Consider the following 252242-nt stretch of genomic DNA (forward strand, 5'->3'; position numbering starts at 1 on the left):
AAAAAAAATTAATTTTATAATATCTTGATTTGAAGCAAACTTTTTATAACCTATTATCTTTGCCAAGCCTAGATCATGTCCGAAAATGAGATCCATTGGTTCACTCCTTCGGGTACATCCCCCACATATGATCAATATTTTCAATAAATTGGTTTTAAATATAAGGCGAATGGAATGTCCAATTTTAACCAAACTTTACATAATCTATTATCTTTACCAAGCCTAGATCAAGACCGAAAGTGGGACCCGTTAGTCCTCGCTTTCTGTAATATATATATATATATATATATTCTGTAGTATTGACCAATAAAATACGGATATAGGTATCATGTTCCTTATATCCGAACGGATTTCATTAAATAAATTCTATTACCTTTTATTTAAAATGTAAAAAAAATATAGCCAAAGGCCAACAACCGTTTATTATTGTCATTATTTATCACAGCTCGTGTCTAGGAAACAATTACCTCGAAAGATTTATAATTCAATTTCATGCCTAAAAGGTAAATCACTCGAGGTATTTTTTTTTTTCAATTTATGTCTATACTAAATATCTTCCCTGGCATTCACAATTTAATCAAAACAAATATATATTGTACATATGTTCACAATTATAATCCATAGGCTATATGCATCAGCCAGTCGGCCAGCCACTTGGAAACAATAAACAGGTCGCTCTCGTCTATTTAAGAAATATTGGATTCCTTCTATTTTTGCCAATATTTTATTTTTTTCATTATTTTTGTCAACAATGGCAATTGTTAAAGAGTGTGTTCGACTGTGATGATGACTGACTGACTCTGGACGACCGTCTATGTACGATAAATAAAAAATAAAATTATGCATTTTGCATTTCACATCGAATATTGAAACAAGTGAGCGAACGGACGGACGAACGACCAGGCCGGTCTAGCCAACAAGTGACTGAGCGAGCGCTCGTTCACACACAAAGAAGATACAATGTTTCTTTCTTTCTTTTTTTGTTTTTGGTTTTGCTTTTAGGGGCGGTTGACAACAACATTCACTTGTTTTCATCTTCTTTTGTTTTAAAATTGCAAAAAAATCATTTGTTGTTGCTATCGTTGTTGTGTTCTCCCTATCCTCTAGTTGCTATGTAGTTGTCAGGTGTCGACAACAGTATTTGATGCAATGCATTATCGAATCGATGCATATCATGATTTATGTTAATTAATTTTTTCGTTTTGCTTAGAAAAATTAATAAAACAAAGTAAAGTACCATTCTCATATGGTGATCAATTGATATTTGTATGCTAATGTATCGGAACTTGATTTCGATTGTGCAATATTTGTGTTGAATGAACTCACCCACCAATACACCACCGCTAAATGATCAGTGGTGTGCAAAATTGTCAACTTTAGAACAGATATAATTTCCACAATGTCTAATATCGATTGAACACTTAAGTACGAATTTTCTACTATCTACTGAAGTCCTGTGCCCAGACCTACATATGTCTACAGAAGACCTAGAAAATGTCCAATAGAACATTTAAACAGCATTCCACCCATTGGTCTTCTATTTATAAATGTCTTCGTAATGTTGTGTATATAAAATGAAATATAAATTTGGGTTCGGGTTCACAAATGTGATAACACCTTATACATCTGTGTCTTACGGCTCATCAATAACGTCGTGTTTTTATTGGTTGGTTCCTTAAAAAAGGAAATAAACTGGGCACACTGGGCACAAAATAATCAATTCGGTGGGTACGTCAACAAAAAAAAATTAACATCTGGGCCTCAATAGTTTTTATTGACAGTCTGTGGCGGTTACGAAACGTCGGGGTAATTGGTCTTTCTTTTTTGACAAACCATTTTTGTTGTCTTTTTTATATTCCACCCAACGAAATCCCAAAATATTAAAATCGAGCCCATTTGATAGAAAAACTTGTCAGAAATCTTTGGAATATCGACAATTTGGGGATACAATTGAATCAGTATGTTCCAATATTGAACATTTCTAATATAATTTTTTTCTACCCAATGAGGTTCCAAAATATGTATCTATCTATGTCCAAATGGTCATGTAGAGGCTTGGGCGCACGATAACTCTCGAAGGGAGTAACTGATGTCATCAAAACTATGGACATCGTAATATTTTTTCCATACATAGTTCAAGTACATCTAGTACCTCCAACACAAAGTGGTCAAAATTGTGCTAAAATATGGAACCATTGGTAAAATGTTTTTCGAACCTCTCCCACAAATGGTGAAAAACTTAATTATTTACAAATCCAATATCAGCGAAAGGAATGCCAGATTTGAACCAAACTTTGTACAACTTATTATCTTTATCAAGCCTATATTACGCCCGGAGATGGTACCCATTAGTCCACCCCTTATGGTACTTCCATCACAAATGATCAACATTTTCAATATTTATAAATTCAATATTAGGCGAATGGATTGTCCGATTTGAACCAAACTTTGCACAACTTATTATCTTTACCAAGCCTAGATCGTGTCCGAAAATCTTACCAATTGTACCACTCCTTCTGTTGCCTCCTCCATACATTGTCAAAACTTTCAATATTCAAAACTTCAATATCAGTCGAATGGAATGTCCGATTTGAACCAAACTTTGCACAATCTATTATCTTTACAAAGCCTAGATCAAGTCCGAAGGTGGAACCCGTCGGACCTCTTTTTCTGGTACCTCTTGTAAGCTTTTATTTGAAGCGGATTTGATCAAAATTAAATCCGGAACCTCTTTGATAACAACATATACCTTATATAAAGCGAATAATAAACTCTGTGTATAATTCCGAATACCCAACTTTGCACAAACCACATATCTGTCAGCAACACCGACTAGCGTATTTTTACTTGTTATAACGGGTTTTTCTTTAAGAACCCGACCAGTTTCAGTTATAAAATCGATTCAAAATGAATAGTTTTATAATACTTTAACACTAGAACGCCGAAGGCGGTCATTTTGACCGCTTTCCAATTTCAATTACAAAAGCAACTGTGCATTTAATGACACTTTTTTTTAAATTTGGTGAATTTTTTATAATAAACGTAATTCTATGAGGTACAAAAAGTCACCATATTTTAAAAAAAGTGTCATTAAATGCACAGTTGCTTTTGTACTTGAAATTGGAAAGCGGTCAAAATGACCGCCTTCGGCGTTTTAGTGTTAAACATGCAAGTAAATACCCGAGTATTTACCCAAATATTGGGTACTAGCAAATTACCCGCAACTTCGTATGCGGAAAGGGAATAAAAAGAATATTTCATATGGAAATCGTGAATACCGTATAATTAATTGTACTATAGTTCTGAATTCCACCTCTATTCCGACATTTAATATCAAGTTTATTACTATTAAGTACTCTTCATTCACATAAGCACTATTTTTCGAAATCCACACTTTAGCAAAAACGTACAGGTTCCACATGTAATTCCATTTAGAACTTTTCGAACACATAAGTCTACATTTTCAAGACTATCTATATACCGTCACCTCCACTAAATTTAGTACCAAAAACCCTTTGGTCCTTCTTTCGTCAATGACCAACATTCTAAATTTTAGGTTTCCAGCTCTCTCCGTTACCCAAATTCAAATTATTCCAAATTTAGTGACTTTTCTATTCTATTTACTATTGGTACACATAAATTCGAGTTTTCAAAGTTGTCTCCACAGCTCAATACTACACTTCAACAGTAATCTAAGATCCAAATCTCCAGATTCAACCAAATCCAAATTGTTTCAAATTTAGTACCATTTAGTAATTCTCATACTCATAGGTAAGAATGTCTAAAACTACATCAATCCTACACTGTAAAAGTAATCTTACTTCCACCAAAGTTCAAACTGTTCCAAATTTAGTGATTTACAAATTTCCAAATGTACCTCAATCCTTCTTTCAAATAGTCCAAATTTAAGAATTCCAGCTCTGTGTGAAACGATTCCGCACTTTTCGTACCCATATACCAAACCAATCTCAATATTCCAAACCTGTTTTCAATCGTAAATCCAAATTTAAGAATTTCAGCTCTATCTGTTCACTAAACTGTACCATATTTGGTACCATTCTGTACTTTTCCTACACTCCCACAGTAACCTAAGTTGCAACTTCCAGGATTCGAGTTCTACCCGTTCACCAAAGTCCAAATTGTACCAAATTTTTTTGTTGTCGTACCCAAAGTAAAAATTTCCAGAAATACCTCAGTCATGCACTCCAATAACAACCTTAGGTCACATTTAAAGATTCCAGCTCTATTCGTTCATCAACACCGGATTCCAACTCTATCGGTTCACCCTCAATTAATATTGTACCAAATTTAGTACGCAGTAGTATGAATTTCCAAGTGATCCTATATCCAAGTTTCAGGATTCCAACTCTATCGGTTCACCCTCAATTCAAATTGTACCAAATTTAGTACATAGTAGTATCAATTTCCAAAACTTCCTGCATACCCCAATCCTACACCCCCACAGTGATCCTAAATCCATGTTTCAGGATTCCAACTCTTTCGGTTCATCCACAATTCAATTTGTACTAAATTTAGTACACTGTAGTACGAATTTCCAAAATTTCCTACAGACCCCGATCCTACACCACCACAGTGATCCTAACTTCAAGTTTCAGGATTCCAGCTCTATCGGTTCACCCACAATTCAAATTGTACCAAATTTAGTACATAGTAGAACCAATTTCCAAAACTTCCAACATAGCACAGTCCTACACCCCCACAGTGATCCTAAATCCAAGTTTCAGGATTCCAACTCTATCGGTTCGCCTACAGTTCAAATTGTACGATATTTAGTACACAGTAGTACGAATTTCGAAAACTTCTCACTTAACCCAAACAGAGATGCTAAATCCAAGTTTCAGGATTACAACTCTTTCGGTTCACTCACAATTCAAATTGTACCAAATTTAGTACACAGTAGTACGAATTTCTAAAATGTCCCACATAAGTCAAACTTTCACCCCCAGAGTGATCCTAAATTCAAGATTTAGGATTCGAACTCTATCGGTTCACCCACAATTCAAATTGTACCAAATTTAGTACACATTAGTAAAAATTTTTAAAACTTCCTACATATCTCGATCTTACAACCCAACAGTGATCCTGACTGCAAATTTCATGATTCTAGCTCTATTGGTTCGCATAAAATTCAAATTGTACCAAATTTAGTACCATTTAGTACCCATGAATATAAATTACTGAAACTGAGTAAAAAAAATTCAAAAACTACGTACATTCCCAATCCTACACTCCGACGGTAATGTTAATTTCAAATTTCAGGATTCCAGCTCAATTTATATCTCCGAATTAAATTTGTACCAAATTTAGTATCATATAGTACTTTTCGTACACATGAGTACACGCTTTCAAAACAATCTCCTTAAATAGACTCTACATCTCATCCCTAATTCGCATTCCAAATTTCCAGTTTTAGCTCTATCAATTCACATGCTACGAAATTGTACAAAATTAAATACATTTTAGTACTTTTCGGATATTTATAGTTCGAATTTCCAAAAACCCGTTGGTACATCTATCCTACACTCAGCGACCACAAATCCAAATTTCAGAGTTCTAGTTCTACCGGTTCGCCAAATACAAATGGTATCACATTTAGTACTTTTCGTACCGTTCTAGTGCGAATTTCCAAAAACGCTTTTGTACATCTTCTTAACTTTACATCAGTGACCCACATTCCAAATTTCAGAATTCTAGCTCTTCCCGTTCGCCTAATACAAAGGGTAATATATTTGGTACATTTTAGTACTTTTCGTACCCTTCCAGTTCGAATTTCCAAAAACTCAGCCTTATCTCACGCCTACACACCAACACCAACCAACACTCAAAATTTCAAGCTTCTAGCTTTAGCCGTTTCGTCTGGGCGATGATCTGTCAGTCACTCACTCACTCACTTAACACTATGCTCTTTTATATATATATAGATAAACTCATTAACTGGCGAACCTCTTGACATTGGCTCACATGTTTTTAATATCAAAACGAAAACTGGAATAGGGTACCTGGGTTCATGTTTTTATATAGCCCCCATATAACCGTACCTCCTGATTTAAGGTAATTTTTATCTATTAGCCATATTTTACAATCAAATTGGCTGTAATTTGGCCCAGAGAGTTCTAAAGGTGTACCAAATATCCATGCAAAAATTTGTCGATGCCGGCCCACGTTTTCTGGTAGCCCCACATTAAGGCACTCCTTTTTGAATATTTAACCAAATATTGGGTATACAATCATTAAGTGGCGAACCACTTGACGCAGTCTGCCAACATTTGGCTCACATGTTTTTAATATATAACATAAGAGCCAAATGTTGGCAGTCTGCGTCAGGTAAAATATAACTTTCTGCGGATATATATTCCAAGTCTGGGCAGAGTTCCTCTTTCTCACGCTGGTATATTTTCTGAATCATAACTTCCTGGAGCCATAAGATTTAATTTGTTTACTTTACACACAAAATTTAAGGTTCATTTGACCCGCTATCATTATTCGAACATTATCAAAATAGCCGTGCTAATTAGTTGACCACATCCCCCACCCCGTGTAAAATTTGTGATGTTCGCCATATAGTTTTCGGTCCATTTTATCCCATAAATATCATCACATCAATATAATTGGTATCAATGTGAAGGTCAACCAATGTCAACTTACCCGGTCAATGAAAATTTTGTCATATTTCACAGAAAAGTATGGGCCCATTTGAACCCCTAAATGTTGACCGATTAACATGAAATGAGTCATGCTTGTTCTTTAATTCGATCCCTTTCTCCATGTAAATTTTCTTGATGTTCGGGTCATTATTGTTTTCGGTTCATTGCACCCCCTAAATATCATCTCAACTTCTTTGGTTCGAACCGAACCTACATGCAAATTTTCTTGAAGATTGATCCATAACTGTGGCTTGTAACGTGTTTACAAATTATGGTGGACAGAGATGTCTAGTTATTTTCAGTTAGTCGAGATAACCATATAACCAATATTTCGTGGCGTTACAAACTCTTTGGGCAACACAAAGCCATAAATACCCTTGCAACATTGTTGTGTATAATTTTTTTTACTAAACTAAATATTTTTTTTTTCAAAATACGAATTTTACTTCTATACCTCTACAATACCTTGACCGAGTACTGTCTATACTATATTGCATCCAAGTTGACACATGCAAATCCATCTGTACACTAATAAATGACAAAAATAGCTACTCGGTTGTTGTTGTTTTTTTATTAGTGAAAAAACATACAATTTTTAAAATAGAAAAAAATAAGTATTCCCAACGAAAAGATTAAAACAAATACGAGTACACTGAAATGTTTATTAAATATATATGTAGTATAGCTAAATGGCGAACAAACAAATAAATGGAGAGGATAAACACCTTGGGGACAATTTATTTTGTGATTCCATCGGAACGATGTTTACACAAATAGCCTGGGTAGAATATAGATGAGATATATTTAATTTATTTTTTTTAATACTTATTCATCATCTTCTTGACATAAATTTATTATCTTAAAATAAAAAATCCGCCAGGCAAACAAAAACACTGGGCTAGAGTGGACATTACAAAGAAGGGGTAAATGTTTTAATAATTACAAGACTTTTTTTAATTACACGAGTAAAATGTTGTATTTATATGTGTATGTATGCATTTTATTAATATAATGTCTTCGATAATCCGCATACGATAATATTTGCGGTCTGCTATAACCGTCTCAAGTAGGTGGTTGGCAAAAAACCAAAATCGTGATATTATTGATTTTGTTTATTATCAACAAATGGAAAATTTAATTATTTATATTAACGATAATTATTTTTTATTTATTTATTTTGTGGTAAATAAATAAATAACCAAAGGCAATAGTCCATTTATTGGAACAAAAAAATTACAAGGTATTTCCAAAAGAGGTATTGAAAATGTATATTACAGAATTCTGTAACATTCCCAAGTTTTCAATAATAAGAGTTTTACATAATTTATTTATCGAGTGGTTCAAGTTTTAGGTAAAAAATGTAAAAAAATCGAATTTTTAACACTTCAACATTGAGGTAAACACTAGAATCTCACCGAAAATAGTTGAGATCATTGTATCCTATTTTCCTATTGTCCTCTGAGGAAACGAGGATACGATTACAGGTTATATATCAAATATACCGAAAATGGATCCTAAACCGATAATGATTTTCGAAAATTCCCTGCTCTCTAAAAACTGCAAAGGAAAAACCATTAAGGAAAACTCAAAAGCCACTTTGGGTACCTACAAGAGATGTTAATATCTACAATATCCTGTAGATAGAACAGACATAGAATCTTTGAGGGCCATTGTATATTGTAGTATAGACCCTATTCAGTGCGCTGTGTAAAATTTTGTCCTAATTGGACAAATATTGGGAGTTTGATGCAACATTTACATAAAATCGGACGATACTATATATGGGAGCTATATCTAAATCTGAACCCAAATAAGTGAACTGTGCCAATTTCATCCAAATCGGATCATAAATGCGATCTGTACGTTGTTCAAAATACATGGACGGACAGACAGAAGTACATGCGTAAATCGACTCAGAAAGTTATTCTATGCATATTCTCAAAAGGAACCATGAGTCTAGCTCGATTCCTTTTGTCTGTTACAAACATACGCACAAAGACATAATACCCTGTACCACAGTGTGGTGAAGGGTATAATTACCACATATATATACCACAACACAATTATATGGTACCTACCCAGTAGCTTGTGTCAATATTAATAATTTTTTGGTACGGAAATGTTCAATATTTTCTAAAATACTAAATTACATTTACTTTATTTGAAAAAGGTATTCAAACTACCCGAAATACCGAAATTCAGGAGGTACCGTTATAAGGGGAATACCCTAAAAGTTGGACTAATTAATAATTTTGGTTAGAGAGATTTGAGAAGCAAAATACTAAAATACAGCTAATTTGATTGCAAAAAGTGCCCAAACATTCCGAAGTATGCCAAAATTGACAATTTCGAATATGAAAATTTGCTACCAAATGAGAACCCAAAAATATCCAAAATGTCGAGTATTGTGGGAATCGATTTTCAATTTCAAATATCCTAGAAGTAGTATCAATATTTGATGTTTGAGGTTGTGTTATATAAATTACCAAGTTTATATTCACTAAATAGCTATTGGTAAAATAGTAGAAAATAATCGGTTGTCTATTAATATACATTATAGCGCCCAACGTGTGGCATGGTTGCAATTCTTTAAACACATATTTCGAAAAGCGTTGTGTCCTAATATAAAGAAATATTACTCCTACATCTTCACTTTAATTCTGAACTGAGCAACAGTGCTCATTTATTTATCTATGGCGCCCAACGTCAACGTCATGATGTCAAAATAAATTAATATAATTGAGATTCAGATTATTTTCAGGTCAAATATTTGATTTTATTTTTAAAACCCAAATAAGTAAAAAGTGTCAGTCAGTGTTGCCGACAGATATATACCCTCAGTCATGGTTTGCGGAGGTCTTCGGAATTGCACACTGGTTTTATTATAAGGTATATGTTTTTATCAAAGAGGTTTCAGATTTACTGTTCATCGAATCGGTTATTCAATTCGATTCAAATGAAATGTATAAGTATATAAAATATTGACTATTTGTGAGGGAGGTACCGGAAGGAATTGACCATCTTCAGACTTGATCTAGACTTGTAAAGATAATAGGTTTAGCAAAGTCTGGTTCAAATCGGACATACCATTTGCCTAATATTGAATTTATAAATATTGAAAGTGTTGGCCCTTTGTGGGGAAGGTAACAGAAGGAGTGCACCAATCCTCGGACTTCATCTAGGCTTTGTAAAAATAATAGATTGTGCAATGTATGGTTCAAATCGGATAGTCTCTTCATGTGATCTTATAAAATATATTTTCGGCAAAATGTTTACCATTTTGTGGGAGGTACCAGAAGGCTTTGACATATTTTCCCCATCTTCGAAATTGAACTAAGTTTGGAAGAAATATTAAGATATGCAAAGTTTGGATGAAGTCGGTTACTGCCTTCGGATCAGCAGTTAAAATCGGAAAGGACCTATCGGAGCACTTTAATACCGAACAAGGATTCCGACAAGGTGACAGTTTGTCGTGTAATCTTTTTAACATCCTGCTGGAAAAGGTCATACGAGAAGCAAAACTAAACAGAAATGACACTCTGTACACCAAACAGCACATTTTACTCGCCTACGCCGACGACATCGACATAATGGGTCGAACATTGCCAGCGGTAACAGCAACCTTCGAACCAATTGAGAAGGAGTCTGGTATGGCAGTAAATGGCGAGAAGACCAAGCTGATGGTATCAACGTGCAAAACGTCCAGTACACTCGGACCAACTGTGGAACTTGAGAACTGCTTCGAGGTAGTCAATTTTATACCTTGATACCGCCATAAATAAAACTAATGACATCAGTTTTAAAATTCAATTCAGAAGCAAGACTACCTCTCGCCGGACCAAACTAACACTCTACAAGACGCTGTACTGTTGTATGGATCTGAATCAAGTGTACTTGCGCCAGCAGATGAGGCAGCTCTTGGAGTGTTTGAGAGAAAATTTATCCGAAAGATCTATTGGCCAATCTGCGTCGACCTTCTATATCGCTGTCGAATGAACCATTAGTTGTACCATCCATTCTCGAACATCTACATAGTCAGAAGTATCAAACTGCAGCGACTACGTTGGCTAGGTCATATTGTGGGAATGGATGAGGATGCCCCATCACAAAAGGCATATAAAAGCGAGCCAACTATTGGTTCACGCTGAAGGGGTAGGCCACGAATTCAATGGACAGATCATGTGGAATAGAAAATTTTGGCACATGGGCTTTAAAATTGGAAAAGCCGCGTTTAAGACCGACGGGCCTGGAATTTTTTAAAGCTTGGCTTATGGAACATGTTCTATCACAAGCCAGCTAAGTATGTAAGGCATTGAAATTTTGGACTGGTATATCGGTCCTTCTATGACAGCACCACCCCATTTTTAATATGTTTTCGCAATTTGACATTCCAGGATCATGGATTTTCGATATTTTCAAGATTTAGCCGAATTTTTCAAACGAAGTAGAATTTTCGTATTTTAACATCTCGCCCCATTTTCTGTACTTTAATGGTTTTAGCATAATTTTTTTAACCAAAGCTGTAATTTGACATTCTAGGTTATTGGAGGATGGAAAACATATTTGTAGAAAATTGTAGATATCGGCCCCAGTTTTCTCACAATTTGGCCTTTCGTATTCCTGGTAAATAAATATTTATTCCCAGAAAATTATTAGTTCAGGTTCTAAAAATAAAGAACCCGCTTAATTTCGATTTAAAGAATTCGAAATGAATTTGAGGATAGTAAAATATCCGATCGACAGAAAATAACGACGATTTTACTTGACAACATAAACTCAATTCTATGTAGCCAACACGAACCTTAAGAATTATGACCCTTCATGTTTTCATCAATTGATTTTAATTCCCTTGAACGATTTTGTCAATACCACAAATATTGAACTCCATTTTGTCACACCCTGTAATAAATTAAACCAAATTACCCTAGCTAATGAATTTCGAGATAAGAGTTTGGTAAAAAAAAATAATTGATGTGAATACAAAGTGCATTCAACAAAAAATATTTTTTATTATCAACAAATATTTAAAAGAGTTTAGAAACAACAACAGCAACAGAATATAAGAAATGTAAACAATGTCAGGCAATAAATGAAGATTAAAAACACAAAAAAATAACAAAAACAAAAAGCAGATGAAAATGATATGATTTATGGTGGCCCAGAGTCACTTGATCTGTGGAAAATCGAGTTAAATGTAAGAAGAAGAAAATAAAAATAAATCACTTCAATGACCACCCATTGAATAACTTGCAACGCCCACCTCCTCTACCTCACCCTTTGTTAAATTATTCAACAATTCACTTTCTTTTTCATGGGGGTCGGATTTGCTGTGGAAAACAACAGTGAAGTGTGTTTATAATAGACTATTTGAAAATTAAATTAGAATAGGACATGGTAATATATCATCTCCCACGTATAAGTGTTCCCCATAACCATGTTCCCCTGTAAAGAGACACACCTCAATTTAAGTAATATGATCTTGGGAATTTTTGCCTTCAAAGTATCTTCGTATTTGTTTACGAAATATACGATCATCTCCAGCCAGGCCTCTGCACCACTTTTCACCGTACCCAAACCCCCCAGTACTGCTGTTACGTCCTCTCAATGTGCAAGATAACTAGAAGAATGCATCGCTCACAGGTCTTAGAACTTAAGTGATGATTTAATACAATAAACAATAATTATTTTATATATACACAATATTATTCAATTACTGTTACATATACAATAGGTTGTTTGTCTGTCAGTGTGTATATCAGATTGAATATATAGGTATATCGCTTTCAATGACAATGCAACAACAATGCCCGGTTTTTAGTGTTTGCGTCAATCAACCGGGGGGGTTACACAAAACAAAAACAAAATCAAAACAAACAACCGAGTTAGTGACAAAAACAACAATGAAATAAATAACAAAACTAAGTGAACGGTTAAGGTTCATCAAGAAAACAAAACAAAAATGCACCCAATATTTCATTAGTATCAATTGAAGCCGGTTTGTTTTTTTTTTTTCTTTGAGATCATTTTTTTTCAAAATAATTAAGTCAGAGATATGCCACAAAAATGATTGGGTATTTCAAAAAATTTTGATGTAAACAAAAATCTAATAATCGGAATATTTTTCAAATTAATTGGAAGATATATTGAGTGTGAAATGATAATGACGTAGGGATACATTTTGGAACAAGTCAAGTTAATGGACAGGTCGCTGATAATGTTGAAAAATTTATACCACATATAAACCTAAGGGCGGCCATAATAACAACGGAATAATTTGTATCTAACAGAAATATATACTTCCCGACATATGGGTCCTCAAAGTTCCGAAAAAAATCAATATGGCAAAATTACCAAAAGGACCCTTATATAGACAAAATGACCAAAAGGACCCTTATATAGACTTCATTCTATGAAAAAATTCCGAAATGGGCCACGCAACCGAATCTCTTTTTAAATAGAATAGATAATTAGCCGGCATTCAGCCGGGGTTTTGTGACCATCTCTTACGAACACATCGACCGAAAGAATCCATATTTTCAGAGGTGTGGTACTCAAAGGTCCGCTTGCAAGCTTTATTTTCCCATGCCATTCAAAATTCACTAATGCAATATGCTATGGGGCTCCAAAATTATATACGTTCTTCTAAGAACACAATCTCCTCTTAAATTGAATATATCCTATGCCAAAATCGGCCGGTACAAGTCAAGTTTAGGGCCGAGTCGCAGATAGTAGATTACAACAAAAATATATATTTGCTTGCCTTGGAAAAATATATACTTCCTAAGTTATGGCCTTCCAAAGTTCCGTTGAGATGAGATTCATTTTCCCATGTCGTTTAAAATTCATCAATATGGGGTTCTATCTTCTATGGACATATGTCATAATCGACTGCGTGATAGTTTATCCTTTAATTAGAATAGTTTTTGTGGGTTGGTGGCCTTTCCCCTATGGACAGATGTCAAATAAGACTGCTTCTCATTATACCCTCAGACTTATGGATATACTCTCATTAGTCTCATTACACTTTTCCGTTTCGGAAAATTTGGAGTCGATTTACAAATGTCCGTCCTTCTATCTGTCTGGCCGGCTGGTGTACACGATAATTCTCGAAGGGAATAATCGATTTCATTCAAACTTTGCACATCTTATTATTTCTTCCAAACTTTGTTAAAGTTCGAAAATGGGGAATATCGGTCCTTCTAGTATCTCCCCCACAAAATGATCAACATTGTACAAAAAATTAATTTGCGAACGGACTATCCGATTTGGAACAAACTATTATTTTTACCAAGCCTAGATCAAGTAGTATGATGGCGTCCATTGGTCCACTCCTTCTGGCACCACCCCCACAAATGGTCGACATTTGTAATATTTATAAATCCAATATTAGGCGAACGACACATTATTGTAGACTTACTTCAATATGTAATGCACAATTTTTATATATCGGAAAAACAGGATTTTTCGTGCACAATTTCCTAAAATCCGATGCAAATATGTATGGAAGCTATTTAAAAATCTGAACCGTTTCCAACGAAAATTAACATACGATATTCTAGGCTCAATTTGTAATACTATGAACATTTTCGCCTCAATCAGACATACCTTGGAAGGTTGCTATACCTCAAATCGGACGAAATTATATATGAAAGCTATATAAAAATCTGAAACGATTGGACCAAAGCTTTATACACGCCATTCTAGCCTCAATTTTTAAGCTGTACAAATTATGTTCTCAATCGGACAAACATGAGCAGTGTAAAATTTCATCTATAAAATTAAACATAGATAGAAAACAGACGGACGGACCTGCATAAATCGACTCTGGAAATGATTATATTATCTCAAAAGTAACAATCTGCATGAATCTGTACTGTAAATTTCCTGTCAGGAGGTTTTTAGTCCTCTAGAAAAACGAAATACCAAAATTACTCACACTTAGATAGTAAAATTGGAGTAAGACATTACCCTTGCCATAGGTGGCTTGTGACAAAATATTTGTATGGTTTTTAATAGTACGCAGCTCTTCCAAGTTGAAAGACCATGTTCAGAAATGTTGTCTTCCACTTGATCTTTTCATCGAATTCGTGGAACATTAGTTGGCTAGCTTTTATATGCCTTTTGAGCTGGGACATCCTCATTCATTCTCACAACATAACCTAACAAACGTAACTCGATACTTCTGACTCATGGTACATTCGATGGCGATATTCGCAGATCGACCCACTCCCAGAGCTGCCTCATCTGCTTGCGCAAGTACCCATGCTTTAAATCCATACAACAGCACGGATAGTATCAGCATCTTGTAAATTGTAAATGGTCTGACGGGAGTAGACCTTGTTTTTGAATTGCTTACTCAGACCATAGTGGCATCTGTTGGCCAACACTATTCTCCTCCGAAAACTGATGTCATTAGTCTTATTTATGGCTACTAGACGAAATACCAAAATATGACCAAAATTACTCACACTTGTAAAATTCGACTAAGACCTTTTCCTTGCCTGGCTTGTGACAGAACATTTGTTCCATAAACCGAGCTTAAAAAGATTTTTTGTTTATGGCGGTACCAAGGTATATAAACTTGCTGACTACCTCAAAGCTGTAGTTCTCAAGTTCCACATTTGGTCCGAGTCTACTAGACGTCTTGCGCGTTGATACCATCAGCTTGGTCTTCTCGTCATTTACTTGTGGCTGTTACCGCTCGCAATGTTCGACCCATTATATCGATGTTATCGGCGTAGGCAAGAAACATGTATTGTTTGGTGTACAAAGTGTCTTTTGTGTTCACCTTTGCCTCTCGTATGACCCTTTCCAGCAGGATATTAAAGAGGTCACACGACAAACTGTCACCTTGTCTGAATCCTCGTTCGGTGTTAAAGGGCTCCGAGAGGTTCTTTCCTATTTAACTGCTGACCTTGTGCCAGTTAAAGTATTAATTTTGCATAGTCGTATTAATTATGCAGGAATGCCGAACGTAGACATGGCTTTAAACACCGTTGAACGGATAGCGCTGTCGAATGCTGCTTTATAGTCGACGAATAGGTGGAAAGTGACGATGTGTTTTTCGTGGGCCTTTTCCAGGATTTGTCGCAGTGTGAAAATCTGGTCTGTGGTGGATTTGCCAGGTCTGAAGCCGCATTTGTAGGGTCAAAATATTGTCATTGGCCATTGGCTTCAATCGTTCACACAGCACGCTGGATAGCACGTTATATGCGGTGAGAGAAAGACAAGGACCTTTAGTATATTGAACATTGTTTGGGATATTTATAACGAGGATACATAGAAATGTGGATATGCATTGACCAATTGTAGCTAATAAGAATTTTACCCAACAACCTCCATTAAATATGAGACGAGACTTTTATATGGAGCTTATGTCAAAATATGGACCTACATTGCAAATTCTGTGCCAATACATTTTTTTACTCACCAATTACCTGAAATCTTAAATTACAGATACTTCCGTTAGAGAATGGTCATTGAACCATATACATATTTCAAAAATGGGTGGGATATTTATATATAGGGGCTATGACTAAGCGTGGCCTTATATTAAATATTTTCTTAAAATATATTCTTGACTCCCCAAGAATTGAAAATTCCAATTACAACCCTTTCGGTTTGAAATGTGTCTTAAACCTGCTAAATACCGAAAATGGAAGGTATTGTTATATGGAAATTTGATTTTTGGATTTTTTCAGCAAGAAGTTCTGAACCCACCAATAACAAGGAATGCCAACATTAAGTTAGTTATGGGGAAGCCAAGAATCGGGAATGTCAAATTGAAAAAAGCTCCAAGGACGATTATGCTGCACTATGGAAAAAACACTTAAGGGGACCCCCCCATTCTCGGGGTCAAAATTTTTGTTGATATAATTCGAATCTACACTGATTAAAGAATGTCTCTACAAAATTTCAAGTGAAAATCTCAAGAACTGTTGAAGATATATCCGATTTAGTGTGTCAGCATCAAGTGACGGCTAAAGGGTTTCTCAAACTTTAAACGCGTTTTTCTCTAAACATTTTTTTTTGCGAATGGCGGGCACGATAACTCAAAAACTAATAATCCAATCGGTTCCAAATTTTGCATCGTTTCTCTGGGAGTGTATAGCTCTCGTATGAACTAGGATAAAGCCAATCGGTGAAGATCTTCCTTATTTTTAATTTGGTTTTTGGTCAAAAATCGGCGATTTTCCAAAAATATTTTTTCAAAGGTCCACCATTTTGTTAATTTTAGAGCGAAGTCAATAATCCTAGTTCATACGAGAACCAGACATGTACTCTTTCCAACACCGTTGGAATTTTCGGATTCCGATGTTCCAGTGAGGAGTTATCATGCCCGCCATCAAAAATAAGGACTTTTCTTTAATTACAAAAAACAACAACAAAACAATAACAAAAATTTTTTGTAAATTATTTTTCTTCTTTTTTAAATCTTCAATTATATATGTGCAAAGTTACAAACCTTAACAAGCATTGGTATTGATTTACCAGCCCATTGAAAATCTTGAAAAAATAAAATCGAGAATGGGGGGGGGGGTTCCCTTAAACCACTTTTTATTTAACCACTCTGTCTTATCCCTGTAATTGGACCTATTATAACGACTTCAATGGAAATAGTATCGTTCCAGAGTCAAGGAGGGTTTTAGTAGCATGCCAAAGAAATTTATCGACAACCATCCCAATATCAAAAAAAAATCGAATCTGTGACATTTCAGGAAAAAATCTTCTGAAGGAAAACATTTCGACTAGGAAAGGAGGAAATGAAACGAACAAATGTCATTTCTAGGGCAGCCAATGTGTTACGTCCTGAGATCGCCGCTTAGACAAATACACCATCAACATCCCAATAGGAATATCAACAATGCCATAATACCGAATTATCATATTCGTGGTGACGATTGCAAGCAGCTTCTTGAAAAGGGAACAATTCGTGGACAATAGCAGATCAAAATTTTGGTGAAACATTTTTTGCTATACCTTTGTAAGTTTTAGGAAGCTGTACTATTTTCCTACAATATCTTATTAAAATGTTGCTAAATGCTATTTCTATGGAAGAATTTCAATGTGGATTATCAGTATTTTCATATTCTTCTGATTAAGGTTATAAACACAAAACTTTCGAAAGTCAATAAATTGTTGACCATTGCAAAATCCGCAAACCCTGATTAGCATCTGCTGCTGTAAATCCCATGTTTTCCATTGAGTAAAAATAAATACAACAACAATTTTATAGTTTTCTAGCGATCAGCTCATTATAATAATTGTTTCATGAGATTGAAGCACCGAAACCTAATTGAAATCAATTAGAAAATGTATGCACAGCAACAACAACGAACTACGAATTCAAGTGCAAACACAAAATTTAAAACGTTAACCAAGCGTGGCGCTCCGATCAGCGTCATATTATTATATTTTTTATTAATAATTAACTATAAATATATATTTTTGTTTAAATTATGAAATAAACTATTTTACATCAAGCGTGATAGATTGGAAAAGATTACCTTACCCTTGAATAACAAAAATTTTATTATGGGAAAAGTGTATATTTGATGGGATGGTGATTGGGGAAATGTATTTGTTATTCGATAATCGTCATCGAAATAAATTATTTTATTTAGAGAAGACCTGCCTCATCTGCCCCTGCATTAAAGTAACATGAAACTTAATTTTAGGTATATAATGCCAAAGAATAAAATATTCTACGTCAAAATCCACTTCAAGTCTCAGAATAAACTATATATTTATATTCAATAGTTTTTTCCCTCCCTGCATACGTCCCTGCTATGTAGATAGCTATGGATAGACACATTGTTTTGGGAATATGCATAGAATTACAAAGCACAGGGTAGCATTTATGATCCGAATTGGATGACATTTGGCAGATGTCACTTATTTAGTCCATGGATGAACCCTATTGAAATTGAAGAAAATCGGTTCAGATTTAGATATAACTCTCATATATATTTTTTCGTCCGAATTTATCTAAATAAGTGTACCAAACTCTCAATATTTGTCCGATTGAGATAAAATTTTTAAATGCGTCGACGTTTTGTGCAAATCGGTTCAGTTTTAGATATTATATATATTTTCGTGCGATTTTATGTAAATGAAGCACCAAACTTCCAGTGTTTTTCCGATAGAATCTACATTTTGCACAGCGTACTGAAATTATGAAATGTTGAAATCGGCTCACATTTAGATATAGGTCCCATAAATACGCTGACGCAAGGGAAGTATTTTCATCTGCTAATGTAGATGGTCCACCAGTGTCATGTGGAGGTAACCTGTTGCAGTTCTCAGGGTAGCGTTATGCTAGGACAAACCACTTCTCCCTTCGCTAGTATTCGCTGGCCACAAGGTTTCCTTACCTTCATCCCTAGTGCTGTCGACAAATGACTTGAGTAGTTTTTTCGCAATAGTTGTAACTTTATCGCAAATAGTTGTAACTTGCGAGGACGATTTAAACCTGCTGTCGAAACAGGAGGACACGCAATACGGGAATGGTAGAGGTGTAACAGCTCAGGAGTCAATTTGACCTTTGCTGTAGTCTTTGTGTGGGTTTAGTAGCAGTGTGGTCCTGCCCATTGTCCAGGATTCAAGCTTCCTGGTTCATTCCGCTGTTCCAGCATATTATCACTCATTGTAAGCTGTAGTGATACCTCAATGGCTTGAAGATTACTTATACGAGAAATGACTGGATGCCATTGCAAAATGTAAAAACATTTTTCTTATATTTTTGCCCTCATAATGCTAATCAAACATTTTACTGAATAAATTTTTCTTGTAAACATTGTAGACTCTCAGTAGCCCATCTGTTAAATCGTATCTCTTAATTCACTCTCTTTTACTGTAAACGAAGAACATCAAGTAAAAATTTGTATCCATAATAAATTATTTTAAAAATCAGCTAATGAATATTTTACCCAATAAATTTAATGCGTAAATAATGGAATTTTAATTATTTTAAAATTATTACGAAATTTATTACATTCGATTTGATATTGTATTTACGTTTTGTAGAAATTTTTACTGAGGGTAATGAATTGTATAGATTTAACAACAGAAAACATTTGAATTAATTGCTGCAACTTATAACATTCATCCGTATGGCCGGGAGAGGGTATTGGAAATGCCTCAAAGGCAACAAATGAATGTAACGTCACATATCATTATAAATACATTTAAATATTAATTATATTTTCAAAATGAGAGTTGATAAACCAAAAAAAAAATAGAGCAACCGGATTGCCTAAATTCTTCTTCTCTTGTTCGCATTTCTAATTTATCCAAAAACTTCCTAAAAACTAATTGTGTGTGGTATCACTCAGAATTGACCAAGTCCTACATTTTCATGGGGATCAGTCACCTCTTCACCAATGTTGATTTATTATTAAATATTTTGGTAAATAACTTGTTCAAATCACCGTAACAACACAACACATAATCGTACGATAAATCGTCCTGAGTACCATTATGTTACAAAATGTCACACATTGCAATGGTGACAGGCAACATTTTGTATTGCTTTGGTCAAAAAAAATATATAAAAGGCTTCGTGTATGTAATAAACTGAGATATACGAGGGCACTTCGAAAGATCTTAGCCTAGCATAAAATACGCGGTATAAACAGAAAAAAAGTTAAGTGTTTTTGGAAACTCTGTTATTAACACATGTTAAATTTTGTTTCGATCTGGCAACTCCTTCGTATAGAAACAGGAGTTCAAAAAAGACGCAAATTTTTACCAATGGAAAAATTAGAAATACCTGCTTTCATGGTAAAAAATTGTGGATGCGTCTTTATTGAACACTTGTTTCTATATGAAGAATTTGCCAGATCGAAACAAAATTTAACATGTTTTCCACAGATGGAAGTTTTCAAAACACTCAACATTTTTATGTTTATATGTGTGCTAGGCTAAGAACTTTCCGAACTGCCCTCATATATTTTTTTAATGTAATTAAAAATATATATATTTTTTATTATAATGAAAATAATAACTCAGCTATTAAGAACTTGTATACTAAAAACTACTCACCGACAAATTTTTATTAAAAAATTAATTAAAATATCAATTCTATTTATTTTTTTTTTTAATTCTTAAACATATTTATTAGTTGTTGTATTTATTTTTTATTATTATTTTAAATAGCAAGTCTTTTTTTTAAGCAAAAACAAAAAACAATAAAATCGTTTAAAATTAAACTTATCACAAATAGGACAACTATCTATAACGTTGTTTTTTATTGGTATTTTTATTAATTTTTTCGAATATATATTTTTCGTATTTATTTATTATTTTTTTTTTCGTTTTAATTTTTAGAATATTACAACATTTTTGTGTGTATTGTTTTCTGTGTGTGTTTATTAAGCGAATATAAAAATTTGGCATATTATTAAAGTTTTGGGAAATGCATAGATTAATGTTAAAAAAATGTTTATTTTTTGAATGAATTTTATTATTTTAGAATATTAATAATATGGTATTTTTATAATTTGATATAATTTTATTATATCACTTATATAATTTGTAATAATAATAAAATATTGTATAACAATTGTGGGAATAAATAAATTAAAAACTGTTTTTGTAGGTCATTTGGATATAACTAGTTTCTATAGAACTTCCCTATGTGTTTTTCAGATCGATACGTTCTATATATATATATATGGAATACCTTTCATAGGTCATCTATAGATAGAAATTCTTTTGTAGAACCTCCATCGATAGACAAAAAAAACTTGTAAGAGACTCGTCTACCTATCGTATATCTATGGTAAGCTTTCATAGCCAGAAGGCCTTAGGTCTTCCACAAATCTTCTAGAGAAGACACATTTAAGAAATTCAATATAATTATTCATTCGAAAGAATACCTTATACCGAAGTACAATCGGATTGGTCATAAATATAAACTTTTTATAGGTATTTTTATGAAGACCATCCTTCATTGAGATATGACCACTTTTCCCTCTTTTTGGAATATACCTAATTCATTTTTAAAAGAATACAGAACAACCTCATCTAGACCTATATTCTATATTCTATATGTTTAATATAATCTGATTTATAATATTTTGCAATATCTTCATACGAGAGCTACTATATATATATTTCTGGCCCAGATATCACAAACTCTTGGCTGGTATAATTTTGCCTGAAGTCTTCGGATAAAAACGAATAACTTGGTGCCCAATGACTTCTTTGCCAGAAAAAATTTACACATCCATGGAAAACGCGTTTTTCTCGAAATGTCATTTTTGAACGCCCTAAGTGGATGATCCGACCTTCTTATGATTATGTAGAATTATCTATTTTAATAAAAGAGTAAAGTGATTGACTAACTGACTGACTTAACGATTCATCAACGCCCAGACGAAACGGCAGAAGCTAGAACTTTAGGTGAAGTTCAGACTTATTCCGAAGGGGCAGATAAGGCTGAGTTTTGAAAATTCGTACTAGAACGGCACGAAAAGCTCAAAAAGTACTAAATATGGGCCATTTGTATTTGATGGAGTGTAGGATATAAGTTCTAAAGGGCTTTTTGGAAATTCGGACTATAAGTATCGGAAAAGTTCTAAAATGTTCTAAATTTGGTAAAATTTCGTAGCGCGTGAACGTATAGAGCTATAAGCTTTAAATTTGGAATGTGAATCAAGCAGGATCGATATAAGGAGGTGGTTTTGGAAGTGTGCACTCATATATACGAATAGTACTAAACAGCACTAAATTTGGAACGATTTGAATTTCAAGGAACGAATCGAGATGTAATTCTGAAATTTTAAATTGTCATTGGAAATTTGTACTTATGTATACGAAATGTACTAAATGGTACTATATTTGGTACAACTTGAATTTGAGTGAACCGATAGAGCTACACCATTGAAATTTGGAAACATAATTACATTGTAGAATTGATGTATGTTGGTAGTTTGTTGAGATATAGAGTTAGTACTACTAAATGGTACTAAAATTTTAATTATGGTCGATATTGATGTTTAAATAATTCCTACTTATGCTAATGAATTGGAGGCTATATGCTAGCTTTACACATAAAAATCGTATTTTTAAGCGGGAGACTTTAAAAACTCTTTGTTGCGGATTGATGGCGAGAAACTACCCATTTTTATACCCACCACTCCAGATATTCCTCTACAATCTAGATCACAATAAATATCGATTTAGCCATAGTCATCAGTCCGTCTGTTGAAATCCGGTACATCGTTTTTTAATCAAATTAGATGTAATTATGGGTTCTTCTGGTACTATGGGTTCTCATTGATTATAAAATCGTCCATACAAAAATAATCATATTGGCCCGGTTCCGGTGTGGCCTCGATATAACGGTATCACCAATTATTCGGTATATCAGGAGTTCCCCCTTTTTTACCAAAATGGTTTGTTCTCTTTGGATAGAAAATGTCTCTACCAAAAATTATGAATATTGGTCTATGTTAAGTTAAGGGTTAGTCCCTATATATATCCGGGAATTAGAGCTTTTTGGGTACATTTTTCAAACGAACAATTTGGGATCTTTATTTACGATGTTTCAATATATTCCTCATATAACAGTAGACCAAATTATTCGGTATTTCGCCACGTTTTTTCACTTAAATGCCTGTTATTTGGTATTTTCAGTTATTTTTCGGTAGAAAGTATGTCCACCAAAAATTATCAATATTGGCCTTAGTTTTGGGGTAGCCCTCTTATAACGGTAGCCTCTTTTATTTTGAATAGATTTTTAACCGAATTTGTGTAAAAAATCTCCTTCAATGGTTTGGGGGATTATATTTTGGATGTTGTTCAACCAAATTGGTTGTAATTTGTCATTCTTGGTTTCAAATGGTTGTCAAGTGTTTCTATAAAAAATTATAAATATCCATCCGTTTTGCTATAGACCCCATATATATAATAGTTCATCCATTTTTTTTTTTTTTTTTACTTTGGCCCAATTTTCGAACCTGGATATCCGAAGTGTCGTAATTCGTTTGACAGCGACTTCCATGGCATAACTCCCTTGAAAAGTCTCCATCGATTGAAGGTATATTTAATCTCCTTCTAATGCTGAAGTCGGTCCGCCTGACGAACTTAATGTAATTTTCATTTGCTTATTTTAAATGGATATTTTAAAAACAAAATCTTAATAATCATACCAAAATATGCTGGTCGGTTTTCTAGCTACAGTGGGCAACGCTAACTATTTTACAACATTTGTCAGAAAATTATAAAATATTAAAAAAATTAAAAAATTGGTAGTTTTCTTTTAAATTCATAAAAATAAATTTAGAAGGTGTTTACATCATGCATAAGATACTTTTAAAATATAATAATAATTTTTTGATGAATGTATTTGTCATTATGAAATCAGAAATATATATAATAACCCTCTTACTATTTTCATTTCATTTATATTTAATAAATAAATAATTTTGATAACATTCAACTTTTCTCTCATAAAAAACTGGTAACGTTGATCGCTCATTTTTCGAACTTTAACAATTGTGCTTTGGAAAAAATTTAAAAAATCTCTATTTTCTATACTAACTGCAATTGTGTATCCGTTTTTTTAATTTTTCATCTTTTACATTTGCTATTTTAAACTTCACGACTGTATTTGTATTTTGTTCTACAAGTTTTTTTTTATATTTTGTGTGGAATGTAATTTCTATGCATTTTCATTAAAGAAAAACCAAAAGGGAATTTATTTTCTCGTTGATTTAATGACATATTTCATTTTTTTGCTTGTTTTCAAAATAATTAAAAAACCATTGGATTGATTTTATTTTTTGTTGTTGTTCTGTTTTGTGTGTGTGTGTGTTTTTTATAATTTGCTGGCTTATCGCTTAGCCAACAAAAAAAGTCAACTTAAAAAGGCACTTTAATTTTAGTACGTTTGTATGTATGTAAATGTGTAGTTGTTATTTTATATTTTTATGCATATATGTGTGTGTAAGTATTTTTTTTTTTATTTTTTTCTCCATTTCAATATTATTTAGCCATTGACTTAAGTGACGAACTATCAATACACTGGTGGTGGTGTTGTTGTTGCTGCTGTATTTTTTTTTTTGTTTTTGTTGTTATTACAAAATGTGTCCCCTTTTTCAAAATTATTTTATTTATTTATTTTAATTTTTTTCCAAATGCTATTCTTCTCAAGTACTTTACAATTCAATAACTAATTAAGTTTTAATGAAGTCGAACATTTATCGTTGCAAAGTTCATTGGACATTCAATGAGAATTGCAGGTGTAAGACCACGAGGTTTTTGAATTAAATAGGGACTAGTTTTTTTTTTAAGTGGACCCAAAACTTTACGACAAACAAATAAATATTATCAAGGAATAATTAATATGTAAATGTAGGATTTTTTTTTTTTTTTTTTTTTTTTTTGAGAATTTTAAAAACAAGGGAAAATGTCGCAAAATTCGGACGGGACAATTTGTTATATCCTCCACTAAAAATACCTAAAATCAATGGAGGGCCTGGCCCACACTAAAAAATGGACTGACTGATTGATTGACATTTTTTTTTTAGCAAGACTTTACTCCAAATGAGAAAACAAAATATCAAAATATAGGCATTTCGGTTCAAAAACATACCCAAAATCCGCAAAATAGCAAATAAATCGGATTTCCCTTAAAGGAGGCTAGTCCGAAATTTGGGCCAATTTTGATCATTTTCGCATAGGGAGATTTTTTTTTTCTACCCAATTATAATTCAAATCCTTAATTACAGACTATTTCATTGAAATAACGTGCCCAAGATATCGAATTTTGGGAAGTTCCGCAAAATGGCGGCTACCCCAAAAAGTGGACCAATAGTAATAATTTTTGGTAGCAAGATGTAACACCCTATGATAATCCGAAATGTTAAATTGCATCCAATTTTGGTTGGAAAGCTTTCCAAAACATCTTAAAATAAGTGAAACCGGAAGTTCCGCAGCAAAATAGGAGTTACCCCAAAAAATGGACCAATATTAATAATTTTTGTTAGCAAGATTTAACAACCAATGATAATCCGAAATACAAAATACAGCCAATTTTGGTTGAAAAACCTATCCAAACTTAATAAAAAAACCGAATTTTGGAAGGTTCCGCACTATGGGGGGATAGACTAAACAATGGTTTAATATTGATAATTTTTAATGGGGATATTTTCTATCCAGTGTGAATTCCAAAGACTTAATTACAGCATATTTAAGTAAAAAATGTGGTAAAAAGCTCCAGGATACCTAATTTTGGAGGTTCCGCAATATGGGGGTTGCCCCTAAAAATCAGACAAAGCTTGACAATTTTTGGTTGCAATATCTTACACCCAATGAAAACACAGACTACCAAGTTTGAGACACTTCGGTTGAAAAAATCTGCAAAATACCGAACATTTGGGGTTATTGTTATATGGGGGCTATCCCGCAACTTAGGTAAATATTAAACATTTTCGGTAGGAAATTTGTCACCCAATGAGAATCCAAAATACTAAATTACAGCATATTTAGTAGAAATATTTGCACAAATTCCCGCAAAATATCGAAATCATCCGATATTGATAATTTTAGCTAGGAAGATTTCCCACCCAATGAGAATACAAAATTATAGCCAATCCGTTTGAAAAACGAGCCTAATATTAACACCACACGAGAATCCAAAATACTAAATTACAGACAATTTTATTTAAAAACATGTTCTAACTCCGCAAAATATCGAAGTTTAAGAGATTGCATTAATAGGGATTACCGTGATATGGGAACTACCCCGAAACATAGGTCAATTTTGAAAAATGTTGGCAGGGAAACTTGCTTCCCAATGAGAACCCAAAATACCAAATTACAGTCAATTCCGATGAAAAAAAGAGTTCAAGCTCCTCAAAATACCGATAACTGGACACCCGAGGTACCGAAACCTTCGGCCAGGTTCATTGTCGTAGCTATTACCAGTAGAACCCCAAATAGTTCGAGACTGGTCACCCACAGATCTAGCGTCTGTCCAGCTTCATAGCCAAAGCTACTACCATTAAAACTAATATACAATGGTACAGGACCTATATATGGGTCTGGACGCTCGTAGAATCTTTTTTTCGGCCTTCAAGAACCCAGATTGCCAAATTACAGCAATTTCGATTGAAAAATGTGTCTTAAGGAGTATATGTCTGGCTCTTGTATGAACTAGAATTATTGACTTCGCACAACAATTAACAAAATGGCGGAACTTTGATTTTTTTTTTTTTTTGGAAAATCGCCGAAGAACGCGTTTAAAGTTTGAGAAGCCCTTTAGCCGTCACTTGATGCTGACACAATAAATCGGATATATCTTCAAGGGTTCTTGAGATTTTCCCTTGAAATTTTGTAGGGACATTCTTGAATTAGTGTAGATTCGAATAAAATAAAAAAAAATTGACCCCGAGAATGGGGGGGGTCCCCTTAAGCATTAATAATTCCAAAAATGGAACCTCTGTAAGGAGGCACATCGGTTTGAAGGAATCTTAATATCAAAACATGGACCTATTTTGAAAAATGTCTGCAAAGATTTTTTCTCACTCTAAGAATCTGAAATATAAAATTCGTCTGACTTCAATTTGAATATGCGGATAAAAGCTTCAAAATGCTGAAAATGGACCATTATCGATATATGTGTGCTATACCAAACGTTGTACGATATATACAATTTTCAATAACAAACATCTACGGAGTAGTAGCAATTTATGTGCTAAATATCTAAGACAGACCTAGCGTCTGTCCCGCTTCATAGCCAAAGCTACAACCATTAAAATTAATATACAATGGGATAGGACCTATATATGGGTCTTTACGGAGTAGTAGCAGTTTATGTGCTAAATATCTAAGCTCTTTAAAAATTATTGCGATCTCTAACATACTTCAATAGACAGACAGACGGACATGGCTAAAACGACATAGAATTTGATTCTAATCAAAATATACAAACAATGAGTTCTCCGGCGAACATTTTGAGGTCTTGCAAATGGACTGACATATTTAGCTGATGCTGGAGGTTATATAAAAATCATTAAAACTCCAAGTCAATAAATGGAATTTAAACCCATAAAACAATTCATTTACGAAAGATAATGCGCCTGCGGTATGTAAATTTTCAGACGCACTTAAAAACCCGTGGAACTTTTTTACTTAACTCATAGATATCAATGTCATAACACAATAATCAAAGTGGTGCAAAGGTTTACAAAAAATACCACTTGTTGTTGTTTCATTTTAATCATCGCATACCACAAAACGTGATTGTTTTACACTCTGTACTAATTGCCTTTCTAAGTACATTTGAAATAAATCACGTGAAATTGCAGTATGTGTGAACATTATTTATTACGCTGGTTTAGACGAAGTCATTGCATTTATTTATAGTGATATGGTTAATGACCCAAACATGTGACAGCAGCTCTTTTTGTGGAGAGCACCAATGGGTCCCATCTTCGGATTTCATTTAGGCTTGGTAAAGTTTAGTTCAAATCGGACATCCGATTCGCCTGACATTGGATTTTTAAATATTGCAAAATTTTGATCATTTGTGGGGGAGTTTCCGGATCGAATGGAACAATGGGTCCAACTTTCGAACATCATCTAGGATTGGTAAAAATAATGGTTGTACAAAGTCTGTTTGAAATCGAATAGTCCGTTCGTATATTATAAAATTAATTTTTAGCACAATGTTGACCAGAGTTATGTGGCGGAGGAAGTACCAGGAGTGGACCGATATTACCCATTTTCGAACTTTAACTAAGTTTGAAAGAAATATTACGATGTGCACAGTTTGGATGAAATCGAGTACTCCATTTATGCGCAACAGCTGGCATTACAGACAGACTGATGGACATTTGTAAATCGACTCCAAATTATCCGAAACGGATAATGGTACGCAATATTTCGATGAGGCACATTTTTGAAGTATCAACGTGTATATACTCCCATTAGCCAAAAGGTATAAAAAATGTGGTGGTATCATGACATTGGAGATATGAACCTCCAAGAAATCGAAATCGAATTGGTTAGAAAAAAAACGATAGGGTATTCTAAATTCCTTAAATCGATTGGATTCTTACTTGGGTCTATATCTATAGATGGACAGACACAAAATGTTTATATTCACAGAGCCTGTATTTTATCATTGAAGAAAATTGAAACTTCCTAGAAATCTGTTCAATTCTAAAATCGAATTAGAATATAAGAAAAACATTTTCGGAGCGTGGTTTTTTAACCCGCATACTCCCGCATTACGAAATCGGCACTTGAATGAGATTTTGTCGTCATATGACAACACACAAAATGTGTGTCCAATAGTCTGAAGAGATATGAAACTGTAATTGTGGATTATAGGACTGACTGATTGACTGACTTAACGATTCATCAACGCACAGACGAAGCAGCTCAAGCAAGAATCTTGAAATTTGGGGTGAGGGTCACTTTTGGTCCAAAGTTGTCAGATAAGGCTGAGTTTTTGCAAATTCCTACTAGAACAGCACGAACAGTACAAAATATGGTAGCATTTGTATTTGGCGAACCGGTGGAGCTAGAACTCTGAAATTTGGATTTAGGGTCATTGATGGAGTGTAGGATAGATGTACCAAAGAGTTTTTGGAAATGCAAACTTTAAGTATAAGAAATGTACTAAAATTATTACAATTTCATGGCATATGAACGGATAGCGCAAAAAACCTTTGGAGTGTAAATTAAGATTGAGAAGTAGGTTCCATTTAAAGAAATTGTTTTGAAAGCGTGTGCTCATGTGTACGAAAGGTATTATATGGTACTATATTTGGTGCAATTTTTTTTTTTTTTTTTTTTTGGAGGTACAAATCGTGCTGGAATCCTACAATTTGAAAGTAACATTACCGTCGGAGTGTAGGATTGTACGTAGTTTTGGAAATTTGTTACTTATGTGTACGAAAAGTACTAAATAGCACTATAATTGGTACAATTTGGATTTGGGTGAACCGATAGAGCGGGATCAATAAAATTTGGTCTTGATCACGGTAGGGTTGAAGGATTGGGGTCAGGATTCAGTTTAAGAAATTAATACTTATGGGTAATAAATGGTACTAAATCTGGTACAATTTGAATCTTAGATTAGCTAGCATCATGAAAAATGAAATCAGGACCACTGTTGGGGTATGTAGGAAGTTTTAGAAATAGAAATTTGTACTAAGTGTACTAAATTTGGTACAATTTAAATTGTGGGTGTAGAGATAGAGTTGGAATCCTAAAATTTTAATTTAGAATCACTGTGGAGGTGTAGGATTGGGGTATGTAGGAAAATTGGTACTACTATGTACAAAATTTAGTACGATTTGTTTTGTGGGTGAACCGATAAAGTTGGATCGATAAAGTTGAACCGATAAAGTTGGAATCCTGCAATTTTGAATTAGGAAATTTAGTACAATCGGGGTGAAGTAGGAAGTTGTGGAAATTCGTACTACTATGTACTAAATTTGGCACAATTTGAATTGTGAGTGAACCGATAGAGTTGGAATCCTGAAGCTTGGATTTAGGATCACTACGGGAGTGTAGGTTTGTGGTAAGAAGTAGGTTTTAGAAATTCGTACTACAGCGTACTAAATTTGGCACAATTTGAATTGTGGGCGAACCGATAGAGTTGGAATATCGAAACTTCAATTTAGGATCAGTGTGGGGTGTAGGTTTGTGGTAAGAAGGAGGTTTTAGAAATTCGTACTACTGTGTACTAAATTTGGTACAATTTGAAAAATGCAATTTGAACCATTTAGGGATCAATGAAATTTGAATTTGGAATCATTGTGTAGATATCTTAGAAGGGTATTCAAAAATATTAATATATTTGAATGTTTGGCAAGTGACAAAATAATGTGTGCTAAGTGGAACTAAATTTATAAAATTTATTCCAAAAAATGCAATTTGAAGCCATTTAGGGTCATTTCAATTTTGAAGCACATGTAGTGACAAAATTTGAATTTGTGTGAACCCTTAGAGCTCAAATCATAAAATTTGGTACTAAAATAAAATAATATGTTAAAACATATTTAAATATTTGTGCAAATCGAAATATATATAGGGACTTTGGTACACTATTTTCATTAAATCGGACGAAAATATATACGGGAGCAATATCTAAATCAGAACCGATTTTTCCTAATTTCAATAGGGTTTGTCCTTGGGTCAAATAGATGATCTGTGCCAAATTTCATCTAATTCGAACTATAAATTGGACCTGTACTTTGTTTACAATTTAAAATACCTATTACAAACATATGCACAAAGACATAATACCTTGTACCACAGTGTGGTGAAGGGTGTAAAAAAAGGTTCAAAGATAATCTATATAGGTGCATTTCTTGTGGTATCTTCCAAACATCACAATGTGAAGAAAACAGCAAATGGCATCGAATTTTTTGTAGTCTAACATTCCTCTCCGGGTCAGTTATCCAATAAAAGTACTTAGCTTTGTCAGAAATATGTAATGGTTAGGCTATAAAACATCCAATCTGGTCCACTATTCCCTTACCATTTCACTCTTTTCTACAGTCTTCATTTCATGTACTTAGGATGAGCAAAATGGACCTAAGACCTCCGAGTGAAAGAGCTGCTAAATACCTAGTGTCTGAACATCCTTTAACCTAATCCCATATATAACTAAGTCCCAAATATTTTAGGCAGAAAGAGCTACTAAATACCTAGTGTCTGAAAATCCTTTAAACTAATCCCCAATATTATAGGCAGAAAAATGATTCAAATATGCAGACTTAAGGGTATATTTCGTTCTGTTACTCAAAAAATAACTCCATAACTCAAGCCACCGAAGAAAAACTGCGGCTTATGGCAACTTCAAGTTATGGAATTGATGATAATGACCCTCTTTAGGTCTAATGTCACTACATGTGCTTCAATTCAAATAATAATTTCGAATTTCTAATTATGGAAGTTCGTTTGTATATTTTTTCCTTTACAAATATATCATTTTAATTAAATTGTTTTTGCCTTCAACACACCATCAGACACTGTCATAAGAATAACTGATTTCAATTGAAACTCCATATAGAATTTTGGCAGCATTATTCAATCATGAAGTTTTCCCTTCTACCTGACTAAAAAGTGTATTTGTTTATATTTATAATGCAAGTGTGTGTATTGTTATAGTTCGTCAACTTCTTTTCAAATTTAAGAATACCTAAGTTTTAAAAAAATCAAACCATAAAAACTAAAAAAATTACCCAAAAACAGAAATAAAACAATAAATGAAAATTAGTTTTGTATTGAATTTTGTTGTATCTTATTAGAATAAGTTTTCTTTTCTTATTAAAAATATATTTTTGCATTCTTTCATTTGTTTTTTTCTTTTTTAACATTAGATATATAAATTAAACAATAGCAACATTATCGCATTAGCAAACAGAAAAAAATAATAACATTAACCTAAAATAGAGGAAAAAATAACTATACAGATTGTAAAATATAAAATTAAAAATAATTTGTTTTTTGTTGCAAACAAAACTAAATACATACATAATTACAAACAAATAGTTATTTTTTTTTAAATTACAATTTACAATATATCAGTACCTTTTCTTTTCTCTGTTTCGTTAATGTTGTTAATTTTGTTGTTGTTTTTCTATACATATTTTTGTTTTCGTTTTAAATTTTAATTTTTAGTTAATAATAACAATAGTTGTTAAATATACTCCTGTTGTTGTTTTTCTTACAATATTTCTACAAATGTACAGTGTCAGTCAAAACTTGGACTTTCGACCTTATTCTCTCTTTGTTTTTTTTTTTAATTACTCATTTGTAGACCCCCACTACTACGACTACCGGTTGACGATGATGTTTGCAGGTTATTGAATTGTGATACCAATTTGTCATAGTCTTCTAGGGAGGTTTCAAACTGTTCCAACTGCTTGGAAAGATCATCGACAAAGGAATATTCACCCTTGGAGTTGGAGCAGGAATTGGCGGCGGAGGAAATTGTTTGCTGTTGATTGTTGGCCGCCTGCGAACACGTCTCAGCCTGTATCTCTGATAGACCTTTGAGGGGCGGCGCATGATAACAATCACGATAAAATTTCGCCAAATCATTGACATGTGAGGTGGGTGAGGCAAAGGGGAAATTCAATTCTTTGAGTAGATTTTCATCTTCCGATGAGAGATGATGGGCCAGTGTTGTTGTGGTTATCGATGATGGCGGAGAGGAGGCCTGCTGCTGCCGACAGTTGGGTGGCAGGTTGCTATTTATGGTGGCGGGTATAAACAATGATTTGACAGGTGATTGGGAGTGTGTTGAATTGTTGGGTGATTTTTGAGATGGCGGGATTGCAGCTGCTGTCGGTTGCTGTAAATTTTCATCATTTTCCAAACTCTTAAAGGCCGTCACGTTGTTGTTGGTGGCCGAGGAATTGTTGTTGTTATTAATCGTGGCAGCATTATTGTTGATATTGTGTTGATGACCATTTCCCAAGGGCGACGTTTGTGGTGAATCGCATTTCCGATTTAACGATTCAATGGAACCACCATAACCCGTGCCGGTACTACCCGTACTCTCGTGTCGGGGTTTCCGCAACAACCACTCAAATGGTGGTGTTTCGGGTAGAACAAAATCATCTTCGGTATATTGACGCAGTTTACCCACATCTGTAAAGGCACCTGGCCTCAGGGGTTTTTCAATATCGATGATTTTCTTGTCACCACCCAAACCACCCGCAGATCCTTTTTTATTGCTGGCATTGCCCGCATTCTGTTTGCTGTTATTTTCACAGTGTTTAAAGTGATTCGAATCAATCATGATGGTATTCGATTCTCGTGTTCTGGCCTGGGCAGCTGTGGCCGATGGAGTAATTGTCATTTTCGTGCGATACGACACGCTCATCACCAAATTGCCCACGATGGTGTTTAAATTTCCAATGCGCACTGTTTTATGTCCCTCGCCCAATGCATGGACTTGAGGCTTTTCCACATAGATGCGATAGTAAATGCTGTACGAATCGGGACACTGGCGTCGGGATAGCTTGTATGCGGGTGTGGCACGTGTCAACGAAATTAATGACTTCAAAAGCATGCCCATGCGATTGTAGATGGCATGGGCTGTCTTCAGACAGGGCGTATCGGGTTGTGATGTATTATTGATGTTTTGATTAAGGCCAGCCTTGTCATTGGCGGCGTTGTTGGCTGCGGTATCTTTATTCTTAGTTTGGACACCGCTGCCGACGCCACCGCCCACATTAGGCTGTAAATCCAATGACCACACCTCCAAAATCATTTGATCACCTTCGGCTGTTTTCAGGGAAATCTCCACACACAGCGGCAGACGTTTCAAAATGTTCTCTCCGGGTGACAAAGCTAAGGCTTTTTTCGTTTCAGCATGAACATCTGGATGATCTTCGACCACGATGTTGAACCAATCGTTTCCGGCCAATGGATTACATTTTGTTTGGATTTTTTCCCCAAGCCTTGACTGGACCACAACTTGGGTGGATTTCAAAGCGAGAAATTTGATAAATTTCTCCAAATCTTTTTCGGCTGCATTGATGCGTTGTGTCGACATATTGCAATGTTTGCTTTGTTCTGCTGCTTCTTCTTTTCTTCGGTTTTACGTTTGATGTTGTTGTTCTTTTTATTGTGTTGAACAAATTTGTTCTCGTTTAAAATGGTTTGTGTTCGTCGTGTTTCAATTCTTCTTCTTCTTCTTCTTTGTTTTCTATTGTTGTTGTTGTTTTTGTTTGCTGTTGCTCTTCTCGCACACACACAGTCTCACATGCACTTTCAATGAAAAAAAAACAACAAACACATGCACAGTTTCGTTTCTTGGAATTTCGTAGAAGTTTTTTGTCTTCTTCTATTTTGTTTCTCTTTATTATTATTATTATTGGTGTATGTATATTTCCTCTTTTTTCTTAATATTTTGTTACTTGCAAAATCTTATTAAACTTCCGCATTTTTTTATATTTATCATTTTTTCTTGCCTGCATTACAACAGCAGTTTTTGTCTGTTTGTTTTAATCTTCTTTTTTGTTGCTTTTCTTGGTAATTACTGCAATTCGCACTCATTCAGCAGCAGCAGTTGTACAAGCATTACACACCCTTTTTTAGATTCACTTTATTTGGTATGCTTATTTTCTTGTTTTGCTTTTGCATTAATTTTTCAATTTCATTTGTTGGTTTTCCGTTTATATTTTGTGTTTATCACTGCTAAACAAAAATTCGCGCGTCACGTTTTATAACAAAGGAATTGTTTATCAATCTGCACTTTGTTTCTTCTTTAACACAAAAAAACTAAATTACAAATTGAATGTCTGCGACATTTTCTTTCCGTTCGCTTTGCTCGCGTGTTTCTCTCTCTTTGCCGTTTTACAATTGAATGGAATTTCTACGTGTGGTTACTCATCATTAGGGTTCTATAAATCGATTATTCGTTTCAGTTGTATCGATAAGTGATTGGTTTTCCGATAGAGTGGTGTGGCAATATGTTAAACATGTTGATCAAATGATGTGGGTTAGGGTGTATTTACACGAAAAGTGTTTTATTATTAATCATAATTTAATTGTCATGTAAGCTATCATATTTTTGTATATATGTCAAAAAATTAAACATGTTTAATGTAAGGAAGGGTTTGGACAATAAAACAATAGATTACTTATAATGTGCTTATATTAGTATCGATCTATTAAACTGGTCCTATATTTACATCAAACGTGTTTTATAGGAATGGTTTTTGTTACAATTATGCAAAGGCTTTTCAAAAGGTTTTTGTAGACTGAAGACTAGAGTTGGGTTGTTCCGGAACGAATTAGTCCAAGGAAATATTCCGCAAATGGAACATTCGGTACGTGGTTTCGTTTATTTTGCTAAGACGTTAATTTCGACTTGTTTACCTAGTTCGTTTTGGTATAATATTTTCGTTCGAATTAACTGACGTCTGCCAATTATTGAACTAAAATGATCCACGGAACTAAATGAATGACATATTTCCCTTCGGACACCGGAATGGAAATGTACGAGCCATTTCAGGAAGGGGATAGTCCAACTGTGCTGAAGTCCTTTTAGAAGTTTTTAATAGACCGAATAACTTCCAGAAAGCATTCTATATGCAAATAGTTTTCTAGAACGTCTTCTATGGATAAAATACCTTTAGTAAACACTTTTATAGACAAAAAACATCTTGGAACTGCTTCTACAGCAAAATACATTTCAGGAGGTGTTCCTCAAAAAAATTGATCAATTATAGGTAGAAGATCATTATATAGGATTTTTACACAGAAAATGTTACGATATGCCTTCAATACGAGGGCAGTTCGGAATGTTCTTAGCCTAGCTCAAAAAACGCGGTATAAACAGAAAAAAGTTAAGTGTTTTGGAAACTTCCATCTCTTTTATGAACACATGTTAAATTTTGTTTTGATCTAGCAACTCCTTCATATAGAAACAGGTTGAACGCCGCATCCGCAATTTGTTTACAATAAAAGCATTTCTAATTTTTTCATTGTTGAAAATTGTGGATGCGTCTTTTTTTCAACACCTATTTTCATGATGCAATTATAAGGTGATGTATCAAAATAAAAACCATTGTTTTTGTCTCGACCATTTGTCAAATTTTTCCTTGTAATATTTCACATGGTTGGAAACATTGCACATGGCATTCAAGTAGAAAGTACGCTCTTTGACAGTTAATCAAGTCATCAGCTGCGCTAAATGGACTATATTTTTATTGTGCCATGTCTGTTTCTATATGAAGGAGTTGCCAGACCGAAACAACATTTAACATGTGTTCATAACAGAGATGGAAGTTTCCAAAACACTTAACTTGTTTCTATTTATACCGCGCTTTCCGTGCTAGAAAACGTTTCAGTAGGTATTTTTAAGAGAGAAATACTTTTGAATGACAGTTTTATTTTTTTCGTGTTCGCGGGATTCAAAAAAAGTTTGGACTGTCAAACTTAAAAAAAATAGTAAATAATTGCAGAACGGAACAGACCAATAATGCTTATTTAAATGGCAAAATAACTTCCAGAAGGCCTTCTATAGACAGGGAAACTGTGAGAAGGATTAATATTGACCGAAGTCCATATAAAGCCGTTTAGAAATATTTATACCTCACACCATGCGGAACAAAAACCGAAATACGAAAGGTAACAAATGTGCTTAGGACCATCGAAGTGTCTAAAATAGATGGGGCCTTAATATATGGACATTTTGAAATTGAAATTTTCGTCTTTTGAGAAACAGGTATACCAAAATGCAGAAACTTGGTTTGGAAATTGCGACTAAAAATTCAAAATACATCCATTAAAAATTGATCCTTAAAAATATTCAAAATAGGACGGACTTTCATATCAAAACATGGACATACATATGTTCTGATGTTAACCTCTTTTTACCATTCAAGAATTCCGAATGTCAGTTACCATGGTATAATTATTACAAGGTAATACCATCTGATTACAATTTTTTCTTAAAGTGGCTTGTTCTATTAAATCAAAATACATTTTTTGTGTATTTTTGTTTTGTCAAATAAATTTAAATATATTCGAGTTTAATTGAAATGAAAACCATTTAATTCCTTCGTCTGAAAGAAATTGATAAGTTATGGATGAAACAATCATTTCTCGGTATTCCCTAATCGAAATCATAGACTTTCATTATTTGTTTGCGTTTTTATTTATGTGTTGAAAATATGCCAAATGAACACCTGATCCATATATTTATTTAATATTTGACAGAAGAAGCCACAATAGTTTTTTTTTTTCTTTTGTCATTACCCTCAACATTTCCTACCTTATATGGGCGTAATTTTAATGTGGGTTTCTTATTCTGAAAGCGTTATTAGATTTATGAAATGAAATCGATTTCAACTCTCATTTACACAAATTCAACGATTTTTTAACTTAATAATATCATTTAATAAATCCACTTGACCGCAAATGTAAATCTCATTTATATATAGGTATTACTTTACGAACATGAGGCTTTGCATTTGACACATAATATCGTGTGTATTTTGTAGTCTAAATGCTCTTTAAGAAGGTAAAACCGCTGTTAAAAGATAAGTTTTATCTACTATTTCAATACAAGCAATGTTTACTATGTTTGCGTTAATTTTTTTTTTACGAACATACATCATGTTCTTGACATAAACTAATCCAAACACTTTTATATTAAAAACTCCAGCAATGAATTTATTTCTTTACTATCATGTCACTTTCATAGTTATACGCAATTTAATTAGGGACGCCCTACACAACATATACAAAAGCTACTGACTGTGTCAATGTTAAAGTCAACACGACCGTAGCCGCTGAGAGATTTCTTGCAGAGCGAGAGTGTTTATTTGTTGCACGTGTGTTTTCTTTATGGAATATTGTGAATAAATTGTAATTTTTTCAAGAGTAAAATTGTAAATTAAATATTTTAACAATGGCACCGGTTATTAAACAAAAAACAAAGAAATCCCCTAAAAAGGAAGAATCTGCCGCAAATAAGGAAACTGTAGTATCTTCACAGGTACCGTAACATAACTGTCGGCTTGCACGCTGGAATGATGGAACTGACATTTTGATTAAATTTACCTTTTTTTATTTTCCAGCTTCAAAAGAAAATCAACAAACAACAAGCCAAGAAAAAGGATGATCGTGGTGTTGTTTTCATCAAACACTTGCCTCATGGTTTCTTTGAACAACAGTTGAAAAATTATTTCGAACAATTTGGTAAGGTGACAAGATTGCGATTGGCCCGCTCCAAGAGAACTGGCAACAGCAAAGGTTATGCCTTTGTGGAATTCGAATATCCCGAGGTTGCACAAGTTGCCGCCGAAACTATGGATAATTATTTGATGTTTAAGAAACTTGTCAAAGCCGCTTACATACCACCAGAGAAACAACAATACAACTATTTCAGATCCACAGTGCGACAAATTAAAAATAAGGTTTGTCCCATGAGCATTACTGAAATTATTACCATTATCTAATCAATATATATTTCCTAATTTTAGTCTGGAAAAACTGTGTGGGTGTCGAGTAAAACCGCTTCGGTACAACGTAAAATGAAACAACACAACGATTGGTCCGAGGAGAACTTCACCAAACGTACCACCAAACAGCTAAAGAAATTGCAGAAAATGGCAAAGAAATGTGAACATCTTGGCATCGATATTAATAAAATCATAATTGAACCTAAACTAAAAAGTGATGATAATGCTGCTGGCAGCTCTAAATCGTCGAAAAGGAAAAGTGAAAAGCAGCCCACGGATGAGAAGAAATCAAAGAAACAACCAAAATTGGAAGATTTATTAGGTAATACCATACAAGAGGATTCTGAAGATGAAGATTACATTGCAATGGGTGAGGATGACGATGAACAATCATCCGATGAAGAATCCTATGGATTCCTTAAAGAAGATGACGATGATGATGAAGAGGACGACAGTGAGGAAGATGATGAGGACGACGAGGAAGATGAAGAATCCGAAGAAGAAGAGGAACAGAAACCCGTTAAACCAACTAAAAAGACTAAAACCAATTTTAGCAAATCTTTAAAGGATTCAAATATTGAACGTTTCGATCAGATGCTTAAACGTAAACCACACACCGGTGGCATACAAAAGCCAACAAAGAAACTTGTTAAACCTGCCGTTGTTTCGAAACCCAAAAATAAAATGCAAATTAATGCAGCAAAGGAGTTAGCTAAACCTTTTACAAAGGTCCAAGGAAAGAATGCAAAAAATGCTGGTAAAGCGTTAAAGAAATCTAAAAAAGTTAAATAGATTATAAGTATGTATTGTTGTAATACCAATTTTTCCCCCTTTTCAGTAATATAAGTTTGTATAAAAAAAATAAATTTCTATTATCTAGATAAATATATATTTTTAAATGAATATTTATTAGCTTTATGGCTAGGGGTATAAGGACTTTGATACCAATACGAATGTGCACCATCGAAATATCGGGTTTTAGACTTCAAGTGTCTTTGGACCAAATCTGTTTCAAAAGGAGTAGATTTAGAAACAACTGTCTGTCTGGTGGGATGGTTGTAGAATGAAGCTAGGAGAGTATAGAAATTCACTTAGATAACAGTAGTTTTCTAGCAATGGCATTGCCTTTGTGGTGTTCTTTAAAAAGAACGGTGGCGCCAAATGAGTTACAAAAAGGTATTAATTTTAGGGTAAATTAGAAAAGGATGATGAATACATACGAATATTGATTTCATGTCTTTTGGGACACTATCTAAAATCACATGAGCGACATTTTTTTGGAATATTTCAACTTGTGGTATTTTCTTCATGATTCAGGAAAATAAGGGCGAAAAGACGCACAAGGAATAGAGATAGAAAGAAGATATGTTTTACAAAAATATTCCTCATTCAATTTGCCTGAAATCATGTCAACTCAAAAATAACTTGCAATAATATCCCCAATCAAAAATATATAATTTATTAGTATTAAAGTTCAATATAACTATCACAACATAACTCAATAACATGACAAAATGTATCCTTTTGGGCTCTTAATACACTCGCCAAGGGCTTTCATCCCCACAAGGAATTTTCAACCACCCAGACCATATGCTCGATTTTATTGTCTAATGCTTTTGATCAAGGCGAATATCGAAAACAGTGACCTTTCTTCCGAAAGTATCTGTCCTTTACATAGCGGCATTGACATCCACAACCCACTTTCGGTTGTTGACTGTCTTAGCAACATTTTCTTAAAGGGAAACCCCCCATTTAGGTTTTCGAAAAATTTAATGTTTTTTTATTAAATTCATGTAATTATAACCTACATTTAAAAATGTCATTATACCATACACAACTATGTTGTCAGGGTATTATAGCTTTGTGCAGCCCCAAGAATTTGTAACGCTGCGAAATATTGATCCTAGACCCACCTTAAAGTATACCGATTGCCATATCACGGCTAGCTGAGTCGATCTAGACATGTGTGTCCGTCTGTCTGTCCATTATAATTTGTATACACGATATAGGCCACCGTTATGGAACAATCTTCACGAAATATTGCATGTAGGATGGGTTCTGGCCAATGAAGACCACTATAGTTTTTGGTAAAAATAGGTTAATATTGAGGGGATGAAATGGACCAAATACTTAATTTTTGTCTTTTTTTTCTTTTTTTTAATTGATACCAATTATAGTAATCCATTAACATTAGAGGGCAGAAACAAAGCCCTGGTCCCTTTAAAATTTTCCAAGAAGTTTCGGTTATGGTCAAGGACATTGCCTATAGTTTTCGGTGAAATTTTAAAACTTAAACGAAAACTTAATTTTTTTGATTTTTTTCGAGTCGAATATCACAACACAAGGGATCCTCGATAAGTAATTAGCAGGGCTGTAATGAATACTAGCAATATTTGGAAAATTTGTCAGTGTAAGGAAGAGGTGCTATTGATCTCTAATCGGCCAAGAGGGTGCATATAACGGTACCCACCTCAATATTCGATATTTTGGGATTTTGGAAACGATTTTCAACTGACTTGACTGTAATTTAGTATTTTGGGTTCTCATAGTGTAGCACATCCTTGTGCTAAAAATTATTAATATTGAACCAAGTTTGAGTGTAGCCTCCTAACAACTGTAACACAAAATATTTGGTAATTAGGAGATATTGGACACGTTTTTCAACCAAATCGGCTGTAATTTGGTATTTTGGGTTCTCATTGTATAGCTCATCCTTGTACTAAAAATGTTTAATATTGAACCAAGTTTGAGTGTAGCCTCCATATAACGGTACCGCCGTTAAACGCTAACCCGCTTATTAGGTAATCATCTTTTTCTCAAGTCTTCTTGAATAGTTCTACAATAACATGAGTTATCTAATATGTATTTTGAATGTCATCTACATGGTGGAGGGTATAAAATGTTCGGCCGGGTCGAAATAACCCCTGTTTTAACTTGTTTTCTTATTCTTGAAGCCCTCATATAGATATATGCAAAACAATTCTTCAATATACGATCATATCGTATCGAGATGGGGGGTCACCTTTAATTATTCGGTGTAATATAGTTTTGCAGTCATTAGTGTGTTGGGTATAGGTCTAGTTTTAGGTGTAACCCCATTGAAAATTAAATTTGAATTTGAAAGATTTTTGACCAAAACACTATATTTTGGTTCGGATCAGGTGGCAAATCATCCCCAGAATTACTATACTTCTATTGGTCCATCCTTATAACGTTATCTTAAGATTTTCGGTACTTTGAATATCTTGGGAACGTTATAACATCAAATCGGCTGTAATTTGACATTGTATAGAAAATCTCCTTACAAAGTGTACGGTGACAATTTTCTAGCAAATTTTCGTACTAAAATGCAAAATAATCTTTACAAATATGAATTATAAAAAAATTTAAAAAATAAAAATTATAAAATTAATTGTTATAGTACTGTATTGTGGATTGTGAGCTATATTATTATTTTTATTTATTACTTAAAAATTTACTTTTTGCCAGTGAGGATTTTCCAATTGGAGTGATAATTTTTGTTTCCTAACTCATATGGCGCCATTATTGCAACAGTGTATATAAAATTTGACTAAATCAAATGAAAAGAATAATTAAATTAATCTATATTGAAATATACAAAAATTGACTTAAATATTAATAATAATTATTATACTATAAAATTTCGTTACTTTCAGACATTTTAAAATAATTTATATTAGTTTTAAATCGCCCTGTTGCAATACTATGATAGTCACCCTGTGTTCAATTAAATATACAATACCGATTACTTGTTTATTGAAACCTAAACCATGGGCGCAAATGTAATATTTGCCACAACTTTCACAACAGGGGATGTAGCTCAGATGGTAGAGCGCTCGCTTAGCATGTGAGAGGTACGGGGATCGATGCCCCGCATCTCCAATCTACTTTTTATATTTTTTCATTTACTTTTTTAAATTTTAAGTACAGGCCCTTTTGATTGATGTTTTATAATGTGGAAATGGTGTTTATTTGAACGATAATTTTTAGTTGTCACTAAGAAACATGTAACTGATATTAGTAATGACACGAATAATAAAAAATTCGTTTACAATCGGCTGTAATTTTAAATAGATGCAAAAATCCAAGGTCTAATCTATGGCCCAATAAACAGTCGAGTAAGAAACAATCGTGAAAATTATTGAATAATTTTATGAAAATTCGTGCTAATGATGGCCACCAAATATTGATTCGCAGGAATTGGGTCTCTGTTATTCAACAACGTGGAAAATTTTGCGAAGGGATTTATATGCAAAGCATCCAGAAAAATCACACTTTCTGTTTATGGGTTGGTGGTATCATAGGACCGTATTTCTTCTTAGATGCTGCGCAATCGTAACGTAGCTGATGAGCGTACCGTGAGATGATATCCAACTTTTTTGCCAAAATACAAGAGTTTGACCTCCATGACATGAGGCGTTCGCTGTATTTGATTGACCACTTTGATTGCGCGATTTAAAGCCATTAGACTGTTTTTGTGGAAATATGTTGAAGCTCTTGCCTACACAGACAATCCAAAATTGAACGGATGGAAATGGAAGCGGATGGAATATTTCAGGCACAGTCGTGCTCAACATTTACATAAAATAATTTTCATACACGAAGGTATTCAAATTCGATTCAAATAAAGACTTCTTGAATTTTCCCGAAATTAAAGTTTTTTTTTTTGAGAATTTTTTTTATAGATCTGCATATATTTATATCCTTATAATGTTTTTGTTTAGTATAAATTCTTGAGAATGATTATACACTTTTTCAATTCTCAATAGATTTGTCGAATCAGTTTTTCCTCAGTACGAATGATATAAATAGTTATATCTAAATCTGAACCGATTTCCACGAAACATCATTCTAGAATTAATTCAGTACAACATGTCCAATATTGTGTAAATCGAATGATACATAGGGACTTTGGACAAAAATATATATGAGAGCTATATCTAAATCTGAACCGATTTTCACAAAACTTTACACACATCATTCTAGACTTTATTCAATACTTACTTACATAGCTGGCTTGTTACAGAACGGTTGTTCCATAAGCCGAGCTTAAAAAAGATTTCCAAGCGCGTCGGTCTTGTGTGCAAGTCCACCAATTTGGAAGACCACGTTCCATGATGTTGTTTTCTACTTGGTCTTTCCATCTAATTCGTGGCCTTCCCCTTCTACGGGAACCATCAGTAGGCTCATTTTTATATGCCTTTTGAGCTGGGGCATTTTCATTCATCCGCACAACATGGCCTAGCCACCGTAGTCGCTGCAGCTCAATACGACTGACTATGTTTATGTCCGCGTATAAATTGTAAAGCTCGTGGTTCATTCGAGGTCGATATTCACCGTCGACGCAGATCGGCCCGAAGATCTTTCGGAGAAGTTTTCTCTCAAACACCCCAAGAGCTGCCTCATCTGCTTGCGCTGATACTACCCACGGGTAGTAGGCGGGAGGTGGTCTTGTTTCTAAACTGCTTACTTAGACCATGGTAGCATCTGTTGGCCATCACTATCCTTCTCCGAATTTCAAAACTGATGTCATTTGTTTTATTTATGGCGGTACCAAGGTATGTAAAGTCTTTAACTACCTCGAAGCTGTAGTTCTCAAGTTCCACAGTTGGTCCAAGTCCACTGGACGTCTTGCGCGTTGATACCATCAGCTTGGTCTTCTCGCCGTTTACTGCCTGACTCCAGACTCGCCGTTTACTGCAGACTCCTTTTCAATTTGTTCAAAGGTGGCTGTTACCGCTCGCAATGTTCGATCCATTATATCGATGTCATCGGCGTAGGCGAGTAATATGTGTTGTTTGGTGTGCAGAGTCCAGTAGGATGTTAAAAAGATCACACGACAAACTGTCACCTTGTCTGAATCCTCGTTCGGTATTGAAGGGCTCCGATAGGTCCTTTCCTACTTTAACTGCAGACCTTGTACCACTTAAAGTTATCCTGCATAGCCGTATTAATTTTGCAGGAATGCCGAACGCAGACATGGCTTTAAACACCTCTGAACGGATAGGGCTGTCGAATGCGGCTTTATAGTCGACAAATAGGTGGTATGTGTCGATGTGTTTTTCGTGGGTCTTTTCCAGGATTTGGCGCAGAGTGAAAATCTGGTCAATGGTGGATTTGCCAGGTCAGAATCCGCATTGGTATGGTCCGATGATGTCATTGACCACTGGCTACAATCGTTCACACAGCACACTGGATAGCACTTTATATGTGATGGGAAGGAGACTTATTACTCTATAGTTGGCACATATCGTCTTATCACATGCATTCATCTAGCCAAATTGTGCTAATCAGCTGGTGCATTCTCCTGACCAGCATCTGGCCACCAGTCTTGAATAGTTCGGCTGGTAAACCATCGGCTCCTGCTGCTTTGTTGTTATTGAGCCGATTAATTGCTTGCCTTTTACACTATGCCAAATTTTGTGCAAATCGAAAGAAAGAAATAAAGGGACTTCGGGCCATCATTTACCTAAAATCGGACTAAACTATATATGGGAGCTATATCTAAATCAACGGATTTTCAGGAAACTTAAAACACATCATTGTATACCTATTTCATTACGCTGTGCCAACTTTTGTGTAAATCGAAAGATATATTGGGACTTTGGTACACCATTTACATTAAATCGGACGAAAATATATATCTAAATCAGAAACGATGTTCACGAAACTTAACACACATCATTCTATGCCAAATTTCGTGCAAATCGAAAGATATATAGGGACTTTGGTACATCATTTACATTAAATCGGACGAAAATATATATGAGAGCTATATCTAAATCTGAAACGATGTTCACGAAACTTATCACACATCATTCTAGACTTTATTCAGTACACTATGCCAAATTTCGTGCAAATCGAAAAAATATAGGGACTTCCGGCCACCATTTACCATAAATCGGACGAAAGTATATATGGAAGCTATATCTAAATATTAACCGATTTTCAGGAAACTTAACACACACCATTCTAGACCTTATTCATTACGCTATGACAAATTTCGTGCAAATCAAAAGATATATAGGGACTTTGGTGCACCATTTACCTAAAATCGGACGAAACTATATATGGGAGCTATATCTAAATCTGAACCAATTTTCAGGAAATTTAACACACGTCATTCTCAGAACGTGATGCTATGCATATTCTCAAAAGGAACCATGGGTCTATCTCGATTCCTTTTGCCTGTTACAAACATATGCACAAAGACATAATACCCTGTACCACAGTGTGGTGAAGGGTATAAAATAGTTTGCCAACAATTATCAGATTTGTAGCCTTGTATAGACAAAACTACTTGAGGTATCAATGCTAAATTTCATATTTATTCTAATTAGAGTGTTTTATATCCATTCTCATCAATAAATTTTTCCTCCAAGGTAGTTGGTTTTAACCATTTTCGGTCGCGTTTGTGGCACTGTGTATCGCTACGATGAAAACATGTGAAAATCGATTTTTTGTCTATGAGGACCCTATCTAAAATCTTATGAACAACATTATTGTAGAATATTTCGCCTATGGTTCGATCTTGATCTTTGGCGAATTTGTCCGAATTTTCTGAAATTGTATTATTTTCAGGACAGAATCCATAACTTTTTTTATTGAAACAAAAAGTCGTGATCTTTTCATATCCCGTTTGTTCAATAAATATCAAATAAAAAATTCAAACCACTATCTATGCATTGAACATAAAATCAGGGACTGTTATTTTCATTATTTGAAATAAGACACACTTGTAACGAGTGGCATAGTGCCCCCTTATAAAAATATCAATAGCACGTATCACCACTCCAAAGACTAATATTTTTTGTTGTTATTCAGAATAAACAAAAACAAAGGCATAGAAAATATCCATATGTTGTAGCAACAAAAGAAATCTTACAGAAGAGGAAAATCGTTTTTCTTTTAAAAAAAGAACCAAAAAAAAAACGACAACAAACTACATATAAACTTCAATAGGTCAATAAAATTGTCTAACAAAGATATAATCACACATCATTTGGAACTATGATTGACTAGCTACGCTAATGTGGCTTAAAACTCTTTCACTTAAGAAAAGCCGACTTGGAAGCATTTTAATTGATCCATAAAAATATTATGAGTGACCAACATATGTTCGCTCTGGATTCTGGAATAACCCATGCATTACGTGATAGGAAGAAAGGAAGGAAGGAAGAGGGATAAACAATTACACTTCCGTAAAATTCATATTTTTGTTTGTATTTGAAGTATTCATATTTCATAATGTAAACAAATATTGTGTGTGTGGGTGTTCTGGCGCACACTTTGGAGATCAATGTCTAAATGTGCACTTCGAGAAATTTATGCATTGTTATGCCTGTGTCATGCAGAGATGCTGGTTTTTAATCAGTATGTTGTTCAATGCAGAACTGCAGCTCCGTCCGTACGCCTCTTAGAATCACTATAGGCCTTATGACTAATGAGGGAATATACACTTTGATACGGTGAAAATATACCTCATCGAAATATTGAAAATTGGAGTCGATTTACAAATGTGCGTCCGTCTTTCTGGGCGGCTGGTGACCATGATAACTCCTAAATGGCGATTTTATCCAAACTTTGCATATCTTAATATTTCTTCCAAACTCAGTTCATGTTCAATGATGGGGAATATCGGTCCACTCCTTCCTTACAAAATTGTGCAAAAAATTAATTTTATAATATCATGCGAACAGACTATCCCATTTGAACCAAACTTTGTACTAGCTATTATCTTTACCAAGCCAAGATGATGTCCGATGATGAGACCCATTGGTCCATTCCTTCTCTTCCCTCCTTCACAAAGGGTCCAAATTTTCAATATTTATAAATTCAATATCAGGCGAATGGAATGTCCGATTTGAACCAAACTTTCCACAACATATTATCCCATAGATCGGACTCGTCTGCCCTCTCCTCCAGTACCTCCAAATTTTATTTGAATAATCGATTTGATCAACATTAAATCTGAAAAATATTTGATAAAACATTTACCTTATATAAATCTAATAATAAAATCTGTGTTTAACTCCGAAGACCTTCTCCGTAAATCATAGGGTTAGGGTGTATAGCTATCGGCAACACCGACTGATACTTTCTTACTTGTTAAGATTGAATTTTGAAACCCTTCGGATGTTTATATTGTAATTGTAACAAAAGAAACCGTACTTTGTAAAAACTTATTTTAATTTACTGCGGATAATCTACGTTTTGGCAGGTGAAATCATCGAATCAACTTTTCGATGTCTGTTTATCACAAAAGCCTATCTCCAACTAACTTATTTTCTAAAGTTGCCGCTCGGTCTAGGAACCTAAGAGCGCTTGTTATTAGAAAGTTATCTACTCGGCCGAAGTCGATGGAATCATACACTAATCTATTAGTAGGTAGTCGCCAGATTCCTTGTTCTGGCCTTAAGGCTAAACAGGACCCAAATGCGCAGCCTCACCATTTGGTGGGAAGAGATCCCAAACCAAACAGGGAAGGAATACCCAGTTAGTGGCCTTATTACTTGTTTGTAGATAAGTAGCCCACTCCTACAAAGCATAAACATAAAAATTAAACATGGAGAGTATTGACAGAGGTGGCGGGGCTGTTTATTTATTATTTAATATTTGTTAATAAGTTTGTGTAGCGATTCAAAATTTACAAAAAAAGGCTTACTGGAAAGTAACCAGACACACCTATATTGTTGTTTACAACGTCACTGGAAGTAAGGTTTGCAACATGGCACAATGAATAGGTAGTCCATTTAGAGCAGCTGATGTCTCGATTAACTGTCAAAGTGGATAATTTCTGCTTATATTCGATGTACAGTGTTGCCAACTATGTTAAATATTATATAAAAAAAATTTGACAGATAATCGAGACAAAAACAAATGTTTTTGTTGTGATACATCACCTTATTATTGCATCATGGTTTGCAATAACAACAATGGACCAAAAATACGTCAAATTAAAAGAGTAAATTTGGTTATTTTGCATGGATTTGTCAAGATGGACCAAATGTTCCGCGAAAAAAACGAATACACTCAAATTTTGATTACAAAATAAATAACGCGAGTCTTAAACCGCAAATAGGTCGTCGAAGGAAAGATTATGAGAACAAATCTAAAAAGTGGAGAAGAGGAAATGGCGGGCTTCAGTTCCCCTTAGAATATAAACTATCAAAATTTTACTTTTTTCAGGATTGATCAAAAATAAAAGAATGTACAGTATTCCCCGCTTAATTACATCCACGCTTAATTACCATCCACGGTTAATTAATCCGATTTCAGAATACCCAGTTATTTTCAGTACAATCCCTTACAAAATTGCACGTTTAATTACCCCCTTTTAATTACCCATTTCATTTATTTGCCCCTAAATAACATACCCCAAAGTAACCATACCTTTAAATCTGTCCCATGTAATTACCCAATGTATTTTTTTAAATCTGGCAACTTCACTTAAAATTACTTACATTTGCTAGTACACTTGCCACACATGTGCACATAAAATCTATTGTTTGGAAATTTTTCGTGAAATGTCTCCCAGAAATACTTCTTTGTCTATCAAACTAAAGCTCCAGTTAATATCTCAAGCAAAAAACAAAACACCAGTGTCCTCCGATATTTACCCTTGCTGGGTATTTAACCGGGGTCCACGGATAATTACCCTAACGAGGTAATCTTGAAATTTTCACTGAGGTAATTAAGCAGGGTTTACTGTATATATTTCTTAACAAACTAGTTTGTTCTGCACAAAGTGGAAATGTTGTTCAACAACACTTGTTTAAAAAATTTCTTTGCACAAATCGAGACTAGGCTTTTATTGAGCGATTGTCAACATGTGGAGATCCAAGGAGAACCATTGTTCTTGCAATATCTCTAGTAAATTATTTAATTTTTCTCAGTGTATATTCCCCTTATTATTTGTTTGCAAACAAACATAAGTTTATGTGCCGTCCTATTGACACAAATCGACCACACTCTATAAACAACACTCTGTCGTCCCCTTGGAGCATAATTTACAATGCTACTTCTCTTTAAGTCAACATCAAAACAATAACAACAGATCGTAACATTTCAAATATGACAGCAGACTACCACTGCCACCACATATGATGATGTGAGTCGTACGTTGTTTGTGTTGTTGTTGCTGTTGGGTATCCTCTTCTAATCTATAAAACATATGCGCCAATCAAAATACAACTTCAGTGCGACAGAAACCTATACCACCAATCAGCAACAAGATCACTCCCATACATTTATGAAAATGTCACATGGATCACTGGAGAGGATCTAAAGAAGAAGAATAGAGGAGAAAAAAACGGAAACAAATTTGCATTGCACAATGTGACATCCATCAGTTTAGTTTTCTTCGAGTGACATTGGTGTTTAGTCGTTGCTGTTAATTTAAAAGATAAATAAAGGAAAAATAATTTAATAAAAAAAAAATTAACAGAATGCAAACAAATTTGGATGATTTTTTATTTGATGAAAATTCGCTGGAAACATATTCAGTAAATCCGTATAATCCGGCAATGCATTGTTATCAGAATCCAGTGTCAAATTCTAACCATCATCACATGAATCATAATACCTATCGGGATATGCATCAATATTATATGCAACAATTTAATCAAAGTTTTAACGGAACTACGACATGTGTAACTTCAACATCGGACACCTTAGTGAATTGTGAACGGAATTCGTACCCATATTCGTATAATCAAAATTATATTGAATTTGATGGAAATTTATTATCACCACCCGCTGCACCACAATACTGGAATGTAGAGAATGAGCGAGAAAGTAATGTTCAAACATCCTGTGATAAGGAGCTGAAGAAAGATGGTATGTTTTTGGATTTACAAAAAAATATTTTAAACAACCGGTATATGGATATACACTGGTGATCAAAACTAAAGCAACCGAAATTCCAAACTGAACAAATGACCTGTAACTTTTTTGAAAATAAAGGCGACACAGGGGGAATAACCCAATAAATCTAGAGTCTATCCCCCTGTGTCGCTAATCTTAAAAAAACTTTTAAAACCTATATCCATACTCAACCAAAATGTTAGAGGTCTTAACACTAAGCTTAAAAAATACTTATTTAAAGTCTTTTGATTGTGATTACAAAAGTCTTCATTTCATCGAAACTTGGCTAAAACGAAATATTGGTGACGCAGGAATTTTTTTCTGATCAATATCAAACATATGTAACTGACAGATTAAATAAATCTGGTTGGGGAGTTCTTATTGCTGTTGTTATAGACAATTGCAGAATCTGTTTGTGTTAACTTAAAATACTTATGAAATACCATAATTTTAACATGTTCATATATTTCTCTAAATTCTGATGTAGATACGGTAGATATCGGATATAAGAAACCCAAAAAAGTCAGAGATTTTCAGATTTACATTATAAGATAAGGGGTACATACACATATAAGAAATCTATTTCTTATACGAATTTATTTTCTTAAAGTAAAATGTTTAAATGAAAAGCAACAATATTTTATTAAATAAAACAATTCAGTATATAAAAATACAAAGTAACGAAATTAAATTATAGTTTGGCAAGAAAAACTAAAATAAAAAAAAAAAAAATAAAAAATTAAAGACAGTTTATAGTTTGACTCAAGGTGTATTATAGTACGTTTACATTTAACCGGATTTCGTTCACCCAGTGGGTTTCAATTGTCAATTCCTTTGCATATATGTCAAATAAATCCTCATAAAGTAGATTAACCCGGTAAAAAGTTCTAATGTATATGCCGTTTTAAATAAGGTGTAAGTGGCAATCATATGGTTTTAAACTTTTTTCTTTATTGTTTGTAAAGTAAATTGTCAAAAACAATTAATTACGATTTACAAAATTGTCTTTAAATTTAGGATTTTGATAACAAATATATTCATAAAGACGGACGAAAAGGAAAAATAGGCTTAAATCAGTTTTAAAACCGTTCGCTGATTTGATCCAAATATTTTATGTTTTGTATCCCGTGTTGAAATCTGTTCATAAATCCTAGCTACACATACATATGTAGTCTATATTGGAATCTGCCTATTGGTATCTCCAAAAACCAATCCAAAGGTGAAAGTCTTTGATATACTCCTATAGACAGATTGCACAAGGGCAACACAATTTCCTTGATTTAGTCTTTGGCCGGGGATTTATATCCACCAAACTTTCTAAGGAGGCGAAATTTAAAGGCAATTCTTCGAAAAAAAAAATTAATTTACAATATAAGCAATATCACCAGGAACCAAGGGCTACACGTTGGAAACATTTCAAAATAATTCGTGAACGGGTCTTAAACTTTACTCACTAACCTAAAATTGCCAAAACTTCAAGAATATACAAAATCATTAATTTTTTTATCAAAGTATTGTTCTTGACAAAAATTAATAAACATAAATGGAAAACTGTTTTTGTTTATTTTTGCCAAAAACTAAGCAATGTTGTTTTTGTAAAATGTTAGTTGTTGTAGCTGTGCATACACCTTGGTTTGACTTACAATATTTAAATATTCAAATACCTTTGTCAACTTTGGTGTTTGACAAACATTTCTTATATCAGTGTTTTTTTTTTGGGTTTTTTTTTTATATGAAACAATTTTTACACTGAAATGATGTAAAAGCTCGGTGTTTTTGATAATCTTTCTTATATCCGATTTTTTCTTATATGCGATGTGCTTATATCCGATATCTACTGTATGTACATAATACATTCTGAATTAATTAAACGAATTTCAGAATCATCAAAATGTGATTTCGATTTGCTTTGGAGACTTTAATTTGCCTTATATAATAAAAAAAACTAAATTGACCCGATTTTCGCATGGTCAAAACTAAAGCAACATTTTGATTTTTTTCTTATAAATAAGCAAATTTGGCTTGAATTAATAAAATGCTCAATTTGATCATTGGATGAACTTTTGGGAAGAGGTTATGTTTGTTAGTGAATCTGTTTTGATTTTTCTATCTATGATGCTCCAAAGTTTTTTCTATAGGGTGAGGATCTAATGATTATGTTGGCAATTTTAAAACCCTATTTTTTGACTCCCGCAATCATAATGCAATAATAAGGTGATGTATCAAATGTTTTTGTCTCGACCGTCTGTCAAATTTTTCCTTATAACATTTTACATGGTTGGCAACATTGCACATCGAATCCAAGTACAAATTATGCATTTTAACAGTTAATAAAGTCATCAGCTGCGCTAAATGGACTACCTATTCATTGTGCTATGCCCGCAACTAATCTTTGTCATGTTTTGGTGTATGTTTGGAGGTGATTGTCAAGCTGAAAGACGCTTCAGCGAAGGGAACCATAGCGTTTTCCATAAAAAGAAAAACAGCCCAATACCACTATTGACCCTATTCCATGCTTCCCAGTACCCTTGTAATACTGTGGCATTGTAGTTTATTTTTTTTATAAAGTCTCGAAACAAGAAAAACGTCTTTAAATTCGGCCTGGACGAACTTTTTATATCCATTAGGTAGACATGGAAAGTACATAAAATCGATTGGGATTGCTAGGGCTAATACTAAGCTACTTGACCGTGCTGTAAATCTAGAGTGACGTTAAAAAAAAAACATGTTTGATATCCTCTAAATTGGGATTACCCTTATATGAGGGTTATACCAAATCCGAAGCCGATTTTCACCTTATTGGGTAGGAAGATTTGAGACCTAATGAGAAATCCAAATATGATGAAAATATTTGCCCGACGAGAAACGAAAATATAAACTTACAACAATTTGATTGAAAAATGTGCCCAAACTCCCAAAAATATCACAATTCGGGAGATACCATATGGTTTAGTATTTCTTGACATTACTTTTTTATTATGTTTTAAAAATATAAGTAATTTCTGGGGTATCGGTATGCGTTGAAGAACGTGTGTAAGTAGTTTTGATATGAACATTTTACACCGAACTGAATATTGGGACAACGTTATATTTTGCTATGAAACCAAAATAATGTGCCCACCAGAGTTTGGCACAAGCCTTTAAAAGCACTAGAAAAGTAAAACCTCATCCCAACAGTGACATTTGGAAAAATGTCAATTTTAATTTGGAGGTACATTTTATTTGGGAGATATAGTGTTTATAGAAACAACAATGGACGCACAATAATATTTTGAAATTAAAAAAAAAAACAACTTTTGATATCCAGTGCTATGAACTTTGGGTTTCTCGGGGACAACAAGTCACATTTAATTTTTTTTCAGAATAATGATCCTAAACATAAGTCATATATAGTGCGGATGTGGCTTCTTTATAACTGTGTGGAAGGAAAGAATAAGAAGCTATTATTATTAGGAGGAAGGTGAGAATAGTTCCGATGGCTAAAGAAATTGGACAGAAAAACATTTACGTGCTAGTCTACAACATCATTACAAACCTAAAATGGTTGCTATTTCCTAACCAATTTACCAGGTTCTATAGTTGGAGAGTGAGCAACCGATAGTCTTTGCCGTCTGTAGGCCAGAACTGGACAGCGACACAGGTGATGCTCAATTGCCTCCATCTCCTCCTCGTCAGCACAGAGTCGGCAGTAATCAGTAGCATCATGGTCCCATTTACTGGTAAAGGCCCTGATATTACAATGACCTGTAATGACTCCTGTCATTACTCTAATTACAGTATTGCTCAGATTCAACAGTGAGTTTGTCCTCTTGGTTGACAGAGTCGGCCAGATAGATCTTGACACATTGCACCTAGGTTCGATTACTAGATCTGTAGATTGAGATCATCGTCTAGCTAAATCGTCTGATTTTTCATTACCTGTGATGTCACGGTGTCCTGGTACCCAACATAGCCGACAGCTGTAAGTGAGTGTTTCCATGATTTGATGGTTTTAATAGAAGCCTTAAAGGTAGTCATCGGTTCAACGATCTCTGCATGCAGACTTTTTATCAATTCTGCTGCCTTCCAAATAGCGAAGATTTCAGCTTGTAAAACACTACAGTTGCTATCCAGCTTGTAGGTGACATGAAGGCTTAGCCTTTCACAGTAGACGCCAGTCGCTGTACTTTCTTCCATCTTGGATCCTCCTCAGACCGCCCAGAGGAGGGTTGCTAAGGTTCCAGCCGTCTCTACTAGGGATAACGACATCTACATCGTCAAAACTCAGGACGTGTGATATATAGTCGCTTATATATGGCCAAAGGTACAACTTCGCCAAAGAGTTTGTTCATGCAGCCTTAGGGCACTACGCGCGACCTGACACTTAATCCTGAGACCCAGAGGCCTTAAGTTAAGCATTGTGTTCAGAGCTGCGTGTGGGGTGCTCTCCGTGGTTCCAGTTATTAGAATCGAGTTACTTCCATATGGCTTCCAACTGGACCGTTTGAAGATAGCAATTGACCACAAACGGCCAAAATTGACCAACAGAAGAAGTGTCGTTTCTACCAGGACAACACTAGGCCACACACATCTATAATGACTCGCCGGAAACTTCGGGAGCTTGGTTGGGAGGTTTTAATGCATCCGCTATACAATCCGGATATGGTACCAAGGGATTATCACATTTTTCTTGCATTGCAAAATTTCTTTTATGATAAAAAAATTGGTGTCTTGGGAGGATTGTAAAAATGGACTACTAGGGTTTTTTTTTACAAATAGAGAGCAGGGCTTCTATGAGATAGACGTTATGAATTTACCATATTTGGCCCACATCGGACATTCCGAAACATGTTAAATAAAATCCTACATATGCATTTGTTTTATGTCCAAGTTTAACGTAAATTATTCCAATTGCTTCTTTGTTTCTAATGGTGGAATAATCGAACAGACCTATTACGTTCTAAAAATCATTCAAATATTCTAATAAATTATTGGTATGTCCCCGTACTGCAAGAATCTACTACTTTTTACTGCGATAACGAATTTTCCTTTATAATATCGAAGAAAATAGTAAAATATAGTAGATTCTATGCATTCTTAATTTATTGTCTTCTTTACGCTTCCAATGTGTATTAAACCGATAATTAATTAAATATAATTACATGATACCAACAATTAAATTCCATCAGTGTTTTGTATACATTTCATGAAAAGCTTCCACCAAAAAATACCTTTCGTTAAATCCACTCGTATACAAACGAATCAGGTCGACAACCCAACAACAAACACAAAATTAATGTTGTATATATGTATGTATATACTCGTATATAGTTTCTAAATAATTTTTTATTAATTCCGTTTAATTAATTCTTAAAAAGTGCTAATTTTTATTCTAATGATATAATTTTTGTTTTTGGTTTGCTTTCATTTGTTTTTTTTTTACCTTACAATACTAAACAATGGAACAAAGTTTTGTGCATAGTTAAAACATTTAATTCATTCAATTTTTTTCAATTTTGATATGGGTTTAACCTTATTCTTGTTTCTTAAAAAACACAAAATAATTAATCACCAGCAATGGAAAAAGGTGCTCAGCCAATATGCTAACTCCAAGCACCCAGAGTTTGTCGCACCATCACCAGTGCTACAAGTAAAAGTTTCACAATTCCTAATGGCTGAATTTGTTGTGGAGAATGGTTACAGGCATCGGCATCACTGCAACTCTGCAAACAGCCGTGAACATATCGGTCATCGTAGTAGAATTTACCGCAATGTGACATCCGAATGATTTCCGTGTCCGTTGTAAGGGTGCCACTGTCCAGGGCACAACCACGCACGGTGATTGTCTCACCTGTGTCGTCATAGTATCCGGCAATTTTTATACATGCTGTTGCTGGAAACAACCCATCACGGCCTTTACGTCCTCCCATACACGGCGACTCCAGTATCGATGTGGAATAGTTGTTGTGGAAGGGATCATCACACGCCCTGTTTGTTCCATTTTTCGAAACACACTTGAAACAATCAATTCCTTCGACATTTGTTATAAATGCAAACATTACCACCACACAAATTAAAAATACGCTCACAATTTTCACCGTGCACATCCGAGGGTGCATTTGTTTCATGAAATGTTTATTCTTAGAGAAAACATTTTCCATTGTGTTATTGTTAGCTCACTTATCGGCCACAAAAAAAATGCACTTTACTGCGTCCAGTCTATGTCGGTTCACTGTCGAATTTTAATTCAAAAATTTTCTTTTTTCAAAATTTCATTTTCATTTCCCTGTAAATTTTTCGTATTGTATATTTTCCACGCACACAAAAAAAACACAATCTACTAATTAGTGTTGGGTGTGGGTGGAAAATTCAGTGCAAGGGTACGGATTTTGGTACAAATGTTTATTTGGGGTTGATTTAGTACGGAGTAATACAAGGGATAATTTATTACCATAATTTATGTACCTGTAATTGTTTGTGTTTGTATTTTTTTTTTTAATTTGTGTTTTAAAATATGTTAAATAAGAAAAAAACTTTGAGTGAAGTGCCTATTTACTCAAATATAGTATTTGACATTGTTTTCAAAGTGATGACTAACACACAAAAATTATTGAAACACCATAATTTCTTTTAAAAAAATCAAGTTAAGTTTATTGAGACTTATAAAAAAAAAAAAAACATACAACGCATTAACAATGAAATTTCTATACATATATCGGCCACTTAAAACTATAATGTATTATTTTAATTTTAATGTTTTGTGTATATTAACAAATTGCAAACATGACAATGACAAAATATTTATGATAATGTAATCTGATGGTGTTACAATATGTTTGCTCCCGGCATATACAAATGTTTTGTAGAGAATCATCTACACAAGGGTTCTTAAAACTACTATACAAATTTTAAACTTACAAACTAAAAATAACAACTAAGGACCAAAACAGAGCATACTAACCCCTGTGTATGCCGGGAGTTGACGATGTATAAAGACTACCAGACAAATAATTTTGTTCCTTTAAAATTCCAATAGGAGATAAACAATTTGTATTTGACCAACTAAAATGCGACTCTGAATTTAAAATATCGCGCATCACACCTCCATTGAAATGTTGGAGATGTTTTACAAATTTTTCTAAACCTAAGAGGGAGTACTCGCACAACCTTACAATGGAAGACGTGTCGTAAATGAATCCATTCGAATACCTTTTATTTTGATGTTGATAGTTCCTACATATGCATTTCCGAATTACACCCCTTTCAAAAATTTCCAATTCTTTCATTACCGATGGAGATATGGTAAACCAAATCGGAAATGCATAAAGTTGGATAGGCCTAATACTTACTTTAAACAGAAGTAATTTCGTTTTAATACTTAGATATTTGTTGTTAAATAATGTTGAAAAAGCTCCTTTAATCAAATCAAATAAAATACCATTAACTGATTGTTTCATCCTGCTGTATTAAATAATTGAGCACTATGAGAAAAGATTTCAATCATAAAAATACAACTCTGAATGGACTGGTCGATGTTACACATGATGCATGACAATGAAATACAGATTTACATTTAATTATATTATTTTATTTATTTTTATTTTATTTTATTTATATTTATTTTATTAATCACGCTGAATTTGCCATGATGTATCATATAAATTTAAATCATCTTGGGGAAGGGTTTATTTTAAATCATGAACGAAATTATAATGCTAATGAAATGCCATATAATTTGTGTGCAAAAAATACCTCTCTCTTGCAATGAATCAAAATTTGAAACTGTTTATGCATATCCTTTGTCAAATACAAAAACGAAATGAGCAAAAGGAATTGAAAATTATTAGATTTGTTTTCTTAATTCTTTTTTACTTTCCAAACGATCACAATTGCTGGAACATTCAATTGACGTTTGAAATTCAACGAACGCGCATTTAGTCTGCTTTTCCACAGGCAGATTTTTATTTGGAAAATTTTTTGTTTTCTCTTTTGAAATTTTCGCTTGCTTTTCCATTAGCAAATTTTTCTTTGCCAAATTTGCGAATCAAAATACAAAAGAAAGAAAATAAAAGTCAAAAGTGTTTGCATTTTAAAGATTTTTTTAATATTTTATTTATTTTTTATATATTTTATTATATAAATTGCAAAAATTAAATTTCACTTGCACAAATTAAAGCAACAGGTTTGTAAACAAAAGCCGGCTGTGTGTCAGTAAAGCGAATAGGTTCAAAAGGAAATGTCAACAAAATTGTTTTCAACGAACAGAGCAAAGCAAAATTTGCGTGTACGGCAAATTCTGAACAGGCAAATTTTTGTTTTTCTTCCTCGCACCCCTCTCGCCTACAAACTCAGTATTTGCCAAATAAAAATTTGCCTGTAGAAAAGCAGACTTACATATGTGTCAAAACAAATAGGAAATATTTAGATGACACGTTTAGACTGTGGCTTCTAAGACGACGCAATTTCTAAATCGAGATAAAAAATACTGACTGTTTAGACTAGGAATAAATAAATGGACTTTCAACTAATCGACTTTTTGTATAAAAAAGTCTAAAAGTCGAAGTCGACTTTTGATCTTTGAGAAAATCGCAAAGTCAACTTCTCAAGATTGATTTTTAGAAGATTTTTGCATTAGTCGGTAAAAGTCGAAAATCGGTTTTCAACAGATTTGACAAAATAGAAAGATCGAAAAGTCGACTTTTTAGTCAGAGGCAAAAATCGAAAAAAGCGACTTTTGCGCTCGACTACGTATCCCTAGTTTAGACCACGCCTTCTAAGTCGACACGATTGCTAAATCAAGATACAAAATCTAAGCTGTATAAACTAGCAATAAAATTATATTCATTCGAGTTGTGTGGCATGTGGCACCGTCTGTTTGAAGCCACATATTCTCCAATTCGCATTCTTCAATAGCAGATAAAAGAAGTGATTCATATTTTAGGTGCGAAAATAGTGTTGTATTTGAAATTATCTCGATGATTACGAGTAAATTGAGATATAGGGTGGATTTAATTTTAAATCGATGTAAATTAAGCTCGATTTAAATCGAAATAATGCACATTATCACGATAAAACCTATAATCTAAATGTGCTTGTAGTCCATCAGCTGATATAGAATAAACGCCAGGCCGTTATTACATTTTTGTATATAGCAGCTATGTATATGAAATTATCTCGATTTAGCATACGATTTCGCGTATATCAAGATATAGAGTTGTTTTCATTTAATATGGTAAATCGAGATTAATCCAGCTCGATTTAGCATCTAAATCGAGATCATCCACATTATCACGATAAAAAACATAATCTAAATGCTAAATGTAGTCCATCAGCTGATATAGAATAAACGCCTTACCGTTATTACATTTTGAATGTATTATAAAAATAACATACAATACTGTCTCATTAGAAAACTGGGAGCTGGTAGATATTTCTGTATTTTTATTGAAAAGTCAATCAATTTTTTTTATTATTTCAGTTGCCATAGTTTTTTTTTGCAACTTTTGAAATTTTAAACCGAAAACATTGTCAATTTGGTAATTTGTAGGTATTTTACGTATTTATGTGGTATTTTACGTACAAAGGCAGTGTTGTATTTGAAATTATTTCGATTTAGAATAATTCGATTTAGAAGAATACGATTTCGAGATAAAGAGGGGATCAGATAATGAGTGGATTTAATATGGAATGGTAAACCGTGATAAATTAAGCTCGAATTAAATCGAGATAATGCACATTATAAAGACAAAGGCTTTAGTATTGACAGCTTTTAGTTCATCAGCTGATATAGAATAAACGCCGGGGCGTTATTACACATTCGAATGTCTCATTGGAAAATTTCGCAGTTGGCGAAATTTTTTTATTTAAAAAAATTAAAAATAAAAGTAAAAAATAAAATTAATAGCATGACATCATGACCTAAACGGCTGGTCATTCAAAAAGTGAATTCATTTAAAAATACAATCCTTCAATATCAACACCTCAGTTCATCAGAGATTGGCATTCCTTTCAAATTTATCGAGTAAAAAGTGTATAAAGAGAAAACCATTTAGGTTTGTGTTCTCATAAATTTGGTTTTCGAGTAAAAAGTTGCAAAACTTGTAAAAGTAGTAAATTATTTGCTGTTTTTGATATTAGACATTTTTGGATAATAAGAAAATAAAATATTTATTTCAGTTTTTGGAACAAAACAAATGCCTAGGAATTATTTATAAGGATTGAAAAAAATCTCCCCCAAAACATTTCCTTTATCCTCTAAAGTTCTTTGTAAACATTTTTAGTACCATTTAAAGAAAAATTCCTTTTTCATCACTGGTTACAGGTGTCGTCATGACCGGACAGCGCATGTTCAAAAAATACTGGAAGAAGAAAAAACACTGGAAATCGAATGTAGCATAAACAAATAAGAGAAGAAAACCCCTCCACTGTTGATGGCGGGTGCATGTTCTGCTTTTGTTTTGTTGCTATTCTCTTTACTGTTGTTGTTGTTGTTTTAATTAAATCCCATGATTGTTTATTGAACGACATTTGTTTATTTTATAATGAATGAAATTTATACACAAAAATATTTAATCAAACCCCCCAAAAATAAATTGCTACACATTCACCACGTTCCTTGAATGTGTCAATCAGACAATGCGAATGTGCGAATTCAAATGAGTCGTTCATATGTTTTTATTATTTTATTTGAAATGTTGAAATAAAAATTCACTTATAAAAAAGTAAATAATTATTTATTATCTCATACACAATAAACAAAATTATTAAGTAGGGACTATTTTTTTATTTTATTATTTTTAAAATATTTTTGTTGTGGGAAGTAATATCCTTGGACTATATAATCAATATAATCATAATGATTTTAAAGAAATATTTTTGAACATACAAAAAAGCGTGATAAAGAAAAAAATAATTATTAGGTCCTGAGAAATTTTCTTTATTAAAAGATCAGTTTCTCAGGACTTGAGAAAAAATTATCCTTTTCTTATAAAAAACCAGTAACCACTTTGGGTATATTGTACATATGTATCCTTACACTTGCATGTCAATGTTCCTTTGAAGGAACGAACTCATGTCTTTCTGCAACCTGTGGTAAATTTAATTTCATTCGGGCAGATTTAGAGTCGTCTGCGTACCATTGGACAAATTTATGGAAAACGACTCATAGCAAAATTGATACACGCTATTCTGTATGGCGCACTGTTAAACATTTAATTTCAATTAGACACCCGTTCGAAATACATATGGAAGCTATGGCTGCATCTGCACCAATTTCAACGAATCGTCGTCAATCATGCCCCAATTTTATACGTTGTGCAAAAAATCGTGTTAATCGGAAAAACATTAGGAATTAGAAGCACCATTTATTTAAAATTGGATGAATATATATGTATATGTGGGATCTATATAGAAATCTGAACCAATTTTTCCGGAACTTAACACATACCATTCTAAACTCAATTCAGTACGCTATGTCAAATTTCGTGCAAATCGAAGGACATGTAAGAACTTTGGTGCAACATTTTCATAAAATCGGAGGAATATGTATGGGAGCTATACCTAAATTCGAACAGATTTTCACGAAACTTAACACACATCACTCTGGACCTTATGGAACACGCTATGCCAAATTTCGTGCAAATCAAAGGATATAAAGGGATTTTGGTGCTCTATTTACCTGAAATCGGACGAATATATATATATATGGGAGCTATATCGAAATCTGAACCGATTTTTCCGAAACTCACCACTCATCATTCTAGACTCAATTCAGTACGCTGTGTCAAACTTCGTGCAAATCAAAAGATAGCCACTTTAAGGCACCTGTTACCATAAATCGGAACAAAATATATATGGGAGTTATATCAAAATCTGAACCGATTTTTCCAAATTTCAATAGGGTTCGTCCTTGACCCAAATAAATGAGCTGTGCCAAATTTTATCCAATTCGAATCAAAACTGCGATCTGTACTTTCTTTACAATTTAACATGGACAGACGGACGGACGGACGGACAGACGGACTTACGTAAATCGACTCAGAAAGTGATTCTATGCATATTCTTAAAAGGAACCATGGATCTATCTCGATTCCTTTTGCCTGTTACATACATAATACCCTGTACCACAGTGTGGTGAAGGGTATAACTACCTCTTAGGACCTTACATCAGGATCAGAGGATATTTTTTTTTCTATAGAAAAAAATCTGATTCTCAGGGCCTGGGGATTTTTTCAGGCCTCTGACCCTAAAGATATTTTCTATAGAGAACAATTTGTTAGCAAAAAGTCTGAGGATTTTTTTCCCTCAGGTTTTTTTCTTGGTGATAAAAATATATTTTAAAGATTTTTGTTATCAAAATGTACTCCTCAGGTTTTACGGATCCCGGGAGAGAGTTTCAGCATAATTGACTGGATTTTGGTATTTTCGAGTTCCACTGGGCAACATTTTGGGGAATTGCAATTGGGTAGAAAATCTACCTTCGAAGAGTTATCAGTTATCGGTACAGGCATTATTTGGAAAACTGAGAACTTTGGCTACGTTTTGAGGCGAATTGACTTTAAAACATCTACATAGGATTTTTTGGGTTAACCTACTTTATGGGGATTTAATTGACAAATCTGCAATGAATTTGACTACAAAACCCCACTGGGATAACTAAATCCGTTTTGGTATTTTAGATCAACCCCCATATAAAGTCCCAATTGATTTTGGGTATATTAAATATCCACCTCATGCGAGAGGTTATATAAAAAGTTTGGAAGTCCTGACCTGAGAACTAGAAACGAAGAAATGGTCCTCTTAGTGAAAAGAATTTTTTAGAGGAAAAATAGATCTCAGAGTCTGAGATATTTGAATTAACAAAAAAGTGTCCTTTGAGCTTGAACATTTTTTATAGAAAAAAAAAAAAATTCTTGTAATCGGAGAATGTTTTCTGTGGAAAAAAATTCTCATTAAAAAAAATATCTAAAGTGCATATGATTTTTCTCGTCTCATATATCAAATTCCTTTTCGATCCCATAAAAATAAATTTAATATTTTTTAAAATTTTTTTACAGAAAAAATTTGTACAACGGATACCAGTGAAATGTTAAATATTATAAGTACATTGCCACCACCAACTGTCTCCTCTAGCCGCAAAGAACGAACCGCATTTACCAAGGAACAAATAAAATCACTAGAAAAGGAATTTCAACATGCAAACTATTTGACACGCTTGAGGAGATATGAAATTGCTGTGGCCTTAGATTTAACAGAAAGACAGGTAAATACAATTAAATTAAAAGTAAAAAACAAATATTTAAAAAAATACATAAAAAGTCAATTGGAGATGCGGGGCATCGATCCCCGTACCTCTCACATGCTAAGCGAGCGCTCTACCATCTGAGCTACATCCCCTGATGGCGATTACGTGACAAAGTTTTTATTTCAAAAAGGGCACACACATTCACATTATTATGTTTAGTAGAGTAGTGTAGTCGTGTGCGTACAAACCCAGTAGTTCGAGTAACTGGTGATGAACTAGATATTTTACTAATTACCTGTAAGTACCACTAGTTACCACTTCATGCCCTAGACTGGTGAATTTAACATGTGTATGTCATTGGGGAAGTCAATTGTCCCCTGTCTGCGTTACCAGTATACAGTCATTTCGATAGTCGATTCATTATCCTTTGCATTACCAGTAACTACTGAATTGGTATGATGTGTGTAAACAACTTTTTCAGTTGACAAAAAAATCCAACAGTCTATTTTGTGTTCCTTTTTGGGGTATGAAGTAACTAGATCACCAAGTAACTAGCTATATAACTATATAATAGCAGACAATTGATATTTTTTGTACAACTGGGAACGTTCAGACAAGTATCCCTGTAGGAAATGTTTATAGTAAATCACTACTGACTTACTATTGAAATTGTCACCACTACCACTAACCGACTATAACCAATCCGTGATTTTTACTATTGACATTTAGCATGTGCTTGTCATTGAGAATGAACTAGTGACATGGTCAATAGTGTGTAGATATAGACACAAGGTCACATATGTCACCAGTAAATCTTTTATAATATCTTTTGCTCAAAATGTTTTCTTTATCAAATTGTCTTTAATCAATTTAAACTCGTGTTTTTACTAAAATGTTTGTCTACTGCCGGTAAACTAATTTGTAAGAAAAGAAAAATAAGAAGAAGCATAACCATGCTCAGTTGGCTGTTAACATAACCGATGCTTCTTCTTATTACATATATTATATGATATGTAGACAAGTTGTTGAGAATATGGAGACATGTCGCCACAATAGTCGACAAAAGCGATACAAAGCCAACATTTCCTTGAGGAATACTTGTCTGAAAGAGATTGCCAAGTGGTTTCACAAGTGTTTTATTAATTTTAAAATGTGTACATTATAATAATTTAATTCACATTTTTATAAAATACAGTTATTTATTGAATACAAATATTTTAATTATTATTTTTTTATTTATAGGTAAAAGTATGGTTTCAAAATCGCCGAATGAAATGTAAACGCCTGAAAATGGATGCTGCTAATAATTGCTAGCCAAATAATGATTGTTATTTTAATAAATTTATATTGTAATTTAATAAAAAATAATTTAATTAAAACAAATGAATATATGTGAAATGTGTTTTAATGCAGTGTTTACACACAAAAAAATATAAGCGATATCTACAATATAGGGTAGCTTTTGTCAACAAAGTTTGCTGTCAAAATCCATTATTGTTAATTGACTTCCATTATGAACACGTAAACAAAGTCAACATTTTTGACATTAGAAAGAAAACAGTTGAGTTTCGCTAGCTGGGTGACCTTATTAATAGATCTTGACAGCACTGATCGCCTGACTCGATGAAACATGCAGTCTCCATTCCATCTCATTCGTAAATATTTGTCTTCTCTTCCATTCGTTACCAAGAGGAACGTTTTTCGATTTTTATTCGTTGCGAACTTCGATGTGAAACCAAGATTTTCTCCTTTCTACGGCCGATAAATTAATTATGTGTTATCGAAAATACAGCAACCACAGGGAAACGATCATGGCCTATACATAAGGACATCCTGGGAGACCAGCTGGATATCTGCGCCACTCAAGTTTGCTGTCAAAATCTATTTTGAAAACGTAAACAAGTCGAAATTTTCGACATTAGACTTAAAAAAAATACAGCTGTATTTCGATTGCTACCTGGGTGATCTTAGAAATCATAAAGGACTAAGCAGAATGCTCGCGTTGAGCCATCCGCCGCGTTGTATTTTCGATAATATATAAAGCGACGGATGGCTCAACTCGAACATTCTGCTGAGCCCATAACAGAATGTTCACGTTGCCATCCATCGCTTTTTGTTTTATCGAAAATACACAACCACAAGGAAATTTTTCCTTATAATTGCACATCGAATTCAAGTAGAAATTACGAACTTTGACAGTTAATCGAGACATCAGCCATGATTTAAACCATGATCCAAAAATAAGGTCGTCCGATAAGGCCATATGATTTCACCCGAGCTGTCAAAATGCTTTCGATTTTGACTAAATTGTGTGGAAACGTAAACAAAATATTTGACAGTACGGGGGATTGTACTCCAAAATTGTCGATAACGATTGCTTCTGACACGACCTGTTTCATGACCTATAAATAAGGTCACCCAAGGAGACCACTCAAATTCGCTGTCAAAATGCATTATTGTGAATTGACTCCCATTATGAATTTTCTTATTCTTCCACACACTCATTTTCTCGTTTGACCATTGTTCATGAAAATTAAAAAATGGAATTAAAAGAAAAAACAAGAAATTGTAAAAGGAACTCTTGAATTACTCGACAGACATATTATGTGTTTTTTTCCTCGCAAAAGGTTTTAATTTTATTAACTGACTTGGCGTTTGTTTGCCGACAGAAAACAAAGAAAATGCAAAACTTTTTGCAGCCAACTTCAGTTGTTTACAACGAATAAAAACAGCTGTTTTTCGATCGCCCATAAACTCAATTTACTTTACCACAAAATTTGCCCGTGTGACTACTGACATGATGATTTATGCCATGTACAGACGAGCGTTGTTCGCTCTCTCATTCGTTGTTCGACCCTTAATTATGAAGGAAAATTCCCCATACAAAAAGCGAACACCGACTTTTGTACGTTGTTCAATTCAAATCACTCTCTGAATCACCAATAAACATCCCTAACAATTGAGAGTTTTGAAAATAAATTAATTTTGACAGTTTGAAAATATTTATGAAATTTTCAAACTTTTTGTAAAATTGAAAATCATGAATGAAAAGTAAAAAATTGTATAGTTTTTATATATGCAGCAGGATGTAAATTTTGTTTTCTACATAATGCAATATGCATTTCTTTTCCCTTGGTTCTAATTAGCGTACAAAACAAGAAACAAATGTGGGGCAACTCAAACAAAAAATTCTCCAAATTTTTATTTGTGACAGTATGTGACATTTGAATTGAGAAAATATAAAAATGTATTAAAAACAACAACATTTTCAGAAAAAATGAAAAACATGAATGAAAAGTAAATAGATATGGGTTCAACTATAGTCAGGAGAAAGAGAATTATTTTTTCTATTTAGATCCCTATGTAATTCACTAAAATATGTTACATTTTTGGTGTAAAACAAGAAACAAAAAGTTTGAAATAAAAAACTCTGATGATATGAATTATGAATAGTGTTGTATGAACGGGTTAATTCATGTACGTAATTCTGAGAGCAAACTACGTTGTTCGGATGCCCGTCAGAACATGGCATTAAACTTTTCAATAGAAAAAATCGATTAATCGGGTAGTCAAAAGTCGATTTACTTATCCCTATACAGCTGGTCACGTAGCGGATTCTCTCGTTTCTTTTTTAAAAAGGAACTAGTTCCTTAATGTAGTTCCTTTGAACTATGTAATTACTTCATAATTAAGAGTCGAACCACGAATGAGAGAGGGAACAACGCTCGTCTGTACATGGCATTAGACTTTTCAATACAAAAAGTCGATTAATCGAAAGTCGATTTAGTTATCCCTAATCATAATTTGCCTAAACCTCATTCGTAAACAACACGGTTTCCATTTAGTCTCTATCCCACCTCATTCGTAAACCTTCGGTTATACCATTTTGAGTTCATCTTTATCGGCCATTTTGTCTTCTCCTCCCATTCGTTAGCAGGTGGAACGTTTTTCAATTTTTTCAGTCGTCGTTTTTATATTAGCTCCGTTCCAAAACCTAAAAGAATCTACTAATTTTACAAGTTTTGCAACTTTTTACTCGAAAACCGTTCCTGAACCCATAAAACTGGTAAAGCATTGAATCAAATTTAAGAGAGCACAAAACAAAATGGCTTTCTCTTTGTAAACTTTTTGTTATGTTGATTTTGAAGTATTGTCATCTAATTTTGGCATATTTACTAGATTTGCGTTCCCGAACTTTTCAAATTATTTTGTACTCTGAGACTTGAAATGTTTCCCTTTTATTAGCTTTACTATTAAACAAGTGAAAAAGCGTTAAGTTCGGCCGGGCCGAACTTTGGATACCCTCCACCACAGGTATACTGACAGGTATTTGAAATGAAAAAGTGGACCGATATTTATAATTTTAAATAGAGATATTTGGTACCCAATATGAACCCACTGTACCAAATTTCAGCGAATTCGGTTGAAAATCGCGCTCAAGAACCTCAAAATACCAAAAATTGGGGGTGCCCTTATATGGGGGCTACCAGAAAAAGTGGGCCGATATTTATAATTTTTAGTAGAGATATTTGGTACGCAATATGAACCCAATGTACAAAATTGCAGCGAATTCGGTTGAAAAGCGCGCTCAAGAACCCCAAAATACCGAAATTGGGGGGTACCCTTATATGGGGGATATCCGAAAAAATTGACCTATATTTAAATTTTTTTGTGGAGAGATTTGGTACCTGCTAAGAACTCAAAATACTAAATTACAGCCAATTCGGTGAAAAATACGATAAAAACCCAAAAAATACTGAAAATTAGGAGGTACCGTTATATGGGGGCTACAAGAAAAAGTGGACCTATATTTATAATTTTTTGTGGATACATTTACTACAAATTCGCTTGAAAAACGCGCTCAAGAACCCCAAAATACAGAAATTTGGGGGTACCCTTATATGGGAGCTATGCCTAAACGTGGACCGATATATCCCATCTTCGAACTTGACCTGCCTGCAGACAAAAGACAACCCTATGCAAAATTTCAGCACCCTATCTCAATTCATTCAGAAGATAGCGTGATTACAACAGACGGACGGACATGGCTAGATCGTCTTAGAATTTTACCCTGATCAAGAATATATATACTTTATAGGGTCGGAAATGAATATTTCGATGAGTTACAAACGGAATGAAAAATTTTAATATACCCTCCATACTATGGTGGAGGGTATAAAAAGTACTGGAACAGACCATTTGTTGGCGAAGGTTTGCGTACGACGTCGCTTGAGTCTTGGCAGAACGACGATTAACAAGCGAATTTTATGAAGGCTGGAGTCTTGGAGGCTTCCCACTGTTCTTTTGAATCTCTCTCTCTCTCTTTTATTATTTTTTTTTTCGTTTTTCCATATATAGTTCCTTTGCTCCATATAGTTCCTTTGCTCTTTATAGTTCCTTTGCTCCATACAGTTCCTTTGCTTCAAATAGTTCAAAAAAGGAACTGGATCAGAGAAAGGAATTATATTAATTAAAGAACTGGAACTAGTTCCGTTCGTTCCTTTCTCGGAATAGATCCAATGAACTAGTTTATTCCGGAACTACAACATTCGCATTTTTTCTTCACAGTCCATTGAAAAATAAGTTTTAATAAAATATATTAAAATTTCTTGCAATGGCTACTGTTCAGGAACGTTTACAGCTGAATCGAACACCATTGGACAAATGGTCGACAAGAGAACAGCTGGCGTTGGCCTCTGCGGTTCTATCAAGTGGTGATCAAAATTGGATGTCGGTGAGTCGTGCATTGAAGGTTCTGTGCGGAAATTCAAAAGATACTTTGCATCCTCGTCCTGGTGATTGGTTTTCGCAAAAGAATTGTGCTGTACAATATGGCCACCTCTTGGAAGATGTGGAAACTCCAAAGCGTAAGAAACGAACATCGGAAAGTAGTCTATCATCGTCACCGCCGGTGGAGGCTCCCACTGAGGCTATAGTTCGTCGTCTCACCGAAGAGCGAATGCAGGAAATAAAGTTGGAAATACGGAAACAACAAGAGGTAATAGATTTTGCAAATTCCGATATAATGCATATTAAAACCTCTATATTTGCAGGAATATGCAAGCATTGTGGCAGAAATAAAGGCCCTACAATCCGGACGTTTGGAAGATGTGGAAATATTACAAATGTGGTCGGATATTGAAAAGGAACAGGAAATGTTGAGAATTGATGAAATGAAAATGGAAAATCAATTACGGGAGCGGGAAATGCGTAAACAAGAAATGCAAAGAAATTGGCGTACAAGTAGTGGTGGTGCTGTTCCCAGTAACTCGTCATCCTCGAGTTCATTGAAATCTTCTACAGATACAACAGCTGTCGATATGGATGTAGAGGAAATTATTGGATCAACCAAAACGGTGACATCAAACACAGGTCATTCCATGCAAATGCAGGCGGGCACATCTCCACTGCTGACGTCCCTCTTGAAGTCTCCAACTGCTTCAAATTCTCCAAGTAGCATTGGTGCCGCTTCCGTATCAGCACGGACCAGTGCACCAACAATTACAACACTCCTCACCAGTGGATCTATACCAAATCCGAATCAACCGGCTTTGATACCTGCTGGAGATTCGGCAATACAATTATTAACCAGACCCATTAGTGGACCACCTTTGGATTCCAGCATAACTTCCGGTTCAAATCAGCTTAGCTTGTTGAGCCCTTCACAATCTGCACCCACTCTGTCAATGCTATTGGAGAAAAATAAGTCAGCACCCTCTGCACTGTCGACAGAAATAAAAACATTTGATTCAAATGTGAACACAAAAACCGAAACAGATACGGTGTCGGCAAATGATTCTAATAACGAATCAATACCTATGGATATTGAAGAAGACATGCCAGCTACAACAAATGTGACACAGGATGCAGATGATATCGATGATACAGATCCAAATGAAGAACAGCAATTGATGGAGGTCTTTAAGAATATAGGCAACATAGATGAGTTGGATATTGATGTATCGGATGTCATCGATGAAGAAGTTGATTTTCTAAAGGGTGTAGATGAAGAGGAGACGGCATTGGAAGAGGCCGTGGAAGATTTGGAAGAAAAACTGGTAGAGGCAAGTGTTGAACTTGTGGAAACTATTAAGCAAGATGCACAAAGTTCTCTACCACCCACTGTTAATATAGACGATATTAAACAGGAAAGTAATATACAAAATCCAGAAAACGCCACTGAGGCAAATGTTCCAGCCAAAACGGAATTAACATCAAGTGATGACTCAAACGATAATATACCCTTGGCGGCTGTAGCCTCTTTGGAATCGTCCAAAGATCGTCTCAATGAATCATCAAATGAAAGTAGTTTTTTAAAAGAACAGGTGGAGTCTGCATTTCCAAAAAACGAACCAGCCGAGCAACGCGAAGGCATAGAAGGTGATTCAACAAAACTGGAAATCAAACAGGAGATGTTGGATGAACATGAACAGCCTGCAAATGAGAATGCTGGGAAGTCAAACGACAACCCTGCTGGTGATGATAAAAATGAGGATGATCATACCAATTCGGATGGTAATAAACAGGGAGATGTATTTGTAGTGCCCGCTATGGAGGATAGTAATAAGGCTAGCGGCACAATTAAAACTGAATGTGAAGATGATACGCAGAGTAATAGTGAAGGACAGGATCACAACAAAATGAGAAGTGATGTTGATGATATGAATGGTAAGGAAAATTTGTTGATATAAGTAATTTGAACGATGGAAAATATTTAAAAATATTCTTATTTGTCTTATTGTTTATTTTATTTCAGGTGAATCAAATCATCCACCAGAACAAAGTGAGGGCAGTGCAGATACATCTATGATACAACCACAAAATGATTTACAAAATATTGAAACAACTATGGACACATCATCATCATTGTCTATGCTACAGCCACCACCAGCAATTTCTGTGGCTGATACAGATGAAAATTCCTCATCCACAGATATTAGTATACAGACGCGAAAAGATGAAAAATCTTCTTCTTCTTCATCCAAGAGGCAATCATCACATTATCAGAGAAAAAGTCCACACGACGCTAAGACTGATGACGAAATGCCAAATCCTTCAACACAAATGGCAGTACCCAATAATAGCGGCGGTGGTGGTGGTAGCTTAACTCCACGACCAACAGCTTTGCGTAAACTACGTGATCGGGATCGTTCGGAAAGTCCCATGATAGATGATGATGCCACAACACAAAGTGACCATTCGACTACAACAACAAACCAACGTTCGAGAAGACGTTATTCATCGACACCGGTGATAGATAGTATACCAAACTCGCCTGCCTCCAGTGATCGTGATGAATCTCGCGATTTAAGGACCTACAAAAAATCCTTACTTAGTATCTATAATGTGCTGCAGAATAGCAAACATGCGGCGACCATACAACGTATTTTAAATGATGAAAATACACCCTACAAGTTGGAAGAAATTTGTTTGAAACCAATGGATTTTGCCAGTATAAAAAATAATATCGAATCGGGTGTTATACGTTCTGCATACGAGCTGCAAAGAGATGTCCTCTTAATGTGTCAGAATGCTTTATTTGTGACAAAAACCAATTCAGCTACAGCCAAAGCTGTTTTAGCCTTTCAACAAGAATGTCAAAATATTCGAGAATTTATGCCGAACTTTTTGGATTCACATGGCGGAAAATTGGATCGCAATGTAAGGGACACTAAATCCAGTGGTTCAACTTCGTCCTCAACAGGAGGTGGTAGCACCTCCAAGGGGCGAAGTGGTTCAAGAAAAAGTCTACGTTTATCTTAAGTTAGAAATAGAAAACAAAATATAATTAATAATAATAATAAATTAAAAATTTATTCTAAAAAAACAAAAACCGAAAAACATTTGATAACAAATATTAACTTTAACACTATGTAAAGATGAAATTTTGTAATCTTCTGGCAAGTGATGACTTGCACACGGCCCGCCGACTAGGACATGCATATTGTCGCAAACAACGTGACAAGCGTAAATCACAATAACATAGACGAGCAGCACATGAATCCGGACCACCCCATTCTCCATGATCTATGGCACACAATGGTTTACCACGATAACATTTCCATACATAAGGTACAAAATATTCCAGATATGACAGGCAATTACTGTGCTCGTAACATTTATCGTGTAGTTTGCAACAACGATCAATGCCATCTGTGGGTATTCCATTACCCAAAAATCCACAATAACAGCCATAGCCTTTATAGATCAGTGGTTCACAGCCAGTAGAACATTTCAGCATGGAATACAGGCGTAGGACATCACGTTTGTGTTTTGTTTGATTTCTGGAAAAAGTTAAAAAAATATTAAAATGTATTTTTCATTATTTTTATTTTTTTTAACATTAATTTAAAGTTTGTCAATAACCAAATTGATCCTCAAGGCGACCTTGAAGATTTGCTACACTTTTCAGATTACGATGATGGATTTTCATTTTCCTGTATCGTACATAATGAATTGGTCGATGCATTTGCCAAAGTTAAATCAAACGCTTCTGGTTCTGATGGTTTTACTAAAAAATATAATAAATTGGTTTTCCCTTACATATCAATTTACTTATTACATATTGTCAATTCCATTATACAGACTTCAACATTTCCATGCTGCTGGAAGACAGCAAAAATCAATCCTATTAAGAAAAAAAGTAGCAATTTCTGTGAGTATCGACCTATTGCCCTGGTACCTGTTCTGTCCAAAGTTGTGGAATATGTTTTACAAAAACAAATAATATCGTACATTGAAAGAAAGAAACTATTAAATGATTGTCAATGTGGGTTCCGAAGTGGAAGAAGCACTGCTATGTTGTTGGTCGGTTTAACAGATAATATAAGAAGGTATTTTTCTAACAATAAACTATGTGTATTAATTTCACTTGATCTGGAAAAAGCATTCGATCAGGTAGACTATTTCTGTCTTATGCACAAGCTTAACAATGTGTATCGATTCAATAAATATGCCTGTAAATTATTGTATTCTTACCTGCTTGATAGAAAACAATTTGTCTTCCAGAAAAACAATTATTCTACCATACTCCCATGTAAAAGTGGCGTTCCGCAAGGTTCGGTCTTAGGACCTCTTTTATTCATTATGTTTTTAAATGATTTGTTTGATAAATTGAAATATTGGTGTATACCTTATGCGTACGCAGATGATGTACAACTTCTTTTTGTAGGCGAATTCGCTTACGAAAATATATTGCAATCTAAAATTGATCTCGTTATGAGAAATCTCAGTGATTGGATGTCTGCCAATCGTCTTTCTGTTAACCCATTGAAAACGAATGCAATGATCTTTGCCAATAAGGAAGTTAACCATTTGCAATTAATTTATCATGGAGTAAATATTAACATTGTACACAGCATGACGTGTTTGGGTGTTATATTAGACGACAAGCTAACGTTTGAGTGTCAAATCAGTAGTATAGTTGCCCATATAAACTTTTCCCTTAGGCAACTTTACAATTCCGATTTAATTCTACCACATCATGTAAAGAAGAGACTAATATATGCTCTTATTATGCCCAATATGCTATACTGTTTAGAGGTGTATTCGGGCACTTATGATAGATATATTTCTATGCTGCAGCTAGCTTTTAACAGAGTTATGCGCTATCTATATTCCAGAAAACGGTATGATCATATTTCCCCCTATGTATATCGCTTTCTCGGTTGTTCTTTCCGCGATTTTATCAATTTCAGAGTTTTGGTTTTATTTTACAAAGTGTTTAAACAACAATCACCTCTGTTTTTAACAAATTACTTTACTTTTTGTCATTCGATTCGATTAAATCAACTAATCACAAGAATTGGCCCCCATATGAATGAATCGTTTACTGTTAGAGTAACTCGTTTATTTAATATACTCCCAAATAATTTAAAGCTATTCTGTTATTCCTATAACTTATTCAGGAAAAAAATTCTTCAACACTATTCCGAAAATCTGTTCTAACTTTTTTATATACATTTTAAATCATTTATATGATTTTGCCTTACTTGATTTGCAAAAATTGATTATCATTTTAAAGCTACGTAACAACCACAATAGTATTCAATGTATTGTATTTATAAATTTATATTATTTAATATTTTACATTTGAGTAGCCATGATGTCACGAAGTTTTTTAAAATGCATCTGCATAATTACATTCATAATGTTTTATTAGTGTTAACATCATTTATTTATAATAACTTGTTTAAAAGTGGATATATTTGAGTAGTCATGATGTAATGCAGATTTAAACATGTTTAAAATATTTATTATATTATATTTATAAGAATTTGATTTAGAGTAGCTATGATATAAGGTGGATTCTTTGTAATTATACATAAATTGGCCATTAAATTGTAATTTGGCTTCAATTACAAAGTAAATAAAGACAAATTAAATTAAATTACCTCTTTTCCCATTTTGTCGAATATCCAAAGGGATCATTTGATCGTGCTATAAACACATTTTCATCCATTTCCTTTCTAAGTTCTACTCGATATTGTTTTTGTTTCATTTCTGCCTCAGCAATATCCTTTAGATATTCCGTTGATGATATACCGCCATATAGGTCTTTTGTTATTTCATGATAAGGATATTCGGTCAATGTGTTTGAGGGGTCACTACAAAACAAATGAAATGGAAGTTATTTGGAATGTCGGAAAATAAAATTAAAATAAAGGGATATACATATATATCTGTCATGTTTAGGATTAACAGATTCCCCTTCCCTTTCTTTTCCTCGCTCAGGAAACCGACCAGACGACAGACAGGGCGCATAAATCAAAACTCCATTTTGGCTGGAACTCCTACAGAGCTAGTTTCAACAAATACAAAGAAAAAGTCTTGAATAAATTTCTGTGTGTCGATAGAAGGAGTCAACGACGCTGCTAGGTTTCGAAGATTACTATCCAAGGATTAGAAGTCCATCGGAAGTATCAAGAAGCAGGATGGTTCTGAGACTCTTAATCTCCTAGCTGAGACTTATTTCCCAGGTTGCAAAGGTATGGGTACCATCGACGGTGAACGTGATGACACTCAGCCTCTTGTGACTCTAGAATTTTATCTCATTGGCAAGGTGGTTAACAGAAATAAGATACATTCAAACCATATAAATCGCCAGGACCAGATAGAATCACAACGGCGATGCTTCAATTTGCCTCGCCAAGTATATATCTGACCCTTAAGAAGATCTATACGGCGTGTTTGACTCTCTCGTGTGTTCCGGGTCTATGGAACGAGGTAAATGTTACTTACATTCCTAAAGCGGGTAAATCAAGCCACTCTGCACCAATGGACTATAGACCCATTAGCCTATCATCCTTTCTCCTCAAGACTGTCGAAAGACTGATTGACCTAGAGATTGGGAGTCGTATAGACACCACCTCTCTTTGCAATTCACAGCACGCATACATAAAGGGCATATCTGTAGAATCTGCACTGCACGAGTTGTTAAGATATGTTGAGAGAAATATGGAATTCGAACTTTACGTTGGCCGCCTTCCTAGATATAGAAGGAGCCTTTAACAACTTGAGTCCGTAAACCACTCACTTAAAAAAATTGGCACTCTTGAAATCCTTACTTTTTGAATAGATAAAATGCTAAAGAGCAGAACTATAAATCCAAATATGGGGGATACAAAAATCAGGAAAACAGTAACTAGAGGCAACCCTCGCTCTCACCATTGCTATGGCCATTGGTAATTAACAACATACTGATGGAACTGGACGGAAAAGTTGTCAAAGTCGTAGCTTATGCGGACAACGTCGTGATATTGATTTCCGGAAAATTTCTCGGAGCTTATGCAAAGAGCCTTACTGACACTGTCGCGTTGGGCCAGGGCGAACGGCCTTGGTGTAAATCCAACAAAGACGGATCTGGCAATGTTCACCAGGAAGAGTAAGCTCGACGTTTTTGCTCCACCAACACTGGATGGAGTGTAGCTTTGAAGCACAATCCTGGACTGTCAATTACGATGGAATAGGAACGCTGAGGAACGGGCAAAGTGAGGGCTGATTGCACTCTATGTATGCAAGAATTCCATTGGGAAAAGTTGGGGGCTAAAACCATCAACTATACACTGGTTGTATAACACCATGGTAAGGCCCATCCTTTCCTATGGTTATCTCGTTTGGTGAAACTGCCTGCGCCACAAGTCGTCATCCAGCTAACTAGATAAGGTAAAAAGAGCCACCTCTATTCTAATAACAGCAGCCGCGAGGAGCACCTCACAAGCAGCTCTGAACGCAATGACGAACTTAAGGCCTCTGGGTCTCGGCATTTCAAGCGTTTCGGGCCGCGCGTATTGACCTAAGTCTGCATGAACAAAATCGTTGGGGAAGTTGTACCTTTGGGCATGATTGTATCTTGAACGAACCAGGTATGACATTGGACCAACGCGTAAAACTAAACGACTATATATCACCAGTCCTGAGATTTGACGATGCAGATGTATTTATTCCTAGTAGAGACGACTGGAACCGGAGTAACATTCCTCTGGACGGTCTGTCTTTCTATACAGACGAATCCAAGATAGAAGAAGGTACAGGGGCTGACGTCTACTGTGAACGGCTAGGCCTTGAGCTTACCTACAAGCTGGATAGCAACTGTAGTGTTTCCAAACTAAAATCTTCGCGATTCGGAAGGCAGCGGAATTGATAAACAATCTGGATGCAGAGAGCGTTGTGGATAGTCAATCAGCTCTTACATCAAATCTGAGGCCGTCCTCAAGTGTAGAACAGTTTTGGAAGAACTTACAGCTATGAAAGAGCAGACGAAATAGCTAGACGAGGATTTCAATTTACAGATATAGCAATTGATGGCTATGTATGGCAATTGATGGACCTGAGTATAGCTGAAATAAGAGTAATGACAGGAATCATTACTGGTCATTGCAATATCATGGCCTTTAACAGTAAATGAGCCTCTCCTGTGTCGCTGCCCAGTCTTGGTCTACAGACGGCACATACTAGTGTGTGCTCTTAATTTCTTCTCAACAACAACAACAACCTGCTCTAATCTAAGAAAAATTGTACTTATGGGTACTAAATGGTAATAAATTTGGATTTAGGTGAACCAATAGAGTCCTGAAATTTGGAATAAAGATTACTGCTGGGGTGTAGGACTGGGAAATGTAGGAAGTTTTGATTATTCGTACTTATGAGTACTAAACGACACCAAATTTGGTACAATTAGAATTTAGGTTGAACATATAGAGCTGGAATCCTGAAATTGGGAAATAACATTTCTATTGCATTGTTAGATCGTTATGGAAATTTGTACTTATGTGCACTAAATGGTACTAAATTATATACAATTTGGATTTAGGTGTTCGCATAGAAGTAGAATCCTGAAATTTGGAATTAAGATTGCTGTTGGAGTTTAGGATTGGGTTATGGAGATAGTTTTGGAAAATTTTTTATTTATGGATACGAAATGGTACAATATTTTGTACAATTTGCATTTGGGTGAACGGATAGAATTGGAATCCTGAAATTTGGAATTAAGATAACTGTTGCAGAGTAGAATTGGGGTATACAAAAAGCTTTGGAAAGGGGTATGCAAAAAGTTTTGGATTTTTATAAATTAGATCGTTATGGAAATTTGTACTTATGTGTACTAAATCGTACTAAATCTTATACAGTTTGGATTTAGGTGATCGGATAGAGGGGGAATTTGAATTAAGATTGCTTCTTATTGCATAAGATTGGGGGAATGGATGTAGTTTTGGAAATTTTTTAACTTATGCATACTAAATGGTACTATATTTGGTACAATTTGGATTTGGGTGAACCGATAGAGATAGAACACTGAAATTTCGAAATAATTGTCAAATTGAGGTAGTGGAAATACGTAGGAGTGTAGGATTGGGGTATGGATGTAGATTTGGACATTTGTACTTATGGATATTGAATGGTACTAAATTTGGATTTAGGTAACCCGATAGAGCTGAAATTTAATAAGATAACATTTGGAGGGTAGGATTGAGGTATGTAAAACGTTTTGGAAATTCGTGCTCATGTGTCCTGAAATTGGGAAATATCATTTCTTTTGGATTTGAGGTAGGTACTAAATGGTACTAAATTTGATACAATTTAAATTTAGGTGAACCGATACAGCTGGAATCCAGAAATTTGTTATTCAAATTATTTTTAGGGTGTAGGATTGTGGTAAGTAGGAAGTTTTGGAAATCTTGTGGTATGTAACGGTACCAAATTTAGTATAGAGCTAGATTTTAGTACCAAATTTACTGGAGAGCTTGACGTAGATTTTGCGGTCAGAATTGGAGTGTAGATATGGGGTCAAATAAATGAGCTGTTCAAAATTTCATCTCTATCGGATACTTAAAGAGAAGAACTGGGATAAACGATTTACGGACATGCAAAAATCGACTCAAAAAGTGATCCTATATAAGTATGTGTATTTTTTGTATGTTACAAACATACACACAAAGACAAAATACACTGTATCACAGTGTTATGTAGGGTATAAAAATTACTCTTTCTTATTGCAAAAGAAGTTACTAAGAGTTTTCGTCTACCAGAAAAATATATGGTTCCGCACACACATTAAGTCATTTTTTTTAATTTTTAACAAAGTTCATTAGTTCATTTATGTATACTGCTTTGACCTACTGAACATTATTTTATTACCACACAACAAAATACTACTTTTTGGATATTACATTTTTTATTAAGAAAAGCGTCAACTTATTACATGTGAAAATCATGCGTTTTTAAATTAATTTTTTTTTTTTGCAATATGTTTGTTTAGTATAAGGATAATAGAAATTGTCCAAAATGAGGGCATGTGAAAAAATGACCCTCTAAGATATAAGCATTTTCTTTCCTTACCTATTACGATAATCCTGTGTAGTTTGTGGCTGGGCAATATCACCATTCCAACCGTCTAAACCCAAATGTGACCAGGGATCCCGTTGCGCTGCTCGATCAATAGCTTGCATTTCGATACGCATAAGTTCGGTAATATTTCTATTAAATGGCACTTTCGCATAACGAAACCTCCTTAAAGTCATATATGATTCGGTTAAATTAGGAAATGTTGGTTCCATAAACTCTTGCCGTTCCATAAATAGCATACGTTCCGAAAATCTATTGTCACGGGTCCCGTCCTCCTCGAATGGTAATTTAAATACCATTGCTGAATTAATTTTTGGATTTTTCATTGGAAAACTGTACATTTCAGTTACGACTCGTTCAAAATCTAAACTATTATTTGTAATCGGATCGAATGCACTTTTCATATCGTTTAAAATTAAGTTATTCATATTTGTTCGGGTGGGATATCCATTGGGTATTTTATAAATATGGGCGTGATTGTAATGTGTGGCGTGAATACTACTTATTGATGTTATATAATAAATTAATAATAATAAAAATTCTCTTCCATGTGAATTATAATTCATTTTGGTTTTCTTTTTTCTTTCTTTTTTAAATAAATGCACAGACAAATCGAACGAAATATAAGTTAAAATGTTTAATGCAGCACAATCTCTTTTTAGCCGCCACCTTTAACTTAACGTCTTATTTAGTCAACGGTTATGTTTAAATTAAACCAATAAAATTGTTCGTTTATTCGTTACATTCGTTAAATAAGTGACTGAAATGTTTTGTATGAAGTGCGGAACGTTTCAGTGGGAGCAGTAACAGTCCAGCCACTAAAACACCTATCCACACATCACAACGCAGACTCAGGGGTAAACAAGTGCACAGCAACCATCAACATCATCATCATGATCATCACCATCCCCAATAATAAAAAAAACAGCACCACCATCAACATCACCGACGACAAACAACTTCAGTTCGGAGAAGTGTGTAAGAAAAACTATGGCAGTGGTACAACGAACGAATGACTCTGAGCGGGTATTAAGTCAAACCTCTGCCACTATTGTCTAGCGGTGTGTGTATGTCTGCCAGCCTGTCTAATCACCAGCTCACGGTTGGTGTTGCTTGTTTATTGGGCGCTCAACGAACAATTGTTTTACTTCATTGCCACGGCATGGCATGTATTACCAAATAGAGTTTAACGTCCATACTAACCGCCATCGACGATTCATTCATAATGAAGTTTTCAACAAGTTTAACCGGCTCTATTTAAATTTAATAATAATAATAATAGTACGAATATCAACAATAATAGCAATAAGACTTTTGCGGAAATAACCTATATAAAAATAAAGACAAACAGTGCATGAAAAATGTGTTTCTTGGTTTCTGGGATTTACAATGAGAAAATTTGTTCGGTTTGTTTTGTTCGTATTAAATAATAGATACAGAGCTAGAAACAAACGCCAATAACATCCAACATGTCCTTGTCTTCGGTTAAGACATTTGTTTGAAAAGCTGTTAAGCAATGTAAAACAGAAGTTCGTAGAAGTAGCTCACGGTTTTCATTAACAATTAAACTAACAAAAAAATTTGTTTTAAATAACAACTGTGATACGTTATGTTTAAGAATATTTTTGTTGATGCAACAGTAAATAATATATTATGTTCGACTTCCAGACTTTTTACAATCAAACTAAGCGATCATGGTCGCGAGTTATAATATTTCAAAATCAATTATTTTTTTATATTTCATTTCGTTTGTAACATCTTTAAAAATTCGATAGTTTGATATAATACGGTTGATTTAGAAACGTTAATCTGTTGAAAACATTATGTAGATCGCATTATTCAAGATAGAATTTTAAAATTTGTACACATATTCCTACTACTCCTAAGGCATTTATATCCTTCTTCACATTGTGGTTATGTATGTACGTTTAAATTATACAAAGTGATGAAGGGTATCATGATCATCCACGAAAAGAAAAATATATGGGGAGATCTAATGTGGGAGAAAAAAGGGGTGATAGAGAGAGATAAGAAGTTTATAAGGAAGTATGAGAAGGTAAGTATGAGATAGTATCGATGGCTATAGAAATTGGATAGAAAATATATTACGTGCCAACGTTGCACTTTCCCAACCACTTTAGGTTTCTAATGATGCTGTAGTTTAAAGCAGATTCTGTTGTTGAGAAGAAAGTGAGCACCCACTAGTCTGTGCCGTCTGTAGGCCAGGACTGGGCAGCGACACAAGAGATGCTCAATTGTCTCCGTCAGCACAGAGTCTACAGTAATCAATAACAACATGGTCTCAATCAGTAACAACAAGGTCCTGATATTGCAATGACCAGTAATGATTTCTGTCATTGCTCTAATTTCAGCTTTGCTCAGGTTCAACAATTTGTCCTCTCGGGTGACAGAATCGGCCAGATAGATCTTGACACATTGCACCTAGGTTCGTTGTGCCAAAGTTCATTGGCTCTTTCTTCGAAGAGCGCCTAAAAGTTCCTGATAAAGATGACATATGGGTGGTTTGATTGAGCCATCAATTGCTAGATCTGTAGATTGGGATCCTCGTCTAGCTAATTCGTCTGCTCTTTCATTAACCATGATATCACGGTAAGTAAGTTCTTCCAAAAGTGTTCTACACTTGAGGACGGCCTCGGATTTGATGTAACAGGATTTGATGACTTTAAGAGCCCCTTGACTATCCACAAAGATAGTCACCGCCAAACATGTTGTTCATGGAACCTTAGGGCACTACGCGCGGCCTGACACTTAATGCTGAGACCCAGAGGCCTTAAGTTCAGCATTGCGGCTCACTGTACCTTTTCAGAGTATCATAAAGTAGTGATTTTTTTTGGGGATCTTGGCTGCATTTTTTAGAAGAAGTGACTGCAATTTGGCAATCCATATACTTGGTGTATAGGTTAAGTTAAAAAAGAAAGTCAATCATATTTGGAGGCCTGTGGTTCATTCTGAAAAGGAAATAACAAATGAGAAAAGAAAAGGGGAACACGTAAATATAATATGAAGAAAGGAATTTAGAATTCTGCCAAAAAATTTGTTCGACAAAACTGTAGATGATGATGGGATCTATATCAGAGAAAAAAGTCAGATTACAAATTGATCATCATCTGCTGCGTATCGTTGTACATATAGATCGATTCTCGACCATTTCGTTTCTTCTTTAAAAACTCATTTCAAAAAATTACAAAACGTTTTTTTTTTGTCCATCTTGCTTCTACAAAGCATCGGCAGATTATTCGGTTAGTTGCCATTGTTTTGCATCTTCTACATTGTCTTGGTTCTTGCGTTATTGTTCATCGCCAGGTGTTTCTTGGTCGGCCACGATTTCGTGATTCATATATATTCCATTTCATTTGGTTATGTTCCCTATTCATTCTTTCTTAAGGTGTGGACAATCCATCTCAATTTCCATCGCTTAATCAGCTTTTGTATGTGTTCCTGGTTTATTGGATTCCACAGCTCTGTCAGGGCTTTGAGCCAGAATAATCTGCATGTTATTCTGATATATTTTGAATAAACATAGCTTTTTAGTGATGATGTTAGACACAAGCCAAGTATTACTGTCCTATAGCAGAGTCGATTTTCGAATATTTTATGCTAGATTTTACTCGATACATACAGCTTCCAGTCGTCCAAATGCTGCTGTTGGATATCTTTTGAGAGAGAAGGTAGATATTATCCGCTCGAAAAACTTTCATTAAACAAGTATTCTCTCTTATATTAGATCTGGTGATGTTTAGCATAGTCGGGAAAGTATTTTACCAATACCATGAATAATATCAGCATCCTGACATATATTATACAGATTATATCGGTGTTATCTCTCACATGATATCCAACATGCAGTGAAAATTAGAAGACCAGAAGAGACATGCTTCCAATGTTGGACTTGGGAATAATATCAAGACCCATGAACCGGGGGTTGATTAATATAACAATGACACATTTTCAATCGAAATTTAAAAAGTATGAAAAAATACAACGGTCCTCGGAAAGTTAAAGGCTTATATATCAGGGTCCTTGTGGAAATTTAAGGGTTATGCATAATTGTTCTAATAATTATGCGCTCAGTACGAGTGTTATTTTGCACTTCGGGTTATCTCCTTTTCTTTGTTTTCTGCTCGATTTAATAAATTGTAAATTGTCTTTCGTGTAACTGAAAACATTTCCAACAATTTGATCACACTATTCCCCAATTGACGGCTGTAATACATATAAAAATAATAACCCTCTACATTTGAAAATGTTTAATAATTATTCACGTGTAAACACATTCCAGACATATCAACAAGTGGTTATAGTGACCTTAAGCAATAAATTTAAATAACTTTTAAAATAAATTTATTAAACTAGAATTTAATTTGAATAAAATATAAAATTTTGAATCAAAATTGTTTGCAAACATTTCCCAATAGTCTTTCCAAACATTTCCCATATTTACCACCAATACCAGATTAGTCGAAAATCGATCTGTACATCCCTAAAAGCAACAAGCAAAACAAGCACAAAACCCATTCAGGCACGTGTAGTTAAACTAAAATCATCGAAAAAGGATATTATTGTAGATTAAATTTCGCACAAAAATTACAAAAACATAGCATAAACGTGCAATTAAAATCGGAGAATTTGTGTGCGACAGGGTGGCGAGTGCATTGCGGTGTAGTACGACGGTAAAAATTGTTTAGACGACGCCACCACTGAAAAAAAGAGTAACAACACTACAAATACTACTGACATGTTTTATTTAATTGGTTTGGGCTTGGGAGATCCCAAGGACATTACAGTAAAAGGCCTTGAAATTGTAAAACAATGTAGTCGTGTATATTTGGAAATGTATACATCAATATTGGGCTGTCCCAAGGAGGAATTGGTAAGTTAGTTGCATGTGCAAATACAAATGCAGTTGATAAATGAAATAAATTACATTGTTTTTGTTTTTACTAATGTGTTTTGTGTATAGGAAGCATTTTATGGACGTCCAGTATTGTTGGCAGATCGTGACCTTGTCGAACAGGGTGCTGATGAAATATTAGCTGGCGCTGCCGAGGAAGATGTGGCCTTGTTGGTTGTGGGCGATCCATTTGGCGCCACTACGCACACCGACTTCATATTGAGAGCCAAAGAAAAGAAAATCCCCTATAAAGTGATACACAATGCGTCCATTATGAACGCCATCGGTTGCTGTGGCCTTCAGCTGTACAAATTTGGCGAAACTGTATCCATACCCTATTGGGATGAAACCTGGAAACCCGATAGCTTTTATGATAAAATCAAGCTGAATCGTTTGCACAATATGCACACACTGTGTCTGCTGGACATCAAGGTCAAGGAACCCACACTTGAATCGTTGATGCGGGGGAGAAAAGAATATATGCCACCACGTTTTATGACCGTGGCCGAAGCTGCTCAGCAGCTATTGGCCATAGTCGATAAAAAGGATGCTTTGGAACGTAATACAATACTGAATGACCAATCGTTGTGTGTGGGCTTGGCACGTGTCGGTCATGACAATCAACAAATTGTAGTTCGAACGTTGCGAGATATGGCTTCCACTGATATGGGAGGTCCATTGCATTCTCTTGTCATACCCGCCAAAGAAATGCATCCCTTGGAAGTGGAGTTTTTACAACAATATGCTGGTGCGCTTAAATTAGAGGATTACAATCATTAGATAACTACAGCTCTACTCAGAAAAATGCCAAAAAAACAAACAAGGAAAACCAATCTCATTTCGGCTAAGAAGGAGTGAGCAGAGTGTTGAAAGATAATCCGCAAACTTAAAGGTTTTAATATGCAAATGTATACGTAAGAGAAATGTTAGTTATTTTAGAGTGAACCTGTCCATCTATTGCACACTTGAATAGATTATCAGCTCGTCGTCTTTCTTTTTTTGGTGCAGGTTCAATGTAGACATACCACAAAAATTTTTTATGATAGAAAATCATTGTTAAGATCCCTGGTCACCTCACTAATGTGTATCTCATAGTTCTAATATACGTTTGGAATTACGCTCGTTTTCCATTGTGCATTGAGGATCGTTGAGGATCACATAAAAATATATAAATGTAATGATTTTGTGTTAAGAAGCTTTTTTGTTTTAATTTTCTTTTTTTTCAATAATTATAAACTTTATTTTTAAAATTTAATAGTAATTAACTTTAAAAATGAAACAAATATTGTTGTGCTAACTACCCTCTCTTTTGGCTAATCATGAAATGATTCAAAATCTATAGCATTTAAAGTAGATTCAAAGTTGTATGATTGTAAAGGATAAAGGTTTAGAGTAAAAAAATGTATGAAACTGTAGAGCGTAAATTTATTTATATTTACAAAAAATATATTTTTTGGAATTGTGAAATGAAAAACAAAGAATGTGATTGAACCCGTTAAGAATATGAAAACCCCAGAGAACAATTAAAGAAATTTATTGATGTGAAATCTAAAACGAAAATTAGTGTTTTAATGGGGAAACAAAATTGTGAATGGAACTACGCCAAGTAATTGCTGCTGAGTTACTACAGTACCTATTTTAAGCAAATCATGTGAGTAAATTAACACCTTAACACGATATATACATTTTTTTCACATATACCAAAGTATACTCCCTTAATTTTAAAACCAAAATCTTCCATAGAAAAAATTAAAGATATTTTCCAAAAAATATTTTTACATCACATTTTATTATATTTCGTTATCTTGTCATCATCATGAATCAATCAATAATGCAAATTTAAAATTAAAAAAACTTCCTTCACTTCTCTTTAAATTGTGTTCAGCTATGGTCTGGTCGACCATACTAGAGTTGAGGTACCTAAGGTGACACATGTTGATGAATATCCTAGGGTGATTAATAAATACCTTTCTTTGACATAGTAAATATTATTTAAAAAATTTATTTTCATTTAATAATACAAACCCCGCAAACGTCTGCCCGAACCTTGCCGATCGTAGAGTACATTAAATTTGTTAACAAAATGATTCATGTCGTTGCAACCCTTTGTCATGGCGCCCAAATAGCTAATAAGGCCGACATCATTACATTGTGTATAGAATTCCTCTTTGAAGGCGCTGCCTTGCATTACCGGCAAACGATGACTGAGAGCATAGACTTCACGTAGAATTTCCTGATTGGCAGCAAGCTTTCCAGCCTCGACATCTTTAATGTATTTGAGTACGATTTTAATGCGAGTCTTGAGCATTTTAATTGCACTCTCTTGGGCAACCAAATGTTCGGCAACAAATGATTTTTCACCCGTATCATTGGTTGACATGCGAGCTACATGATCCACACCAATGCGTTCAGCCTCCTCGGTGGCCAGAGTGTAGGTAAGTGGTACCAACAGCATAGTTGCTTCACTGCGAACAATATCAATGACCGACTCGTAGAGTTTCAATGGCAGTTGATCGACATTGCGTGACAAGGGATTTAATTGTAACATAATTGGACATTCATTCATTTCCGAAATTTGCTTATGTATGGCCAATTCTTTTTCTGTGGGGTATTCTCCAGTGGTATACCAGCCAATAAAGTCCATATCACTGAATACCTAAAACAAAGAAAGGGAATTATTTCGCAATTATCTGAAAGAACTATTAGGCAGACATGGTATAAGTCTAGTCTACACGCATCGTCCGGATTTTTTTCTATACTTTTCTATACTATCAGCCTTATTCTGGATATTCGCTGGGAGATATCTCGCATATACAACAATTTTCGCTTTCACATTCTCGCCTTATTCTGAATGAATAGGGAGACGCAAAAAATGCGAGATGCGGATTCGAGTTTTCGAAAATGGTGGTTGAAAAAAAGATTCGTGTTGCCATATTATAATTTAAGTTGTGTTGTGTGTTGCCATATTGTAATTTAAGTTGTAATGTGTGTTGCCCCATTGTAATTTAATTGTGTAATATTTTTCAATATTTTATTTATTGATTATTTTATTAAAAATTGTTACTTGTTATTGTGGTTTAAACTTTATAACAATATAAATGTGAAATATCAAGAATCCGCTTTATAAATGGTTTGTAATTAAAAGAAAATTAATTAAAGTTTTAAAATATGGCAACCTACATTATGACATGTGAAACAGCTGTTCATAGTTTTGATGCATTTTGGTACAACAACTACAATAGATTACAAATAAAAGAACATTTTTTATGATGGGAAAAACACAGACACATAATTGTGTGCCTTTTTATTTAATTTCGACATTTTATCTCTCCAAATTCTTAAAGTGGCCTGTTATGCTCCTACTCCTTTATTTCTTCCTTCAAATAATGCAAACGATAATTTTGAAAAAAAATATTTTTTGTATTTTTTTTTTTTTTTTGTTTCATAATTTTTATTTAAGTTTTTTACTGTTAAGCGGCTCATTATGCAAATTTGGTTTTTCTATAATTTTCTTCTTGAGATACACATCCTCACCCAAAATGTCTGGTTTTCGCCTCCAAAATGCATCAAACTCGACTTAAATATTCATTATTACCTTTATACATTCCTTGGCAATATTTGGTTCAGCATGCATCATTATCAATAGGATTTCCAAAGGCATTTTATTTGCTGTTTTCCAGATAAATATTTGCTTACTATCATTTATAATATTCTAAATCGTCATAGAATAAGTATTGTGTTAATATTTTTCATAAAAATATTTATTACTTATGTTTTTGTAGTCAATTCACTTTGAATTTATTAGCGAAAAAATTCGCACAAAATTTCATCTCATTCTCCTACTCCCTGTAATCCAGAATACCTAATTTTTCCCCAAAGCGGATTTTTCGCTTTCGAACTTCATTCAGAATAAGGCAAAAGCGAGAATGCGAAAAAATTCACACAAAAATGTTGTCCAGAATAAGACGAAGGGGAAGAGCGAGTAAATTCACGTGGAATTGACATCCAGAATAAGGCTGTATACTTTCTGAAATATCGCCCCTTAAGTTCGTCAAATACCGGCAATTTTATAAAGTTTTTTTTTCTTGTGTGCAGATAGCGACAAATGCCGGCTATTTGATATAAAATTTTAATTCAATTGGAAGTTCTATTCGCAAAATTAATACAATAGAAAATTCCATTCCCCAAAAATGCGGATCGAACGTGTAAACTAGACTTGTACCTACCCCACACTCTCATACCTGCTTATATTGCAGCTCTTTGGCCATATAATAATCCACACTGATAAAGACATCATCGCCCACAACATCTGTTTTCAATTCAAAGGAATTCATCACTTCAATATTACGACCCTTTTGTTTGCCAATCAATGCACCATAGACCTGACAAACTTCTCCCGCCTGGGCTCGTATGCGTGTCCAATGTTCCGAAATGTTCATTATAACCAAAGGATGTAGTGATATGGTTACTGACGGCACAGTACTTGGATCAGCCATAACATTCGAAGAGGAGGATGTTGTTGCACTCGGACCGGTATTTGATACTTTGTTACTACCCTCACCGGAAGCAGCGGCTGCAGCAGAAGTACTCGCCTTGGCAGTCATATCAACATCAACTTCCATTTGTTCCATTTTGGGGCGTAAATATTCTATTTAATAAAAAAAAATTGCAAAATTTTTCTCAAAGGAAGATAGACTGTCGAAAAAACACACTGATTGATTGTATTTTGCAATGTTGCCACACGTAATTTTGCACAGACAATAAACAATAGAGTAACCATTCACAATGGTGACACAGTGTATTCTTCTTCTTGATTTCATTGGTTCTATGTGGTAATTCACATTGAAATGACATCCCTCTTAAACAAATTATGAAAAATATATAAATTAACAATTTAATAAAAATTAATGGAATCTTTTATAAATGTTTTAATATTTTTCTCGTTAATTCAGGTTAAAGTATTGATCGACGAAAAGTACACTTAAAAAATTTAACTTTAACGGCTGAAAAATTGGGGAACAAATTTATGGATCAATATTGATATTTTTTTAAAGGAGAATTTAAATCCTTAAAATACAGTTAATTGAAAGGTGAACATTTGTTGCATAAATAGATGCGATCGTTTACATTTCCAGCAACTTTTACTCAGTAAGAATTTGCAGAAAGTAAATACTTTTTTTTTTTGTTATTTTAATTTTTTGATCATTTGAAAGTGATTTTAAGTGATTATTTATACTCTTTCGAGTCGAGCTTGATGATCTAAATTTTGCAATGAAAAGGAAAGCCAGTAAATACTAATTTTTCGTTCCCAGGAGAAAAAATTGCAAAAAGTGAACAAACAACATCCGGTGAAAAATTATATCGATACAGCTGATTAAAACAAGGAACAATTTGGCGCAAAAAAAAAACAGAATTTTTATTAAAAAACGGATAACGTGCGGAAAATTAGTGTTATGTGCCCCCCTCAAACATTTAAAAGGGTTGTGGCCGGTAAGATTAAATAAGAACGATTTTGTTGATTTTTTACAAAAACTGCTGATTAAATATCAGCTGATGGTACAAGAAAATTCTTACTGAGTAAATGTTCCTTATAAGAATTTGCAAATACTCAGTAAAACAACTGTCTTTCTCTAAATTCACTCTCTTTTACTGGACTTTTGGGTAAACGAACAGCATTTTGTAACAATTTGTACAAATTATTGACTAAACAAACGAACCTAATATTGATAATTTTTAATATGGAGATTTATCACGTAATAAGATTCAAAATGTCTAAGAATAATCAATATAAAAAAACCAATCCAAATCTTCAATTTACCGGAAATCGGAAGGTAATGTAATTTTTTTCCGGACGATTTTTTGCAAGGGCCTTTCAAAATAGAGCAAAAGATATGTAACAGTGGATAAATGATCGATTGTGCTCCAAACTTGTCGTGAAAGCGAACAAAATTAGGATTTGGCTTGGAAATGAGAATTTTATTGTGAATTCACATTCCCATTTTTGGCAAAGTGAATTCACTTTTCCCAATTTCCAACATTTTTATTATATTTTGATGGTCCTATATGTATTTTAAATGGCGACAATGGAAATCAATTTACAATGTAGGTTCTAATATGTGACTCGACCGACTTTTCGTAGCTTCACTGCCCACATAAAGGTTGATGGTACACAGAGATCTTCTCGATCGAAGATAAGTTAAATTTATTGCGTCCCCCTTGGGCCCTTCTATAATATTTTTACCAGCAATATAAAGAAATTAAAACATCCTTTTAAAATTTATTTTTTTAGTTTGTTGTTTTTGTGTATTTTTTGTTTGCTTTTTTCCATAATATACATTTAGATAAAGTACATATTATTTTATTTTTTATTTGTTTGTTATATATTATATTATAATATTAATATAATAATATTATTATTATTACATTCAATATATTATTCAAGTCTTAAAAACTGAAAACAAATTATTTTCTTATTATGCACTCTCTAATGTATTATTATTTTTTCATAGCATAAAATGTGTACACAATTTTTTTAATTATACTATTTTTGAAGAAATATTATATACAAGACAAATTAAAAATGAAACATGAAATTGTGTGTAAAATTATATAATATTTATTATTCTACACATAATTTCATTAATTATAAGTGTAGTTATTATTTGTGATTTCTTGTTGTTGTTTGTTTATATATAAAGTAAATTTCAGTTGTGTAAATTACATATACAATTTTTAATTTTGTTTTTAAATTATTTTTTTATTCTTATTTTATTTTTATGCTCTATTATTTTTAAATATAAAAAGTAAATGCCTAATAGTATTGTATTTTCTTCATAATTTTTTTCTCAAATTTCCTTGATATTTATTTTTTGCTTGAAAAAAAAAACGAAGCATTATAATATACAAGCAAAGAAAGTTATATATTAAAAAGTGGTTATAATATTTAAGTTGTTGTTATTTATTAAAAATAAATATTTCTATAGTTAGGCTGTTGGATAATTTTATTTAAAATTTAGAAAGGTCTTACTATACATAGCTTGTTGTTATAACAATTATTATTATTTTTATACCATATAACAGTTATATAGGTTTAAGCCAAATAAAAATCGTTTTATTATTGTAGTTTATTTACAGAGTGAGATAGAGAGGGAGAAATATGGGAAAAAATTAAAGGTTATTTTAGGGACACCAAATCTAATTGAATTTGTATTCAAATAAAAATTGTATATATTTTAAATTTAACTTAAGTAAAACAAGTAAAAAAAGTGTCAGTCGGAGTTGCCGTCAGACATATATACCCTCAGTCTGTGGTTTGCCGAGGTTTTGGGAAAAACATAGGATTTATTATTCGGTTTTAATCAATGGTGGATCACCCGCAATTTTTTATAATCTAAGCACGCATTTCTAATATTTCCATTGTAAAAAAATGCGGATGCGTCTTTTTTGAACACCTGTTTCTATATAAAGGAGTTGCCAGATCGAAACAAAAATTAACACGTGTTCATAACAGAGATGGAAGTTTCCAAAACACTTAACTTTTTTCTGTTTCTACCGCGCTTTCCGAACTGCCCTCGTAAAAATTATCTTAAAAATTTGTTTAGGAAAAAATAAAACAAGGATTATTCAGGGGAATTTAAGTAATTTAACATTTTTAAAACATAAACAATATCTAAGAAAGTGTAAAATACCACTACTTTACAAAAATTTGGGAAAAAATCGTCGTTAATGTGTTTTATTTCGTTTTAGCAACAAAAAATGTAAAGAAAACAAAATTTCAAAGAATTGTCCACTTTTTGGAGTGGTTCCAGATGAGGTTGCCCTATAGACCCATCTTAGAATTTAATGTGGGTTTGCAAAGTTTGGATCAAACCAGACATTTCATTATCATGGTATTGGATTAAAAAATTTCAACATTTTAAAAAAAGGTAAATATATTACCGTGTTCGAAGTATGGATTAAATTGAATATTCCGTTCGCTCCATGTGAATTTTAAAAATTCTCAACATTTTGACCCTTTTGTGGGAAGGAATGGACCAGTAGGTCCCATCTTCCAATATTATGCAAGCATGGTTAAAACATTAGATTGTGCAAAGTTTAGTTCAAATCGGAAAATCCATTCTCCAGATAAAAAATCCGTTTTCAGCAACATTGTGACCATTTTGTGTGGGAGGTATTATTAGCATGAGTGGACCGATTTTTCCCATCTTCGAACTTGATTTAAGTTTGAAACAAATTTACGATGTGTGTATTTTGTATTTTTATTGTATTAACAAATATTCAAAATTTTGACACTTTCTGGAGAAGGTAGCAGATGGAATAGACCGATGGCTCCCATCTTTGAACTTAGTTTTTGAGTTGATGAATCAAATCGGACATTCCATTTGATTTGTGATAGATTAAAAAAATGAAAATTTTGACAATTTGTGGGGGAGCTACCCGAAGAAGTGGACGGACTTGATCTAGGATTGATAAAAATATTATATGCAAAAAGTTTGGGTCAAATCGGATTGGATTTATAAAAATGTTGACTATTTTTTTGGGGGAGATATCAATCTTAAATCAGATATCTTCGAACTGGATTTAAGATTGGAAGAAATATTATGGTGTGCAAAGTGTGTATAAAATTGGACATACTAATCTCCTAACGATTAGATTTAAAAAATTTGGAAATTTTGACCCTTTGTGGGGAAGGTAACAGTTGAAGTGGGCCTATGGGTCCCATCTTCATCTTGGTTCAAATCAGATAGTCCGCTCAAGTATTTTTATAAATATTGATAAGTAAATCGACTTTCGATTAATCGATTAATGGATTTTTTGTATTAAAAAGACTAAAAGCCGAAGTCGACTTTTGATCTTTGAGGATCAACTTTCGATTTTCTTCATAATTTGTTTTTTTATTAGCACAAATCCCAAACAATTTATGTAAATAATCAAATTTGTAGTCGATTTTTCAATAGTGTTAAAAGCCGAAATTGAGTATTGAAGGATAGAAAAGTCGAATTTTTAGTCAAAGGCAAAAATCGAAAAGACTTAAGTCAACTTTTACGCTCGACTACGTATCCCAAATTATAAAATTAATTTTCAACCAAATTTTGTGGGGGAGGTACCAGGAAGAGGAATATCGCTCCCCCATCTTCGAACTTGATTTAGGGTTGAATGAAATATTACAATGTGCAAAGTTTGTATGAATACGGTGACTATCTTCGAGAGTTTTTGTGCACCCCAGTCAGCCAGCCAGACAGACTGACATTTGTAAATCTACCCAAATGGATTTGGTCCAAAGAAATATGGTGTCTAAAACCAATATTTCGATGAGGCACATTTTTGCTCAGCAAAGTGTATAGATAACCTCATTAGCCATAAGACTGTGGGTATACAAACGTTTCACTAAATGAGTTGTTTATTTTAAAAGTAATTTAAGTCCATTTTTTTCCTTCTACTGCAATGTGTAAGTGTTTGATATTTTTTAAATATTGTTAAGTGGTATTAATTTTTTTGAGGCTTTGTAAACTTTAAAATATTATTACGATTTGTAAAATCTACCAGAAATCAAGGAAGTGTACCAGAATCTAAAATGGACTTAAATCACTTTCAAAATAAACGAGGTTGATCGGAAATAGAGCCAAATAGAGGTTAATCGGAAATAGAACCAATTTAAATCTTTTTTAAATTTTCACCAATTTATCCATTTTTGTAACTGACTGACCAAATTTTGAGCAACAAAGGGTATTTGATAAAAGTTATTTTAATAAAAAAAGAAAAAATTAACAATTTCATTAAAAAATGAAAATTTTTGTTTATATATTATTTAAAAATAATAATTTAAATTACAATAGTATTTACATTTGTAAAAAATGGGTTATATATGTATTATTTTTTTTTTGAAAATATGTATCTATGTTTACAAACTAAAAGCAGCTTAGTATAGTAACTATATTAGGGACATATTTTGTGTAGAAAGATGTTATTATGTAATTATTATTACTTTTTAAATACATACACCTAAAAAAAGTGTAAATGAAAAGAAGAAACAATTTGGAACACTATAGAGTAGCACTACATTATATAATTAAAACATAATAATTTTCTTTTTATTTTTTAAGAATATACATATAAAATAATCCATTTAACCAAAAAGTAAATTTTTCCAAGAAAAAAATAATATATATGTAAACAAAAAAAGCTATTTTTGATATCTTTTTTAAATTATATAATATAATAAAAAACCATAATTTATCACAAATTCATAAAAAAATTTTGTTCAAATTAATTAAATACAAAATTAATAATTATAGGCAAATAAAATGATTATGAAAAACAAAATAAATTTTAAACTGACAAACAAAATGTAAAACTGAATTTTGTTTATTAAAATTTACGTTTTCTGGCTTGTCTTATAATCAAAATTATCAGCCTATAATATGAAAATAAAAAAAGTAATAACATTTTTGTGATATAATCACAATTAGTTTTTTTTAGTACATATGTATATTACTATGTGTCCATCATAAAGAAGAAGAAGAAGAAGAGAAAAAATACACTAAAATTCATTTTAAATAAGAATACACCACATAATTTTTTTCTGTATAGAAAACTTGTTGTTATTTGTTAAGAAAAGATTTCGTTTAGTTGTTGCAACGAAATCTAATGCAATTGTTTCTTGTTTTTTTATTTAAAATTTCTAAATTTTATAATAGTTTTTTACAATTTTTTTGTTTGTTTAGTTTTCAAATCACATTCATACATACATACTTAATGGTGTATAGTAAAATATTATACACTTATACATTTATTAATTAATTAAAAATAAAGTTTAAAAAACGCTCCTTAATATTTATAAAACATTTTCAATATATTTTTTAATATTTGTTATATGGTTTTTTCATATTTTTTTGTGTTGGTTTTCTTGTTGTTGTTGTTGTAATAATCCCAATAATCCTTTTGCTTAACAATTAAAAAAAAAGAAATTATTAAGAAAATAAAAATCCCCTGAATTGTTATTAATATAATAATGATATAGTTAAAAAAATAATAATAAACAAAAAATAATAATAATGTAATCAATAGTAAGTAGACTCATAATGCCCATGAGAGGAGGGAGGATGATGATTAGGATAATGATGTGTTGCAGTATGTAAGCCAAAACAGAAATGCGAATTTCCATGCTTCGGAGAAAGAAGATGCTGATGATGGCGATGTTTCCGTTGATTATTGTGCCTGTGCGGAGGCCAGCTTAAAGTACAAGTGCTTGTCTTAGTAGTTGTAGTATTTTGTGAAAAATGACAATGACGATGAAAATGAGGATGATGTTGTTGTTGCTGTTGTGAGGGAGGATGTATTTGAAACCAATGCGCTGCATAATGTTGCCACAATAAGTTTCAATCTTTTTGCGGTTGTTGTTGCTGGCTGCCTCCTCCATGTGTTGTTGTGCTGGGATGGCCATGGGCATGTGTTGTCTGTGGATTATGTTGCTGCTGCTGCTGATGATGCTGTTGTTGCTGCTGATGATGATGTTGATGCTGGTGATGGTGTTGCACATGGCTGTGGGCCAATGAGCCAGCTGCTGTATGCAGCGAGGCCTGCTGTTGTGGCACTTGATGCAAATGATGACCACCACCAGCACCGGACGCTGAATGGCCAGCGGCGACACTGCCACCACCCATATGTGAGTGATGATGTGTTGGCATGGCATTGCCATTTAGAGGGCTGCCAACACTGCCACCATTCAACAGAACGCTAGCAGCATTGTTGGTGTCATTTTTATTGGCGGCCGCATCCCGGGGCAAGAGATATATGGAGCCATCAGCTGCCTGTTGTAGACTGTATTCTGATGGTGAGCAGGGATTGCCTTCGGGATCCCGTAAATACTGGAAAAATAGAAGAAAAAAATAGCAAATTAATAAAAAAGATTAAAAAAATTTGAAATAAAATATTATTATAAATTATCGAATTGAAAGTACGGGGGCAGTTCAGAAAACAAAAAAATTTAGGATTTTTTTTTTAAACTTCCATCTCTGTTATGAAAACATGTTAAATTTTCTTTCGATCTGGCATCTCCTTCATATAGAAACAGGTGTTCAAAAGACACATCATTCATAGTGGGAGAAATTTCCATACGGGAGGTAGGACCAATTTCTGCTCTTTTCACTTCAATAAAATCAGACATTTTGAAAGGAGACTTTTTGAAATTGACAATTTAATTTAAAAAGGTTAAATAGCTATATTTTATTAAATGAATTCTCTTAAAATGATCAAATATGTCTACATCTCACTGATAATAATTATTCTCACCATGGTTTAATATGGCAGGTGGCTTATACATGAAGTGGTCTGGCGACACATGCAATTTTCTCAATGTAAAGCAAAGTTTTGTAATTTTCAAGGAATTATTATTTAAAAAGAAATTAAAATAAAAAAACAACAAAATATATTCCAACTGTAATTAAAATCAGCAACAAAATTTTGCTTCTCGCTGGGATGCCGTTAAAACGGAGAGAGTTTGGAAAAAAAATTCACAGTGGAAATGTGGCAACCCCATGGCTTAATGTGACATTTTCAAAGTGGCTTATAAAGGGGTCTGGCGACACATGCAATTTTCTCAATATAAACCAAAGTTTTGTAATTTATACAGAATTATTATTTAAAAAGAAATTAAAATAAAAAAAAAACAAAATCTATTCCAACAGTAATTTAAATCAGCAATAAATTGTTGCTCCTCCTTAGGATGCCGGAGAGACTTTTGAAAAATCCTTTCACAGTAATATCTGTAGATATATTTTTCAAAAATGTCTTTTGAAATATTTCTTCCCCTCAGATTTTCCATTTCTAAAATTCATTCGAAAACCCTTGAGGAAAAAACTCTACTTACTTGAAAGATATGCCGATGCAATGCGCTGAACTTATTCGAAACCCTTTTGCGTTCGGCAAACAATCTCTCGCGCTGAGCATTCAATTCGTCCTTGCGACGTCGCACCTGTTTCACTTCATCCTCCAACGACAAAATTTGATCCAATTTACGTTTACGACAATTTTGAGCGGCCACCTTATTCTTACCACGACGTCTAATGTCACGAATCAATGACAGTTGATTTTCACTCAAATCATATTTCGATAGACGTTCATTGAATTCATCCATGGGCAAGTTAATGATATCGCAAACTGGTATAGGAATGTTCATGGCACGGGCACGTTTTTCATCGCGTGTCATATAGGTTTCCTCCTCACCGCCGCTGCCACTGCTACTGTTGTTGTGGCTGCTAGATTTGGCGGATTTGGTGGACGATGATGTGGAGAGTTTCTTGTCACGTTGCTGGGGGCGTGGCAAGGAGCCGGTACCCTGCGGCAGGGTATATGTGTGATTATGCTGTACCAATTCATGGGGAGTGCGTGGTGTACGCAAAGAGAAATCAAGGGAATAGGCTCCTGGGCCATAGGCATGATGGTGATCTTTGCTTAGGGCGGGACCACCCATGGCACCACCATTATCCAAACCATGGCCATTGATGTTCTCATGTAGTCCAGCTACCGGGGGATATGCTTCATATTCATATTTAATGCTATGGGCTGGGCCGCCATGTACAAGGCTGCCAGCAGCTGGACCATTGGCTGCCGAGGTGGCGCCCACATTACCGGCCGAGGGTTGTTCATTTAGGAAACGTTTGCCAAACATGTGATGTTTCTTTTGGGCTACGGGTGGTTGGCGGCTGCCATCATTTAGACGATTATTGGTTGTGGTGTTGTTGTAACTGTAATCATATGGCCCGCCATATTTGCCCTGATGATAGTCCTGGGCCGAATCGCTACCCTCACCCCATTCGCCATCCGAAAGGGATGGTACTCGCTCTGAGCCCATAGAACTAACAGCACTATCACTGGAAGCGTCCAGACGATCTGTGGCACCGGCAACAGCTTGACCCGTGGCACCAGTGGCATTCATTAAATCATTTGTCATAGCGCCGGCGGCGGCGTTGGCGCCACCGTTGGCAGCAGCAGCACTGGCAGCACTCATTGATATACCGCTAGTGGTAGAACCAGCTGTAGAACCTGTACCGCCAGTAATGCCGGCACCACTGGCATGACCAGCGCCAGTGGGTAGACCCAAGACAGAGGAATTATTGCTGGTGCTGTTGTTGACATCGACCATGCGACAGAAGCCTGAAAGGAAGAAGAAAATTAAAATGGAATATTAGTAGGGTTTTTTGTAAATAAAAAAGATGTAAATTTTATGCAAAATTAAATTGAAAAAGGAAAACCAATGAAAGGGAAACTTGGTACTCTGGTACCTTGGTACTTAACAGCCATTCAACTAAAACCCAAAGAAAAAAACATGTCAAGGTAAAGGAAGTTTTCACTACTAACTGACTCAGCACAAATATTCAACATTTCCATTGATTTCAGTTTCTTTTCAAACAAATAAAAAATAAAAAAACAGCAACAAATTACTCGTTTTAGCAAAAGCAAATCATTCGTATATGTTGTTTTGATGATAACGCCGCATTATATACATATAGTTAACAAATATAGTATATATGTATATGTGTATGCACATTGCAGATATGAAATTGTGTATTTTTTTGTGTGTTTTGCAAAAAAGTGGAGGTGAGTAAGTGAATATGAGTACGTGACACTTTTTTTATGGCATATAACCGTTCTTCTGATTCTCCGTAGTTGTTCCCAACACACAATTCATTCAGTTCTTATCGAGTATTTTATTTTAGTGTTGTGTTGTTTTTTTTTATTCTTTTATTTTTATTGTTGTTTAGTGACACAAACAATGGGAAAATTTAAAAGGAGAAACCTATATAAGTTTTAATATCTTTATATTCAATTCCGAAATGACACAGTTATGGAAATTTTTTATAAAAAAAAAATTTTGCCAATTAAAAAAATCATCATTTAACTAAAATCTATTACAATTGACAATTAAATTCGCAAACATTACATACAAACAAACATTACATTATTTTATTAAATGAATTTAAATCATTAACAAAATAAAAAATCGTTTTTATTAAAGCATCACTTTATTTCTTAAATTCTACAAATATGGCAACCCTGTAATCATCATCTGTCTACATCTCACACTGATAATTATTATTCTCACCATGGCTTAATATGACATTTTCACGTGGTTTATACATAAAGGCCTCTGGCGACACATGCAATTTTCTCAATGTAAACCAAAGTTTTGTCATTCTTCAAGAATTATTATTTTAAAAAAAGAAAAACCAAAATATATTCCAACAGTAATTTAAATCAGCAACAACTTGTTGCTCCTTCTTGGGATGCCGCGGTTAAAACAATCAAAAATATCTAAAGTATAACAATATTCACCATATTCTCTTATCTGCGCTCTTTCTCTCGCACACACAAGACTGCATCAGAGTAACACACATATGTGCATACATATTTATTTCATTGAGAGTATTTCATTTGCTTTTTGTCAAAGAACAAGAATGATGACTCAGCATTTTAAAAATAGTAAACAGCGCAAAATATCACAAAAGCAAAAAAAAAAAAAATTAAAAAAAATACACACACACACACAAAAATAATAAAAACAACAATGTGCAATTTGAACCAAATGAGTAAACAGAACGGGCACAGTGTTTCAAAAACTGAAACAAATGAAATATGGAATATAAAATAACTTAAATTAAAGAATAAAAAATATTAATTAATAATTTAGAAATAGATGAGCATAACACATAAATTGAATACGACGGAATTTACATTAGAACTTTTTACCGGGTTAACCTACTTGATGAGGATTTATTTGACACATATACAATGAAATTGACAATTTGAACCTACAGGGTTAACGAAATTTGGTATAATGTAAACGTACTATAAAAAATATTTAAAATATATTTTTTATAAAATAAATAATTTATAGATTAAAAAAATAAAATAATTATAAACTAATAAAATGTGATATACATATCGTCATCATAAATGCAAACGGACGTAACTACAGAAAAATTCGAAATTGAATATTGTTCGTCTAATCAAACTACATGTTCGCACAAAAATTTTGACATCTGACGTCAAAAACAGCGATCTAATTGAAGAAATTCAAACGGACGGATATTAATGTTACTTCTGGGATGTTTGGTATTGAAAATGAGATATATCGGCCAATTATTTACGGTAGCCCCCATATAGCGGTACCCCAAATTTAAGGCTTTCCTTCATTTTTTAAACTAATCGGCTATAATTAGGTATTTTTGTTTCCCACTGCGTGGAAAAGTACCCTGTGCAAAGTTATATCGTTATCGGAGAAATATTTTATGTCTTCAGTGCAACATTTATATAAAATCGGTCGGAACTGTATATGGGAGCTATATCGAAATCTAACCGATTTTCACGAAACTTCACACACATCACTCTAGACTCAATTCAGTACGTTATTTAATGCACCTTTTACGTAAAATCTGACGAAAATATGTGTGGGAGCTATGTCTAAATCTGAATGAATTTTTAATTTATTTTATAATTATTTTTAAAACTTGAAAATTATATTTATTAAATATTTTTTTCATTATTTTATCATTTTAATTATTTTAAAACATAATATTTATATACATATTTATATTTTTTATTATTTTAATTATATTTATTATTTAATTTATTTCATATTTAAATGGTTTTTAATTGCAATTAAATATGAACAAAATATTATTTTTATTTTCTTCATATTTATATTTAATGTTTCATTGTAATACTATTTTAATTTAATAGTGTTTTTAATTTATTTATTCTGTTATTAAATATATTATAAAAATGGTTTATAAAAAACACCTAATTTTATTATTTTTTTTCACATTTTATCACCTTCTAACCACTGTTCATGACTAGATTATTAGTACATTAATATATAGATATTTACGTAGCAACATATATACACATATTTCTTTTTATTTTCTATTTCATTATGAATATTTGTTGCGGTGGGTATTATTAAAATATATATATTTTTTTTGTATTATATACCAGAACACAAGAACCCGATTGCCTAATACTGTCGTATGAACTTTATAGCATTCGCAAAACAATCACATCAAGAGAAGTGAAGACAACAACAACAAGAAGCAAAATAACATTGAAACTGATGACGTTATTGTGCAGAGATGAGTAGTATAAACGAGAGACTGAGCGAGCGAGAGCCAAATAAAAACAACGTGTTGTCAAAGAAAATGCAAAAATAATAATATAAATAAATAAAAAAATTAAAGAAAAAAATGAATTAATACACAATAAGATCGTAAACGAAATGAATGACTCAAGGAATATATTTGTACATTTATACATACATTTCAATGTGGATATATATATATATGTCATTATAATACGTAAATCATTGAATGAGTATAATGTAGAGAACATGAATAACTCTGTATAAGGGAGAGAGAGTGATCATAATTATGGGAACAAAATTTGGCATTCTATTATGGCAAAAAGGCAAATACCGTAAATTACCAAATTAAGTAGTATTAGTACAGATATTTATTTGTTTTTATCATTCTAATAACTAGACTTTGGAATTGAAATAATAAATATACAGAGCAGATAATGCGATAAATTAATGACGACAATTATGCTAACATGATTGGCATTTTTTTATATTTGATTTTAATGTATTTAGGCATGTGGGTTGATTTTCTGGAATGATAAAACATTAGGAGAAAAAAATTCCAATAAGAAAAGAGAATAATAAAATTCTAACAGTTGCAATGTGTCGCTTCAAATATAGACATCTGGCGATACATCGAATTTACTTTCACGTACACAAAAAAACTTAAAATTTTCATAAACTCCTTAATTAAATATGTGTAAACAATACATTATTTTACTGTGCGTTATATATTTCATAAAAATATTTAATTTTTTTGTGACCTACTAATATTAAATTATTTAAATAAATATTTTTTCTGATTTTTTTAATGTTATTTATATTCCGAGCCCTGATAATTAGAAATGCAAAACAAAAATGATTAATAATAAATATGAAAGTAACAAGGTCAATCACTCTCATTGTCTAGCGAGCGAAAAAACGCATATACAAAAAATAACAATAGCACGTTTTCAATAATAGGTATGTCTGTGTACTTTGTTTCTAGGCAATACATATTGAAGAGAGTCGGACATATTTTTACTCAGAAAGACTTTATGGGGGAGAAATTGAACATAGCGGTGGTATTCTACAGTTTTGGGTTATAATTTTTATTTAAAGTAGAAGAAAAATACAAAAAAGAACTTAATATGAAAACCTCTAGGGAATATTTTATGTATAACATACCTAGAGGAGGCCTATTTAAGACACTATAAAAGGTTCTCTATATTTGGAAACCAACAGAAGGCCTACAGGATTTCTTTTACTTTTACAAAAAGATTTACGAGGTATTCTGATATGAGAACAACTAAAGGAAGCCTTCTTCTAGTACAGAAGATCCTTTAAAATTAGAAAATCTACCGAAGGTATTACAAATAATAAAATAAATAACTATAGGAAATAATATAAGACCATACTGATCTCCATATCGACATATTTTTCTCTCGGACGGATCTGTGTTTAAAGAATTTTCAACTTATAAAAGACTAAGATTCTAGGGACAGATTTCATACGGTGATAATGTCCTCTCTCTCTCCACCTCTCTTCGAAATCTATCTTTCCGTAACATTTCTGAGATGAGAACCAAAAATAACGTTTTTGCGTTATGAAAAATATCAGATGTATAACCTAATGGTATATAACCGGTAGATGGCTTACCTACCGGTAGATGGCCTTCCCAAGACCGGTAGATGGTCATTCTTAACTATTAGAAAATCATATAAAAACCCTACAGATCTCCAAATTGAAGTATGTATCTCTCCGACGGATTCGGGCTTAAAGAATTTTAAATCCATTAAAAAGCCAGATTCTAAGGACAGATTTCGCACGGTTCTCTCTCTATCTCTTTAAAATCTCTCTTTCCGTAATAATTCTGAGATAAGAACAAATTGTTTTTGCGTTATGCAAAATAGGTATCAGATGCATAATCTAATGACAAATGGAAATTTTTCTTAAAAAGTTATCAGATAATGAAGTAGGCAATTTTTTTTCAATTCACACTTTTTCATGAAATCACATGTGGCTGGGCCTAACCTGCCGCAAAGTGTTTCCATACACACATATAGTAGTAAACAAACGGGATCGGCAAAAAATATTGGAATTATATTAAAAATATTTATAAAAAATCTTAATAATAGGTCTCACTAATGTCACTTGTTTTTACCCCACTACTGTGTGAGGTGTAAAAAATGCGAAATTAAAAACATTCCCATAAACATTTAATAATTTTATTTTTTTTTTCGTTTTATATTTTTTGTTATTTGTTCAACAACTGAGTTATAGATAACATACACACACTATATGTAGAATATTGTTTTTTATTTCAACTCTTTTATTTTTTTTTGTTATTTATTCAATTTATGATTGTTTTCTTTGCAAAAAACAAACCCCCCTCATACTTAAAGAATTCTCATAGTGTGAACGTCATGCGTTCGTTCTCTTGATCGGCTTTGTTGTGTACTCAGAGAGCCACTAATTGTCTAGTGCGGTTTGTTGTTGTTGGTGTTATTGTGGGGTTTCTCACCTGTTGATTTTTTTCGCACGATTAATTTGATGTGTTGCGTCTCTCTCCCCCTTCTTCTTCTTCCTCCTACAATAGGTGTGTCTGGTTACCCTAAAGTTTGTAACAATTGTTACAAATTGTTACTGGAAGTCGTCTGTTAACCCAAAAGTTCTGCAAAAGAGAGCGGTTGGAGAGAGAAATTTTGACAGTTCTTTCAGTGAGAGTTTGCAAATTCTTGCTGGAAAAATTTCTTCTTGCAATCTCTTGCAACTCTTCTTCTTCTCATACATCGACATTCAATCAGATGTTTTCTATTGTTTGTTTATTTATTTTTGTGCTTTTAGCAAGACTAATTGTTTTTGGAGAAAAACTTTACAAAACGAGAAAAACGTAAGTATTAATATGTAATAGGAAAATAAAAGACTATTTCCAGCATTTTTAGAAAAATGACGGAAGAAGATCAGTGTGTGTGTTAAACTGGTTGTGTTTTCTTTCTTTTAATTCTTTATAATGGCGGACAAATTGGTTTGTTTTGACAAATCAGCTGATTAGTTGCAAGCTTCTGCAGGGATGCCGTCTGTTTACTTTTCGCATTTTTCTTGCAAAAGAGAATAAAACTACCTTACTCTCTCAGAAAGAAGTTACTGGACAATTCCTGCAGGGAAAGTAACCAGACACACCTAATACTTTGACACAACACTCTCACTTGCTCGCAGCTCTTCGATTAAGAAATGATTTATAAATTTGCTTTTTTTCTTTGGTTGCCGGGCTGCCTGCCCTGTTATAATTTATTATTGTTTTTTATTTTTTGTTTATTTTAGCATGTGTTATAGTTGTTGTTGTTATCTGTTTATTTATTATTTTCTGTTTATGACATATCAGTTGTGGTAGCAGCAGCAGCACTGTTCGTATACATAATTGTGAACAATTAACCGTTGGAGAAGAAGAAGAAGATGCAGAGTGTGGGGAGTTGATAATGCAATAATGACACTTGTTGTTTGATTCATAATGAAAGGTAAAACAACGCGCACACACTACAACTTAACCGTTACGCGAATAAAAGGCGGGTAAATGTGACTGCGTCATTGATAAAAACAACTATGCTTTGGAGTTAAGAATAAACACAAACACACACACAATATAGCATAGACAAAAAATGCTTATTTTCTTTGCAAATTAAATATTTGATAATTTGTTTAATAAACAACCGTTATGAGGCGTCCACCGTGTGTGTGTGCTTCTCACTCAAAATTCAAGAAATTAATGAAAAAAAAAAACCGAAAAAATTATATTTTTTTGTTCAGCAAACAACAACCGTGCAAAAAGCTCTACTTATCGTCTCGCTCACATAGTTTTAGTTGTTGTGAATGTTCGATATTCGGTTAGCTAGCTATTGGCGCGGGGGCCCACTGAGTATGAATAGAGAGGACAGACCTCCGCAAAAAATATACTTTTAATTTCATTTGTATTTGATTTGCTTTTTTCAAAAGAATTATTCTTGAGTCATATTTATGTTAGTGTTGTTTTTGTTGACAAGGTAAGCTTTTACTCAAGTGAAAGCTTATTTTGCTGATATTGCAAAAGTTTATCTGTTTTGCGAATTAAATAAAAAAGAGCTTTTATAAAATTTAAGTGATTTTAGAATGTTGGTAGTTGGATCGTTTTTAATTTGAAACTTTATTTAAATCTATACAGAGGAAGTTAAAAAAGATTGGGCGCCAAAATAGAAAAAAATTGGATTTTTTTAATTTCAATTTTTAACAGAAATAGTTACCTGAATTTGGAATCAGTGTTATTAGTATAACAAATACAAAGCTGTATGTAATTTTAGTCAAGAAAACCCATAGCCTAATTGGTTTCTAATAATGAAAAACTTAGCTGAATTAAGAACAAAATTAACTAAATTGAATTTTATGTAGTTTTTCATAAATATTAAAGAAGCTGAATATGCGTTTTGTTTGGAAAATGTTAGCTGAATTTATTTTTTTTTTTCAGCTGAATTGAATTTTTGATTTTTTTTTTTACAGAAATAGTTAGCTGAATTGGAATTAGTGTTATTAACATAACAAATACTAAGCTGAATGTAATTTTAGTCAAGAAAAAACGTAGCTGAATTGGTTTTTAATAATGAAGAACATAGCTGAATTAAGAAAAATATCAACAAAATTGAATTTTATGTAGGTTTTTATAAATATTAAAGATGCTGAATTCGTGTTTTGTTTAGAAAATGTTAGCTGAATTTTTTTTCAGCTGAATTGCATTATTGATTTTTTAAAGAAATACATAGCTGAATTGGGAATCAGTGTTATTAACACTGAATGTACTACGCTGAATGTAATTTTAGTCAAAAAAAAAAAAAAAACATAGCTGAATGGGATTTTAATAATGTGGAACATAGCTGAATTGGGCTTTAAAAATGAAAAACTTAGCTGAATTGAGAAATTTTTATAAAGTTTTCATAAATATTAAAGAAGCTGAATAAGCGTTTCGATTGGAAAATATTTGCTGAATTTATTTTTTTCAGCTGAATTGATTTTTTTTATTAAGATTTTATACCAATTATTTTTCCATCAAATCTGCTGAATTTAGTAATGTGAAGAAAACTGTTGCTGAATTACGTTTTGACGTATAAATCAATGTTGAATTTAGTTTTATAAAGAAAAAGTGAGCTGAATTAGTTTATAATGGGTACAAATCTTAGCTGAATTGAGAAAAACCGGAACAATATTGAATATTTTGAAAAACAAGTGTAGCTGAATTTTCCAAAAATTAATTTGGGTAATAAAAACTCAGCTAGAATACTTTGCTGAATTACAAATTATGGCGAAATAAAATGCAATTCTATTAAAACATTTAGCTGAATGCAATTTTTACACATTGAATTTCAATTTTTCCATTGAAAAAAGTTTGCTGAATTATATATTTTCATAAAAAAAATCATTTTTTCAGCTGAATTGAGAAAAAAATCAACAAAATTGATTTTTATAAAGTTTTCATAAATATTAAAGAAGCTGAATAAGCGTTTCGATTGGAAAATATTAGCTGAATTGAGAAAAAAACAACAAAATTGAATTTTAGATACGTTTTTATAAATAATAAAGAAGCTGGCTACGCGTTTTGTTTAGAAAATGTTTGGGAATCAGTGTTATTAATATAACAAGTACTACGCTGAATGTAATTTTAGTCAAAAAAAAAAAAAAAAAAAAACATAGCTGAATGGGATTTTAATAATGTGGAACATAGCTGAATTGGGCTTTAAAAATGAAAAACTTAGCTGAATTGAGAAATGTTTATAAAGTTTTCATAAATATTAAAGAAGCTGTATAAGCGTTTCGATTGGAAAATATTAGCTGAATTTATTTTTTTTCAGCTGAATTGATTTCTTTTAATAAAAAAGTTAGCTGAATTAAGATTTTATACCAATTATTTTTCTATCAAATCTGCTGAATTTAGTAATGCGAAGAAAACTGTTGCTGAATTACTTTTTGGTGTATAAATCCCAGCTGAATTTAGTTTTATAAAGAAAAAGTGAGCTGAATTAGTTTATAATGGGTACAAATCTTAGCTGAATTGAGAAAAAACGGAACAATATTGAATATTTTGAAAAACAAGTGTAGCTGAATTTTCCCAAAAATTAATTTGGGTAATAAAAACTCAGCAAGAATACTTTGCTGAATTACAAATTATGGCGAAATAAAATGCAATTCTATTAAAATATTTAGCTCAATACAGATTTTCAACCTTAAATGTTAGCTGAATTTGCATTTCTCAGCGGAAAATATATCAATTTTAATTTTTCTATTGAAAAAAAAGTTTGTTGAATTATCTTTTTTTCATAATAAATATAAGGGAAAACCACTAAATTATTTTTTCCTTAAGTTTTTTTTTTTTTGTAACAAAAATAAATCTTCTACTTACTGTCATTAACATTCATGTCCATTAGGTGTAAATCTTCATCATTCAATATCGAGTTGATAAATCCATCTGTGGTGTGATTCATATCTGAAGAGGCATTCTAAAAAGTTAAAAAACAAAAAATATTAAAAATTTCAAAATTTCGAAAAAAAATATTTAAAAAACAACTTACCGAATAATACATCATATCATGTTCCATTTTGTAGGCACCACCCACAGCACCGGCCCCAACCCCAGTGACATCGGAATCATGTGTAGAATTGGTCAAATGCATACTGGACGATACTGCAGAACCCAAATTGTGGCCATAATGAGGCTGTGTTGAGCACAAATCACCCAACGAGGCGTTGGGATGCAACATTGCAGCATGATGATGATGGTGGGGATGTGGCGGTGGTGGTGGATATTGAGCATGTTGTGGTCCACTTTGATATGTATACGGATGGGTAGGGTAGTGCGGATAGGGTGACATTTCGGAGACACCACCAACAACACCCATGCTTGGGATGGGATTGAATAGACTGGCAATGTCTTGCAGACGTTGTTCCATTGAGACACCACGGCTAAGGGGCATGCGACCCTGAAAAGAGAAACAAAACATTTGAGTATTAAGATATTGTATTTTTTCAGAAAAATATTAAATTGCAGACATTTCTACAAGGTGTGGGTGATGAATGTGCCCCCAACCTCCTCTCACTGTTCCCATGAAAAAATCAAGAATATCTTCATCAATAATCACAATAACAGCAACATTTTCAAAATACAACATTGTTTTCTTTTTTTCTTTGGTCCATTACTGTAAATAACTAATCGATCATTTATGTTTGCCACTCAACTCTCCTCTCAATGTCTCCCACTCTCTGCCTTACTCTCACGTTGTGTAAGGCTGAAGGTGGTTAGACAAACAATAAAAAATTCAAATAAAGCATAACCGAAAGAAATCCCTCGTTTGTTTTGGAACAGTCAACAAACCACGAAGCATAACCACGACCAAACAGACAGACAATGAAAAAAAAAACAAACAAACAGAAATGCCAATTGAAATGAAGAACGTGAGCATGCGTATGAGAAAGGGCTATGAGCATTGACAGCTTCCTGAAGACCAAACAATACAAGCAAACGTTATACCAAGAAAGGTATTTATTAACGAGGTGGGTTCAAAAATAGGGGGAAAACAAAGGCAAAAAATTGATTATTTTGAAGGAAAATTTTGCTGAATTTTGATTTTTTATTACAAATATTACAACTATAATTATTTGTTCAACTCAAAAACCTTGCTGAATTTTATTAAAAAAAAAAACTAGAACTAATTTTCACATACAGTAAATTTGATAATTTGATTATTGTTTGCCGAAAAATTTCGCTGAATAGCATTTGTATACAAAATATCTCAGCTAAAGGTTTATAAGAAGGCAAAACATCGCTTAAAACTTTGCTGACTTAAGTTTTTGTCAATAAAAACTTAGCTGAATTGAGATACAAATAGTAAAAATTAGCTGAATTATATTTTAGAAATATTAAATAAATTTTTTCATACAAAAAATACAAAAATCGATTGCTGAATTGTCTACTTTTATAGAAAAACTTAGCTGAATTACGATTTTAAGCAAATATAAATGTTGTCAAATATAAATGTTTGCTAAATTTCGATTTTGCGAAGAAAATGTTAGCTGAATTGTGTTATATGTAGAAAAATTGACTAAATTTTATAGAAAAACTAACCTGAATTACAATGCTATACAATCTAAAATTATATTCTCAAATACAAATATTTGCTGAATTTCGATTTTGCGAAGAAAATGTTAGCTGAATTGTGTTATATGTAGGAAAAATTGACTGAGTTATGTTGTAGAAATATAAAATTACGTTTTCCACACAAAAACAGGTTACTGAATTGTCAATTTGTATAGAAAAACTTAGCTGAATTACAATTTTATACAAAAAGTTTTAAAATTATATTGTCAAATATAAATATATGCTGAATTTAATTTTTGTCAAGAAAATGTTAGCTGAATTGTGTTATATGTAGATAAAATTAGCTAAATTCTATTTTAGAAATACTAAAATACATTTTCCATAGAGAAATAGTTTGCTGAATTGTCAATTTTTTTATAGAAAACCTAAGCTGAATTAGAATTTTACACAAAATAAGTGGGCAAATAAAAAAATAGCTATTTTCATTAACAAAAGTTAGCTGAATTAAAGATTCCATAATAAAATTTTAGCTGAATTGTGATTTTCGTTACAAAATGTTAGCTGAAATGTGTATTTCTCCAGATATATTAAGCTGAATTGTGGGTTTCTTTACAAACATTGAGTTATGTATAAAAAAGTAGCTGTTTCCATCACAAAAAGTTAGCTGAATTAAAGATTCCATTATAATATGTTAGCTGAATTGTGATTTTCGCTACAAAATATTAGCTGAAATGTGTATATATCTAGAAATAGTTAGCTGAATGTTGGTTTTATTTCTCAAAGTCTGCTAAATTGATATTTTCATTAGAAAAGATTAGCTGAATTGTGAATTTCATTGCAAAATGCTAGCTGTATTGAGATTTTCATTATAAGTTAACTGAATTGATGTATTTTCAACATGTTTGTATATTTCTTAACACAAAATTTAGCTGAATTGTGGTTTTTATCACAAAAAGTTAGCTGAATTGATGTAATACAAAACGTTATATGAATTATAGTTTTCTCAATAAAAAGTCAGCTGAATTGTTGTTTGCATTATAAAACATGGCAAAATTTTTGGTTTTGTTACGAAAAGTTAGCTGAATTAATGTTTCCAATAAAAAATGTTAGCTGAATTATGGTTTTCATAAATAAGAGTTAACAGAATTGATGTTTTCTTTGCCAATCGCCAGCTGAATTGATGGCTTCGTTGCAAAAAGTTAGCTGAATTGTTGTTCTTATAACGAAAAGGAAGCTAGTTATATAAGTCTTAACAAAAAGTTAGCTGAATTGTGAATAAATTATAAATGTCGTTAAAAATGTTAGCTGAATTGTGGTTTTTATTACAAGCAGTTAGCTGAATTTATATATTTATTAAAAAAGTAAGCTAAATTGACGTATTAATTGCAAAAATATAGCAGAATTATAGTTTTCTTCATAAAAAAGTTAGCTGAATTGCTGTGTTCATTAATAAAATCTGATAACATCGTGTTTTTCATTACAAAAAGTTAGCTGAATTCTATAATTTATAACATAAACTAGCTGAATTGTAGTTTTCATTATAAAAAGTCAAAAAAAAATCTTTCTTTAAAAAATAAATAGTATTTATAACTACAAACATGTAGCTGAATTTAAATTTTCATAAAAATAATTTAGCTGAATTGATGTTTTTATAATAATAAAGTAGCTGAATTGATGTTTTTGTAATAAAAATGAAGCTTAATTGCAGTTTTAATAGCTGAATTATTATTTTCAATGCGAAAACTTAGCTGAATTTTATTATCTTGCAGGAAAAATGACAGTTTAATTGTTTTTTACAAATAGATACTCCCATAGGATACATTTTTGTCGATTTATTATTCTTTTTTTTTCAGATTGAACATTTCGATCCGACCCTCGTTAAACAACAATTACTCTTCGCATAAACCAAAACACACAACATCCATCGATTACTCAAAAACCAGAAAATTTGAAATCCCGCCACATCGAAAAAAAAATCGATGAAGGCAACATTTATGGAGTTAGAATGGGAGAAGACAAAGATTAAGAAATAAAAAAAACGTGAAGAATGCATCAAACAAATCTGACTGATTGCTGTGGTGGCTGGTCAAACTTGCACACACACACACACACACACATACACTGTTGCTCTTTAACATTTTCTTTTACAAGTCAACGATTATGATCACGACGCTGGTGAAGACGACGCCAACCGACCAAAATGTAAATCTTCAACGTTAAACGGACTAAAAAGGAGAAGAACTGTTAGCAAACGGAAGATCGATCGAAATTAAATTGAAATAAATTCCAATTCGTTCACAAAATTATTGACAAGTGTTCACAGTATGTGTTTTTTAGTGAATGAATCGAACACTCCGTCTGATTCGAATCAAGGTGTTTGATGATGGTAGATTGTGTGGGGATTTGGATTTTTGATATGTTTAATAAAAAAAACCAAATACCTTGGCGGCTATTTGGCAGCCGTGTTAAATATGCTGTTTGCCAGAAATGGATTAAGAAATATTGAAATTGTGAAGATGGAAATGGCATGCACCATATGGTGCTGCTGCTAAATGTAATGCATTTTAAAATCATTGAATGAGGCTGCTTGTCTGTCCGTCTGTCTACAAACACCAGACACTGTCGAAATAAAAACTGATCGTGCCGATTTTGATCGACAGGTTAGATTTGGTATCTTACTCTTCACAGAGATTGGGGGAAAATAAATGTTAAAATATTTTTTTTTTTTTTCAATTGATATGTTGTTAGTTGTTGTTTTTTTTTTGGTTAAGTTAAAATGTATGTTTAACCCGTTTCCCCCTCTATTGCACCCAAGGGAATGTTATTCCCGTTGGTGTTTATTTGTTTGCTGGCGTTGGTTTGTTTCGTAAATATTAAAATAAGTGTGGGAAAAATTTATTTTTTAAATATAGAATTTAAATAAATTGTGGGTGCACAAATAAATTAATTTTGAATACAGTTTTTTTATATTTTTAAAATGTTAAAAAAATAAATAAATTTATTTAAAAAAATTAATATCTACAAAGATAAAAAAATACAAAATTTGAAAATGCAAAAAAAAAAAAAATATTTAAAATTTTTTTACAAAAAATAAAAATTAAAAAAATCCACAAAAATATTACATATATTTATAAAATAATAACATTTATAAATTTATTTAAAAAATTAATATCTACAAAAATTAAAAAAATAAAATGAAATTAAAAATGTAAAAAAAATTAAAAAAAAACATTTTTTATAATAATTCAAAAAACTTTTATAAAAAAATTCAAAAAATTTTTATAAAAAAAAGTAAAAAAAATCCACAGTTATTAAATTAAAAAAAAAAAAATAGAAAAAATTTAGAGAACATTTAAAAAATCACAATGTTTTAAACTTATTTAAATAAAAACGACCCGTCGGAAGAAAATTGAAAAGGGAAAAGTCGGGTATTTAATTCTTTTTCTTCATAAAATCACGTTTAAAAAATGTTTTATAAAAAAATCTATGTTTATATTTGATTTTTTTAAACCGCTAACAGTCACTTTTCTCCCGCATTTAACAACTGAAATCGAGTTCAAGGGAATTCGCCCTCCTCACATGGTCGCGATCACATGAGTAAATATATTTTCATTTTTTAAACTTCTTTGTGTTCTACAATTAATTATATTCCATATTAAATAAATGCGATAATTTTTCATAATTGGAATTTTTTGCATATAAAATTCAAAAATAAACAAAAATTTCAATAATTACCTTGAAATTAACTTAATAACTATAATATTGCACTTTGTGTAATAATTAAAAATTTATTTTTTTTTTAGAAAAAATAAAACACAGCCAAATAAATTTTTTGGGAGGATAAATTTCCAGGAATATCACAGATAATTTTTGTTTTTGTTTTTTTTGTAAAGATTGTTTTTTTTTTGAACTTTTGCAGATCAAAAGCTGACAGGTTATTATTATTTGATTTTTTTCTTGATTCTGTTTTGCAATCCAATTCAAAATTTTTGTGTGCAAATAATAAAAAAATGCACAACCACTTAAGTTTATTGATCACAATTTTTTGTGTGGCACTTGTTGTTGCTGCTTCGTTTTTTTGTTGTGTCCGTTGACGACGAAAGAACTTGGACAAGTCATTCAAATTAAAAAGCGTTGTTGTTTAATTCACTTGGCGTTTCAAAAATCCATAATTTAAAGGCGCGGAATGTTCTTTTTTGTTGTGTAACTTCTCAAATAATCTTCGATGAATGAACGATTTTTGACAGTTGAATTTTGGTTTCAATATTTATTTATATTTTGTGCATTTCTTATTTCTTTATTAATTTTTTCTTTTTCAATCTCTCTTTTTTTCCAAGATCAACTTAGAACGCGCGCGCAATCGTTTAACATTTAGTGAAATGTTTGCCACTACTACTACTCTTTCGTTCAAGACGAGCTTGTCTGACTGACTGACCGAACGTGTTTGACAAATTGCTGACACCCGGGCATGTGATTCTGAGAGTTAAGGAGTGATGACGAGAAGGCGACAAAACATTATTTACAACAAAACAATAACAACAACGGTAGTAGCAGCCAGCAATGAAACATGAAGGGAGACATGTTTTATTTTCTGTGTATATAATTGTAGGGGTGTGTGTGCAACCAAAAGAAAAAAAACAACAACAACACGCAAATAGTAAATAACACTTGCACGCACACACACACACCCATACATAGAGCTGGCACTATTGCACATGATGCTGTTGCTTCTGTTGTTGCTCTCATCACACCTTGGCATCACTCACTCATCTACACACTCTCTCTCAATCTCACTGAAAACAAAACAATAATAACAATCATTAAGAGCAGCCACGTTTGTGTGCTAAGTCTTTTGTTTTCGTTAGGGGAATCAAACGAACAACTTCCTCTAGAAAGACGATGCTGTTGTCGTTGTTGTTGTTATTATTGTTCTTGAATTGTTATTATTTTTAGAAAATCTAGGTGCATATATGTGTGTGCGTGGCTGTGAAATACATTGGTATTGGTTAAGTAAATAAATAAAACAGGTAAGAATTAATGATCTTCTTCTTTAAGAAAAAAAAAACAAAACATTTTTGTTCTCTTCAAGAAGGTGATGGTGATGTTTTCTTTCATAACAATCTTCATACAAAGTAAAATAAAATATTTTCTTGAGACTATTTTTTTGTTGTTGCTGTAGTCCAACAATAACCACAAATTGAACAAATAAGAAATTATGAAAAATAAATATTTTCTTTAATGTAGTGTGGGAAGAGAGAGAGAGGGGGAGAGGGGGATTTAATAAAAAAACTTGATCTTCTCTTTAAAATTTGTTGCATACACACATATATACTCATGTATGTACTTGTGTATAAATACATTTTATTGTGGTATACTGTTGTTGTTGTTTTCATCATCAACGTTAGAATAACATAACTATTGGTCATCTACAGATCACCTGTGTTATGTTGTTATGCTCTGGATATTGGAGGAGAAAAATAAAATAAACACAACATTTATTTGTCCAATGTCCAAGTTTTGTCAACTCAAAGTAGTAGTAATAACAACAACAAAATGATCCGTTACAAAATTGTAGTCACCAATTTTACTGTTACATAATCGAAGTAAGTTATGAAGGGGGCATGGAAGTGTGTATATTAAAACATGTCATGAAATAGTTTGAAAATATAAAAAAATATTATCTTTAAAAGGTTGAAATATGTAAAATGGATGGAAAAATTAATATTTATTGGAATACATTTTGAAAATTTATAAATTGCATATAAAGCGGATTTTGTATCCTACTTGGTCCAGACTATGCAAATAACATTTGTTTAGCAGATCTAGAACAGATTTTACAACACTAAAAATCTAAATTTGGTTAAAATTTTACACATTTTAATATTAGGACAGTTTGGATATGGCACACAAAATGAATTGTTGAGAGAAATTATCATTTTTCGGGGAGCCTCAAATCCTTCTCCAAAGCTAAATACCGATTTTTTTTCGAACTCAATGTCATATAACCTTCCACTCATGTTTAAACATAATTTTATAATTTCCAATTATCCAAAGTTCCTATATTTAGAGAGAGAGACCGATATAGCTGCTATATGTAATGGAAAAAATTACAACAATGTTGACAACAATGACCGACCGTCCGACATTTAGTGAAATTGAACTTGTTTTCACGATTCAACTGTGTTAAGCCTAAACAGCCTTCAATGCGACTCGAACAGTTGTAACTGAAAATTATATCGAATGCGTGTATATTTGAAACAATACCAAAAACGGGGCTTGTGTAATAAATTATATATTAAAGTTACATACATACAAACACATATGTATGATGGATAATAATTATAGTTTAGGGAGTATCTTGAACTTCGAATGTGATCACGTTAGGAAAAAAATAAAACAATGACATATTTTTTCCAACTAGGGTTTCAGTTTTCAATTAATAAAAAATGAGAGAGTGAGAGACAGTGTCAATAACTTGTTTAGTATTAATGGACAAACTGAAGATTCTCCAAGAAGACTGAAAAATTTGATTATTTATTATATTATATTTTGTCTTTGAGGCCAGTTTTATAAAGTCCTCCTGTATTTAATTTTCGGATCTATTATAAAAATCAATATGAGGTATTGTGGGTACATTAAAAAAATTATTAACCTATTGAAAATCCGACGAGAAAATATCTCAATTAAAGGTGTTATTGGAGTCAGGTAATTTTACTGTCCATGTCTAATGAACATTTTAAGTGCAACGTCTAAATCAAATCGGGAATTCATACAAATTCCGTTTGGGATTTGTAGCAAAAGTCTAAATCTTATGTAACTTTGAAATTTTAAAAATAAAATTAAAGTACCCCTTTTTGAGGGAGAAGTTGGCGGATATTGTCCATCGTCGAATTTAACGCAGGTTTGATAAAAATATTACGATGTGTAAAATTTGGATCAACTCGGATACCCCATATGCTTCATCAAAATTTACAATTTGTGAAGATTTACAGTTGAATTGCACATATTATCATATACTATAAGGAGCGAATAGATAATCTTTATCTTCGAACTTGATTTAATTTGAACATTATCATGTGGTATAACCGGTTTAAGGAATGCTGAGAAGATGTCAAAGACGAGGCTCGTTTTGGTCGCTCGATCATTTCTATATTTTGAATAATTGTCCAATCACTATCAAAGATATTCCTGATGACATTCGTATATCGTTCGGTCCATGGCATTAGGGTATGAAACGCGGGACAGCGAAGAATGTTCCAAAATTGCTTTTTATTTTTCTAAATCTGATCCAATTTCAACAAGACTTTACATGCATAAAACTGGACCTGTGCAAAATTTTGTCTCCATCGGACAAACCTTGGGAGTTTGGTGTACCAATTACTTAATATCGGAAGAAACTATATATGGAAACTATATTTAAATCTGAAACGATTTTAATAAAATTTCACATTCCTCATTCTGGACCTAATTTTCTAATTCTGAGCTAATTGACTTAATTCAGTACGCTACGCAAAAATTTTGTCCCAATCGAACAAACCTTGGGAGTTTGGTGTACCATTTACATAAAATCGGACGAAGCTATATATGCGAGCTATATCTAAATATGAACCAATTTCAATGAAACTTAACACACTATATCTTAGTCTCAGTTCCATACGTTATGCCAAATTTCATGTCAATCGAACCAATATTGGGAGCTATATATAAATCTGAATCGATTTCAAAAAAATTTCACATACATCAAAGTGGGCCTATTTCAGTAAGTTTTTCAAAATGTTGTCTCAATCGGGCAAATATTGGGAGTTTGGTGCATTAGTTAGATAAAATCGGACGAAAATATATATGGGAACTTTATCTAAATTTGAACCGATTTCCTAAAATTTCAAAAGGGTTCGTTCTTGGGCCAAATAAATGAGCTGTGCCAATTTTCATCCAAATCGGTTCATAAATGCGACCTGTACTTTGCAAAAATACATGGACGGACGGACAAAAGGACATGTATAAATCGACTCAGAAAGTGATTCTATGCATTTCTTTTGAGAAAAAGGAACCATGGGTCTATCTCGATTCCTTTTGCCTGTTACAACCATATGCACAAAGACATAATATCCTGTACCACAGTGTGGCGAAGGATATAAAAAATAACTAATAATAAAACCAGTGAGCGGAGCGTATAGTCGGACGGGCCGACCATATGGTACCCTACACAACTACCACGAAAAGCTAACTTTCTGCGCCTGGGCAATATTTCGTGATGTTCGCACCCTAGCATATTTTCCAATTTTTTTTTCTTGAAGTGAATTTTTACGCCATAAAATAAAAAATTGGTCACTTTAGGTTTTGGTTGATTTGACCCTTGGAATATTGACCGATCATCATCTAACTAGACGCTCTAAGTATTTGGTCAGATTCCTTTCATCTTGTAAAATATGTGATGTTCTGCATATAATAATTGCCTCTAGAGCGACTAGAAAATCTGACAAAATTAAAGTTTTCGGTTCATTGCACCCCCTGAATGAAATCTCAATATCACCGAAAACTGTAGGCGTCATCCTTGACCATAATCGGAACTTCATGTACAATTTCAAAGCGATCAGCGCAACATTTCTGTCCTCTAATGGAGTAATAGCAATACTAAGCACATAGTCACCTTGACCTAATTGCGTATAATTCCCACATCAGAGTACATATAATCATATAATTGGTATCGATTTGAAGGTCAACAACTCCTCTTGGATATACTATCAACTTCTCGGGTATATGTTCTTCAGGAGCAAGTATATACGCCCCTGAATAAAAATGTTGTAATTTTTCACACAAAAGTCAGGGTCTATTTGAGCCGCTACATATTGACCTATCTTTATCAAAACAGGCATGCTTATTCTTTGGCCCGATCCCCATCTCCTTGTAAAATTTTATGACGTTCGGACCATAACTGCGGCCTCTGCAGCGATCAGAAAAACCGACAAACATTAAGTATTTGGTCCATTTAATCCCCTAAATATTAACCGATTCATTGACCAGAACCCATCCAACATGCAAAATTTCGTGAATATTGGTCCATAACTATGGTTTGTATCGTGTTTACAAATTATAATGGACAGACTGACGGACGGACGGACACACATGTCTAGATCGACTCAGCTAGTCGAGATATATATCGGTATACTTAAAGGTGTGTCTAGGACCAATATTTCGCGGCGTTACAAACTTTTGGGGCTGCACAAAGCTATAATACCCTGACAACATATTTGTGTAGGGTATAAATAGTTTTGCTTATAGCACCCATATAATGGCACCCTTCAATTTTCGGAATATTGAAGATTTTTGGATAGTTTTCCCAATCGGAAATTTTTTGATTTAGCTACTGATATGTCTACCAAAAATTATAAATATTGTTCGGTCCGAATTTTGGTAAAGATTCTGGATTTGTTTCACAACTAAATTGGATTAGCATATCCCTATGCGAAAATTGTCTATATATGTTATAGTTCCGCATGAGAAACATTTTCCAATTGAATGGTCTTTAATTTAATTTTTTAGTTACTCATTGGATAGAAAATAACCTGCCAAAAAAGGTAGACAAAGGCACATCGCTTAAAAAAAAAAGAAGTGGAAGTGTTTCTAATGCCCAGGGGTTAATCATTGTTTTGGAAAAGGATTGTGGATATTGATCTAATTTCTTTGTCAAGTTAAGGTGCACTTTTCAAAATCATTCCCTGCAGTATTGTTACAGGTGGGGTTGGAAATTGCATTGGAGAACTTTTTTAAATTGGTAAGTTTTTTCATTGCGATACTTGATTTGAAAATTCCAATTCCTTCTCCTTCGAATAACACAACCAAATTCAAATCAATCACTAAGAAAAAAAATCAAGTAACCCAAAGGGAAACAAGAGGAACAAAAATTATAAAAATATTTACAAATAATTTTTTGACTTTTGCGTTAAGCCCCTCTGTCTCTCAAGGAAACATGAGAAACACTTGTTCTCAACACAAATCACAAATACTCACACACACACATGAAAGTACACATGTCCGCCTAATAACTATTACAAATCCATGCACTAAGCCTGGGAAATTATTAACACTGAGAAGAAGACAAAGATAAGGAAGATATTTTGTGACAAACAAAAACAACAACACTAAGAAATTATAACTATTAAATCTTATGGTTAATTGTTGTTAAATGCTACTGAAGCTGCTGCGGTTGCTGCTGAAGGGTATTGTCGTTGCTTATCCAAATATCACACCAAGTAAATGACCAAAAATCATCGAGATGACCAAAACGGCAACAACAACAACAAACAAAAGGATAGGCTAAAGCCGCATGTAAATGGGTGTCATTAAGTACCTGACAAAGTCATGAAGCCGCATAATGATGCATGAATGTAGCTCTCACACAAAAAGCCCCTGTGGACATGCAACAGGAATTTGCAAAGCAACAACAACAACACTCCTCGATAGTCACCACAAAAACCACCAAAAAGAAAAGAAAAAAAACAAACAGGGAACTAAAGTGAAAAACCACACACGTCATAAAGTCAGTAGCTAAATAATTACCACAAGAAAGAAGAGACGGACGGCTAGGCAGACAAATGAAATAGGGACAACAAGAATCTAAAAGGACACAGGAATCAACGAAAATTTAACACACTGGATTGTGTGTGTGTGTGCGCGCAAAAGAATTCCTATACCTGTGGATCTAAGCAAAGTGTAGTCTAAGGTTTTAAGAGAAAGGATTAACCATTGGTTACACGACACAGCAAGTGTCTCCGGGAATCCTCATAATTATGCATGAATGTTTGTCGTGACTTTTTCTGTTCTGTTCGTCGTCTAAACATCAAAGCGGAACTTGTCCCAGGGAAATTTTGGCGGCTTAACATGTGTACGAGTGTTTGTGTGTGTTCACAGATTCAAAACCTGTGATTAATGCAATTTCGCAAAAATTTAACAGAGACAAAAATCCTTTTAATGATAGTTTATCCTTGTCTTAGTTTTAAACAGAAAGTCATCATCACCATTGTTTTCTTTGCAAATCCCAATGTGTTGTTGCTTTTTACAGTTATTGCCGTTAGAGAGAGAGTTTGTCGGTAATGATGAATGGCGGCAAAATTTGTGTGTGAGATTGATGAATTTTGAGAATTTCGCAAACTGGAGAAAGGATCAAAAGGCGCCGTGGATTGGGTGATAAAGAAAATAACGGAATCGGAATTTTAGAAAAGTTTTCAGAAAATACAGTTAATATTAGGAAATTGAGTTTTTGTGTTCATGTGTTCAGGGATATCGAATGCAAAAATTAAAATTCGACATTTTTCTAAAATAACATTTGAGTATTAAATTATAACAGATATTATTTAATTATGAACTAGAAATTATGAAAAAATCTAAAATCACAGAAATTTGGTATAAACCATATTTAATTTATTAAGAGATTTTTATAAAATCCAAACATTTATGAGATAACAAATGCTCATGCAGTTTAGTCGCCAATCGATTTTTAATATAAAAATACAAAATAAGAAAATCGACTCAAAATTTTTGAACATGTGAAGGGTGAGAAACCGAATGAACACACACGTTTAACATTGTTATATTTTGACTAAGCCGAAATTAATTACGAAGAGCAAAGTCATCAGGCCAACCCCAACCCCAGAGAAAACATTAAATGAATATTTTCATAATTTCATTCATAGTTATTTTCCATATTGTACATGTGCATGGCATAGAATGCAAATAAAAAATGTATATCATCATGAGAAAGCCACGATTTTTTCCAAAAAATTTAAACATTTCATTAAAACCACAACCACTATTTGCGCTCATTTTTTCCTCTCCCTCCAACCTCTCTCGTACACAGAAAATATTTTTACGAATAATTTCATATTTTTACGTGACTTAGATTACACGTAAAAAAATCTTATAATCATGAGAAAGCCACAATTTTTATCAAAAATATGTAAACATTTCATTAATATTACAACTGTTTTCCTACTTTGTCAATATTAACGCTCATTTTCCTCTCTCTCTCTTTTTTGACAAAAACAAATGTATTCTCCCCAAGAAAAAACAACACCACCACAACCACTATTTATTGTTCGGTGGTGTTTTGTTTTGGTATCGTCCTCCGTCTCTCGCCTTACTTGTGGTTGTTATTTTTCCAATCGTTTATTTGACTACTTTTTCGGTTGCTCATAACCGCCGTCTTTCTTCTCATGCGATTGAGACTAATTTTGCATTCCATTGCTTCTTTATTTCTTCTGCATTTGGTGGTGCAAAATTCGCATATGTATTTTCCAAATTATTTCGATATAAATGCTAAATAGAAGGAACGAGACAAGACATAACAATGAAGAAAAAAACATAAAAATCTAAGTAGAATAATTAAAACGACAAACAGTTTCTGTGCCATAGAACACCTACATCAAAAAAAAAAAAAAAAAACAAAAAATCCAAAATTGTTTTTTGTCAGGATTAGGAATAGTCCGTAATGTATTCTTGAATATAACTTTATATACTGAAATAAATGATGTTAGATATATTTATTACATTTTACACACTTCCAAGAATTATTAGTTCAGTTTTGGACGACTTTAGGGCATTTAGGCCTATGAGCGAGCTCCGATTCATTGATTCACTCTTGTCGTGATAACTTACGTCAAATGTGGTGAAAAATTATAAGGCAGTATAGTCGGACGGGGCCGACAACTACCAGAAAAATCTATTTTTCTGTGTTTCTATATTTTGAGACTGGACAATATTTCGCCCACTTGACAGATTATAGGTCAACAGCTCCGCCTATCAACATATTTTCCAAATCGTGTTTTGTTTTCGTCTTGTGAATAGATATGCCATCAGAAAAAATGTCACTGTTGGCGTAATACCGTGTAGCAGTGAAACCCAAAAAATAAAGAAAAGAAAAACGAAATAGAGTTTTGTAAATATTTTCAATCTTTATTGCAAAGTATATGGGTTTCGTTAGAAACAAGACTTTACCTTATGCGTGCGTTAACGACGATAGCGAGAGATGTTTATTCTACGAAAGCGGGCAAGTGTAACCGACGAGAGTGAGATTGCAAGTTTAACCAACGATAGCGAGAATGCAAGTGTTTACTCTACGAAAGCGGGTAAGCAAGTGAAGTTGCAATGGGCAAGAAAGCTACAGCAAGGCCGTGATAAACAACTACGACCACAGCATTGGAAAGCGCCGAACTAAGCGAATGTGGCTTCCAGGTGATATAGTAGAAGAGAGCGAAACTCTCCCTTACAATCCGAACTAGGCGAATGAGGCTCCTGGAAGATATGCAGAGAAGATTTCCCCATTGGGCTCCGAAGAGCGGACAATTAAAGTGGTTAATTGTAATGCTGTAGAAGGGGAAACAATGTATCGAACATATACATTGCCGTAAGCAATGTATCGAACTTAAACAGTTACTTTTGGGTTTGATTGATGTTATCTTCGGAATATTTTACCGTTCATCGTGTAAATATGTGACGTTCTGCATATAATAATCGCCTCTAGAGCGACTAGAAAATCTGACAAAAATAAAGTGGCACCCCCTAAATATAATCTCAACATCACCGAAAATGATAGGCATCGTCGTTGACCTTCTCCGTGTTCGTGCCATAATTGCGGCCTTTGGAGCGACCATAAAAATTAAGTATTTCAACTCCTAAATATTAATAGATCTTTACAAAAAAACATTCGGGGTCTTAATTGGCCAGAACCGGTCTTACATGCAATATTTCGAAGATTGGTCCAGAACTGTGGCCTGTATCGTGTTTAAAAATTATAATGGAAAGACGCACGGACGAACACACATGTCTAGATTGAAATATGACGATCGGTGTACTTGGGATCAATATTTCGCGGCGTTACCAACTATTGGGGCTGCACAAAGCTATAATACAACATAGTTGTGTAGGGTATAATGATCAACATATTTTTGGTATGCTGATTTTTCAAGTCGATGTGAATAACACAACACATGGTCCTACGTTGTCAAATCGTACTGAGAACATTTATATTCAAAAAAAATAAATTATTTTTTCAAATCACTGGAAAAAACACAACACATGATCGTACGTCGTCAAATCGTACTGACTACGATATGCTAAAAGAAAAACTGTCAAAGATTTCCATAGAAATGTCAGATTATAATTCACATCGAATGTTGTGAAAAAAGGTCGTACGAAAATGTTCACGAGTTAAATGCAGTTTGGGACAAATTGATTTAAGATGTCAGTGCCAACAACACAACAGTCGTCGTCAATCCCTTTCGTCGATGCGCATTCGTTGTGACATTCGCATTCGTTGTGACAATTCTCGTTGAAAATTGTAAAAAAATGGTCGCACGAAACTTTTCACGAGTTATATCTTTTTTTTGGAAAATTGATTTTTAATGTCACTGCAAACAACTCAACACATGATCGATCGTACGGCAAATCATAATGGGTACGTTTATGTTAAAATTGCGTCAATTTCCTATGGAAATGGTAGATTTAAAAATTTTTTAAACCGATGCTAAAAATTGACATTCTCTACAAACCCTATTTAGCTTTTTATGAAATTGCGATTTAGCTTAGCCTTTCAAAATTCCTTCCTCAACTTTTTTTATAGAGTTTTTAATCACTACTATATTTAGCCTTTGGAAAAACAACAACAACAACAATAACAAATCGTTTTGCAGTGGCATTTTTACATTAATTGCATAGTTTTAGCAACACCTCCCCTTTTCCTTGTCTGGAGTTTGCGAAAAAATGCAACAATCCGAACAAAGAAATAAAAAAAGAAATAATAAAACTACTGATGTGACAACCGTACACCAGAGACTCACTGATTGAATGTCTGTCCGCCTGTCTGTCTGACAAACATATTTATCCCTTCACAATCGGGGGCAATATAGTACACCAGGTGAGCTGATGCTGTTCGTCTACTCCAAGTGCAAAATGTGCAGCGAGTTCATGTATGGAGGTAGTGTGGCTGCAAAGCTTTGTAATTAAATGTCAATTTAATGTTTTTGTAGTTGTTCATAAACTGCAGAGGATTTAGCATTTAAGCCAAGTTTTATTTAACTGCCGTTTAATACCATTACCATTCAACACTTTGCAGAGAGAGGAGATGTTTGAATGACAGGCAGGCAGACATTCATTTTCATAGATCGACGAACCGCACGGGGAACGGTCGATTGGCTGACTGCTAGACTGTCTGACCAATTTTTTGTTAATATTTATATAAGACAAAAAAGAGGGGAACTTTTTCAATGAATGAATGAAAGAAACTTTATGATAATTAATAATTTCAATTTTTTGTTGTGTTGAGATTTGCTGCCGTTTTTTGCACTTTGTCTGGATGTTGGCAGTACTTTTTTGTGGGGTTACACAAAAATCGCAGCGAAAAACACAAAAACACTTAATGAAAGTAATTCAATTAATGTATGTATATTAACACTAATGATTTTTATTTTTCTGTTCACTTATGGGCCAGTAGTGGAGGGGAAAAAAGTAACGTTTCGAACAATTGATGAGAATTCCCAGAAAGCAACAACAAACCGCAAAATTTTGTAGAGGATTTATTTTTTTTAAATAAAAAATAAAATTTATAAAAACGTCAATAAGTGAATGCAATAGAATTATAGTGAATTAGAATTGCGTCTGAAAAAGTCCACATAAGAAAGAATTTTATAAAGGATCTGTAAAATCTACACCTGCATCGGTTTAATGCTTACTCTGAAATCTTTCCTCATTAAAGCTAAATACCCCTCACTTTCCCAAAAAAGTTAATAAAAATCATGTTCCTCCTTACCTGATGATGACCATGATGAAACCCACCCGAACTCGGCTGACGATGGAATGCACTATTTACACTGCCATAATTCTGGGCACCCATAGCACCCGCACTAGCGCGATGATGCGGATGACCGGCATGTGGATGATGATGGTGCGGTGCAAAGGGTGCGGACGAATGTAACATCATACTTAGATCGGCTAATTCTTCTTTTGCTTCGTCATCTAAGTCGAACAGTGGTGATGGCAAAGAACTGACTTCGATCTCAGATTGTGGTAGATCGTCGTCGTCGTCGTTTTCTTCGTTATCGCCGTTGCTAGAATTGGAACTAGTGGAGTCGTCGTCTTCTTCCTCCTTATCTTCACCACAACCTTTGCCAATACTCTTTACAAAATTATTATCCTGGGATAGTTGTTTTTTCGTGCCGATATCAGCGGATTGTATGATGTCACCTAAATCGTCCGTAAGATAATCACGTTCACTTTTCAATTCAATTTGGGTGGAAGTGTTATCCGTATCGTTCTTGTTGTCGTCTTCTTGATCGGTTTTCAATAGTTTCTTATTGCTGTTGGCAGCAGCTGCGGCAGCAGCAGCAGCTTTTGAGGTACTGGCACCAGTTGTATCGTCCTAAAAGAAGATGAGGGGAGAATTTTTATTTTTTTTTGGAATTAGAAATTGCTTAATTTGTTTTTATTTAGTTCAAAAATTCTTTTTTATTTTTTAATTTGAAATATAAGCATCTCAAAAAAACTTTAAATAACAGCAGATATTTCAAAGGGTCTTGTAACTCAGAAAGAAATAGAGAAAAATTATATGAAATAATCTTCAATCAGCCTTAGAATCTTTCGAAGGTTCTCCTATATCCCTATTAACTGGACACTCAATGTAGAAAATCTTGTAGTCTCTTTGAATACAAGTAAAAAGTCTTGTAATCATGAAAAAGCCACTATTTTTACCAACAATATGTAAACATTTCATTAATATCACAACTATTTTCCTACTTCGCTCTACCTTACCACTATTTGTGCTCATTTTTCCTATCTCTTTCCCTCTCTTTTTTTGACAAAACAAATGTATTCTTCCAATGAAAAAAAAAGAAAAAAACAGCACCACAACAACCATTCATTGTTTTATTTTAATATCGTTCTCCGCCTCCGTCAATTCGGTTGGGTTTGTTGTTCGTATCAACATATACATCATGGATTGTATTTGGCATTTATATCGAAATAATTTGGAAAATACATATGCGAATTTTGTAACACCAATGTAGAGATCGGCAAGAGTGACTGAAATAAAGAAGCAATGGAATGCAAAACTAGTTGCAATAGAGTCAGTGGAAAGTCGGCGGTTGTTAGCAACGGCATTGGTGTTACAAAATTCGCATATGCATTTTCCAAATGATTTCGATATATATGTAAAATACAATATGTCAATTAACAATGACACAAGACAAGAATATTATATTATATTTTCTCTCTGACATGAAACCAGAATTTACATTTTTATGAATTTCAGTCATAAAATGCAGAAATCTGGACATTGGCAGCACTTCCTGAACCTATTCATAAAATATATGATTTTTTTTTTGGTATGAATTTTAATGAAATTAATAGAAACTGACTCTAGAGGTCGTCATATGAATCAAATATTGCTGGAAAAGAGAAAGAAGATAAGGATCTCAATGGCTTGTTTCTATGTAAAAGCCCCTGGGAAGGGTCTACCATTATTGACGATCTTTCGAGTGGTTTTTCTAGACCAAATAACATACAAAGAATGCTTTTAAAGGACAAAAGCATTCTTTGTGAGTTAGATATAAAATCATCGTAAAGTTTTAGAAGATTTAGAAAATAATATCTAAGTGGAGATATTATTTTCTTCTCTACATAACCGGCTTTCTAAAAGGTTCTAAAAATAGAACGACAAATTCTGAAAGCGTTACTTTATCGTGAACGGAACTTTTCAAGTTTCTTCTGTTGATGGAGGGTTCCTCGGAGAAAATGTTTCTGTTTAAAAGGCTTTTGGAATGGTTTTTCATTACTGGTCTTCTTTGAAAAAAATTCTCCTTTGGCGTTGGAAGGCCTAATAAGGCTCGTCATACTTATAGTACGCCTATGAAAGAGTCCTCTATTTATAGAGCAAACTTATTCTTGACTCCTATCAATACAAATTTAAAGGAATTTTTCTTTACACTAAATCACTATACGAGGAAAAACTGGTTACTTGGGATTTTTACTGAAGAGACATTCTTTTAAGGGGTTCTTACAGAACGATCCCTATTGAAAGGGTCTTTATATCGAAATCGAATATATATGTTAGTGGGCCTTCTTTGCATAACGACCACATAGAGTCAAGGGGTTCAAAAATTGTACACACAAAAGTCTTCAACTATGGTTTTCCTAAGACCATTTTGAATACACTCTATGGTGTTACAAAATTCGCATATGTATTTTCCAAATGATTTCGATATAAATGCCAAATACCAAATGTCAAGCAAGTGTTGATACAAAAGTCGACAAATTAGGTGTTCCTAAGACCCTTCTGAAAATATTCTATAGTAATAATATATTTCAGGAGGACTTCGATAGCCTATATATACATCGAAATGGGGTTAGCTATAGAAAATTGAATTTCTAGACGTCTTATAACAACGACAATGTATTCTATGGAAACAAAACCCTTTAAAAGGTGTCCGATAGACATAAAGCCTTGCATTGGGCTTTCTAAAAATATACACATTTTCGAATTGTATCCCTAACATAGATGCCTTCTCTCTTCAAAGATATTTCCAAGACCATTGTCGCTAAAAGGTCTTCATTATTTTAAAAAAATGGAGCACAGGTAACATTTATAGATAGGTGGAGATCTTGAAAAAGGTGGAGATATTCGCAAGGTCTTCTATAGACAGAGGACCTTTGAAAATGTCTTCTATAAACGAAAAAATATTATTCCATATCAAAAGTCACCCTATAAAAAAAAGTTTTCCCATATATGAGGATATATGAATTTACACAACACCTTCTATGGACTAAAAGGTCATTTAAAGAAATAATTCTGGACAAAATTTCCATTTAAAAGATTTTTATTGGAATTCAGACATTTACTTCTGAAGAACTTCTATAGGCAGAAATTCATTGAAAATGTCTTCTGTATATGAAAGGATTTTCAAGGTATACTCCAGGATCTTTCAAAATGCCTTCTATGGCTAAACGACCATTCAAAATGTCCTTCTGAAAATGAAACAAAGAGACCTTCAGAGTTTTCAAAAAAATTTTCTTTGGTCAGAAAACCCTTAAAAATGTATTCAATAGAGATTTTTTTTAAATATTCGGAAATTATTTCTTTAAAAGTCTCCTATATAAAAAGTCTCCTATAGTAGTTTTTTAATTCCTCTCAAAATTTTATAAATTGAAATCCATTTAAATTTTAAGATTTGAAATCCTCTTTCCACTTACCTCGTTCGATTCACCGCCAGCCAATTCAGCAAATTGTATAACGTCGTTAAGTATATCATCCAGTGGTAAACGAATGTATTCACCTAAAAAGGAGAAGAGGAAGAAAAACAAAAAAATTATGACGAAAATCAATTAAAATACACAAAAATCAAGATAAAAAGGATTTGTAAAAGGCAAAAAATCAGACACACACAAACAGACAAAAGAAATCCTTGTTGTTAAGAGCCGACAAAATTCCTGAAAAAAAACTGGCCATGGTATTGGAATTTTGTTTTAAAGTGTGGCCGGCCTTTGACAGAGACTGGACCACAGAAAGAGTTAAAAATCAAGCAGATGAAGAATCAAACAGAAAAATCGAAAAAATTCACAAGAAAGTAAACAATACAAAAGACGAAGAGGGAACAATGCACAAAATGCATAAATATTTTGATTGACAGACTTTTAACCAAAAAGAGAAAAAAACGAGAAGTAGTAGAGGTTGGTGGTAAATGGAATACCCCAGAGAGTGATCAATTTGTAGCGAGGGAGCAGAGAGAGGGAAACATATTTTCAATATTTATTTATTTTCGTTCTTTATTTTAATACCAAAATATTTGTAATATTTAAAATTAAAGCATAGAGAAAAGGTGTTTCAAATTTTTGAATTCCCCAAAAAAGGTGAATTACATTTTCAAATTTTTGCCCACGTCATGGCCCGGGGGAGTTATGGGAAGAAGCAAAAGAAATAAATACAAACAGTAGCTGTTATTATATGAAATATTTAACAACAATCAATATTTGTTCTATGAAAAAAAAAGTAACAGAAATTATTAATTATTGTCGATTAGTCAAAGTCACAAACGACCACCTTGCAAATCTCCAGATAGTTAGAATTCCGTTGAAATGCGAAAACAAACAAAACAAAAAAATATTTTAAGAACAAATAGAAGTTCAGTAAATTATTATGAGAGGTTGTGGTGGCAAAATAATAAAACAAAAAAACTAAATTCATAATGTACTGAAATAAATAATGACAATGAATAACATCAAATTAATGACCATCATTAATCATAGAAAAAATATTTTTTTTGAAAAAAAAAAAAAAAAAGAAAAAAAAACTTTTACCTAGGTTTCTCCCAAAGGTATTTAGAAAAGATTAGCAGTTGGAAAAAAATTGGTTATGAAATATTGAAAAATACAGACGGGTGCTGAGGTGTTTAGTTCTTTATATTGAGTATTTTACATGTAATTAGGGATTTTTTTATTTGATGGAGAAAATATAGTTCCGCATTTAGTGGATGAAGGTTTAACATAGAAAGAAGAACAACTTTATATGGAAAACATTTATTTTATAAACAACTTCTATGGACAGAATTAAATTTAAAAGGTCTTTCAATGGATGAAGGGTCCTCCGAACCTTTCAAAATGCATTCCATGACCAGAAGAGCCTTCAAATGGCCTTATGTGGCCAGAAGAACTGTCAAAAGATTTTATATGACAGAGTACCTTTCAAAACGGATAGATGACTTCTCAGACGTCGTCTATGGATAGGGGCTTTCTATCCATTGTAAAGGGTTTTCTGTGGACAGACTTCCCATTAAAAGAGCTTCGCTGGAACATAGATATGTATTTCTGAAGAACTTTTATAGGCAGAAGTTCATTGAAAATGTCTTCGGTAGATTAAAGAGTTTTCAAAGCTACCTTCAGCCTTATATGGCCAAAAGACGCGTCAAATTACCTGTTAAGATCTGGAACCCCGTCAAAGGGTCTCCAAGGCTCAGAAGACCCGTCAAAAGATCCTATATAACTGAATAAAAATAATAATAACACCTTAATACCATAGAAACCCTTCGAAGAGGTTTCTACACAGTCACTTTTATTTATACAAGATCTTCAAATAAGCTCAGGACCTTTTGAATCAGGTTTATATAAAGTAGCTCTTAAATTGCATTCTATAGACAGAATTGATCTTTATGGGTCTTTTATTAAAAAAATTGAAAGTGTAGGAAGCCTTTAGAAATCCTGTAGTCCTTTTAATTTCTCTCCACTCACGAGATTGTGTTTAGTTTTGCAATCCAGTGTTTCTTTATTGTTGACACTCTTACCTATCTCTACATTGTGTTATAAAATTCTCATATGTATTTTCCAAATTATTTCGATATAAATACCATATACAGCTTTATATTGCAAACTTCCCTTTGAAAGATCTTCATTGGAACCAAGACATTTACTTCTAAAGAACTATTATAGACTAAAGTTAATTGAAAAGGTGTCTGTATGTGGTGTTCTCCAAACCTTTCAAATGCCTTCTATGGCCAGAAGACCCTTCAGATGAACTTATATAGCCAGGAAATCCCTCAAAAGGCCTGCTATGGCCTCAAAACCCTTTCAAAATGTCTTCTAAGAAATTTAAAATGTTTTTTGTAGATTGAAGAATTTTCAAAACAACCTTTAGACCTTCTATGGCCAAAAGACCCTTCAAATGAACTTCAATGAACAGAAACCCCTTCACAAAGGTCTGCCAGAAGATTCGTCAAAAGGTCTTATATGAAAGAATAACCTTCCAAAGTCTTCTAAGACCTTTCAGAAGAATATATGTCTTTCAAAACGTCTTCCTTGGACAGAAGGTTCTTTAAAAAGATTTTTTTCAGGACAAACTTCCCCTTTAAAAGATTTTCGTTGGAACCAACACATTTACTTCTAAAGAACTTCTATAGGCAGAAGTTCATTGAAAATGTATTCTGTAGATAAAGTAATTTTCAAAGGGTACCTTTCAAAATGACTTCTATGGCTGAAATATCTGTCAAATAAACTTCTATGGTCAGAAACGCCTTCATAGGGTCTGCTATAGCCAGAAGACCCTTCAAAATTTTTTGTATGACCTTTCAAAAGGATAGATGACTCTTAGAATACTTTCAATGGCCAGAAGACGCTTCAGAGGGTATTCGATGAACAAAAGCCCCTTCCAAATACTTCGTTGAAACCAAGACCTTTAAAAACATTTTTAAATGGTTGTCTTTTGATAACGCCTTGTACTTCTAGAGAACATCTATAGACAAAACTTCATTGAAAAGGCCTTCTGTAGATGAAACATTTTCAAAGAGACCTCTAGAATTTTCAAAAAGTTATACGAAGTTCGAAAGACCTTCATTGGAAATAAGACGCTTCAAAACCTCTTCTACATCCATAAAAAATTCAAAGAGGGGAATATATCTCTAAGAAGGTCCAGTATAGTATAAAAAAAGAACTTCTATAGAAATGAGGCCTTTTGGAACCCGAAGAGAACCCCCTATGAAATCAACAAAGAACCCATATTAACTAATTTGGCGCAATCGTGTTAAAAATAATGTTAAATAAATGTTATTCAAAAATAGTTATTTATTAACAAAACATTTAAATTTTAAAATTACTATTTTTAATGCCTAATATAAAAGTTCGGCAAGGCTGAAATAAACCTGTTTTCCATTTTTCCTTTAAACAGTAGACCCCATTTTCCATTGGCCTGTGACCGATGATATTATCTTATGACCATTTGGTTTTAGAGATTGTTACCATCTGATATTGTTGATGAAAAAATATCTTAACCATGGCTAAATAAATATTATTTGAAACAAAAAAATGCTTATGTTGTTCTAGCCAACAGCAGTGAACCAAAAACCTGGCTTTATTTTCATTAAGAGACTGCTGGTGTTGTTTTTTCTTCACCTTTTCTTGTTGGTTAAAACAATTCTTGGGTAATGAATGTTTATTTAAATTTTCTTTTCATTTTTTCTTTTGGTGAACCCATTTCAAGTGGTGTTGTTCTAGAGTAACAGCCAGCACCAGCCGGCTTAACAACAGTCCAACAGACAGACAACCAAGACAGCCATCCAACGCCATACAATTTTATACAACATGTTTCTGGTTTAGCCTTGTTTTTGGGAGTGAAAAGTCCAACAACAAAAAAGGTTATTAAACTCACTTAAGAGAGAGAGAGGGACACTTGGCCATAATTATGTAGTTTGTGGGTTTGTGTGGTTATGACAATGAAGGCATTATGATTTTTTAAGGGGTCAGTTGGATAACCTCCCTCCCTCCTCTTAGGACTATTCTTCGGCAAAATAAATATTTTAAATTTTTATCTTTTGTATGAAAAAAAAGGGAATTTTCTAAGAATTTTTACACCAGGTATTTGTTTTACGGGGGAATAATATTTTTTAATATGGAAAACATTTAAAATATATTCATTAATAAAAATAAATAAAATTATATTAAGGACATTTTGAAAAAAGATTTAGTTAAAAATACAAGAGCCTAAATTTAAAATTATCTTCCATCTAAGAGTCACGTATCTCGGCTAAAATATAAGGCTAGGGCCTTATAAATACCGAAAGTCAATCGAGAACTTTTATAGTCTATACGGCCGATACATTTTTCTTCTATGAAAAACTGAAATTACAATCTGCTGAAACTTAGTTTAGAAAATGCGGTTATAACCACACAACGCCCAAAATCGATGGGAAGAACCCTAATGTGGTTGCCATGTCGAGGTTTTTTATCCTTCGAGAACCCGAAATACCAAATTACAATATGGCTAGGAACTCAAAAATTCCGAAAATCGCACAAAATACTATCAATATTGGAAACGTGAAAAGGAGTCTGCCAAAGTGGGTCTGGCAGTAAACGGCGAGAAGACCAAGCTGATGGTATCAACGCGCAAGACGTCCAGTAGACTCGGACCAACTGTGGAACTTGAGAACTACAGCTTCGAGGTAGTTAAAGACTTTATATACCTTGGTACCGCCATAAATAAAACGAATAATATCAGTTTTGAAATTCGGAGAAGGATTGTGATGGCCAACAGATGCTACTATGGTCTAAGTAAGCAGTTTAGAAACAAGGCCACCTCTCGCCAGACCAAACTCACACTTTACAGGACGCTGATACTACCCGTGCTATTATATGGATCAGAAGCATGGGTACTTGCGCAAGCAGATGAGGCAGCGCTTGGGGTGTTTGAGAGAAAAATTCTCCGAAAGATCTACGGGCCGATCTGCGTCGACGGTGAATATCGGCCTCGAATGAACCACGAGCTCTACAATTTATACGCGGACATCGACATAGTCAGTCGTATTGAGCTGCAGCGACTACGGTGGCTAGGCCATGTTGTGCGGATGAATGAGAATGCCCCAGCTCAAAAGGCATGTAAAATCGAGCCTACTGACGGTTCCCGTAGAAGGGGAAGGCCACGAATTAGATGGAAAGACCAAGTAGAAAACAACATATTGGAACGTGGGCTTCCAAATTGGTGGATTTGCGCACAAGACCGACGCGCTTGGAAATCTTTTTTAAGCTTGCCTTATGGAACAACCGTTCTGTAACAAGCCAGCTAAGTAAGTAAGTATTGGAAACGTTTTTTTCAGGAGATTTTTTTTCAACTATGAGATGCTGACATTTAAATTGAAAAATAAAGTTAGGACCTGGAATACACCCAAAATCTAACCTTTTGATATGTCAAATCATGGACTTAAATTTAAAATTATCTTTTAGGATGCCTTTATCCTCTGAGGTCCCTTTATATAAAATTACAAACATTTTCGGTTGAAAATTAGAATAGATTTTTATATGGAGGCAATGTAAAAATATTGACCTGAGTTGGAAAAAAATATTTTCCCAGCTATTTTTTTTCTCCCAGAAATATAGTTGGGAAGATGATGTTAGGATTGTAACTTCAAAACCATTAAAAATTGTTCGCGACTCCTAAATGGAGGCTATGGTAGTACGTGCACCTATATTGAAAATTTGCTAACCTCCAAAGACTTCTTAACATTCAGCTGGACTATTTAGACTCACTGACATTAATTTCGTCTACAAAGACTTTTTGCGCTCAAACTTGTCGATCAACACGTTCTAGCCCTTCAGCTCCTCCATAAAGAATTTCTGGTTTAGCTATACTGATTTTCAGCCTTTCAACACCTCTATTAGAATCCCTGGCCCTTCTGCCTATACTCATCCCCTGTCTTTCGTCTATAATGACTCCTATTTCTTCAGTTCGTCTATACCGACTTCCTGCCCTTCAGCACGTCTATTAAGACTCCGTTGCCTCTTAGTCCGTATATAATAAAGTGTGTGGCCCTCCAGCTCATCTCTAAAGAATCCCTTTAGTTACTCTGTCCCTATAGATTTTTTAAAGAGACTTTCTTTTCCCTATATGTCGTCCTGCTTTTCAACTCGTCTATGAAGATTCCCTGATCCATAATTTTTCAGTTTGCCTATACAGATCCTCTGTCCTTCACCACATATATTAAGACTCTCTCTGGCCCTTCAGTTCGTTTATAAAAAACGATGTGGCTTTTTAGCTCGTATCTAAAGAAACCCTACAGTTCATATAAATATACTGCCATCACCTATTTTCTAAAAACTCCCATTAACTCGTCTGTAACCACACCCCTTATGGACATTGTGGCCTTTCTGATCTTCTATGAAGTTTTTGTGATTATTCTATAACGACTCCCATCATCTCTTCTATAAAGACACATTTCAGCTTGTCTGAAGAGTCTACCTTCAAATTGTCTGTGAAGACTCCTTAAGTCCTCAAGCTCAATCCGTCAAAAATTGGAAGCACTTCCAATCGTCTATAAAGACTTCGTGGTCGTTCAGCACTTCTAGTGACACTGTCTGGCATCTCAATTTGTATATCACTGCCAGCGTCAGCTTTTCTATAAAGACGTCCTCTGCTCTTAGAAAGAGATCTCCTTCAGCACGTCTTAAGAGACCCCCTACACCTTGTCTATAATGATTCCCTTTGGCATCAGCTCAATCTACTGAAACTTCGTTACCCTTTCACTCGCCTATAATGACTGTGACCTCTTGACTCTATTATCTCTGTGACCCTCTAGACTCTATTATCCTTCAAATATAAAGTCTCTCATCAGTTCCTCTATCAGGACTCCATTCCAGCTCTTCTGTAAAGACTCCATTCAGCTCCTCTAAATATACTCCCATAAATTCGTGTATGAAAACATACACAGCTTGTCTATAAAGACAACATTCGACTTCAACTCAATCTGTTAAAACTTCATGGGCCTTCCACTCGCCCATACAGACTCGATGGCCCTTCAGCTCTTCTAATAAGCGGTTGTGACCCTGCTGATCACCTATAATAATATAGAAGACTTCTTGCAGCTATTCTATTGTCAGAAGACAATTTACTAACAGAAGATTCATTCCCTAAGACAATCCAACTTGTGGTCATGCACTTCGTGTGAATGTTATTTTAGGCCTACAACCAACCTGAATGTTATTTTTTTCTTAGCCACATATTTGAATAACGGAAGTCTTCTTTACCAAAAATATAAACATTTTGGAAAGGTTGTGGTAAGACAAACATTGCATTTGTTCCTCATAGCCTTGAACAAACAAAAATTGAATAGACCAAGTGTAAAAAATTGACCCCTTTTGAAAAAAGGACAGACACACAACAAATGGCATAACAATTTGTTCTCCGGTGAAATAATAATTTCTACAATTACAATTGTTGTTGTTGGAAAAATGTGTCCTTTTTCGATGTGCTAGAAAAAAACATAAATAAATTGTAGGCCTGTTGGGTATTTTGTATTTCTTGTGGAATAACTAAAAGGTGATCAGAAGAACATATATTTGTAATTGCTATGTTATTATCGGAATAATGTTTGTTGTTTTCTGGGGGTCCTGTCTCTTTATTTATTTACTGACCATTGACTACCCTTCATCCAACCACAAACCCTAAAAATGTCACCTTGAATTGCGGGGCGTTTGTTTTTTTATGTTGCTGCTGTCCTGCCGAACCACCACTGATTGCCAGTTACAAATGTCGATTGATTATTAAGCGATAGTATTTATTGTAACGGAAGTAGAGAGAGAAGACATAAGGACACCAGGATATGTGTGATGATAAAGGATATAAACGTGTGAGAGATAGCTGACAAACAAAACTATTGATTTATCACAATTGGTAGTTTTAGTTCAGTTTTGTTGTTGGTAAATATTTAATGTGGAGTAGTAGAGGTAGGTTGTTGACAGCCGCAATTAGATAAACATGTATTCATGAACAGGGAACATGTGTATTTATATTTGTACATATGTATGTTTGACAATTATTGGTAACAGAAAACGGGTAAATTGTTTGAGGTTAGAGCCAATTGTTATAGTGGTGGTGGAGATTATATACAATTGAAGAGTATTGAATTATGTTTAATTGGATATTTTAGTTATACAGGGATTAAAACTTAAAAAAAATGTGTGAAATGCACTCCGTATTTTGAAGATCTTAGTGACATTTTCTGCTATTTGGCAACAAATTTCAATATAGTACCATAATTTTATATTGCAATCATATAAATGTACGTCCTAATATCAGAAATTTTATAAACCAATGTATCGGTAATTTGGTATTTCGATAATTCATAGGATATGAAAACCCCTCAAAAAAATTACGAACATTTTCTCTCAATCGCAAAGTCTTTAATTATTTTTAATTTTTTGTTTAATTTAAATAGAATATTTGTTACAAAATTTTGTTTTTCAGTAAAAAGTTTAATATTTTTAAAGTGAACAAATTAAAAAAATGGAATGAATTAAAACTTAACCGACGGACAGTAGCCGCCCTAGAAGATAATGATGACGGTCAAATGTGCACGAGCAGTTAATGGAATATTATGTGGCCAGTGAGAAGCTGGAAGAAACAGCCGGTGACAGAGGTGGAGGTGTCAATAAGGAAAGCTGCTTGGAAGTATGGCGACGAGACGGGACTGTAAAATGGAGGCTATGCCAGTACATAGCAAGCTATAAAGGTTCCTTACTACACTACTAAGGCTCGTCTTTTATAAAGACTTTCTGTCCTTCAGTTTTAGACCTTTCGCTTCTTTATAAAAAACTCATTTCGTCTATAATTTGCCTTTTTGACCTTTCTGCTTGTCTATGAAGATTTTCTGGTCCTTCAGTTCGTCTATTTCTGTACTTTCTATGTAAAGACTCCCTAGTTCTTTATTTCAACTATACTAACTCACTGTCCATCAGCTCGCGTATTAATACTGCCTGATCCCATTGCGGTACTGGTAAAATGTTGAAAAGAGTAGCGGTCAGTATTTGCATCAATAAAAATAAAGGCTTCATGAATTTTTTCTGAATTTTATTTTTTTTTTTGAGGAAATTTCCTGTAGCTCTAAAAAATCACCCTTTATATCGTTTAGGTGTCCGAACAATGAAAACTTACTGGGCCCGAATATAATGCACCTATTGTTGAGTCAACAAAAATATTGAACACTTGGACAAAATATGACACGTCCTGGTGAAGGCAAGATCCGAAAGAATGAAAAAATAAACTTTAGTCCTCCAATTATATCTTTAAGAAAGCATGTGATCAAAATCTAATGGGTATATAAAATAAGATGCATGCCACAAATCAGTTTCGTAAAATAATTACATTAAATTGAAGTATCTTCTTCTCGGAAGCTCGTCTATTAACAAACGCCCTAGTTCGTCTAAAAAGATATTTAAGTTCGTAAATAATGTTCCCATCAGGTCCTCTATATAGACTGTCAACAGCTCGCCTATTACGACTCCCATTACTTGCCCAGGTTAATCAATTAAAACATTTTAACCTTTCCATTCACCTCTAAAGACTCTGTGGTTCTTCAGCTTTGCTCTAAAGTCTCTGTGATCCATATATTCGTCTAAAAATATATATATTAACACTCTCTGCACCCTCAGTTTATTTATAACGACTCAACTCAACACGTCTAAAGACTGTGTGACCATTCAGATATTCTATAAAGTTTTTGTGACCCAACAGTTCGTCTATTAAGACTCCCTTCAGGTTGTCCATTAAGAAATCCTCCGTCTTCAGATCAAATCAATTGAAAATTCGTACTCGTCTATGAATACTAAACAGACTCCCTTCAGCTCAGTCTATAACTACTGCCGCCGGCTCTTCTATAAAAACCCCCATATGCTCATTTATCAAGACACACATCAGGTAGACACCCTCCTTCTGTCCGTCTAAAAGACTTCTGAATGTTTTCTGGCATACATCCAAGTATCCGGTATTCCAACAGATCATAAATTCCAAGATTCCAATTTATGACTCGAACATCATGAAAGGGGACCTGCGTATGCTTGTTGTGATGATGGTGGTTACATAGACCAAGACTTTTGTATCGATATTTTTGTACTCCGGAAGGGCATATATCGGAGAAGTAGGCAGTATATTCTATTTGTACTTGGATGTGAGAGTTATACTTAAATATTTAATGGGGTCTAAATAGTCCAATATTCTTTAGTATTGCCATTACCACTATAGTGGGCGCACATTTCGCTATCATGACCCTGAGTTTTTGCATGAAGTTCGAGTTTTGGAACCAATGGTATTTAGGAGATGAAATTGATTAAAATTTATTTTTGTGAGAATTTCTAGTTGATCTACAGGCCACAATTATGTCCGGAAAGTAACGAAATTATCCATGTAGAAGGTGATCTGACCAACGAATGAGCATGGCAATATTTTTCCAGTGTAGGTGGAATGGTTGACTATTAATCTATTGATGCAATAGGACGGACATTGGAGGTATGCAACTTTTTTTCCCGATTCGGTATTTTGCTTCGCAGTAATTTACAGTCCAATGCTAGTTGATATGTTCGATTGAGACGAAATTTAACGTAGCCTATCAAATTGAGTCTAGAATGTGTTATGTTTTTGTTAAACTCGGTTCCGATTTAAATATAAAGCTTCCTTATATATATATATATATATATATATATTCGGTCGATTTTATGAAAATGGTACACCAAACTCCCAAAGTATGACCGATTGAGACTAAATTTTACATACCGTATCAAATTGAGTTCAGAAAATTGTGTGTTATGTTTATGTTGAAATTGAATCAGATTTAGATATAGCTCCCATGTATATTTTCGTCCGAATTTTTATGTAATTGGTGCACAAAAACCCCGAGGAATGTCCGATTCAGATGAAATTTGGAATAGCGTACCAAATTGAGTCTAGAATGCTGTCATTTAAATTTCATGGAAATCGGTTCAGATTGGTTTAAATATAGCTTCCATATATATTTTCGTCCGATTTTATATATATATATATATATTTTATATATATATATATACATATAGTCCACGAAATATTGCATAGGAAATTGAATTAGGTCTAAAATGACATGTGTAAAATTTTGTAGACATCAATTTAGGTTTAGAAATCCGTCCGGATTTAGATATATTTCCCATATATATTTACGACCGAATTTATGTAAATGACGCTCCACTCACTGCTACTCCAGCGTAATAAAGTCACGTCCGTCGGATTTGTTGAAATTCCACTCTCTCAGGCATGAATTTAAAAATCGGCCTTCCCTGGATGGAAATTCGTTCGTCAAAATCGTTTATAACAACATTCTGTTTCAAGTACCGAAAATTAAAAATCCACAATTGTCTTATATAAATTTTTATTTTTATTATTTTTTTATATTTTATTAACATACTCTATACAAACCTCTTCTTTGTTGTGTATTGAATTAATCCAATATTATGTGGTGTGTTATGAAATTTATTGACAAAATGTTGAGACAGCAAGAAAGAGAGTGAAGAAACGAAGTGATGATGCCACCAAATATAATTGTGTTGTGAAAAAACTATAACAACTATTTTTTATAAATTTTTTAGTTCACTTGAGTGTGTAATAATATCACACAATTGTTTAATTGGATGGTTTGTTCACAATAATTTCACAATGGTTGTTTTGTGTTTGAAAAAAGATGTCACATATCAATTATTTCCAATAGGCAATTATTATTATTTTTAATCCTTTGTTATGGTTATTGTTAATTATTTGTTGTAATTTTGTTCAATTTCACAAATGGGGCCAGGTATTATTATTAGTTGTTGGTGAAGTTGTTTTTGTTTATATTATTTAATAAGATTTAATATGTTGTAATAACTATTATTTTGTGCACTTTCACTTTAATTTTAACAAATGGAGGGAAATAATTTTATTTGGTAATATTTTATTTTTTGGTAATAATTTTCCTTTTGTTATAGTTTTTTTTTGGTTTAATATGTTATGTAAGCAATTTTTTTTAACAAAAATTGATTTTTTTCAAATTTTGATAACAGCTGTTTTTTGCTTGATTACTATTTTTTGCAATTTTTTTGTTTTTGTTTATTTTTGCATGATTTTTCAAAAAATCAAAAAATATTCTTTATTTCACACACACAAAAATGAATTTTCTTTATTTATTCTTTGTCAATCAGAGAGGGTAAACTCCAAAAAAAAATTCCGCCGTCATGCACCGAGAGCCAGTTGTACAAAACGCGTCTTGAATCGTTCAACGTATGTTTGAAGTATAAAAATTCAAATTCGATTCTAAATTATTGGGCCATTCTCATTCATGAAGCCCCATAAATGGCTGCCTAAGATTTCCTCATTGAAACAAATCAGGTTTAACAAACAGAGAAGGCAACACAACGGTTTATATTGTATTTCTCACTCTCTCTTGCGCCCAAGGTGGGTTTGGTAAATATCCCCATAAGAAGAAATAAAAATACAACATGGTGTGGTTATCCCAAAAAAAAAAACATAGCAACAACAACAAACACCATACACAGCGTTGGCTGTTATTCATGCAATGGCAGTGACTGTGTGTGTGTGAGTTCATATACATAACAACCTCAGTGAGAGGAGTTAACTGTTAACCGTTGTGCTGAGTATGAGAGTTGCTCAGGCGCACATTACACTCTTGCGTACACACATACACACAAAACAGAAACATGCATGCATGGCTGTAACAAAAGTCAGTTTAACTAGGGTATGAAAAAGAGGCGGAGCTAAATTGTGTGGTGTTTTTTGTTTTGTTGTTGCTGTTTGGTTGAACATTCTCAGAGACGTTAGTATACCAAAAACAACCATGAAGGTGGTTATTTTTCATGCTCTTATTTGATTCCAGAGGAGTCTGGCTTGGCTTGTTTACCGTCAAGTGGAGGTTTTTTCTTGTTGTTTTTTAGACTTGAGTTTTTGGGTTCATTCGCACCATTTCCAATTATAACTTGTTTTTTTTTTTTCGATGGTTGGAAGTGTGGAGGGATTTTAAGGTATTTTTATTTGTATTTTTTTTTTTTTAATTAGTTTTGCGCCGTCGCCTTGTGACTGCTGCTAGCTAGCTGGATGGCTGGCAGTCAGCCTAGTGCTGTTGTTGTTGTTGGCATTATTTCAATTTGATTTTTTTCTTTGTTATTTTAACTATGGTTTTTTGTTGTTCTTGTTGTTATTGTAGCAGTATATTCCAACATGGTGGCTGACTAGCTAGGCAGTTGCCCACATTTTGATATGGTTTATATTGTACACACTATTGTATTTTTTATTTTCTTTGGCTAAACAGGTTTTATGTTGTAATTTTGAGTTGGTTTTTGTTTTGTCGATTTTTTTTAGAATTTTCTTGAAGGTGTATGTAGTGTGGAATAACCTCAAATTAATAATGCTGGACAAGAAAACTATGAATGAAATTAAAATGGATGCCAAAAATATTTTATACTCGGAGGATATAAGGATCAACAAAAATATATCCACGTGGTAGCCATTAAATCCATTATTTTCGGGAAACAATGTCCAGGATATCTTTAAATTCATTATAAAATTTTTTTCAAAAACCATAATAGGAAAAAAAAAATAAAAATATATATCAGGGACTAGAGGAAGATTGGGGTTGTCTTAAAATATAAAACATTTTTTCTAGGTCCACCAAAAGTTTTGAATTTACATAATCATAAAGCAAACATAAAAAATAGTAATTTTTATGAATGTATTTTTAAGGGTTACTTGAAGGCGTGGACCACGCATCAATTGGCTCTTAAACAAATATTTTTCAAAGACCCAAGCTTATTTGGCTCTTAAAAAAATATTTTTAAAAAATATTAAAAAAACACGGGTTTGATGAGTATTAAAAAAAGTATTTTTATATAATCCACGTGTATTTTGGCCCTTAAAAAATATTTTTGAAAATATGATCGCTTGTGATGGCTCTTAATTATACCCTTCACCACACTGTGGTACAGGGTATTATGTCTTTGTGGATATGTTTGTAACAGGCAAAAGGAAACGAGATAGACCCATAGTTCCTTTTTTAGAATATGCATAGAATCACTTTCTGAGTTTATTTATGCATGTCCGTCCGTCTGTCCGTCTGTATATGTTAAATTGTAAACAAAGTACAGGTCGCATTTATGATCCGATGAAATTTGGCATAAGTGACTTATTTGGCCCAAGGACGAACCCTATTGAAATTCAAAAAAATCGGTTGAGATTTAGATATAGCTCCCATATATGTATTCGTCCGATTTAAGGTAAATGGTGCACCAAAGCCCCTAAATAGCATTCGATTTGCACGAAATTTGGAAAAGGCACTGAATTAGGCCTAGAATGATGTGTGTTAAGTTTCGTGAAAATCGGTTCAGATTTAGATATAGCTCCCATATACAGTTTCGTCCGATTTAAGGTAAATGGGGCACCAAAGTCCCTAAATAACTTTCGATTTGCACGAAATTTGGCATAGAGTACTAACCTAGGTCTAGAATGATGTGTGTCAAGTTTCGTGAAAATCGGTTCAGATTTAGATATAGCTCTCATATATATTTTCGTCCGATTTAAGGTAAATGGTGCACCAAAGACCCTATATATTCTTCGATTTGCATGAAATTTGGCACAGCGTACTGAATTAAGTCTAGAATGATGTGTGTTAAGTTTCGTGAAAATCGGTTCAGATTTAGATATAGCTCCCACATATATTTTCGTCCGATTAAATGTAAATGGTGCACCAAAGACCCTATATATTCTTCGATTTGCACGAAATTTGGCACATATTTATATATAGTTCCCATATATATTTTCGTCCGATTTAAGGTAAATGGTGCACCAAAGTCCCTAAATATCTTGCGATTTGCACGAAATTTGGCATCGAGTACTAACCTACGCCCAGAATGATGTGTGCCAAGTTTCGTGAAAATCGGTTCAGATTTAGATATAGCTCCCATATATATTTTTGTTCGATTTTACATAAATAGTGCACCGATTTGTCCAATTCGACCCAGTCCGACTTTACTACTTTCCTTACTGGTTATAAATATTTTTAGAGGGTCTTGAAGATTTTTAAAAAATATTTTTAGCTTGCGTTGCCCCTTGATTTTTTTTTTAATTTTACGCATATTTTATTTTTTTAAATCATCAAATGTCGCATGAAATGAAATTTCAACACCCATCTAGTTGTCTGGGCTTTTTTAAAAAAATGTTATTGTTCGAAATAAGCAGATGGCATTACATATGTTTTTTGTATGTCAACAATGAACTTGCGTAAATTCCAAAATTGTATTTGTTACAAGACAATGTATAAAAAGTGCAAGCCAATAACATTATTTTGACTAATCAGGCTGACAGTGTACATTTTGTGAACTATAATTTTTGGATCATAAACGATGACAATTGTGGGTCAAAATATATAATACAACTTCCTTGCCGGAATTTTGTGACCTTCAGAAAAATTTTTTTTATTTTGAATTTTTTTTTGATAGGAGGATGTTGGGTTGAAAATGTTTCTATAACAAAATTTCCACAAAGTTCATTTACCGTTTGTTTCTATAGTTTTGGATTTGAAATATGTTAAAATAGTTTTTTTTTCAAAATCATTTAAAATCTCAAACACCCTCTGTCGTCTCTATAAAAGAGCATGTCAATAACAAAAATTCAGACATCAAAAGTTTCAACAATTATAACAACAACATGTGAATAACATGTTGTTGTCATAGCATATTTTTTTTTTTGCTCTTATAACATTGATGATTGGTGTTGTTACCGCGCTGCCGCCATTTGCTGCTGCTGTTACTACTACTGCTAATGATGATGAGGGAATAATTTTATTGTTGTTGTTACTGTATTTTTTATAAAATAGATATATTCGTCCCAACATAACCACTAAACAAAAAATGTATGAAATGAAATTTCAACACTCATCTAGTTGTCTGGTCTTTTTTAAAAAAAAAATTTTGTTGTTGCCGCCACCAGTCAGTAGTCTCACTTTTTCAGTCATTCAACTATTTTGACCACAGTCATCATCATCATCATCATCGTCATCTACATTTTGTTTGACATTGCTCTAGTCGTCTACATCAACGTCATCTACATTTTTGTTTTGGACGGATGGATGTATGGACTGACTGACTGACTCTATGCTCTTTAGGTCAAGAACTTTATTATAGTCATCCATACACATTCCCAAAATCGAAGCAAAAAACTCTGCTGTTTTGATGATTTGTAATTTCAAAATCGTGAAATTCACTCATTTACTCAGCGCAATTTTTTTTGGCTTTGATTTTTATCCATTATCATCATGATGACGTTTGGCAAGTTTTTGAAAATGAAATCGATATGCTAAAATCTATTTTTTTAACTGAAATTAATAGCTTGTTAAGAGGCGGGGAGATTGTTTTACAACAACGGCAACAATTAATTGGGTGTTAATTTTGTGGTTAATCTATAGGAAGTGAAGACTAGTTGCAAGGCATCATAAGCGAGGATTAAAAAAATATATTGAATTTTTTAAATATTTTTCTGGTGATTATTACAAGTGTGGATTTTTTGAAAAATATTTTTTTGAGTCTTGTGATTGTTTTTATATTAGAAAAAATCACAAGCGTATATTTTTTAAAAATATTTTTTCAGGAAGCCTGAATTTTTTAAGGTCTACCTAAACGTGATTTTTTTCTTGATCCACCTAAAGCGTCAATTTTATAAAACTATTTGTTTGATACATCTAAAGCGTGGCTTTTTTAAAAATAAGTTTTCAAGTTCTTCAAAAATATTTAAAAAAAATCCACGCTTACAAATGATTTTTTAAAAAAATTTTTGAAGAACTTACGAATAGTGAATTTTTAGAAAACATATTTTTAAAAGCCATATTTTTTCTAGAGCCATCACAAGCGTATATTTAAAACCAGTAAGGAAAGTAGTAAAGTCGGACGGGGCCGACTATATGATACCCTTCACCACTATCTTCACCAGAACAATTAACATGAAATTGGATGAACTAAAATATGTGATATTTATGTGAATCAAAATATATCAATCTATTTGCATGTCATTTGTTTCTTACAATGGGACAAATGTTGGGCCGTTGGGCTATGTCTGTACTTCTAGAAAACCCAACTACGTTATTCTATGCTCAATTTTGTGCGTTGTGCAAAATTTCATGTCAATTTGAAAAACACCATTTGCACCGTTTACTTAAAATCGGACAAAAATATATGTGGAATTTATATCCAAATATGAACCGATTTCAACAAAACTTGTCACAGGTTGGGTTATACTAATTTCAGTACGTTTTGTTCCTATCAACCATATATTGGTTCCTTGGTTCGTCAATTACTTAAAATCAATCGATCTATGCAATATTAGAACTTTGGTACATTATTTACATTAAATCTGACGGAAATATATATATCTTAATCTGAACCGATTTTCACGAAACTCAGCACACATCATTCCAGGCTCAATCCTGTATGCTATACCAAATTTCGTCCAAATCGAAAGATTTATAGGAACTTTGGTGAATCTTTAACATAAAATCGGACGAAACTATATATGGAAGCTATATATAATTATCTGGACCGATTTTTACGAAACTTGGCATAAAGCACTCTAGGCTCAATTAAGCACGTTATGCCAAATTTGGTGCAAATCGAAAGATATATAGGGACTTTAGTGCATCATTTACATAAAATCGGACGAAACTATATATGGGAGCTATATCTAAATCTGAACGGATTTTCACGAAACTTGGTAGACATCACTCTAGGCTCAATTCAGTATGTTATGCCAAATTTCGTGCAAATCGAAATATATATAGGGACTTTGGTGCACCATTTACATAATATCGGACGAAACTATATATGGGAGCTATATCTAAATCTGAACGGATTTTGACGAAACTTGGTAGACATCACTCTAGGCTCAATTCAGTATGTTATGCCAAATTTCGTGGAAATCGAAAGATATATAGGGACTTTGGTGCACCATTTACATAAAATCGGATGAAAATATATATGGGAGCTATATCTAAATCTGAACCGATTTTTCAGACATCAATTTCAATACATACGGCATGCCAAATTTCGTGCAAATCGAAAGATATTTAGGGACTTTGGTGCACCATTTACATAAAAAGTGAACGATTTTGTGCAGACATCACTCTATGCTCAATTCAATACGTTATGTCAAATTTCGTGCAAATCGAAAGATATATAGGGACTTTAGTGCACCATTTACCTTAAATCGGACGAAAATATATATGGGAGCTATATCTAAATCTGAACCGATTTTTCCCAATTTCAATAGGGTTCGTCCTTGGGCCCAATAAGTGAACTGTGCCAAATTTCATCCAAATCGGATCATAAATGCGACCTGTACTTTGTTCACAAAAATACATGGACGGACGGACGGACAGACGGACAGACAGACGGACGGACGGACGGACAGACGGACATGCGTAAATCGACTCAGAAAGTGATTCTATGCATATTCTCAAAAGGAACTATGGGTCTATCTCGATTCCTTTTGCCTGTTACAAACATATGCACAAATACATAATACCCTGTACCACAGTGTGGTGAAGGGTATAAAAAAATATTTTTTCAAGAGGCAACACAGGCGTGGATATTCTAAAAATATATTTTCAAGAGTCATCAGTTTTGTCCACGTTTTTCAACCAAACTGGTAATTTTGGCTTGTCAATGGGTAGTAAACCTCCCTACCAAAAATAATAAATATTCTTATTCTTATTTTAGGGTTCCTCTCATATAATAGAACTTGCCGAATTTCAAAATTTTTGGGGAGCTTGGGCAAGTGTTTCAATCAAATTGTCTGTTATTTGATATTTTAGGTTCTCATTGGCTGAAAAATCATCCCAATAAAATTTATCAATATGTGTCCACTTTTTAGAATAGCTCCCATGTAAGGGTACCTCCAGAATTTCAGAATTTTGGGGAGCTTGGTCACGTGTTTAAATCAAATTGCCGGTAATTTGGTATTTTGGGTTATCATTGACAACTAAATATTCTCAACAAAAATTATCAATATGTGCCCACTTTTTAGGGTAGCTCCCATGTATGGGTACCTCTGGAATTTCGGTATTTTGAGGAGCTCGGGAACGTTTCTCAACCGCGTATTAGCTGTAATTTAGTTGTTGTTGTTGTAGCAGTTTATATGAATTATATTTATTTTACTGTTTAAGGGGACCCCACCCCCCATTCTCGGGGTCAATTTTTTTTTTTTTGGATTAATTAGAATCTACACTAATTCAAGAATGTCCCTACAAAATTTCAAGTGAAAATCTCAAGAACTCTTGAAGATATAGCCGATTTATTGTGTCAGCATCAAGTGACGGCTGAAGGGCTTCTCAAATTTAAAACGCGTTTTTCTATTTTGCGAATGGCGGGCACGATAACTCAAAAACTAATAACCCAATCGACTTTTACACGTTTCTCTGTGAGTGTGTAGCTATCGTATGAACTAGGATAACGTCAATCGGTGAAGATCTTCCTTATTTTTTAACTTGGGTTTTGGTAAAAAATCAGCGATTTTGCAAAAATATTTTTCAAAGATCCGCCATTTTGTTAATTTTAGAGCGAAATTAATAATCCTAGTTCATACGAGAGCCAGACATGTACTCTTTCTAACAGCGTTGGAATTTTCAGATTCCGATGTTCCAGTGAGAAGTTATCATGCCCGCCATCAAAAATAAGGACTTCTCTTTAATTACAAAAAACAACAACAAAAAATTTTTGTAAATTATTTTTCTTCCTTTTTAAATCTTCAAATATATATATGTGCAAAGTTACAAACCTTAACAAGCATTGGTATTGATTTACCAGCCCATTGAAAATTTTGAAAAATTAAAATCAATATTCATTATGAATGTCATTCAGATCGCTCGATAGGCTACTTGATCTAGAGGTTCCATTTTGTAACGTTGAACCTCTCTCTCTCTAGATCATGCAGATCCTTCCTGACACGCCTGGGTTGGGGAGTCCTATTCACCATATGATGGTTGGGATGATTGTCTCTGAAGCACGCCAGCAGGTACTGCAACGAAAGCATATTGCTATGCTGACGTAAGGGAAGGATCTTTGTCTCCTAATGAGGAGGCACCCTGTCGCAGTCCTCAGGGCTCCGCGTACGACTGGCGTCCACACATATAGTTGATAGTTGATTATACAACGTTTTTGAATATTTGTACGAGGAATATGGATAGGCGTGGATTTTTTGAAAATATTTTTTTTTTTGAAAATTAAGAATAGGCGTGGATTTTCTAAAAATATTTTTTTTCGAAAATTATGAATAGGCGTGGATTTTCTAAAAATATTTTTTTTTCGAAAATTATGAATAAGCGTGGGTTTTCTAAAAAAAAAATTGTTTTTGAAAATTGTGAATAGGCGTGGATTTTTTAAAAATATTTTTTTTTGAAAATTATGAATAGGGGTGGATTTTCTAAAAATATTTTTTTTTCGAAAATTATGAATAGACGTGGATTTTTTAAAAATATTTTTTTTTGAAAATTATGAATAGGGGTGGATTTTCTAAAAATATTTTTTTTCGAAAATTATGAATAGGCGTGGATTTTTTAAAAATATTTTTTTTTGAAAATCATGAATAGGCGTGGATTTTCTAAAAATATTTTTTTTTCGAAAATTATGAATAGGCGTGGATTTTTTAAAAATATTTTTTCGAGGGCTATGGATTTTCTAAAACTATTTTTTCGAGGGCTGATTTGTCTGACAAATATTTTTTCGATAAAATCTACTCTTATAGATAGGTTTTGAAATTTCTTCTATATTTTTGGATATTTTTCAAAACCCCTAATCCTCTGAAAGTTCAAGAAGAAAATAAATTTTTGTTTTAAGTTTTTTTAATACTCCAAAAAAAATGTTTCATACCGTTAAGGTCAATTCGAAGATTTTTATATTCAAAAAAAAATTGTTATTTAACGAAGAAAAAAACGTTACCAATTATCCGTAACAAAGTCAGCCGGCCGACCAGTCCAGACGACCACATGTCTAAAAAATAATATAAAATAAAAGAATATCGAATCTATTGATGATTAAAACTACCTCTATTGACCTCTACCACAATGTTGCTGCTAGTGGCAACCAGCAGTAATACTTCGTTTTTTTTTCTTTCTAAACCCTATGAAAATGATATGGGCTGGATGGATGGTGGCTTGTGCACCATTATGTTGCAACATTTTTTGGGGGTTCTGTACTTTTGTGGGCAAATAAAAATGAAATTATGAATTTTTTGAAATGTAATGATGACCATGTAAAAAACTCGGCCAACAAATGCAGTCATATGCTGCCCGTTGTGGCTATTGAAGTGGCATAAATAGGACTAGACCAGAACGAAAAAAATAAAAACACGTTCTCTTTGCTGATGAAAAAAAAAAACAACCTGGTACCTGCAGATGATAGACGGACTGACCTACCTACAACTGCTTATTGGGAGTTCAAAAGTTATGTACACATGACAGCTGATACATATTTAAATCATTTAGACATATTTCGCAAACCGAGGAACTTAATTCAAAATAAATTTAATTTTAAGAAAGTCAAAAAAAAAAAAAAATAGATTTTATTTTTTTTTTTTTTCAAATTTTAAATTAAATTAAAAAATTTTTAATTTTTTTTGGGATCTATTGTGGATTTTTTAAAAAGATTTTTTTTAGAAATATATTTTTGAGAACTATCCTTAGGCGTAGATTTTTTAAAAATATTTATTTAATGATCATCTATCCTGATTTTCATATATGTTTTATATATTCATTCATAATAATCGTAATCTTCAATATATATCGAAAGAAAGAACGGACGAACAAAAAAATATCAGCGATATTCATTTAAGTACGGTTTTTTGATTTGTCATTTTTTGACACTTCAAATAACCGGTTAGCGTAGACAACTAGAGCTGAAAAGATACGACCATCTACTATCCATAGTGTAATAATCAGTGGTGGACATAAATGAATCAAAATAAAACGTCAACAAATAATAACAATCAATGTGATTGCTTCAAACAACACCAGCAACAACAACAACACCATTGTAATAAGCGATATAAAAACAACAAAACCAACAACATCATTGAGAAATGTGATCTCTTGGTGATGCTGACGACGACGACGATGATGATGAAAATCAAAAGGTATCAATGTAATCAGATTTATTTGTTATAAGTTGAAAAAAAGGAAGGTTCACTTTTGAGGGAGAGGAGGGGGGAAATAAAGCTCAATTACAAAATGGGAGGGTAGGTATACACATCATGCGGCAGCCAGGCGGAATTATTTTTTTTAGATAATATTGAAAAGCTTATATTTTTTTAAAAAAATATTTTTATAAAGTTATCATAAACATCGATTTTGTTTTAAATTATTATTTTTAAAATTTTTCTTTTTAAGCTCCAACCTTAAACTTGGATTTCTTAAAATTTTTTCAAGCATCCACATAAGCGTGATTTTTTTTTAAATATTTATTTTAACCTAAAGAAAGGCGTGTTTATACCCTTCACCACACTGTGGCACAGGGTATTATGTCTTTGTGCATATGTTTGTAACAGGAAAAAGGAAACGAGATAGTCCTATGGTTCCTTTTGAGAATATGCATAGAATCACTTTCTGAGTCGAATTATGCATGTCCGGCCGTCCGTCTGTCCATGTTAAATTGTAAAAAAGTACAGGTCGCATTTATGATCCGAATTGGATGAAATTTGGCACAGCCCATTTATTTAGCCCAAGGACGAACCCTATTGAAATTGGGAAAAATCAGTTCAGATTTAGATATAGCTCCCATATATCTTTTCGTCCGATATAGGCAGCAAAGTCCCTACATATCTTTCGATTTGCACGAAATTTTGCATAACATACTGAATTGAGTCTAGAGTGATGTCTGCCAAGTTTCGTGAAAATCGGTTCAGATTTAGATATAGCTCCTTATATATTTTCGTCCGATTTTAGGGAAATAGTGCACCAAAGTCCTAATATATATTTCGATTTGCACGAAATTTGACATAACATACTAAATTGAGTCTAGAGTGATGTCTGCCAAGTTTCGTGAAAATCGGTTCAGATTTAGATACAGCTCCCATATATATTTTCGTCCGAATGGTGCACCAAAGTCCCTACAAATCTTTCGATTTACACGAAATTTGGCATAACGTACTGAATTGAGCCTACAACGATTTCTGCCAAGTTTCGTGAAAATCGGTTCAGATTTGGATATAGCTCCATTTATATTTTCGTTCGATTTTATGGAAATAGTACATATATCCTTCGATTTACACGAAATTTGGCATAGTGTAATGAATTGAGTCTGAAATGATGAGTGGTAAGTTTCGGGAAAATCGGTTCAAATTTCTATATAGCTTCCATATATATTTTCGTCCGATTTTTTGTAAATTGTGCACCAACGTCTCTATATATCCTTCGATTTGCACGAAATTTGGCATAGCGTAATGAATTGAGTCTAGAATGATGTGTGGTAAGTTTGGAGAAAATCGGTTCAAATTTAGATATAGGTCCCATATATATTTTCGAAAATGGTGCACCGAAGAGTCAAATTTAGGCCGATTGGCACGAAATTTTGCACACGGACTGAAATGTGGATAGCCTAAGATGTGCCATGTTTTATTGACATCGGTTCAGATTTAGATACAGCTCCCATAAGTAATTTCGTTCGATTTTTAGCAAATAGTGCACCAAAGAGTCAGATTTAGGCCGAATGACACAAAATTTTGTATAGAGTACTGAAGTTAGGATAGGCTAACGTGTGCCAAGTTTTATTGAAATCGGTTCAGATTTAGATATAACTCCCATATATATTATTGTCCGATTTTTAGTGATTTGTGCACCAAAGCGTCAAATTTAGGCCGAATGGCACGAAATTTTGTAAAAAGCGCTGAAGTTAGGAGAGTCTAACATGTGCCAAGTTTTATTGAAATAGGTTCAGATTTTGATATAGATTCCATATATATTTTATTCCAATTTTTAGTGAAATGATTATTTCGATGAGTTATAAACGGTATGGTGGAGGGTATAAAAAGGTAAAAATGTACCCGGTTATTATTCGTAGTAACCCTACAATCAATAACGTCGGTTCTGATCTAAACACATTTAATTTAGACCAATTTCATGTTAAGGGTTATTCAAAAAGTCTGTTAGGATACATCTCTTGAATATATCCAAAGTGGTAAAGGGTATCATATAGTCGGCTCCGTCCGATTTTACTACTTTCCTTACTGGTTTAAAAATATGTTTTTGGAAGACTATCCATAGACATCGATTTTTTTTAAAAAGAAACATTTTTTGAGGCCTATCCTCAGGTTTAGATTTTTAAAAAAAGAAACATATTTTGAGGACTATCCTCCGGCGTGGATTTAAAAAAAAAATCAGGATAAATCATAGGCATAGATTTTTTTAATATTTTTTAGATTATCTTCGGGTGAGGATTTTTTTCAATATTTTTTGAGTACTATCCTTAGGCGTGGATTTTTAAAAAATATTCTTTCCTTCCCATTTATCAAAGACTATCCTAGGGTGAGTATTTTCGTAAAATATTTTTTGAAAAATTTTTTTTAAGAACGAACCTTAGGTGTGTATTAAAAATTTAATTTGAAATATCAACTTTTTATTTATTTTTTGTTGTTGTTTTTTTTTTTTTTTAATATTCTTCGTAATCTCAAACCAAACTTTTTAACCATACCTCGTATGCTTGCAAGTAATTCCCCGTTTTTATTTCATATTGACAATCTGAACCATAGATATCTGGCACTAATTTTTGTGGACAAGTGGAGAGGAAATCGAGTAACGACAACAACAACAAAAACAAACAAAAAATGTTAAAAATAGAATATATTTCACTCAGTCTTGCTTAGATACGGATACCATTCATATGCTTTGCCAGCCATTGTCCACTGATTTCAATTGAAATTATGAACATAAACACATGAAGAAGAAAAAACAAATACAAATAAAAACAACAACAACAATAATCAGTTATGAAAAAAACATATATGGCCTATAAGAGTAACAACAAAAATAACAACAACGAAAAGGTGATTGGTAATACCAACAACTACTATTGATTACAAACAGAAGTATTGGCTCAGCTCTCTAGGCAACAAGGCGAAATTTAACCAAAAACAAAGACCAAAAAAAAAAAAAACCAGAGGCAATTTAGGCATAAATTCGGTTGATTTGGAAATCTTTGATTTTGAAAATAAAAAAAATATATTAAATATTGTATACGATTTTCGGGTGTTATGCTTATTTTTTGTTTCGTGTTATGCTTAATTATCTGTATTATTGTATTGTATTATCTGTCTTGTAACGAAAAAAAAAAAACACAACAACAGAAATACTGTTAATGTGTATATGCTGGGGGTGTATTATATATAAAAAAATACTTGTTTTTCGAAATTAAATTCGAAATTAATTTAAAAATTACAACTATATTTGTTATAATACAGTTGCAAGCAAAAGTAAAACAAAAATTGGTTTTAGTATGGCAAAGGGAGGACTTATTTTTTTAAGTAATGTGGGCATTAAAATTTATATATTTTTTTTGATTTCTGTATATCTGTAGGTTTTAGATTTCCCTATAAACGGTGGTCAGATCTGAAAATATTGTACATGATTTCCAAATCTTTATTTAAAAAGTATTGTATTGTTTTAAGTTTATCTTGGCTTGTATGTAGCACAGTCACTGCTTTGGCTCCGAATATATTGTCACAAGAACTGTCTCAGCTAAGAAAAAAATATTTTTTCTCGCTTTATTGCCGATAATTTTGTTTGCCACTGTAAACTAAATCAATACATTTGTGTAACACTCCATGAAGAAATCAAATAGTTGCTTGTCATTGAACATTTTTTATTTTGATATTTAATATGGAAAACTTGTCTCGATACAATTTGAAACAATGTTATTAAGACGCTGGCAAGCGAACGGCAGAACCAAATATCTACTCGTCTACTTGGTCAGGTGAATGTGTGGCTAGATTAATAATTAATAATAGATTAATATAAATGTGATACTTTTAAAAACTAGCCATGGATTGTCAAGTAGGGAAAAATAAATTTTTCAAGAGCCACAATAAGGGGGATTTTTTTAAAGTAGTTAAAAAAATCTAAGGGCTATCCTTAGCCTTAGATTTTGTAAAAATATTTTTTGGAGGCTATCCTAGATATAAATGTGATACCTTAAAAAACTGGCCATGAATTCAAATACAATCCTTGGATTTAAAAAATATATACATATTTTTGAGAACTATTCTTAGACATGGACTTTTTACAAAATATTTTTTAACGACGATCCTTGGGCATGAACTGTTTAAAAATATTTAGGCGTATATTTTTTACAAATATTTTTTTAAGACTATCAATAGACTAAGGTAAGAACAAATATTTTTTTTCAAGAACCATCATATGCGTGGATTTTTTAAAAATATATTTTAAGGGTCATACTCATGCGAGGATTTTCCAAAATAATCTTTTTGAAGACTATCTTTGGGCGTGGGTTTCTTTTTTAATATTTTGAGGACTATACTTAGGGGTGGGGTTTTTATACTCTACACAACTATGTTGTCAGGGTATTATAGCTTTGAGCAGCCCCAAGATTTTGTAACGCCGTGAAATATTGGTCCTAGACCCACCTTTAAGTATACCGATCGTCATATCTCGACTAGCTGAGCCGATCTAGACATGTGTGTCCGTCCGTCCATCTGTCCATTATATTTTGTAAACACGATATTGGCCACAGTTATGGACCAATCTTCACGAAATTTTGCATGTAGGATGGGTTCTGGCCAATGAAGACCCCTATTGTTTTTGGAAAATATCGCCTAATATTTAGGGGATGAAATGGACCAAATTCTTAATTTTTGTCGGTTTTTCTGGTCGCTCCACAAGCCGCAATTATGGCCCAAACACCGCGAATTTTTGCATGGAGAAGGGGATTGGGCCAAAGAATAAGCATTCGTGTTTTGATAGAGAGTGGTCAGTATTTAGCGGGTGAAATGGACCCTGACTTTTGTGTGAAAAATGACAACATTTGTATTCTACGGCGTATATAGTTACTCGTGAAGGACATAGATCCAAGAAGTTGATTATATATCCAAGGGAAGTGGTTGACCTTTTAATTGATACCAATTATATTATTGTATGTCCTCGGATGTGGGAGTTACACTTAAATATTTACAGGTACTTGCGTATTCATAAATTAGTTAGTAACTCATTGCCACACTAGAGGGCGGAAATATTGCGCTGATCGCTTTGAAATATTCCATGACGTTCCAGTTATGGTCAGGGACAGCGTCTATATTTTTCAGTAATGATTATTTTTTTTTTTTTTGAGTTGATCTATAGGCCATAGTAATAAGACAAACATCACAACACAACCTACGGCGAAGGGATTTTGGAGAAGTACCTAATTAGAAGGAGTGTATTGAATATTTGTAATATTCGGAAAATATTTCAGTATAAGGAAGAGGTGATATTGACCTCTAACCGAGCAAGAGGAGTGCAAATATCACGAAATATTGCCTAGGAATAAACATCCGCAGAGAGTTAGCGTTTCTTCGCTCACTGGTTAAAATAATATTTTTGTGGACTATACTTAGGCGTTAAGTTTTTAAAATAATATTTTAGAAGGCTATACTTTTTCTTGAATACTGAAAGGAGAAACATATTTTTCAAATATATTTAAACGCCTCTTTTGGCTTGAAAAAATATATTCTTTAAACCAGTAGGGATAGTAGTAAAGTCAGACTGGGCCGACTATATGATTCCCATCACCACTTTGTACATATGTATCCTTACAATATCGAAAACTGAATTCATTTTCCTAAAACTTATCATTCTAGACTCAATTTCGTGCAAATCGAAGGATATATAGGACCAAAATATATATGAGAGCTATATCTAAATCAGAACCGATTTTCAAGAAAATGTACACACATCATTCTAGTCTCAATTCAGTACGCTATGCCATATTTCGTCCAAATCGAATGATATATAGGAACTTTGGTACACCATTTACATTAAATCGGGCGAAAATATATGTGGGAGCTATATCTAAATGTGAACTGATTTTCAAGAAAATTTACACACATCATTCTAGTCTCAATTCCGTAAGCTATGCCAAATTTCGTGCAAATCGGAAGACTTTGGTACACCAGTTACCTAAAATCGAACGAAAGTATATATGGGAGCTATATCTAAATGACTAAGCAAATATTCTATAAAAAATCAACTATCTTTCGGATTTACAAAATCTATGTCCATTGATGGGGTAATAAATCGACGCCTTTCTTTCGGCTTGAAGAAATATTCTTTAAAAAATCCTCGCCTTAGGCTTGAAAAAAAATATTCTTCAACCAGTAAGGAAAGTATATATACGGGGGACTATGATACCCTTCACCACTATGGGTATATTAAACAGGACTATTAACATGAAATATATATGGGATCTATATAGACCGATTTTCTCGAAACTTGGCAGACATCACTCTAGGCTCAATTCAGTATGTTATGCCAAATTTCGTGCAAATCGAAGGATATATAGGGACTTTGGTGCACCATTTATATGAAATCGGACGAAACTATATAAGATTTTCACGAAACTTAGCAAATTGCCAAATTTCGTGCAAATCGAAAGATATATAAGTACTTTGTGGCACCATTTACATGAAATCGGACGAAACTATATATGGGAGCTATATCTAAATCTGAACCGATTTTCTTAAAACTTGGCAGACATCACTCTAGGCTTAATTCAGTACGATATGCCAAATTTCGTGCAAATCGAAAGATATATAGGGACTTTGGTGCACCATTTACATAAAATCGGACGAAACTATATATGGGAGCTATATCTAAATCTGAACCGATTTTCTCAAAACTTGGCAGACATCACTCTAGGCTCAATTCAGTACGATATGCCAAATTTCGTGCAAATCGAAAGATATATAGGAACTTTGGGCACCATTTACATGAAATCGGACGAAACTATATATGGGAGGTATATCTAAATCTGAACCGATTTTCTTAAAACTTGGCAGACATAATTCTAGGCTCAATTTAGTACGTTATGCCAAAATTGGTGCAAATCGAAAGATATATAGGGACTTTGGTGCACCATTTACATGAAATCGGACGAAACTATATATGGGAGCTATATCTAAATCTGGACGATTTTCACGAAACTTGGCAGACATCATTCTAGACCTAAATGATTAGTCTGTACCAAATTTCGTGCAAATCGAAAGATATATGTGGACTTTGGTGCACCATTAACATGAAATCGGACGAAACTATATATGGGAGCTATATCTAAATCTGGACCGATTTTCATGAAACTTGGCAGACATCATTCTAGACCTAAATGATTAGGCTGTACCAAATTTCGTGCAAATCGAAAGATATATGTGGACTTTGGTGCACCATTTACATGAAATCGGACGAAACTATATATGGGAGCTATATCTAAATCTGGACCGATTTTCATGAAACTTGGCAGACATCATTCTAGACGTAAATGATTAGGCTGTACCAAATTTCGTGCAAATCGAAAGATATATAGGGACCGTTTACATTAAATCGGTTAAATATATATATGGGAGCTATATCTAAATCTGAACCGATATTTCCCAATTTCAATAGGGTTCGTCCTTAGGCCGAATAAGTGACCTATGCCAAATTTCATCCAATTCGGATCATAAATGCGACCTGTACTTTGTTTACAATTTTACATCGACAGACAGACGGACGGACGGACATGCATAAATCGACTCAGAAAGTGATTCTATGCATATTCTCAAAAGGAACCATGTGTCTATCTCGTTTCCTTTTGCCTGTTACAAGCATATGCACAAAGACATAATACCCTGTACCACAGTGTGGTGAAGGGTATAAAAACCCACGCATATCTTTGGGCTTGAAAAAATACTCTTTAAAAACCCACGCATATCTTTGGGCTTGCAAAAATACTCTTTAAAAATCCACGCCTTTCTTTGGGTGTGAAAAAATTAGCTTAAAAAATCCACGTCTTTCTTTGGGCTTAAAGAAATTTGCTTTAAAAAATCCACGCCTTTCTTTGGGTTTGAAAAATTCTATTTCAATAAAAAATCCTCACCTTTCTTTGGGCTTGAAAAAATATTCTTTAAAAAATCCACGCCTTTCTTTGGGCTTGAAAAAATTTGCTTTAAAAAATCCACGCCTTTCTTTGGGCTTGGAAAAATTTGCTTTAAAAATCCACGCCTTTCTTTGGGCTTGAAAAGTCTTTAAAAAATCCAAGCCTTTTTTGGGCTTGAAAAACAGTCTTTAAAAAATCCACGTCTTTTTTGGGTTTGAAAAATTTCTTTTGTGTTTGAAAAAATTTGCTTTAAAAAATCCACACCTTTCTTAGGGCTTGAAAAAATATTCTTTGAAAATCCACGCCTATCTTTGGCCTTAAAAAATATTCTTTAAAAATCCATGACTATTTTGGTTATGAAAAAAATATTCTTAAAAAAACACGCCTTTCTTTGGGTTTGGAAAAAATATTCTTTAGAAAATCTACACCTGGTCTTTCTTTCCGCCTGAAAAAATATTCTTTAAAAAATTCACCCTTCCACGCCTATGAATGGGTAGTTTTTGAAAAAAAAAAAAAAATATTCTATAATAAATTCACGGATTTCTTTCAGACCTATGGATTAATGGTCGTTGAAAAAATATGTTTTTAAAAAAATCACGCCCATTTAAGGGAACCCCACCCATTCTCGATTTTAATTTTTCAAGATTTTCAATGGGCTGGTAAAACAATACCAATGCTTGTTAAGGTTTGTAACTTTGCACATACATATATATTTGAAGATTTAAAAAGGAAGAAAAATAATTTACAAAACATTTTTGTTGTTGTTTTTTGTAATTAAAGAAAAGTCATTTTTTTTGATGGCGGACATGATAACTCCTCACTGGAACATCGGAATCCGAAAATTACAACGGTGTTAGAAAGAGTACATGTCTGGCTCTCGTATGAACTTGGATTATTGACTTCGCTCTAAAATTAACAAAATGGCGGACGTTTTAAAAAATATTTTTGGAAAATCGCCGATTTTTGACCAAAAACCAAGTTAAAAATAAGGAAGATCTTCACCGATTGGCTCTATCCTAGTTCATACGATAGCTATACACTCACAGAGAAACGTAGGCCATTGCATATTCAACTGGCACTGCAAAACGTGAAATCTACTTCACAAGTTAAGCCAACCAATGAATAATCAGATTAATTTTATACTTCAAAAAAAAAAAAAAAAAAAAAAAAATAACGCCTTCATAATGCATTTCACAAGGCATTTCGTAAGAGTAACACTAAGGAAAAACAGAAACAAATTAAAACAAAAAAAATTGCAGCTTAAGCGGAAGTTATAAAACATGGAAATGCAATCAAAGGCTACGAAACCACTAAGACCCCCACTCACAAAACTAGCTTCACATAATTGAGTGGTTGGATGTAAAATTACTACAAGTCCAAAAAAACAGCAGCAACAACAAAAAACTAAAATGGAACATAACACACAAAAAACACGCTGGCTTTTGAAAATGGCGCCCAACTGCAGTGGAGAGTCATTTTTTTAGTTACTTATTAAGTTTTTTTCTGTTTTGGTTTTTCGTTTTCTTTATATTCATTCGTGTCCATTATAATTATTATTGTTGCTGTTGTGTTCATTTTATTTCTTCATTTATTTTTTAGCTTCCTCTTCCTCAATGCCGGCATTTTTCGTTTTAAAATTAAAACTAATTTATTTAATTTCGTCTAATTAAAAATATATGTATGTATGGAGGTATGTTTGCGGGCCACGAAGTGTTTGTTTGCATGCCTTATTTTTGTTGTTGGTTGTTGGTTTTCTTTTCGACGAGAAATGAGTCAACATATTTCTTTTTGAAATAAAATTAAGTTGTTGGCTACTCCATTTCTGTTTATAAAGTTTTGATTCAGTTGCGTTATGAAGAAGATGAAAAAAAATTGGAATTGAAATTATTAACCCAAAAAAATAGGTTAATTATCCATTTGAAGAGAGTTCAATGAAATTATGATGATTATTGTAGTTGTTGTTGTAGTTGAGCTGGTTAATTGAAATAACAAAAAAAAATAATTGAAATAAATAATAAAAAATCGTGAGGACAGTCAACGGACTCCCACTGGTAGCCACACTTTCAAAAAACAATAATCATACCCGACATTGCTAATTAAGTCAAGTTTCAAGTTCCAAAATTCATGATTGGTTAATTACAAAAAAAACAAAAAAAAAAAATAATAATAATAAATAATTTTGGGGCTTCACGATCATTTAATGAGATGTCAAATACAGCTTCCGCAATTGCATCGGGGTTTCTTTTCTATTCCTTTATTTTAGGGGAAAAGTATTTTGAAACGATGTAGGTTCCCTGAAATACGTAAAAAATAAATTTCGAGGAAATGAGAACCGGTTTTCCAAATTTTTTGAACCGGTTATTCAGATTTTAAAACCAGTTTCAATACCTTATATGCATATTATTAGAAAGCTAGTAAAAAAGCGTGTTAAATTTATTGAAGCGAACTATTATCGGTATCATTATGTTAATATTCGGTTCAAAAAATTTAGAAAACCGTTCCACTTGCCTCGATTTTTTTACATATTTGGTATAACTAGTTCTACATAATAAGGAATGTATACGGAATTTATTGAAATACACAGTACTTTAGTTATAAGAACTGGGTAAAGTTGAGAATAGACCATTAAAAAGTTAAAATATCGTATGAGCAACATTTTTGTAGAATATTGCGACGATTTAAAATCGCATCTTGTGATGATTGGAGTCCGGTTCAATAAATCAAGGACGAAAAGGACACACAGTTATTATGTAGAACTATCTAAAAACTTATATTGTAATGGTAAACACTCAAAAAAAAAAAAAAAAAAAAAATCGAGCAAAAATGAACCGGTTTTCTAAATTTTTGAACCGGTTATTCAGATAATAAAACCATTATGTGAATATCCGGTTTCAATACCTTATATGCATATTATTAGAAAGCTAGTAAAAAAAGCGTGTTCAATTTATTGAACCGGATTATAAACAGTTTTATTATGTGAATATCCGGTTCAAAAAAATTTAGAAACCCGGTTCATTTTTCCTCGAATTTTATTTTTTTTACGTATTTTTAATAATTCGGATGAAACCGAAACTTTTTCCAAAGAAAAGAATTAATTTACTAATTTTTTATTTAAATACATGCAAATAGGGTTTTAGTGACAAGAACCGGGTAAAATTGGGAATAGACAATTAAAAAGTTAAAATATCGATTTCTTGTCGTTGAGGACCCCACCTAAAATCTTCTGTGCAATATTTTTGTAGAATATGGCGAGGGTGAAAAATCACATCTTGTGACAACTAGAGTCCGGTTCAATAAATTAAGGATGAAAAGGATACACAAGGAATCTAGTTAGATAGACGAAATGTTCCGCAAAAAACAAAAATCCTCATTCGATTTTACTGAAGAAATGTAATCTCAAGAAGTGCCTACAATACCTACAAATGAAGATATGAAGCTATCTCTTCAAGTAAAAAAGGGTCGCCAGAAAAAAAAATGATCACGCCTTATCTCGGAACTTTCACCAAATTTTTCCTTTTAGGGGATTTTCATAATATACAAGGTCAGGTTTCATCCCAATAGGAATTTTCCATCCCAGACCATCATATCGCTTTTGTTCCACAGTATTAGTAGTGAGCTTGAAATGATCCGACGGGAGAGTCGAAATCATTAAAAAGTTAGGTATTAACTAAGAGGCACCTGGTGAGATCGTTAAACAAAATTTACTTTACAAAAGCTCAGATCTATATTTTGGGTAAACGTATTACCCCTAAGATAAAGAAGGAAACCTTGTGACAGATACAGACAGCGTGCTGAGGATCTGGAAGGAGAATTTTGAAAAACTTTTGGTATCAAATAGTAGCAGTGAAGTGGATACCCCAGAACCAATAATAGATGACGATATAGAGTGTATACCACCTAGCCAAGATGAAGTCAGAATAGAAATCTATCGGCTGAAGAATAATAAAGCAGCAGGTGCCGATGGGTTACAAGCCGAACTATTCAAGACAGGTGGTCAGATGCTGGTAAGGAGCATTCACCAGAGTACAAGCATCCTGTGTCCCGTGCACAAAAAAAGAGACAAGCCGATGTGCGCCAACTATAGAGGAATTAGCCTTCTTCCCATTACATATAAAGTGCTATCCAGTGTGCCAATGTGGCTTCAGGCCGGGCAAATCCACCATTGACCAGATTTTCACTCTGCGCCAAATCCTGGAAAAAAACCACGAAAAACACATCGACACATTCCACCTATTCGTCGACTATAAAGCCGCCTTCGACAGTCCTATCCGTTCAGATGTGTATAAAGCCATGTCTGCGTTTGGCATTCCTGCAAAATTAATTCGGCTATGCAGGATAACTTTAAGTGGCTCAAGATCAGCAGTTAAAGTCGGAAAGGACCTCTCGGAGCCCTTTAATACCGAACAAGGATTTAGACAAGGTGAGAGGCAAAAGTGAACGGAAATGCCACTCTGTACACCAAACAAAACATGTTACTCGCCTACGCCGATGACATCGATATAATGGGTCGAACACTGCGAGCGGTTACAGCCACCTTTGAACAAATTGAAAAGGAGTCGGCCAAAGTGGGTCTGCCAGTAAACGGCGAGAAGATGAAGCTGATGGTATCAACGAGCAAGACGTCCAGTAGACTCGGACCAACTGTGGAACTTGAGAACTACAGCATCGAGGTATTCAAAGATTTTATATACCTTGGTACCGCCATAAATAAAACGAATGGTCTGAGCAAACGAAAGCAAGACCGAAAGCTAGGCCACCTCCCGCCAGACCAAACTCACACTCTACAAGACGCTGATACTACCCGTGCTGTTATATGGATCTGAAGCATGGGTACTTACGCAAGCAGATGAGACAGCTCTTGAAGTTTTTGAGAGAAAAATTCTCCGACAGATCTATGGGCCGATCTGCGATGACGGTGAATATCGCCGTCGAATGAACCATGAGATGTACCAGCAATTCTCGGACATCGACATTGTTAGACGTATTGAGCTGCAGCGACTACTACCAACTGATGGTTCACGCAGAAGGGGAAGGCCAAGAATACGATGGAATGATCAAGTGGAAGAAAACATTGCCGAAAATTGTCTTTCAAATTGGAAATACTGCGCAAAAGACCGACGCGCCTGGAAATCTTTTCTAAGCTCGACTTATGAAAAGAAAGTTCTGTCACAAGACAGCTAAGTAAAAGATTTCCGACGCGCCTGGAAATCTTTTCTAAGCTCGGCTAATGGAACGAAAGTTCTGTCTAAAGACAGCTAAGTAAGTAAGTATTGCCCCTAAGTCGATATTTTAGGGATTTCGGATGGGTTTTTTGTACCGCATTGGCTATAATTTTCTATTTTGAATTATGAATTGAAAATTATTAATAATTGGTACACTTTATAGAATATTGTCCATAAAACAGTGCCCCCATTATTCGGGATTTTGGTGAATTGGATATTTTTGTCCATATTAGGTTTCAAATATTCTAACCGAAAATTTAACATGGCATAGCCTCTATACGCACGGTTTTAGGTATTTTACATGCCCACCTCATGGTGGAGGTAATACAAAGTTCGACCAACAATTATGATTTCCTTGATCAACAATTATGATTTCCTCTTTTTCTTAGATTTTCATTTAATAAATTCTCTTTTCAAAATCCTCTGAATTTCCTCTGAAACTGTTCTGAGAAAAATACTGTGAAATGAAAATTATGCTTAATAATGCTAAATTTATTAAATATTGAATATTGATAGGGGAGAGTCTTCAACAAAAATAATCCAAAATGTTGAATTCTTTTATTATAATAAATAACAGCTTTTGTTTTCCCTCTAGTGGCAAACAACACAATTCACATCCCGTAGCCCATGTTTAAAACAATGAAAAATACAATTTTTTGATATTTCAATTCCCCAAAGACCCAAAGGAAAAACCCAAGTTGCAGATGAGAAATAGCCGACGGATTAAAGTGACTGACTGACTGGCTGGCTGCTGGATAAAACTTCCATGTGAAAATGTTGGTTAGTGAAACAACTGCCAAGCCGCCGCCGCTACTACCCAGCCAACTACTACCTACCACCTATTGTTTTGTAATTGAACAAGAAATGGACGAACAACCAATGAACGAAAACGGCTATGAAACTGAAATAATAAAAACTAAATATGAAAGTCATTTTTCGAATCGTTAATATTCCAGAATTTTATATATTACATTTTTCTTTATTTAGAGGGGTGCACAGCGAAACAATATTCTGCGGCAGCAAGCAGTATTTGGAAAATTCGTTTTCTTCTATTAAATGAAACACGTTTCCATTACAATTTTGTGTTACTTGCATGGACATGCATCTGCATTTTTAATTTTATGGTATTGATTATTATTTCCAACACATCTTAATAGGAATCATTTTTACCTTTCTTATTTTTTTTCATTTCTTTCTTTTTCGAGGACAAAACTTAAAAACTATTAATTTTTGTCTTAGAAAATATAAAATATTTTAAATTGAGACATCACGGAGTGTATGATGATGACTTCTTTACAAAAAAAAAAAAAAATACAAAATACAAAATGTCATTGTAGTGTGAAAAAACGTGTAGTGTAAAAAGGATTCATTTAGTGTTTTGTTACTTCGTGTAAATGATTTGCAATTATATTCAACATAATCGTTTAGTTTTGAGTTTTTTTGTTTTTTGTAGGAGAATTACAAGTCATTTATACAAGAATCTGTTTTATTGTCTATATTTAAGACAACAATGTTTATTTTCATCATTTCCGTCGGAATTTATTTCAGAGAATTTACAGAAAAATATTAAAAGTGATATTCGAATATAATGTAAAATAAAAAAAATAAATTGTAATATTATTGTTGATAAAAGAAAACAGGAGGAAACGGCTTTTCCCTGAGGACGACATTATTTTACATTTTTAATCAAAAAACTTTCTATTTTTCTAGGGAAATGCAATATCAGCGAGTCTGCTAAAAGTCCAACAAAGACATTTTGTGCTCTAAAAAAATATTGAATCTTGTACAAAAATACTTTTTTGATTTTATATAAAAGACCTGTTGGTCTTCGATAGCGTATTCGAAGGAACAAAAGATCTTATTATTAATTACCCAAAATGTCTGTAACTGTTACTTCTGAAGCTGGGTTTCCTTGAAATTTGACAAATCGAAGTAAAAAGCAAAAAATTTATATTTGTTAGGCCGGGACGGACTGTTACAACCTCCGCCATGAGGTGGAAATTCAAAATACCGAAATACGAACAGCCAATTCGATATCTAAGATACCGCAGAATGTGAAATTTCCACATTGGTCACCAAATGTGGACGGATATATCTCACCCCACCCTTTCAATATATCCATATGGATATTTCTGTTATTAGTGTTTTGTTGTTGTTATTGTTCTATTCCATCAAAGTTTTTCCATTTCATATAATTTTTTATCATTATCAGAAGCCGTGCGTTCCAGTAGCCCATAACTACAGCTGTTCCATTATATGCTACGCTCCACGAAGTTTTAACGTGAATTTTACCGATTATCATAAGAAATCAATTTATGAGGGTAGAATGAAAATTTTGAGGAGATTTTAATTTCCTAAAAAATATATATAATTATCTTATAGAAGTTCAAAAAATTTTCCTCAAAGTATATTTTCATAAAAAAGTCTATATCTTAGCAGAAGAGCTCAAGGTTTTTTCCATGGAAGTGCTAAAGGTCTTATTCCATAGAAGAGCTCTAGGTCTTCTTCATAGAAGAGCTCTAGGTCTTCTTCATAGAAGAGCTCTAGGTCTTCTTCATAGAAGAGCTCTAGGTCTTCTTCATAGAAGAGCTCTAGGTCTTCTTCATAGAAGAGCTCTAGGTCTTCTTCATAGAAGAGCTCTAGGTTTTCTTTATAGAAGTGGTCTGTCTACTTCTTCCTCATAGAAGGGATCTACTTTAACTTTTAGAAGTGGTCTAGGTTTTCTTCATAGGAGAACTCAAGATCTTCTAATAGAAGACCAACGGTTTTTCTTAAAGGAAACGAAAGGGTTTTTGAGAAACCCGTCTATTTTTTTTAAATAAGATTAAAAGTTTTCTTATAGAAGACAAAAGGTCATCCTATAGAAGATCAAAATATCGTTTTACAGAAAGCGGTCTTCTTATAAAAGACAAAGGAGGCTTCTTTTAGAAGATCAAAGGTTTCTATTATAAAAGTCAAATGGTCTGCTATAAGAAGTGGAAGACTGAAGAAGCCTGAAAAATATCGTATATCTTCCTTTGTAGAAACCGGTGGGATTCGTAACGAAGACGTTAAGACACTCTTATTGAAGTCTTTAAGGTCTCTTATAGAAGACTTAAGGTTAAGACCTTCTTTTAGAAAAAGCTTAAAGTCCAGAATATCTGCTGATGCCTTCATTCGAAAATACACTAAGGTCTGCTTATAAAAGATCTCATAAAGACACTGAGGTGCAAAGATCCTTCATCTAAGTTATTTTCTAGAAGACTAAGAGCTAATTTTTTTGGAACCCCAAGACACATTACTATAGAAGGCTTAATTCCCATTCAAAAACCGAAAAGATCCACCGTCGTAAAAAGTTACTGAAGTTACATATTTAGAAACGCCATGGCATATATAACTAACATATCGCCAATCAACATAAGCGCTAGCCCATCACACCATCCACTACCCAGCATGCTGATGGTACACGTATCAAAAACAGCAGGAGAAGCACGAGTTTGTAAAAAAAAGTTCGTTTGATTTTTTTTTCTTCTTTTTCATTTTGGTATTTCATACTTTGAGAAATGATTTGAGAATGATTTGCCAAAAAATATATTTTCTTTCTTTGAAAGAAAAAAACAAAATCTAAATCATATTGTTGTTGTTGGGCTATGGATATGGTGGTGTTAATACTACTGCTATGGAAGCTATATCATCCTCCCCAATCCTACTGTTGGCTGATGGGTGATATGTAATTTAATCAAGAAGAAGCAGAAAACGAAAGAAAAGAAATGGCAGGCATTAGAGCCCATCTAAGCCCATAGGCCCTTTCATAGTCGCTATGGCATAGCGGGCATTGTGTTATTGGGGTGTTGTATAGAGTTTGAGTGTGTGTGTGTTTGCCAGTTGGTGGTAGTTCCCTTTGATTGCCTATCTAGAAAACCATACACACCGCTTTTTCCTTGACTCACGTTGTACATAGTGGCCATATAACACCCCATTGTGTGGCAGGCGAACTTTGATTAGATGTTTCGTTTTTCTTTTTATTTATCTTTTTTTTGTTCACTCCTGAAAGTTTGGCCTTTTGTATGTTGTCCCCCCACCAACACCACCACCCTCACAGCTAATGGAAAATCGGATAATAAAACATATTCTTGTTGTTTGTACCCCGCTAACCCCTCTCCACCTCCCCCACACTCACATACATATCAATTTTAGATCGTTTATTATGCCATGTTTAAGTCCATCCAGGCAAATGTCAGACTTGCTGTCATGTCGTCAGTTCAGTTCAGCTCAGTTTCGAATAAAAACGCACATTTTTGTTTATCTAGTAGATTTATCGTTTAGCCATATCCATTACTAAAGAAGCAAACAAACAAACACATGGACACACAAGCATATAATGTGATATTTGTGTATGTATTTTGTAGTTATATATGTGTGTGTATATCCGCTTCCTTTGTGTGACGTTTAAGGATAATTGTATTTTTGTAGATATATTAGTGGATATTTTATAAATGTTTGTCTTGGAGGCTTATTCAATAACAACGGGTCTTCATGTGGAACCCCATAAGTTGTTGTTTTAGAAGATCAATAGGTCTGCTTATACAAGATCTTCGATAAGAAGACCTTCATAACTTCCTATAGAATACCAAAAAGGACTTCCTATAAAATACCAAACGGACTTTCTATGGAAGACCAGAAGATTTACTTATAGAAGCCCAAAAATGTCCTACAATTGAAGCCAACAATGTCTTTCAAAAGAAGGCCAAAATATCCTCCTATAGTAAATCAAAAGGACTTCCTATAGAAAAAAAAATATTCCTCCTTTAGGTCCTCTATAAGTCCTTCTAAAAAGTGGTAACTTTTTTCATAGGAGAAAATTTTGATATTCGATAAGAAGACCTTTTGCATTCCTTTAAGAAGATCTTATCGTCTTTCCTCATCATGTTGGTCATCTAAACTAGGACCGTTTAGACTCGTCCTAAAATCTTAAGATCCTAAAATCTTAACCTTAATTAAGGTTTTCTTAATGGAAACCTCAAAATCTACCATAAGAAAAACTTTGACACTTCTACAAAAACAAGCAGAGTCTTCCCTAAAAAGACGCAGGGTGTTTCATAGTACGACTTGGGGGTTTCATCTAAACTAGGACCGTTTAGACTCCTCCTAAAATCTTAAGATCCTAAAATCTTAACCTTAATCCTAAAATCTTAACCTACAAAAACAAGCAGAGTCTTCCCTAAAAAGACGCAGGGTGTTTCATAGTACGACTTTGGGGGTTTCAGAAGAATACTTGTGGTATTCTATAAGGAATATATTTTGGTCTGCTATAAATAAGTCCTTGTGGTTGTCTATAAAGATCTAGATGAAGAAGACCTTGTGAGCTCTTCAATGCAAGGTCTTCCTTAATAAGTCGCAGGGTGTTCCATAGTCTTTCATAAGAATATTGTCTATAAAGAAGGCGTTTTGGTCGCCTATGAAGAGTGGAGAAGACCTACAGCTATTCTATGAAGAATACATACAGCTCTTCTATGAAGAAGAAGACCTACAGCTCTTCTATGAAGAAGAAGACCTACAGCTCTTCTATGAAGAAGAAGACCTACAGCTCTTCTATGAAGAAGACCTAGAGCTCTTCTATGAAGAAGACCTACAGCTCTTCTATGAAGAAGACCTACAGCTCTCTTCTATGAAGAAGAAGACCTACAGCTCTTCTATGAAGAAGAAGACCTACAGCTCTTCTATGAAGAAGAAGACCTACAGCTCTTCTATGAAGAAGACCTACAGCTCTTCTATGAAGAAGACCTACAGCTCTCTTCTATGAAGAAGGCCTACAGCTCTCTTCTATGAAGAAGACCTACAGCTCTCTTCTATGAAGAAGACCTACAGCTCCCTTCAAGGAAGAATACCTACAGCTCTCTTCTATGAAGAAGACCTACAGCTCTTCTATGAAGAAGACCTACAGCTCTTCTATGAAGAAGACCTACAGCTCTCTTCTATGAAGAAGACCTACAGCTCTCTTCTATGAAGAAGACCTACAGCTCTCTTCTATGAAGAAGACCTACAGCTCTCTTCTATGAAGAAGACCTAAAGCTCTCTTCTATGAAGAAGACCTAAAGCTCTCTTCTATGAAGAAGACCTACAGCTCCTCTTCTATGAAGAAGACCTACAACTCCTCTTCTATGAAGAAGACCTACAGCTCCTCTTCTATGAAGAATACCTACAGCTCATCTTCTATGAAGAAGACCTACAGCTCCTCTTCTATGAAGAAGACCTACATATCTTCTATGAAGAAGACCTAGAGCTCTTCTATGAAGAAGACCTACATATCTTCTATGAAGAAGACCTACATATCTTCTATGAAGAAGACCTAGAGCTCTTCTATGAAGAAGACCTAGAGCTCTTCTATGAAGAAGACCTAGAGCTCTTCTATGAAGAAGACCTAGAGCTCTTCTATGAAGACCTAGAGCTCTTCTATGAAGAAGACCTAGAGCTCTTCTATGAAGACCTAGAGCTCTTCTATGAAGAAGACCTAGAGCTCTTCTATAAAGAAAACCTTCAGCTTTTCTATAAAGAAGACCGTCAGCTTTTCTATGAAAAAGACCTTGTGGCAATCTACAAAGAATACCTTGAGTTCTTTATTTAAAAAGAGAGGAACAGAGCCTGAAAAATGTTTTTTTCTATTCTATATGGCTTTAATATATTTGAAAATTTGGTACAGGAAAGGGCTCACTAAAATTTTCAGTAAATCATTTAAAGGAACGAACCTGTGATGAAGTTTTTTTTATTTTCAAACGACCCCTTATATATTCTCGAAAAAAAATAAGGTAAGGAGGTATATACATACATTCCATATGGGGTCAATATTGAGTCCACAATGAAACTCTTAAAACAATTTTTAAATAACCGACTTTCACGACATTTTCGAATCGAGTTTTAAAAAATACATATGTATGTATTTATATAAAAAATATGTATGTGTATAGATATGTATATAAAAGTTTTATACATGTTTTAATTCATTACGCTTTTTCACTCCATTATTTATTCCATTTTGGTTTTTCATTATTTCGTTTTTTTTTCTTGAAATTAAAAAGCCTGTCAACCAAAACTGTCATGTTTCGTGAAGACGCACGCCAAAGGAAAAAAGTGAATGCCATAAAAAACGAACAAACTTTAGAAGTAAAGAAATATAAATTAATCTTGTCACGAAAATATAAAAAGAAATGAAATATTGAAACGTCAACGGAAGAAGAACAACAACGAAAAAGGAAAACTTTGTTGATTAAAGTCTCTGAAGTGTATAAAGAAAATACAGAAAGGGGAGGAATGTAAAATCTGTCACCAGAAAAGAAAGATGTGGTTGGATAAATTTTTTGAAGGCTTTTGATTGGTTTTCTAAGAAAAGATAAGATGGTTATTTGGAGGGAAGGGTTGAAATGACGGGGAGGACATTTTGTTTCATTAAAAATAAAAATAATTTACTTTACAAAATGACAGAGTTCGGAAATGCATGCGAGGCATGTATAAGCAAGGATGTGGAAAATCTCAAATCTACCTCATAGAAGAGTTAAAGTTCTTCTTCATAGAGATCAGGAAGAAAATGCTTTGTATGCGGTTATTGCAAATTATTTTTGCGAGGACATGTCTTCAGTCAAATCGAATGCAGAATATTTTTGTTAAACATATCCTACTTCTATGTCGAGTCTTTTTTTTTTTTCTTTGTCTATAATTTCTTGAACCATAACCTAAATATCACAATAATAAATTTTTTCATTCATAAGATTTTAGCTAAGGTCCCCACAGACAAGACATTGCTATTCGCATGTTTTCATGGTAATTTTTTTGAATTTTAAATCCGATTACTGTTCGGAAAACCTTATATATACGAACACTAATAAATTTCGTATATATTGTTGATTGCCCTGTGCGACAAACTCGAGGACAAGGTGTGAGAATGGAAAATTCCTATTGTGGTTGAAAGACCATGGTGGGTATATGAAAACTCCAGAAGGAAAAAATCGCCATAGGAAAGTTCGAAGGTTTGGTGTGACATTTTTTTTTACTGGCGACCCTATTATACTTGAAGAGATAACTTTATATCTTGATTTGTAGCTATTGTATGCAATTTTGGAGATTATATGTCTTCAGTAAAATCGAATGAGGATTTTTTTGCAGAACATTTCGTCCTTCTAACTCGATTCCTTGTGCTTTCTTTTCGTCCTTAATTTATTGAACCGGTCTCCAATTGTCACAAGATGCGATTTTTCATCCTCGCAATATTCTACAATATGTTGCTCATAAGATTTTAGGTGGGGTCTTCAAAGACGAAAAATTGATATCTTAACGTTTTAATGATCTATTCGCAATTTTACCCGGTTCACCAAACCCCTTTATGTGTTTCAATAAATTCTGCATACATTCCTTATAATGTAGAAGTGTAGGATTCTTCCGAATTATTTTCTATAATCATATATAGTTATGCCAAATATGTAAAAAACAATATATTTCCAGGAAAAAATAACCGGTTTTTTTAATTTTTTAAACCGGTTATTTTGGATAATGAAACCGGTTTCAATACCATATGGATGCATATCATTAAAAAATTAGTAAACAGACGTGTCAAATTTATTGAACCGGTTATAATTTTCGGGTTTTTATGTGAATATCCGGTTCAAAAATTTAATAAAAACCCGGTTATTTTTCCTCGAAATTAATTTTTTTTACATATTTAGCATAACAAAATATGTTTTAGAAAAAAAAAATCGGACGAATCAGAAAAAAATAACCAGGTTTATACATTTTTGAACCGGATATTTAGATAATAAAACCGGTTTCAATACCTTATATGTATATTATTAAAAAGCTAGTAAAGCGTGTCAAATTTATTGAACCGGGTTTGACTAACGGTTTTATTATATGAATATCTTATCGGTTTTATTATATGAATATCCGGTTCAAAATTTAAAAAAAGTAAACCGTTTCTTTTTTCCTTGAAATATATTTTTTGACATATTTAGCTAACAAAATATGTTTTAGAAAATAATTCGGACGAATCAGAAAAACCCGGGTTTATACATTTTTGAACCGGATATTTAGATAATAAACCCTGTTTCAATACCTTATATGGATATCAATAAAAATCTAGTAAACATACCTGTCAAATTTATGGAACCGGTCTATTATCGGTTTTATTATATGAATAATCGGTATATTGATATATATTTTTTTGATTTATATTTTTTAGAAAATAATTCGGGCAAATCCGAAAAAATAACCGGTTTTCTAAATTTTTGAACCGGATATTTAAATAACAAAAACCGGTTTCACTACCTTAGATGCATATCATTAAAAACCTAGTAAACAGACATGCCAAATTTATTGAACCGGACAATTATCGGTTTTATTATATAAATATCCAGTTCAAAATTTTTATAAAAAACCGGTGATTTTTTCCTCGAAATTTATTTTTTGACATATTTAGCATAACTATATATCTTTATAGAAATTAATTCGGAAAATTAGAAAATAATAACCTGTTTTTCTAAATTTTTGAACCAGATATTTTGATAATAAAACCGGTTTCAATACCTTATGGATGGATGTATTAAAAAGCTTGTAAACAGACGTGCCAAATTTATGGAACCGGTCTATTATCGGTTTTATTTTATATGAATATCCGGTTAAAAATTTAAAAAATCTGGTTCAAAAAATAAAAAAATTGGTTCCTTTTTCCTCCAAATTAATTTTTTTGATATATTTAGCATAGTTATATATGTTTTTTAGAAAATAATTCGGACGAAACCGAAAAGAAAATAACTGGTTTTCTAAATTTTTGAACCGGATATTTAAATAATAAAACCGGTTTCACTACCTTAGATGCATATCATTAAAAAGCTATTAAACAGACATGCCAAATTCATTGAACCGCTTTTGATTATCATATTTTTGTTATATAAATATTCGGTTCAAAATTTAAAAAATATGGTTCAAAAATTTAAAAAACCGGTTCATTTTTCCTCGAAATTTATTTTTTGATATATTTAGCATACCTTTATATGTTTTTTAGAAAATAATTCGTGCAAATCCGAAAAAAATAACCGGTTTTCTAAATTTTTGAACCGGATATTTAAATAACAAAAACCGGTTTCACTACCTTAGATGCATATCATTAAAAATCTACTAAACAGACATGCCAAATTTATTGAACCAGTTTTGATTATCGTATTTATTATATAAATATTCGGTTCAAAAATTTAAAAAAAAACGATTCTTTTTTCCTCGAAATTTATTTTTTGAAATATATAGCATAACTATATATGTTTTTAGAAAATAATTCGGACGAATCCGAAAAAATAACCGGTTTTTTAAATTTTTTGAACCGGTTATTTAGATAATAAAACCGGTTTCACTACCTTATATGCATATCATTAAAAAGCTAGTAAAAAGACGTGCCAAATTTATTTATTTTATTTATTCTAATTTATTTTATTTATTCAAAAATTAAAAAACCGGTTATTTTTTCCCAGAAATTTATGTTTTTAGAAAATAATTCGGACGAATCCGAAAAAATAAACGGGTTTTTAAATTTTTGAACCGGTTTCAATACCTTACGGATGGATATCATTAAAAAGCTAGTAAAAAGACGTACCAAATTTATTGAACCGCTTTTAATTATCGGTTTTATTATATGAATAACCGGTTAAAAATTTTAAAAACCCGATTCTTTTTTCCTCAAAATTTAGTTATGCTAAATATCATAACCATATATGTTTTTAGAAAATATAATACAGACGAATCTGACAATTCTAGATTTTTTTGAATTTTTCAGACCCGAAATATAAATAGCAAGCCCTTTTATATGTCAAATCAGATACAAAAAAATCCACACATGTGTTTCAGTCTATCATTTCACAAAAATGTTTAATAGTTGAACGAACTATTTATTTACCCCCGCCCCTCCGGCCCCCAAAATAAATATGAGATCTGCTTTAGCGCCTTTAAGTTACACCTTGCCTTGCTGTTGTTGTTGCTTTACGCGTCGCATGTTTTTCCAGTTATTGTGGTTGTTTTCTTTTCTATTACAGATAAGATTAGGGGGCTTCAGCCCTTGCCTTGCCATCTTTGTGGCCCACAAGTGTGAATGTCCCCACCACTACAATATTTATTTTTGCAAAGTGGTTTGTTTGCTTGTTTCTCTCGCCCGCTCTCTTTTATTTGTAGTTAAAAATCGTATTATGAAATTTCTAGTTCAATTTTCAATAGAACTAAATTATGATATGGATAGTGTTAAGAGAAATAATCTTTTGGGTGGTATATTAAAATTCCAGGAAATTTGTGTTAACTGATTTTGTTTGCCTTTTAAATGTTTTAATAAAAAATTATCTTAAAATATGGAAAAGAAAAACAAATAAAACTCACCAGTTTCATTATCAATGGTAAATGGTATACCAGCCCATTCATTGGCACCCAAGCCATTGGCATCCTCATCGTCAATATCCTTGGAATCATATTTGGGCTAAATGGGAAAAATTGAAAAAAATATATTTCTTATAAATAATAAATTCATAAATATAATTAAAAATCCCCACACTTATAACTAGAATATATCATATATGAGAATTTAGATGTATATACTCCTACATATTTTTTTTTTTTTTTAGATAAGATCCATTAACAATTGTACCCACATATGTGTATGCAGTTATGTTTTCAAACATGTATATTTATTTTCTTTATATATGTGTATATTATTCTGCACCGAAATGTTTACCATAGAGCGGCGACAATATCTAATAATCCCAATGAAAATAACACCGAACACCAAGAAAATATGGAAATTTCCATTTGGTAATGCTAGATAGGCTCTAGGTGAGAATATTCAAAAATTGTGAAATTCTAAATATCACAACATGTATGTTAGATGTGAAAATTTTGTTGTTCGCAAAAAATCTGCATATATAGTGGATTCATGGAATTTTTCCTCTAAAATGGGATTCTATATTTTTATACCCTCCACCATAGTATGGAGGGTATATTAGTTTTGTTTTTTCGTTTGTAACGCATCTAAATAATCATTTCCGACCCTATATAGAATATATATACAAGTTCAAAGATGGGCTATATCGGTCCACGTTTAGACATAGCTCCCATATAATATAATAATAATATATATTATATGGGAGCTATTATATAATAATATAATAGCTCCCAATTTTCGGTATTTTGGGGTTCTTGAGCGTGTTTTTCAAACGAATTCGCTAAAATTTGGTCCTTTGAGATCTTATTAAGTACCAAATCTCCCTACTAAAAATTATAAATATAGATCAATTTTTTCTGGTACCCCCCATATAACGGTACCCCTCAATTTTCGGTATTTTGGGGTTCTTGAGCACTGTGGGGGTGTTGCTTTGGGTTAAGTTGGAAGTTATTGAAATTCGTACTAAATGGTACTAAATTTTGTACAATTTGAATTTTAAGCGGACCAATGGAGCTAGAATCAGAAATTTGGAGTCAGGATCATTGTTGAGGTGTAAATTGAGATATGCAGAAATTTGTGCTAATGTGTACTAAATTTTGTACAATTTATGTTGTGGCTGAAGCGATAGAGTTGGAATCCAGATTTACGATCACTGTGGCGGTATTTATGAAGTTTTGGAAATTGGTACTACTGTGTACTTAATTTGGTACAATTAGAATTGTGGGTAAACAGATAGAGTTGGAATACTGAAATTTAGATTTTGGAGCACTGTGGTGGTGTTTTGTATGGGTTAAGTCGGAAGTTTTTGAAATTCGTACTAAATGGTACTAAATTTGGTACAATTTGAATTGTGGGTGAACCTATGGAGTTGGAATCCTGAAACTTGTATTTAGAATCACTGTCGGGGTGTAGGTTTGGTTTAAGTAGGATTTTTTTGGAAATTATACTACTAAATTCGGTACAATTATAATTGTGGGTGAATTAATAGAGTTGGAACCCTGAAATTTGAATTTGGAATCATTGTGGGGGTATAGGATCGGGGTATGCAGAAAGTTTCGTTAGGTCGTTGAGGAGGGATATGTTAATACATTTTGAAATATTTCCCACATTCGCTAACGAAGTTGCGGGCATATGCTAGTTTTATATAAGAGAAACATGTAAATCTGAATCAATTTCAACAAAACTTCACACACATCAAACTAGACTTAATTCAGTATGCTGTTCACAATTATTGGGAGTTTGTTGCACCATTTACATAAAATCGGACGAAGCTATATATGGGAGCTATATCTAAATCTGGACAGATTTCAACAAACAAACATGACTAAATTCCGTACGCTGTGCAAAATTTTGTCCCAAAAGGGCAAATATTTCCAGTTTGTTGCACCTTTACGAAACTATATATGGGAGCTAAATATAAATCTAAATCGATTCCAACAAAACTTTGCATACATAAATTAGGACCTAATTCAGTATGCTGTGCAAAATTTTGTGATAATCGAACTAAATTTGACTCTTTGGTGCTCCATCGGACCAATATTGGGAGTTTGGTGCACCACTTACATAAAATCGGACGAAACTATATATGGGAGATATATCTAAATCTGAACCGATTTTCATTTTCGTCGTTGGGTCAATTAAGTGACATGTGCATCGGATCATAAATGCGACCTGTACTTTGTTCACAAAAAAACATGGACGTACGGACGGCCATGCATAAATCGACTCAGAAAGTGATTCTATGCATATTCTCAAAAGGAACCATGGGTATATCTCGATTCCTTTTGCCTGTTACAAACATATGCACAAAGACATAATACCCTGTACCACCCTGTCCAGTTCTTTTTGATTTTGTCCAGCTTTTTCCGAATCGGAATCTGTCAACCCTAGTTGGGATATAGGTGTAGATCGTATAGATTATCGCCCAATTTCATATATTCGTTAACAAAGTACAGATCGAATTTATTACCTAATTGTTATGACATTTTGCACAGCTCATAGAGTTGGCCCAAGGACAAATGACATTAAAATTTGTGAAAATGGGCCCGGGTTTAAAGATAGATCCCATCAATATTTTCGTCAGGGTTTTTTTTAATGTAAATGATGCATTAAAATCGCGTCGTTTGTTTGCCAACAAATTTTGCAAAGGAGACGGTTGAATGTCTACATTGACGAGGGTCAATTCTGATGCAAATCGGATGTCGATATAGCTCTCATATATATATTATGGCTCGATTTTATGTATATAACGCGCTATTTGTTCTACACATGTCTGAACAGATTGAAACTTTGCACAGCCTATCTAATTTAGTCTACAATTACGTCTAAATTGGGTCCGACTCTATATAACTGGAGCACGAAATATCAGCGATTTTTCCGCCTGGCTCCAATGTAATGGGACCTCCAGTAATTTTATATTAATTAAATTACTGTGCAATAAGATTTCAGAGGGTTGAACATTTCTTATGGGGCTGGGCGAAAACTTTAAAACCCAGAAGAACAAATTCGCTATAGGTCAATTTTTTGAGTTATGACGTGATGATTTTTAATGCATTTACGCTCTAAAGTTGTCGAATAAAAGGCTTCATAGCTTAATTTGTACTAATTTTAGGTTATTTTTGAGCTGACATATGTTCTGTCAAATCTAATGAGGAATATTTTTGAAAAAAACATATCCCCCGTTTATATATGGGATACTTGTGCATCTTTTTCGTCCTTTGAACCGTAAACTAAATATCACCAACAATTACGCTTATAAGATATTAGATTGGATCCCCAAAGACATGAAATCCTTGCTTCGAAAACCTATAACCTACGTACACTAATAAATTTCGAACTATCAGATTATGACAGTTTGTGGAGGGAGTACCTTAAATGATGGACCTATATAGCCGATAGTTGCACTATATTTATGATTCGTATAAATATAAAGGTCTGCCAAGCTTAGATCACATTTTCCATCTTGGAACGCAATCAAGCTATTGATTTTTTGACAAAATTGAAAGATTTAAAAGTCGAAGACAAAAATCGAACTTTCTAAAAATCGGCTTTTTGGCCTGTCCTACTTTTGGTATTTTTCTATCGAACTATGAATGTAATTTGACATTCCAGATTCCTGGTGACTAAAATGCTTCTTCCCAGAAGATATTGTACAATTTAAATTATACAATTTTCTGATTTGAATGTTCGATATTTTTTTTTCGGATCACAAACAACCTTCTATGCCACAATGTAAGAACATAGACCTTTAAGCTGCCAATCAATCTAAGAAATTTTGAGTAAAAACTACCTGTGGATATATAGATCCGCCAATTTTTAGTTATTATTCTGCAGTTCGGTTTCTTAGCTTTAAAATTCTATGTTCGTCTGTCTGCTGAAATCACGAATATTTGAGAAAGTGTATTGAAGCTTTACACACAATATCGACCCAGCCCGTACTCCCAAATATTCCGTATTTTGGGCAATTTTTCAACCATATGAGCTGCAATTCGATATTATGAACTCTTAGTGGATTTAAATGTTACTACCAAAATTTATCAATATTGGTCTATTTTTTAGGGTACATATTGAGAATTTGGAAAATAGTTGTTTATTTGGGATACCATTTGTATTTTGTTTTTGCAAAATAGTCAGGCTGAATCCCACTTTGTTGTTTTTATAAAAACAACTATTTATTAACGGGGAATGTATGTCATTGTCCGACTGTATTGTTCTTAAAAAAAAATCATACCCAAGCTAAGTACTAGCGAAGTACTTAGCTGACCAACGAAATAAACTGCATAAGAATTTCGCTGGTGCCTCACTTCGAGGTTCACAAAGGCATTTTGCTTAGGGTCTACAAGTTCTAACGGTAATTTTATATTGGTATGTAGTCATGCGTGGAAATAGTAAACAATTTTTTTCAAAATCCGTTTATAGTATCCAGGTTTGTTATTAATTTCAAGAAAGAATTCTCGAACAGATGTTTGCTTCTTACACTCAGAAATTGACTTCAGAACCCAATAATTGCAGATTTCCAAAGGGCGACTGTATTGCCTTTTTACTGTATTGTCTTCTCAAAGAAATTCTATTCTAATATTTCTAATAAATTATAAAATCAAAATTGGCTTTAATACATAAAATAATATTAGTAATAAACACACACACACACAAATTATAATAAAAAACACAATTTTAATAATTAAAACACAATTTAATGGTAATAAATAATGAAAAAAAAATGCGTAAATATGTAACCAAATTTTTTGTTTGTTGTTTTACTGATGATCATGATGATAATGAATTACAACAACAACAACAAAATACATTTCAAACTTACATTATCCAATTTGAGAGCCTCGAGGGCTTTCAACTTTTCAATGTCGTCCTCATTGGTGGTGGCATTATCCGTAGCACTGCTACTGCCAGCGATTTCGGCCAATTGGGCTTGAGTAAGGCTATAGCCCAGATCGACATCTTGCTTCCAAAGAACTTCGACAATTTCACTTTCCTACAGCGATGATGATTATGTGTGAAATAATTAATTTGCCAAATATATTAATTTTGAATTTGTAAAGTTGTAATTTGTATAATTTTTGTAATACGCGATGCACATTATTTAAATGCAAAAAGAAAATGATAAAAAAGGGAAAATAAGAAAAAAAAAGAGAAAATAATGGAAAAAATTATTAATAGAATTTGACGGCTATTTAAACAAATGTGAAGCGGAGGAGAGAGTTTCACAAAAAAAGAGAATTGCAATTTCACTGGAGCGGGAGAGTAAGAGAGTTTAATTTGTTTTATTATTTTTTAATAATTTTTTTTTTATAATAATTTTAATATTATTATTTTTTGTATAATTTTTATTTTCTTTTTGTAGCACCTACTTTATAAATATAATGTCGCATTTTTTAATTCTTGTAATTTAAAATATAATTTCAAAATTTTTTATTATTAGATTTTTTGTTGGGTAATGTTATGTTTTTTTTTTCACAGTTCTTGGTTGGTTGTTTTTCACAATTTCTGGAGTTAAGAAAAATTCACAAGTTTTTTTTTTGGACACAAATTTTGTGGTTTTATGACACCATGGATTGACGTAGTTAACAGTTTTTCAATTCCGTTTTTTTTTTGCGTTATGACTCGTCGTTTATGTTGTTATGGAAAATAACACCCAGAAAGTAAAAATTACAGCACGTCTTTAACTGATAAACGTTTTAATGAGACTACTAAAAATTCAGAATCTCCCGAAAGCCATGTCGTGGAGACCCCTACCAACGAAACCAAAACAAACTTTATCTTGTCCTCTCTTACAAATAACGATCGAGTTTCATATTTGTGGCATTAAGAGAACCCATTTGCCTAGCTGACAGCCTGCCACTGCCCGCCCGGCTTGTATTCTTCTTATTATGCATATTCATAATAATTTTTTTGTTTTTAGCAAAAAAAAAAACTGATAAGTTGTCGCTGGGAATCGTCGTAGAAAGTCAGGCAGGCAGGCAAGGCGAGGTACGGCAGTCAGGCTAGCAAGTGCTAAAAATGTTAAAGATAAGAATAAGTCGTCTATAATTTCATTTTTGTTCTTGTTGTAAATTTATTGTTTGTTGGTATTATTTTTTTGTAGATAACAATAATTGCTGTCTATAAATGTGCGTTTTTTTTCTTGTGGTAATGTCTTAACAAAATTTCGATTAACATGGTTAACAAGTGTTTGATTATTTCGAATACGATTTGGATTTGGGGAACACAAAAAAATAAAATTGAGAATTGGTTTAACATAAATTCATAATTTGATGTGAGTCATCAAAGGTGGACCGAAGCCCTATTGGTAGATCTTTTAGAGGTGGAATAATAGAAATATGTTTTAGTGCCTATGTTTAGGCGTGGATTTTGAAATATTTTACAGGCCTAATTATAGCAGTAATATTTTGAAAAATATTTTAGACGTAAATGTTCAATTTAAAACATATTTTATTTTTAATGCATACTTTTAGGTGCGGATTAAAAAATTGTATTCCTAGGCCAAATCGGATTTTGAAAAATTATTTATGGGCGAATTATAGGGGATTAAAAAAAATATTTAGTTTTATTTCCAAAATGTTTATGCCTAGTGGTTATTAAAGTCGATGATTTTTAAAAGTATTCAAAAGTATGAAAAGGACTGTTTCTAGAATGAAGACAAATTTGAATTTAATTCGCATATGCAAGTTTTGCATCAGGGCGGAATAAATACAAGTTATAAACATACGAGCTTTGTAAATCCACATAGCCCAATATGCCCGATGAGCCGCTCAATCAACGGCGAAGCGCGTATCATAATGGTGGGTACGTAAGTTCTTCTCCTGGCTTTCCTTTTCATTGCAAAACTTATATCATTAAGCTCGAAAGAGTATCTATACTAATAAAAGAGTAAAGTGATTGACTGACTGACTGACTGATTGACTGACTGACTGATTTAACGATTCATCAACGCCCAGACGAAACGGCTGAAGCTAGAATCTTGAAATTTTGGGTGAGGGTCACTCTTGGCCCAAATGTGACAGATAAGGCTGGGTTTTTGGAAATTCGTATTAGAAGGGTACGAAAAGTACTAAAAAGTACTAAATATGATATCATTTGTATTTGGCGAACCAGTAGAGCTAGAACTCTGAAATTTGGATTGAGGGTCACTGATGGAGTGTAGGATAGATGTACCAAAGGGTTTTTGGAAATTCGAACTACAACTATCCGAAATGTACGAAAATGTACTAAATTTGGTACAATTCTGTAGCATGAGAACGGATAGAGCTAAAAACTTGAAATTTGGAATGCGAATTAGGGTTGGGAAGTAGGGTCGATATAAGGAGATGGTTTTGAAACCGTGTACTCATGTGTACGAAAAGTACTATATGGTACTATATTTGGTACAAATTTGATTTGGATGTACAAATGGAGCTAGAATCCTGAAAAATTAAAGTAACATTACCGTCGGAGTATAGGATTGTGATATGTACGTAGTTTTGGAAATTTGTTACTTATGTGTACGAAAAGTACTAAATCGTACTATAATTGGTACAATTTGGATTTGGGTGAACCGATAGAGCTGAAACAATGAAATTTGGATCATTGTAGGGGTGTAGGATTGGGGTCAGGACTCAGTTTAAGACAATATTACTTATGGGTACTAAATGGTACTAAATTTGGTACAATTTGAATTTTAGGTGAACCAATTGAGCTAGAAGCATAAAACTTGGAGTCAGGATCACTGTCGAGGTGTAAGATTGAGATATGTGAGAAGTTTTAAAATTTTGTACTAATGTGTACTAAATTTGGTACAATTTAAATTGTGGGTGAACCGATGGAATTGGAATCCTCAAACTTGGATTTAGGATCACTGTGGGGGTGTTGGTTTGAGTTAAGTAGGAAGTTTTGGAAATTCGTACAACTGTGTACTAAATTTAGTACAATTTGAATTGTGGGTAAACCGATAGAGTTGGAATCCTGAAATTTAGATTTTGGAGCACTGTGGGGGTGTTGGTTTGGGTCAAGTTGGAAGTTTTTGAAATTCGTACTAAATGGTACTAAATTTGGTACAATTTGAATTTTAGGAGAACCAATAGAGCTAGAATCATGAAATATGGAGTCAGGATCATTGTTGAGGTGTAAGATTGAGATATGTAGGAAGTTTTAAAAATTTGTACTAATGTGTACTAAATTTGGTACAATTTAATTTGTGGGTGAACCGATGGAATTGGAATCCTGAAACTTAGATTTAGGATCACTGTGGGGGTGTTGGTTTGAGTTAAGTAGGAAGTTTTGGAAATTCGTACAACTGTGTACTAAATTTGGTACAATTTGAATTGTGGGTGAATCGATAGAGTTGGAATCCTGAAAACTAGATTTTGGAGCACTGTGGAGGTGTTGGTTTGGGTTAAGTTTGGAGTTTTTGAAATTCGTAGTAAATGGTACTAAATTTGGTACAATTTGAATTTTAGAGCTAGAATCATGAAATTTGAAGTCAGGATCACTGTTGAGGTGTAAGATTGAAATATGTAGGAAGTTTTCGAAATTTGTACTAATGTGTACTAAATTTGGAACAAGTAAATTGTGGGTAAACCGATAAAGTTGAAATCATGAAATTTTGATTTAGGATCACTGTGGGGGTATAGGGTTTGGGTATATAGGAAGTTTTAAAAATTTGTTCTAAGTGTACCAAATTCGGTACAATTTAAATTGTGGGTGAAGCGATAAAGTTTGAATCCTGAAATTTTGATTCAGGATCACTGGGGAGGTGTAGGATTGGAGTATGTATGAAAATTTGGAAATTGGTACTAATGTGTACTAAATTTGGTACAATTTGAATTGTGGGTGCAATCCTGAAATTTTGATTTAGGAACAATGTGGAGGTGTAGGATTGGGGTATGCAGGATGTTTTGGAAATTGGTACTACTGTGTACTAAATTTGGTACAATTTTAATTGTTGGTGAACCGATGGAGTTGGAGTCCTGAAATTTTGATTTAGGATCACCGTAGGATTGATTTAGGGTATGTAGCAAGTTTTGGAAATTGGTACTATTATGTACTAAATTTAGTACAATTTGATTATTAAGATTTTATCTAATTCATGATTTTAATTGGATTGCATGATGTAGATAGTAATGGAAATTTTTACTTATGTGTTCTAAGTGGTACTAAATGTGATACAAATTTAGGTGAAGCGATAGAATCCTGAAATTTGGAATTAAGGTTGGGGTATGTGGGAAGTGTTTGAAACTCGTACTTATGATTTTTAAAGTACTTATGATTGTTGATGTGCACTAAATGATACTCAATTTGGATTTGGGTGAATCTATATTTGTTTTGAAAACATACTATGGCAGAAAATACGTACAAAATGTTCTAAAATAGGGTTTTAAATACATCCCACATTCGCTAACGAAGTAGCGGGTATATGCTAGTAATATATATATATATTCTGTTATTTGTTCCATGTAATACCGCACCTTTTATCTCTAAAACTGGCATAGAAAATAATTATTTTACATAAACAGGGAATGGAAACAGGTTTGTTTGCGCTACGATGTATAGATGGCGCCAATAACTCATTTATAAATTAAACATTATTTTCATGTTAGAATGAATTGTTTGTGTTATATATAGAATATAATGAACATTAAAAATGATAATAAGTGACATAGATGCGATTTTGGGTATATTTTTTAAAACATAAGTATAAGTATATGGATACAAATTTGTGTACACATGAAGTACTCATTATTACCTTCCACCATATATATATATATAGTTTGGCGATTTCTTCGCGATACCGATTTTTTATTTCATAAAACGTATAAATTAAAATACAACCTAAATAAGAACTACGAGCTACATTTGAAAATTAAGGTTGGAGTGTAGGATTGATACATGGTGGTAGTTTTGAAAATGTGTAATTATGTATTTAGTACACATACTAAATTTAGTACAATTAGGGTTTGGGTGAATAGATAGGACTGAAATCATGAGGTTTGGAATTTCTATTGTAGGATTGAGTTTTGGAGACAGCTTTGCAAATTCGGATTTATATGTACGAATGTGTACTAAATGGAGTGTGTACTAAATGTGAGTGAACCGATAGAGTTGGAATCCTGAAACTTGGATTTGGGATCACTGTGGGGGTGTAAGCTTGGGGTATGTAGGAAGTTTTAGAAATTTGAACTAAGTGTACTAAATTTGGTACAATTTAAATTGTGTGTGAACCGAAAGAGTTGAACTGAAGAGTTGAGGTGTAGGATTGGGGTATGTAGGAAAATCTGGAAATTGGTACTACTATGTACTAAATTTGGTACAATTTGGATTGTGGGTGAATCGATAGAGTTAGAATCCTGAAACTTGGATTTGGAATAACTGTACTAAGTGTACTAAATTTGGTACAATGTAGCGATAGATAGGGAGAAGCGATAGAGTTTTAATCCTTAAACTTGGATTTTGGATCACTGTGGGGGTGTTGGTTTGCGGTAAGAAGGAGGTTCTGGAAATTCGTACTACTTTGTACTAAATTTGGTACAATTTGAATTGTGGGTGAACCAATATAGTTGGAATCCTGAAATTTAAATTTGGAATCATTGTGGGGGTGTAGGATCGGGGTATGTAGGAAGTTTTGGAAATTGGTACTACTGTGTACTAATTTTGTACAATTTGGATTGTGGGTAAACCGATAGTGTTGGAATCCTGAAACTTGGATTTAGGATCAATGTGGGGGTGTTGGTTTGGGGGTAAAAAAGAGGTTTTGGAAATTCATACTACTGTGTACTAAATTTGGTACAATTTAAATTGTGGGTGAACCAATATAGTTGGAATCCTGAAATTTAAATTTGGAATCATTGTGGGGGTGTAGGATCGGGATATGCATGAAGTTTTGTTGGATGGTTGAACAGGGTACTTATGGAAATAATGTGTGCTAAATGGAGAATGAAATTTGGTACTAAATGGTACTCAAATTTAATTTATGGTCGATATTAATGTGTGAATTGGATTTTCTGACATATGCAGTTTGTTGTGAAAATAAAATAATATGTTAATGCATGTTTAAATATTTCCTACATTCGCTAACGAAGTTGCGGGCATATGCTAGTATATATATATATATATATAACAAAAATAAACAATATTTTTTCAATGCCTAATTAAATACTTTTCAATGCCATATTTTAGCCGTGGATGTTTAAATACATATTTTTTCTTCTTTGAAATGCCGATTTTATTAAAACTATTTTTAAATGCCTAATTGTAGACGTGGATTATTTAAAAATGTTTTATTTACCTAAACTTAATATTAGGCGTGGTTATTTTTAAATTATTTTTCTGAGCCTAATTTTAGGCGTGGTTTTTTTTTAACCAACGGCGAAACGCGTCGCATAATGGTGGGTACGTAGGTTCTTCTCCTGGCTTTCCTTTTCATTGCAAAATTCAGATCATCAAGCTCGACTCGAAAGAGTATAAATAATCACTTAAAAAAGAATTTTTTCTAAGCTTAATTTTAGGCTTGGTTTTTTTAAAGCATTTTTTTCTAAGACTATCTTTAGGTCTGCATTTTTTAGAAATATTTTTTCTATGCCTAATTTTAGGCTTGGTTTTTTTAAACATATTTTTGAAGCCTAATTTTTTGCCTGTATTTTTTAAGAATATTTTCCAAATATTATAGGCGTGTATTTTTAAAAATACATTTTTTTCAAAGCCTAACGATGGGCCTGGATTTTAAAAAATACCTTTTTCCAAAGCCTAACAATGGGCGTGGATTTTTAAAAACACTTTTTTTCAAAGCCTAACAATAGGCGTGGATTTTTTTTATTATTTTTCAAAGCCTTATACTCTTAGGTTTTAAAAAAATTATGAGCCTAACAATAGGCGTGGATTTTTTTTATTATTTTTCAAAGCTTTATACTCTTAGGGTTTAAAAAAATTATGAGCCTAACAATAGGCGTGGATTTTTTTTATTATTTTTCATAGCCTTATACTCTTAGGTTTTAAAAAAAATTATGAGCCTAACAATAGGCGTGGATTTTTTTTATAATTTTTTTCAAAGCCTTATACTCTTAGGTTTTAAAAAATTATGAGCCTAACAATAGGCGTGTATTTTTAAAATAATTTTTTCAAAGTCTTATACTCTTAGGTTTTAAAAAATTATGAGCCTAAAGATTGGGCATGTATTTTAAATCCTAACATTAGGCGTGTATTTTTAACAATATGTTTGTTCAAAGCCTAATAATAGGCGTATATTTTTTCTATTTTCATGTGTAGATTTTAAAAATATTCTTAGGATTAAAAAAAATATATATATATATATATATATATATTTTTTTTTCCAGGGGTAGGTCGGTCATCAAGGCGTGGATGCTAACAAATACTTTTGAAAGTCTAATTAAAGTTGTGGATTAAAAAACATATTTTTAAATAAAGTTAAAAAAATTAAGTTTAGTTTTAGACGCAGATTAAAAAAAAAAAATAATAAAAATTTTCAAAAATATTTTATTCAAGGCCTACTTTTAGGCGTTGATTTCTAAAAGTATTTTTCAAGGACTACTTTTAGGCGTTTGCTTCTAAAAATATTTTTCAAATTTTTCAAAGCCTAACAATAGGGATTTTTTCAGGCATATATAAAACATATTTTTTCTAATATCTAATTATAGTCTTGGATTAAAATATACAGGGTGAGATAAAAAAACTGCAACAAAGTCAAACGCCATAATGTTTAGACTTTCTTTTAATTTTATTGAATGAAACAAAAAATGTCGAAAATAGCGTAACATTTTAGAATAAGTTTAGATTTGTTTGAATTGGTCACCTTTGACGCGAATTATGGCCTTCAAAAGGCCCTATGAAACCATCACACGCTACCCGATTGTTGCTCTGCGGTATTTTGGCCCATTCCCGGCGAAGCGCTTCCTTGAGGTGATCTAAACTTTGGTATTTTTTAGTGCCAACCTTGCTTTCCAAAATACTCCAGACACTATAGTCCAACGGATTGGTATCAGGAGATGTTGGTGGCCATTGCGCGCTGGAGATGAAGCAAGAAACGTCATTTTGTAACCATTCTTTGGTGGCGCGTCCATCACCGCACTCAGGATGGTCATGTTGGAATGTCCAAGGTCTGCGGCCAAAGCGTTTGCGTGCCCAAGGCTTTTATACACCTTCTAGAATATTTTCGCGATAATATTCAGCATTTATTCTGATGATATTCGATTGATACGAGCGGAGAGCGATCGTCAAGTGTTATGGCGGTCCACACCAATACCATGGCCGGCGCTTGAGTTTTGGTGGCCAACCAAAGGTTCACATTTTCATCTGACCTCTTTGGCAAGTAAACACGATCATTTTGATTGTTTACAAACTGCTGGACAACGAATGTTTTCTCATCGAAGAAAACCAAATTCGGCAGTTCACTATTTTCGGTCATGCTCTTTAGCTCTTTTCAGCCTATTTTATTTCTGCTCCATCACGAATAACTTTTTTCTGGAAAATTCTTACCAAAATGCTTTTGTACGCTTGTAAACAATATAATGAGCTGTCACTGGAAAACTTTTAACAGCTTTCGGACGAGTGGCTTAGAAATGACAGCAGTCTGAAGTTGGTTGCAGTTTTTTCATCTCACCCTGTATATATATATATATTGAAAACATTTTTCAATGTCTACTAATAGGCGTTTATTTTTTAAAATCATTTTTCAATATTTACTAATAGAACTACATTATTTTAAAAATGTTTTTATAAATAGCCTTAAAAATGTCTAAAAAAAATCAGGCATTAGAAACTATTAATTAAAAAATTCACGCCCTAAAAAATATTTTTTCCAAATCCAACCTCTACAAAATAATTTAAGAAAATTCACGCCTTAAAAAAATACGAATTTTAATCATTTGTCTATAATAATTTTTCTATAGAAGTTTGGTTCAAATCGGATACTACGTATATGATTTTAAGTAAGTGACATTTAATAAACCCTTTTACAAATATGTTAATAAACCAGTGAGCGACGCAGTATAGTCGGACGGGGCCGACCATACGATACCCTACACAACTACCACGGAACTCGGATGTTTATTCCGATTCCCTTCACGGTGGGTTGTGTTGCCTATATTCGACTAGAAAACACACAAAAAAATTACGTTTTTGGTCCTCTTCATCCCAAAATTTTAATCAGATCATCATCGAAAATTATAGGCGTTGTCTTTGACCATATTTGGAACATCATGGAAAATTTTAAAGGAATCAGCGCTATATTTCCGCCCTCTAATGAGGTAATGGGTTACTAAATAATATCTGAATACGTACGTAAGCACCTGTAAATATTTGTGTGTAACTCCTCCCACATTCGAGTACATACGACAATGTTATTGGAGTCATTTTGAAGGTCAACCATTCCTATTGGATACACTATCAACTTCGCGGATCTATATGCTTCACGAGTAAATATATACGCCATAGAATATAAAGTTTGTCATTTTTCACACAAAAGTCAGGGTCTATTTGACCCGCTAAATAATGACTGATCTTTATCAAAGCAGGCATGCACATTCTCTTTCCCATTCCTCTTCTCCATGTAAAATTTCGCGATGTTCGGGTCATATTTGCGGCCTCTAAAGCGACCAGAAAAACCGACAATAATTAAATATTTGGTCCATATCATATTAACGGATCTTTACCAAAAACAATAGGGATCTTCACTGGCCAAAACCCTTCCTATATGCAAAATTTCGTGTGGTCTGTATCGTGTTTACAAATTATAATGGACAGACGGACGGACACAAATGTCTTGATCAACTCAGCTAGTCGAGATAAGACGATCGGTATACTAAATGGTGGGTCTAGGACCAATATTTCGCGGCGTTACAAACTCTTGGGGCTGCACAAAGCTGTAATACTCTGACAACATAGTTGTGTAGGTTATAAAAATCTCTTGAAAATTTATATTTTTTTTAAATCCTCAAAATATATATTTTTAAAATACCCCTTGAAATGTTTTCTATCTATTGAAGGCCTCTTGAAGGGTCTTCCATATCTTGAACAACACTTCAAAAGTCTTCTGTCCATAGAAATCCTTTTAAAAATATATTAAAAAAAAACTACAATAGCTCCAAAAAAGTAAGACATCTAATAAAGTAATTCCAATGTAGAAGTGGATTTTTTTCACAAATTTCCAATTGATTTCTTCTTTTTGTGTTACTCTCTTTTCAAAAAAAAAAAAAAAATCGAATGTCTACTCATTGAAACTAGAAAAGAACAAAACATATAGCATGCCGGCCATTCAGTCAATTCATTCATTCCAATATTCATTTTCGAACATTCGGTTTTTGTAAAATGTCCAACAGTAACTGCAGATGACGTTGAGGATGTTAAAACGACAGCGGATGGCTGTAGTGATGAAACATTTTAATTAAGGCATTTGTGCTGAGTCCTCCTCATTGGACAGACCCCAGCCAACCAACGCAACCCGGCAATAGTTTAGCATTCCAGCAGCAGCAGCAGTAGCAGCTAGCTGCGAAGTCATTATTGTCACAAAACACACAGAGCTACCAACTGTCATTGTGACAGTTTTTTTTTAAACAAAACAACAGTTTTTTTTGTACTGTCATGCTAAAGCTGTCAGCTATTTAATTTTTTTCTTCATCTTCTTCTAACTTCTCTTTTATGCTCATTTCCATTTGCCGGTATTTCTATGGGCTGTTGAGTTTCTTAATTTTGAAAATTGTGTTTTATTGTTTGATACCTTTGACAGTTTCTATTCAAACATTTAATTAAATGAAGACATTCGAGTTGTTTAATTTATTTAAATGTATTGTAGAAAATGTCAAACACCACCATGGAATAACAACTACCCTTTTACCAAATATGACCGATCAACTACCTGTGTTCTCCTACAAAACATTTTACAAAATCCTCAGCTCCTCCTCCACCTCTCGGCCAAAAGTCATTTCAAATTTGTCCACAATTTTGTGGCTCATCCCACTAATGGCTGTGATTATCTTTGGTTATCTCTCAACACGGATCAATCGCTCGCTCACTCGCTCTCTCTTTCATTGATCCGCTCATATATATTTGTTGTGTCTTTTGTGGCGATTAACTATTTAATCCTTTTGCTTGTGTTTTTTCCCGTTATATCAGGTACCTGTTTGTCTGTAGATATTTTGTCAGAGATTTGAAAACGTAAATCCCGCCATAATCTGATATTTTGTCCGGCATTTATGGCATTGTTCCTCTTTTGTTCTGCATTCGAAGTTACAAAATTTTATTTATCTTTTTTCAAGTTGTTGACTTGTCAAAGGATTAACATATCCTTGTTTTTTTTGGTCATCTTCCTTTTGTCTTCGAGACCAGTCAGACCACATCATCATATCGAGGATCGTCATCGAACAAGAATTCAAGTTCCATGAAATGCATTTTATTTTAGTCAAACCGAGTTCTTTCTTTTTTTTTTTTGCAGGGAGGGGCGTTATTCTTGACCGGCGTTAATAATGCATCATTAACGCTATAATTTGACTTTTAACATGATTAAGCAAGAAACACAATGATGGAATTTCGCAAACAATTTTTACTGAACATGGTGGATTTTGGGATATAAAATTAACAGGTTTGTATTTCAAATGTGTTGAAGATTCAACTGAAAACTTTTTCTTTAGAATAAAAAAAAATAGAAAAGCTTAATATTTTGTAGTAAAATTTAATTCAGCTCAGCTGAATTTCAAAGAATTGCTGGTAAAATTAAATTAGATTATCTAAAAGTCATATTCAACTTAGCTGAATTAAAAAACTTCTACCAAAAAAAAAATTATTTTGTTAGAATATCATTTTTTCTTTCATATATATTAAATTCAGCTTTGCTGAATTGCAATTTTGTACTAAAAAAAACTTGCTAAATCATACTTTTCACCCAAGAAACATAATTCAGCTTTGCTGAATTTCAGTTTAGATACTAAAAATAATTTATTTTTTGTTTTAAACATTCCAATTAAGCCATACAAATTTAATTCCGCTCTCTGAATAATAAAATGCAAAAAAAAAATAAAATAAAATAAAATAAAAATAAATAAATATTTTGTAATAAAATACAATTTAGCTATGCTGAATTACGAAAACATCTATTAAACATTTATTATGCTATCTAAAATCCAAAATTCGATTATAAAATTTGCTGTTGCCTAAATTTTACTTCACATAAATAACATTCAGCTTTGCTGAATTGCACTTTTTTGAATAAAAACTATAGTTAACACTTGCTGAATTACAATGTTGCCCGAATTCCATTTTTTTTACTTCACATTAATAATATTCAGCTTTGCTGAATTGCAGTTTAAAAAAATTATGTTTAACACTTGCTGAATTACAGATTCAGTCTTGCGAATTACAAAAAATTCCAATTCAGCTAACTCAATATAATTAAAAAAAGTGTAAATTTCAATTTATTAGATTATACTGTTATTTTGTTGTCTGGCATCCAATAAAAATTAGTTGAATTACAATCCAGCTAACTCAATATAATTTAGACATAAGTAAATTTAGCTAAATTGCATTAATATTCAATAAAAAATTGCTGAATCGCAATGTGGAACCCTTGAAATCAAAATTTCGACGAATTTCGACTTAAATCAAAGTTGCTGAATTACAAGAAAATCGAATTCAGCTAACTCAATATAATTAAAAAAAGTGTAAATTTTAATTTATTTGATTGTACTTTTTTAATTGGTGTCTGACATTCAATAAAAATTAGCTGAATTACAATACTTTTCAATAAAAATAAATTAAAAATAGCTGAATTTAATTTCATTGCAATATGAATTAATTCAGCACAGCTGAATTGCAAAAACTTTATACATCTTTAAAAAATCATACTCAGTATAAAAGAAAATTGCAAATCTCACAATTCAGCAAATAACATAAAATTAGAAAATAAGTAAAACTTCATTTGTTTCATTAAATTCCATTTTTTGCTTAAGAAAATGTCATTCAGCTTAGCTGAATAAGAAGTTTATGTAATAAAATCCATATCAAAATTTTCTGAATTTGTGTAGATTGCAAGGGAATGCAATTCAACCTAGCTGAATTTCAATTTTGTATATTAAGTTCAATTAAAAAATAACTAGTATCACATTTTGACTTTGCTGAATTAAAAATATTGGTGAAATAATGATATTCAGTAATGCTGAATTATAGATTATAAAATATTTATGCAATAAAATTTTATTTAACATTGCTGAATTACGTTTAACTGTAAATAGTTTCAATTCAGCTACGAAAAAGAATAGATTAATCTTTGCTGAATTAAATATTTCCTTAAAAAGTCTAATTCAGCTAACGACAAACCTTGTTGAATTATAGGTCCGCTTGAAAAAAGTGTTGCTGAATTTAAATTTTCGTCAAAAAAATTAAATTGAAAGCTGCTGAATTTTTTTAATTTTTTTTAATTCAGCTAAATTTCCTGAATAAATATTTCCATATGGCTTTTAAATATATTCATTAAAAATCCCCAATCAACCGTGCAATCGAATTTAATCGAACTAAATACATACATACATATATACACTGGAAATGTATATAAGCGGCGGCCGGGATAAAAGAGGCTCAACGGAATATGGAATTAAAACGAAACGAATAACGACAACAACAACAACAACAAAAAGAAAATTCGAATAAAGAATAAAAAACACGATTATAAAAGCGAAAAAAGTTAGTAATCAATCATTTGCAATGTGGAACCACGCCTATGCTACCCTCTGATTAGTCAGCAGAAAAATGGAAGATGATGAAAATATGGCCAAATGGTGGTGGTGGCGATGCTGATGGCGGCGGCATCATTGGTCTCAGCAGTCGACATTCACTACTGTGTGTATGGAGGAGAAAAAGAAGAAAGGTGGTGTGGCAGCATTTGGTAATAAGGGATGGATAGTAAATGATGAAAGGATACCTATGGAGGAGAGTCTGTGAAGATGCAGGATTTCACACAAACACACACATGGAGAAATTTTTCGCTCGCTCTTTGATGTCCTGCGCGCACAATACGAAATTTTTGGGGTTGCTATATAGATTACACACACATAAAAAAATCCAAGCGCTATATATATTACAATATAGAGGCTGTGATGATATATACAATACTCACACACTCACCGATACATGCAGCATATGTACCCACAGGTTTTAACTCTCATCGATTTAAAACAAAAGGATACGCATGTGTTCCATTGGAAAATTCGAGTATATGAATATGTGTGTTACCCCCCTCTCGGCTCCTTTGCCGATATAATAGCATCATCCTCACCGCCATCATCCAATGAATCCATCTCAAATCGTTAATACTCCATGCGAATGGAATAGGGCGTCGTCGGCATATTCATTTAAATTTCATTAGAATTCATGTCAGTCTTTGTTAAGTGCATCTCGCTCGTCTTTTGAGTTAGAAGTTTTTAATTAATATTCTGATCACAGCCGTGAAGTAGTATTTGAAGGAAGGAATATAAATTGCCATTTATTTTCATTGATAAATTATTGGAAAATGCGATTATGACAAGGTGTCATAAGCGGAATTAATGGCGATGGTGGTGGTGAATATCATTGAGGATTACATATATAATAAATGTTTATCAAATGGGAAAAGTTTGAGCTTAATGTTATTTCCAGAGACTTGAAAAGTGGTTTCAAAAAAAAAAAAAAAAAATAAATAAAATAAATAAATAAAAACAAATAATATAATAAAAAAAAAAACAAAAAATTTTAAACATTTGGAAAAACTTGAAGTAGAGCTGATTTAGGGCTGGTGGTAGTGCGGCGAGAGGTAGTTAAAATCATTTTTTCCCGATGACGTGTTTAATGACTGTCGCACGAGATTATTCAAAAACTCTTAATACTATTGCTTCAAATTCGACATTTTTGGTATGAAGACTTGATACACAAAGAGGACTCAAAGTCAGGGTGCGGAGAATGAATAAAATACACTCTTTCTCACGAATGCTTACGGCGATAATTCGAATGTTTTTTAATTTATCGCGAATGATAAAGTTACAATGAATGAACAAACATATGCACTCCCTTGCGAATGTTCGCATTACACGAAAAAATTCACGAACGATAAAACTTCACTGCAAGCGTCGTCGATTCAGTCATTCGCGAGCATTCTTTGCTGAAGAACATTCTTTTGAAAAACTCAAAAAACAAATGTTCGCGAATGCTCGCGAGCTCCGTTAAAAACAAACACAAACAAACATCATAAAAAAGTAAACACACACAACGAATGAATATGTGTGTAACAGAAAGTGTGTGTAATAACAAAACACATGTCCAACAACTATTGCGTTCACGAACGAGTGTTGTTATTGTTGATGCTGTTTTGAGCATTCGCGAGAATTCGGCAATGTTTGTTTTCATTCGTGAAAGAATGTCAGTAAGAATTTCAACCACCAAACGAAACGAACGATCTTTGTTGTGTGCTCTCACTCGTTTGTTATGTGTGTGCGAACATTCTTTCACGAATGCTCGTTTGGTAAAGAATGTACCGCCATAAATTCATTCGTAAAAGTGAGCACAAAACGAAAAGAATGTATTTCAATTCATTCGCGAGCGAATTTTTGCACACCCTGCTCAAAGTACATCCTTATGGTGGCGAGTATAAAAAGTTCTTATTGTCGACAGATTTATATCCTGGATTGCTGAAGTCAACGGAATTACTGCCTATTATTAAGGATTAGCATTTTCTTTTATTAAATTTATAATTTTCAAGGTAGTGCCCCCCGATATGATGGACCTAAAGTAAAAATTTAAAGTATGCTATGTTTACTATTCGTTTTATATAGGGTTATCTATTTCGTGGTTTCAAAAGTACGGGACTGGTATAAGACATCTGTCAAACAAGGTTGTTTTTTTTTTCAGTTGAAATTTTGATATTGACGAAAATGGATCACGTAACGATCTCGTAGTGCGTAAATGTTATCAACGTCTACAACAAAAGTCGGTCGGGATATTTATATGGCGACTATGGTGTTTTGTTATATGAGGTTGTTCATGCTCATGTTTCAAATTGCAGACATTGGAAAACATAAACGGACTTTTTTAATTTATTTGTTATTAACCAGGAATCCGCGATATGTCAAACTTTAGCCACTTCCCTGGGAATATTCGGTCAAACATTTATTAATAACGAAAAAGAATCGGAACTCTTATGTTGTGTTATATTAAAACTTCTACCTATATTCACACCGCACAAATTTGTATATAAGTCAGCCTTTCAGAACCCTTTACAATCCCATCGGCTGGGAAATGCAGCTAAAGTCTTAAAAATACCAAAAAACGAGATGTTAACATTCTATGAGAACTATACCAACTCGTAAACTGACATTGATAATTTTTGACAGAACGATTTGATAAATCAAATTAGAGCGAATTCGGTTTAAAAATAAGGAATAATGATCGTATTCATTTTTGTTAGGGTCATTTTCTACTCAATGAGATTCCAAAATATTGAATTGTTCTCACGTGCTAATGATCCCCAAAATACCGATCATTGGGGTGTAGCGTTGAATGGAGGGCTTCCTAAAAAGTGGGCCAAAATTAAACCAAAAAATAACAAATTACAACCAATTGGGTAGAAATATGTGCCTAAAACCATCAAAATACCGAATGTTGCGTGGAGGCTGCCACGAATCATAAGACTCATAAGTCTCTATCGTGATTTCATCAGACAGACAGAATAAATATACTTTATGGCGTCTTCGGTGAATATTTCGAGACGTTCAAAATAATATAACAAATTTTAAATATGTTCCTCCCACGGTGAGAGGTTTGGGATTATGAGGGATTAACGAGAGGCCATTACATCCAGAAAAAAATTCAGTGTTTTTTGCGCTCTTTGGTCTGAAGGTGTGATTGGACCTTAATTTTGATGAATCGATATTTTTGCCTGCTATTGAAGAATAGGATATATCTTGAAATCTTAATCAAAGAGTTGACCATCTGAAGGGATGTAGCAGAAGAAATGGCCCTAAAGACCCCATCTTCGAATTGAATGTAGGTTTGGTGAAATGGATTATATCGTATACTCCATTACTTCCACATAAAATTTCCAAACTTTTCGAACTTTGTCACTTTGTGGGCTCTGTTTTCGGATTTGATCTAGGCTTGGTAAAAAATATTACGATGTGTAAACTATGGATGAAATATTACATTCCATTTCCAAGATATTGGATTTAAAACATTTAAAAATGTTGACCTTTTGTGGAGGAGATACCACAACAAGTAGGCTGATGGGTCCCACTATATGCACTTAATGGATCAAATCAGATATTACATTCGCTTCATATCAAATTTTCAATACAAGAAGTGCACAGTTTAGATCAAATTGTGCATGCCATTCGCATATTCAAAATTTTAAACTTTTTTTGGGATGTAACAAAAAGAGGTGGACCAATTAAACTCATTTTTAGACTTGATGTAGATTTGGAAAATAGTACTGCGATGTGCAAATTTAGAATTAAATTAGACTTTTCAATCACTTGATATTGGATTAATACATTTTCAAAATTTTGACACTTCGTGGGGTAGGTAGTAGAAGTAGTGGGCCGAAGTGTCTCATTCATATGAGCTTTACAAAAATTCCAAATTTTTTGAACCATTGCTGGGTACTATAAATAGTGGACCGTTTTCCAACATTATAAAGGCTTGATTAAAATATTAGTTGTATGCTCCGTTCGCATAAATACATTTTCTGCACAATTTATATAATTTTGTGTGGAATGTACTAGAAGAAGTGGACCGATCTTAACCATCTTCGAACTTGATTTATAAGGAATGACATCGGTCACTCCTTTCGAGTGTTATATTATGCGCAAATAAATAGACTATAAATTGTCTGTATAGATTTGTTCCAAAGAACTTGGAGTCTAAAGCCAATATTTCGATTAAACAATTTTTGCCCTCAGACAAAATAACTTCAAGGCATTTAGAAAATATTCTGAAATATGATAGACGAATCTATGGAATGGTGCACCCCTCTGTCTGCATTGACTTATAAAATCTTGGTTTAAAATAGCTTTTGGAGAATATACATTTTTGTATATGGCAATTTTGAATGGCAATCAAATGTAAATCACTTTGGTTTAAGTCATTTTATGTTTTAAAAAAAATTAATGAGCATTTTTTAATTTTCGAATATTTTTGTATATATTTTTAATAAATAAATGCATTTCTGATATATACGAATACAATACATATATATTTGAAAGAAATGTCCGATTGGCACGAAATTTTGTATAACGTTTTGAACACTTTGACTTTCAAATTACTGTCTCGAATCGGTCGAATCAGAAATACGATTTGAATTCTTAATATTATACTGATTTCGAGCTGAAAGGTTTGAAGTTATATTGTGATTAAAAGCGTAGAGTGATTCCTGTCTTCAGGTTCTACAATGGTGAAATTATATTTAGAAAAATATTTAACGTGTATTAAAATACTAAATCCAGTAACCGATCTTTAACATTTAAGATATAATTAACTTGAAACAAACAGTTAGCATATAATTTGTCCGAAAAAGTATTAAATTGTTGTCACATGCGAACCATGAAACAATTGGAAGATTAAAATCACACATGCAAATTAACAAAGATGTTTCAGAGAGTATATCCGAGACGTAACCTATTATATTGGCATGTCTGTTATATATCTCAATACTCGAATTGGGACCTTACGGTTATATATTTTAAATGTCCTCGTCTAGGGCTGTCATAGCTTTTCATGATGCCGTTTGTTTTACAATTTTCACACTATCATCAAGGATTCTACAACAACAACAACAACTGATAATCCTGATAGTATTTTACAAGGATAGAATGTGGAGTATATGGGGTGTATACTTACATGGGGAGTATCTATCCGAAGTCCCTCTATTAGCAAAGGTTCTAAAATGTGTTTCTATAGACACCTAAACATTTCTACAACCCGATATAGACTGAGAAGGTAGATTATCTTAAAAATTGGCAGGGATATTTAATCGGTCCGATATATATATAGACGGGCGGACAAATATTTTTTTTTAAATTGTTTCGAAACTACTGGCAATACCAAATTATAATTGTGGTGATATTTCAAAAAATGGACTGTGAAATACAAATAGTTTAACTGTCAACTCCAAATACATTCATATAAATACATATGTACATATATTTTAAAACAAAGTTTTACAAATACACCATAATTATAGGTTATGGTTACATTTCCCAACAACTTTCTTCAATTTGAAAAAAAGTTTTAAATTTTATATTTGCAATGGTATTCATAAACACATATAAATATTTGCACGCAATATTAAATGCATACGGTAGCAAAGGGTTACCATAGTGTATCTTTGAAGGTGCAGGGCGATTTTCAAATACAACCAAAAGTAATTTCGAAAGGAGGATGTCCCTTTGAGGACATTCAGACGAAGAAACAAAAACAAAAATCATTCGCTACTTTGGAATAGCTGCCGTTAATTTTCAATTAAATATCTATTCGCTTAAAAATTCAATTATTTTCGAATTAAAGAAAAATATCAAAATATTGACATTAATCGAATTACCAAAATAAAGAAAACAATTGTACGATTTTCGTAATTTGAAAATAGACTAAAAATTTCCCCAGCTACATGCATGCCTGTCACATTACGAAAGGAAAAAAAAGGTGTAATCAATGACGTTCTTTAAATTTGTAGATTTTATCGGAACCTGTAGAAGGCCTTTACGAATGAAAGGCGAGATTCTATATCAATAGAAGCGCTTCTTAGCCACGAAGATAAATGTATTTTTGATCAGACGCATCAATGAGACTTTTCGACTCTAATTTCATGTTTTTCAGATCTAAGGCAAAGCAGTGCACTTTGCGGTTGTAATACCCGGTCGGTCTCCAATATAACCTGACTCTCTGATGATGGATTTAATTTCGATTTCTTGTGCGGAGTTTTTGACAAATAGTGTTTTGTGGGATTTTTAATTTTTCATCGGTTTCTATTCTAAGGAGAGATAAAAGGGAAAACCACAAATAAACTATCAAAGGGAAATGGAAAACGCATATATATATACACACATATATTAATGGAGCACAGTGGGCAGAATAAGTTGATAATGTGGTCTACAATGTTCTATGAATTAGTAGACGTAACAATTGTATGAATGTTTTAAATAAATACAAAACCGTTCAGAAGTTATTTTCATATTTAGAGGAGCTTTCAGAAAGAGCCTTTCAGAAGCATAGCTAAGCTTCTGAAAGGCTCTACAATATGACTTTCCAAATGGTCTTCTTCAGACAGATAACCCCTCCTAAAGGATCTCCAAAAGAGGAGCTTATTGGATGATTCTTCTGATCATGCAGATATCTTTTTGGTTATATCTGTTTATATAGGATCCTATATAAACAGAAGACCTTTGGAAATGAAACCTTTAATATGTCCTTTTATATGCGGAATACCTTTAAGGAGGGTTTGAGGAGGATTTCACAGAAGTTCTTCGAAAAGGACATTTACAGACAGGAGAACTTTCTGTAGAAATAGGATCCTATATAAACAAAAGGCTTTGGAAGTTAAAACCTTTGAGATGACCTCCTATATGCGGAATATCTTTGAGGAGGGTTTCAATACACTTAAGTTCTCTTAGAAATTCTTCAATACACAGAAGACATTCGAGAAGGATTTTTTTTACACAGGAGAACTTTGAAGTCGAATGAAGAATTTTCTAAAAGTGCAAATAAAGACAGGTTTACTTCTTAGTTTTTAAAAATCATTTTTTATATTTTCGTCCCACTGTGCTGAAGTAAAAACAATGTTATCTCTTGACTACCACAACAATATTGGTCCAGAAAAATTGTCGACTCATTGCAATAATGAGCTCGTTGATTGTGTACAAGTGTATGACCCCCACACACACACCAGGTCATCGGAGGTGAAATGAAAAGAAGAAAAAAAAAAACAAACCAAAATCCGAAAGCCAATCTGCACTGGCATTGCGGTGGCACTAAGAAGGTGTAAGGATCATTAATAAATGAGATGACTGCTGGACCATTAAAAAAGCATCATTCATCAAAACCACAATATGGATCTTGTCGATGACACCTATACAGCAAATCTTAAAAAAACTGCACCACTCTCTTTCTGTGTCTTTCGTTCTCCGGAAAAATCATTAAGGAAGAAGTTGAACAACAGCTCCTCCACCGCAGAGGACATTTTGTAAACAAGGAAGATTAATTGTCTGTCACATGCTCACGCATAGTCAAATCAGTGTCTTATTTGTTGACTTGCCACCACCTGTGTGGTATGTGCATCACCGTGAGATCACTGTCGGATGCTTTAAAATTGTTTTTTTTTCTCATTTTGAATGTTCTTCTCAGTTGTTCCGTTGTTATCCTGATCAGATTTGTTTACATTAATTACATTTCGGTTGCCTTTATTTTGACACAAATTAAACGAGGAAACAAAAGCATTTAGGGTAAATTTCATGTAAAACAAAACTGTCGGATCTTTCACAAATGGAGGGCACAGAGCCGAAGATCTTACAAAAAACCTTCCAACTATTTTCTACAAACGGATGATGTGAGAGATAGATGACCATTCCTTCAAAGGGACCTTTATAGAGAAAGCAATTTTCAGTTAGAGAAGCGTCAAAAAATTGCAAGGTTCCGGAAACCCTATACAGACGTAGGACCTTACCTTAACTTCCCATTATCCTCAACAGACAGAGGTAATTTATAACGTCTTCTATAGACAGAGAGGTTCTCAGAAAGGACCTTTCAGCTGTTCCTTTTTCAGAAGATATTATATAGACTAAATATTTTTAAGACAGATATTTTTCATAAAGTTATTCTATAGACGTAAGAGGACCTTTAAAAGCATCCTATACAGACAGAGAACCTTCCGAATGATATTTTGTGGACAGGTAACCCCTCAAAATGTCCTTCATAGAAAGATAACCCTTCAAAAAGTCTTTCATGGAAAGATAACCCGACCGACAAATTCCAGAAGATAACCGGCAAAATGCAGAAGCTCTGTCAAAACACAAAAACATCTGAGGAGATCTTCTGCAGGCATCAGAACTTTCAGAAGCGTTCTATTTAACGGAAAAAACTCTGATGTCTTTTACAGATATAATACATTTTAGGAATATTTCTAAAGACCGATGAGAAGGTCTTGAAATCCTCTCAGAAGGCTCTTATGAGAAGGTGTTTTATTGCAAAAAATATTTCATAGAAAGTCTTCAGTAGACTGAAAAATGTTCCTATAATTTCCCCTCAAAATGATCTCCATTGAAAGAGAACCCTTTAAAAAGTCTTTCATGAAAAAAGACCTACAGGACAGACATATAACCTTTCGGAGTAGATCACCTCTAGGAGTAGATCACCTCTGATAAGATCTATAGAAATAGGATCTTTCGTAATAGGATACTGTATAACATGAGGAGCACCTTTAAGGAGGTCATGTATTACCAAAAAGCCTTTAGAAGGTCTTCGGTTGTCAGACTATCTCTTTTAGGCAGTAAAACGGCCTTTGAGAAAACTTCTAACATCAGGATGTATTTAGAAAGGTCTTCATAAGACCTCTAAGTACATCTTTTATATCCATAGAATCTTTAAGAATGGTTTCATAAATCGAAAGTGCTCTGAGGAGGTCTTTTAGCCAGAAGGCCTTTGAGATGGACTTCTATTGACTGGACATTATTGAAAATGACTTCATAGACAGAATGCCTCTGAGAAGGACTTCTATAGTCAATGGCTTCTGAGGTCTTCTAGTAGACAGTAGACTTTAGTAAGGGCTTCAATAGAGTGAAGGTGCTGACACGATATTCTATATATTGAAATTCTCTGCGAAGACATTCAATAGACAGAAGGTGTTTAAGAAGTTCTTCAATGGACAGAACGTCTTTTACAATACCATCTACAGACATGGGATATTTGAAAAGGACTTTCATACACAGAAGGCCTCTGAGAAGGACTTCTGTAGACGGATGATATTTGATAAGGTAATCTTTTGCCAAAAAAAACTCTTAGAAGGTTTTAAAGACTTGCCTATGTCTAGGCATCTGAGAAAGTCTTCTGTAGGCAGTAGCCCCTTGAGAAGGTCTTCATGACCCCTGAGAAGATATTTTTCAAACAGAATGCCTTTGAGAAGGACTTCTATAGAAATAAAAACTTTGAAAGGATTTTTCTATATCCTATGACCTCAGAGAAGGTATTCAATAGACCTCTGAGAAGGATTTTTTGGCCGAAGACTTTTGAGAAGATATTCTCTAGCAAATAATGGACAAAAGGCCTTTGAGAAGTTCTTGAATGTAGTGAAGACTTCTGAGTAGGTCATTTATATACTGAAGATCCTTAAATAGGACTTCTATAGACGTAAGATATTTGAGAAGACCTTCTCGGAGATCTTTAGAAGGTCTTTCATAGACAGAAGACCCTTGAGAAGGTTGTTTATATTTTGATAGTATTTGAGAAGGTTTTAAATAGAATGTAGACCTCTGGGGTGTTCTTTTTTAAGTAGAAGACCTTTGAGAAAGCATTCTATTAAAAAATACTTAATAAAAGGGCTTCAATAGACAGAAGACCCTTAAAAATTTCTCCAATATAGTGAAGACTTTTGAGAAGCTACTTTATAGACAGACGACCTTTAAAAAGGACCTCAATCAACATGATATTTTATCCAGGACTATTAAGACGTGGATTTTTTATCGAATATTTTTCAAAGGACTATCGGGGCGAAGATCTTTAAAGAATATTTTTACAAGGACCAAAAATGCGTAGATTTTTTAAAGAATGAGTTTCAAAGGACTATCAGGGCGAAGATTTTTTGAAGAATATTTTTATAAGGACCAAAATGGCGTGGATTCTTTTAATTTTTTTTTTCAAGAACCAAAGCAAGGCGTGGATTTTGAGGAGTTCTTAAATATATTGAAGACCTCTGAAAATCTTTGAAAATAACTTCTAACTGCAGAACACTTTTCAGAAAGTTTTCTACAGAAAGATTAGAAATAATGAGACCTTTAATAAACAATAGACCTTTGAGAAGCTCATCTACAGAGAGAAGACATTCGAGAAAGTTTTCTATAGACAAAAGAACTCTGAGAAAGCCTCCTATAGACATGAGTGTTTTAAGAAGGTCTTCTATAGACATTAAGCCTTTGAAGAGATTTTCAATAGATAGAAGACCATTGAGAATGTCTTTAATAAACCAAATATGCCTGCGGAGAACTAATATAGACAGAAGCCCCTTTAGAAGCTCTTCCAAAGATCTTCTTCTAAAGACAGATGACCACTGAAAAGTAGATTTTTAAGAATGCATTTTATAGAGGTTTAACCAGGTCTTTTGTAATCAGAAACCCATTAAGAAAGTTTCCTGTCGCCATGAGACCTTTGAAAGGCTATTGTAGACAGATGGAAGATTTTTGATAAGAAATCCTGGAGACATTTGAAAAGAACTCTTTGTAATAAAGTCTTCTATAATCATAGGACTTCAAAAGGCAGAAGATATCCGAAAAGGTCTCTTATGGTCAGGAGACCTCTGAGAAGGTCTTATAGAGAACATAATGTATTGAGAAAGGTCCTCTATAGGTGAAGGACATTTTAAAAGGTTATCTCCGGCGTTGTAATCCATATAGGCATACTCCTTTAAAAGCGCATACCCTTTCAAATGCAAAATGGCAACCCATTTAGAAAATATTAAAAAAAAACGATGGTGTGGTGTGGCAATCAAGCCATCAGGCAATTAACGGAACTTTTTTAACAAATGTCCGCAATAAATTGTAAAACAAAAAACCACAAAAAAAAAACTCCATGATTGCTGGGTTGAAAATGGCTTGGCTACCGAATTGCGCACAAATTATAGAAATTAATAATTAAAATCTTCAACAACAAAAACAACAGTGGAGAGATATCAAATAAATAAAAAAATCAACATCAAGCAACAACAAAACGCACACACATTTGCAATAATTATTTTTACAAGTCATTGTCATTCGTACAGTCAAGTCAGTCACCATAGGTCCCACCGCGTGCATAGAAGACGCAGAAGCCAAAGAAGAGGCGTATTTTTTCATTAAACTTTTGCCACTGGTAGGATGGATGGAAAAGCCAACACCACGCGATTTTTTATGTTGTTCAACCATAACTCCAACAAAATGTTATAGGAGGTAATTAAAGATTTTTTGCGAAATGCATTTGTTTTTTTTTTTTCTTATGATTTGTTTTCTTTTTTTACCGAGAGATAAATGTGCATATGTTTGTAATCTTCACTAATACACATATTGAGGAAAATAATGTTTTTCTTAATATTTTTATAAAAAAAATGTTGTGTCGTTTTCAATCGCGTTTCTGTTAAGACTGATTCATATTTGCCTATTTCCATGGGGATCATCCATGCATCTCTACAAATATTCCTCATGTGAAATGCATTCTGGATTTCACAATTGTTAGCAGTAGACTGCCGAAGGGTTGTTGAAGATCCAAGAGGGGTTTTTGGTTACGTTTGAAAAGTAAAAAACATTTTTTTATTTATTTAAACGGCAAAACAAAAAATTCTGATAAGAATGTAATAAAAAATAATAAATTTTTGCTTGTAATTTAATAAAAAATGATAATTTTCGTCAAGTATATGGTTGATGTAAATATGTATTAGGGTAGAAAGTGAAATCAATCGGAAAAATAAAATAAGATCTCAGTAACGGGTGAGTATTTATAGAAAAAATAAGGGATCGAAGTCAAAGGTAGAATATTTTAAGGGGATGTTTTATATGACAGAAGATGCAGTCTCCAATGAGGGTTTAAGGCTTATTATTGGTTTTTCCACGAAAAACCTATACGAAGTCTTATTTCTGTAGAGCAGTTTAAAAAAAATCGGACCTAAATGAACGTCAAAGGGACCACCATTAAAAATTCAAACTGAATTCCTCTAAATTATTAGCAGGAAAATCGACCCAAACCATCGAATCAAATTAAAAATGTATTTATTTTACGGTGCAAATTTGGTCGGGAGCTCCACAAAAACTTCTTCAGACAGAAAATCTATTTCTTTTTTAAAATACCATCTACAAGTCTTAGGTAGACAGAAGACCTTCAATAGGTCTTCTATAGACGATATCTACAATAGACTTTTTATAAGGCTTTTTATAAGGCCTTCTACAGATAGAAGGACTTTTTCAGGCAGAAAGGTGATTTGAAAAGGCCTTCTATAGACACAAAGTCTCTAAGAAAATATTCCTTTGGAAAAATACCTCCCAGAAGGTCTTCAATCGACACGGAAGACCTTGATGTGGCCATAAATAGGCAGAAGTCCTCTGAAAGGTATTTTTAGAAGGACTTCAGACATTAGATCTTTGATAGGAGAATGTTTTCAAGAGAGAGAAGACCTCTGAGCAGGTATTTTATAGTCATAATTTTATGGTCATCTATGAGTCCTATAAAGGGTCTTTTGAATATACAATAGACAGAAGATCATTGGAAATAACTTTCACAGAACCTTCATAAATATTTTTAATAAACGGGAGGGGATACTGTTTTCTATAGACAAAATACCTTAAGAAGTGCATTAAGGGAACCCCACCCATTCTCGATTTTAATTTTTCAAGATTTTCAATGGGCTGGTAAATCAATACCAATGCTTGTTAAGGTTTGTAACTTTGCACATATATATTTGAAGATTTAAAAGAGAAGAAAAATAATTTACAAAAAAGGTTTGTTATTGTTTTGTTGTTGTTTTTTGTAATTAAAGAAAAGTCCTTATTTTTGATGGCGGGCATGATAACTCCTCACTGGAACATTATTGACTTCGCTCTAAAATTAACAAAATGGTGGACCTTTGAAAAAATATTTTTGGAAAATCGCCGATTTTTTTTTACCAAAAACCAAGTTAAAAAATACGGAAGATCTTCACCGATTGGCTTTATCCTAGTTCATACGAGAGCTATACACTCCCAGAGAAACGTTGCAAAATTTGGAACAGATTGGACTATTAGTTTTTGAGTTATTGTGCCCGCCATTCACAAAAAAATGTTTAGAGAAAAACGCGTTTAAAGTTTGAGAAGCCCTTCAGCCGTCACTTCATGGTGACACAATAAATCGGCTATATCTTCAAGAGCTCTTGAGATTTTCACTTGAAATTTTGTAGAGACATTCTTTAATCAGTGTAGATTCGAATTATATCAACAACAATTTTGACCCCGAGAATGGTGGGGGGTCCCCTTAAATAGACAGAAGGCTTCTTAAAAGGTCATTTATAGACAGAAAGCCTTTCTGAAGATCCAATACAGAAAAAGGACTTTTATAGACAAATATCATCTGAGGAAGACTTTTGTAGAGAGAAGATTTCTATAAACATAGACCGATGATTTTAGGAATATTCCCAAGAGAGAGGGAGAATAGACCTTTCCCTATTGATATTGCCCTATGTCGACAGAAATTTTGTTGTGAAGGTAAGAACGAACGTTTTCAAGAGAGAGAGAGAGAGAGAGAGAGAGAGAAGACCTTTGAATAGGTAGTTTTTCATATGGCCTTCCATGAGACCTATAAAATGTCTTCTGTATATACAATAGACAGAAGACCTGTTCTGTATATAGATGATAGAAAAAAAGTCCTTCAAGAAGGTCTTCAATGAAAAGAAGCCCTCTGAAAAATCTTTCAAGAAAGCCCTCGAACAAATGATGCTGAAAAGGACTTCTTTGGACAGTTGGCCACTGAGAAGGTTTTCTATAAGCATACGATCTTTGAGAAGGACTACAGATACATGGGGGATGAAAGGGGCTCTATCGACAAAAGATCCTGAGAAGGACTTTTAGAGAGAGAAGACATCTTGGAAGTAATTTATTGCCAAAAAAAGACCTTTTATAGGGTCTTCAATCGACAGAAAGCATATACATATAAATCGGAAGAAGACCTCTGAGAAGGTTCCTTATAGGCAGCAAGCATTGAGATGGACTTCTATAGACATAATATATTTGATAAGGTGCTCCATAGACACCCGATGACCTCTGAGACTGTTTTCAAGATAGAGAGAAAACCACTATATGACACAAGAGGAGGTATCCTATAAAGCCTATAAAGGGTCTGTTGCATATACAAATGACATAATAGTTATCTTCTACGGACAGAAAAACTTGTTAGGTCTTTCTTTGGGTCCTATGTAGGCAAAAATACCATCAATAAGTCTTATATAGACTAGTGTTTATGGACAGAAAATCTTCACAATGTCTATAGACGTTCTACACAAACATTCAGAAAAACGTCTATAGCCAGAAGATATTTCAGAATCTCTTATGTATATAGAAGGACTTTTATAGACGGAATTTCTTTCATTGGGCTTCAGGAGATAGAAAACAATTTGAGAAGTCTCAGTTACACAAAATATATTCCAGAATATCTTCCAAACGCAATAGATCATTTAGAATGTTTTTTATAGACATATGAACATTTAGAAGTTTTTCTATAGACCTATTGGGAGATCTTCTATAGACTGAGATACCTTTAAAATGTCTTCTACCGACAGAAGCCCTATGGGAAGTTTCCTCTAACCAGAAACCCTTTCTTCTATAGGCAGAAACCAATTAAGATCGCCTTCAATTGACAGAAGTCCTGTGAAAAGGGTTAGGATAGTCAGAGGAATTTTTAGAGGCATAACTTTCAGATGGCCTTCTGTTGACAGAAGTCATTTGAACCTTTCATGGTTTTTATTGAATTGAATATTTTTATTGAAGTAAGAGTACAAGGTACAATGAGGTATTTATATACAGGAAAAATATGAATGCTAAGGTTGCTTATATAATTACAAAATATTAATTGTTTAAACAAAGTACTTCAACAATTTTCTAGAAACCTTTTGAGAGATCTACAGATAAAATAATTTTATACGGCCTTCTAACGACATATTTCCTTTTGATGGCCTTTCACAGACAGAAGTCCTTTCAGAGAGGTTTCAGTCGAAAAAATACTTTTCATAAGATATCCGATAGGCAGACATTTCTCGCACTGAAGGCAAAAGACATTTTGAAGGCCTTCTATTGACAGAAGACCAGTGAAAAGATTTAGAATATATCAGAAGACCTTTAACTTGCTCTTTTATCGCCCGAAGTCCTATGATAAGGTTTTTGATGAACTTCAAAAGATCTGAATTAGGATTTCTATAGGAAATCATCAATTCAGCTTGGCTGAATTAGAATTTCTATAGGAAATCTTCAATTCAGCATGGCTGAATTAGGTTTTCTGTAGGAAATCTTCAATTCAGCATCGCTGAATTAGGTTTTCTATAGGAAATCATCAAATCATCAAGAATTTATTTATACAATTTCCCAATTAATTCCATCTCCTTCCATCCCACCCTAAGAAGAAGTCCTTTCAGAGAGTTTTCAGTCGACAAAATACTTTTCATAAGATATCCGATAGGCAGACATTTTTCGAACTGAAGGTAAAGGACATTTTGAAGACCTTCTATTGACTTCTATTCTATTGAAAAGGTTTAGAATATATCAGAAGCCCTACACAGACAAAAGACTTTTCAAAATTTTTTTCTTCTTATTATAGACAGAAGGCTTATTTCAGAACTCATAGGACCTTTCAGAAGATATTCTATAGTCTGTGGAAATTTAGGTCTTAAACTGACAAAATATGCTTGAGACCAAATGACCTTCTATAGATTGAAATCCTTTCAGAGGGATTATATTGTCTTATTTCACATATTTCAAGCAACCTCAGTAGATCAGGAAAATCCTAGCTGTTTGCCGACATTTCCTATCTTCAAATCTGATTTCAGTTTGGAAGAAATATTACGATATTGATATGTTGTATTAAATCATTAACTCCCTTTGGAGCTAACGTACATTTGTAATGCGACTTTAAATTGTCTAAAGTGGATATTTTTCGATGAGGCACATTATTGTCGTATCAAAGGGTTACATATAAAAAATAGAAATTCCAGTAGTTAGTTCCCTATATGAACAGGTATTTTATTCTCGGTAAAACCAAATATAACAATCGTGTCTGCATTTCTGAAATACAAAATTTCAAAAAACATTGGTTGGAAAATATTTCTTGGACCTACAGAATACCTCAAATGAACGATTCTTTTGAATGACGTTCCGATGAAGGAAATTTAAATTTTTATTCATATTCACAATCTAATATTTCGAACAAATTGTTGTTGAATTAGTTACTTTTTTCCATTGTAACATATCAACCAAACAATGCTCCCTCTACAATGCTGCCATCTACTTTACATTCAACACAACATTATTTATTTCACCACCGGATGGTTGGTGTATCCACTAATCAATTTCACACACAGCTCAATGACTCATTCTCGTTAGCAACATGTTGCCAAAGCAAAGCTCTCTCTCTCTGCGTTGTAGTCACCACCTTATCTCTTTCCACGTTATCTCATTCGCTCTTTGACCGATTCTATGTTTTTTTTCACGACGAAGGCCAACGAGAAAAACCTACCACAGATAATTTCGCATTGAGGTTAACAACAACAGCAAGAAGAAGAATACAAAAGGGGACGACGAATGAATAACAACAAAACACAAATAAAGCAATGCAGCAAGAGTGAAATTAGCCGGTAAAAATCAGATGTTTTGTGGTGTGGTGACTTTTTACGGCGAGAATGACAACCAGCTGTTGTCGATTGGTGGTTTGGTTGGTGTGCAAGGAAAGTCAAAGAAGGCAAGGATGGTGAGTTGTTGTGAGGTTTGTTTACATTTTGTTGACAATTGTATGAATTGTCATATAAATCACATGCGATGGTGCATCGTGCTTTGTTGCTGTTGTCGCTGCAGTAGCAGCAGCAGCAGCAGCTGTTGTTGTGTCAGATAATAGTCGTTGTATTAGCGTTTTTTGAGCCATAAATTGCAAATGAAAATAAAATCGTGACCCTATTAATTTTTTACTTTTGATTTTTTCGATTATGTAGAATTTGGTAATTGCATTTGTATGTGTGTTTATATTGGTCTATATGACGTCGTGTGTTATTGTAAATATTATAGATTGGGAAAAGTCGATTATTCGTTGCAACAAAATCATCATGACAAGGCAATTTATGTTTGCAAAATTCTAGATTATGTGTAAATTTAGAATGGGTGTAGTTATTTAAAGACGAAATTTAAATCGCACAGTGTTCCAAATTATGAACTCAAAAATAAAACAAGTTAATTAATTAAAAAAAATAAATTTAAACTGCTAAAGACAGAAACCATATCAGAGGGATTTCTATAGTAAGGGGTCTATTCTTTAAGCATAGGACTTTTCGAAATGGAAATCTTCAATTCAGCCTGACTAAATTAGGATCTCTATAGGAAATCTTCAATTCAGCCTGACTAAATTAGCATCTCTATAGGAAATCTTCAATTCAGCCTGGCTAAATTAGGATTTCTATAGGAAATCATCAATTCAGCCTGGCCGAATTAGGATTTCTATAGGAAATCTTCAATTCAGGCCAGCTGAATTAAGATTTCTATAGGAAATCTTCAATTCAGCTTGGCTGAATTAGGATTTCTATAGGAAATCTTCAATTCAGCCTGGCTAAATTAGGATTTCTTTAGGAAATCTTCAATTCTGTCTGGCTAAATTAGGATTTCTATAGGAAATCTTCAATACAGCCCGGCTGAATTAGGATTTCTATAGGAAATCTTCAATTCAGCCTGGCTGAATTAGGATTTCTATAAGAAATCTTCAATTCAGCCTGGCTGAATTAGGAATTCTATAGGAAATCTTCAATTCAGCTTCACAGTGACCACAAAATTAAAAATATCTATCCACATGTTTCCAATTAATTTCTTCTCCATTTAACCCACCCTAATATACCACGCAATATCTTAACATTACAATAAATTCGTAAGTCATTAACAAAAATTTATGACTTTCTATAACCAAAAAAATAGTAGAAAAACACAACAAAACAAAATACAACAATTAATAAAAATAATGAACTAGAGAAGAAGACGAAGAAGAAGAAAGAGTTACCTCAACCATAAACTTCAAGTGTTAAATGACCAAACTAGATGATGAAGAAGAAGCAGCAGAAGATTTGCAAAATTGGAAATGCCCACACGCCAGTCAGTCACACATCCAGCAATAGTTCGTAGGGGGGCCAAACATACAGGCACACAACTACAACTAGGCAATATCGCGTGAGTTAAAAAATGTTTTTTTTTTTGTTTGCATTAATTTAGCGTCGTTGCTGTTTTTCTTCTTCTTCTTCATCAGAAAATAAAATTAATAACAAAAAACCTAATCAGCAAATAAAAGAGATAGCAATAATAATATTGTTAAGAATTAGAAAAAAATAAACTATTGGAAAAAATCAACAACAAAACAAAAACATCATTTGCAAAAAAAGAAAAAAATCACAGCTAACAAAATTTATTGCCTCTCTCAATGAGGGCAATGAAGTTTAGTTTTGTTTTTTTTTTCGGTTATTTGGTATGAGATGATAAATCCCCATGAGTAACAGCTGAGAGGCAGAGAGAGTAGAAACACAATTGAGTTCAATGATTCACATTTGATGTTTGCTTAAAAAAAATGCGACAAAGACATTAAGTAGGCGATATATATACGAACTCGTATAAATCTGCAAGCATTTGGGTATATGAGTAGGGAAATTATTAGAATGGGTCGCTCCTGTGAAAACTTATATTTTGAAAATAATTAGAATAAGACAAAAAAACATAAATTCTGCTACTGGCAGGACCTTTAAAATTGGATACTTCATGTCCCAAATGTTTATGCCCTGTAAACCCGAAATAGTAAATTACCTATAATGAGACGGAATTTGATATGGGTCCACCCAAATCCTATCTTTAAATTTTATATTTTTCCTTCAAGCAGGTAATTTACTCTTTCAGAATCGAAAGTACCAAATTTCAGCTACATATTTTACTTGTCCAAAACTGAATCCTAATATGAATTCTATTGAAATTTTTCTGAAAATTCGAAATATTAGCACTCACCCACTTCGGTTGTAAAAAACGACTTGGTTCTAGACGGTACCTACAATACTGTAACACAAAATCGAGCTCATGATCTGTGAAGAAGGTAAATTCCTAATGGGCATGAAACCCCTTGACAAGAACCCAGAAGGACAAATTCGTTATAGGTACAACCGGTACAAAATAGAATCTATGACCATAAAATCCGCTTCAAAAATTTGAGATGCGGATCTTTTTCTCGCAAATAAATGTTACTAACGTGAATCACATTGAGATATCTTGTTCTGGTAAATATTCCAGACACATTCTTTATAGTACAGTGCTACAAAATTGTCTGGGCGATGGAAAATTTCTATTGGGAAAAATTCGCCATAGGTCAAAATTCGGATATATGGTATGATAATTTTTTGTTGGCGAATATATTGTGGTTTTAGTGACAAGAACCGGGTAAAATTGAGAAGAGGCGAATACAACGTTAAAATATAGATTTTTCGCCTTTGAAGACCCAACCTAAAATCGTATGAGCAACATTTTTGTATAATATCGCATCTTGTAATAACTAGAGTCCGGTTCAATAAATTAGGGACGAAAAGGGTAGACAAGACAAGGGGGGTCAGGTTCGAGTTTTTTTTTTTTATCAAGATAACCTTAGAAAGCGAAATGATTACAACCGATGGCTAAAACGTCTTAGAATTTCATAATTTGTAGGGTAAAACTGACTATTTCGAGTAACGATTATCCGTTATACTATGGTAGAATACGACCCTAACTATTTTAATATAAAAAGGGGGTTATATGGGAACTAGCCATAAAACGGGGGCGAATATAAATAATTTTTGGTAGACAGATTTTTTATCATATGCGATTACAAAATACCAAATTACAGCGAATTCGCTCAAGAACCCTAAAATACAGAAACTGAGGGTGTCTTTTATGGGGGCTATCCGAAAAAATTGCCCTATATTTATAAGTTTTAGTGAGGAACCAAAATTTCACCGAATTCGGTTCAAAGACGCGCTCAAGAACCCCAAAATACCGAAAATTGTGAAGGCTACCCGAAAAAATTGGCTATATTTATAATTTGTAGTCGAGAAATTGGATACCCAATAAGAACACATTGTACCAAATTTCAGCGAATTCGGTTGAAAAACGCTCTCAAGAACCCCAAAATACCGAAAATAGGAGGTGCCCTTTTATGGGGGCTAGCAGAAAAAGTGGACTGATATTTATAATTTGTAGTGGAGACATTTGGTACCTAAAAAGAAACCAATATACCAAATTTCACACAATTCGGTTGAAAAGCGCGCTCAAGAATACCAAAATACCGAAAATTGGGCGGAACCCTTATATGGGAGCTATGCCTAAACGATATAGCCCATCATCGAACTTGACCTGCCTACAGACAAAAGACGTTCCTATGCAAAATTTTGCCGATCTATCTCAATTCCTTCAGAAGATAGCGTGATTACGGACGGACATGGCTGATCGTCTTAGAATTTTACCCTGATCAAGAATATATAGGATCGGAAATGAATATTTCGATGAGTTACAAACGAAATGAGAAAATTAATATACCCTCCGTACTATGGTGGAAAGCATAAAAAAGCATACAATAGCTACAAATGAAGATGCGGATCTCTCTCTTCATGGATGGACAGCAAAAAAGTGATCACGCCATATCTACGAACTGTGATCTGTGTCGAGTTTTTCCTTCTGGATTTTTCATATACTCACTTAATAAGAATTGTTCATCCTCCAAATTCTTGTCGCACAATGTAATCTACAATTTCTTCGAAATTTATTAGTGTTCGTAGATTAGGGATTTCTGTGAAAGAATCGGGTAAAATATACAAATATCGATTTTTTTTTTGTCTTTGGAAACCCCAAATACCCCATTTACATAAAATCGGACAACCCTATATATGGAAGCTACAACTAAATCTGAACCGATTGCAACAAAACTTCCATAAATGCAAGCATATATTAATCTGGACCTAATTCAGTAAGCTGTTCAAAATTTTGTCTTAATCGGACAAATATTGGCAGTATGGTGCTCCATTTACACAAAATCGGACTATATATGGCAGGAAATTATGTATGGGAGCTATATCTAAATCTGAACCGATTTCAATAAAACTTCACATACATCAATCTGGACCTAATACATTACGCTGTGCAAACTTTTGTGCCAATCGACATAAATTTGGTGCTCTTTGGTGCTCCATTTACAAAAATCGGATGATGAGCTAAATTTGAATCGATTCCAACAAAACTTCGCATACATAAAAATGTCATCTCAATCGGACCAATATTGGCAGCATGGTGCTCCATTTTCCAAAAATCGGATGAAATTATACGTGGGAGCTACATTTGAATCGATTCCAACAAAACTTCACATACATCTATCTGGACCTAATTCAGTACTTTGTGCAAAATTTCGTCTCAATCGGACCAATATCGAATCATAAATGCGACCTGTACTTTGTTCACAAAAATACATTTACGGACGGACAGACGGACATGCATAAATCGACTCAGAAAGTGATTCTATGCATATTCTCCATAGGAGCCATGTGTCTATCTCGATTCATTTTGCCTGTTACAAAAACATATGCACATTATAAATTAAATTTGTATCAAAATTTGAGCATTTTGTGGGGGAGGTACCTGAAAGATGGGAACGATATTCCTCATCTTCAAACTTGAAATAAGTTTGGAAGACATATTACGAAGTGCAAAGTTTGAATGAAATCGCTTACTCCCTTCGAGAGTTATGGTACGAACCAGCCAGCAGGCCAGACATACGGATGGGCATTTGCAAATCGACTCCAAATTGTTTGCAACGGATTTGATTCAAAGAAACACGGGGTCTTGATGAGACACATTTTTCCCGCATTAAAGTGTATATACCCTCATTAGCCATACGGCTGAGGGCTTAAAGATTCAAGCTTCTGGACGATCCCCTTATATATTTTTTAAGGTTTTCCTTTTTGATTTTTTTTTTAACATTCACACATTAATATGGTCTCCGAAAATTTTTTGTTTTAAATATTGCAAATAATTATTTTACGACACCCCTCTAATATACGACACACTCAGCAACATATGCGAATGATACAAAAATCACTTGTCTGCCACATCTCGTTTGCCATTTGTTTTAAATGGTTTGCTGAAAAAAAAAAACAATTAAGTCATTGCTGTTATTGGCAATATGTAAATTTTTTGCTACAAACATTTTTTTTAAGATTTTCTATTTAATTGTCAAAAAACACACTTTGACATATTCCCACAATAAAAAATAATTTTAAAGCAAAAACACACACCTCCTCCTTCCATCCTAGATAAAAATACGAAAATAAAAAAAAAATACTAATTGTCTTCTTCAAATCTGCATTGGCTGTGTAACATGTTATGGCAGACCGGTTGTTATTTTTTAAACATTACAAGTTACGTCGTTTTGTTAACGTTAATTATTTTTTATTTTTCGGTAATTAATACACACAGACACAAACCCAGACTCGAGTTTTTTTTTCTACTTGTAGTACAGTCAGTCAGTAAAGCAAAAAATGAGAAAAAAAATAATTGGGGAAAAAGAGACACAAACGAACAAACCAAAAAAAGAAGAAAAAAATGCGTAAAATACCTTCTTTAAGTTACGAAGTGTTTTTTGCACATAAGGTCATCGTTGACGTTGAAAAAAAAACATTATTAACAAAAATGTTAGTCAGCGTTGTTGTTATTGTTTATGTCAGTAACACACATAAAAACAGGCAAAGTCAACAACTTAAACATTTTTTTAGCAAAAAATTATTGTACATTGACAAATCTTTACTGGAGTTATGTCTAAAAGAGAGTGTGGTTTTTATCCCAGCATACCAAATGTTGAAAATTACACAATTCGGAAAAATAATATTTATAATATTTGTATCGGGCCGAAGAGTAAGCATCCCTGTTTCGATAAAGATCGGTCAATATTTAGCGGGTCAAATAGACCCTGACTTTTGTGTGAAAAATGACAAAATTTTTATTATATATTGTGTACCCCTGAAGGACATAGACCCGAAATGTTGAGAGTATATCCAAGAGGAGTGGTTGACCTTTAAATTGATGCGAATTATATTGTCGAATGTACTCGGATGTGGGAGTTACAAGTAAATATTTACAAGTGTTTACGTATTCATATATTATTTAGTAATAGAGGACGAAAATATAGCGCCGATCGCTTTGACATTTTCCATGAGGATCCAGGTAGGGCCAAGGACAACGCCTATAATTTTCGGTGATTTTGGAATGAAGTGGACCAAGAACTTAATTTTTTGTGTTATTTTCGAGTCGATCTATAGGCCACAATTGAAAGCCGAACCTCACAACACAACCCACGATTAAGAGGGTGCAAATATTGCGAAGCTCCGAATATAGAGCCACACAAAGTTATATTTTCGTGGAAGTTGTGTAGGGTATCATATGGTCGGTCCCGTCCGAATATAGTCTTCCGCTCACTGTTTTTTTTATAATTTTCAGAATGACTAAATTTAATACTGGTAAGAACAGATGTTTGCAGGTGTCTCATTTTGGAATCGAGTGTATTTTTTTGAAGGGAACACTAGAATTATTATGATTTTCACAATCAGTGTAAGAAACAAATAAACTCCGATACACGTTTGTTTAATTCCCCTTTAGAGTTCTGTTATGGTAGCTATTTCTTTCTATTCAAATTTAAATATTTCTGATGTGTGTTTTTTCGGAAGCTACCTGTAGGATAGTATAAGGTTGGGCAATAAGAATCCATTCGGCCGGTCGTCGAAAATGTCGATAAAATCGGAGAAATGATCGAAGTTGACCGGCATGTTAGCAGTCGCAACATCGCCCAGGAGCTAAAAAATCGACTATAAAACTGTTTTAAACCATTTACACAAAGCTGGATTCAAAAAGAAGCTCGTTGTTTGGGTGACACACCAATTAACAGGATAAAATAGGATGGATCGAATTTCCATCGGCGAAGCCTTGGTAAAACGTAATGAGATAGACCGACTAATTTCATAAACGGATGGTGAATGGATATGAGACATGGATTACATACGGATAACCCTGTGCGAAAACGATCGTGGTCAAGGAGCGGTGAAGAACCTCAAACGATGGCCAAACTAGGAATAACGGTCAGGAAGGTTTTGCTATGCATTTGGTGGGACTGGAAGGGAATTATTTATTATGAGTTGTTTCCATATGGTCAAACGCTAAATTCTGATCTCTACTGTCAACAACTGGAACGTTTGAAGATAGCAATTGACCAGAAACGGCCAGAATTGGGCAACAGGAGAGGTGTCGTGTTCCTCCTCCAGGACAACGCTAGGCCACACATATCTACAGTGACTCGCCAGAAACTTTGGGAACTTGGTTGGGAAGTTTTAATGCATTCGCCATACAATTCTCACTTGACAAATAGAGAGCAGGACTTGTATGAGAGAGGCATTATGAAGTTAATTTTAAAATGGCAACACATCATACAAAAAACGGTGCATGTTTGGCCCAAATCGGACATTCCGAAGCATGTTAAAGTCCTATAGTTCATATAAAAATAATGGATTTCTTTTTCCCCAAACTAATATATTGTACATGTTTTTCTTTCGTCTGGGAACAAGAAATAACTCACTAAAGATAGAAACAAACAATTAACAAACCTGTCCGTTTCTATCTGTTCTAGGAGAAAGTCATTTATCATCTTTGTGTGTGTGTGGTATATTTTGATGTGAAGAAGGCGATGACCTACAAATTTGTTAAAAGCAAAAACAACAACAAATAAAAATAATGAATGTAACAAAAAATATCGTATTTCTGTGAGACCAAAATAATACACTGGTCTCTTATAAGAAGTTCTGATCTTATATAAGAAGGCCCAACGGTCTTCTAAGAGGATAACTTCGGGTCTGCTAAAAGAAGACATTCTGATCATCTATAAATGATTTACTGGATATTTAAATGAAGACCTACTGAAGACCGAATGGAGTTCTATAAAAAGACCAACCGGTCTTCTATAAGAAAACTTTCTGCTAGACAACCAGAAGACGCTCGGGTCTCCTAGAAGAAGACCTTCTGGTCTTTTTCAAGAATATCCTCTAGTCTGCTAGAGAATACCTTCTGGCCTTTTAGAAGACTTTCTGGCCTCCTGGAGGAAGACTTCCAAAATACGACATCTTTGTCCACCATTATGGTCTTCTAGAAGATTTTTCTGGTCCCCTAGATGAAGACCTTCTGGTCTTCTAGAATAAGGCCTTCTGGTCCCCTAGATGAAGACCTTCTGGTCTTCTATAAAATATATATTCTGATCAGAAGGTTCTGGTCTTCTCTATAAAAATAGGTTCTATTATTCATAACATGATCGTCTGGTATTTTAAAAAATGACTTCTGGTCTTTTGATTTCCTAGAAGAAGACCTGCTAGTCTCCTAGAAGAGCCGCTGGACTGCTAGAAGACCCTCTGGTCCCCTAGAAAAAGACGTTTTGTTTTCTAGAAGAAATCTTTGTGATCTTTTAGACTTTTTAGAAAATGGCTTCTAGTCTATGATCTGGTCCTCATTAAGAATATCTTCTGATCCTCAAGAAGAAGATCTTTCGCCTTCTAGAAGAGGATCTATTGCTCTTCTAGAGCAAGAACTGTTGATCTTCCAGAGGAAAACCTTTTAGCATGCTAGAAGAAGGCCTGATAACCCTCTAGAAGATAACTCTCTGGTTATCTATACGACGGTCTTCTTCTCATCCTTTATAAGAAAGCTTTCTATGAGAAGAATTATAAAAGACCCTCCATAAGAAAACACTATAAAGTCCTGATATCTCTCCATTACGAACGTCTTCCTACGAAATCCTTCATATCTTCTTTAAAAATGCCTTTAGTTCGTGGAAGAACCAATTCGAAGAATTTTAAAAGAAATGGTAAAATATTTCTTCGTCAAAACTGCTCATTATCAACTGTTTCGCTTGATCAACGTAGTTGAATGGTACTCTACAATTTGTTTGCCGAAAGTCCTCGGACTACTTCGATGAAGAGAAGACGAAGTTTCACACACTGACTCATCCGTCGTCTTTAGTCCGGTATATTCTCCACATAAAGAAAAAATACGTAATCAAGGACTTTCATGACCAGAAGATGTGTTCAAAAACAATAATTCTGAGGTGTTTCAATCGATGTTGAAAAAATGCTTCGATAATTGGCTTGGTTTGAGACTCCTTGAACAATTTTGGTGAAAAATATGATCAGCCTCATCTGACTTTTGTGTTTGGGGTTTTGATTTAATCTCTTCCAGAGACCCACTGAGATTATTCAATTGCAATTTCACCTGTTAATAATGTTTACAAACATATTTTCCAAAATTTTTTGCTTTGTTTTTATTTTTCAAAATCAAATACAAATACCATTTATTCTTGGTCAATGTCAATGACATCAAACACAAAATTTGAAAATTGATATTCATGAAATGTATAGCAGAGCAGTAAACGAGTGAGTGAAACGCCCTACAAATGAATGCATAATAAACCAACAAACATTTGAAACAAATCAGAGCAAATATCTCGAACAACAACAAAACACGTGTATCGCCGCCCGCTAGCCAGCCACACATAATTAAAAGCCCACAATGTATAGCAACAAAACCCCTGGAACTAAACCTGCAAAACCGCACACACCATATTTTAAACGATAAGAAACGTATTTTTTTATTTTAGTTTATCATGGTGTGGAAACGATTGAACATTCAAATCAAAAGTTAATTTTGTGATTTACATATCTGCCACAAATCAATTGATCAATTAGCAATAAAAACAATAAAAGGAAAAAAATCGGAAGAAAAAACCTGCATCAAATCGCAAAAAGTCGGTCATAGCAAAGATAGATATCACCGAGAAAATGTGGCAGGTGGTAATATGATGATTGTGGGAAGTCTGTTAAATATATACACCTGCGAAAAAATTGTCGGAAATTGAGGGTAGAAAAAATAATTGATTTATATGATACCCTTCACCACTATGGGTATATTAAACAGGACTATTAACATGAAACTGGATGAAATAAAATATGTGATATTTATCTAAATGTGAATCTACTCAGATCTATCCATAAACATGTCATTCGTTTGTTACGATGGGACAAAAGTATGTAAATCGACTTCTAACAAATATAAATAGGTCATCTGTTGGGCTATATCTGTACTTCTAGAAAACGCAACTACGTAATTCTATGCTTAATTTGATGTCAATCTGACTAACATGAGGAGTTTAATGCCCAATTTACTTGAAATCGGGCGAAAATATATATGGAAGCTTTATCCAAATATTAAACGATTTCAAACAAACTTGTCACAGGTTAGGCTATACTAATTTCAGAACGTTTTGTTCCAATTGGTTCCTTGGTGCGTCAATTACATAGAATCAATCTATAATAAAAGGGAGCTATATCTAAAGGCACCATTACATGAAATCGGACGAAACTATATATGGGAGCTATATCTAAATCTGGGTCGATTTTCTCGAAACTTGACAGACATCACTCTAGGTTTAATTCAGTACGTTATGCCAAATTTCGTGCAAATCGAAAGATATATTGGGACTTTGGGGCACCATTTACATGAAATCGGACGAAACTATATATGGGAGTTATATAGAAATCTGGACCGATTTTCTCGAAACTTGGCAGACATCTCTCTAGGCTCATTTCAGTACGTTATGCCAAATTTCGTGCAAATCGAAGGATATATAGGGACTTTGGTGCACCATTTACATGAAATCGGACGAAACTATATATGGGAGCTATATCTAAATCTGGACCGATTTTCTCGAAACTTGGTAGACATCACTCTAGGCTTAATTCAGTACGTTATGCCAAATTTCGTGCAAATCGAAAGATATATTGGGACTTTGGGGCACCATTTACATGAAATCGGACGAAACTATATATGGGAGCTATATAGAAATCTGGACCGATTTTCTCGAAACTTGGCAGACATCTCTCTAGGCTTAATTCAGTACGTTATGCCAAATTTCGTGCAAATCGAAAGATATATAGGGACTTTGGTGCACCATTTACATGAAATCGGACGAAACTATATATGGGAGCTATATCTAAATCTGGACCGATTTTCACGAAACTTGCCAGACATAATTCTAGACCTAAATGATTAGGCTGTACCTAATTTCGTGCAAATCGAAAGATATATAGGGACCGTTTACATTAAATCGGTTAAATATATATATGGGAGCTATATCTAAATCTGATCCGATTTTTCCCAATTTCAATAGGGTTCGTCCTTGGGCCGAATAAGTAACCTATGCCAAATTTCATCCAATTCGGATCATAAATGCGACCTGTACTTTGTTTACAATTTAACATGCACAGACAGACAGACGGACGGACGGACATGCATAAATCGAATTAGAAAGTGATTCTATGCATATTCTCAAAAGGAACCATGTGTCTATCTCGTTTCCTTTTGCCTGTTACAAACATATGCACAAAGACATAATACCCTGTACCACAGTATGGTGAAGGGTATAAACATGCCCAGAGGTGGAAGATTTAATGCAATAATCTCTCGATCAGACATATCTCAAGTCCTGTTTTTTTTACAGAAAATACAATATTATCTACCTATCGAGAAATAATATAGGACATTTATTGTTTTTATTGTTCAGAAGTACTCCAGAATTCGTTCAGCTATATCTGAGCTCTCAATATTCACACTTTAATATAAAATGAAATATAGAAATCAAACGATTTTAAAATAAATTTATAATTTGAATTCATAGTAAACCTGCAAAGAACATTTATATTTATATAGAATAACATTTAAGAACCAGTTTTCAATCTGATGAATATTCAATTAGATATTTCTCAAAATAAATCTATTACGACATTTTCAGGAGAATGAGCATTTAGTGTGATTGTCTTTTGTTTAGTATTAGGTTATTAAAAGCTAATTTAATTAAATGCACGGAAAAGTTTTGAAATTAGGTTAAATGTAACGCTAACAATAAGAATTATATGTAGAGGAAGGAAATTGAAAAACTGATTTCATTTTATATGTATATTTAAATTACATTGAAGCTATGTTAAAACCAGTAAGAAAAGTAGTAAAGTCGGACTGGGCCGACTATATGATACCCTTCACCACTTTGGGTATATTTTACATATGTATCCGAAAAGACGTCGCTGTACTGTTTAAAATTTAATCTCAATCAGACACCCATTGAATATTTGGCGTACAATTAACATAAATAAGTGTAAATTATATATGGAAGCTAAGTTATATCTATATCGGAACCGATTTCAAGCAAACCTGCCAGAGATCCATACCATAGTCAATCGAACTATGGTATGGATCTTTAGTGTACAATTTGCTTAAAACCATCACATCATTCTAGACTTAATTTAGTATGCTATGCCAATATTCTTGCTAATCAAAAGATTTGCAGGGACTTTGGTGTACCATTTACCTAAAATCGGGCGAAACTATATATGGAAGCTATATCTAAATATGAACCGATTTTCACGAAAGTTAGCACACATCATTATAGATCTAATTCAGTAGGCTATACCTAATTTCGTGCAAATCGAAAGATATATAGGGACTTTGGCACACCATTTACCTTAAAACGGACGAACCTACATATGGGCGCTATATCAAAATCTGAATCGATTTTCACGAAACTTAGCACACATCATTCTAGGCCTAATTCAGTAGGCTATACCAAATTTCGTGCAAATCGAAAGATATATATGAACTTTGTTACACCATATACCTAAAATCGGGCGATACTATATATAGGAGCTATATCTAAATCTGAGCCGATTTTCACGAAACTTGTCACAAGTCATTCTAGACTTAATTCAATACGCTATGCCAAAATTCGTGCAAATCAAATCATTTTCAGGGACTTTGGTACACCATTTACCTAAAATCGGTCGCAAGTATATATGGGAGCTATATCTAAATCTGAACCAATTTTCACGAAACTTAGCACACATCATTCTAGACATAATTCAGTAGGCTATACCAAATTTCGTGCAAATCGAAAGATATGTAGGGACTTTGGTACACCATTTACCCAAAATCGGGCGATACTATATATGGGAGCTATATCTAAATCTGAACCGATTTTCTCGAAACTTGGCACAATATATTATAGACTTAATTCAATACGCTATGCCAAAATTCGTTCAAATCAAATCATTTTTAGGGACTTTAGTGCACCATTTACCTAAAATCGGTCGCAAGTATATATGGGATCTATATTTAAATCTGAACCAATTTTCACGAAACTTAGCACACATCAATCTAGACTAAATTCAGTAGGCTATACCAAATTTAGTGCAAATTGAAAGATATATAGGAAATTTGGTACACCATTTACCTTAAATCGGATGAAAATATATATGGGAGCTATATCTGAATCTGAACCGATTTTTCCCAATTTCAATAGGGTTCGTCCTTGGGCCAAGTAAGTGAGCTGTGCTAAATTTCATCCAAATCGGATCATAAATGCGACCTGTACTTTGTTTACAATTTGACATCAACAGACGGACGGACATGCATAAATCGACTCAGAAAGTGATTCTATGCATATACTCAAAAGGAACCATGAGTCTATCTCGATTCCTTTTGCCTGTTACAAACATATGCACAAAAACATAATACCCTGTACCACAGTGTGGTTGTTATTTATTTTGGACACAGGTACTGACCACTGCATTGTGTTATAAAATTCGCATATGTATTTTTCAAATTATTTCGATATAAATGCCATTAAATGCAACAAGTGTTGATATGAGCAACAAACTCAACCGAATGTTTTATAACGAACATTTTATATGATCGCTCAATGACGAAGACGAGAACAAATGTGAGGTAAATAAAAGGAAATGAGTCAAGGCATAACGAAAAAGAAAGCATAAATCCAAAATAGAAAAATGAAAACGACTAAGAATTTAAGTGCATAGAAAACCGGTCACCACCACCAAATATACTACAAAGTGTTTTTTTCACTCTCTCTTTTTCTTAGACGAAATTAGTATTTAAAGTTTTATGAATTGCATTCATAAAATGCAGAAATTGCGACATTGGCAAACCTTTCTGAAATCTATTCATATATTAAGGAATTATTTTTTTGTGCAGCCTTATAGCTAATATACCCATAGGCTACGACAAAAATGTGCCTCATCGTAATATTGGTTCTATGGACCAAATTTGTTTCAGCCAATACCGAGTTTACTAACAAATGTGCCTTCTTCTGGCTGGCTGGTGTTATGATAACTCTCGAAGGAAGGAAGGAAGGAAGGAACCGATTTCATCCAAACTTTGCACATTGCAATATTGCTTGCAAACTTATATAAAGTTCGAAGATGGGGAATATCGGTTTACTCCTTGTGGTCTCTCCCCAGAAAATTTCAAAAAAATTAATTATACCCTACACAACTATGTTGCCAGGGTATTATAGCTTTGTGCAACCCCAATAGTTTGTAATGCCGCGAAATATTGGTCCTAGACCCACCTTAAAGTATACCGATCGTCATATCTTGACTAGCTGAGTCGATCTAGACATGTGTGTGGACCAAATACTTAATTCTTGTCCGTGTTTCTGGTCGCTCCAGAGGCCTCAGTTATGGCCTAAACCTCATTTTTACATGGAGAACGCGATCGGGCTAAAGAATAAGCATACCTGCTTTGATAAAGATTAGTCAATATTTAGCGGGTCAAATGGTCCCTGACTTTTGTGTAAAAATTCCAAAATTTGTATTCTATAGCGTATATATTTAATCCTGAAGAACATAGATCCGCGAAGTTGATAGTATATCCAAGAGGAGTGGTTGGCCTTTAAATTGATACCAATTATATTACTATAAATATTACACTTAAATATTTACAAGTGTTTACGTATTCATATATTATTTAGTAACCCATTACCCCACGAGAGGGCGAAAATATAGCGCTAATCGTTTTGAAATTTTCCATGAGGATCCAGGTATGGTCAAGGACTACGCCTTTAATTTTCGGTTATGATCAGATAATAATATTGTGATGAGGTGGAACGAAAACTTATTTTTTTGGTTTTTTTCGAGTCGATCTGTAGGCTACAATTGAAAGCCGAACATCACAACACAACCCACGGTGAAGGGAATCTGGACAAGTAATTAGAAGGACTGTGCTGAATATTAGTAATATTTGTTGGCCCCTGGTCGGCCAAGAGGGTGCAAATATCGCGAGATATTGCCCAAGCTCAGAATATAGAACCACAGAACGTTAGATTTTCGTGGAAGTTGCGTAGGGATAATATGGTCGGCCTCACCGACTATACTGCTCCGCTCACTGGTTTTTACAATATAACTGATTTTTATAATATAACTACAATCGGAACTGATAATGCAAACTGCAGCTTCATGATATTATTTTGGAGGGCGACAAATAATGAAAAACCTGTGATGGAAATATCTCTTTGAATCTATATTTCGACCCACTCTAGGGTACGAATATGTGTATCTCTTCATACCTATATGAGTATTTAAAAAAAATCATGATTTTGCTTCATTTTTTTGTTTTGATCAATGCAATGAAAAAACAAATACAATTTAAAACAAATAAATTTTAAAATTGCTTTCATTTTCAAAACAATTACCAAAAATAAATTTTCAAATAAAAATGCATTATTTAATGGTCGTGTGGTGTGTGTAGAGCAAAATTTATACACTAGACCTGGCAATGTAAAATAAAATGATTTCAAAAAAATTGAACAAACAAATTCATTAAACTGTTGTTAAAAAAAATCACAAAAAAATAGCAACAACATTTTCACAAAATAGGCATAACAAAAATATGAAATGAAAACTGTTTCCTGTTAAACATCTTAAAACTGGATGATATTGAATGAGTGACGGCAGGCCGACATGAATGAATGAATTAATGAACGAACGATTTTTTTTTTTTTTTTGATTGTCATTCGTTGAAAATATGTCCATGGTTTTTGTTATGTTTAAAAAGTCATTTGTTATTACTAATGGCAACAAAAGCTATCTGGCTACTAAAAATTCTCCTATGGAAGAGATTGATCACATATATACACACAATATGTATGTAGTATATGTGTTTGTCTTAATATATGTATGTTTATATATATGTTTTTCTAAAAATTGCATTTTTTTATTTTGCAAAATGACCTCGATTGTTATGGTTTGTTTGTTGTTGTTTTTGATGTTGCTTTTTTTAATATAAATTCAATTGCATTTGATCCAAAATGATCGGCGAGTGTATACACCGACATCCGTATATATGTATATATATTGTGAATTATACAATTGCATTTCTATGCTTATGATGCAATTTTGTTTTGTGCTTTTCGCCATATTTGTCACCACTTCATTTAATCATCGATTATCGATGATTATTGCATTGTATTGCTGATTAAGATTTCATGGCGTCAAATCACCTAAATGGCGATTGTAATTGTGAGTCAGGTGGAACTCACAATTCGAAAGAAAGTTAAGGTAAGAAAAAGTAAATAAGAGGAAAAATTGTCTTCTATAAGAAAATCTATTGGCCTGCAAGAAAGAGAGAACCGGGTTTCAAAAATTTTCAAAGTGATATTCAGAAAATAAAAACGGTAACGAATTCAACAACAAATTTTTTGAGTGCTTGGTCATCAGCTTTCTAATGATATTCCCATGAGGTATTAAAACCGGTTATGTATTGTTCGAAATTAGTATTTTGACGGTTTTCTAAATTTTTGAACCGGATATTCAGATAATATAACCGGTAATAGTATGGTTCAAAAAACTTAAAGCGTTTGTTTATTAACTTTCTAATGATATGCACATATGGTATTAAAGCCGGTTTTATTTTCCGAATATCCGGTTCAAAAATTTAGAAAACCTGTTCTGTCTTCCTCGAAATTTGTTTTTTTTTTCGAATTTATACGTTTTTAGTAAATAAATTTCAGTATTAAATAATAAATAATGTATACCGAACATATTAGGTTGGGGAAAAAGAATGGTTTAAAACAAGTATGGTCGATTTTTAGCCCCTGGCCTACCTTTGCGAGGTGCATCTTTAACATCAAAAATTCCAGAACGGAATCTACGAAACCAAAAGTACACATAATTGGCTGTTAAAGTATTGGAACCATAAACACCATTCATAAATTTAGACTATTGCCTTGCATTTTCGCCTTTCGATACTTTACGAGAAATCTATCAGTACAGCTATCTGCCGACAAAAATAATGGATTTCTTTTTCCCCAACCTAATATTTAAATACATAAAAATAGGGTTTTAGTGACATGACACGGTTAAAATTGAGAAAATACCATTAAAAAGTTATAATATTGATTTCATGCCGCTGAGGACCCCATATAAAATCGTATCAACAAAATTTGTTTAGAGTATTGCAAGGACGAACAAATTGCATCTTGTTGTTATTGGAATCCGATTCAATCAATTAATGACGAAAAGCTCACACAATTCATGGAGATAGAAGGACGAAATGTTCTACAAAACGATTCCTCATTCGTTTTTACTAAAGAAATGTAACCTCTTATAAATATATGAAGCAATCTCTTCATGTATAATGTCAACAAAAGAAATTGTTACGCCATATCTCCGAACTCTGACTTACAGCGAATTTTTCCTTCTGGGGAACATCTCTTTGTCAACCACACAGGAAGACATGTTGGTCTTCCCTTCAAAAAAAAAAAAAAGCTTGCGTCGATGCACCACTATCGAGACGTTTATTAGATATTGACATAAAATAAATTACAGACCTATGCGTTTAAATCCAAAAACCACCGGTCGTTTTAATTTTTCTATTTTGATTTTATGTTTTATTCTTCTTCTTTATGTCTTGTCTCGTTTCTTCTTATTTTCGTACATGTTTATGTTCTGCGTCATTATCGAAATAACTTGGAAAATACATATGCGAATTATGTAACACGAATGAAGAGGCCGGTAACAATAGATCGTAGTAGGAAACTAGTTGTAATATGAATGAAATGATGAAAATATTCTTTTATTTTTTGTTCTGTGTAGGAAGTCAATTTTTAGTGCAATGATTTCTAAGTACACAATTTGTTTGTCTAAAGTCTTCGAAATTCGAAAAAGAATTGCAACACATGAGCCCTCCTGACTGGCTCAAAAACTATAATTTATGGTTTATCCACCGTACAGCGCTGCCTGATACTTAAAAGATTTGTTCTTATACCTGCAAATCAATGACAAGTGCCAGATCCGTAGTCTGAAAATTTTGTTGAAGCGTTCAAAAATGTTTTGGAGTACTTCGAAAATTGGTGGGAGACATGAAAATGTGTATAAATCAATCTGGGCCTCGACAATGCATGCAAATAACCTGGAACTCGACCGAAAACTCATCGTGACTGATGACGTCCATTTTCACTACGGTGGCTTTGTCAACAGACAAAATTGTCACATCTAGGACTTGGAAACAAGTCATTATTAAGATACTTATCCATCCTCAAGTTGTGACTGTTTTGATCAGCAGGGTCATTCGTTCCCAAGACTCATTCAGTGTCGATTTAGAACCACAAATATAGAATTCGTGTGGTTATCGAGGACAAAGGACAGTGCCATCTACTTATGAAAAATCTGATAAAAGGATAGGGTCCGACCAGCTATCTCAATAAAATATAGTTAGAAGATCTTCCGCATAAGAATAATTTCTGATATGCTGTAAAATATATTAGGTTGGGGAAAAAGAAATCCATCATTTTTTCGGCAGATGACTGTACTGATAGATTTCTCGTAAAGTATCGATCAAACAATTTCAGATTTATGCTTGTTGGAAGGGTGACATTAAGCAGTAAAAAAATATATTTTGCTGTTTTTTTAGTTGTGAGTTACAGGGTGTTAAAAAATGGAAGTGAACAATGAAAAAATTCGGTACATTTTACAGTTTTTCTTTGGCAAAGGCGAAAATGCAAGCCAAACGGCCAAAATTGTGAATTGTGTTTATGGTTCCGATACTGTAACAGCCAACTATGTGCAATATTGATTTCGTTGGATGTTAAAGATGCACTTCTCACAAGTAGGCCGGTCGTCGAAAATGTCGATAAAATCGAAGAAATGTTCGAAGTCGACCGGCATGTTAACAGCTTTTTCCCCAAACTAATATGTTGCTCCTCGAAAATAATATGTCTTCGGGAAGAAGTAATTTCTATTTTTAAAATGTCTCCCAAAGGTCTTCTAAGAAAGCAACAATTTATTTCATGCAAAAATATGAATTGCATCACACTGTTCGAAATTATTCCTCGTTTGTTTGGGTCTATTACATCAATAATATATTTGTAACATTATCAAATTGTTTTTGTTATTTCATGCGACAAAACAATGGGCCACAGTATTTAGTTGCAGTTCATTGACTTATTGGAAATAATAATGACATTCTAGCCAAATGCAATCAACCAACCAACCATTGTCGTCAAAATAAATATGAACCACAAATATTTTTGCTAATCTAATCAAAAAGTGTGAATTAAAAAGTACCTATATATCAATTTCGATTATAGTGAAAATCAGACCACTGAATACAAAGTGAAGGTGTAGGTGTATTTGTAAAACACTTCAGCTTCTAAATAAATATATTTATAGATATTATTTAAGGTAAGTGGGGTATGTTTTTTATTTATTCAGTATGAACTTAGTTGGGATATAAAGACATGCATGAAAAGTAATGATTACAATGGGTATTAAAGATAATCAACTAAAAATTTGCATACGATCCTCAATTATAAATTTGTGTCCGTAATCGGAACTGAGTTATTTTTTCCACAAATCTTTTAAAGAACTGGGATCAGCTGACTATCGCCGAGCTGGCAACTCTGGATATAACGCGGCTGAAGTAACTAACGTGGACCTTACTCTCAATTGTCACTTTCTAGAGGATCTCATATTTTTGCTTGGATATGTCAAATAGTTCTTTTATTGAATCATAGTATCACGTTTTGTAGCCTTCTAGAAGTCTTCCTTGGTCCGATAGAAGTTCAATACGCACATCAATTAAAATTTAAATTAAAATGGAAAAGGAGTAGTTACCATAACGGAACCCGAAGCTACACTGTAGATACCATAACAAAGCCCTAAATACATCGGAGTTTATTTGTTTCCCATTTCCGGAAAAACACACATTAGTATAAATTGAAATTCGAATAGTAAGGAGTAGCTACTATAACTGAACTGAAAAGGGAATTCTACATTAATGTATCCTTTTACCTTCTATCTTGACAACTCTTTCGTAGAAACAAAGTTTAAACCATACCCAGCATCAGTGTGGAATTAAATTTTGTATAGAAAGGAGTAGCTACCATAACAAAACCCAAAAGGGAATTCTACATTTTTGTTTCACATTTTTTTACGGGGGAGTTACCCAACTTATTTGATTTGAAGGTAAGGATCTGTTCTTATTATCTAAAGAAACATAATTTGTATGAATAACAGAAGGAGCTACATTAACAAAAATAGAAGTTGATAGGAACAGCAGCCGAAAAAGAAGCCAAAGATAAGCCACCTCCTTATCTTCCTAAGGTTGTACAATATGCAGTTGCATACCATTGAAGAAAAATATTGTAGTCTGTATGGAAAAAAAGTCCATCACTACAAGAAAAATCTGCTCTGAAAAGGAATGCTCTGGTGTGATGCCAAATGTCCGAACCTTGACACGGTTGAATTTAATTCGTAGATGGAATTTCGCAACAATAGTCGACATAAATACAACTTATGAAGTAAAGACATTTGTAAGTCACATTGCCCAATATGCCTGATGAGCCGCTTAACCAACGGCGAAACGCGTCGCATAGTGGTGGGAATGTAGTATCTCTCTGGCTTTCCTTTTCATTGCAACTCCGATCATGTAGCTCATCTCGAAAGAGAAATTAATAAAAAGATAAGAAGTTTAGTTGGCAAAAATTTTCGAGAAATTCATTTTATGTAACGCCATTTATCTGCTACTATATTTGACGAGTTATGTAATAAAAATCTACGAAGTTACACAAGAATTTCATACAATAAACGCTGATTATATCTTCCTCTACGGAAAATGATCAGAAAATTTAGAATTATGTCGTTGAAAGGAACGTCTGCAATGTGAGAAGAACATGACGATAAGTTATTTTCCCGAAGAGAAATTATAGGCAGAAGATTTTGCTGAGATTTTCTTTCTGGGTTTTAGAAGATAAGTTGAAGCCTCTGTATATATGTATTTATGTAGGCTCCACAATTGGTAGCCACCAAAAACAATTCCCAATGATCGTATGTGCAATCAACATCCACAAAACAAAATATCAATTTATGTTTACGGAGTCCCAACGTGATTGAGAATTATATCCCAGTGGGAAAAGTGAGAACATATTACATTGAGAATCGACTAAGTAATATATTATTTATATTCGTCGAAGCTTGACCGGAACTTCTTAAACAAATGTCCAATAGTTTCTTTGTTGTAAAGATTCTGTAAGGAAGATCCTGATGATAACTTACTCTCCTTAAGAGTTTGAGCACAGAGGAGATGTGATCTATTTTAAGAAAATATTACTTTATCGAACACGGTTAGATAGGATACAGTAGCTGGAGAATATTAAATAAGTAAGGAGCATCGGAGAATTGCTCCTCTGCAACATTCTACAATAATGACCGATAGTTTCATCCTCTTCAGAGAATTATCATAACCATTTCATATTACCAGAAATGGATTTCAACATTTTCAAGCTATAAATTAATAGAGTTTTAAACAACATTTTGGGGATAAAATTTCATACTTTTTTTCTCACTAAATGTTGTCACAGACTTTGGATCGATTTACCCCCCTTAATAATATTGTAATTCTAATTTAAAAATTAATTTTCATTTACCTCTTTTATCACTTCGGCATTGCTTATGAATGGACTTAAATCCACTTCTTCCACTTTCACCGTACTAACAACATCTTCTACCCCTTCATCTGCTTCTTTTTCCTTTTTAACACAAGCTTGCGAAATATCGGTTGCATCCGAAGTCAATGTGGAACATGTTGCAGTCCTTGTATCCATAACACCCACCAATAAGGTCTTATCATCTTCATCATCCAATTGTTCCAATTTAATGCCAACTTCATCATCTGGATTTGGAAAGCTGCCATTTAAGGCAACAGCTCCTTCCGACTCGGTATTTAAAGCATTTGCCGAACTACCAAAGGTGGGTAGGAACACATCTAAATGGGGTAAATCAAAAAGTGATGCTGAATCTTGCGCCTGTTGCCCATCTTTTAGGGGTAAATTGCCATAGTGGCTATTCATAATGGGTAGATCATTGAAATCACTGAGATCTGCGAGATTTTGTTCCCATACCGAACGTTGATCTTGCATGGATTCCGAGTTGAGGAATAGTTCAATTTCTGGGGTGGGGAGGTTGTGGATGTTGGTGTTGTTTGAATTACCCGCCGCATGGACTATGGAACTAACTGCAGCCGCCGTAGTGTTGCGAACATTATCCAAAGTTATCGATCCACCCGATGAGGGCGAAGATGATGACGTGGCAGATGTTGCTGAGCCTGACGAACCACTACTTGGGGTTGTGGCGCCCGACGGTGGAGGTATGGCTTGCATTTCTTGCATGGCCGCCGTTTGATTGACACCTTCATTGGAGACATTCAGCAAATAGGCGGTAATATTGTACTGCGTATTGGCCAAACTCTCACTCTGATGATCGTACAGTATGAGATCTTCGATGAGCGGCATCATTGACTTACGATTGGCATAGGGATATTCAACCATGGGCACAGCCCGTAACATTTCCAGTTCCCAGCCATCGCCATCCCTTAGCTCCAGCTGGGAATCCCAGTTACGCAGTCTTTGTTGTAGATAGTCATCGGGATTGACATGCAATAGGCTTAGGGCCAGGGCCAATTGTAGCATTTTCATGGCATAGGATTTTTTATTCGAAATCATTTTGAGCGGGTGATGATGGGGGTGGTGGTAATGAAGAGGCTGAGATGAGAAGTTCTAAATGTGAAAATTGTTATTCACGATAAGGTGGCTGACTGAGAGGGGGGTTTATGGAGGTGACGATGAATGCGATGATGCGGATTTGTTCTTGGCCAATTCTTATATGCAAATATGTATTTATGGTTGTTGTTTCAGTACAATTAATCTGTTGTAACAACAAACAAATTTGTTGCGTGTAGGCGGGAGATCACAAGCAACGGCAAGGAAAGATATGCACAAATAACCCCACCTCCTACCCGCCGCCGACCGCCACCACCTCCTTTTGTTAATGCAATTGCCGTTTTTGTTACAGTCCAGCTGTCGCGGCTTGTTTTTGCAGGCTGATTGGCTGCCTGGCTGGCTATTTGCTTGTGACAATGAATCCAAGAACCGATGCTGATGCTGATGATGCTTTTCAACAGTTCAATAACGCTTTGGTGGTCGTCGCCACGGTCTCCTTGCCTTGTTTGGTTTGCTTGGAATTTGTATGCACAATAATGCCGCCTCCGTTACAATTGTTGTTCTTTGTCTTAACAAAATATACAGCTACGCAATTTTCCAACTTCCTAAAGCGTTTTGGACGTTTTGTAGCTGTTTGCCAACGTGAACGTCTGTTTTCTCTTCTTCGTCTCCGTCTGCTTGCTATGATGATGGACTTAATTTATTCGATAATGACCTCGTTCGTTGGTTTGGCCAACTAAATGGCCCCGAGCGGTATTGTCTTTCTGTTGCGTCTTTCTTTCGCTGAGGACGTATAGTTCGCTATATATCTCACCGAAATAAAAAAACAGAATTCCGAACGCTAACCTAACAAAATCTGAAAAAAGAAAAGAAGAAGACAAAAAGTTATTAAAAAGCCATCGACAAAAGTTTCGACAAACATAACTCTATTCATAATTAATGTTTGATGATATTTAATATATGGATTTATGTTAGAAGAAGAATCTGTAGACAATAAAAGAAATGAAGATAATTATAAAACAACGGAGCCGAAGAAACAAAAATGGAAATGAGGTGAAATAAATAAAACGCAAGCTTTCAGAAATGTTTGAGGAATGGGTGGTCGAATATTATTTACCTTATAATAAATAACCTAGTCAACTTTAATATGAAAATTCGGAAGACCACGGGCGCGGAACCAGTAGACCGAAAAGTATTTACTTTATAATAAAATATCCAGTCATTTTTGTAATATAGGTATTTCCTTGAACACTCGAAGACATGGCGGAATGGTCTTTGTATCGTGAGCCAAAAAATATATACCTTATAATAAAATACACAGCGCGCTGTAAACAAGAAAAAGTTAAATGTTTTGGAAACTTCCATCACTGTTAAATTTTGTTTCGATCTGGCAACTCCTTCATATAGAAACAGGTGTTAAAAAAAGACGCATCCGCAATTTTTTTTACAATGAAATAACGCATTGCTAATTTTTCCATTGTAAAAAATTGCGGATGCGTTTTTTAACACATGTTTTATAACATTTGCTTTAAACTATTGGCTCAACTTGAAGATGATAAACATATGGAATATTTCTGTGAGCACCCTCGACCCTAAAGTTATTTACCATATTCGATCCACAATCAATACCTTTGATTCAGACCCTATACTTGAAACGAGAGTAGTCACACTGTGTGAAACTATAATACCGAATAGAGGACAATGGAATAGCGGAACACTACACATTTTTCACATGTTATTCAAAACATATCAAATGTTATTCGAGAATTCCATTTGTAATTCACAACACACAATTTGCAATTCATAACATATCAGTTGTAATTCGAGAATTTCATTTGTAATTAATAGAATACCTTTCGAAATTCATAGAATTCCATTTAAAATTCATAAACTTCCATTTGAAATTCCAAGTATTGCATTTGAACTTCATAAAATTCCATTTGAAATTAATAAAATTCCACTTGGAATTTAAATAATTCCATTTGAAATTCTTAACATTTGATTTGAAATACATAACATTCCATTTGTTTTTCATAACATTTAATTTTAAATTCGAAAAACGTTATTGGTAACACAAAAGGAATATGTATGAATTTGAAATGAATTGTTATGAATTACAACTGAAATTTTATGAATTACAAGTGAAATGTTTTGAATTTCAAATTGGATTCTTTGAATTTCAAATGGATTTCTTTGAATTTCAAATGAAACTCTACGAAATTCAAATTGAAATATTCGAATTACGAATGAAATTTTTTAAATTTCAAATGTAATTTTTTGAATTTCATACGAAAAGTTTAAAATTACAAATGAAATGTTGTGAATTACAAATTACATACTCGAATTACAAGTGAAATGTTATGAATTGCAAATTGAGTTTTCGAATTACAAACGAAATTCTCGAATTACAATTGAAATGTTTTGAATAACATTTGAAAAAGGTGTAATTACATACTCGAATTACAAGTGAAATGTTATGAATTGCAAATTGAGTTCTCGAATTACAAAAGAAATTCTCGAATTGCAATTGAAATGTTTTGAATAATAATTGAAAAAGGTATAGTTCATATGCCTGCTAGCAACTGTTGCTACACAGATGGCTCTCGACTAGCTGGAAAGACTGGACTAGGACTTTTTATTGAAGAGGTGGGAACAGACATTTCTCTTCGCCTTCCAGATGACAGCACGATCTTACAGTCGGAGGTTCAAGTTATAACATAGTGTCTCAACTGGTTAAGTTTAAACATAGGACGAAATACAACAAATATAATTATGGATAGCAAATAAGCTATAAATGCAATATCCTCCAAAGCAGTTAAATCCAAAACGGTAACGAGCCACACAGGAGTAATAGGCAACGAGGTAGTCAACCAGAAGTGTTACTGCACTACCCACAATAGATGTGAGCAATGCCAAACGCTTTAGCGCAACACGTCAAGAAATGAGGGCATTGCGAAAGAGACCCAGAAAATTCTTCGATAATGAGGGGATAGGAAAGATCACAAACATTTTATGGGTTGATCCAAATGAAGACAAAACTAAGCAAATCCCAAAGCTAAAAAAAATAAGGAGACTGGCGTGTATTTTTACGGGACACCTCAGCCTGAAGGCACATCTACTCAAGATTGGATGCGAGGGCAGCAGCAGGTGCAGAGAGTGTGGGGAAGACAGTACAACGAGGGAACATTTTTTTTTTTGCCACTGCCCAGCATTTGCAGGCCTTCGATGTGACACTATTCACGGACTAACCGATCACAGGGAGAAGACTGAAGGAATTCTCAAAAAACACAGAATTCCTGAAATCATAGGGATTTCAAACCCCAGATGGTTAATCTAATTTCCCTAATTCTAACTTTCTTTTCATCTTTAGAGTGCAAAACAGTACTCTAGTGGATTTAATATATGTCGGTTTATTTTGTTGGACATGTGGTGGTAGTGTAACTTCGGGTTATGTTAAAGAGTTTAGAAAACTCTTTAAGCGATGTAGTATACCTCCTCGCAGAAATGTTTATAATCTGGGCCATTTTACGTGGCCCACATTACCCGACTTTGAATTATTTTATTTAGAAATTATAATTATAAAGTTTAAATTTACTTTTAGTTGTTTGTTTATTTTGAAGCCTATTCAGCCTATTTGACACCATATTATATTATGACCCGACAACTCGTATTCGATTGTTTTTATCTGCAATCTATTATGGTCACTGCTGTATACATAACATATTGGATTTTCACTATTTGAGCTTCTCATGACTTAGCATGATTTGTAGTCCACAGATATCAAATCCGAAAGAATATCAGAAGAACTGCAGGGACTTTTTAAATCAATGTTAGCATCTCTAACTACAATAGATGCTCTTCTGCAAGGGCAACATAAATCATTTTCAAGATAAATAAATATGTTAAATTTCATTTTAGAGACCGATAAAAATTGATAATTTTGAATGGGATATCAAAAATTCGTTTAATGATATGTGTATTGCTTCAACATAGTTGTAACTCTCACAAAGTTCCACTGTCTATGTCAAATTTTTCCGCGCATATAAAGACACTCCGCCATATCTATCCTTTCGACAGCAGTGTATTAACTTTAAGATGAAAATATTTATATGTTGAGAATTCTATCTGAATATTTATTCCGATTCACCTATATTACTTCCTGATTATCATAGAATGTATTTTCATTGTCTTAATACAAATATTTTATTTCCTATTATCTTCCGCCAGACGACTCATTCATGTATGACAGCTTTTTATCGTCTACTTCTTTGGTAGACGAATGCGCTTTACGGATGGATGTGCAAAAAAGAAAATCTAGTTGGTGATTGACGGTTGTCTATGTGAGTCAGTATCCATTAAAGTATCGTATAACACATTTCACTGCTTCTCAAAATGCTTACAAAATATGGAGCGTCAGGACGAGATAGGTATCTCCGGTATCCGTTTTTGATTTCTAAAAATCGGAGTATACGCAGAACTACAGTCTTTCATTTAGCGAATCACGAGTACGCATTTTTTCGCATTCCGGCTTAGGACCTCTCCAATATATTTCTTTCTAGTATTTGTTCCTTTCTTCAGACAATCGTTTAAGTTAAAAAAAAAACATTCTTAACTAATATCAGTTGTCGAATGTCACACCAAATACCTTTTGTCGGATTTTGAGCGCAATCGATCTCTGGATATTCCTCAATTGGGAAAATTCTCGGCAATCTAACTCCATCGACATTAAGTCTAAATACCTTCGCCTCAGCAGCGAATCTTGGTCTTATTTCAGGCTTTTACCCATGAGGTATATTCGAGTTTTTTAGAAAGTCTTTTCAGCTACCCGAAGATATGGAGTATTGACAGCTCTAGAAAGCAGCTTTCACAACTCCGGGGAGTGTACGCCTCAGACTTTATAAAGTCGCCGTGCAAATCACGTAATTCATTCGAGACATCATTTTTAAACTATACATTGCTATGGAGCGATAATAAGTGACTGTGTGGAAAGGTATTTATTTTCACATCCGCTTCTCGTCTCTATCCACTGGTTGTTCCGTTGTAGAGACTGCAGCTAGTAAGTCAAATAGTAATAGTTTAGGCTTCGAAAACGTGAAGAGGTGTGTCTGTGGATGAACATAGAAAGACAGGAGTTTTTGTCTTTCGTCCAAAATGTTTGTGACCGATTGGTTGACGCGTTTTATTAACTACAGTAGATATCGTATATAAGCACATCTCATATAAGAAAAAATCGAATATAAGAAATATTATCAAAAACACCGAGCTTATACTTATACTTTCTTTATCCGATAATTCCATATAAGAAAAAAACGCATATAAGAAAGAAATCTCCGTTTTTTTTTTTGAGTTTCTTATATCCGATATCCACTGTAGTATTTAAAACACCTTGGGATAAAAGCGGGTAGGTATCCACGCACTTTAAATGTGTGAGTACCCTACTGGTCGTTATATAGGAAGCCTTCCTAATTAGTAAGATTATCTGAGCCATAAAAAATGGAAAATACGACATTCAGTTCGGTTAGTCTTTTGGTGGACACGGCGAAGTTCAGATGAGCTGATCAATAATTTGCCAGTTTATGTAATTTATGTATCAGAGTACCATGACCACGTCTACCGACTTGTTGCTAGATCCTGGTGATATTCAGAAGCCCTAAAATTCTGATAAGTAACCTCGGAATCAACACAAAATAGTAATGACAGATGCTAGTGCCACCTAGAAGCAACAAATGGCAATACAAAATAAGCAAGGACCATTAAAAAGCTTCAGACAATCCGAAAACCATTTCGCAAAGGCTTACATCCCTGCAGAAATTTTTTTTCAAAGAATGACGCCAAATAGAATGGACAGGATATAGCGCCACCCAGAGGAAAATGGCAACACTAAATAAGTGCACAGACTTTTTTGGGGAGCTGCTTGTAGGCAACGAAAGATGGCAGCACTATCACCTAGAATAGGCTGAACCAGATCAATAATCTACTTAACAGAAATAAAAATAATTAGAGTTGGTTCAATCCGAAACGGACGGTTGGTTCAGAAGCACTTCTCCGAAAAAGGAACGATCAATTAGAGTTTGTCGTTACAAAACGAACTGGTTCAAAAGAACTAGTTCCGCAAAAGGAAAAGTCGGTACTAGGCCCGGTTACTTCGTTCATAGAATTCCTCATTTGGTTTTAGTTCTTCCCGTTTAATCTCGTTCACCTAATTCCTTTTGATCTCATCTCATTTTTTGGCCGAATTAATTGATTGGTTAAAAATGAACGATTGAACTAAAAGAAGGTATGGAACTAATTTAATGTATTGATTAATTTTGCGAAGTGAACCTATCTTTCGGTTATCTTCGCAGAATTAATCAATTGCTTAAGAAACGCGATTAACCAACTCTAAAAATAGTAACTATTCAAATTAATGTAATGACTAATCAAGCTCTAAGTTTGCTACAGAATAGCAACACGAAATAAGCAAGGACCTTAACCCAAAAATTCGATAAGAATTTGTTTCTAGGCAACGATAAATGGCATCCTTATCACCTATGAATGCTAACATCAGACCGTTTGATCCGGTCTGATTTAAAGGAATTATTCCAAAAAAGGAATGATCGGTGCTTGGTCCGGTTCTTCAGTTGCTTTCGATCACCTAGTTGCTTTTGATTACATCGCTCAACTATATCTTAAAGTAGTCTTGGGCAATCTCGTTCAGTTCAGTGATCGAACAAACTAGGTAATTTTTTAAAAGTGAACTAGGTCGTTCACATCGTTCAAATGATCACTCAGTTCAATTCGTAAGGCAGCACATTGCTTTGCTTTTAAATGTTGGTTAAATTTATATACTGACTATACCTGCATTTGGCCTTTTGAGCTCCGCATTTCATGAAATAAGATCGGAGTGCTAATTTTATTACACGTACCTTATTTCAATTTAACAGATTTTCTATGAAATTATTCTTGACTAACGCCGTTCAGTTTGTCAATGTCGGTGCGCCTGTGAACAAAACAAAAGGTGTAGAGTAAAATTTAATGTTGTTCTGTGACCGACGATGTTTATTGAGCAAAGTCGTTCAGTGACCGACGACGTTCATTGAGCAAAGTCGTTCAGTGATCAACGTCGTTCAGTGACGGCGTTTTGTAAAGAGAATCGTTCAGTGAACGACAATAATCAACATTGAACGATGTCGTTCACTCGTTCAGTGGACTGACTCGTTCAATTGAACTAGGTCGTTCACGAACGACACAAGACTATCTTAAAGGTATTATGGAAGTAAATAAATGACCTAGTTACTTTTCGGAACTCTTCCGCAACCTTAAAAACAATGACACGATTAATGAAAAGTAAAAATAGCAGAAGTAGAGTCACCAAGAGGTAAATGGCAAAACTAAATAAGCATGAACCCCAACCGCACGAAAAATTCTAGGTGGCGTTGCTACTAGGCAGCGTTAGACGTCAGCCCCATCAGCTACGAAATGTTACAGCAGACCTGAAGTAACTAGTCCAAAGAATCTATTCCACAAAAAGAAGATCGGCACTACGACCGGTTCCTTAATTCGTCTAGTTACATTTTGCTTTCGTTCATCTAGTTCCTTTTGATTCCTCCGTTCATCTAGATCTTCCCGCACAGTGGCCGGATGAACGGACGTGTAAAAACGAACTATGGAACTAAACCATTACATGATTAACGAAGGACTAATCGAGTAAGATGACGATGTCTTGTCGAAGGCCTATGCTCCCAAGAGAAGTAACAAGAGAATTTTGGCGACATTCAATTGCGCATTTAAATGAGATTTATGTGATGCTGAAGATGGCAATAATATTTCAGATGACCTCTAACCTCAATGAATGGGTGGATGGATGGAAGACAACAGTTACATTTGGTATACATTTAAACAGTGAAAATGTGAAAGAGTTCACTTACCTTGTTGCCTTGAAAAACGATTCTCTGGAAATGGCTAAAAAACGGCTGACATCAGACGTTGTTGAACTCTTTTTCATTGACGGGAAAGGAATTCTGTTTCAAAGGAGACAAGGTTAAAGAGGTTGGATGTTGATAATGGCGATGGTGTTGATGTCTGCAAGGCTGTTGGATGATGTTATTCGCCTGCTGATGTTTTATTCTTGCTGTTGTTGTTGTTATTGTTTTTCTTATTTAATGTTATGGTACTTGGGGAGGTATTTCCAATGTAGGATATACACAAGTCCAAGAAATTGCGTTGTTAATGTTTTCACTTTCTTTGTTCTTTGTGGATAACAAACAAAAAAAAAACTTTTCTGTGTAAAAAAATTAAACGATTTTCTCACGGAAATTAACAAAAAGAAAAATTAACACATTATTGTAGTAAATTAATGGAATTATTTTTAGCCATTTTTTGCCCAAATGCATAAAGAGGCGAATAATTTATTTTTTGTTTTTATTTTTTTAAAGGTGTATTTTTAAATCACTTTAATATTTTTTTCTTTTTTTTTGGAAATATAAATAAACATCACTGATTTAGTTGAAATAATTTATTGGAAATATTTTCGTTATTTTTTTTTTATTTTTTATATCTTCTCACTGTTTATTTATTTTTTATTTTTAATTTGTTGTATGTGTGTTATTTGGTGTCCTTGAACTTGATTTTGATAATTTGCACTTTGTGCAATTTAAACAACAATAAAAAATAACACTGCGAACGGGTTTTTCATTTGGCAAAGAAAATATTTGTTTGGCGGAGGGATTGATTTTGTGGGTTTTTATCATGACGTTGGTAAAGATAAGCACGGTAGAGGTTTAAGATAAAATTTTGTGGTAATTTTTTTTTAATTGTTATTATATTAAAAATAAATATCAAAAATTTTATTGAATAAAAAAAATTTTTCGCGCCCTTTATCGCTCTACGTTGACCACATTTTTTTTTTTTTGCAAAGCTTTGCCTTACAAAGTCGTAGACCTTGTTTAATACAAAGCACAGAGAGAGAGAGAGTATTAACAAGAGAGATAGCATATAAACCAGCAATAGATAGTGAGCCTCTCTTCTGCGCTTTTTTACACACAAATTCCTCTCAAAGAGAACAAGCGTGCGGTGTTTTGCCTAGTGCTGATATAAATTCCAATTAGCTCCCCTTAGTTCCAATGTGCGTAATGTGGTTCGTATGTAGTGTGCGGTTCATGCAATTTTATAGTCACCTCGTTTACACAAAGCGAAATTAAAAGAAACAAAAAATACCCTCCTCCCAATCCCATATTTTGTTGACATTTTGACACATTGTGAAACTCAGTCAAGTCAGTCTTGCATCCATTTAGGCAAATGTAAAGGTAAAATGAATCTAAGGAATTAAAAACTAGGTAAACAAAAATCACGGAAGTCCATATTATTGATTAACATGGCGTGCTTACATATACAGTAGGGGCTTGGTAATGAGAACAGCCAAATTATCAATCGGGTAAAATGCTATATATCCTCCACCATGGGGCTATGCCATATTTTGAGCAAAAACAAAGTTTCACGGAAATCGCTCAGGAACTATTGAACATCGACGGTCTTAATTACTGTGCAAAAGTCAAGTTGGCATTATGTCTAGACATCGATAGATGCAGCTATATCAAGTAGGATATGCTACAAGAGAACAATCATCATTGTAGTTATAGAACTTATTGGTTCAATGTAACTATTTCGTAAAAGGAACGATCGGTACTAGGCGCTATTCTTACGTTCATCTAGTTCCTTTTACTCAAGTCGTTCATTTTGCGCTATCATTCCCCAAGTTCCTTTTGGGAGTTGGGTCCTTTCGGACCGTACTGGTTCAATGTAAATATCCCGCAAAAGGAACGATCGGCTCTAGGTGCCGTTCTTTGGCTCAACCTCATAGCTATTGACGAAGCATGGAAACGTCCAAAAGAGCCAATAAAACAAATCTACAAGTTGGAATAAATGTAAGGTTTTGCTCTCCGTTCACTTTGACTCCAATGGCGACGAGGAAAACCACATTGAAGTTATGCGAGGTTTGTGCTAAAACAACGTCTCATGGACATCACGCAAAAGCTATTGAACATCGTGAACGACGATCCTACTGACTGCACAAAATTTAAGGTGTTATTGTTTCTAGACAACCATAGATGGCAGTCACATTGACTTGGATATGCTATATCATAATACTCATCTACAATTCCGCAATAAAAACAATTAGAATTGGGTCGTTACGGAACTTACTGGTTCAATGTAACTACTCCGCAAAATGAACGAACGGTGCTAGTTTCGGTTTTTTCGTCCATCCAGTTCCTTTTGATCAAGTCGTTCCATTTGATCTGTCGTTCATTGACGAATATGTACCAAGTTTTTAAAATAATAACCTCGAAAATGTCATAACTGTTGACCAAACATAGATGTATGGCTACGATTTAAAACCTAAGCCTTATCATCCCTATGGAAAAGTCCAGAAGAGCCAATAGAAAAAAGAATTCTACAAGTTCGATTAAATGTGAAGGTTTTGCTCTCAGTCCACTTCGAATGCAGTGGCAACGAGCATTATGAATTCCTGCCACAAAGTCGTACGGCAGTCAATAAGGAATACCACATAGAAGTTACGCGAGTTTTGTGTGATGCACTTCATTAAAGAAAAAACACCCTCGACTATCGAACCCCATATGGGGTGCTAAACAATGTCTCAGGAGCTATTGAACATCGTGAACGACTACTGACGGCACACAATTCAATGTGCCATTGTTTCTAGACAACCATAGATGACAGTCCCATCGACTAGGATATGCTTCATGAGAAAACTCTTCTATTATTACGGAATAAAAATAATTAGAGTTGGATCGTACCGGTTCAATGCTAATATTCTGTAAAAGGAACGAATGGTACTAGCTTCGTTTCTTTCGTTTATCTAATTCATTTTGCTCAAGTCGTAGCATTATGTAATATTTTTCCTAGTTCTTTTTGATTCCACCTTCATCTAGAACTTTCAGTAAATTGACGAATATGTACAAATGCACGATTGAACTAAAATGAACTATTGAACGAACATTGTGACAGTTCGTCTAAGCGAACCACTTTACGAACTTTCAACATCGATGCTTGTTGGCGAAGATTTTGCTCAACCGCAGTTTTTACCGGACTTGAATCTCGCAAAATATTTGTTATTCCCAAAAACGATTACACCTATTGGAGGAAAGTATTGGATGGACTGCTAAGAGGATAGGACTACTAAGAGAGGTCGTAGAATATGATGAACCAACCTAGTCGGAAAAATCTTTGCCAGATATGAATCAAGAAATATTGATTCCTTGTAATTAAAAATTAATCTATAGGGCTCCCCTTAACTGTTAAAGTAAATATCAAGAAATTACCCTAAGAATGCGGGAAAAAGTTAAATTCTGACAGAGGTTTTACCAGTTGACTCCAACAAACTAATTACCCTGATAGCTACATACAAATTTACTTTATCCGAGCGAGCTATGTTACAATATATATGAGGATTTTGGGTGTAAGGTATTTTGACATAACATAGACCTAAATTAAAATGAATGCCACTTCTAAAAACTTCGAAATACCAAAAACGGGACGGAAACTTTATGTGAAGACTAGTTCAAAGTATTCCAAAAATTATGCGGTACTATATCAAGTCAGGGGGTAGCGCCAAGTAATAGGAAATTATTGGGGGTAACTCTGCTAAAACCTTCAAACTGTCGAAAATGAGACGGGAATTTATATGGGACTTATATTAAACCAGTGAGCGGAGCAGTATAGTCGGACGAGACCGACCATATAATATCCAACGTAACTACCACTGAACTCTAACATTCTCCGGGTCTACATTCCGACCCTGGGCAAAATTTTGGCCATATTTGCATCCGATTGGAGGTCAACAGCTCCTCATTCTTAACCAGTAGTTTTTCACTTACAAATCTTGGTTCATTTGATTTGAATAATGACCGATTATCATGAGAAGATTCATGCTTGTTCTTTTATCAGATCCCTTTCTCCGTATGATGTTCGGGACATAATTGTGGTCTCTACAGCGATCAGATTTTGACCCACTAAATAAAATATTAACCGATCATTAAACGACCAAAACAACTGGGTTCTTTATTGGCCCGAAACGGACTTATATGCAAAATTTCTTTGCCTTTGGCCTGTAATTTATTTACAAATTTTAATGTACAGATCGATGGATGAACAAATTTGTCTAGATCGTCTCAGCTAGTCGAAATATGGCGATAGATGTAGTAACAGGTAAGTCTTGTCTCTTTGGCGACCCTGAACGCCAATTCGGTGAAAAAAATATTCAAGATACCAAAAACATAAACCTACATTGACATTTTACTCCATAGACGTTTTGTAACCCTGAATGCCAAGCTGAATGCTCCAGGAACCCTGAATGCCAAGCTTCAGCTACTTTGGTAAGAAAATGCTGCTCAAAACCCAACGAAATGCCAAAATGTGGCTTGAACTCTATATTAAAATTATGTCTAAATGGATTCATATCAAAAGTTTCTAAATTAGATTCTTTTCGGCTCCCGAAATGCCAAAAAAACAGGCACTTCTGAGGCTTATATTAAAATTTAAACCTATATCGACATTTTTCTGTGAAGATGTTTTTCACCATCGAATAACCCGGAATGTCAAATTACAGCCACTTTGGTAGAAAAATGCGAAAAAAATGTGAAAAAAACAGTCATATGGTGTCAGAATTTATACATTTATGAATCATGAATAGACCTCATTCTCATTCCGTTGGTAACTCATCACAATATTCATTCCCGTACAGGGTCGTATATATTCTTGATTAGGGTAATAGTCTAAGACGACATAGCAATGTCGTCCGTCCGATGTAATCACGCTACTTTCTAAAGGAAATGAGGTAGGGTGCTGCATTTTTGCATAGGGTTGTCTTTTGTCTGCAGGCAGGTCAAGTTCGAAGTTGATAAATTCCTATTTGGTAACAAATCTCCCTACCAAAAATTATTAAAATTAATAACATACATACAGGGTCCTTTGGGAAGACTTCTATATTTGGGATTCTATCTATACACAGGGTCTTCAGAACGATCATGTGGATTGTAGGTAAATCAACATTCTCAAGAAGTCACCACCCACTCCCCGCCCCATAATGGGTTAAAACGAGTAGAATCCCAAATCGCCAAAAAATGAATCACTTTGATTAAGAAACAACCTCTGAGAATGTTGCTGCTGCTACTACTACTGTTGTTGTTGATATTATTGCCTTTGTGTTGTTGTTGCTTACGTTCGTTCGTTCGGTTGGTCGTGTTATGAGTCAAACTCATGTTCTGATGAGGAGATGGTGTTGTTGCACCATTGTCTGCTCAATTTTCGTCATACCAGAAATGAAAAAAAATAAAAACAGCAAAGTTTTTATTATTGTTGCTGTTGTTGTTGACGTTCGTCGTACTCTTTCTTTGTTTTGCATTTCGACTATACGCCAAATTCTAATCAAATTCAAAATGAAATCAATTGAAGAAATTAGACGATTGGATTGTTGAGGGAGGTCAGAAGGGAAAATAAATACTAAACAAAGGAAACACGAAGCAAATATTTTATTGAAAACATAAAAATATGATTGTCTTTAACAAAAAATTACGATTACGTTAATTAAAATATCAACGACAAATTTTAATAAAATTTCATAAATTTGATAATAAAGAGGCATGGCTTGGGAATTAAAATTTTCCTATGGCAAAAAATCATATCAACATTTTTTTTTCTAAAATAAACCCAAAACATTGTGGCTTCTTTATATGTTTCTTGGTCAGACAAATTAATGTTTTTTTTTAATTTAATATTTCTATTCTAATCAGAATTATTAATTAAAAAGTATGTAGAATTTCTTGGAATGTTTTTCTACTTTCCACATTTATATGAGGTATTTTGACCGACCGTTCACACAGACACAATACGCAAATAACTGAAAACACGAGGAAATGTATGCGAAAAGGGAGAGCGAGACGGAGATAAGTGTTGTCAACATAATCATTATTGGCAATTAATTGGCGTAAAATAAAACGCAAAAAAAAACTTTTTTCAAGTCATACTTTACTTTTGGATGTAATTATGAAATATTTTGTAATTATGAAATAGTTTGTTAGTTTTTATAGCGGGTATCTTGAATAAATGAAATCTGAATCGTGGTAGTAAATAAATTATCTGTCTTTCACAAATTAATATTTCAGTCGAATCCGCTGCCATTTCTTGATAACCCGATTTATTAAAATTGATTTCAATAAGACATAATTTGCAATTTTCATTTTTTTTACAGGGAAACATTTTAGGGAGCCTTAAATGAAAATTGAGTAAACGGAAACAGATGAAATAACAGCTTTGGCCCAATTTTATACTAATTGAAAATTTCATACAAAAGTGAACATTTTATACCATCCATCAACACATTCGAACATTGACAGTGAAAATGTTCTGTTAAGAAGTCATTTATCCTCTGAAAATCCGAAACAAAATTGGACTTGATCATTTCCTTAAACCCAAAATATGCCGATATTTATAAGTCAAAATATGGTCGTTCAGTTCCCTTCGAAGTGGGTTGACCTTGTAGAACCCTACCTTGTATACTGTTAAAGGCATAGAAACAGGAAAAACTGGACAAAATAGTTTATAAAATTTTCTATTGTAGGGAGATTTAAGCATAACAAAGGCAGGCATGTTAAGAATAAAAACGCCAATAAGCGAAAATTTGTGTATAAAATGTAAAAAAAAAAAAATCAGAGATCTGCTCTCAAAATATATGTTTTCATTTCATATGCTTGCGATACAGCGTTTAAAACGTTTAACATTGTTGTAGAAGCCATCTATTGGAATTTGTCAACGTATCAATTGTTGTATTATTATACATTTATGTTTTTGATATTGTCTCCATTCTAAGTGAATGAAGTTTGAAATTAATGGCACTTAAATTGAGAAATTAGGCTATGGTCTACAACAACTGAAAATCAGGCGGGACTTTTATACTAGAATGGACTGTAAAGATAAAGAAAGCGAATAAAGTCACGTGAGATTTGCTGTCGCTTTCTAGAATTTCTCTAGTTTGGTGAAATTAATGAAAAAAATGACTGTTCAATAAAACATTTGTGGTCGAAGTGAATACTAATATGACAATTAAATAATGAAACCAAAAATAACCAAAAGTAAGATTTTTATAAACAAGAACTATATTGTGATCTGAACTATATTGCGATAATTAATTACCATTAATTTATTTAAAGGAAAAGCGTACAAAAAATTTAAATATTGTAGAATGTTTAACGAAATAACAGAAAAAGCTTGAAGAACGTGGTCGTAGGGGTAGCACTAGAAATTTAAAGGGTAGGTGCCTAATACGGTACTGTAGGAGAACCATTCAGTGTCCTCTGAAATGAAGAAAAAAAAAAACTTCAATCCTCGGAGCAACACAAATGTTGCCAGACCACTTAACGTTCTGAGCCATCAACACACTTCCAAAACGGTTGCGCAAAAACATGTGTATACCATGGAAGCAATTGTAGGTGTGTGGATTAATTATCCATCGCTAAAACAAAAATCTGCTTTGAAAAGGACTGTTCCTAGAATGAAGACAAATGTCAAACTTTGACAAATTTTGAATTTAATTCGCATGCAAGTTTCGCATCAGGGCGGAATAAATACAAGTTATTAACATAGGTTCTTCTCCTGGCTTTCCTCTTCACTGCAAAACTTAGATCATCAAAGCTCGACTCGAAAGAGTATAAATAATCACTTAAAAAAACTAATTTAAATCTACAAATCCGTGATGTGACTGTACGCCGGAGATGCTAGAAGTACTAGAAAGGTCCCCATTTTAACAAGGAAACATGCCAATGCTGAATTGAGTTTTGCAAAATCTCATATAGGCTGCCCATTAGAAAAGTTGCGTTCATACTATGTACAGATGAAACAGAAATTGTCTTATATGGTGGAACAGGCTCCAGGTAGTATATACGAATTCCCACAAACACAGAATACCAATTGGCGTAATGCCACAGCCTGCGCAGTTACGGATCTTAATCCGACAGATTTTTTTTGTTATTTTCGTTTTAAGTTACTTACTACTATCTTTATGAACAGATCAAATTTTCAATAATTTTTTTTATTATAATTTTTTAATAGAAAACTTATAGGGAATTTAAAGTAAAGCTAGTAAAAAGGAAACATTTCAAAATCGCTCTCAGAGTACAAAATAATTTGAAAAGTTCGGGAACGCAAATCTAGTAAATATGCCAAAATTAGATGGCAATACTTCAAAATCAACTTAACAGCCAATCAGAAGTAGGCATTCCTGTTTACCATTTTAACACGTCCAAATTTCTCGATTACAAAGTTTACAAAGAGAAGTAAAAAGTCTACAAAGTTTACTAGTTTTGTGGGTTCAGGAACGGTTTTCGTGTAAAAAGTTGCAAAAGTTGTAAAATTAATAGATTATTTTAGGTTCTGGAACGAAACTACATATAGTGTTTTTAAACAAATTTACAGTTCAGTACTTACAACCCAATTCCCTACTATTTTTTTTTTTTTTTTTTTTGCAAAAATGTCTACAAAGAAAAATTTAATATAAATTTAAAGAAATAAACAATTTATTTCCCCAGACCATTTTTTTTTTTTTTGAAATTTTAATATTTACATCGGAATTTGGTCCGATTTCTGACAGAAAATCTAAATTTTCTTCCGAATTTCACAAGAATTTTTTCCGAAATCCCACCGATTTTTGTCAGAAAATCTAAATTTCCCTTAGAATTTCCAAATAATTTGTATCCGAATTCGGCTGGAAACTCGAATATTTTTTCGAAACTCCTTACGAAAAACTTATCTATTTTTGTGACTATGTTCATATAACTTTTGTACCGAAATATTTTGTGTTTTTTATGCACAAATTGCTATATAATAGATTAAATACGCTAAATCTTTCAGCTGTGTATCGTATTTGATTCATGAATTTAAATTTACCGCCTATTTTTATAAGAATGCCATGTACAATTATTCACGCCGTTATTCCCCCTCACCAACATTGACAACACTGTAACGAAGCATTGAAATAAGCTGAGATGAAAGAGAGCGCACACACACACAATGTACGTGTGTGTGTGTTTGCAAAAACTTCACCACACACAATGTGCAATGTTTTGTCGATGCCAATAACACAATTGCTCGCTCGTTTGCTCTCTTCAGAATTTTGTTTTTTACCTTTTCATGTTGTTTTGTTTGTTTTTTCCCCTTCTTTCTTCTTCTGACTACTTCATGTAAATAAGTATGTCATATCAAAGAAAACAGATATTTATGCAACAAACAAAGAAGAAATTTTGAAGATTTGTCAACCGAAAAATTGAAGGAAATTGTAATTGAAACACCACAAAAGAGAGCTTGGATAAACGTGCACGGACATACACACACACATACAAAAACCCAAAACCACATCGTTTTCAATCACACGGTGGAGAACTTGTCATCGTCGTCGTGGTAGCCGCCATACTCGTACATTGAAATCCAGTAAAAAAAAGCAACCGAAAAGAAGAGCGTATAGGTGAAACACACACACACGAACACATGTTCACCATCGTTGAACTCTGG

At 33.5% G+C, this 252242-nt stretch overlaps 8 protein-coding genes and 2 non-coding genes across 10 annotated transcripts; 4 read left to right on the forward strand and 6 right to left on the reverse strand.

Moving 5' to 3' along the window:
• Positions 1-32423: 32423 nt before the first annotated feature.
• Positions 32424-48332, reverse strand: LOC133334442 (autophagy-related protein 13 homolog). Its single transcript, XM_061542739.1, has 2 exons — positions 48326-48332; positions 32424-34237 (listed from the first exon to the last, which is right to left on the reverse strand). Exon 2 carries the CDS (start codon positions 34198-34200, stop codon positions 32437-32439), a length of 1764 nt encoding a protein of 587 aa, XP_061398723.1. The 5' UTR covers positions 34201-34237; positions 48326-48332; the 3' UTR covers positions 32424-32436.
• Positions 38067-39412, forward strand: LOC133334450 (MKI67 FHA domain-interacting nucleolar phosphoprotein). The gene is made up of 4 exons (XM_061542746.1): positions 38067-38154; positions 38237-38575; positions 38642-39074; positions 39126-39412. The coding sequence occupies exons 1-4, from the start codon at positions 38068-38070 to the stop codon at positions 39410-39412; spliced, it is 1146 nt and encodes a 381-aa protein (XP_061398730.1). The 5' UTR covers position 38067.
• Positions 42451-42523, forward strand: Trnaa-agc (transfer RNA alanine (anticodon AGC)). Its single transcript has one exon. It is a non-coding gene; the product is annotated as a tRNA-Ala (tRNA).
• Positions 48333-56088: 7756 nt separating the features above from the next.
• Positions 56089-56589, reverse strand: LOC133334451 (uncharacterized). The gene has a single exon (XM_061542747.1). It carries the CDS (start codon positions 56542-56544, stop codon positions 56089-56091), a length of 456 nt encoding a protein of 151 aa, XP_061398731.1. The 5' UTR covers positions 56545-56589.
• A 7218-nt stretch (positions 56590-63807) lies between these two features.
• Positions 63808-63880, reverse strand: Trnaa-agc (transfer RNA alanine (anticodon AGC)). Its single transcript has one exon. It is a non-coding gene; the product is annotated as a tRNA-Ala (tRNA).
• Positions 63881-69342: 5462 nt separating this feature from the next.
• Positions 69343-72491, forward strand: LOC133334452 (bromodomain-containing protein 8). The gene is made up of 3 exons (XM_061542748.1): positions 69343-69726; positions 69782-71396; positions 71485-72491. Exons 1-3 carry the CDS (start codon positions 69343-69345, stop codon positions 72489-72491), a joined length of 3006 nt encoding a protein of 1001 aa, XP_061398732.1.
• Positions 72492-72597: 106 nt separating this feature from the next.
• Positions 72598-79999, reverse strand: LOC133334453 (uncharacterized). Its single transcript, XM_061542749.1, has 4 exons — positions 79566-79999; positions 76428-76670; positions 75122-75334; positions 72598-73012 (listed from the first exon to the last, which is right to left on the reverse strand). Exons 1-4 carry the CDS (start codon positions 79997-79999, stop codon positions 72598-72600), a joined length of 1305 nt encoding a protein of 434 aa, XP_061398733.1.
• A 4306-nt stretch (positions 80000-84305) lies between these two features.
• Positions 84306-85286, forward strand: LOC133334443 (diphthine methyl ester synthase). Its single transcript, XM_061542740.1, has 2 exons — positions 84306-84462; positions 84553-85286. The coding sequence occupies exons 1-2, from the start codon at positions 84328-84330 to the stop codon at positions 85261-85263; spliced, it is 846 nt and encodes a 281-aa protein (XP_061398724.1). The 5' UTR covers positions 84306-84327; the 3' UTR covers positions 85264-85286.
• Positions 85287-86352: 1066 nt separating this feature from the next.
• LOC133334440 (COP9 signalosome complex subunit 6) lies at positions 86353-89114 on the reverse strand. Its single transcript, XM_061542735.1, has 2 exons — positions 88725-89114; positions 86353-87139 (listed from the first exon to the last, which is right to left on the reverse strand). The coding sequence occupies exons 1-2, from the start codon at positions 89112-89114 to the stop codon at positions 86495-86497; spliced, it is 1035 nt and encodes a 344-aa protein (XP_061398719.1). The 3' UTR covers positions 86353-86494.
• Positions 89115-95861: 6747 nt separating this feature from the next.
• LOC133334454 (segmentation protein cap'n'collar) lies at positions 95862-234689 on the reverse strand. The gene is made up of 10 exons (XM_061542750.1): positions 233616-234689; positions 180637-180807; positions 175760-175856; positions 128943-129025; positions 125509-126117; positions 108184-108591; positions 108015-108111; positions 97352-98637; positions 96021-96350; positions 95862-95963 (listed from the first exon to the last, which is right to left on the reverse strand). The coding sequence occupies exons 1-10, from the start codon at positions 234687-234689 to the stop codon at positions 95862-95864; spliced, it is 4257 nt and encodes a 1418-aa protein (XP_061398734.1).
• Positions 234690-252242: the final 17553 nt, after the last annotated feature.

This window comes from Musca vetustissima, unplaced genomic scaffold (assembly GCF_032173495.1).
Source record: "Musca vetustissima isolate MV318-11 ecotype Yass unplaced genomic scaffold, APGP_CSIRO_Mvet_v1 utg561, whole genome shotgun sequence".
Taxonomy (NCBI): domain Eukaryota; kingdom Metazoa; phylum Arthropoda; class Insecta; order Diptera; family Muscidae; genus Musca; species Musca vetustissima.

Bases quoted from the DNA above. Each gene is read 5' to 3' on its own strand.
- LOC133334442 (XM_061542739.1), bottom strand. From the start codon at position 34,200: ATGTCGACACAACGCATCAATGCAGCCGAAAAAGATTTGGAGAAATTT.
- LOC133334450 (XM_061542746.1), top strand. From the start codon at position 38,068: ATGGCACCGGTTATTAAACAAAAAACAAAGAAATCCCCTAAAAAGGAA. The intron at 38,155-38,236 runs GTACCGTAACAT...TTTATTTTCCAG, and splicing joins AAACTGTAGTATCTTCACAG to CTTCAAAAGAAAATCAACAA. The intron at 38,576-38,641 runs GTTTGTCCCATG...TCCTAATTTTAG, and splicing joins TGCGACAAATTAAAAATAAG to TCTGGAAAAACTGTGTGGGT.
- LOC133334451 (XM_061542747.1), bottom strand. From the start codon at position 56,544: ATGTTTGCATTTATAACAAATGTCGAAGGAATTGATTGTTTCAAGTGT.
- LOC133334452 (XM_061542748.1), top strand. From the start codon at position 69,343: ATGGCTACTGTTCAGGAACGTTTACAGCTGAATCGAACACCATTGGAC. The intron at 69,727-69,781 runs GTAATAGATTTT...CTATATTTGCAG, and splicing joins AAATACGGAAACAACAAGAG to GAATATGCAAGCATTGTGGC. The intron at 71,397-71,484 runs GTAAGGAAAATT...ATTTTATTTCAG, and splicing joins TGATGTTGATGATATGAATG to GTGAATCAAATCATCCACCA.
- LOC133334453 (XM_061542749.1), bottom strand. From the start codon at position 79,999: ATGAATAACTTAATTTTAAACGATATGAAAAGTGCATTCGATCCGATT. The intron at 76,671-79,565 runs GTAAGGAAAGAA...TTGACAGTCCAG, and splicing joins ACACAGGATTATCGTAATAG to GATTGTGCTTCAAAGCTACA. The intron at 75,335-76,427 runs GTATGTTGTTAA...TTTGTTTTGTAG, and splicing joins TTTTCCGTCCAGTTCCATCA to TGACCCCTCAAACACATTGA.
- LOC133334443 (XM_061542740.1), top strand. From the start codon at position 84,328: ATGTTTTATTTAATTGGTTTGGGCTTGGGAGATCCCAAGGACATTACA. The intron at 84,463-84,552 runs GTAAGTTAGTTG...TTTTGTGTATAG, and splicing joins GCTGTCCCAAGGAGGAATTG to GAAGCATTTTATGGACGTCC.
- LOC133334440 (XM_061542735.1), bottom strand. From the start codon at position 89,114: ATGGAACAAATGGAAGTTGATGTTGATATGACTGCCAAGGCGAGTACT. The intron at 87,140-88,724 runs GTATGAGAGTGT...TCTTTGTTTTAG, and splicing joins AAGAGCTGCAATATAAGCAG to GTATTCAGTGATATGGACTT.
- LOC133334454 (XM_061542750.1), bottom strand. From the start codon at position 234,689: ATGATTTCGAATAAAAAATCCTATGCCATGAAAATGCTACAATTGGCC. The intron at 108,112-108,183 runs GTAAGTTGTTTT...TTAACTTTTTAG, and splicing joins ATGATATGATGTATTATTCG to AATGCCTCTTCAGATATGAA. The intron at 96,351-97,351 runs GTAAGTAGAGTT...CTATTTTTCCAG, and splicing joins TGCATCGGCATATCTTTCAA to TATTTACGGGATCCCGAAGG.